Source organism: Triturus cristatus, chromosome 12, assembly GCF_964204655.1.
Source record: "Triturus cristatus chromosome 12, aTriCri1.1, whole genome shotgun sequence".
In the NCBI taxonomy this organism is placed as follows: domain Eukaryota; kingdom Metazoa; phylum Chordata; class Amphibia; order Caudata; family Salamandridae; genus Triturus; species Triturus cristatus.
In genome coordinates this window covers 753,053,549-753,341,906 of record NC_140595.1, presented here as the reverse complement: position 1 = coordinate 753,341,906, position 288,358 = coordinate 753,053,549, and the positions used below count along the sequence as shown (strand labels likewise).

The 288,358-nt window shown below is 43.5% G+C and overlaps 1 protein-coding gene across 1 annotated transcript; it reads right to left on the bottom strand.

Moving 5' to 3' along the window:
- Positions 1-85,201: 85,201 nt before the first annotated feature.
- Positions 85,202-264,223, bottom strand: LOC146782703 (uncharacterized). Its single transcript, XM_085637716.1, has 9 exons — positions 264,147-264,223; positions 197,341-197,736; positions 180,134-180,505; positions 169,499-169,882; positions 155,816-155,905; positions 134,113-134,140; positions 111,061-111,122; positions 110,925-110,977; positions 85,202-86,863 (listed from the first exon to the last, which is right to left on the bottom strand). Exons 1-9 carry the CDS (start codon positions 264,205-264,207, stop codon positions 86,747-86,749), a joined length of 1,563 nt encoding a protein of 520 aa, XP_085493842.1. The 5' UTR covers positions 264,208-264,223; the 3' UTR covers positions 85,202-86,746.
- Positions 264,224-288,358: the final 24,135 nt, after the last annotated feature.

The following is a 288,358-nucleotide window of genomic DNA, read 5'->3' as shown; positions in this document are numbered from 1 at the left end:
ACTGATACTCAAAAAAACAACTAATAACCTATATAGACACCCATGTAGCTACTCACCAACCCATGCAGCCACTTATACACAAAGTGAGAGATACACTTAATCAGTCAGTTACACAATCAATTTTTCAAAAACAAATCATCCATTTAGACACTTATATACCCATTTATTCTTCCATCGACCTTGAGATATACATATATAAAACATATTTAATTTTCAGAAAAACACACATTCACTGGATGATGTCATCAGTGATGTCATCAGTGATGTCATTTGAGATGTCATCAGTGATGTCATGAGTGATGTCACTGACCATGTCATGAGTGATGTAATATGTGACGTCATCAGCAGTGCATTGCGGGCGCGCGAGTTATAGTTAGCTGAACTAACTATAACGGGGCAATTTCATTGGTTTTTTACGAGTAAAATGTCCAGCTAACTATAACATGTGTGAAACCTATGGTTTTTTCACTGAATTTCTAAGGTTTTTTAAATGCTAATTCCTAACTATAACGTGTGTGAAACCTATGGTTTTTTCAGTGAATATATATATATATATATATATATATATATATTAGGGGTGGGCGGAATTTGCAAAATTCACTTTCGCAATCTATAACGCAGAAGTTTTTTTCCCGCCCGTTTGCGATATTTTCTGCGTGATCGCGGCTCGCCAACTCACCCATGCGGTTGCTCACGGGCGCAAGATCTCAATTATCTCATACTTTCGCGGTGCAGGATCGCGAGAAGAAAGACGTGATCGCGCGATGAATGACGTGATCGCGTGACAAATGATGTTAATGCGGGCGTGAACTGGCGTGAGACAGCGCAAATGGCTACCAACAATCCAACATCTCGTGGAGAACGCGACTGGATCGGGAAAACTTGTCAGCGAACGCGGGGATTCAGGTAAGGCGATCGCGCGCACGCGATCATGTATTTTTTTACAGCGCGAGCAAGAAAAAAAATTCCGGTAAGATGCGGATTGCGGAAATTTTGACATTTTCGTGCTCTCCGCGGAACGCGAAAAGGTCAAATTATTGCAATTTCCGCGAGCGGAACAGAATTTTAGCCCAGGCCTAATATATATATATATATATATATATATATATTCACTTAAAAAACCATAGGTTTCACACAGGTTATAGTTAGGTGGACATTTCACTCGTAAAAAACCAATGAAATTCCCCCGTTATAGTTAGTTCAGATAACTATAACTCGCGCGCCCGCAATCCACTGCTCATGACGTCACATATTACATCAGTCATGACATGGTCAGTGGCATTACTCATGACATCACTGATGACATCATCCTTGTGATAGAGTGGCGGTCGCGCGAGTTATAGTTATCTGAACTAACTATAACGGGGGAATTTCATTGTTTTTTTACGAGTGAAATGTCCACCTAACTATAACCTGTGTGAAACCTATGGTTTTTTAAGTGAATATATATATATATATATACATATATATATATATATATATATATATCTCTATAGATATTCACTGAAAAAACCATAGGTTTCAGGGGCGTTATAGTTAGCTGGACATTTCCCTCATACAAAACCCTTGAAATTCCCCCGTTATAGTTAGTTCAGCTAACTATAACTCGCGCCCCCGCAATACACTGCTGATGACCTCATCAGTGATGTCATGAGTGATGTCATTTCAGATGTCATCAGTGATGTCATCAGTGATGTCACTGACCATGTCATGAGTGATCAAGGCTGTGTGTTCACAGCCGAAACGCGTCATGCTGACAAATGGAAGAATAAATTAAGCACGTTTAAACTCTATACGGCGCACTTTTGTGGTCTGTACCTGTGTGACTTGTGGAGTATGCTGCAAGGGATCCAGGATCATTGAATTGATATATATATATATATATATATCTCTATAGATATTCACTGAAAAAAACATAGGTTTCAGGGGCGTTATAGTTAGCTGGACATTTCCCTCATACAAAACCCTTGAAATTCCCCCGTTATAGTTAGTTCAGCTAACTATAACTCGCGCCCCCGCAATACACTGCTGATGACCTCATCAGTGATGTCATGAGTGATGTCATTTCAGATGTCATCAGTGATATCATCAGTGATGTCACTGACCATGTCATGAGTGATGTAGTATGTGACGTCATCAGCAGTGCATTGCGGGGGCGCGAGTTATAGTTAGCTGAACTAACTATAACAGGGGGATTTCAAGGGTTTTGTATGAGGGAAATGTCCAGCTAACTATAACGCCCCTGAAACATTTGGTTTTTTTCAGTGAATTTCACAGGTTTTTTAAATGCCAATTCCTAACTATAACGCCCCTGAAACCTATGGTTTTTTCAGTGAATATATATATATATATATATATATATTTATTTATTTATGTATTTATTTATGTATTTATTTACATAATTTTCTTTTGGATGCTCTGTCAATTTATCTTTGTCCTGATGATGACCGCATACTGACAAAACAGTTGAAACGCCATCGAAGTACTTGTAACCTGTGAATTGGCTGAGGACACATTATCTGTTTTTATGTTGTTCCTTGTTATTGTGATGTATTTTTGTCTGCCACTGCTTTTGGTCTGTAAACATTTATTAATTCTACCAACGCATTGTATAGAGCTTCACTGTCTTTTCTCTTTTTGCTTTCTTTTTAAAAAATATTTTATTGTAATAAATTTGTATTGTTGATAATTATATATATAAGGGTCATGTTTGCTTCTGTTTCCTTTCTCTTACTTTAATTTTTGTGATGATTATTAATATGTTATTTGTTTATAAAGTGTAATTTGTTGTATGAGTTCTTGAACTATTGTTTGGATTAAATAGTGATTGCCCCTGGTTCAGGAGCTTTTGGGCCGCCCATGTGGTTGGTAATATAAATGTTTATTGTGCAAGGTCAGATTGGCAGTTGAAAACTACACACATGCTGCAATGGCTGGCTTGTGACATGTTTTAAAGGGCTATGTAAGTGGATAGCACAATAAGAGCTGCAAGCTCAATCATAGCATTTAATTTACAGACCCTGGGTACATGTAGTATCACTTTACTATGGATGTATGAGTAAATTAAGGTGTACCAATTGGGTGTAGGACAATTTTACCATATTTTAGTTATAGAGCACAAGCACTTTAGCACTGATTAGCATCAGTCCTAATGCCAACAAAAATTAAAATCTGAAAACAAGAGTGGTGAAGTCAAAAAGTTTGGGATTGACCCCGCAGAAAGGGACAAGTCCAAGAGGACTCTGAATATCCAAATTCCCATCTACAAAATCCGAATCTATATATACTGGAAGAATGTGCAGCACACTCTGCAACTTCTTAAGGAATGTTAGGAATTTTAGGGAAATAGAATAGGAACCATCCCAACATAATGAAAAGTAGACTACTAGATGCTTTAAAGAATCGATGCAGAATACAATAAACATATTTACATCAAAAACAGAAAACAACATATATTTGCCAGAGACAGACCAAAATAGCTGACTGGGAAGACACTTACTTTTGCAAAATGCTTTGAAGGGCTGAAGAAAAAAGCACAGAAGCAAAAACATGTTTAAACAAGAAAATCTCATCATTAATTGTAGCACAGAAATGAATTCTGTCACAGGCATGACGCAGTGTACCAACGACAAAACCACACTCAAATTCAAGGGGCAGTTTTTAGATAAATTCTAGTTTCTAAGACAGACCCAAAGGCTGCAAACTAAAAGGTAAAGTACAAACCAAAATGTTTAAACAAAAAGAACACAGATGAAAGACTAGGAGGAGCCTTAGAAGAGCAGGCTTGGCTGTCCTATAAGAAAGCATTGAGGTGACATATTAGAAATAATAATGTTAACTCTGGCTAGAAAGAGCTACAAGTTTCATGCTTGGACATTTTGAAGTATATATCATTAAACCATTTCACTGGTGAAGTCAGATTTGTAATTAATAATTTGTAAAAGGTACTAATGCTAAGTTACCTTTTCCTACCTAAAGCTTTTGGAGGCCCATTTGCATCAGCTCTAACTGGCACCTGGCATCAGAACAGCCCTTTTTGATGAGGTGTGAAAACTGCTCCCAGAGCAGGAAAAAGCCCTAAGGTTTGGGCGAGGTGTTCTGTTCCTCTAGGTTGCGCCATGTTCTTTATTAACCTCAAAGAGGCCTACCATTTCACAGGCAAATGTTAGCTGACACATTGGAAGTGTCCTTCTCTGTTCCCTAAGTCAGACAGGCATCAATCCTAGAGATAGAAGAGCTCCCCCTTGAACTGGTTTAGAGTGACCATAGACAAGGGGCTGTTCTTGTCCCTGGCCACATCTCTAGGGTGCGCACAGAAGCTCTGGGAATAAAGCTTGCAGTTGATTCTATGGTTGCACTGTGTCCTGAAAAGTGATAAATATCTCAAAAACATGTTTATGTTTTTTTAAAAGAAAGCTTTATTGAACATATTTTGTTGCAATCACTATTAATAAACATTGCAATGTGTGTATTTGTAAAATATGTATTTGATTATAGTTATTGTTGACATTTTTGGGAAAAGTCCATAGGTCTGCTTTATTGTGCTCACCTCCTGATAAATGTTTAGGTTCCACCACCACTTCAGTACACTTCTGAACCTGTGGACACTTTACCAGGAAGAAATATGCTGTGCTGCTGACGGACTGTCACTCTGCTGGACTGCTGCTCTGAAGCAACTGCTGCTTGCTATGCTGATCAGCTGCCTACTTCGCTCTTGCCTTTGTGAGAATGACTGGACTATTATCTCTTGAAACCAGAAACCAGAGAGAGTCAAAGGGCTAGTTGGTTGACCTCCTTATCTGTAGCCTCAGGGACATTACAGGCTTTCTACAACTTTGTACCCACACCAGGACTCTCCCTCCTGTGAGCCTACCCTACCCTGCCAAGTAGTGCCACCCCAGTCCTGGACCCTCTTAAGTGGACTTAAGGTGCTTGCCAGGAGTACTGATGCCTCTTCCCTGATAAGCAATGTATCCCGAACAGAATCAATGCATCTCATCTGCTGAGCGGTGCATCACCCCTGCTGTGTGAAATGGACCTGTTGCAACGACTTGCATCACCTCCACACCCTTCAGAACCAATGCATCACCCCGACAGCATGGCACATCCACAACCCAGGCAACTTTCCTTGACATCAACTCCAGACTTCGCATCACAGACTCACAGATCCTTCGGAACCAATGCATCCCCCAGACTGCATGAGGCATCCCCGCCACCTGCCTTCGCATTGCAAACCCCATCACAGGGATCCTTCACGCTGTGCGGTGCATATTTAACTTGGATCCATGCAAGCTCCGCAACCAGAATTTAAGGTGCTCTTTTCTCTGTAGTTGGATCATGCTCCATCGTAGTTGGCCTGAACTTGTGACTTTGTCTCGGTCCGGTGTGACTAGATATCCCCATTTGCTGCATATGGTTTTGGTGGTATTTTACCTAAATGTTTTTAATGTAATATCTCCGGTTCTACTATTTGGATTTTTGCTGTTTTGGTCTTGTTTTATTTGTTAAACCTTACACTATTTTATAACACTGTTGTGGCTTCCCTTTGTTGTGTGTTGTCACTTTTCTACTGTTTAAAGTGTTGTACAAATGCTTTACAAATTTCCTCTAAGTTAAGCCTGACTGCCAAGCTACCAAGGGGTTGAGCACAGGTTACTTTGGGGGTTGCTTGTGCCTTACACTGATAAAGATTGTGGTTACTGCTTGACCAGGGCTCACAACCCTGCCAACCCACTTTTTTACATACAGTTTTAGTTAGGTATTCATAATAACATTAGAATTGTACTGCAAAAACAAATATTACACTGAGCTTATATAGTTAGTTGAATTGTAATGTTTTAAACTACTAAAATTCACCATTTATAGTTAACTGACGTAACTAGAACACACACCCTTGCCATGCACTGCTTATGACCGCACGTATTACATCACTCATGACATGTTCTATGACATCATTGATGAAATCACTATTACATGTGAAAATATATAATTGATGAAAACACTGTATGTGGCAGGGGTGTGAGTTATAGTTACTTGTGTTAACTATAACTGGTGAATTTCAGCAGTTTTCAGAGTTTAAAACATTTACATTTCACCTAACTATAATGTCACTTTAAACTTACTTTTTCCAGTGAATATATAAATATATATTCACTGAAATACCATAGGTGAAAGTGACCCTATAGTTTAGTGAAAATGTCAGTTTAAACATGACATAAGATTAAAAAACACTGAAATGCACTGGTCACAGTAAACTGAGGGGCCCTAGCAATGCACATTTTACATATCATCAATGAATTTATTATAGATCTCATAGAACATTTCATGAGTGGTGTGATACGCGAGTTCATAAGCAGTGCATGGCAAGAGCCCAAGTACACACTTATATAAACTCAATATATAGTACAAATACATTACACACTGGCATTGCCACTGTGTAGTTAGTTTCCAAAGGAAAATTGTTTTTAGTTTTGCTAACAACTTTGGCACCAATTGACAATTCTTCATGAAACTTTAAAAAAAATGGCATCCACTTCAGCTCCATCTTGGAATGGTTTGTGGTGATCCGCCAAGCGGACACTGAGAATGAAGGGGCCTCAAAACCCATATTAACCTTACAACTTCCCATAGGAATTTTGGGAAAAGAAGAAGAAAAAATGGCCAGCATTACCTAGGAAGCAAGCTTTTTGTGATTTGGCACTTCTGTTCAGTTGTTTTAATGGTTGGTACCGCAGGAGTACCAAAGTACTATTGCATTACCGCAAATTAAAAGAGATAGTAAAATCTGATTAGTCAAGAGAGCTTTTTTTGTGTCAGCCCATTGGTACTGTGGGACAGTAACAGTCTTGCAGCAACAAGCAGTCTGAGATGCTGGCTGCAACATCAACAGTAATGTTGCAGCCACCATTTTAGGACTGAGGAGCTCACTGCGGCTCCCACTGACGTTTCCACTTGAGCATCGTATATAGTATATAACAATGTCTTAATTATACCTTTACACCTGTGATAACATAAAAACTATCATTTAAAAAAAAAAACACTAGATTTCACCAGCAACGGTTTCCTGAACTAACTATAACTTGTTTTTTATATATATGTGTGTGTATCAGTTGTGACAATGCTTAATGAGTTGTGAAACAATATGTTGCAAACAAACACTGTTAGAAATGGGGTCTCTCGTTGGCAATTGCTGGCCACTGTCCAAGTAGGGACCCTTCTTCCTAAGTCAGAGTAAGCAGACTACACCCTTTGATAACCCCTGCTCAACCCTGTGGTAACGTAGCACGAGCAGTTAGGCTTATCTCAGACGCAGTGTGTGAAGCATTTATGACCATACACAGTAACACAGTGAAGAACACTACAAAGGGACACCACTCAAGTAGTTATAAAAATAAGTATCTTTATATATAGACTTAACACAAGACCAAAAACAGTAAAAATCCACAATGCTAGAAAAATAGGGTTACTCTTAAAATGCTGCAAAAATAGTTCAGGGTTTGCAAAGAGGAGTTCAGTTCAAGGCAGTGGTCTCTGCGACCCTTTTACTCACAAGATACCTGGATTCTGTAGCAAAGCAACCAAAATGTCGCGAAGGAGTTGTAGCGATGATTTTCCTCACGCTAACCAGCGATGCATTGAATCCTTGTCGCAAGGAAGGATGATGCGCTGATTTGTGTTCAGGACAAAGCGACAAACAACTGCACACTAAGCCGGCGATGCGATAAAATCCTTGCCGTGAAGGGAGGATAATGTGCCGAGCCTGTTGCGTGTGCGATCTTGTTGCGATGAAAGAAAATGGCGCTCCGCGAGGGAGCGACGATCCTGATGCGATGCAATGAAAATGGCAAACGCTCGGCATCCGCGCTGCGATGTCGTGAAGCGATGAACTCGATGTGATGATCTTTGGTTAGCAAGTGCTTTGAGGCCCGCAAACATGCAATGCGATAATCTTCGTGTTAGCGAGCATTTGGCAGCCCACAGATGGGTGATGCGATGATCTCCGGTAGCGAGCACTCAGGCGTTAGCGGCGATTTTCAGCACTCTCTTCTCCACAGTAGAACTAGAGGCCCTGGAACTCACAGGAGCCTCACCTGTAGATAGAAATCCTCGCTGGGAGGAAACAGGAGGCTGGTGGTGGAGTCTGGTGTGCCTGAGACTCCTGCAGGAGGCTAGCTCTCTTCTAGCCCTTGGGTGATTGCTGTAGCAAAAATAAAAGTTCCTTCAAAGTCCTTTTCCTCTTCTTCCAAGTCCTCTAGTAACCACTGCAGGCCAGTCCAAGAAACAGCACACAAGCACAAGGACAGTCCTTCTCCTGCAGATTCCTTCAGTTACACTGACAGAGGTTCTTCTTGTTATCCAGGAGCAATACAAATTGTAGGGGTTTGGGCACAGATATTTATACCCCAACAATCTTTGTTCTAAAGAGTCACAAGTCACTGAACCCAGCCAGAACCAGTTCTGCCCAGCCCTGGAGCACTTTGTTTACCAGGCTGCATCCTTCCTTTCAGAAAGAGGGGGTCTGTCATCAGACGCACAGTGGGAGGTCGAGCCAGCATTAACCTTGCCAGGCACAGCCCTATTCAGGTCCAGGAGCTACCCCTCCCCATACTCCAATGCAGATCTCTCTATTCAACCCAGGTCTGACTCATCCTGCCCTGTCCCTCCAAAACCAGACAGCCAATACACATAACAGCAGAGCACACTGGAAGCAGCCGCGGCCCGTGGAGGGAGTTCCGTGGGGCGGTAAGGCAGGGCGGGGGAGGGGCAGGGTGGGGGGTTCTAAAAACCGTAATATAGATAATTGCAGGTAAGTAAGCAATTAAATAAATAAAACGAATTTCGTAGCGCGCGCTAAGGAACTCGTTTTATTTATTTAATTGCTTACTTACCTGCAATTATCCATATTCCGGTTTTTAGAACCCCCACCCTGCCCCTCCGCCGCCCCGCCTTACCGCCGCACGGAACTCCCTCCACGGGCCGCGGCTGACTGGAAGGCTTAGGCAAGAAAATAACTATTTTCTAAAAGTTGTATTTTCAAACACAGAAGATACAAATAAACTTCACTAAAAGATGTATTTTAATATTCTGAGCTCCGGCATACTAAATTCGTTTTCCTACCATGTTCTGTGGGTCAGTTAGGACTATAGAATGTAATAGCCAAACCTCCCATTCTGGCCTATGGAGAACAGGTAGCCTTACAGTAGTGAAAAATGAAATTGGGTGTAATTCACTACCAGGGCATGCTACATACATCAGAGCATGTCCTACCTTACACATACAATGCACCCTGCCATAGGGGTGGCTTACATGATACCAAGGGAAGGTTCAGGGGCTGGGAAGCGGGTGTACTTCACAGCCAAGATGGCAGTTCTAGACTGCACACAGACACTGCAGTGGCAGGTCTGAGACACAATTTACAAGCTGCTTCTGTGGGTGGCGCAAACCAGCGCTGCAGGCCCACCAGCTGCATTTGGTTTACCAGCCATGGGCACACACCGGCCATGCTACTAGGGACTAAGAGGTAAACCAAATAAGCCAATCATGGATATACCAATTTACATGTCATCTTTACACAGGGAGCATTCGCGCTCTGGCACTGAATGGCAGTGGCATAGCGCCCAGAGCATCTATTACCAGCAAAAACAGAGGAGACAACAGCGAAAAATGGAAGGGAGACCCACGCCAATGGTGTCAGGTCTAACACGTGTCCCCTCCATCTGAAATTTGGGGAAAACTACCCATCCCCTTGGAAGTTCTCATTACTAAGGCGGAAAAATCTGGACAGACCATCAGCATTGGCGTGTCCTGTACCACGGTGATGTTCCACCGTGAAGTCCATACCCTGTAGGGAAATGGACCACCTCAACATCTTGGGATTCTCATCCCTCATGTGCATCAACCATCTGATGGGCCTGTGGTCTGTCTGAACCCGGAAGTGAATCCCAAACAGGTATGGTCTCAGCTTCTTCAGTGCCCAGACCACAGCAAATGCCTCACGCTCAATTGCACTCCACCTCTGTTCCTGTGGAAGTAACCTCCTACTGATGAAGGCTACAGGTTGGTCTAGTCCCTCCTCATTTATCTGCGACAGAACAGCCCCCACCCCATGCTCTGAAGCGTCTGTTTGGACAATAAATCCCTTAGCAAAATTGGGCGCCTGGAGTATGGTTGCTGTAGACATGTCAGTCTTGAGGGCATCAAAAGCTTTCTGACATATGTCAGTCCAGTTCACAATCTTTAGCCGCTTCTTGGAAGTCAGCTAAGTCAAGGGTGCAACAATTTTGCCATACCCCTTGACAAACCTCCTGTAGTATCCCGTGAGTCCTACGAAGGCCCTCACCTGGGTCTGGGTCCTTGGGGGCTCCCAAGCCAGGATGGTTTCAATCTTGGGCTGCAGGGGTGCCGCCTGGCCACTCCCCACCTGGTGTCCCAAGTACACCACAGAACCCTGCCCAATCTGGTACTTACTGGCCTTGATTGCGAGGCCTGCTCTGCGCTGCGCCATCAACACTTCCCAGAGGTGGTGCAAGTGGTCCTCACAGGAGGAACTAAACACTGCAATGTCATCCAGGTAGGCGGCACTGAAATCCTCCAGCCTGGTTGACCAACCATCACCTGGTTGACCAACCTCTGAAAGGTGGCAGGAGCATTCTTCATCCCAAAGGGCATCACACAGAACTGGTAGTGCCCATCTGGTGTGGAGAATGCAGACCTCTCCTTTGCCCCATCAGTCAAGGTGATCTGCCAGTACTCAGATGTTAGATCAAATGTGCTGAGGTACCGGGAAGCCCCTAACCGATCTATGAGCTCATCAGCTCTGGGGATGGGGTGCGCGTCGGTCCTCGTGACCGAATTGAAACCTCGGTAGTACACACAGAACTTAAGTTCTGGAGTGTCACCAGGCACTGCAGCTTTTGGTACCAAGACCACTGGGCTGGACCAAGAGCTGCTAGAGGACTCAATCACCCCTAGGGCAAACATTTTGGAGACCTCCTCCTTAATGTAGACCCTGACCCTGTCAGTCACTCTGTAAGCCTTGTGCTTGACAGGAGGACTGTCCCCGGTGTCTACCTCTTGGACGCACCAATCAGTGGCACCAGGGAAAACAAATCAGAAAATTGCCCCAACAGCTGGTGACAATCTCTCTGCTGCTCAGGGGTCAGTGTGGTGGTGAGGACCACACCCTCCACTGACCCATGCTTCTCTCCTGCACACAGGAGGTCAGGAAGAGGTTCACTCTCCTCCTCCATCCCTGCATTTGTGGCAAGAAGCATGCCCACTTCAGACCTCTCAAAGTGGGGCTTTAGGCGGTTCCCATGCAGGGCCCGCAGGGGGTTCCTGGGAGATTTAAAGTCCACCAAGTAGGTAACTGGACTTTTGCACTCCACCACCTCAAATGGACTGGTCTACTTATCTTGGAGCTCACAAGGCTCCACTGGGGCCAGTACCCAAACCTTCTGACCAGGTTGAAATTCGACCAGAGTGGCATTCTGGTTGTGCCAGTGTTTCATCTCCTCCTGGCTGGCTTCCACATTTGCCTCAGCAATCTTTCTGAAATGCCAAGTCTGGTTCCTGAAGGCCAATATGTAGCTAAATACATCTTGGGGAGGTTTCCTGGGAGATTGCTCCCAACCTTCCTTGACCAGACTCAGAGGCCCTCTTGCCGGATGGCCATAGAGCAGTTCAAAGGGACTGAACCCTAAGGACTTCTGTGGCACCTCACGGTATACAAACAACAGGCATGGCAAGAGGACGTCCCACTTATGCCTCAGGGGCTCTTCTAGGCCCATGATCATGCCCTTCAAGGTCCGGTTGAACCTTTCAACCAGACCGTTACCTTGGAGGTGGTAAGGAGTGGTGAACTTGTAAATTACCCCACACTCCTTCTACAGCGACTTCCTATACTGGGAGATTAAGTTGGTCCCCCTGTCACTCACCACCCCTCTGGGGAACCCCACACGGGAGAAGATCCCCATCAGTGCACGTCCCACCACGGGGCCATCACTGTCCTGAGTGGGATGACTTCAGGGTACCAGGTGGCATGGTCCACTAAGACCAGGATGTACCAGTTGCCCATGGCTGTCTTGGGGTCCAGAGGCCCCACAATGTCTATGCCCACTCGCTCGAATGGGGTACTCACAACTGGAAAGGGCTGGAGTGGGGCTTTGATCTTCCCCCCAGTTTTCCTACTTGCCTGGAAAGTCTCACAGGTTCTGCAATACGTATCTTGCGCATCTGGGGCCAATAAAAGTGGGTGACCAGCCTCTCAAAGGTCTTGGTCTGCCCCAGATGTCCTGCCAATGGAATGTCATGAGCCAACCCCAGTAGGAAGGCTCTGAAGCACTAGGGTACCACCAGCACACGGGCTGACCCCTGCTCAGCAGTCTTAGGCTCGCTATGCAGGAGACTGTTCTCCCAATCAATCAGATGTGAACCAGACATGTCACCTGCTGCCTGGGCTGCAGCCTGTCGCCGCATACGCTCAAGAGAAGGGCAAACTCTTTTCTGCTCACAAAACTCCTCCCTGGTGGGCCTTCCTTCCTGCTGCCAATGGGTCAGCTCAGGCAGGTCCCCCAGGTTGGCACTCTGCTCCCCGGTAGGCTCCAGGGCATCCCCCTCAGGGTCTGCTCCCTCCTGGGCCATGGGAACCAAGGGGGCCGGCTTCCCGCACCCCCTGCCCCTTCTCTCTAAGGCAAGGACCTGGGCCATACTCTCAGGCTCCAGGTCTTTCTCAACACCCTCCTTGGCTGCCATGGACCGGGTGGTAGCACACGCCCACTCAGGCAGACCCAACATCTCCAAGTGAGATCTCCTCTCCACCGTAGCCCATGGGGAGTTCTCTAAACCATTGCCCAACAGACAGTCTACAGGCATGGCGGGCCTCACAGCCACCCGAAAAGTTCCTGAGACCCCCCCACTCAAAGGGAACATGAGCCACCTCACATTGGCTCTCTGAGTTGTCTGCGGACACTACTGGGTAGAATGCATGGGGAACAACCTGCTCCTTGAACACCAACCGGGAGCTGACAGCAGTTACACTGGCTCCTGTGTCCCTTAGAGCCTCCACTCTATGGCCATTGATGGTCACCCACTGCCTGTACTTTTTAGTGTTATCAGGCAGTGCAGGCTTAGGGACCATCTCAAAGTCTCCTAATGAGACAAGGGTCAATTCTACGGGATCCCACCCACCTTGGGCATCCATCTCCTCCCCTCCCAGGGCTACACTAGCAAGCTGGTGGGGTGGTGCGCAGGGTGGTGCAGGAGCATCCCTTTGGGGACACTGTGGATCAAAGTACCTGTGGCCCACCTGGCCACACTTTAAAACAAGTAAGGGGCCCCCTCTGAACAGGCCTACCTGTTGGGGCACTGGCTTCTTATCTTGGGGAGGCTGGGACACCACTACTTGGTTCCCTTGGGAATTACTTTGGGGCCCTCTGTGGAACTCCCTTGGTTTACCCCTGTCCCCCCACCTCTCTGCTGGGGACCATGTCCACCTTTGGCGAAGTGTTCCACTGGTTCCTTGCAAACCCGGGTGCTCACCCAGCGGTCCGCCTCCTCAGCAAGCTTCCTAGGGTTAGTTAGCTTGCAATCAATCAGGTGCTGGCGTAGCTCAGGAAAACAATTACTAGATAAATGCTCCCATGCAATCAAACAATAAAGTTGCTCAAAAGTTTCTACTTTGCTACCTTTTACCCAGCGCTCCATTGCTCCTCAAAAAAAAGACATATGTCCAACCCACGTGATACCCTCTAGCTTCTTGCAGGTCCTAAATCTCTGCCGGTACATCTCAGGGGTCAAACTATAGCAGGTAATCAAACTTCTTTCATGTGGGCATAAACCATCCTGCTTTCTGGGGGCAGGTCCAACAAGGTATCCCTCCCCTCACTCACAAAGCGTCCCCACAACCCCGCTCCCCAATCCTTCTCAGGGACCCGGTGGAACACCATAGTTAATTCATAGGCGGCAAACCATTGCCCAATATCTTCACTTTTATGGACATCCTTAATAACCTCTTTGGGTATATACACTCTACTCTCAGTATGCACTACTGGTATGCTGCCACCACAGGGGGAGATCACTATACTCTTTGCTTTAATCTCCAACTCCCTCAAAATTCTCTCATGTTCAAGTTTCACTTTCATCATTTCAAATTCTAGCTTCTTATTCTCTAGGTCCCTCTGACCATCCATTTTAAGCTTAGCCATCTCCATACTATGCTGCCTATCTCTCTCCCTGTCCTCCATCTCTTCTGGAGTCAGACCCCTTGAGGACCCACTAGTGCCCGGGCTGGAAACTGCTTTATCCCCTACCAAATGTTCAACTTCATCCTGCTGCTCTCCTGCATTCTCTCCCCCCCTCCACAGGCTCTTCCATATTCCTAGGCGCATCCCTGGCTTCTAACCAGACCTCCAGCGCCTTGTAATACTCTTCCGTTCTATTGAGACCTGTGATAGGGGCTGTGAAGCGTTTGCAAAAATATTTGAGCTGCTTGGCATTGTAGGTTTCTAATTTCTTTTCTTCCCAGGAGAGATCCTCAGAGGCATTGGATATGGGCTTGCCCATTGTGGCAATAACTGGCAATAACAATCAAAAATAGAATCAAAAACCTCAAAAACGTACGTGGTTATGTTATGGTCTGCACTCACTAGTAGTGTACACTATAATTACTGTATGCAATCATAAATGGAAGTCCAGATCTTCACCGCTGACCACCAATGTTAGAAATGGGGGTCTCTGGTTGGCAATGACTGGCCACTGTCCAAGAAGGGACCCTTCTTCCTAAGTCAGAGTAAGCAGACTACACCCTTTGATAACCCCTGCTCAAACCTGTGGTAACGTAGCACGAGCAGTTAGGCTTATCTCGGAGGCAGTGTGTGAAGCATTTATGACCATACACAGTAACAGAGTGAAGAACACTACAAAGGGACACTACTCAAGTAGTTATAAAAATAAGTATCTTTATATAACTTTATGACTTAAAACAAGACCGATAACAGTAAAAATCCACAATGCTAAAAAAAATAGGGTTTCTCTTAAAATGTTGCAAAAATAGTTCAAGGTGTGCAAAGAGGAGTTCAGTTCAAGGCAGTGGTCTCTGCGATCCTTTTACTGACAAGATACCTGGATTCTGAAGCAAAGCAACCAAAATGTCGCTAAGGAGTTGTAGCGATGATTTTCCTCATGCTAACCAGCGATGCGTTAAATCCTTGCCGCAAGGGAGGATGATGCGCTGATTTGTGTGCAGGACAAAGCGACAAACTTCTGCACACTAAGCCGGCGATGCAATAAAATCCTTGCCGCAAAGGGAGGATGATGCGCCGAGCCTGTTGCATGTGCGATCTTGTTGCGATGAAAGAAAATGGCGCTCCGCGAGGGAGCGACAATCCTGATGCGATGCGATGAAGATGGTGAATGCTCGGCGTCCGCGCTGCGATGTCGTAAAGCGATGAACTCGATGCGATGATCTTTGGTTAGCGAGCGCTTTGAGGCCCGCAAACATGCAATGCAATAATCTTGGGGTTAGCGAGCATTTGGCAGCCCGCAGATGGGTGATGCGATGATCTCCGGTAGCGAGCACTCAGCGGCAGCAGCGAGGTGATTTTCCTAATGCTCTTCAGCTGCGGCGGCTCGCTAATGGGCGTTAGCGACGATTTTCAGCACTCTCTTCTTCACAGTAGAACTAGAGGCCCTGGAACTCACAGAAGCCTCACCTGTAGATAGAAATCCTCGCTGGGAGGAACCAGGAGGCTGGTGGTGGAGTCTGGTGTGCCTGAGACTCCTGCAGGAGGCTAGCTCTCTTCTAGCCCTTGGGTGATTGCTGTAGCAAAAATAAAAGTTCCTTCAAAGTCCTTTTCCTCTTCTTCCAAGTCCAGTAGTAACCACTGCAGGCCAGTCTAAGAAACAGCACACAAGCACAAAGACAGTCCTTCTCCTGCAGAATCCTTCAGTCACACAGACAGAGGTTCTTCTTGTTGTCCAGGAGCAATACAAATTGTAGGGGTTTGGGCACAGATATTTATACCCCAAAAGTCTTTGTTCTAAAGAGTCACAAGTCACTGAACCCAGCCAGAACCAGTTCTGCCCAGCCCTGGAGCAGTTTGTTTACCAGGCTGCATCCGTCTTTTCAGAAAGAGGGGATCTGCCATCAGACGCACAGTGGGAGGTGGAGCCAGCATTCACCTTGCCAGGCACAGCCCTATTCAGGTCCAGGAGCTAACCCTCCCCATACTCCAATGCAGATCTCTCTATTTAACCCAGGTCTGACTCAGCCTGCCCCGTCCCTCAAAAACCAGACAGCCAATACACCTAACAGCAGAGCGCACTGGAAGGCTTAGGCAAGAAAATACCTACTTTCTAAAAGTGGTATTTTCAAACACAGAATATAACAATAAACTTCACTAAAAGATGTATTTTAATATTCTGAGCTCAGGCATACTAAATTCGTTTTTATACCATGTTCTGTGGGTCAGTTAGGACTATAGAATGTAATAGCCAAACCTCCCATTCTGGCCTATGAAGAACAGGTAGCCTTATTGTAGTGAAAAACGAAATTGGGTGTAATTTACTACCAGGGCATGCTACATACATCAGATCATGTCCTACCTTACAGATACAATGCACCCTGCCATAGGGGTGGCTTACATGATGCCAAGGGAAGGCACAGGGGCTGGGTGCCTTTCACAGCCAAGATGGCAGTTCTAGACTGCACACAGACACTGCAGTGGCAGGTCTGAGACACACTTTACAAGCTGCTTCTGTGGGTGGTGCAAACCAGCGCTGCAGGCCCACCAGCAGCATTTGGTTTACCAGCCCTGGGCACACACTGGCCACGCTACTAGGGACTAACAGGTTAACCAAATAAGCCAATCATGGATATACCAATTCATATGTCATATTTACACAGGGAGCATTCGCGCTGTGGCACTGAATGGCAGTGGCACAGCACCCAGAGCATCTATTACCAGCAAAAACAGAGGGGACAACAGCGAAAAATGGAAGGGAGACCCACGCCAATGGTGCCAGGTCTAACAAACACATATAATGCAAACCATGTAAAAGGCATATCCCTTTATTACGTATGGATAGAGTTAGGACTCCATGCTTCTACCCTCCAAATGATGTCTCTGAAGCTGAATTCCTACTCAATTGTTTGTATATATACTCTAACACTAGCCCTTAAGTCACTGTAGTCTCTTTTTTTTGACTCCTTTAATTATTTGTAAAGCACTTTGACACCTCTGCATCTACTATGTGCTAAATATAACTGTAATAAATCAATATAAGTACTTTTACAATCATTACCTGTTTGTTTATTCCATCTTTTCAGATAAGGTTGGTGACTACCTATAATAGACCTTATCACATGTCACATTGATGGTCAAGTTCTATTGCAGGGGTTCCCAACCTTTTCTATGCCCCTCACATATATATTTTAAATATATATATATTTTTTTAAAAGTGCATTCCTCATTTGTTTTTGACTTTTTCAAATTAAAGTAAAGTAATGTTTCTCCGCATTTACCTTTTTTTATTCAAAGTATATAGATAATGACAATTACATTTCCACATGTGAAAAGTACATACTATTTTTATGCCCACTGCAAATATAGTGTTATACAAAAAAAGAGTGTACCCATTGGTTTCACTGCGGAACGAGGGGCAATTATAGTATCAAAACAACAGTTGCTGACAGATACATAGTTTGACAAGTTACATATGTATATATGAACAAATAGAGGAAAATACCTAATGCCAAAATGCAGGATTTTATTGCGAAATGTTTTAAAGAGAAAAATAGAAGCACGGCAGAAAACACTTACAAAGGAATGGACCCATGATTCCAAATCTTAATTATAGGAGAGAAAAATATGTACAAATGAGGAGAAAGAATGGGTTCTGTCGCAGGAGTGAAATGCACAGTAGTGAAATACTAACAATAAGAGGACTGCCTGAATGTAATTGGATCCCAAAAGCAATAAGTAGAAGGCTGCATGTACTATGGAAACCACAAGTTTCTCACTAAAAAACCTTAGAGATAGGACCCATGGAGACAAATTCTGAAGTAGAGGGAGTCCAATCAGGAGTGATGCATGCCAGCTAGAAAAATTCCTCAAGAGAGTCACTGGCATCTAAGTAAGCCTGGAAGGTGATGGTCAAATTAAAATGGAACCGCACATTTCAATAACCTTTATGTTGTAACACAAGCATCTGTCAGTGTCTGGATGCATGTTTCCATAGGGTAAATCAGACTGTGTGCACTCAGACCACAATTGTTGCCATCTGTGCATGTGTAGAGAAAACACTTGAATATTGTAATCATGTAATGAACGAGGCAAGTCAATGGATCTGGAGGTTGAAGTGTGTGTGGGACTATGGGTGTGAGAATGGCAGATGGAGGGTCTCTCTCCAAGTGAGGAACATAGTAGTGAGTCTCATATTGAGGACACTTACCTATTTGGATAATCAGAACGAATACAGTCTCATGCATATGCATGTATCAGAGACATTCAAAAATAAGAAAGGTCATAGGGTAGAGTGAGAAGGACATAGGAAGAGAAAACGGTCAGAGCAATATGAAATATCAGCGGTAGAAAGAGTACTATGGGAGTAATTCAAAAACAAGCGACATGCCAATCGGACTTGATATAATAAATTTAAAATATACTCTAACTACTGTATGGTATAAGTCATGTTTATTGATGCGGCAAAAAATAATTCAAAGTTACAGCACCAAGGGGGGCGTGGATGCAAGCCATCATGGCGGACGTGTGCTAAGTGAGCTCTGTCCAGCCTCAATTAACATCCTGCATTATCCTGCTTCTCCGGTCTATCTTTACATCTGAACGATACCCCGGGAGTGGCATGAACCGGAGCTGTGCCTTTCTGTCGAGTCCCGACTCGCAATGTGGACCTGAGCGGCAGAGCGGCTTCGGCCTGAGGCAGGGCCTGTGGTCTGTGGGGCCTCGGGCCTGGTGCTGAGGCCGGGACATCAATTTGGGTGGCGCCTGGGGTCCCCGGCGGGAGGCGGCGCTGCAGCTACAGAGCCTACACGCAGCACAGGTGGCGCAGAGGTTTCACTCGAATGGTGCTGCCGGAGCTGATCATCTGCTGCCGGGGTCGGCTGCCTCCCTAATTCTCCTGCTTCCACGAGGTGAGCTCCATCGGTCAGCGGCCACATCGGCCCCGAGGGGGAGACATCGGATGTACACATAGCCAGACTGGAGGGTCGATAGCCACTACTTGGGTCCTGGGCCGTGGCGGTGCCAGCGACCTCCCTGGACTTCAGCATGTGCTTCCTCCTCCCCCCCAGCCGCACAGAATGTTCGCACCAGCGGCTTATCGAGCCGCGCGAGCGACCTCGGGGGTTCTCGGGGTTGGGGCCTTTCAGCTGCAGATATCCCCCTGATATCCGGATGGCTCCTCCTCCCCCCCCTACACGAGGCCCCCCCCTACACGAGGCATACACGGGCAGTCGGCGCTATATCGGTCCACGGGGGGGTGCTGCCTGAGGGCGCTGCCGGGCTGCAGGGCTGGCGAACATGATCCGGATTCTGGGTGGGGCGTTGGAGGTGGTCGCCTCAGCCTGGAACTTCCAGAAGGAGGACTACAGGGAGCATATAGAAGGTGGTATTGATCAATACTTAACACTTAACGTAGGCTCGGTGGAGGGGGCTGAATCTATAGGGAGGCAATGAAGCCCACAATCTGTGGGGTGGACATTTCTTCTGTGCGGCGGCCCGCAGAACTCACAGCGAGTCCCTCATACAAGCGGAGGCTGAAATTCTTGGGCTGGAGACACGCAGTAGGGATGGCGGGAGTAAGCAGGTCTGTCGCCAAATACTGCTTGCACAACAGGGTTATTTGGATCTCCTGTTAAATGAGGCCCTCCAGGCGTGGCTGGTGACCCGTAGTAGAATTCACCAGTGGGGAGATAAATCTAGCAAGCTACTACATAGACTATGCCAGGGGACACTTTACCCCCAGGCCCTCCCTGGCATTGTGGGCCCGGATGGGACACCCATCCCAGACTCCTCTGCTAGCGCCAAAAGCTTTGCTACATATTATGCAGAACTCTATGCCCCCATAGAATGTATAACAGCGGAAGTGATAGGCCGCTTCTTAGATGACCTCCCACTTAAAGGCTCTCTTGGACGAAGTGAGTGCGGAGCTAGATCTCCCACTCAGAGGACGAATTGGGTGCCGCACTTGGGGACATGCACCCGGTAAGGCCCCGGGACCGAATGGCTTTCCATCCAAATTCTTTGAACAATATTTCTTGCAGCTAGGACCCGACTATCATACGGTGGTAGAGGAGGCTAGAGAGCGGAATTGTCTGCCTAGAGATTGGAGACATGCGGAAGTGGTGGTGTTCCACAAGCCTGGTAGACCTCCCGATCAACACGCGTCGTACCGCCCTATCTCTCTCCTGAACGTAGAGGCCAAGATTCTGGCTAAGGCGTTGGCCAACCGCCTTCGGCCGCATATTACCTCTTTGGTCCATCCCGATCAGGTCGGGTTTATCCCCCAACATGTGACCTGTCATAATATTCGTCGGGCACATGTTGCCGTTGCGACCGTCCAGGTGTTAGGGGGTACGAGCAGCACTCTTGCTGGCATATATGGAAAGGGCATTTGATTCTCTTAGCTGGGTGTGCTTATTCGCGCTCCTCCGCAGGTTGAACATTGGGCCTTGCTTCCTGTCCTACCTGACCTTGCTATATACAGACCTCACAGCATCTGTGCGCGTGGCAGGCTCTGTCTCCTCCACGTTTTCTATTGGATGAGGCACCAGACAGGGTTGTCCACTGTCTCCCTACCTATTCGCTTTAGTGATGGAGCCCCTTGCTGCCTGGGTGCGGATTGACGCTCAAGTGACAGGTCTTGAATGGGCACATGGACTGTCGGATCGGATTACTCTCTACGCCGATGATGTGCTGTTTTTTCTTACGGATTTAGATAGGACGGGACTGAGGCTCCTTCGCATCATGCAGATTTTTTAGGAGACATCCGGTCTGTACATGAACCCTCGAAAGTCTACCCTCTGGGTTCTTGGCAGTGAGGGGGGCCTCAGTTCTTGGGCATCTTCTGATCAGGTAGTATTTGGGGGGATGAAATATTTGGGAGTGTTTTTATCGGACTCATCCACCACATCCTAGGATAGAAATTTGGCTCTCGTTAGTGATCGCGTGCTGGAGGATATTAAAACCTGGTCTCCTATGCCCCTGTCTATATATGGCTGGTCGGCCATCTTTAAGATGGTCTCGCTCCCGCGCTTGCTTTAGCAATTGCAAAATCATCAATATCCGATCCCTCCCAGATGGTTCCGTCAGGTTAATGCGGCCCCCCGACAGTTTCTATGGGGTGGTGGAGTAGCAAGGGCGGCCCTATGGACCTGTTTTCAGTCCACATATTGTGGGGGGCTGGCGACCTCTGATATTCTATCGTATTACATGGCCTTACATCTGCTAGTCCTCAACGAATGGTGGTATGGGCATAGGGCCGACCCGCCGTACGCTGTTGAATGGAGGTGTATGGGGGACCATACCGTACACACAATTTTCTATTCTGCACAGTTGCGCAGCTCCCTGCCATCTGCCACGAGGATTATCTTTCAAATCTGGTGGCAGGCGCTACAGAGGATGAGTTGGTGGAATAGGTTGACCCGGATGACCCCTCTTTGGTGCAATGGGCGCCTGCCACAGCTGGCTGCTCTGTCTGGATTTCGTGATTGGGACAGTATAGTCATCTCTACCCTGTGTGATGTCATGCGGGGGCCGGTCCTGAAATCCTTTCAAGAGCTACAAAAAGACTTCCATATGCCAAAAAACCAATTTTTCAAATACCTGCAGTTTCGACACACAATTTTCCCTAGCTTAGAGGGCTTAGAGACACTGGCTGAGTTCAGCCCGGTGGAGGCAAAGGGGTTCATGGGAGATCTCCACGATCACAAGATTTCCAAAATCTACCAGTCCCTAGTTACCCATAGCTCCTCCATGCTGCAGCATCTTAGGGAGACCTGGGTGGGTGATGTGGGTCCGATGGAGGAGGAGGACTGGACGGAGGCTCTGGCCTCCCCACGGGGGCAGCCATTGCCATGAGCCTACGCCTTATCCAGTTCAACTACCTTCATCTGGTATACTTTACTAGGGTTAGGCGGTGGAGGGCAGGTCTGGTGGCTTTCCCTGTGTGTCTCAGATGTGAGCATAAGGAGGGTACTCTGTTACATACAGTTTGGCATTGCTCTGCTTTAGCGCGATTCTGGAGGGGTGTTATGGCCTGCCTTTCTAAAGTGTTGGGTTGGGACCTTCCCTGCTCGCCGAAACTGGTACTCCTGCATGTTACTGGGATTTAGCTTAGCTAAAATAGATATTGCCAGGGCCTGGAAAGCATCGGTAGCGCTCTCAGTATCTACATGGAAGAACTGCCTGGACTTCTGTATGGGGTTGGAGACTCCCATCTTTGTGGCCAGGGGGTGTCCACACAAACACTTTAAAATTTGGAAGCGCTGGGCAGACTATCGTGGCTTGGAGTTAGAGCCCGTTCCGATAGCCAGACACCATGACCCGGCTTAACTTTTTCTTTGATTGACGCAGAACGTTGCTTCTTGGGTGATGATAGATCATGTCTGGATAGACGATGGTTTTGCTTTTGCTATGCTGCTCTGGAGTTGACGTTCGTGCGATAGGGGGGTGGGTTAGTGGGGTTATAGCTATCTTGTCATTATTTCATTTGTATTGCTCTTTATTTTTCACGTTTTGCTCATGAAAATAGTCAAAGTCAGAATGATGTATGTTTCTACTGCAGAAGTTTCTGGGGCACAGAGCTCTGCTTTATATGTGTTATTTGACAAACGAAATTTGTTTTAAAAAAAAAAAAAAAATACAGCACCAAGACGATTTTTATTCTTCCTTGTATCTTATTATTCCAGACAAAAGACACAGCTATATATTCAGCAAGCACAGGAAACAAGAGCATAGGCCAATCAAACTTGGAGATGGAATTTTAAAGTAGAGAATTCTATGGATAGCGATCTGAGAAAAGCAGGCCATTATTCACATATGGAAAAGATGTGACAGCAGTGGCACATAATAGAATTTTTCCACAATCATAGTGGGAAGCAGAATCAAAATGTCACCACAAGTCTAAAAATGTACAAGAACAATATCCAGCTATCATTATAAATGATCCTGTGAGTAGCAGTAGCGCTAAAGGATAGAGTGTCACAAAGACATGCATGAATTGATGTCAATAGGCTTCTGAAATACAATTTATAGCAGGGAAACATACCAGTCTGTTAGTGTAGTGTGTGCCAGTCCACAGCTGCATTAACACCTACATTGATAGTGTTGCGTCACAAAATACATCATAGTTATAACTTGTATAGCAGTTTGTACTCAAAGGTGTCTATAAAACCGCAACCACTTGCCATAACAGATTGTATTGTAGAAAGTGGGATATGAGAGGGCATTCAGGTTTTGCACCTAATCCTGCTCCTATTCTCCTTTTAACTCTCTGGCGGGTTTGTCCAAAGCAAAGTAGGCACAAGGACACCATGTGCCAAAAATGTCATTTGTGAGTTACAGCTAGAGAATTTAGAGAGGTAAATGCATACTTTCACAAAGACAAACACATTTGTTTCCACTATTAAATTAAAAGTATTTCAATTCCTACATTTGAAATGAAAAACAACAGGTGGCACATTATGTGTGGTTAGGAGTGAGCCTTAGATTAGAATACATTTCAAATTCTGCCATTCTGAAGGGAGAGCTAAGGCAAGTTTCCCTGTGAACAATTATAATGTTTCTTGATACAGTCTGTGACATAGTTCAAGAAATGGGAAAAAGTAGATAAACACTCTAGTTTATAAACATGGTTTTTGGGTACGGGCATCAACAGACATTCTCCGGGGCAAAACTACATACAACACCTTGATTGACCAGTAAATTAATCAATCAGTATGACCTTGCTCCAACAACTTAGTGCAAAGATGTTGTACCTGATGAAAATGGCCCTTTTTTAGGTCTTGCATAGGCAGCGCATACGCTGCCTTTACGAGGCATCAAGTAATCAGTATTACTACTGAAACTCCACCCATTGCATTTGTCATTGTTTTGTCGCTTGCCATTGGTGGAATGTGGCATTGCTGTTTTTTATCTTGCTCATTGTTGGCTTGTGGTCCGATACATCACTTCCTTTTAATTCCATTTCTGGAGGAAGCAGCATCAACCAACTACAGTTAACTTACTCTGCTGGCTGTTATCTTATTATTTAGAGACTCCTTTTTTTCTTTGCTGCTCACATTTCCACATCTGGCAGCTTCCTGCACTTACCTGACCCTGTTTACTTATTTACATTTAATTTATTCACAATTACGCTTAAATGATGCAGCCCACACTGAGGCTCGAACCCTGTTTTCTTTCTCCAAAGTCAGCAGCAATATTTGTTGAGCCACCTCCTCGCACCGTTTGTTGCACTTGGTTTCAGATGCTACATTTGTCCATCTTAACTGTGTTTTTTTTTTAATTGTATCTGTCTCCCCCTCCATGTGTATTATTTTTTTAATTTGTCTCTCCCCAGCCCCACTCCGAGATCGCTGTTTATTTTTTAATAATTAAATAATGCAGCCTACTCGAGGCTCGGACCCTGTTCTCCAGCTCCAAAGTCAGCAGCTTCAGCAACGCTCGCAGCCTGCCATCTGTTTTGGGTCAGGTTACAAATGCGTATGCACTAATCTGCAGCACTGCCCTGACCACCAAGACTGCTGTTCCCGATCTTCGCAAATATTGCTCTGTGATCTTGCCAAAAAGCACAGCTCCCAGATCCTTCCAAGAAACACGGAGAAAGGGCAAGCAAATTTTCCTCATTCACAACTTTTCGCTAAATTAGTGTCAGGTGTCTTCAATAGATAAAAATCTTTCCACAGATGATCCCAGCAACATATTGGCTTTCGCCACCCCTATACTTATACTTTATTAAAGCAGGCTGAGGTGGTATTGCACTGATGCGCACGCCTTCTGTTCCCGCACCTGAGGTTTTGCCTGCATTCCTTCCATGTGCTCTGCACTGCATACCGTCCCTTCCCACTCTTTTTCGTCCTTTTATTTCTTTCACTCATCCCCCTCCCCTTTGCTCTCAGTTTTACTCCTGCCCCACTCTTGTTTTTCACCTCCTTATTCCCGCCTCCCTCAAGCCTGTCACACTTCCGTTGAAACAGTTTTCTCTACTTCTTCCTAACTCCAGGTTTGACCTCCTTACAAGGAAAATTGCGACAGAACCAGAGTTTTAGTCCTGAAGGAATTGCAGCCCAGATGCAAAGTTGTTTGGAACCTCGGGCAAAATGACATTGTGTTATCTTCGCACTTGTCCACTAGCAACGACAACAGTTTAAGGCCATCTTCTCCAACATGGCGCCCTTCCGTGACATTCAGTGGTGATGGAGGCAACCGCCTCCTTCACTTGCTGTAATGAATGAAGCCCAGCCTGCCGAATTGAGCGAACCTGTGCCCATCATTAAGCCATCCCTCCACATGCCTCTGCTTCAGTTTCTTCCAAATTTGCAGGCCCTTAAAAATAGGCTAAACCACCTGCATTCAGCAGTTAATTAAAAAATAACATTTACAAACTTTCAAAGAATGCAGCTTTTGTGGTAGATTTTGAGCAGAATGAATTAGTGATGCTTGGGGTGCATTGATATATTCGTTCAGAGATAGTACCATAGTCACCAATTATTACGGAAGTCTTTTTTAGACACTGTTATGGAAGACACTGATTTCACAGCAACTGCATACTTTCTCTTTAACTAACTTAACGTCTTAGCAAATAATTAGCGATTTGTTTGGTAGGGTTTCTACGCTGGCTTGGATGGAATTCAAACGTCCAGTCGATTAATTTCATTTAACTTAGAAGAACCAGTCAATATATCTAAATTTTAATTTAGTGCGTGCGAAACTGGGGCAGTTACTTTTACTTGTTAACTGTGTGAAGTGTAAATGAACTTGTTCACAGCACCAAATTCACATAAAACAAAAGCTGATCAGCATACAGATTGCACGGGTATCAGTGCAATTTTGCACCCACATTTCCAGATTATATAGGGGCATATTAACAAGCCAGGCGATAAAATTATCGGCGCTTTAGCGGCAGAAAACTGCCACTAAAGCGGCGATAATGGGCTTGATAATATGCTCTATGGAATTCCAATTGAAGCTCAGGTTAGATGTCCTTCACATCTAACATGGGTTTCAATTGGTTTACACTCTGGAGAAGCATTTTTTTGGTGAATATTTGCACCAACTGCTAAATGAAAGCACACTATTAACATCATCTGCCATGTCTAAAATCAAAGGGCCAGATTTACAAGCCCCTTGCACCTCCTTGCACTGCCATTGCATCACTTTTTTTGCCACAATGGCGGTGCAAACACTGCGGCCAATATACAAAGTGATGCATCTTGGGAGATGCATCATGTTGTAAAGCCCTGCGTCACATTATACCTGTGTCAGGTATAATGTATGCAAGGTGGGAGTTTCCACACAGAAAGCCATGTAGAACTGAAGCAGAGAAATGTACATCCTTCCACTGCATCACTTGATGCCTTCTCTGCATCAAAATCCCAAGGCCTGCTCAGACAAGACGTAAGGAATGAAGCAGGGCTTTTGAAATGGGACTCACCTATCTGTTGTGGCACATTGCTGGAGTTGCGTCACTTTCATGAGCAACTCCAGCAATGCGTCACTTTTGGGACAACAGATGCATCAGAATTTCTGATGCATCTGTTAATCCTTGCACCATGGAGCACTGTATTGTAAATACAGTGCATCCATGGAGGCGCAAGGAAACTGACGCATCTATGCAGATGCGTCAGTTCCTTGTAAATTTGCCTCTCAATTTATACAGATCGACCAGTCCAAATGTAATGCAAATGTCTGCACCATTTTTGTGATACTGTGCAATCTATGAAATCGGGCTTCAAAATTTCAAATAGGATTTATGGAAACCATAATTGCTGAAAAGTCAAAACAGTGGGGCAGATTTACAAGGTCTGGCGCATCTCTGCAAATCAGCAGGGATGCGCCAGAACACTTGTGACCCGCAAAACCACCCGTGCGCCACCACTGATGCGCCGCATTTACAATGCGGCGCACCGTGGCGCATGGATGGGCAGATGCGTTTCGCATCCCCCAGCGGAAATGCGGCGCATTGCTGGAGTCCCGTCGCAAGCGCGACGCGGCTCCAGCAAGGCTCGGGGGTGCTAACATGGCTAACATGCTGCGTCAATCCTTACGCCTGCTTCAAGCAGGCGCAGGGTTTTGACGCAGCATGGCCGTAAAAGTGACTCCGTGAAATCTTGTAGATTTCACTGTGTCACTTTTACGAGGCATACCTACGAGGGAACGCCCACCCTGCGTTGGAACGCCCACATTAAACCTGAAGCAGATTTCATGTGGCGCAGGGTTTTACAACATGACGCATCTCCCTAGATGCGTCACGTTGTAAATACGGCGCAAAAGGGCGCATGATTTACGCTGCCGCTGCGTCACAGAAGTGACGCAACGGCGGTGTAAATGTGTCGCAAGGGGCTTGTAAATCTGCCCCAGTGTTTTCACTTTTGCAGCTTCGCTGCCGCGCTTGTTTTTCCCAGCGAGCGCACACACACGTTCACTTTCTTGTTTCGTATTTGTCACCGTTCTTGTATTTTTTTCAGCTTACGCCAGGAGCATTCACTGTTTTTTGTCTATAGATTGTATCTGATGATATTCACATTCACGATTAAAGAACACGACCGAGGACGCTCTTCTTTGAGACACTCCGGTAAATTAGAGGGATTAGGCTTTTCACTGAATACATCGCGTGCAGCTTTGTAAGTAAATGGCGTATACCTATCGACTCACAGCACGTTCCCTGCATGAATGTGAGTGCACGTGTGGAGACAAAAGAGAAGTAGACTCTCCGTCAGTGGGTAAGCTATATGTGAATATCGTGGATTCACTTGTTGTTTCACTTCGTCACGAGTATATTTTCAAAGTACTACTATTTGTTTAGATTCCAACGACAGATTGTGTCCCAGGCGCGCAACACCCATTGGACTCACAGGGCTTCACCCCCCCCCCCCCCGTCGCGTGTGGCAGCCCGGGATGAGACAGCTTCCCGGCGCACACACAGCCGCACCCGAGCACTTCACAGGTCTTTTAAAGACCATTTGCATGTGAATGAGGCCTCGCTGTTGTTTCACTCCTTCTAAGAGCCCCTGCAGCTCCACTCTGCCTATGGCTTAAAAGATTCAGCCCCCCCCCCCCCCCCCGAAATTTTTTCTTAGCCCCCCCCCGAAATTTGGCTCTAGTTGCGCCTCTTTTGTGTCCTATTACCCTAATTTGAGTACACAAGAGTCAGGGTCATGTAATCATTATGTTTACCGTTTCTTCACTTTTTCTCCGGTTATTTGATGCTAGGTACACCTTACTGTTTTTGAAATTTTCAGCCCTAGTATGACGCCTAAGGCACTGAAGCTTTTCTACTGGATTAGTCACATCTAAATTTTCATGTAAGCATCGCTCACTATTTTTGCATGGGTATTTTTAACCGCTTGGTTGTTATATCCTGCTAATGTTAATACAATGCCATTCTACCACAAGTGGAATGTTAAGGTGATGATGCTGTCAGAATGTTGGGGATCTGTCAGAGAAGTCACAGTTGACTGGGCTGAGCTGCCGGCTGGCTGCTCCTGGTGGGGTCTTGTACTGGTCTCCCTCTGGACCTGAATTGATCCTCATCTGGTCCTGTTCTTAACTACCTGTGATCTTGTACCATCTTCTAATAAACCTACTTAAATCATCACAACAGAGTGGACCTGATTACTACATATTTTTGGCGACGATCTTTAAAGAACCTACTACTGTCACCTCTTCAAGGATTTCAAGCAACTTCTGTCACCTCAAGCAACTTCAAAAATACAACAGTATCCAGCAACTCAACTCAAGTTATCAACTGGCATCCTGACCCCACCAGTGACCTCCCATCGGTCGCCCACTACCAGTCTGCCAGTTGTTCCTGTGAGGAAAAGCGTCTGGGGAGTTCTACTTCTGCAGCTGCCCACTCAGTCTTGGGCGTCTACTCTCCAGAGCTACTGCTACATGTCTTGTGCTGTGCCTTCATGTGAGGGTAAGCCTACTTCAAGCCTGCTTTATTGACTTTAGCTGCCACACATCCCCGTCTCACTGGTAAAGACATGTGTCTCGTTCATGTGTGCTCCTATCAAGGTACTGCATATTGTTGCTACAGCGTTTTGAGAACTCAGAGTTTACTCGTGTAGTGCCTGAAGAATGACTTTCATCATACAATCAGCTCTGTATAGAGTGCACATTATGAGGTATATGGCCTTTTGCCCTGTGCAAGGTATTTATTTCCTGATGTGAACAACGTGGAAAGTGCCTGCATATCGTTTTTTTTTGCTTCTTCTCATCTACAAGGTGTTACTTCAGGTGCAGAGATTTCAACACTCGACACTGCACGACTGGTGAAGCAAGTCTGGTTGTGACCGTTTGGTGTTTTGTTGTCTTACAACTATTCTTGCTACGGTTGTAATTGTGGACTTCTGGGGTAAGTTTTATTTTATTCATATTTGGGCCCCCAGCTACCCTCACGACGTTTGGCAGTTCAACCGCCTCTTTCAAATGTATTCACAAGCCTGGAATTTCGCGCTCACCATGCGCGTGCAGCTTTTAAAAGGTGCGCATGCAGTCTTACCTTCCTCACACGATCCAGCAAAGCCGTCACTCATCCCTTGTGACGTCTTCTTCTAACCACAGCTTGCTGCTGTTCCACGTTTGGAAGCACGTCTTTGCCTCAAGCCACCCGGTGAGGTCGTCCTTGCGTCACTCCATTTTTTTTTTTACTTTATTGCGAGTGGTGTTTCGCATCGGAAGCTTTCCTGGAAACTTGGCTCCTGCCACAGAACACGTTTCACTAAGGATTCTTGCCGTAGCATTCATCTGTTCCATATGTTATCTGGTACGTTTCTGTTACGATGTCTGAGTCACTCACTCTGTTTTCGCTTGTCACTTTATCATCCAGTGAAGTTCATACTGCTCATCAAGTTTCTTTCAGAGGCCATGATGTTGGTTCGGGACACTGGTGGTGAGTGGCATTCTTTACACTTGCGGATATAAACAATACTTAACATGAAGATATTTAACTATTGGAGGAAGGCAGAACAAGTTTGAAAGGATTATCGGAGCTCCGTTGTTTTTAAAGAGAACAGTTTCATGTTTCAACCCAGGGTTTTGCTGCCACCTAGTGTCAGGTTGAAATGACATTTTCAAATTGTAAAAATGAATTTCCAGTACTTTCTTTTAACTTAGATCCAGCATCTCGGGTGAGTAATCGCTCACCGGCGTGGGTCGCATGTCATGGTCATTACGCATTAACCTCTTATACAAATGGTTTTGCCAGCTTGTTTTCCTCTTCACAATATGCTGTTGTTCTCATGTTTATTTCTTCACAGGTTTGCATGTTCATGGACCCTAGGCATACACCATGTATATACATGATATCATGGTACACGTAGTCAAGAGTCCATTGTTTCTTTTATGTCTCTTGCATGCTTTCAGTTTCCCTACACGGGTTTTAGTCCCATCTGTTTGTTTTTTTGTTCACTGTTTGCATGCCATTTGTCTCCCAACATTGGGATCGCAATGGGATTTAGTCCCATTTGCTAGCAATGGGTTTAAGTCCCATTTGCTCACTGTACGCATAATTCTCATGTGTTTAGTTCGCTTGTCTTTTTACTCTACGTAGGGTGAATTTTTTTTGCACAACTCGATTCTCCCTCCTGGGAGCCATGCAAGGGTGTATCCCGTTTGCATTAAGTATATGGGTTCCTACCCATGCACTGTCTATTTTCATGCATAGGTTTCAGTCCTATTGCATAAGTGTGGGTTCTGACCCAAACACTGTCAATTCTTCCTTTTTACAGGGAGAATATGCATAGGTTTCAGTCCTTTTGCAATACCAGGGGTTCTTACCCAAATATTCCTTTCATTGGTTGGAATATGTCATGAGTACCTACTCATATATGCTACATTACTTCAGTGCACGGTGTGGCTTTTCCACACAAGGTTTGTTTTTACACTTATATGTGTATGGGGAGCATTCCCAGTTTGGTGCACAAGTCATCTCTTTCCCAAGAGATCAGTCGTGGGTTCTCACCCATGCAGTTTAGTTCACATACTTAGCTTAGGTTTATACCTTATTTCAATGCTTTTCATATTTTCATTGCTAAGTATGTTCTGTTGACATTATATTTTATTGCTGTTTTTGCACTGTTATCTTTGCATTACAATTTTGTCATTGCTTTAAGATAGTGGTGTTTAGTTGGGGAATTACCCTTATTTTTTTTTCCTCATTTTTCTTGTTTCTTTCTTCTTTACTGTTTCCTTCTGAGTTCTTCTTCTCGTGTCTCTTGTGGATTCTGGACTTTCTTTTGTTTTTCTGTCGTGTTATCTTCCTCTGCGTTTGTTGTTATCTGTTGCCCTGTGTTCTTTTCGTTTTCCTTTTTCAGCCTCCATTTCATTCCTGTTCTGGCCAGTGGGTATGTTTTGGGGCAGTCTGTTGCGTTTTCTTTTATCCTTTTCTCTTACGTTGTTGTTTTTTTTTTCTTCTTCGCTGTTGTGTGAGAAGGGAGGATGGTTTCTATGTTTGATTCTTCTGTTTGATTTTTCTCTGTTTCTTAATTTCTCTCTGTTTGCTTTTCTCTATGGTTGTTCTCACACTGCTTTTCTCATGATCGTTGTTCTCCTTGTTTTTGTATTATCACTTTGCTTTCACTTTCTCAGGTTTTTCTTTTCAGTTTCTAGTTTTTTGTTTTCCGTAGGAGAAAGGGGGATATGTTATATCCTGCTAATGTTAATACAATGCCATTCTACCACAAGTGGAATGTTAAGGTGATGATGCTGTCAGAATGTTGGGGATCTGTCAGAGAAGTCACAGTTGACTGGGCTGAGCTGCCGGCTGGCTGCTCCTGGTGGGGTCTTGTACTGGTCTTGTACTGGTCTCCCTCTGGACCTGAATTGATCCTCATCTGGTCCTGTTCTTAACTACCTGTGATCTTGTACCATCTTCTAATAAACCTACTTAAATCATCACAACAGAGTGCACCTGATTACTACATTGGTTTGATCTTATTTTCACAACCCACGTCCTGGCACTTCTTTCACGTTTTTTTAACCTGCCGTATTTGATTGACAACATCGAAATGCGTTTCATAAGGATTGTCACATGATTTTCAAACTATGGCATGTTGCTTGTCACTGATACTAGATTTTCACTGTTCACTTTAGTACTCACCTTCCACACACCAGAAATTTAAGAATGTCACTGTTGGAAACGTGTGCGGATCATGCACGTTATTTTACTTTGCACTCGTTTGTGTGCATTTCCAAAATTGACAATAGAAATGTATGAATAGAAATTGTGCTGTTTCTGACCTTATGTTTTCCTCTGAATTGTAGACATTATTCCACTGATGAAGGGCTGATGCGTCACTGTTGCAGGCGCTCCACATTCAACGGGAATTATGCGAGCTGCTCTGATTTGCGCCTCTCTGTGCGCCCGAGATGGTGTTTACAAATGAGCCTCGAGCAGTGACAGCTGCCCCATGTCAGAGATGCATAGCTTGCCCACGTCTGTATTTCTCAATGCATCATTAGTTTTATATATCCTGCATCTTAAATTCCCCAATTGTTATTATAAATTCATAGTCTATAACTGAATTCTTGAACAGAGATTTCATTTACAGAAAGTCCGACTTGTATTAATTAGCTTGTTTATCAAGGGTATGCCTTTTACCACAGTGTCGTTTGCTTTGCTGGGGCACACAACGTCTTTCATGCAGAAGGATGACTTTAATGTTTGCAACCGCTTTTATGGGAATTGCCACTTTCCAGGTTTACAACGCGAGCCCTGCACGTTACCTTTTTTGTTTGTCATGGCTTGACGCAAAGCATACTATCACAAATATAGGTCCCTGTCAGTTTCAGAAAATTTCTAATGAATTTGTCTAAGCATCTACCTAGGGGCTCCAGTTCCAATCCACAACCAGAGGCCAGTGGTCTTCGTGGAGGGTTACAAAAATGCTTATCCATTTTTATTTTCAAAGTATTATATAGAACAAACTTGACCCGAAGCATATCAGAGCGCTGTACATGAGCACCAGTTGCATTACGCAAGGCCACATTCATTGTTTTTGTGAGGCACAGGGAGATTAAGTGATTTGCCCAGAATCACAAGATGCTGAGCATTATTGCCGAGACTCAAACTTGGGTCCCCAGATTTGCAATCGAGGCTACAGACAGGATGTAAAGTACAGGTGTCACAAGAATTTTCTTGTTTCCGAAGTTAAGTTCATTAGTTAATCAAAACATCTTAGGTTACTGCAGTAAATTGGAAAATTGCATCCAGTAATTCCTTTAAAGAGTACCCCCTAACTTGGTATAATGCTGTGTGTTATTCAATTGTCTGTTGATTTTGTGTTTGTATTTGTTGATCCTCGTAGCTAAGTATTTGTTCTGTGCCACTTAGTGTATTACTGTTTGTTCTGTGCCACTCGTTTTGTGCCACTTAGTTTGTTCTGTGCCACTTAGCTCTTGCCAGTATTGTACCCCTGTGCGTTTAACTGTTATTGCCACTTGTACGTTTTTATTTCCACTGCTGGGCCCTGTGCGTGTCCTGAGCTTCGTTTTCTGCCCTACTGCCCTTGTGCTCTGCTCGTCCCCCCACCCCACCCCCCTCTTCTCTTCTGTATCCTCTGCCCGTTTCCCGCCACTGCTCCCCTGTGGCCCGCCCCCTCGACATCCATTCGCCGCCCCGCTCCGTCCTCCCAGCTGCTCCTCCCTCCCTCCCCGCCTTAAATGGCGGCCACTGCGCGGCAGTGAAAGCGACCCCTGACCCTGCTTGCAGGCCTGGTCACTCCCCTCCTGCCGCACAGCTCCACATGTGAGACTCCACCTCCACCCCCTCACTGCCGCTCTGAGCAGGAGTTCGAGCCTGCTGTGCCCCCTGTGAGTTGCCGTTGTCAGCTGTGCCCCGTAGCTAAATATTTGTTCTGTGCCACTTAGTGTATTACAGTTTGTTCTGTGCCACTCGTTTTGTGCCACTTAGTTTGTTCTGTGCCACTTAGTTCTTGCCAGTATTGTACTCCTGTGCGTTTAACTGTTATTGCCACTTGTACGTTTTTATTTCCACTGCTGTGCTCTGTGCGTGTTCTGAGCTTTGTTTTCTGCCCTATTGCCCTTGTGCTCTGCTTGTCCCCCCCACCCCCACCCCCTCTTCTCTGCTGTATCCTCTGCCCGTTTCCCGCCGCTGCTCCCCTGCGGCCCGCCCCCTCGCCGTCCATTCACCGCCCGCCTCCCAGCTGCTCCTCCCTCCCTCCCTGCCTTAAATGGCGGCCGCTGCATGGCCACGCTGCTGGCGCTCCAGAGGCAAGCCCGTCTGCACCTGTCCGCGCCTGGAACGCGCGCAGCGCCAGAACCCCTGGCCCCCGCAATCGCCACGACACCAGACTCCAATATGATGCCAGCACCCTCCACGCACTCAACACCGGCCGAGACCACAGCTGTTTCCAGGCCGCCCTGAAACGCACCCACGGACCTTTCTCCTGCCGCACCTGCAGCTTCACCTGCGGCTGAGCCACCAAACCACCAAGGACCAGACCCAACAACCTCACCTGCATACTCCTCAACACACGCTCCACACGCAAACACGCCATCGAGCTATGGGACCTACTCGACACCTCCACCCCAGATGTCGCCTTACTGACCGAGACCTGGTGGAACGACACCTCAGCCCCTGACATCGCCATTGCCATCCCGGACAGCTACAAGATCGCCCACAGAGACCGCACCAACAGAACTGGAGGAGGAATAGCCATCGTCCACAAGTCCACCATCAAGGTCTCCACCCACACAGACAACACCCTCAGCACCACCGAACACCTACACTTACGGATCCACACCGACCCCAACACCACCCTCAGAGGAACAGTCGTCTACAGGCCCCCCGGACCCCGGACTCAGTTCAGCAAAGCCATCGTCGACCTCGTCAGCACCCACGCACTCGCCTCCACAGACTACATCCTCCTAGGGGACCTAAACTTCCACCTCGAGAACAACAACGATGCCAACTCCACCACCCTGATCGCCATCCTCACCAACCACTGCTTCAGACAGCTCGTCACCGATCCCACCCACGCCGTTGGCCACACGCTTGACCCCATCTTCTCCACGAGCACCCACGTCTCCTACGACCTCACCACCGAACCCCACTGGACTGATCACCGTTGCGTCCACTTCACCTACAAGAAGCCCACCACGCACCACCACGCCCAACGGCCGCCCGACGCTGCTGGAGCAAAGTCACTGAGGACCAGCTGACCGCCACCCTTGCCCTGAACCCACCCATCGACCCCACCGATCCAGACGCTGCCGCCCGCAACCTCAAACAGGTTATCGCCGACTGCGCCAACACCCTCGCCCCGCTCAAGAAACCTTCCAACAACCACACCAGCAAGAAAGCCGCCTGGTTCACCGAAGAACTCCAGATCGCCAAACATACTTGCGGGAAACTGGAGAAGAAATGGCTCCACGAACAAACACCAGACAACCACGCAGCCCACAAGGACGCCACCCGCAGACACCAGCACCTCATCAGACTTGCCAAGAGATCTTCCGTCAAAACCCGCTTGGACAACAACGCACACGACAGCAAAGAGCTCTTCCGCATCGTGAAAAAACTCGCCAACCCCAGCGCCAATGCTAACGACATCCCGCCCTCACAAGAACTCTGCGACTGGCTCCCCGTCGACAAGAGGATCACCTTCAAGCTACTCACCCATGCACACAAAGCACTCCACAACACCGGACCGGCCTACCTCAACAGCAGACTCAGCTTCTACACCCCCACCCCACAGCTCCGCTCCGCCAGCCTCGACCGCACCGCTGTCCCCCGTGTCCAACGAAAGACCACCTTCCTCGCCACCAAGACCTGGAACACCCTCCCTACCCACCTACGGCAGACCCAAGACCTGCTCACCTTCAGAAGACTCCTCAAGACCTGGCTCTTCGATCAGTAGTGGCACCCCCCTCCCCTCCAGCGCCTTGAGACCCTAACGGGTAAGAAGTGCGCTCTATAAGTACTATGATTGATTGATTGATTGACTGAAATGCAATCCGGCCTCCCATATCAACTGGCTTAATTACTATATAATTTCTATCCTTGAACTCTGTAGCACCAAGTGTTGATGATGAATAAATTTATAGACTGAATACTATGAATGATGTCTCTAAAAAGAAATACGTTTTAAGAGTATTTCACAATGTTAACTTTTGTTTATGATTTGTACTTTGAACAGATTCAAGCCAGCAGAGAACAACTGACTTATAGGGGTAATGTTTACATTTGTTGAGCAAGAAGATTGGAGCCTGGATATGGGCGGCCCATAGGACAATACATATTGATTTAGACATAATGTGTGATGGTACAGGAAGCCAGTGTAGTGTTTTTATATGTTGATAAATGCAGGATTGTTAAGGTAAGCTGAGAATCAAGCGAACTGCAGCAAGTTGAATGCAAACAAGTCTGTGGAGTAGGGTTTGGAAAGATCAGGCTAAAGGGAGTTACAGTAATTCAGTTCAGCCAAGATCCCTGTTTGTACCAATAGAGTTCACCTACACATATATTTAAAGAGATTACATGTATTTTTGTTTTTCTGCTTTAATATGCTTCAGAGACAAGTTTTTGGAGGTATGTACTGCCACAAAGATTTTTGAAAAGGGAGAGTTGAAAGTAGAGGGAAACAAGAGGCCTGTTGTGTCATCAGAGGGGTGGATGGAATTATAATTGAGAAAAGCGGTTCGACTGATTTTTTTGAGTAAATTTCAAAAGTTCAATCTGGGGTCCAAAAATTGTTTTTTCAGTGGGAACAAAAGACAAAGAGAATAGATATTTCTGTGGGTAACAGAATGTGGGAAGAAAGGTTACGAATGGGAATTGTTTCAGAGTTCATCTTCATCATTCTGGGGAACCCTGCCTGGTCTGGCGGTCCACTGTAGGAAATGATGCCACCCTTTTTGCCTGTCCCTGAACATGTTGGGGAGAAGCTCCTTGGGGGACCAGAAATTGGACTGTCGAATACAATAGTTGTCAGTGGTTCTGCTTATGATTCAGAAAACGTACATCATCAAAAGTACCCTACCGCCCCTTCTTCTTTGTCTTAGTGGTGCGTCTGCCTTTTCTCAAGAAAAGCACTTGTGCTCATTTTTTATGGAACCTCACCCACCTTATTGGGAATATGCTTCTTCATCGGGTCACACCTTGGCCCCTAAAAACTAGGATGGACTCAACCATATTGAAGAGAGCACTTTGGACATTGTTCCTAATGTAAAGGGCCTATAAAAATACATTACAATACGGGGACTATAAAAATATATTAAATATAGAAAAATAACCTATTTTGCACGCTGGTTCCACTTTATTGTTGGATGCCACAGGTGTGATCAAAAAGCTGTTGGTATTATCTAGGGGAACGTTACTACCCTTGTACCCTATTACATGTTGACATGTTTCAGCCCTTCTAAACAGCCTTGGGCTTTTATCCGGGCAACTTTTGATGCCTATATTCTTCTGCAGTATTTCTGGTTTGCTATCTATTTTTTCAGTCAGTCAACTGTCCTTTGTGATCACATAGACAAACATTCATTCATATAAACATGCATTAGTGCATAGGGGTGCCGTTTAAACTGGACTCTTCTTCTTACCTGTCTCCTGGTTTTTGGCTCCAGTGCCTGTATTGGGAAATCTTTCACGACCCCCGCTTCGCGGGTGCCGTTCACCGGACTCTGGGATTGCTGCAAGGTTATACTGCGTGACTGCGAGGCCCAGCAGGCTCTGCTATCCACACCTGTTGCCTCTTCCACAGCGGACACGCCCCCTCCTGGCTTAAAAGCTCAAGAAACCACTCGCTCCACGGGTGCCGTTTAAACTGGACTCTTCTTCTGACCTGTCTCCTGGTTTTTGGCTCCAGTGCCTGTATTGGGGAAACTTTCACGACCCCCGCTTCGCGGGTGCCGTTCACCGGACTCTGGGATTGCTGCAAGGTTACACTGCGGGACTGCGAGGCCCAGCAGGCTCTGCTGTCCACACCTGTTGCCTCTTCCCCAGAGGACACGCCCCCTCCTGGGAGGTCCACTTAACGCAAATATTTTACCGCAACGCGGTACGCGCGCGGGCGGTCGCCGGGCTAAGCCCGGGCAAAGGGCGGGCCGTCTGAGGCCGTCTGAGGGCTGCCGAGGCTGGGCTGGGCCTACCCTCTTGGTTTTGTAAATCTAGGTATTGTAATTTGTTATTTATACTTAGACTGATATCTCTTATTGTGTACTTGCCATTATGTCCTTACGCTCAGGAAAAGAGAGACTGGTACAAGTCCAGACTTCGTCAGGGGTGGTAACAGGCCCCCTTGATGCTTTTTTAATTAAAGCGATGGGTATCTTAGAAAAAGAAATAGCCTTTGTAGAGAAACGTCTATCTTTAGATCTTATAACAGGCAAGCGCTCTTCTTTAGGTCAAATTGCTACTGCGATCTCCCCTAACAAAGTGAGCGCTTTAGTCCTAAATACAAGCCTACATCAAGATCCTGCCTCAGTGCCGGTAGGCTTATGTCATAACAAGGATGAATCCATTGCAATTTTAACAGGTGATGGCTTGTCCTCGAGTGATACTAATGTTAGTGGGGAGGATGTTGCCTTACATACTGGTTGTCCTGCTCAACCCCAAATATTTAAGGGGGTTTCCCAAACTAATAAACGTCGCAAAAGGAAAAGAGTGAATAGAGTACAAAAGGGAGGTATATCTAAGATTCCTAAATCTAATACTACAGTGTTGAATCCATCGGCTGATTCCAACCCTCACTCTCCCATACCTGTATTAACTGATACTAGCCCACATTGCCTGTCGGCCACAGGTAATGGGAAAGATTTATTAAATAAAATAGAAGTATTAGTTAAATCACTTATGATACCCTTACTTGAACGTACTAGATTGATGAATACTAAAATGGAAGCTTTGGAGGAAATAGTTATCGCTAATAATGAGATGTTAAAAGAATTGTCGAATAAGCAAAATATGTCTCAAACGATAACTACAACCCCCAAAGATTCTGGGACGGGCGTATGTACCATACCTGAAACCCAAGCCCCTGCTGAACATTCTAGTATCCAACCATTGATAAGCATAAATACCAAGGATGTTAATATTGATAAGGAATTCAACGGAAGTGCAAAGGAAAAATTAAAGTCTAATCAAAGCGCCCCAACGTTGAGGAGCCAAGAGAATCCTCCTGCAGAGCCCGTTAAGAGGGATTCAAAACAGAATGTTCATAGTATCAACCTTCCTCCCGAGGCCACCCCATATACAATAATTCTGACGGGAGTATCGGTTGTTAAAGGTGAACATTCTGAAACATTTAGGGAGCTCAAAAATAAAGTAGTCTTTTGGTTGAATAAAAATAGACCTCTCCCACCGACCTCTGTTACGGAAATTCTTAATGTCAGAAGAGTAAAATGGGTGGGGCATTGCCCTAAGGACCTAGAGGGGGATTGTATTCTTGTCAATTTCAGGGACTAGTGGGTGGTGGATTTTATACGTAGGGAACCTAGATTTGGTAGGATGGGTGATGTGCCATCTTTGGACCTTAATTACTTCTATCCAAAAAGAAATAGGGGTCCTCCTACTATACCTATGTTTAATAATCATGGTAAATCCAAGGGTGGGTTCCTAAATGGATTGGCACCTTACACCCCTTATTCCATCCCCCATCTGTATAATCGCTTTGAACCACTCTCTGACCTAGAGTGTATTGATTGACTTCCTCCTAACAACGGTGGGGTCAGTCTACCAGATATTAATGTTAGAGTTGGTGAGGGTTATAATAATAATATTGACCCAGCAGCAGATGGTGCCGCCAGCTGTAGCTTATGTGACTCGGTTTCAGTAGATCGTGGTAGGAATAAAGAGAAATATGACAAGATTTGTGGGATTGTTACAGTTAGATATCCCCCTGTCAGTTGTCTGCAACCAGAGGGGGGTGAGCAGGGCCCAGTAATGGGGGGAACGAATCAAGCAAACTTAATATTTCAGGACACTGGGCTGAAAATTGTTTCATGGAATATTGCTGGACTAAAGGGAAATTTAGGATCGGAGGATTGGACAGTTTTCATTGACAGGTTTGGTATTATAATTTTTCAAGAAAGTTGGGCACCTGATCCGTTATTTCGGACAGGGTACCTAAACTTTTTTAAACCGGCAATACAGGGGAAAAAAGGAAGACCCTCTGGGGGCCTAGTTATATGGGTCAGGCAAACTAATAATTATAGGATAGTGGAAGTTCCAGTTCTGAACCCGGATATCCTGGGAATAAAATTAAGCAGGGCGGACAACAAGAGCTTGTTTATTATAAACATCTATGCTCGTGGCCTACCTGGGGGGAGGTGTCCTGCAATTATTGATGAGTTGGACTCATATCTAGAAGTAATTGGGAGGGACAACCCCATTATACTAGCAGGGGATCTGAATTGTAATTTTGAACCCTTGACGTGCGAAAGTCAGGACATACGGGAGGAGGAAGATGCAGTCTGGAATGTTCCAGTCCTGGCCCTAAATCCCATCAAAAAGGCAACTGAGGCGGCTCTACACTGGCTTGGTCTGTGTCTGGAATGGGAGCTAAGAGCGGTTAATGGTCGCTCCCTTTCCGATAAAAACGGACATCCTACTTATGATAATGGGGCCAGTACTAGCAGAATTGACTATATCTTGTTAAAAATGGAGTATTGGTCTCTGCTGGATGATATGGAAGTTGTTGCTCACCCAGAGAGCGACCACAATCCTTTAGTCTTAAGTTTAAAATACTTAGTTGGCCAAGGTGGAACAGATCCAGTGAGATGTTACACTGCAGAGACACTTCTAACTAATGATAGACGTAGGGTCCGTTGGCCTAGGGCCTTGGAGGACCCGGAGTTGTTGCATGAGTTATCCCTAGAAGTATCCTCTTCCTGGGATGCACTTCAGGATTTGCCCATCACTATAGATACACTACATCTGATCAGCAACACACATGACCAGCTATTTAAAAAATTAAAAGCTCTACTCTCTAAACCTGCAAACTCTGGGAAAAGTGCTGCTATGCGATCCCGTCAGAAATGGTATAATAAATCATGTAGGGAGGCGCATAGTGATTTGATCAAAGTTATTAAATCTAGAGTTAGCCTTGACATTAAAAAGGCTCGTGTGAGGTACAAAAAGGTTCTGTGGGAGGCGAAGCGAGAGTGGGATGAGTCCCACTGGCAGAACCTCTACGAGGCCTGTTTATCTTCCAATCAGATTAAATTCTGGGAGGTGGTGAATTGGGGCAGAAACCCAGACTCGCAAATTCCAGAAAATCATGTCCCCATTGATGCCTGGGTGGATTTTTATTCTTCCCAGTTCAAGGGAGTAGCGAACGTACCTGATTATGTGATGGAAAATTCGGTACAATTGCGTGCCCCATCATCCCAATCCTTAATGTTTCTGAATGAGGACACAGAATTGGCATTGGATTTGATACATTCGGGGAAAGCACCCGGAATGGATCTGGGTCCCTTATATTACGAAGATTGCCAATGCCATTGCTAGTAGGGCCAGGATTCCTGATTCATGGAAAGGGGCGGAAATACTCCCAATTTTTAAAAAAGGAGATCGTTCTGTCCCGGAGAACTACTGCCCTATTAGCCTCATAGATGCCCTACAGAAAGTTGTAGCAAGGATGATCCTTGCAAAAATCCAGACTTGGATGGAGAATGAGAGTATTCTCTCACCAATGCAAGCGGGTTTTAGGTCTAGTATTAGCACTATTGACCAGGTATTCAGATTTATCCAGATATACTGGAAAGTAGTGCTACTGGGTGGAGGAACTATATACGCTGCTTTTGTGGACCTTAAGTCCGCTTTTGACCTTGTGCCCAGGGCAAAGTTATGGGCCGTGCTAGGGGATATAGGGATGCCGCAGGACATTCTTGAACTAGTGATAAGACTACACATGGGCAATTTTGCTAGGGTTAGGTGGGGGAGACCGGGCCAGGTGACGGATAGTTTTCCTGTAACCCGTGGAGTTCGCCAGGGGTGTGTTCTGGCTCCCACTTTATTTTTGTTATTTATTAATCAAGTGGTCCGTTTTTTTTTCTGAAACCCCCACTGACGCCCCAACTTTGGGAGGTACTAAGTTCCCCCTGCTCATTCTTGCAGACGATACGTTAATCCTCTCTAAGAGTCATAAGGGTCTACAGACAGCGATCAATAGATTTGAGGATTTCTGTAAACTAAATGATCTGCAGGTTAACGTGAGCAAAACTAAATTTATGGTACTAACTAAAACTCGATCTTTAAAAAGCTATGTTAGTATGAACGGGGTTGAGCTTGAACAGGTGGATGTCATGACCTATCTTGGGGTGACTTTAGATTCTCATCTGCGTTGGCAGCCACAGGTGGATGCTCTTTGCTTAAAATTTGCGCGACTTACGGGTACCCTAATCCAGGAGCAGGGCAAATCTTTGACTAAAAGGGTAAAGCCAGCCCTAAAAATATATAATGCAAGGATTAGTTCTGCCATATTGTATGGTGCTGATCTTTGGGGATATAAGGATTTAACTCCCTTGGATAGGATAGAAAATAAATTCCTACGCAATTTGGTTAGTTTACCCCAATCTACACCAATTAAACCCTTATTGTTGGATATGGGTTGTAAAACAGTTAAGGAACAAGCACGGTACCGGTTGGTAGCATTATGGAGACGTATTTGGACTACTCCAGAACTGGCTCTATTTGCTAAAGAAATTGAAGATGTAAGATCTATTCCGGGTTATGCAAAAATTCCCTGGTTTAGAGAAGTAAGGAAAATTTTGGATAACATGGGACTTAGTTTACTGTGGTCTGACCCGGGTACAAATGCCTTTCCCTCCACCAAAGATTTTAAAATGCAATATTGGGCTACTGTTAAACAGCAATTAGTCTTGCAATCGGATTTGCTTACACTAACGGGTCAGTTCCTAGTATATAAATTGGATCCCCATCTGGAGGACTACTGGGATGTAATTACGAGGAGCCTAGATAGAAAATTATACCATCAGTTTAGAGTGGGGTCCTTACCCCTGAGATCCTTTACTAAAAAATGGCAAGGCCAGCTAAATGAATACTGTCCATGGTGCAAGGAATACAGGGAAAGTGTTGGTCATTTCTTCTTTGCCTGTCCTGCCTACTCGGTGCCAAGGTGTAAATGGTTAACGCCTATCTGCAAACGGTTGAACTCCAGGAGGTGTGCAGATGCATTGTGCGAATTAAGATTTAATACCTCGGAGTTTATTGTTATTGGTGTGGCGAAATTCTTAGGGTGGGCATGGATCATTAGAGCCAGATAGGTCCAATGTACCATGATATATCTTAAATTATATGACTACAAATTTAAATCTGAAATTACGTCTTGATCTGAGGTTTAATAATCTTTTATGAAATGTTTTAAAGATTACATATTGCTGTTTTTAACTGTTTAAACAGTCTCTTATGAATTATGGTGTATGTATTTCCTTTTTATATGACTGTCTTTTATGATGAAACTATCGAAATAAAGACGTATGAACTGAACTGCATAGGACAGGCCCACTTGTCTGTACTTTGGCTGGAGAGGTCCCTATTGGTGCTTTTTTGATTCATGTTCTTAATGTGCATAACAGAGATAAGGAAGAATTAATTAATGCAGGCTCATCTGTATTTTAGAACCCAGAGATAGATAACATATAGAAGCAAAGAAGAAGGGATGGTAGGATTCTTTTGGTGATGTGATTGTAGCTAGGGAGACTGTATCCTTTGGTTCTCATGGGAAATTGTCTCATTCTCCTCATCTACACATACAAGTGTAGGTTAGAATAATAGATTCAGAAAAAGTACCCATTTGTATTGTTTATTAAAACAATCCCCGGGACAGCTATATCCCTGATTAGTAATGAATTTGGTTGCTGAAGAACAGAGTGTCAGATGCGTAGGAATAGATCTTCTCAATGTTATAGTTTTGTGTATCATTGGTCACCGTATATGCTTTCTTCTGTTTTTAGACATGAATAAATTCAAAGATTGTCTTTTTTGCTTTCTCTTGAGTGTCTGACTCATTAATTTGTTTTTCCCATGTATGCTATGTCTTGCTATTGTTTTTACACTGCCCAGGTGTTGTATCTATGGCCAGCACAATCCACTGATGTGAACTAGTAGTGGCTATGCGGCTAAACGCTAGGCTTCTTACTGCCAGTGTAGCATAAGGCTTGTCATTCACAAAAAGCGCGGGATGTTATGCACATCTAGGCCCAAATGGATGGTAATGCTCTTCTGGAACCCATTCATCATTTTTGCATTAAGCTAGGTCCAAATAAATTACCTCCTACAGGTTTCTAATTTATCAATTAGAGTTGGTGATGGGTTAGTGTGTGTTTTAGGTGCACCCTCAAACAGCAAATGTCTACTAAGGATCTTATTAATGTATTCCTCTTCTCGAGGAGGTATGTTGGGTTGTAGGTGTCTTAGCACCTACAATTCATTTGTTACAGAACGTTACAAATCTTTTTGCAATAAAATCCTGCTGTGCATATTAGTTCGAGGCATTTTTCCATATCTGTTCTTGTGTGCCTTCTCATTATAGGTGTTTGCGTTTACTGCCTCATTGACTTTTATTGTCTATACAAAAGAATGTTTTTTAAGCAGAAAAAGCATTGTTATTTTTAAACACTGTGAAAATTGGACATTTAGTTTGCTGTAATTGACTCCGCATACAAATGCTGCAGTCAACCATCAGATATCTGCATCATTCAGCCAAAGACAGACTATAACAGGTGAGGTATTTTTAATTAAAATAAATATGGACAGTTCAAAAACATTTCCTGTCCGTGTTTTAATATATCCAAATTAACTCCTTCCCATTCCGCCAGTCTTCCTAGGTCCTGTTTTGTTTCCGGACCCACGAGGGTTTAATATGGACTCCAACTCCCAAGATTCTTAGCAGGGATTTCTACTCCCATGATGCTTATCAAGACCCACCTGGGCAGGTTTTCAAATTGAAGGGGTTATTTCAGTTGGAGTGACCGTGAAATGAACATGGCTTGGCATGCTGCCTCTGAGGAAGGAGGTTTACTCTGAAACGCGTCAGGCAAGGCATGCAATGATTATTTCATCTGTCTTTCTCTGAAGTTGTTCCTGCGCTTTTGAAAGACTTGTTGGGAGTGCATTCTGCTAAAGGCAACTTGTGAAACTTTATTATATATATATATATATATATATATATATATATATATATATATATATATATATATATATATATATATATATATATATATTCAATGAAAAAACCAAAAGTTTCACACATGTTATAGTTAGCTGGACATTTCACTCGTAAAAAACCAATGAAATTCCCCCGTTATAGTTAGTTCAGCTAACTATAACTCGCGCGCCCGCAATGCACTGCTGATGACGTCACATATTACATCACTCATGACATGGTCAGTGACATCACTCATGACATCACTGATGACATCTCAAATGACATCACTGATGACATCACTGATGACATCATCCAGAGAATGTGTGTTTTTCTGAAAATTACATATGTTTTATATATGTATATCTCAAGGTCGATGGAAGAATAAATGGGTATATAAGTGTCTAAATGGATGAATTGTTTTTGAAAAATTGATTGTATAACTGACTGATTAAGTGTATCTTAGTGAATACATGGCTTAGTGAGTAATGTTTAAATATGTAAATATCTGTATCAGTCTCTCACTTTGTGTATAAGTGGCTGCATGGGTTGGTGAGTAGCTACATGAGTGTCTATATAGGTTATTAGTTGGTTTTTTGAGTATCAGTGTCTGATGTCTGTATGGTTCGGTGGGGGTATTACGTAGTGCATAGGTGCATGAATGAATGACTCACTCTTTGTATGTGTTGAAGACAGCATGTGTGCAGGACTCTATGGGTGGATGAGTGTGTGCATGGGTGTGTTAGTGAGTGAATGACTGTCTCAATAGTGTCTCTATGAGTAACTACATATGTTTTAAACTAGTATATGTCACTATTGGTGTATATAAGCGAGTATATGTGAGAGTGAGAGATTGGAAGAGTTCCTGTATGAATAAGTATGTGTTTCTATAAGTGATTGTTTAAAAGACTAAGTATGTGTAAGTTTCTGTAGAAGTAAGTGTGGCGGTGTGTGTATAACTGTATATGCAAGTAAATGTATGTTTGATTCTTTATTAGCATGAGTGACTATGTGTGTGAGTACCTCTATGGATGAGTGGCATTGTGTAACAGGATGTATACGTGTATGAGTACATATGATGAGTGAGTACATGTATGAGTGACTGTATAGGACTGTTGGTGAATGAGTGGATGTGTATTTGGATCTTAGAATTACTGTATAGGTTGTTGTAACTGGTATTGGTATGTCCATTGTTTTTAAAATTTTAATTTCTATTTTTGAATGTGTGTATCAAAGGTTATATTAGGGGAAGAGGAGGTCTGCCACTCTATCACAAGGATGATGTCATAAGTGATGTCATCAGTGATGTCATTTGAGATGTCATCAGTGATGTCATGAGTGATGTCACTGACCATGTCATGAGTGATGTAATATGTGACGTCATCAGCAGTGCATTGCGGGCGCGCGAGTTATAGTTAGCTGAACTAACTATAACGTGGGAATTTCATTGGTTTTTTACGAGTGAAATGTCCAGCTAACTATAACATGTGTGAAACCTTTGGTTTTTTCATTGAATTTCTAAGGTTTTTTAAATGCTAATTCCTAACTATAACGTGTGTGAAACCCATGGTTTTTTCAGTGAATTTGCAAGGTTTTTTAAATGCTAATTCCTAACTATAACGTGTGTGAAACCCATGGTTTTTTCAGTGAATTTGCAAGGTTTTTTAAATGCTAATTTTTTTTTTTCTTCTATTTTTTTAAACATATTTTTATTTTAATTTTCTATCCTTTTATAAAGACTATGGTTAAATTTTTAAAATTCTTTAATATGTTTTTTTAATATATTTTATAAAATAAACATGTAAAATTTATTTGCAGTACATTTTTTCCTTTTTTTTATTTTTTTTTTTAGTACGCGTACCGTAAGCTTACGGTAAGCGTACGGTTTACGCAACGTCCGTAATTTATCTACGCTGAGTAGCCGCGCGTACTCTGCGTGGGACGTGTACGCGTGTACGCTACACGCGCACGTTACGCGGAAGTGTCGGGAAGTGACTGTTAAGCGCATGCGCGCAAGCGCGTGTCTTTTTTACGCGCATGCGTACTTTTGCCGTAAGCGCACCGTAAGCGTACCGTAAGCGTACGGTAGGTCATGTGATCATGAAACACAACTTTTGATTGGTTGAAACTACTTTCAGTTCTAGAACTCTCCTACACCACACCCATTCCCCTCATTTCTGCTTGTGATCCCTTAGGAGAAGGAGCTGGGTTGTCTTTGTGATACGATTGCAGAACAGCAGAGCCCTTCTGAGAGTGAGGCTAGCACTAGCAGCACTACCTTGAGGCAGAGAGCGAGGAAACAAAAGACCTCTTATGTATGGGATTATTTTACTTTTCCTGAAGGCCAGCAAAAGGTAAATGCACCCTTAGTAACTTGTAAGCTGTGTAAGCGTGTGCTTTCAAGAGGTAATCCTGACAGGAAGTATTCCTTTGGGAATCATACCATGATGAGACACCTCAAGGATGTACACAGAAGGACACATGCTCGACTTACTGGAGGTAACCCTTCAGTAAGTCAACCAAGCACATCCACAGCAGCTCAGCCTGGACCATCATCTGCAGAGCCGAGTCCTTCTTCTGCAGGTCAGGTGAGCCCTTCATCTGTGGGGGGAGCATCTCCTTTTTCTGGCCCTCTGGAAATTAACCCTCGGTTTGCGAGGGTTGAAGTACGGTGCGCCACTTGTCATGATCTAATTACTTATAGGGAGACCAGTGTTTCCCTGGTGAACAGTAAAATAGATCAGCACACTTGTCGTACCGTCTAATATTCCCAATCTTTTTTTCCTCTGTCCCTGCATGAACACAACGGCTCTTTTAAGAGCCAACCTTATCTTTCATCTTTTTTTTATATATGTTTTTAAAAACTTTTTTTATTTTTTTTTTTTACCGTACGCGTACGGTGCACGTATTTTTTTTTTTTTTTTTTAAAAACACTAAAAATCAATTATCACATTACAAGGTCCTTGAGAGACTACAATTATTATTATTGACTTACCATACCCACTCAAAAATATATTTATTCATTTGTTTTTTTAAAAAATTGCTTTAAAAATGGTTCTAGTTTTCGAAAATTTTCTATATCAATCTGAAAAAAAAGAAAAAAGTATTAATATTTTTAAAACAATTTATAATACAGTACACATATTTACATATTTATCAAAAAATATTTTTGCCTTATTTTTGCTGTTTTCAGAATATATTGCATTTCACTATAAATTGTGAAAGCAATTGCATTCATCATTTAACAGCGGGCAAAAAAAAAATAACAATCTCAAAGATTGTATTAAAAAAGCCCAGAATCTCTTTTTACTTAAACTTAACATTATAGAAATGCATAATATTCTAAAAAAATATCATCTAATATCAATACTTATTTCTTTAAAATACCGTCTGATATTTTTGTTTCAGAAGTATAATCACAATATTATATCTCAAATAACTCCACAATACATCTGGTTCCATTTTCTTTAGGCCAAATAGTAATTTTAAAATTCTTTTTTGATTAAATTTCCAATGGTAATCCAATAAAATTCTAAAGTTTTATTTGTACAGATCTCACCGATTCTCTGTAACATATTGGTTCCCGAAAGATTTATTAATAATTTATTAAGTCCACAATAGAATTGGTTACCTTTCCACATGGCCAAATAGTAATTTAAAAAATCTTTTTTGAAAAAATTTCCAATGGCACTCCAATAACATTCCAAAATTTAAATTGTGCAGATGTTACCGATTTTCTCTAAATTTTTGGTTTTCGAAAGTTTCATTAAAAATTAAAAAAGTCCACATTACAATTGGTTATCTTTCCATTAGGCCAAATGATAATTTAAAAAATCTTTATTTTTGAAAATTCCAATGGTAATCCAATAAAATGGTAAAATTGTTTTGTCCAGATCTTGCCAAGTCTCTCTAAAATTTAGGTTTCAGGAAGATTAGATAGGAATTTGCTAAATCAAAAGGCAAACGTTGCTTAAAAACCAATTGGGAATCATTACACAGTGTCCAGCCTTTTTCACATTTAAGATAAACTGTGTAATGTCCAGAAGTAACAGTAGGTCCTTCATGGAAAATTATTGCAACAGTTACAAAAGTTTTTCCTGAAATTGATAATTGCTGTCCTGTAAACTTCTTTATTAAAGTATCCAATTTTGAACCATCAGCTCTACATCGTTGCATCATTAAAATTACATACTGTCCGTATTCCTTTAAAATTAATGTTGAAAACATGTCAGATTGACACTCACCGCATTGTATGCTATGATTAGCATCTTTAACTAATTTAGCAAAAGTGACTGTTTTACTCTCTGGCAATGTCAAAAAAATAAACCTTTCATTATCAACATTAGAGCCACATATATTATAACAGTTTTCACAACTATGTTCCCATTTATAAGAGAGACCAACTAAATTATCAATTGCAACTTCTTCTTCTTCCAGTACCTGAAGAAAAAACATCAAAAATTTGTGTGCATCTTGCTGTTCATTTTGAGAAAACTGTGTTCGTCCTGAACATACATCTAAAAGTTTTCTAATTTCAGTAGCACTTTCTATTTGAGTTTTATCATTACTCAGCTTTTGAAAAAGGAGACTCAGCTCAGAACAGAATCTTTTTCCCTGATTTACTATTATCTGCTCTTGCAAACTATCCAGATAAAATGCAACATTCAGCACTACATTAGCGTAGCAGTTGACACCAGAGCTATTTTCAATATGACATCCTACAACCTGTTCTTCTTTTTCCTTACTCTTTTTGCTTGCAATTACATCACTCCTCTTTTTTTTCCTCCTCTCTACATCTTCATTACAGATATTCTCATTTCTCCTTTTACGAGAAACTACACGTTTCTCCAACACAGCATACTGACCTAAATGAGGAGCATAGCTTCTTCTTAATCTATTATACTCCTTTACACAATTTGTATCAGCACTAACTTTTGAGTCATCAAAGTCTATCATGAATAAACCTGATAATGTTTTCACTCGTGACAAAGCAACATATGCCATACCTTCTTTGAACACAGTTGAACCAATGTTCACAAATGCACAATCTACAGTCAATCCTTGAGACTTGTGAATAGTTACAGCATATGCTAGCGAAAACGGAAACTGCTTCCTACGTACATATAAGTCTTTCACAAGCATGAAACGAACTGTACAACGACAAATGTCTTTAACTTCTTCTATCTGATCAAATTTTATTTTTAAACATTCAATTCCATCTTTTTTCTGATAATTAATAAAACCCACAACTCTTCCCATAGCTCCATTAACTAAACCTTTTTCAACATCCAAATTTCTCCTTAAAAATACTCTACAGTTCATGCAAACATATAGATTTTTTTCTAATCCAGCTGTTTTGGAAATGTTCTTCTCTAGTGAATCCACTGTATTTTTCAGTGTGCCTGTTACTGTGACAGTAATTCTTCCATCCTCAATTTTGTCCACTGCTTCCAATTTCCTGATCTCTTCCTTTTCCAATTTCAAAAGCTCCTCATTGAATATTGAGCATTCACGTAGAGTTGGCATTAAGCAGATGACACTTTTGTTTTCTGCAATGTTCTTGCATATCTTCTCTGCAACTATTTCTTCCTTTGGAAATAAATTATGTAGCAGCCGACTCTGTAATGCTTTTTTGCCAACTTCTGTGAGTAGTCCAATTCTGATATCTTTCAGAATACTTCCATATTCTTCATCGCTTGCTTGCCTCATATTAGTAGTAAGTTCCTTGTACTCAAAGAAGGACCAAATATTTGTATTTCCGATGCTTCCCAATGACTTCTTCGTGTCTTCATGTGTGACAGTATTAAACACTGGTTGTCCTTTAACTGGAGTAAGTTGCAAAAGATCTCCAAAAACTATGGCGTGTTTTCCACCAAATAACATGTCATAGTCTGTCTTCAAAATTTGCTGCATTCTTAAATGCACAAAGGCAAGCATTAAGTTTGAAACCATGCTCACCTCATCAATAATGAGAACTTGCATCTTCTTCAATACTCTTGAAACTTCCAAGGATGCTTCTCCAGTTAGCTTGTTGTATTGTATTTTGTTCTCATGCTCCACTGGTAACATTAGCAAACGATGTAAAGTGATTCCTTTTATGTTATATGCTGCTAACCCAGTTGGAGCAGTAACCACACAAGACAAAGTAGAATCCGTTTTTTGCTGTAGGTAGCTTCTGATGACTTTAATTAGGAAACTTTTTCCAGTTCCAGCTTGTCCGCTTACATACATCCTGATTGGATAAAATGATGTGCATGAGCACTCTTTTTTTTCATGTAGAAATCCGTGATCAATTTTTTTTCTGATCTCTTCATAAATTTGTTGCTGCTCTTCATTCAGTTGTCTTTCCAAATTTTGTAAGTCTATAAATTCTTCTTGAGCTTGATTCATAGCCGTTTCCACTTCATTCATGGCTATTGATGCTTCATTTTCAACAATTGGTTGTCCTAGGGGATCTTGACTGAGTGTTTCTGAACTTTGGCTGTCCTGAGAACTGTCTCTAGCTATTTCTGCTGCAATTGTAGTTTCCTGTTCAATTTCTTCATTTAACATTTGCAGATAACTTGAGAATGTACTGCATTGTATGCTGTCTTTGCAAGCATTAAAAGAATCTTCATAGCTTTGAAATTCTCCCAGTAGTTCATCCTCTGTACGCCATGGTTTAAACAACTGTAAAAGAGCCAAGTAGTAAAATTCCTTCTTGTCAGTAGTGTCGCAACTCAGCTTCCTGTGATTTATCAAACTTCCTTTTGTTTGCTTTACCAAACATCCTTCCTCACCAATGACTTTATATTTTCCATTGTTGATGTCTTCTGCGGCTTTCCGTGAATAAATGTAGTTCTGCAGCACTTCATAGAGACACATGTTCTCCAGATGTTGACTTCTCTTGGGATAATATGTGTCCAACATGTTTGATTTCAAAATATCTGTACTTTCTGGGTCATTCTCGGCCAAATATTCAATTTCTCCAACAGATTTTAGTACCCGATTTCGCATTGCTGCAAGGCCTAAACTTGCCCAAATTATTCTTCTTGATTTCGAGTAGAGACTTGCAGAAGATAACCTATCTGAACATTCGTAGGATCCAATTTCTCGATGCGATAACATCTTCAAACTGAAACTGTACAGCTTCTTACTGACAGTCTTCTCGTGAGAAATCTCTTCCCACATTTCCTTGAATTCTGTTTTTTCTGATTTCGTAATGTAAGACGTTACATATCGAGCAACAGCAATGGAATTGTCAGCTACATACTGTATATCCATGTTAGCGTTCCACATGGATAAAATGACTGGGTTGTAGTCATTTATATTTTTTGATTCTTCTTTTCTTTTTAGGTTGTAGGTATTCTTAGGTGATTTTCTTGTGATAGTATGTCTCACAGCTGACATAAAACTGTTTACTCTTCCATTTGAAAGAACAGGTCTAGGAAATCCAAATCGACATTTAGTGTAGTATTTATCTTTGCTCTTGTATTTCCGTCGACAGTATTTTCCACAACGATGACTTTGGAAACGTAAAACTTGCTCCTTTAACTTTTTCTCTTCTGTGCTTTTTGGTATAGCACATGTTGCATATTCTTCAATGTAAGATAACACTGCTTCATCAGTATCTGTTCCAAACTTTGGGGCATCCTTGATCCACAACAGCATATGAATATGAGGAGCACCTCTTGCCTGGTACTCTTTTCTCCAAAAGAAATCTACTACTTCTCCAAGAGGTGGATTTTTTTTATTGCAGATGGACATCATAGCCTCAAATCTATGATTGAAATATCTGCAAATATTAACCGGATCCAATGAGCACAGTTCTCCTGCTGTCTTGTATTCGATGTTTTTAATGTTTGAATTTGCCTCTCGTAGAAAATCCAGTAAATCATCCCAAGCGTACTCAGCACAGCTTAGGGTAACGAACCATGTTGGTGTTCCTAAATTCCGTAACATGCATTTTAATTCACCATGGCGTCGGTACCAATATTCATTTGTCCCACGCTGACAAGCCATCAGATTGATCAGTTGTGTTTCCAAATGATCATCTCGGTGATGCACTTTCTCCATAAAATCCTTAGCAGATACATTTTGTAAATGTACTCCACTTTTTAAAATGTGATTTACTGCATAAGACAGTGCAGACAAATCACTTTCAAATAAAAGATGGAACAAATAAGGAATACTTTGTCGAAATCTGGGATCTTCAGCATATAGTCTTGTAGTCCGATACTCAGAAGCTGGAATCTGTTCCGGACGTTCATCGTATCGTCCTCCTTTTCCTTTAGGAAACAGCTGGGGAAAACATCGAGCTTCCAAGCTCTCCTCCCATACACTCACGGGAGTTCCTTTTGCTTTCTTCATCTGAAAGAGATCAATATTGTCTCCCATAACTTCTTTTGAATGAAGAGGATGTATGCTAAAATGTTCATAAATTTCTTCTTCCTTTGACTTGTCCACTTTTTCAATTTGTCCAGTTGGTGTTTCTGTGTCTTCTTGTAAATCTTCTTCTTCTTCTTCTTCTATATAAATTGATTCAAACCATTTGTTATTCCTTTTCAAATACAAATTTGCTCTTTGTACTTTCCGTACATCTACCAGCTCCTGCCAAATCTTCTTATTCTTTGTAGGTACACCATTAACCAGAATAATTAATGGTTCAGTTTCCAAAGTATCCGCATCAATAGTTTCCATATTTTTTTTCAAATCCAAGGGCAAATACACCACTCTACCTTTTAAACCTCTCAGTAAATCTGAAGGAGGTAATTTACCAGTTTTGGGCTCCATACGTACTATGGTCTGGAACGGATGAACACATTGAATGAGTATAGACTCATATGTATTTAATTCAGAAAGTTCAGCAGGAATAGCATCCAATTCTAAATTATTATGTACAGCTCTGGTCGGCATTCTATTTTCCTCTAACTTGTTGTAACAGTATTTACAAATACGCTGATCTTCACCCAAATCAAAACAATTTTCAAGAAATATATAGGTGGCAAAATCCTTCCACTTATAATTATCTTCATTTTCACTCTTTCTGTAGAGATCAACATTCCTGGTTTGTTTTCTATAATGAGTTCTGCGGCAACAAATACAAGTAAAATTTGGTCTTTCATTAGAGATTATTGCAAATTTTGTTATGTGATCATTAAATGTGTTACTTACAGAGGGTTCTACATTCTCTTCCACTTCTTCCTCATTTACTGTGTCCTTCTCTGTACTGTTTTGTTCAGGACCAAAGTAACAAAACTGAATTTCATCAACAACCTTCTCTACATCTGATACCGTTCCTCGGAACAGAGCCCTATTCAATTCATTTAACTTTATTGCTGGACTTTTGGCAAAATACATCCGTCTCACAAACTTTCTCATTTCAGTATGATGAACAGCCAGCATCCTAAAATGATGGAAAACACTATTACACACTTTTCTAGATAGACAAGCCAGAGAATGACCCTGCAAACCAGTATTCTCTCTCACTCTGCATGGATCCAGACTTTGAAGCACCTTAATCTTCTGTTTTATACTTTTTTTACTATATTCTCTTAGAAACTCACGAAATTTGTCAATAGATTCCTGACGCACAGTGCAAATACTACTACAATTCCAAGTGTACACTGGGGCTTTAGGACGTCTCCCCATAGCCTCATCCGCCATCACTTGTACCTCATCTCTTGGAACCATTATCTCCTTCTCCATTATGCAACCATTTTTCACTTCGTAAGCACGACCTCTGGTGTCAACTGCATGCAGCAAACTATTACTTTGAAAATAGCTCTCTTCATTAAAAAAAGGTTCACTACTTGAACTATGCATCCACTTTCCTAAAAACAGTTTACAAAAGTTTGTTCTGTTCACTACTCTTTTCCTTTTGCTATGTGATTTCAGTACATTAACCATTTTGTCTAATGTACGCATCCTATTCAAAATTAAAATGAATAGTTTCCTTTTTAATTCTAATGCCTTTGCTGCAATGGCTTCAATTTCTTTTTTTCTTTTATAAAACTTAGTCTTTTGCTTATATTTCTTCACATCCTTTATCAAATTGGACATAACTCTTCTCTGAAACATTTTTCTACGTATCTCTTTAAACGCTGTTTTTCTATTTATGTAAATGTTATGTTATGTTATGTTAAAATAAACTTATATAGCGCACAGCTACTCTAAAAGAGTGTCCCGGCGCTTTCCACAGGCGGCTCCGTGTGTAATAACATAACAAGAAAAAACTAATACAGAAAAGAAAAAAAGAACCCCGCAAAGAAAACAGTTAAACATTAAAAAGCCAAGTCTTCAGGCTCTTCCTGAATTGAAGCAGATTAGAGGTACTGCGTAGCGCCAATGGCAGAGAGTTCCACAACTGGGGTGCCTTAAAGCTGAAGGAACGGCCCCCAGTCCGCGCCTTCCGCACACGTGGCACCACGGCAGTAAAAAGAGATTCGGACCACAGTGAGCGGGCAGGACGATAGAAGGCCAATCTACGCCATAGATACCCAGCCCCTGAGCCAAACAAGGCTTTATGCATCAATGTAAATCTTTTCAGTTGCAGAAGGTATATTTGCATTAACTAAATTCTCAATTTTTTCCTGTCCTTTTCTTTTCAAAACATTCTTTCCAGTACAGACATTTTGTACATTTTTCCTTCTTTTGAATATATTTTCTAGAAATTGTTTTGTCTGCTTACCAGAAGATTTTTTCTTTTTCCCAACATGAGCATCTTCCACTAACTTTGGTCCTCCAGTTGTCTTCAAATATAGGTTTTTTTTGTGGGTTTTTTTAACTCTGGATTTTGTAGGCATCTTAAATTTTGTTCACTGCTCTTCAGCAATACCTGAAAAAAACTAAAAAAAAAATCCTTTATTTTATTTAAATATATTACTACATTTCTTTTCACAATAGTCACAAAACGTAATTTCTTTGCCAATTTGAAAACACACTTATTACTCTTTTTTTTGGCAAGTGATAATCACTTTTACAGACTGACACATTATAAATCCACTTTTCAGATTTTTTTAAAAGCACATGTCCAAACTGCTTTTTCAGACCACCACCATGTGTATCCTGGGTGACTGCCTACACTCCAGCAAGGGCAATCAGCCTTAGTGATGCTGAATGTATTTACATTACTGACTGAAACCTCAAACCCCACTCGCTTGTAAATACTGTGCATGATTCTACATGGAAAGCAGCTGGGTGTGTGCTAAGAGTCTGCTTCTGCACCAAAAAATCGCTCCCCCTTTTTCCTACTAATGCAACTGTGAAATCACCAGAGCAAAACGCAATAAATCTCTGCCTGTAATTCCTATTGGCACACAGAGTCCTGTTTTCACATTAGTCACAAAACGAAATTTCTTTGCCAATTTGAAAGCACACTTACTGCTCTTTTTTTTTGGCAAGTGATAATCACTTTTACAGACTGACACATTATGAATCCACTTTTCAGATTTTTGAAAAAGCCCATGTCCAGACTGCTTTTTCAGACCACCACCATGTGTATCCTGGGTGACTGCCTACACTCCAGCAAGGGCAACCAGCCTTAGTGATGCTGAATGTATTTGCATTACAGACTGAAACCTCAAACCCCACTCGCTTGTAAATACTGTGCATGATTATACATGGAAAGCAGCTGGGTGTGTGCTAAGAGTCTGCTTCTGCACCAAAAAATCGCTCCCCCTTTTTCCTACTAATGCAACTGTGAAATCACCAGAGCAAAACGCAATAAATCTCTGCCTGTAATTCCTATTTGCACACAGAGTCATGTTTTCACATTAGTCACAAAACGAAATTTCTTTGCCAATTTGAAAGCACACTTACTGCTCTTTTTTTTGGCAAGTGATAATCACTTTTACAGACTGACACATTATGAATCCACTTTTCAGATTTTTTAAAAAGCCCATGTCCAGACTGCTTTTTCAGACCACCACCATGTGTATCCTGGGTGACTGCCTACACTCCAGCAAGGGCAACCAGCCTTAGTGATGCTGAATGTATTTGCATTACAGACTGAAACCTCAAACCCCACTCGCTTGTAAATACTGTGCATGATTATACATGGAAAGGAGCTGGGTGTGTGCTAAGAGTCTGCTTCTGCACAAAAAATAGCTCCCCCTTTTTCCTACTAATGCTACTGTGAAATCACCAGAGCAAAACGCAATACATCTCTGCCTGTAATTCCTATTTGCACACAGAGTCATGTTTTCACATTAGTCACAAAACGAAATTTCTTTGCCAATTTGAAAGCACACTTACTGCTCTTTTTTTTGGCAAGTGATAATCACTTTTACAGACTGACACATTATGAATCCACTTTTCAGATTTTTTAAAAAGCCCATGACCAGACTGCTTTTTCAGACCACCACCATGTGTATCCTGGGTGACTGCCTACACTCCAGCAAGGGCAACCAGCCTTAGTGATGCTGAATGTATTTGCATTACAGACTGAAACCTCAAACCCCACTCGCTTGTAAATACTGTGCATGATTATACATGGAAAGGAGCTGGGTGTGTGCTAAGAGTCTGCTTCTGCACCAAAAAATCGCTCCCCCTTTTTCCTACTAATGCAACTGTGAAATCACCAGAGCAAAACGCAATAAATCTCTGCCTGTAATTCCTATTTGCACACAGAGTCATGTTTTCACATTAGTCACAAAACGAAATTTCTTTGCCAATTTGAAAGCACACTTACTGCTCTTTTTTTTTGGCAAGTGATAATCACTTTTACAGACTGACACATTATGAATCCACTTTTCAGATTTTTTAAAAAGCCCATGACCAGACTGCTTTTTCAGACCACCACCATGTGTATCCTGGGTGACTGCCTACACTCCAGCAAGGGCAACCAGCCTTAGTGATGCTGAATGTATTTGCATTACAGACTGAAACCTCAAACCCCACTCGCTTGTAAATACTGTGCATGATTATACATGGAAAGGAGCTGGGTGTGTGCTAAGAGTCTGCTTCTGCACCAAAAAATCGCTCCCCCTTTTTCCTACTAATGCAACTGTGAAATCACCAGAGCAAAACGCAATAAATCTCTGCCTGTAATTCCTATTTGCACACAGAGTCATGTTTTCACATTAGTCACAAAACGAAATTTCTTTGCCAATTTGAAAGCACACTTACTGCTCTTTTTTTTTGGCAAGTGATAATCACTTTTACAGACTGACACATTATGAATCCACTTTTCAGATTTTTTAAAAAGCCCATGTCCAGACTGCTTTTTCAGACCCCCACCATGTGTATCCTGGGTGACTGCCTACACTCCAGCAAGGGCAACCAGCCTTAGTGATGCTGAATGTATTTGCATTACAGACTGAAACCTCAAACCCCACTCGCTTGTAAATACTGTGCATGATTATACATGGAAAGGAGCTGGGTGTGTGCTAAGAGTCTGCTTCTGCACCAAAAAATCGCTCCCCCTTTTTCCTACTAATGCAACTGTGAAATCACCAGAGCAAAACGCAATAAATCTCTGACTGTAATTCCTATTTGCACACAGAGTCATGTTTTCACATTAGTCACAAAACGAAATTTCTTTGCCAATTTGAAAGCACACTTACTGCTCTTTTTTTTTGGCAAGTGATAATCACTTTTACAGACTGACACATTATGAATCCTCTTTTCAGATTTTTTAAAAAGCCCATGTCCAGACTGCTTTTTCAGACCACCACCATGTGTATCCTGGGTGACTGCCTACACTCCAGCAAGGGCAACCAGCCTTAGTGATGCTGAATGTATTTGCATTACAGACTGAAACCTCAAACCCCACTCGCTTGTAAATACTGTGCATGATTATACATGGAAAGCAGCTGGGTGTGTGCTAAGAGTCTGCTTCTGCACCAAAAAATCGCTCCCCCTTTTTCCTACTAATGCAAATATAAAATTACCAGAGTTGTACACAATAAATCTCTGCCTATATTTCCCAACATGTGTAACCTGGGTGACTGCCTACATTCCACCAAGGGCAACCAGCCTTAGTGATGCTGAATGTATTTGCATTACTGAGTCCAACCTCAAACCCTTAAACTATTCTTTTTTTATACCAATACACCTTAATTTATCGTGAAAACATAGTCCATATTATTTTACATGTTCCTCACATTTAAATTTCCCCCAAAACAGAAAATAATAAACACAACTTCAACAAAAAGAATTACATTTCTATTATTCATTTCTTAATTTACCATATACATCTCCTCTCAAACTCTAAACTCACCTTTAAAATTAGTTAGTTGTGAAAGAAATGTGGCACTCAAACAACAGATTATCAGAGCCAGGATCTCTGTTCTCTACACCTCTCTCCTCTCAGCAGAACCAGATAATGGCAAAGTTTCCCTCTATTTTTCCACACATATACATGTAAGTTTCAAATCTCAGTGCTTCCCCCTTTTTTTCAAATGTAATCACACATTTCTATTGGTTGAAAACCAACCCTTTTCCAAAAGTACCCTTCCCCCAACTTGACTTCTGCCTAGTACCCTTCCCCCAACTTGACTTCTGCCTGCTACCATAGCAACAGCTCATGGAACACTGCTGTGTGGAGTCAGGTCAGAAGTTCGCCAAACAATGTTTCAATTCCACAGAGCAAGAGTGCTTGACTTTTCAAACCTAACAGCAAATCCATAGTACTGTTCTTTGGTAACACATTTTTCTGTACCAATACAAAACATGCTTCTATTAATTTACACATACAGCCTAGTTTTTATTCTAGAATGGTATGAAACAGCCAATCAGTTCTTTTTTTTTTGAAAAAAATATGTATGCCTCCATTTCCAAACTGTCTTTCTTTTCATATTGCCATTCTACTGAAAGACACCTCCTGAGTGCATCCAGTTCTCCTTTGAAGATGTTCACAGTGTGGATTGTAGGGCACAGCTATGTCTTCTGGAGTGAAAAGTTTGCAGAGAAAACAGGTATGGTGAGAGACCTTGCTTTGCCAAATGTAGACATTAAATGGATTGGTCAGAGAGGGTTAAAGTGGCACCAATTGATGCCATTGGTGAAATCCTTCATGCAAATCCAACACCCTGACCTCATAATAGTGCACTGTGGTGGCAATGACCTAGGCACTTTGACTGGGGTAGGTCTGGAAATGCTTATGAAGGACACCTTTGCACAACTGTTTTCACTTTTCCCTAAAACTGCCTTTGTGTTTTCTAACATATGCCAAAGGCAAAAATGGAACTGGTCCAATCATTTCTGTCCGCAGATTGACAAAGCAAGAAAGCACGTCAACAAATCTGTTTCTGCTTTCCTCCGTGACTATGGTATGGGTTCCATTTACCACAACAACTTGCGTTACGACATGCAAGACATTTATAGAGGAGATGGTGTGCACTTCAATGATGAAGGGAACAGAGTCTTCCTCTTGAACCTTAGACTCTGCATCGGTACTTACTTGTAGGTACCAATAAAAAATCACTTCATAAACACAACGGCTCTTTTTAGAGCCCCCTAATATCTAAACACTTAAATCTGCATTTCATTTCTTTTTTTTTCTTTTTTTTACCGTACGCGTACGGTGAGCTTACCGTACGCGTACCCCGCGATTTTTTTTTAAAATCAATAAATGTTTTCTTTGTACTTTTCTGTCCTTCTTTGACCCCCTTACAAATGTTAGGGGGTCTGTAACTCTCTCCCTTGCCCCCTTTTCAAGATATCACTCTTTTTTACCGGAGTGAAATACACAAAATGGCGGCCGCCGCTTCCTGGTTTCGGCCGATTCGAATGTTTACTAAGATCTAACAGCCAATCAGAATCGCGCTCGCGCACGCCACCGTACGCGTACGGTAAGCTTACGGTAAGCGTACCGTAAGCTGGCTCAGATATATATATTGATTTAAAGGCTATTTTCTCAGAATCTACTGAACAGATTTACACCAAACCTATAAAAGGCACTTCCTTGACCTGAGGACTACCTCTCTGCCAAATTTCTAGTAATTCTGTTCAGCCGTTCGGGCTGTAGCCCTGTCTAAAGGTCCTATGGAAAAATGCATGGGAAAAACACGTTTTGGGACCCCCCTTTTATCTCAGCCCCCGCTTGACGAATCCCCGCGAGACTTTCAGGGTAGGAGCGTAGCGTAGCGCCCCACCTATTTTGAGAAATTCGCGAGGATTCGTCGACCGGCGCCAAAGTTATTCAAAATAGAATGTTGCGGATTTCCTATGGAAACAGGGTCCTAACTATAACTACCTACTGGCGACCGCCAGTAGGTAATATATATATATATATATTACTGGCGGTCGCCAGTAGGTAGTTATAGTTAGGATCTATTTTCCATAGGAAATCCGCAACATTCTATTCCCAATAAGTCTGGCGCCGTTTGACGAATCCTTGCGAAATTTTCCAAACTTTTGGCCAGCTCCGGTCCGCTCCTATCCTGAAAGCTTTGTGGTGATTTGTCAAGCGGGGGCCGAGAAAAAAGGGGGGTCCCAAAACACGTTTTCCCCATGCAATTTCCCATAGGACCTGTTGACGCAGCTACAGCCAGAACTGCTGAACGGAATTACACCAAATTTGGCAAAGAGGTAGTCCTCAGTTCAGACTCGTGCCTTTTGCATAAATGGTGTAAATCTGTTCAGTAGTTCCTGAGAAAATGAGACTAAAAAAGATAGATATATCTATGGCCTTGGAGGATCCGCGCACCCTAAGCGCACCTTTCCCCGAACCGAGCGCGCAACCTCCCGATCATGCTCTGAAGGCTAATTGGCTGTGAAGTGTCTGTCTACATTCGAAACCAGGAACTGTTGGCAGCCATTTTGTGCCTCGGTAGAAGCGAGGCTAAAGAAGTAAGAGGAATAAGTGTTTAAAACATATAAAGGGGGCAGGGTAGAAATACTCTGACCCTCTAGTGTTGCTTAGGGGGTCCCAGAAGAACCCCCTGGGGCCCCTTTTTTTAAAAAAAAAAAATCGGTGAAATGCGCTCAGGGTGCGCTTATCCGGATGAAAAAAAAACCCCGCAGCGCGGGCTTCCGCGCTTTGTTAATAATTAGCCCCCGGGTGGGCCAAATCCTGGGGGCAAAAGGTTGGTAAATTAATAGGGGGAGGTATATCCTGGAGCCCTCAAGGGCCCTGGGGACCGCCCCCCCAGGGCCAGCCCCTACAGTGTCCTGTGGTGCCCACCCCCAGGACACTGTTGTTTGCTATGAGAGGGCGGTAGTCTCCCGCCCTCCCATAGCAAACTTCATTAGGATTTTGAAAGAGAGAGCAGGGAAACGTGCTCTCTCTTTCAAAATGCAAACGATATTGCTTTTCCACACGGGGAGCTGCATGTCAGCAGCTCCCCATGTGGAAAAGCAATGCCGGCTCCCGAAGGACGTGGGGAGCTGGTTGGGACCGTGGGGGCGTTGGGGATCCCCCCACGGTCTCCAACGTTTTTTTATAAGCCCAGGGGACGGGGTCCCCGGGGATAAAAAAACTTTGTGATAGGGTATATTTTTGTTTTTTACGGTAAAATTAGGAGTCGCGCATCCTAACGCGTTGGGTGCACGGTTTCGTTCGTGTTGGGTGCGCGGTTCCTAACGCGTTGGGTGCGCGGATCCAAGGAAAAACAACTGAAATTTTGGGAGATAAATATCAAGCTTAAGTGTTTTGTTCTTTAGTGGCTCTAAAAAGAGCCATTGTGTTCATTGAGAGTTTTTGGCACTAATAAGTAAGTACTTATACAGAGTCTAAAGTTGTTTAGGAAGACTCTGTTTCATTCATCAGTAAAGTGTACTCCATCTCTCCTATACATCTCCTATACATCTCTTGCATATGAAAGCGGAGATTGTTATTGTAAATTGACCCATTCTATAGTCTCGGAGAAAAGCAGAAACAGATTTATTCACATGTTTCCTAGCTTTCTCAATTTGTGGACAAAAATGATTGGGCCAGTTCCATTTCTGCCTTTGGCATATGTTAGAATACAAGGCAGTTTTGGAAAAAAGTGAAATCAGTTCTGCAAAGGTGTCCTTCATAAGCATTTCCAGACCTACCCCAGTCAAAGTGCCTAGGTCATTGCTACCACAGTGGACTATTATGAGGTCAGGGTGTTGAATATGCATAAAGGATTTTACCAATGGCATCTATTGGTGCCACTTTAACCCTCTTTGTCCAATCCATTTAATGTCTACTAAAGTTACTAAAGACACTAAAGTTAAGTACTTAAATATGCAGATTGTAAGCAGACCCCTTACCCCTTCCACAGTAGAGAATGAGTTTTGGTAAACTCCTAGGGATAGTGTTGCTCGTCTAGAATCACACTGTGACTCTGTGTGCATTTGGGAACCACTGTGAGAGAAGCATTTGGGTACTTCATATCTTTGAATACGCATAACTGCTTTAAAACTTTCCTGTTCTCAAGTTTTGGTAGAATTAGAAGGCAGTCATTGCTTATGTATTTACCCAGGAACTGTCCTTGCAATACTCTAAACATTCAGTTAATATTCAAGTAGTAACGGAGTGAGGCAGGCCTTAGCACATGCATTGATTCAAATACTTATCCACTATGCATGCAGTTCTCTAACCATCTACACAGTTCTCTTTCACACCTTTAATTCCACAGTCAGTATCCATACACTTCAAGCAAACACCCTGTCACTCCCCATGTACTCCAGTAGTGACCCATTCAGCAGCATATACTAGTCCATTCACTTCGCCAAAACCCAAACAATTATAAATTCACTCAGGCACTCTCTTTGCAGTACTCTAATCATTCAGTCAGTATCCAAGTACTCATGCAGCGAGCCAGGCCTTACAACATGGACTGCTTCAAACCCCTATCCAGTATGCATACAGGCCTCTAGTCACCTACACACTTGTCTTTCACTTCTTTAATTAACTAGTGAGTATCTATATACTTCAATAAACATCCTGTCACTCATCTTGCACTCATCCAGTGACTGATCCAGTACCATGTACTAATCTTTTTACTGCGCCAAAACTGAAAAACTTAAAAGTTTTACCCAGGCACTCTCCTAGCAGTAGTCTAAGGATTCAGTCAGTTTCCAGGTACTCATGTAGTGAACCATGCATTACAACATAGAAGGCTTCAAATGTCTATGCAGTATGCATGCAGTCTTCTAACATACTATACACTTGTCTTTAACAGCTTCAATCCCCCAGTCAGTATCCATGTACTTTCAGCAAACATCCTGTCACTCCCCTTGCAGTGTTCCAGTGACTTATTCAGCACCATGTAGTAAGGCATTCACTGCGCCAAAACTGAAAAACTTGTAAATTTACCCAGGTACGCTTCTTGCAATAGTCTAATCATTCAGTCAGTACCTAAGTACTAATGGAGTGAGGCAGGCCTTAGCACATGGATTGATTCAAATGTGTTTCCAGTATGCATGGAGGCCTCTAACTACCAACACGATTGCCTTTCAGACCTTCAATTTCTCTGTCAGTATCTATAAACTCCAATAAACACTCTGTCACTTTAATTGCACACCTCCACTGACTCATTTGGCAGTAAGTACTAATCTATTCACTGCACTAGAATCCAAAATCTTAAAATGATTCACGAGTCACTCTTTTTGTAGTACTCTAATGAATCAGTCAGTACTCAGGTAGTTTTGCAGTGATTTAAGTGTTACTCTATGGACTGTTTCAAACGTCTATCCACTATGGATGTAGGTCTCTAGCCACCTCCATACTTGTCTTTCACACCTTCAATTCCCCAGTCAGTATACATACACTGCAGCAAACACCCTATCACTCCCCTTGCACTCCTCCTGTGACCCATTCAGCACCATGTATTAATCCATTCACTGCGCCGAAAGCCAACCATTTATAAATTCACCCAGGCTCTCTCCTTGCAGTACTCTAATCATTCAGTCAGTACCCAAGTACTCATGCAGTGAGCCAGGCCTTAGCACATGAATTGCTTCAAATGCCTATACACTATGCATGCAGTCCTCTAACCACCTACACACTTGTCTTTGACACCTTCAATTCCCTAGTCAGTATTCATACACTTCTAGCAAACACCCTGTCACTCCCCTTGCAGTCCTCTAGTGACCCATTCAGCACGATGGACTAATCCATTCACTGTGCCAAAACCCGAACACTTATAAATTCACACAGGCACTCTCCTTGCAGTACTCTAATCATTCAGTCAGTATCCAAGTACTATTGGACTGAGACAGGCCTTAACATATGGATGGATTCAAACATGTGTCCACTATGCATGTAGGTCTCTAATCACCAACACACTTGTCTTTCACACCATCAATATCCATGTCAGTATTCATACACTTCTCGGAAACGCCCTGTCACTCACACAGTGTGTCTCCTTATAGTATTGTAATCATTCAGTCAGTTAGCATGTAGTCTTTTAGTGAGGTAGGCTTTAGGGCATGAACTGCTTCAAAGTAGCATGAACTATGCATGTAGTGTTTTAACCATCATCACACTTGTGCTTCAGGGCTATAGTTTCTTAGTCAGTTTTAAATAAAATGTGTTTCTACAGTAATAGAATAGTATAAATTTGAAAGTTATTAATATACTTTTATTTGTGATTCTTTTTTACAGATACTGTTTTTCAATGTTAAAATAGAGAAATCATGCCCGAAAAAAAAGAAAAGAACAGAGACAGGAGAATTACTTGAAGAAACATCAACCACAAGTATTGAATGTGCAAGATAATGTGGCCAAAAAGAAAAAATCTTCTGGTAAGATCACAAAGCAATTTATTAAAAATGTTTGTAGGAGCAAACAGAATGTACAGAATGCTGAAACCACTGAGAATGTTTCAACTAGAAAAAAAAATTCAAAATAAGAGGAAAAGCAAATGTTCAGTCAAAGGAGACAAAGTATGCTAAAAGAAGGCAAAATCAGTATCAGGAATTATGCAAAAAAATATTTTACAAGAGAGTAGTACATAATTTGCTGAAAGATCTGAAGAAATATAAAAAGAGAGCTCTATTTTATAAAAAGAAGAAGCATATTGAAAACATTGTTGAAAAGGCTTTTGAAGTAAAAAGGAAACTATTCATTGTAGTATTAAACAGAATTCGATCACTAGATAAACCAATCCATTTAATGAAGGCCAAAAGTAGGAGGAAAAGAGTAATTAATAGAAAAAAATATTGTGATGTTTTTTTGGGAGAATGGAAACACAGTTCCAGTTCAGAGCCTTTCTTTAATGAAGAGTGTTATTTACAGAGCAAAAAATTACTGTATGCAGTTGACACCAGTGGTAGAGGTTATGAAGTTAGAGATGGTTGTCCAATTGAGAAAGAGAAAATGGTTGAAAGAAATGCAGAAGAAGTGATAGCTGATGAAGTTCTAGGGAGACGTCCTAAACACCCTGTGCACACTTGGGATTGCAGTAGTATTTGTAGTGTACGACAGGAATCTATTGATAAATTATGTAGTTTTTTACGAGCATATAGTAAAAAAAGTATTAAACCAAAGATTAAGGTGTTGCAAGGACTAGACCCTTGCAGAGTGAGAAAAAATACTGGTTTGCAAGGTCATTCTCTGGCTTGTCTTTCTAGGAAAGTTTGTCAAAGTGTTTTTCACCATTTCAGGATGCTGGCAGTACATCATACTCAAATGCGGAAGTTAGTGAGAAGATTGTATTATGCGAAAAGTCCAGCACTAAAGTTAAATGAGTTGAACAGTGCTCTTTTGCGTGGCTCAGTATCAGATGTGAAGAAGGTTTGTGATGATATTGAGTTTTGTTACTTTGGTCCTCAGCAAGAGAGTGCAGAAACTGACACATTAGTAGAACAAAATGTTGAAGACAATGTAGAACCCGTAATTACAAAAAAATTTGAGGATGAAATCACAAAGTTTAAGGTAATTTCAGGTGAAAGACCAAATGTTTCTTATATTTGTTGTCGGCGAACTCACTATAAAAATCAGACTAGGGGTGTCAATCTGTATTTAAAAAGTGAAATAGAAGATAATGATAAGTGGATGGAATTTGCAACTTATTTGTTGGTAGAGGATTGTTTTGATTTGGGATCTGAGCAGCGTATTTGCATATATTGTTATGACAAATTAGATGAGAATAAAATACCTGCTAGAGCTGTTCATAATAATCTAGAGTTGGTTGCTATTCCTCCAGAGCTGATAGATATAAATATGTATGAGTCTATTCTCATTCAATGTGTTCACCCGTTTCAGGCTATTGTTCGTATGCAGCCTAAAACAGGTAAATTACCTCCATCAGAGTTGCAAAGAGGATTGAAAGTAAGAGATGTGTATTTACCGTTAGATTTAAGGGAAAATATTGAAACTATTGGTGTAGACCATGCAGAAAATGAACCACTAGTCATTCTAGTTAATGGTGTTCCTACTAAGAATAAGAAAATCTGGCAAGAGTTAGTGGATGTTAGAAAAGTGCAAAAGTCATCATTGTATCTGTTAAAAAATAATGAGTACTATAGAAATGTGTTTGTAGGAGAAAAAGAAATAGATTTAGCAGAAGATACTGAAACATTAAGTGGACAAATAGAAAAAGTGGACATGTTCAGATGTGAAGAAATCTATGAACATTACAGTGAACAGTAAAGTAACAACAAAAGAGGAAGGGTAATAACACGACTGGTCCCCTCAAGGGAAAGTATATAAACCAACGAAGTCAGTGTAGTCTCAAGAATGCACTAACCATCCAAGAAAGCACAGGTCTCCAGAGTCAGAACCTACCCAATATATTACAGGGAGGGAAACAGACCTAAGGAGGTAATACAAGTTATGTATGAAAAGCCCTCACTCACCAACCTGGTTGGTGACATGCTTCATCATCGGGCTCCACCGGGTATGGCCGAATGCCATCCCAGTGTGCTGCAACGCCAGGTTACTGCGGAGCGGGGTTATGTGTGGTGACAGTGAATTTAAAATTCCCAATTGAGTCAAAAAAATAGTTTATTAGTTTTGCTAATTGGAAAATTAAAAAATAAAAAAAGGAGTGAGGGTCAAAAAATAACAGACCGGGTTCACTCCATGGCGGTCAACATGTTTCTGCCTTTATGTGTGATCTACAGGCTTTCATCAGGACCAGAGTGGGGGTGTGGGGGCCCCGGTGGTATGAACGCGCTAAGGTTCACCCTACCGTGGGCTGCTGTGTGAAAAATTATATATAAACACAGGTTAAAATCCGCCAAGAGATATGATGGTGGAGAGAAAAGAGTTTACTCTATAATGAAAAAAGAGACGTACATACACAAGACAAAACATAAAAGAATCGTAAATGTGCGTGGTCATAACATTATAAAGCGCCACAGTTACAGGCTCAAACATAGTGCATGGATGGGGACTGTGCCAATAATCAGTACCTCAGGTGCATAAAAGACGTGCTGTCCGTGCACCTAGAATTAGCCAGATACTGGTGTCAGGGAAGTAAAACAAGACTTCGCCTGAATAGCGTGACTAAAACTGTATAACGAAATGAACGTGGAGTCTCGATGCTACGTGAGAGACTAAAACTAACGAGGGCCAGGAAACAAATGAACGCGGCCCGTGTAGCATTCCTGGGAGGGAGAAATGCCAAGGGGAGTAGAAAGGTTCTTACTGTGAGGCAAGACCGTTCGTCGCCTCAAGTATCCCGGGGTGGAGGTGCGAGCAAATATGGCACACCCTGGAAGGGAAAAGAAAGAAAGAACGGCCACGGGCGGCTAGGTAACAAAAACACAAGCCGAAAAGCACTGCAAACCTTACCATAAGGATACAGGAGCCCAAAGGTACACTTACGCCCTCGCTGCTCGGCACCCGTTCGGAACCTACAATGCCTCGAGCCACCGGGTCCAGGGAAAATAGAGACCTGAAGCGAGGTACCTATAAGCAAAGAGAGGAGGGCCTCGACGGGTCAGAGAGGGAAAGGAAGCCCGTCAGTGATAGGGCAACACATCACATGCTGTGCGGTGATTGGTTGAGCCACAGCCAATAGGACGCGTGGAAGAAAAGAGGCTCGTCCGCTGTTTTCCATTGACAGCTCGTCAGTGATGGGTCAAGACATCACATGCTGTGCGGTGATTGGTTGAGCCACAGCCAATAGGACGCGTGGAAGAAAAGAGGCTCGTCCGCTGTTTTCCATTGACAGCTCGTCAATGGAAACTTTATGCGGTACCTAGCGAGTGAACATTTACACGCTGGGCACATCAGGAACGTGTGCCTGGGTGGAAGAGCACTAGATGCAGAATAAGTGGACGGTTTGCTGTGAAACAAAAGTTCACAGGCTCACTCAGAGGAAAGTGCCAATGTCAATGCGGGAGACGAAGTGTGCAGGGGACGCTGCATGTCATGAACCCCCGATTGTCGGTCTTTGCTGATCGGGTAATGGGGTACAGCACAAGGGGGTCCAGACAAGGACTATGTACTGGGTGAAAAAGTGATAAAACCACACAAAGTGACCCAGCCAAGTAGGTGTAAAGGTCTCAGTTGGCTAGCGGTACCATATAAGTAAATGCAAACGTAAGAGCGTACTTAGAGTATTTTGACCCAGGGTATATTATCGTTAAGACCCACGAGGTTGGTACCCAGACGGTACACCCATCTTTGTTCCTTCTCGAAAAGGATTTTTTGAGTGTTTCTGCATGTTGTGATTTCTTCAATTACCGTCCAGTGCAGGTCATTGGTGGTATGATTAGCAGACAGGAAATGTTCACTAAGTTTAGTAGTGATTCTTTTGCACCTAATGTTGCTCCGATGTTCGCAAATACGGAGTTTCACTTTCCTAGTGGTCATCCCTACATAGCGTAGACCACAAGGACAAGTGATGAGGTAGATGACATTAGCCGTGTTGCAGTTGGTGTGGCCATTTTGGGTCCAAACCTTGCCTGGTTCCAGATTAAGACTGGTAGTGTGAGAAGTCAGATGGCATATACTGCAATCTGAGCAAGGAAAATGACCCATAATCTTGGGAAGACCCCATGCTTCTGTGATGGATCTTTGAGCAGTGTTAGGTTTGGTAATGGGGCGTGTCTGTACTAGGCTGTTGCGCAGGCTCTGAGCTCGTTTGAAGGAGAACAAAGGTTTTTCCCATCTCCGGTTATTGCTGTTGATGATACGCCAATGTTTCATGACAACTTTCTTCATGGCATTGGACAGGGTGCTGTAAGTAGTGACGCATGTGAGTGGTATAGACATGACGTCTTTAACAGAGTCCTCCAGAAGGGCTTCTCTGGGTTGGTTTCTGGCCCGTTTATAACTCCTTGAAAGGAGGGGGAGAGGATACCCTCTAGCTGTCATTTTAGAAGTAAGGTCACTAGACTGGGCCTTGAAATCTACCAGAGCGGTGCAATTCCGTCGAAGACGGAGGAATTGCCCGTAAGGCAGATTCTCTCTCAGTGCACGGGGGTGGAAGCTTGTAAACTCAAGAAGGTTATTTCTGGAGGTAGGCTTGTAATGTGTCCTGGTGTGCAGAGATCCATGTTTTTTAGTGATCAAGACATCAAGGAATACGACTTCATGAAAGTCATAAGTATACGTGAATCTCAAATTTGGATCTAAGGTGTTGACCCACTGGAAGAAAGTTTCAAGGGCGTTGGTATCACCGTGCCAAATGAGGAGCACGTCATCTATATAGCGTCTCCATAGGCCTATGGAGGGTAGGTAAGGATTGGTATCAGGGAGAATGAACTTCTGTTCGAAATCGTACACATATAATCCTGCTACACTCGGAGCAAAGGTACTCCCCATGGAAGTACCCGTGGATTGCAGATATAGGTGTCCCTGATACTCGAAAAAGTTCCTTTTCAGTGCCAGAGTGGCACATTGGATAATAAAGTTCTTAGAAGTCCTATACTCCCAAGGATGGGAATTGAGAGATTCCCCCAGGACCCGGATGGTCTCGTCCTGGGGGATGCTGGTGTATAAGCTCTCAATATCCAATGTGACCAGGATTGTATTCTCTGAACATTGAATACCGTTCAGTAGTTTGAGCAGGTCCTTGGTATCTTTAAGATACGTCGATGATTGTTGGACCAGAGGCTTAAGGAAATGGTCGCAGAACCGTGATAATGGTTCCAGGAGGGAGCCAATCCCCGATACAATAGGGCGCCCAGGGGGAGGGAGACTCCCCTTGTGAATTTTGGGGAGTGTACAGAAATATGGAATAGTACCTTGGCTCTCGGTAAGGAATCGTGCTTCTGGTCTGGTATTGGTGCCTTCAGTGAGTGCTTCTTCGACTATCCTCTCGATCTGGATTTTAAGATCGTTAGAGGGGTCATTGGGAAGTGGTGTATAGTTCTTGCGGTCACTGAGGAGTCTACGGCACTCATGATCGTAATCAGCAGTATTCATTAGGACCACTGCTCCGCCCTTGTCTGCCGGTTTGATGGTGAGATTCGGGTCCTGTCGTAAAGAGTTGATGGCTCTGAATTCATCGGCTTTGAGATTTTTGAAAGTGGAGGGAAGGTCCATATTCTCAATCTCAGTAAATACAGCCCGTTCAAAAGTAACAATCTCCACTGGTATAGTGTGTGGGGGGGTGTGAACGTTGACTTGGGTCGTAGAGGTGTGTCACCTACATCAGAGTCTGCTACCTCTGAAGAATGTTCCTCAAAAAAGGCTTTCAATTTCAATTTTCTAAAGAAAGCCGAGAGTTCACAATGGAGGCGGAATTTGTCGGGACGGGCTGACGGAACAAAACCCAATCCTTTTTCCAGTATTGTCGTCTCCTGGGTAGTTAGAATCTTGTCAGATAAGTTGACAATTAGGCTGTCGAGGTGCTCGGGCCTGCGATCACTTGATCCTGTAGTTGTTTGCTCCGGGTATGGTTGCCCACCGGGTCGTCTTGTATCCAATGGACCCTTTGATTGGGCCCTCTCCGCCGACCTTTGCCCCTTTGGCCTCTCTCTAAAAAAGGAGGCTGTGTAAAGTGGTTTTGTGGATACATGGGGGCCGTGTACGCAGGATTCCAACCCATTTGTGGATTGAATGGGTAATGGAACTGCATCGGATGTGACCCCATGAAACCTTGTTGGGGAGGGAAGTTCAGCCAAGGGGATTGATTGAAAGGGGGGCGTGTTCTACCCCTTTGTTTACCTCTTCTTGCCTGCCTGAAGCTGTTATTGCTCGAGCCGCTACTATTTAATGACTCATCCTCAGAGCCATAAGTGTAGGTCTCGGTTTTACGCAATGCCACGAAAGAGGGGTCAGCGTAAGGGTAGATCTTGTTGAATTCAAACTTTTTGAGATCTTTTTGAAATTGGTTCACCTTACTTTGGGTTAGATTTTCCTTATATTCATTGATGTCTTTGTTAAGTTCATCTAACCGTTTTTTGAACCCTGTTAGGGTGGCCTTGAATTGTGTCTCTGTTTGAGTGATCTCAATCATGATTGCCTCGGATAATCGTACTGCTGTTTTTATGATCAAGACGAGCCAGTCTCGAGTGGAGTGCCATGCAATCATGGCCCATTCTTTTTTAAAGGTGGCATCCTCGAGGAAGATGCGGGGCGCATTGGTAACTAGTAGGCCCCTAGGGGCTGTATTAGTCCTCAAGTATTCCGTTAGGATTGTGCCGTGTAGTATCGTGCGTATACGGTTTTTCTTTAGTTCTGAGAATTGTTCCCATTCACTGGCATATGTAACCGTCTGTGAGATAGTGAGATCTGCAAATAGGGAGGGACGTGCTAAGATGGCATCGACCTCAGAGTCAGAGAAAGTGAGACCGAGAGTGGCCATATTGTCAGTATCCGGCAAACGATAAAGTCAAGATCAAAAAGAGCCCCCTTTGTATAAGGGAGAACAAATGAGCTCTCACAGCTGTTTGGACATGTGCTTTTTTAAGAATCTAAAAAGTGGATTCAAAATGTGTCAGTCTGTAAAAGTGTTTATCACTTGCCAAAAAAAAAAAGAAGGAAGTGTGCTTTCCAATTGGCAAAGAAATTTCGTTTTCTGACTAATATCAAACCATGACTCTGTGTGCAAAGAGGAATTATAGACAGAGATTTATTGCGTATTACTCTGGTAATTTTACAGTTGCATTAGTAGGAAAGGCGGAGCTATTTTTTCTGCAGAAGCAGACTCTTAGCACACACCCAGCTGCTTATCCTGTGGAATCATGCATAGTATTCACAACCGAGTGGGGTTTGAGGTTGCAGTCAGTAATGCAAATACATTCAGCATCACTAAGGCTGGTTGCCCTTGCTGGAGTGTAGTCAGTCACCCAGGTTACACAGGTTGCTGGTCTCAAAAAGGTGTTTGGACATGTGCTTTTTTCAGAATATGAAAAGTGGATTCAAAATGTGTCAGACTGTAAAAGTACTTATCACTTGCCAAAAAAACAGTAGGGAGTGTGCTTTCCAATTGGCAAAGAAATTTCGTTTTCTGACTAATATCAAACCATGACTCTGTGTGCAAAGAGGAATTATAGACAGAGATTTATTGCGTATTACTCTGGTAATTTTACAGTTGCATTAGTAGGAAAGGGGGAGCTATTTTTTCTGCAGAAGCAGACTCTTAGCACACAGCCAGCTGCTTATCCTGTGGAATCATGCATAGTATTCACAACCGAGTGGGGTTTGAGGTTGCAGTCAGTAATGCAAATACATTCAGCATCACTAAGGCTGGTTGCCCTTGCTGGAGTGTAGTCAGTCACCCAGGTTACAGATGTTGCTGGTCTCAAAAAGCTGTTTGGACATGTGCTTTTTTCAGAATCTGAAAAGTGGATTCAAAATGTGTCAGACTGTAAAAGTACTTATCACTTGCCAAAAAAAGAGTAGTAAGTGTGCTTTCAAATTGGCAAAGAAATTTCGTTTTCTGACTAATATCAAACCATGACTCTGTGTGCAAAGAGGAATTATAGACAGAGATTTATTGCGTATTACTCTGGTAATTTTACAGTTGCATTAGTAGGAAAGGGGGAGCTATTTTTTCTGCAGAAGCAGACTCTTAGCACACACCCAGCTGCTTATCCTGTGGAATCATGCATAGTATTCACAACCGAGTGGGGTTTGAGGTTGCAGTCAGTAATGCAAATACATTCAGCATCACTAAGGCTGGTTGCCCTTGCTGGAGTGTAGTCAGTCACCCAGGTTACAGATGTTGCTGGTCTCAAAACGCTGTTTGGACATGTGCTTTTTTCAGAATCTGAAAAGTGGATTCAAAATGTGTCAGACTGTAAAAGTACTTATCACTTGCCAAAAAAATCGTACGAAGTGTGCTTTCAAATTGGCACAGAAATTTCGTTTTCTGACTAATTTCAAACCATGACTCTGTGTGCACACAGGAATTGTTTTTAGATATTTAATTTGTGATGGTGTTGTTGTGATTTTCACTTGTAGGAAAGGGGTACATAGTATTTTAAGATTTGAAAAGATCATAAAAAATGTAGTAATATATTTAAATAAAATAAAGGAATTTTTTTTTAGTTTTTTTCAGGTATTGCTGAAGAGCAGTGAACACAATTTAAGATGCCTACAAAATCCAGACTAAGGAAAAACCACAAAAACAACTATATTTGAAGACAACTGGAGGACCTAAGTTAGTTGGAGATGCTCATGTTGGGAAAAAGAGAAAGTCTTCTGGTAAGCAGACAAAAGATTTTTTAAACAATCTCTTCAAAAAAAGGAAAAATGTACAAAATGTCTGTACTGGAAAGAATGTTTTAAATAGAAAACAACAGGAAAAAATTGAGCATTTAGTTAATGCAAATATACCTTCAGAAACAATAAAGATTAACTTAAAAAGAAAAACAGCGTTTAAAGAGATTCGTAGAAAAATGTTTCAGAGAAGAGTTATGTCCAATTTGATAAAGGATGTGAAGAAATATAAGAAAAAAGCTAAATTTTATAAGAGAAAAAAAGAAATTGAAGCCATTGCAGCAAAGGCATTAGAATTAAAAAGGAAACTATTCATTTTAATTTTGAATAGGATGCGTACATTAGATAAAATGGTCAATGTACTGAAATCACAAAGCAAAAGGAAAAGACTAGTGAAAAGAACAAACTTTTGTAAAGTGTTTTTAGGAGAATGGATGCATAGTTCAAGTAGTGAACCTTTTTTTAATGAAGAGAGTTATTTTCAAAGTAATAGTTTGCTGCATGCAGTTGACACCAGAGGTCGTGCTTATGAAGTGAAAAATGGTTGTATAATGGAGAAGGAGAAAATGGTTCCAAGAGATGAGGTACAAGTGATGGCGGATGAGGCTATGGGGAGACGTCCTAAAGCCCCAGTGTACACTTGGAAATGTAGTAGTATTTGCACTGTGCGTCAGGAAGCTATTGATAAATTTTGTGAGTTTCTAAGAGAATATAGTAAAAAAAGTGTTAAACAGAAGATTAAGGTGCTTCAAAGTCTAGATCCATGCAGAGTGAGAGAGAATACTGGTTTGCAGGGACATTCTCTGGCTTGTCTATCTAGAAAAGTGTGTAAAAGTGTTTTTCATCATTTTAGGATGCTGGCTGTTCATCATACTGAAATGAGAAAGTTTGTGAGACGGTTGTATTTTGCTAAAAGTCCAGCAATAAAGTTAGATGAATTGAATAGGGCTCTGTTCCGTGGATCGGTATCAGATGTAGAGAAGGTTGTTGATGAAATTCAGTTTTGTTACTTTGGTCCTGAACAACACAGTGCAGAAAAGGACACAGTAAATGAGGAAGAAGTGGAAGAGAATGTAGAACCCTCTGTAAGTAAGACATTTAATGATCACATAACAAAATTTGCAATAATCTCTAATGAAAGACCAAATATTACTTGTATTTGTTGCCGCAGAACTCATTATAGAAAACAAACCAGGAATGTTGATCTCTACAGAAAAAGTGAAAATGAAGATAATTATAAGTGGAAGGATTTTGCCACATATATATTTCTTGAAAATTGTTTTGAATTGGGTGAAGATCAGCGTATTTGTAAATACTGTTACAACAAGTTAGAGGAAAATAGAATCCCGACCAGAGCTGTACATAATAATTTAGAATTGGATGCTATTCCTGCCGAACTTTCTGAATTAAATACATATGAGTCTATACTTATTCAATGTGTTCATCCGTTCCAGACCATAGTACGTATGGAGACCAAAACTGGTAAATTACCTCCTTCAGATTTACTGAGAGGTTTAAAAGGTATTTGCCCTTGGATTTGAAAAAAAATATGGAAACTATTGATGCAGATACTTTGGAAACTGAACCATTAGTTATTCTGGTTAATGGTGTACCTACAAAGAATAAGAAGATTTGGCAGGAGCTGGTAGATGTACGGAAAGTACAAAGAGCAAATTTGTATTTGAAAAGGAATAACAAATGGTAGGAATCAATTTATATAGAAGAAGAAGAAGATTTACAAGAAGACACAGAAACACCAACTGGACAAATTGAAAAAGTGGACAAGTCAAAGGAAGAAGAAATTTATGAACATTTTAGCATATATCCTCTTCATTCAAAAGAAGTTATGGGAGACAATATTGATCTGTTTCAGATGAAGAAAGCAAAAGGAACTCCCGTGAGTGTATGGGAGGAGAGCTTGGAAGCTCGATGTTTTCCCCAGCTGTTTCCTACAGGAAAAGGAGGACGATACGATGAACGTCCAGAACAGATTCCAGCTTCTGAGTATCGAACTACAAGACTATATGCAGAAGATCCCAGATTTCGACAAAGTATTCCTTATTTGTTCCATCTTTTATTTGAAAGCGACTTGTCTGCATTATCATATGCAGTAAATCACATTTTAAAAAGTGGAGTACATTTACAAAATGTGTCTGCTAAGGATTTTATGGAGAAAGTGCAGCACCGAGATGATCATTTGGAAACACAACTGATCAATCTGATGGCTTGTCAGCGTGGGACAAATGAATATTGGTACCGACGCCATGGTGAATTAAAATGCATGTTACGGAATTTAGGAACACCAACATGGTTCCTTACCCTAAGCTGTGCTGAGTACGCTTGGGATGATTTACTGGATTTTCTACGAGAGGCAAATTCAAACATTAAAAACATCGAATACAAGACAGCAGGAGAACTGTGCTCATTGGATCCGGTTAATGTTTGCAGATATTTCAATCATAGATTTGAGGCTATGATGTCCTTCATCTGCAATAAAAAAAATCCACCTCTTGGAGAAGTAGTGGATTTCTTTTGGAGAAAAGAGTACCAGGCAAGAGGTGCTCCTCATATTCATATGCTGTTGTGGATAAAGGATGCCCCAAAGTTTGGAACAGATACTGATGAAGCAGTGTTATCTTTCATTGAAGAATATGCAACATGTGCTATACCAAAAAGCACAGAAGAGAAAAAGTTAAAGGAGCAAGTTTTACGTTTCCAAAGTCATCGGTGTGGAAAATACTGTCGACGGAAATACAAGAGCAAAGATAAATACTACACTAAATGTCGATTTGGATTTCCTAGACCTGTTCTTTCAAATGGAAGAGTAAACAGTTTTATGTCATTTGTGAGACATACTATTACAAGAAAATCACCTAAGAATACCTACAACCTTAAAAGAAAAGAAGAATCAAAAAATATAAATGACTACAACCCAGTCATTTTATCCATGTGGAATGCTAACATGGATATACAGTATGTAGCTGACAATTCCATTGCTGTTGCTCGATATGTAACGTCTTACATTACTAAATCAGAAAACACTGAATTGAAAGAAATGTGGGAAGAGATTTCTCACGAGAAGACTGTCAGTAAGAAGCTGTACAGTTTCAGTTTAAAGATGTTATCGCATCGAGAAATTGGATCCTACGAATGTTCAGATAGGTTATCTTCTGCAAGTCTCTACTCGAAATCAAGAAGAATAATTTGGGCAAGTTTAGGCCTTGCAGCAATGAGAAATCGGGTACTGAAATCTGTTTGAGAAATTGAATATTTGGCCGAGAATGACCCAGAAAGTACAGATATTTTGAAATCAAACATGTTGGACACATATTATCCCAAGAGAAGTCTTCATCTAGAGAACATGTGTCTCTATGAAGTGCTGCAGAACTACATTTATTCACGGAAAGCCACAGAAGACATCAACAATGGAAAATATAAAGTCATTGGTGAGGAAGGATGTTTGGTGAAGCAAACAAAAGGAAGTTTGATAAATCACAGAAAGCTGAGTTGCGACACTACTGACAAAAATGAATTTTACTACTTGGCTCTTTTACAGCTGTTTAAACCATGGCGTACAGAGGATGAACTACTGGGAGAATTTCAAAGCTATGAAGATTCATTTAATGCTTGCAAAGACAGCATAGAATGCAGTACTTTCACAAATTATGTGCAAATGTTAAATGAAGAAATTGAACAGGAAACTACAATTGCAGCTGAAGTAGCTAGAGACAGTTCTCAAGACAGCCAAAGTTCAGGAACACTCAGTCAAGATCCCCTAGGACAACCAATCGTTGAAAATGAAGCTGCAATAGCCATGAATGAAGTGGAAACGGCTATGAATCAAGCTCAAGAAGAATTTATAGACTTACCAAATTTGGAAAGACAACTGAATGAAGAGCAGCAACAAATTTATGAAGAGATCAGAAACAAAATTGATCACGGATTACTACATGAAAAAAAGAGTGCTCATGCACATCATTTTATCCAATCAGGATGTATGTAAGCGGACAAGCTGGAACTGGAAAAAGTTTCTTAATAAAAGTCATCAGAAGCTACCTACAGCAAAAAACGGATTCAACTTTGTCTTGTGTGGTTACTGCTCCAACTGGGTTAGCAGCATATAACATAAAAGGAATCACCTTCCATCATTTGCTAATGTTACCAGTGGAGCATGAGAACAAAATACAATACCACAAGCTAACTGGAGAAGCATGCTTGGAAGTTTCAAGAGTATTGAAGAAGATGCAAGTTCTCATTATTGATGAGGTGAGCATGGTATCAAACTTAATGCTTGCCTTTGTGCATTTAAGAATGCAGCAAATTCTAAGGACAGACTATGACGTGTTATTTGGTGGAAAACATGTCATAGTTTTTGGGGATCTTCTACAGCTTACTCCAGTTAAAGGACAACCAGTGTTTAATACTGTGACACATGAAGACACAAAGAAGTCATTGGGAAGCATTGGTAATGCAAATATTTGGTCCTTCTTTGAGTACAAGGAACTTACTACTAATATGAGGCAAGCAAACGATGAAGAATATGGAAGTATTCTGAAAGATATCAGAATTGGACTACTCACTGAAGCTGGCACAGAAGCATTACAGAGTCGGTTGCTACATAATTTATTTCCAAAGGAAGAAATAGTTGCAGAGAAGATATACAAGAACTTTGCAGAAAAGAAAAGTGTCATCTGCTTAATGCCAACTCTACGTGAATGCTCAATATTCAATGAGGAGCTTTTGAAATTGGAAAAGGAAGATATCAGGAAATTGGAAGCAGTGGACAAAATTCAGGATGGAAGAATTACTATCACATTAACAGGCAAACTGAAAAATAAATTGGATTCACTAGAGAAGAACATTTCCAAAACTGCTGGATTAGAAAAAAATCTATATGTTTGCATGAACTGTAGAGTATTTTTAAGGAGAAATTTGGATGTTGAAAAAGGTTTAGTTAATGGAGCTATGGGAAGAGTTGTGGGTTTTATTAATTATCAGAAAAAAGATGGAATTGAATGTTTAAAAATAAAATTTGATCAGATAGAAGAAGTTATAGACATTTGTCGTTGTACAGTTCGTTTCATGCTTGTGAAAGACTTATATGTACAAAGGAAACAGTTTCCGTTTTCTCTAGCATATGCTGTAACTATTCACAAGTCTCAAGGATTGACTGTAGATTGTGCATTTGTAAACATTAGTTCAACTGTGTTCAAAGAAGGTATGGCTTATGTAGCTTTGTCACGAGTGAAAACATTATCTGGTTTATTCATGATAGACTTTGATGATTCAAAAGTTAGTGCTGATACAAACTGTGTAAAGGAGTATAATAGATTAAGAAGAACCTATGCTCCTCATTTAGGTCAGTATCCTGTGTTAGAGAAACGTGTAGTTTCTCGAAAAAGGAGAATTGAGAATATCTGTATTGAGGATGTAGAGAGGAGGAAAAAAAAGAGGAGTGATGTAATTGCAAGCAAAAAGAAAAAGGAAAATGTTGAAGAGGTTGTAGGATGTCATTTTGAAAATAGCTCTGGTGTCAACTGCTACGCTAATGTAGTGCTGAATGTTGCATTTTATCTGGAAAGTTTGCAAGAGCAGATAATAGTAAATCAGAGAAAAAGATTCTGTTCTGAGTTGAGTCTCCTTTTTCAAAAGCTGAGTAATGATAAAACTCAAATAGAAAGTGCTACTGAAATTAGAAAACTTTTAGATGTATGTTCAGGACGAACACAGTTTTCTCAAAATGTGCAGCAATACGCACAGGAATTCTTGATGTATTTTCTTCAGGTACTGGAAGAAGAAGGGGTGCCAATTGAAAATATGTTTGGTGTCTCTTATAAATGGGAACATAGTTGTGAAAACTGTTTCAATACATGTGGCTCTAATGTTGATTCTGAAAGGTTTATTTATTTAACATTACCAGACAGTAAAACAGTCACTTTTGCTAAATTAGTTAAAGATGCTAATCATAGCATGGAATGCGGTGAGTGTAAATCTGACATGTTTTCAACGTTAATTTTAAAGGAATACGGACAGTATGTAATTTTATTGATGCAACGCTGTAAAGCTGATGGTTCAAAATTGGATACTTTAATAAAGAAGTTTATAGGACAGCAATTATCAATTTCAGGAAAAACTTTTGTAACAGTTGCAATAATTTTCCATGAAGGACCTACTGTAACTTCTGGACATTACACAGTTTATCTTAAATGTGAAAAAGGCTGGACACTGTGTAATGATTCCCAATTGATTTTCAAGCAACGTTTGCCTTTTGATTTAGCAAATTCCTATCTAATCTTCCTGAAACCTAAATTTTAGAGGGACTTGGCAAGATCTGTACAAAACAATTTTACCATTTTGTTGGATTAGCATTGGAATTTTCAAAAAAAAAGATTTTTCAAATTACCATTTGGCCTAAAGGAAAGGTAACCAATTGTAATGTGGACTTATTTAATTCCTAATGAATCTTTCGGAAACCAAAAATTTAGAGAGAATCGGTAACATCTGTACAATTTAAATTTTGGAATTTTATTGGATTACCATTGGAAATTTATTCAAAAAAGATTTTTAAAATGAGTATTTGGCCATAAGGAAAGGTGACCAACTGTATTGTGGACTTATTTAATTATCAATTAATCTTTCGGAAACCAAAATGTTAGAGAGAATCGGTAACATCTGTACATTTTAAGTTTTGGAATTTTATTAGATTACCATTGGAAATTTAATCAAAAAAGAATTTTAAAATTACCATTTGGCCTAAAGGAAATGTAACCAGATGTATTGTGGAGTTATTTGAGATATATTATTTTTGAGATTATGCTTCTGTTACAAAATTGTCAGACGGTATTTTAAAGAAATAGTTTTTGTTATTAGATGATATTTTTTTAGAATATTATGCATTTCTATAATGTTATGTTTAAGTAAAAAGAGATTCTGGGCTTTTTTAAAACAATCTTTGAGATTGTTATATTTTTTTTGCCCGCTGTTAAGTGATGAATGCAATTGCTTTCACGATTTATAGTGAAATGCAATATATTCTGAAAACAGCAAAAAAAAGGCAAAAAATTGTTTTTGGAAAATATGTAAATACGTGTACTGTGTTATATAATGATTTATTAAATATTAATATAAATAATTTTTGAAAAAAACCAACCATTTTTACAAGTAATTTCAATTAAATTTTAATTAAAAATTAAATTGTTGGGTGGGTCAGGTAAGTCAGAAATTAGATGGTCCCTTTCTTCCACTTCTCCTCAAACAGATTTTCAGTATTTAGTTATTAATCCCTCAAGGATCTTGAAATGTGGTAATTGATTTTTAGTGTTTTTAAAAAAAAAACGAAAAAAAATTACGCTTACGGTAAAAAAAAAAAGTTTTAAAGAAAAAATAAAAAAAAGTTGAGAGGTAAGGTTGGCTCTTAAAAGAGCCGTTGTGTTCATGCAGGGACAGAGGAAAGGAAGAATGGGAACATTAGCTGGTAGGACAAATGTGCTGGTCTATTTTGTTGTTAATGAGGGGAAGACTGGTCTCCCTATGAACAATTAGACCATGGCAAAATGAACACCGCATTGTAACCCTCGCAAACCGATGGTTCGTTTCCACAGGATCAGAAAAAGGTGAATCTGCCCCCACAGATGAAGGGCTCAGCTGAGCTTCCGAAGAAGGACTCGGCTGAGCTGCTGTGGATGTGCTTGCTCGACTTACTGAAGGGTTGCCTCTAGTATGTCGTGCATGTGTCCTAGGATGTACATCCTCAAGGTGTCTCAACATAGTGTGATTCCCGAAGGAATACTTCTTGTTGGGATTACCTCTCGAAAGTACACGCTGGCACAGCTTGCAAGTCACCAAAGCAGCATTGACTTTTTTCTCGTCCTCAGGAAAACTAAAATGCTCCCATATAAAAGAGCTCTTCTGTTTCCTCTTTCTCTGCCTGATGGTGGTGCTGCTAGCCTCACTCTCAGCAGAAGAGTGCTGGTCTGCCATCGTGTCACAAAGACAAGTCAGCTCCTTCTCCTAAGGGATCACAAGCAGAAATTAGGGGAATGGGTGTGGTGTAGGAGAGTTCTAGAACTGAAACTACTTTGAACCAATGATCACATGACCCACCGTGCGCGTACGTTACGCTTACGTTACGCTTACGTTACGCTTACGGAGCGCTTACGGTAAAAGTACGCATGCGCGTAAAAAAGACACGCGCTCGCGCGCATGCGCATAACAGGCACTCCCCAACACTTCCGCGTAACGTACGCGTGTAGCGTACACGCTTACACGCCCCATATGCAGTACGCACGGCTACGTAAATTGCGTAACCATACGCAAAAAGTGTAGAAATATTACGAACATTACGCAAACCGTACGCTTACCGTAAGCTTACCGTACGCGCACTTAAAAAAAAAAAAGGAAAAAAAGAATTTCTATGTTATACTAATATGTCTTACCTGTTTGGTCAAAAAAAAAATGAGAAAAATTAAAATATTGCAGAATAATAAAAAATTAAGCATTGTGTTTTAAGAGAATATAAAGTAAAAAAAAAAAAAAAATGCTTTTTTTAAAAAAAAACACGTTTAATATAAGAATTTATAAAAAAAAAATCAAACAAAATCAATGAAAAAACCATGGGAATCACACATGTTATAGGTAAGAATTAGCATTTAAAAAACCATACAAATTCACTGAAAAAGCCATGGGTTTCACACACGTTATAGTTAGGAATTAGCATTTAAAAAACCTTGCAAATTCACTGAAAAAACCATAGGTTTCACACACGTTATAGTTAGGATTTAGCATTTAAAAAACCTTGCAAATTCAGTGAAAAAACCATAGGTTTCACACACGTTATAGTTAGCGGACATTTCACTCATAAAAAACCATTGAAATTCCCCCGTTATAGTTAGTTAAGCTAACTATAACTCGCGCACCCGCAATCCACTGCTGATGACGTAACATATTACATCACTCATGACATGGTCAGTGACATCACTCATGACATCACTGATGACATCTCAAATGACATCACTGATGACATCATCCTTGTGACAGAGTGGTAGACCTCCTCTCACCCTAATATAACCTTTGATACACACATTCAAAAATAGAGACTACAATTTTCAAAACAATGGACATACCAATACCAGTTACAATAACCTATTCAGTAATTCTTAGATCCACATACACATCCACTCATTCACCAACAGTCCTGTACAGTCACTCATACATGTACTCACTCATCCTATGTACTCATACACCTATACATCCTGTTACACATTGCCACTCATCCATAGAGTTACTCACACACATAGTCACTCATGCTAATAAAGAGTCAAACATCCATTTACTTGCATATTCAGTTATACACACACCTCAACACGTACTTCTACAGAAACTTACACATACTTACTCTTTTAAATAATCACTAATAAAAACACATACTTATTCATACAGGAACTATTTCAATCTCTCACTCTCACACATACTCACTTATATACACCAATAGTCAAATATACTTCTTTAAAACATATTTAGTAACTCATAAAGACACTATTGAGACAGTCATTCACTCACTAACACACCCATACACACACTCATCCAACCATACAGTCATGCACACATGCTGTCTTCAAAACATACAACCAGAGAGACAATCATTCATGCACCTATGCACTACGTAAAACCCCCCACCGAAACATGCAGACACTCAGACTGATACTCAAAAAACAACCTAAAATCCAATATAAACACCCATGTAGCTACTCACCAACCCATGCAGACACTTATACACAAAGTGAGAGACTGATACAGATAATTACATATTTAAACATTACTCATTAAGCCATGTATTCACTAAGATACACTTAATCAGTCAGTTACACAATCAATTTTTCAAAAACAAATCATCCTTTTAGACACTTATATACCCATTTATTCTTCCATCGACCTTGAGATATACATATATAAAACATATTTAATTTTCAGAAAAACACACATTCACTGGATGATGTCATCAGTGATGTCATTTGAGATGTCATCAGTGATGTCATGAGTGATGTCACTGACCATGTCATGAGTGATGTAATATGTTACGTCATCAGCAGTGGATTGCGGGTGCGCGAGTTATAGTTAGCTTAACTAACTATAACGGGGGAATTTCAATGGTTTTTTATGAGTGAAATGTCCGCTAACTATAACGTGTGTGAAACCTATGGTTTTTTCACTGAATTTGCAAGGTTTTTTAAATGCTAAATCCTAACTATAACGTGTGTGAAACCTATGGTTTTTTCAGTGAATATATATATATATATATATATTCCAAATGAACTGCTCGAAAAAGCGAAGGAGCCACACACGTCGTGTATTCTTATCATTTTATTGGGCAGGCAGCAGATTCCAACAAAATCCTCTCAGCATTGCATATTTAGCCATACGCGTTTTGGGTGACACCCTTGATCACTTGCTCTGCGTGAAAAGAAACAACGGGTCAGCTGTCATCATTTAAGCTTTTAAAGTTCCGCCTGAGTAGGCATATGCAGGCTAAGCATTGTGGTCATTATAGTTTTTGCCATTTATCACACTCCTAAATAGGTGCCGTAATTTGCAAAAAAACATTGCAAAGTTCTTAAAGCAGCTATTTACATGTAATGTTGGGACACTGCTCACTTTCACCATGTCCAAACGACCACGTTGTTCCAACTGTGCCAAAGGAAAATCAAAGGCACGGACCTGCTTCGTATGCAGTATTTATATCTTCAAGGTACATTGATGTGGAGTTAGGAGTAGTAAATCTATACTTACCTATTTGTAGTTAGCTTTTTTCTGAGTTTGTGCCACAATCTATATTTACCACTATTTTTGAAGACTCCTGATTAATTATAATTCAATTAATAATGTTATTTTAGTCTGTGTGAACAATTATTATCATCCGTTTTCAGATTATCTTTTCTGATGGTTTTATAAACTTGCCCGCTCACATTTAGCGGTTGCCCTACATTTTAAAAAAATGAATTGTTATATGTAGTCTTTGACAGTTGGCTTTATGGTCTTTGAAACATATGTGCATAGTATAACTTAACTAAAATGCATAAAACTAAAACAGGAAACAAGGTGAATGATTTTCAATCAAAAAACGTTTCCGATGTTCAGTCTTCATTCAGGGATTCCATCCTTCTACTGAAGCAAAATGGTATTTACCCCTGAACAGAAACACCATTTTACTACCTCTTAAAGTCTGACTTTACAGAGTAGCATATTGTTACCAACTCTTTAAAATATACATAGAGTTGGGTTTGGGTGTATCCAGAGTGTTCCTCTCTCACCTCAAGCTACTGGTCATTCGGTTCATTCATCCACCTTTCATGATGCACGTCCTCTGGAATGCATGGGAGACTGTTTTACTTATGAAGAGTGGGTTCAATTATTTTTCTGTATGTCGCTTTCAACTCTTTATCTCCTGTATCTATTTTAAACAGAAATTGATAATTTGTTGCTACTTTTTCCCCCACAGTGGAAAAGGCAACAGGAATCGTTTCAGGATACTAAGCAACGTGTGCATGTAAACAGCATTTTTGAATGTTTGTTTTTCCCTGCTTTGCCATATTAGAGCCAGACCTATTGGCTTTGCAAATGCTTGATAGTCAGAATGCGGCCACTATGTAACTTAAAAAAGGACAAACATCATCGTAAAAACAAGGAATATATTGAAAAGTTTCACCAAAGGTATCAACAAGGTTAGTGGTATTCAGTGAATATCAGCTATGAAAACTGCTCTCAGTCAAATTCAGCTGTAAACAATCACCTGAATACCGAGTATGGGATCTGCCTTCTTGCCCATAAGGCTACTGAGCCCCCTGAGCTCACCTTACTGCATGTTTACAATACACAGCATAGAGTCCAACAAGAACAGAAATCTTCAGCTTGTGGTCATTCTATTTGAACTTCACTGCTGAATACACAATGTCATTGTTCGGGCCCAATTTGGGGCCGGGCTCCACTTCTGTCCTGGTTTCCAGCTCCAAAGAAGCATAAACAATTGACTCCTCCCCCTATGAGAAAAGAAGCAGGTGTATAAGTGAATATTTATGAGATCAGAATATAATCAGACACCATGTATTAGTTTTCTTCAAACAATCCATGTTTTAACATTGCTTAGTATATGTATCTTCAGGATCACCTTACCCTACCGATATACTGATTTGCTTGTTCCTGCATCCTTTCTCTGTAGAAAACCTAGGTTTTGGAGCCAGGCTGATATACATGTTCAACATGCTTTCCAGTTAGTTCAGGATCAAAATATTTACCCGTGGACAGAGGGCAGAACACCTTTTGCTCATCTGGATGCAAATGTGAAAGGATTAGGGACAAAATGCACAAAGATCTGGTCGCAAGAATTCGGCCCCAAATTGCGACAAACATTTATTTGACCCTTCAAGAATTTACCAAAGTAACATATTGCCTAATAGTTCAGTTTGCTATTTTTTCATTCAGAGTTGATTCCAATTTGACCTATCTCATGAATATTAATGAAGTAGGTCACAAATTGCCACTCATTCCAATTGGTGGGCATCACCGGGATATTGGCCTGATACAGTCAGCAGCCCACCATGTTTATTATCACCTTTCAACAAAGAAAACTTTTTTTTAATTAAAAAGTAACCTGTTATCCTTAAAGGAAATGGGCTTTTTTTTAAAAAAAAGAAATGGCTCCTTTTTTTGAAAAGTTAATTGAGAGTTGCTAGTGGTGATCTTGACTACTGTCCACTCCTCAATTTATTATTTACATACACAAAAGAAAAGAGGTACAAGGGGACCCATTCTTTTTTGCAAAAGTATTGCCATTCCAACTCGGAAATCAGCAATTTTTCAATGTTTTGCAACTTTATGTTGGTTACAAATTATTGATAAATTGCATACTGATTCGGTACTTAAAAGGAAGGCCTACAACAAGTGCCTTGCAAATACCGAATCGATATAGGGTCACATTCATTGAATGTTTGAATCAGGTTGTTTGCAACCTTAAATATATGTTATGCACAAGGACAGTGAGGGCAGAGAGCATGGATTAAATGCACCGAAGAGTAGCAAAATGTTTCACTACTGTAAATCCGGCTCAGGGCAGAGATGAACTATATGAAATTGAGCTCCTTAAATATAATTATGATTGTAAATGAGGAAACAGGAATACAAATTTATAAATTCTGAAATGCAACAGAATTAAATTGACAAAAATACTGAATCTGAGAAAATAATAGTCTAATGAAATTTTTAAATGTGCCATATTAAGACCTCTGTTACTTTGGGTTCGGCTGTGGACCGTACAAGAGCTCAAACATTACAAAGCTGGGCTAATTGAGATAATGTTTCTTGATCATAATGGAACACTCCCAAGGTTTCGACACGTGCGTAGTTGGTTTTATAAGTTACGTTTAAATAGTCACTGGGATCACCCCAATCACTGACATTTCATTCAAAAAGAATTGTGAAAAATTCATATTGGGAGTACATTCAGGACAGTATACATCATAACTCAAATGTGGGAAGGCTAACCACCCAGTTCCTAACTACAAAACCGGTTCCTTTGTTTGAGGGTTTTATGGACAAAATACAACCCCAATTAGCAGAGTCTTTATATATGAAGTTTTGTTTTGCTGTATTACAGACCAGTTTCAACACATCTAAGTGGACGTTCAACAATTCTAATAACACAGAGGCCATTTGTACCTTATGCATATTAAATGCCATAGAAAATGATCCGCATATATTATTCTTTTGCCCAGCAAATACAATTCCTTGGAAAAAATAGATCAAGCCTATCTGCATTAACATGGGACTTGGACTACGCTTAGGAGCATTACCAATCTTAAAAACAGACACATCGCAGAAAATCATTTTTAGCCTTAGCAGAGGTACTTTGACCTGTGAAGACTTGGGCACCATTTCAGCAACCCCTGATGACTTTTCTCTGCTTCTTATCAACTTTTACTCTCTACTGGCTAAACCCAGAAACACGTGTCTAGAGATAACAGCACTCCCTGCACAAACTTTGGTGAAAGACTACCGCAACTTTGAAAGTAAGCATACTGAATTTACCAGGATGCAATGGGGTGAACTGTGCTGGGATGAGAGGCAGTGTGCTCCCTCCCCCTCTGTGTTTAAAAGGTTCCCTTGAGCAAACGAGCTGACAAGCTCTCCTGGGATGCACCTGTGTACATATGGAGAGGTAAAGTGACCTGTGAAGACTTGGGCACCATTTCAGCAACCCCTGATTAATTTTCTCTGCTTCTTATCAACTTTTGCTCTCTACTGATGATGGGCTAAACCCAGAAACACGTGTCTAGAGATAACAGCACTACCTGCACCAACTTTGGTGAAAGACTACAGCAACTTTGAAAATAAGCGTACTGCATTTACCAGGATTCAATGGGGTGAACTGTGCTGGGATGAGAGGCAGTGTGCCCCCGCCCCCCCCCCTGTGTTTAAAAGGCTACCTTGAGCCAACGAGCTGACGAGCTCTCCTGGGATGCACCTGTGTGCCTGTGGAGAGGTACTGTGACCTGTGAAGACTTGGGCACCATTTCAGCAACCCCTGATGACTTTTCTCTGCTTCTTATTAACGTTTTCTCTCTACTGATGATGGGCTAATTCCAGAAACACGTGTCTAGAGATAACAGCACTAAGTGCACCAACTTTGGTGAAAGACTACAACAACTTTGAAAGTAAGCGTACTGCATTTACCAGGATGCAATGGGGTGAACTGTGCTGGGATAAGAGGCAGTGTGCTCCCTCCCCCCTGTGCTTAGCAGATATTTATTTGCCATAAATTTTATACGTGAGAGAAATGGACTGAAATTTCAAATCACTAATGACCATTCTAATAATTGATTCTAGTACTGTACATTTGTTATAAAATCCATTGTTTACGTTAAAGTGCATTTTGTGTTTGATATTGACAGTGTGGCAGATGCATTAGCACTTTATCAACCATATGATTGATCATGCACCTTACTGCCTTTAAATAGACTAGGTACATGGCTGACGCATTAGCACTGTATCACTTATATTATCTATATGACTGATCTTGCACTTTATCATCCCAAATAGAACAGGTGCATGGCCATTTGTGCTGAGAAGAAATGACTAATAGAAAGAGGAGGAAATGATCAAAGCATTTGCACTTTATACATTTTAAACTGTTGTTTTATTCTAATCTAATTTGCACTGTCTTATACACTGATTGTACTTCACAGCTAATGTTGATACTTTTATTTTTAGACAGATCTTAACAAAACCTAAAACTGATGCTAGATAATAACCTTGTTACACCATGTGCGGGCCTTGGCCATTTTTACTGTACTACACACTTGTCGTTCCTGTGCCTGACATGTGCGAAATATTGGAATTTGTATCTTTTATGATTTTTTTTAAATCAAATAAAGAAATTTGATGAAATGTGCCAATTATTATTTTTTGACAAAGAACACTATCCTGCATCATTTTCATGTCCTTTCGTCTTCTGCAGCATTGCTATGCCCTTTTTCCATTCCTATATACCTATGCATCATATACAGATGTTTGATATAATAGTAGGGGCCGAAATGTCTGCTACCTAATCCTACTTCCCTTATCCATTTTCAGTTTGAACTGCTTCAAACAGCCAGTATAGTCTATTTTCATCTGGTAATTTACCTTCTGTTTTTCACTGTAGATATGTTATATTAATTTATAAAGCGCCAGTTTACTCAAAAGAGTGTCCCGGCGCTGGCAAAGGGGCGAAATGGGAAAACAGAGGGTTTTGCTGTTCAAAGGGTAGGTTTTGAGCTTGTTCTTAAACAAATTAAGGCTGTCTATCAGCCGAATATATTGTGGGAGTCTGTTCCAAGAGAGAGGACCCAGATAGGAAAATGACCCCCCGCCCATTCTGAGGCGTTCAATACAGGGCACCTTAGCCAGGTGCGCCGAAGAAGAGTGAAGGGTGCCGGTGGGGGTGTAGGTAAAGACTGTTTCATTGAGATATGATGCCCATGCAAGGCCTTGTACATACGGACCATGGCTTTAAACACTACCCTCTGTTTCACCGGGAGCCAGTGCAGGGCCCTCAGATGAGGGGTCATGTGGGACCTGGAAGGAAGTCTGAGCAGCAGTCTTGTTGTGGAATTCTCTACCACTTGTAGTGTGGTGAGGAGATAGGTAGGGAGGCCTAAGTACAGTGCAGTCTTGCAGATGATAACATTGTCAGTGGATGTGCTTGATTTTGACTTTCTGCTGCTTATAGGCTCAACTGATTTTGGTAAGCTGGCTGTTGTTTTTTGTTACTTTACATAATATAGTGATTCTGTATGTTTTGGTTATGTATTATGTTATTTCAAGAGTTGATTCTTTTTGCAAACAAGTGAGAGTGAACTGAGTGAAAACGCACCACATGTTCCCACCCACTGTAACCAGTTCCTTCATCAGAAAGTCCAATGATCGAACCACCAAATGACAAGGGCTTCTGATCCCTACATCTGTGGGTCATGATCAATCTCAATGTCAAGTGACTCTATACCTGCAGACCTGGACTGGTGCCCATGGAAAGGGTAAGATCAGTCTTGATAGTGCAACTTTCTGAGCCTGTACTTATGCATTTTCTTTCAAGCCCAGACACCTTCACATTCTGGTTGAGCTAGTGACATGTTACAGGACGTGGAATGGAATGGAATTTAAAAGTTCTTATCCAGCAACCCGTTTTTCTTTCCCTAATATTATTGTCCTAGTCCAGCATGTTTGTCAAGGTGATCATCAATTGTTAAAACCTATTTCTATAAAAATTGATAATTTACCAAATAATTTGTTCATGAAATAATTGGTTCAGGATATTGAGAAGATCCATCATCATTAGCAGCACAGTGAACATACGCTACAGGCTTATATTTATCTTAATGTCGTTCTTCAATGTGAACTGTTTAATGTGGATTGCAAATTCTTGCCTGGCATTCCTGCTTGCTGTTTAGAGTCCTAAGCACCAACGTGCAATGCTGCTAACTGTGGAGTCCAGGATGAAATAAGCATGAAAGAGGACAACAAATGTTGCTCCACAAAACTGAGTGCTCAAACCTTTGTTTTTTGACTGACACAGGAGATTTGAGACATTGACAGAACATTGTGGCTGGTCAAGTGATGGGCTATTGACTTGGCAATGAGGAAGTCAGGCAGAAAATTGATGCTGTGGCCTCTCCTACTCTCTAAACCCAGGGATGCTGCCTCCACCAGGGTTCCGGGACTGCACCCCTCTGAAATTCCCATGTTTACCTAAAAAAGTGTTAAATAGATTGATTTATTTAGAGATACAATCATATCTCTGAACAAATTGGTGTATTTAAGTCTGGGCTGTCTGTTCCAGGCCAGCTGCCTCTCCTTGCTATGAAGCAGGAGCCAGAAGCCAGATTGTATTTGAACTTTCTGCAATGTGACACACAACACACGTCTTGACTTCCTAAAGCCCTTCACTTCCATTGTAGTCTATGTTGGCATCCGCTGTAGGCCAGTGATGCTGTCAGTGTGACGCTTTCGGGTCTGTATCCCTGCGTGAGACCAAATGTCTGTCATTCACAGGCATAGATCCCACATCTTCCCATTTGTCACACAGTAGGACTGGATGCAAGCACATATGATTTGGCTCCTTGTCCTCAATAATGGTAAGTGTTATAATTCTATTTCTATGTTATGTATACTGTGCTGAGACCCCTGGTCATGCTCACCTCCCCCACCTTGACAACCCAGGCACTAGATGCAGGTCACTGGCCCCTTTAGAAGTGGCTCTGCTGTATTTGTTCACCTGTGAAGTTGATCCAAAAGATGAGCAGGTGTTTTGTTCCTTTGTGAAGTTGATACAAATATCCAAGCTAAGCACAAAGGGATGAATATGTGCTAATACTAAAGACAGTTCCTTGCTACATGGTGGTAAAACGTCCCCTATCTCCATGCCCTTAACATTGCCAAAAACATGGATTGATTTATGAACAAAGTATGTTAAAACTGTTAAGGCAATGCATGTCAGGAATTTAGTAGCTCTTTTAGTGCACATTTCACCTAATCTTGCATTGCTCCAGATCAGGGTATACAAATTCTCCCTACTCCCACGGATAGAGTAAATTCTCAGTTACACGCACATACACTCACCATACACTTGGGCCCATTTTACTAACATACATTCAATTACTCTATTGTCACTGAACCTGTGGAAAGAAAACCTTCTAAACACCCTGCATCTGCACTAAGGTCGATAAGACCAAATTGACACTGTCTTGAGTCATGATTTAAACAACAATCTAAACAACAATAATCAAAATAGAGTACTCAATAACTGACAAGAAATAACCACCAACACTGTATTTAAATTAATGGTAATTTATCTAAAAATTAGTTCAAATGGAAAATCAATTCAAAAGCAAAATCATTATTATCATAATTACCTATTCTAGCTAAATGTCATAAATGGGTCAGGACAGGTCTCTCGATAGAAGTCTCTCAAGTCGCCGTCCTCACAGCATCGATCCTCACCAACGCAAGTTTGGGAAGAAGTGGCCTCAAAATTCAAAACGCAAAGACACAGACCCTCTCTAGTCTAGTATATTTATAATAAATTTAACAAAAGAAAGCAACATAAAATGTTTTAGATATCCGCTGAACCGCTGAGCAGAGCGAGCAGGAAATGATGTGGCATCGCTACATTTGGAAAAATCTCCGCTCAGAAAAATCACAAAAATAAAAAGACGGAAGAAGGAAACTCTAGGTTTACAAATGTTTCTTTTACATCCACATTTCCTCGGAACCAGCATTGTGATCACAAAGTTCATTGTGGCTCCCTTGTCCTCCAAGGACACTTGGATATTCGCCCAGAGCTGCTGTCCTCACGGAAAATATTAAACCAGGCGAAGACTGTGGTCAGATGACTCTCGACCAGGTTCAGCAAGGCCTTCTCATCAAAGCTCAACTACTCGAATGCAGGCTTTAAACGGCAGCCATTTTCTACTAGGCCAAAACATACCATCTTAACTAAAAGAGACAAAAACAATGTTACCACAGTATAGTGATTAAACAGTGTTAACCCCACTAATACCCTTATGTGTATGTAATTATCTAGCCTTTGCAACACAAGAAAAACATTAGTACACAACATTTAAAAGCGTTTTGTGCTTTAAAACAAACAGCACTCAGCAACATTTATTTAATAAACATGCACATTATTAGTAAGCAACATGAACGCATCCCCACATGTAGTTTTCTCTTGTTAGTTCGTATTGATTAATCAGAACATTTACACAAGACAAATAATTAGTAGTTACAAATTAATATTTTTAATTTTCTCGACAATAGACAAACCAGAGCTTTAAAACCCAATAGATTTTCAACAGAAAACTCTGCTCCAGCAATCCCCCCTTTGGTGATATTATCACCAAATAAACAACCCAAAAAAAAATTTAGTAAAATTTAGTCCCACTTTAGGAGAAACTGGAAATGTCTTTTTCTCCTTACACAACACTACACACCAGACTCCCTTTCATCATCCCTCTTTGTTTCCAAATAAACACTCTCCCTCAATTCTTCTAATTCTATTTCTTGTGGTTCTCTTTTCAACCTTTTATTTCTCTTTTCATTATTTCTTTTAATTAATTTCTTTTTCCCTCCCCTGTTTTTACAACACAAACACACAATCTTAGTATCAATAAAGCAACAATTATACAAGTCAAAGGAAACAATATCTTACCTATAATAGTACTACCTATTTTTGCAATAAAATTCTTAACAGCAACTATTTTATTAGCTATTTTAGTCCAGATACTCTCAGCTTCCAGTGGTACTAATTCTTCATGCAAATCAGTAATATTTTTGATATAGACCTTCAGGTCTTTGCTTTCATCAGGAATGTAAGTGCAACAATGTTGAACTTTCAGCATTCTACAGACCCCACCCTCCTTGGCTAATAGAATATCAAGGGCAAGTCGATTTTGCATAGACATGGCACGTTCGGCAATTAACTCCGTATTCACCAAAAGAAACCCTCCAGCGGTATTTGTCGATAAACGATCAACCACTGTTGACAGTTTCCCAATTCCATAAGCATTCAAAGAAATTCCCACTGCTGGAATTAAAGCTCCAAAAATATCACCAACTATTTCAGACCAAGATTCTCTCTTAAAACATGTTAGTAAATTAATATGTTCTACATCTTCTATTCTATCTATATGAAAGATATTTGGAAAAACCAGGCCCACATAACACGTGCCATACCAATGGTCAGGCAACCTGTAATAAGCCTTGTTCCCACAAACATAATACACTCCTGCGAAAATTGGATCTTCTCCTCCCTTAAAACCCCATCCTGTTGCAATGAAGTATGTATCATGACACTCACTAGTCTCAACAAAATATGTATCATATTGGGATTTCCTTCTTGTAATGCACAGCTTACCCTTCTGTGGTGCATCTAGAGCTAAAGTTGGACTAGCCCCATTTCTCAATTCTTTTCCCATCTCAATGTCCCAAATTGTCTCACTCACTTTGTATTTCCCTGCCTTTTCATGCATGCTCATTCTCCTTTCCTCTACCATGTTTAGGAAAGCCTTCTCCTCTTCTTTCAGACTGCAAGTTAAATTATTCTTAAAACTGTAATCTAATGTTAATTCTTCTTTTTCAATAAAAATCTCACCAAAAATGTTAGCTTCTTTAGCTGGATTCAGCTTTTTGTTCATAAGCAATTGCCCAAAAATACTATCTTTTTTAGACATCACATAATCTATTTTCCCTAACAAATAAAAAACACTACTCAATACACTACATGAAATTCCATACGTAGCTGGTAAATGGTGATAAGTCACACCCTCTGAAACGGATGCAGGTAACTGCATACATACGTAGCAATCCCTAACTTCCATTGTCTTCACATATTCATATAACAATTTTGAAAAAACATTACAAGAAAAATCATTAATTGACCTATCTTTATGTATGTAAGTATTACTAATTCTAGTTGGAACTACTTTTTGCGAATTTTTCCCTACATTAGTCTCATTCTCAGTATGTATCTCAAATGTACCTATCGTCACTCTAAAAGTAACTAATAAAGCTAAAACACCCCATAGTAGCATAAATAATCCAGTACAGCAACAGCACATTCTACACCATCTTTTCAAAAAGGCACATCTACTTTTATTATTCTCTATGTTAGCCATTTTACTACTTTGACCTTGTCTTTTGACTTAGCCTCTACTACTCCACTACTAAAATTTCTTGAACTCTGGATTTTTCAACAATTAATTTTCAGACTTTCTTCTTTTCACTTTCTCCCAAGTAATTTCTTCTATTCACTCAATTTGGATACTCATCACTCTTCACTTCATGTTCTTCAACATCAAATTGTATTAGATCTCCAACAATATCCTCAGTATCCGACTTTTCTCCAATGTCAGTCAAGATTACTTTCAGGATTTCACCTGTATCTTCCTCAACCACTTCACGTATGGTCTCCTCTGGATTTCCCTGACTTTCTGCCTCTTCACCTTCAGACAGTGCCACGTACGTCCATTCCGGCGACCTATACTTCTGGTTAGGTTTTCTTATTCTCTTGATCTCCTCTGGTTCTTTTGATTCTTTTCGCTCTTCACCTTTTGCTGGATTCTGACTCGATACCTCGTTCACTTGTTCAGCTTTCGAGGTATTTGCTCTTATCAGTCTGTATCTCAGCTTCTTTATTCTGTTGTTAGGCCAAAGATCTCCTCTTATAACCCTTTTCGGCCTTATTTCTTTATTATTTCTTTCTCCAATCCAAGTTCTCTTTCTCAGAACTCGACCCTCTGATTTCTCATTCTCACTTTCATCCGATTCTGTTTCAAATGCCTCTTGCTCTTCAGCAGTTTTCTTTCGCTCCACAGTCTTTTTCACCACTATTTGAAACTTCCCTATTTCTGTCCCTCCTCGGGTCTCCAACACGCAATCTTCTTGCTGTCTACTTGTCCCTTCACCTAACTTATCAGGAAAGTTCCCTACACCTCCTCGGGGGTCTTCCGCAATCTGTCCCTCTCTATCTTCTTCTAACCCTACTTCTTCAGGTATAATCTCAAGTGGTTCTTCAATCTCAATCTCCTCTTCTGATTCAGGAGTAGTCTCTGTGGAATTGCTCTTTTCTCTTCTTTTTCCTTCACTGCTTTTTGGAACTTCAGGCTCTCTTACAGAATCTGATCTCCCTTCTGAGACTCTCAATTGTTCTCTTGAAGCCTTTTCTGCTTCTTTTTCTGAACTCTGATTTTTTCTCACTGGTTCTGTGTCTTCATCATCACTAGAATCTGACTCTTCAAAATACTCCTTGCCAGTCCCATCCTTTGGGTTTGGAACTCTCAGAGTATGACTCGCATGTACCCAGTTTTTCACACCAGCACACTTCACTGCAGTTGTCGTAGTCAGAATGACTTGTCTTGGCCTTCCCCACCTTGGAACCAAGCAATTTCTTCTTCTGTGCACTTTAATCCTCACCCAGTCCCCTGGACTCAGATCATGAGCTTGCTTCTTCTCAAGTGTGGTAGCTTCTTCTCCAACCTGGTGAAACACAGAATGAACTGCGTCAGCCAGGCCTTTACAGTAATCCAAAATCATATCATCAGTTATTGTCATCAACTTATTGACAGGTACAAATGCATGACGCATTGCACGTCCCATCAAAATCTCGTGTGGAGTTAAACCAGTAGTTCTATCTGGAGTAGATCTAATAGTCATTAGCACTAGAGGCAAGACATCAGGCCATTTCATTCCAGTGGCTAAACACATCTTACCAATTCTGTTCTTGATTGTGCCGTTCATCTGCTCAACCACACCAGAAGCCTCTGGCCTGTATGCACAATGTAGCTTCTGCTGTATGCCCAATGCTTCACAAATCAAACTCATGAGCTCATTATAGAAGTGTCCACCTCTATCAGACTCAATCGTTACTGGAAACCCGTACCTAGGAATCAGCTCTCTTAACAGTAACTTTGCCACTGTTATTCCATCATTTCTCCTAGTCGGATAGGCCTCCACCCATCTTGAAAACAAGCAGACTACCACTAGAACATACCTCAATCTGTTCACTTGGGGCATTTCAATGAAATCAATCTGCATTCTCGTGAAAGGACCACCTTCTCTGCCTATCGTTCCCAGCCTCACCACTGTCTTTTTCCCAGTGTTAAATTGCTGGCAAATCAAACATCTTTGACAGATGCTCTCTGCAATTGTCCTGAACTTTGCATTGTACCAAGTCTGCTTAAAAGACCTGATCATCGCATCCCTTCCCAAATGTCCCTGGCCATGATGCATCCTTGCCATTGTCGACAGCATAAAGTTAGGCATGACTGTTCTGCCATCTCTATAGACCCAAACATGGTCTGTTTCTCTTGGGGCACAACCTGCCTTGATCCAGTCTTTCTTTTCTTCTTTTCCTGCCTCATCCTGCAACTGTTTCTAGGACATTAGTAAACATCACAGAACAAAAAGACATTTCTCCTTCTCGTTCCCTATTAATCGAGTGATTATTTTTAGCACAATACTGTGCAATGTCATTAGCAAATCTGTTGCCAACAGTTACAAAATCATCTCCTTGTCCATGAGCAGCACATTTCACAACTGCTAACTCTTTAGGCAGCTGTATCGCCTCAAGTAATTTTCCAATCACTTCTGCATTCTTTATTGGAGTCCCACTCGACGTCAAGAAACCTCTCTGTAGCCAAAGCTGGCCAAAATCATGCACAACTCCAAATCCATACTGACTATCAGTCATCACAGTCACTCTCAGATCTTTCCCAATTTCACAAGCTTTTGTCAACGCCACCAATTCAGCAACTTGTGCAGATTTCACTCCTTTCAATGGTGATGCTTCCATAACTTCTGAAACCTTGCACACTGCATATGCTGCACTCAGCACACCCTCATCATTCCTCAGACATGATCCATCCACAAACAGCACATGATCACTCTCAAGCAAGGGAAGATCCCTTATGTCTGGTCTCAGTTTTGTACAGTAATCCAGCACATCCAAACAATTGTGATCATCTTCTGTCTTCACACCCATATTTTCAATATCCGGCAACAATGTCGCTGGATTCACATTCACACATCTCTCAAGAGTCACATTTGATGCTCCTAGAATCACTTTCTCATATTTAGTCAGCCGACTATGTGACATGTACTGAGTTCTGCTTCTTGTCAAAAGAATTGCCACATTATGAGGTACGAATACCCTTACAGGATATCCCATTATTATTCCCTCACTCTGTTCCAGACTTCTGCATGTCGCAGCTACAGATTTCAGACAACCTGGTAAACCCACAGCTACAGGGTCAAGTGTTGATGAGAAGTACGCAATAGGCCTTCTCAGTAGTCCATGCTTCTGAATTAACACTGAAAGTGCACAACCATTTCTCTCACTGCAGTACAACTCAAATTCTTTTTCATAGTCTGGCATACCCAAAGCAGGGGCTTCACACATTCTGCTCTTCAGCTCTTCAAATGCTGCCATTTGTTCTCCATCTAGTTCCAATGGGTCTGTCATCTCACTTTTTGTCAGCTTAATCAGTGGCTTTGCTATCAGGGAGAAATTAATTATCCACTGACGACAATAACCCACCATCCCCAGAAACATCCTCACTTCTCTCTGGGTCCTTGGGGCTTTCATTTCCCTAATGATTTTGATCCTGTCATCAGTCACCTTTCTCAGACCTTTTTCAATATTGTGTCCAAGATAATGCACCTCTTTCTTGCAAAATTGCAATTTGGCTGGAGATACCTTTAACCCTCCATCTGCCAGATGATTCAGTAAAGCTATGGTATCTACTTCACAAGCTTCACGTGTCTTTGATACCACCAGTAGGTCATCAATATACTGCACTAATACTGAGTTTTCAGGCATAATCAAACTCTCCAATGATTTTTTCAATAACTGATTGAATATCGAAGGACTCTGTATACCCCTGTGGGATACGACACCATGCTAAAATACGCTGGCCAAACCTAAATGCAAAAATCGGTTGGCTGTCATGATGCAATGGAATTGAAAAGATAGCATGACACAAATCAATCACTGTGTACCACTCAGCATCATGTAGAATCTGATACAAAATCACTGACGGATTTGGCACAATGGGACAACATGCCACCACAATTTTGTTAACTTTTCTCAAATCTTGTACGATCCTGAACTTCCCATTAGGCTTCTTTAGCCCCATTATCGGTGAGTTACACGGACTACTCAGTAGTTCTCTCAAAACTCCTTGCTGAATCATTTTCTCAATAATAGGAGTTATTCCTTCAATTATTTCTGGTGTCATTTTGTACTGAGGAATGTTAGGATAAGTAATTCCCTCTTTCACTGAAATTTTCACAGGATCTACATTATTCATCAATCCCACATCCTCTCCAGTAAAATCCCAAACTGTTCTCTTCACTGTGTCTCTCAGCTCTTGAGGCAAATCCTCCGGATCAAACACAGCATATGCACCAACCATTTCACTCACTCTATTTCCTAGAGTCATTCGGTACAAAACATCCTCATCTGGTGTTTCAAAAGCTATTCCATCCGGTGTACAAAAAATTGTACAGTTCATTTTACAAAGCAGATCCCTGCCTAACAAGTTCACTGGACTAGTGTCGCAGACAATAAATCTGTGCATGTCTGAAAATTTCCCTATTTGTACTCTTACTGGTTCAGTAAGACGTGTCTTGATTTGTGTATTGGCTACACCAACTACTTGGATTGCTTCATCCGAGAGAGGAAGATTTCTAATATCTGCTGACCTGACAGTTGATCTTGTCGCACCTGTGTCTACTAAAAAAGTAACACTTTCTTCATTTATTTTCCCATCTACAAATGGTCCTGCCTGGTCTATTTCTAGAGTTGCACCAAGTATGCACTCTTCCTCCTCTCTTCGGCACCATCAATAATCACCTTCAGACTCACTCCCTTCATTCTTTAACAATTACTGCTGTACCTGGTTAGAACGCCTTTGTTTGTTTACCTGCTCATCATTGTAGAATCCTGAATCCTGATTGTACTTTTGTGACCCTCTATTCTGCGGCAAGGGCACGTTCTGCACCTGTTGATTTAATGTTTTACCCTCATTATTCGCTAATGGTGGATTGGTACATTCAGATCTCCAATGTCCCAGTTGGCCACAGTTGTGACAAGGGAATTTCTTTTTGGCTTCCTCTAGATTCCCCTTTCCTTTCCCTGCATACCTAGGCCTATTCCCTGCATTATTTACTGCATTATTCGCCTGTTCCACCAACTGTGCTTCCTGTCTTTCCGCAACTTTCACTTGTGCCCACATTGCTTTTTCTTTCAGCTTTCTCTGTTTTGCTTCAATTTCATCACTGAAGTATTTTGCATGTCTCAGAATCTCATCTATTTTCTTACTCTGCCAGTCCACTGTATGCTCACGAATTCTTTCACTAATCTCAGGTCTCAGGCCATATACAAATCTGTATACAAAATGACTCAAATCCTTGTCACCGAGGTGCTCATCTCCGCTGAATTGTTTAAAAGCCAGTATCAGCCTCTCATAAAAAGCATGAACTGATTCTTTTGCTTCCTGATGTGTTCGATCTATTTTAACCCAGTCTGTTTCTTTGGGAGGAACTTTACTTTTCAGGTATACCATCACCTGATCATACTTTCTCATTACCTCTGGATCTGGTGCTCCTGTTCTCTGGTCTCTTGGATATTCCTCAGTAGGCCAACTTACAACTATTTTACACTCAGCCCACAAATCTGCTGGAACAATTATATCAAACAGACTATTCAGGTCAATCCACAGCACTTTTGACAATTTCACAAACCTATCTACCTGCCTATACCACTCGACGGGCTTTTCTCTCAGTCGAGGGAAATCATTCGTAAATGATAAAATATCCTGTCTGGTCCATGGAACATGTACATATCCTCCTCCAGGTATTTCTCTCATAGGATAAGCATCCACTGTTTTCTCTTTTTCTCTCACAGGAAATGCTGAATAAGTCCTGTCCCCTGATTCTTCCCTTTTCTTGTACCACCTATCCTTCCACTTTTCTACATCACCCCATCTTCGCAACAATGCGACCATTTCCTTAATCTGTCCCGTTCTACCAGCACCATTCAGATTTTCAATGTCTTTATCCGTAAAATCCATCCTGTAAGACTTCTACAGAGCTTTCACCTTATCAATGTCAACTCCTTGTTCATTCGCTACTGCTCTTAACCTGTCATGTGCATTTCTTGCTCTCCAGGTGATGTTTTTGCACATAAACAACAACTCACCATCATGATGATTTTTTAGTATTTCTGTAGGAACTGTCCCTGCAACAAGCTCCTCTAATTCTACACGTAACCTAGCCACATCAATTGCCTGTGAATCTTTATCCCTCTTTTGAAGGACTTTCATCCAATCATTCAAGTCTTCAGCTGTTATTTCAGTAGTTTTTCTCACTGGAACCACTTTCTTCTGCGGTTCTAAAATCGGCATCCCTGAACAACTAGCATCACTAGCATCCAATCTCGAATTAGACTGTACCTCTAATCCTTCACTACATGTGTCATGTCTGGATTGTCTCAGATCACCACTTTCTGTCCTTCTTCCTGAGTCTCCTGAGGGACCAGCCAAACTTGTTATTTTATTCCCAACATATGGAATCACCAAACCATTTTCACCTATCCTCTGCTTATCAAAAACAGGCATAACTGGACCTATTGTTACAGGCACCGTAACAGCTTCCAGATTCTTTGTCAGCTCTCTAATCTTTTCAGTCAGCTCTGATGTAGTTCTGGCTAATTCTCTCGTATTCTCGTCACCACATCGATTCTCTCTTTCCCTGAAAGGATTACCACTTCTTAACTCAGGTGTCACATTTTCTGTCTCAATGATACGCAATGTATCTCTTATCGGAGAAACAACTGGTGTGCTCTCTTCTGGTTCTGGTCTATATGGAGGTGGTCTCTTGTAAATCATGTCATTCAAGACCTCATCCTCATACTCATTAACTCCATATCTTTTCACTTCTGCCCCAGGAACCCTTTCCGCACCCTTCCTTTCTTCTCTCTCGTCAACTGTTCTCATAGGATATAATCCCTCTGACATGCTAGCATCCCGCCATCTCCTCATTCGATCATGATGAGTTTCACGATCATGCCTCCTTCCAAACATGTATCTATAATTGCCTCCAGACCTCTGCTTTTCTCGCTCATGTACTTCCTCTTCCCATTCCACTAAAGCCTCAAACTGTGTCGGCCTTGGTCTTGGGTCAAGACACAACATCTTTTCCCGTAAATTTTTCAACACGGCCAGATTAAATGAACCATATTCTGGGAATGCTAGGACACCATCTTCTTTAGTATACCTAACCCAATTCTCCAACCATATACAGGTATGATACCCATATCTCGCAGCCATAAAGGATGCAGGCATTTTCGTTGGAGGTAGCAATTCACCTTCTCTTGTTTTAACATCTTTATCCTTGTCAAACCATTTTTTAATCTTTCCGAACAAAGATTTTTTCTTTTTCTCTTCTTGGTAATACATTTTAACGTTTACCAAACCCTTCTAATCCCTTCTGTATTACAACTATACAATACGATATTTTATCCAATAACAGCGTGACTCACACCAACGCACCAATCCTGGAGCGTCTACGTCACAAGAGTATAGGGTGACTCCTTCCAATCCTTGCGCGGCTCACACCAACACACCAATCCTAGCGCGAGCACTGTTCTGATCCAATAACCAATCAGAGCGCGGTCTGTATGACGTCAACAGTCACTGCAGTCTCTCCTGCTCCTGTCTCCTGTCACTCGTCTACCCCTCCTTTACAAAACTTCTCAGTAGACTTCGTGTCAAATTCTACAAAATCTATTAGTTACAACATATAAACATCTCCATTGTCTGTTTCGCTAACCATAGAATAGTAAAGAAAATCTATTTCACAAGAATCCCGTCTTCCACTCACTTCTGTTTCAGTACGGAATTAATACTCTCGTTGACACAGTAGCACATCCCTCTACTCTGCCCTTCTATCATGCATTCATTAACTGTTTCCTCTAGGACTGCTCCAAAGAGTTTTACAATCAACTAAATGCTCATACATTCACGCACAATCATACAAGAAAATGTAGTACATACACACAGAATCCTGCTTTCCCGAGAACAGCGAACAATCTGCCCTACTACAGAATTATAACACACGTTAACCAAGCAGTGTCTACCTCCGCCCAGTCCTTCAGACAAGCTCAGAGAATACCTATTACTTCTCCCGCGATAAGCTTTAACGGCGAACCTTACGGATCCCTGGGACTTAAGACCAGAGTTTCACAGATAACCTTCGCTACCATACACACTCCTTTTATACCAGAAATATATCCCTAATAGTAACACACGACGATGTCACTGATTCTGAACCCAGACAATGTGACACGCAACTTCAATTGTCACACGTTTCTCCTGCATACATACAGGACCAACAATCCCGTCTTTCCCGAGAGCAGTATATACTTCCCTCTGCCCTACTACGGAACTGCTACTAGCTCCCAAATTCCAGAAGCACTACATAAAACTCAACACGACGACTCCAACATATAGTATTAGTACATATACCAACATCAATCAATAATCAATAATCAAAAGCCAATGTACAAGCAATCTAATCAGATCAAGACAATCATCAAAACCATCAAATTCTGCTACCAGGAAATTGCTCCAGATCAGGGTATACAAATTCTCCCTACTTCCACGGATAGAGTAAATTCACAGTTACACGCACATACACTCACCATACACTTGGGCCCATTTTACTAACATACATTTAATTACTCTATTGTCACTGAACCTGTGGAAAGAAAACCTTCTAAACACCCTGCATCTGCACTAAGGTCGATAAGACCAAATTGACACTGTCTTGAGTCATGATTTAAACAATAATCTAAACAACAATAATCAAAATAGAGTACTCAATAACTGACAAGAAATAACCACCAACACTGTATTTAAATTAATGGTAATTTATCTAAAAATTAGTTCAAATGGAAAATCAATTCAAAAGCAAAATCATTATTATCATAATTACCTATTCTAGCGAAATGTCATAAATGGGTCAGGACAGGTCTCTCGATAGAAGTCTCTCAAGTTGCCGTCCTCACAGCATCGATCCTCACCAACGCAAGTTTGGGAAGAAGTGGCCTCAAAATTCAAAACGCAAAGACACAGACCCTCTCTAGTCTAGTATATTTATAATAAATTTAACAAAAGAAAGCAACATAAAATGTTTTAGATATCCGCTGAACCGCTGAGCAGAGCGAGCAGGAAAGGATGTAGCATCGCTACATTTGGAAAAATCTCCGCTCAGAAAAATCACAAAAATAAAAAGACGGAAGAAGGAAACTCTAGGTTTGCAAATGTTTCTTTTACATCCACATTTCCTCGGAACCAGCATTGTGATCACAAAGTTCATTGTGGCTCCCTTGTCCTCCAAGGACACTTGGATATTCGCCCAGAGCTGCTGTCCTCACGGAAAATTTTAAACCAGGCGAAGACTGTGGTCAGATGACTCTCGACCAGGGTCAGCAAGGCCTTCTCATCAAAGCTCGACTACTCGAATGCAGGCTTTAAACGGCAGCCATTTTCTACTAGGCCAAAACATACCATCTTAATTAAAAGAGACAAAAACAATGTTACCACAGCATAGGGGCACATGCATCAACAATGCCATTTGCGATTCCTTATTAGCGAAAAATAAGGAATCGCTAATAAGGAATAGCAAAAGGCTATGCATGTAGGAATCGCTATTCAAATAGCGATTCCTTAACTTTCCTTAATTGCTAATAGCAAATTGCGAGTAGCAATTAAGTAATGCCATCCCAATCATTCCTATGGGCCACCAGGCCCATAGGAATGAATTGGAGATTGCATGAGCAAATAGCGAGTACCAGTAGGTTCTCGCAAATTGCTCATGCAATTTCAAGGGTGCAAGGGTGTCAAAATGACACCCTATTGCAGCCCTGAAATTGATATGTGCACATATGTTGCACACACACATGCTCTAAGGGCATGTGTGTGCGCAACATGAAACTTTGAAAAATGCACAAAAGTGCATTTTTCAAACTTTTAGCAAATTACCATGCAGTTCATCTTCATGGTAATTTGCTCCCCTTATTAGCGAATTCACTAATTTTTTAACTTTCATGCATTGCATTTAAGGAATCCCAAATTGAGATTCCTTAAATTAAGGAATCTCAATTTGGGATTCCTTAAATGCTATCGCTATTTAAGGAATCGCTATTTAAGGATTCCTTAAATAGCGATTTTTGCTTTTGGGTTGATGCATTGGGATTGGGTATTTTTAACTCAATACCGGGAGCTATTAGCGAATCGGTATTTTACCGACTGGATTTTGGCTTGATGCATGAGGCTGATAGTGATTAAACAGTGTTAACCCCACTAATACCCTTATGTGTATGTAATTATCTAGCCTTTGCAACACAAGAAAAACATTAGTACACGACATTTAAAAGCGTTTTGTGCTTTAAAACAAACAGCACTCAGCAACATTTATTTAATAAACATGCACATTATTAGTAAGCAACATGAACGCATCCCCACATGTAGTTTTCTCTTGTTAGTTCGTATTGATTAATCAGAACATTTACACAAGACAAATAATTAGTAGTTACAAATTAATATTTTTAATTTTCTTGACAATAGACAAACCAGAGCTTTAAAACCCAATAGATTTTCAACAGAAAACTCTGCTCCAGCAGCATTCCCCAAGTCTGTTAGCTATTTCATCATGTTATGGTTCTGTGTTTTTTCCATGAATCTTATTACTCTTGTATAGTGCATACTATGAGTCACGCCAGGTGTTTATGAGGTATTTTAATTGAGCGCTTTTTCTGAGTCTGAAGACGAAGCAAAGTGCCTGCCATTGGGTTGGCCTCAATGCAGACCACTAGTAATCTATTCCAGTTGCAAATGAAATTCGGTGTAAATCTGTGTGTGAAGGGGAAGACAGATGTCAACATATTTACAAGCCTAAAGTAAAACAAAATAAAGCACTTAAATGTTAGTGAGTACAGTATATGTTTGGGGTGGTGAAGTGTGGGAGATGCGAGAAAGTGCATTTGGGTAACAGTGAAAAGAGGGTGCTGAAAAGGAAAGAGATGAAGTTGAGGAAGCGCATGTGGGCGAGGTGTGCAGAGAAAAAGGGCATACATGCTAACAGAAAACCACATAACTGAAGGCCAATGCTCCTTCCACAGCTCTCAATAATGTTTAATTCACAGTCTCACAATCTCAGAATAGAAACATTTCCAATGTTAAATATTTAAAAAAAATTATTGTTGCTGCTCATTTATCATGAACAGCCAACCACTGACAAAGCCAATAGTACTGGCAGGTTTACGGTGTATGTCAGTTGTGTTATATGTCTGGATGCAATAATATCTCAGAGAGAAACCAAAATATTGGTTGGGTGGCATACTATGTGAATCGCAGAGGTTTAATGTACATCTTCTCTTTTAGCCCCCACTTTTTTCATCCCACTTAGAGACTAGTCTGCACATATCTTTATATGACTGACTTCAGCCAGCAGTTATGGGTGTTTTCCAAAGCTTGGTTAGAAAATTTTCATCCAAAGTCAATTCTGCATGCAGTGCAAGACACTGGGCAAGCACACACTTTAAAGGGCCTGAAGTTGTTGGGCTGTACAATTTGCCCATTACGGTAACTGGTGAACATAATTATGCAGAAAGATATAACACACTTTTTAATGTGCTCAATATTTCAAGACTTTATTTTCCCACTGCTTTATAAACCTTGCTTTAAAATGCACTATTTACCATTTTTAAAAATATTTTCTCAGGCAGAGGACCCCGCAGACCCCACATTTACCCATTAAGTTTGCTTGCTTCGCTCGCTACATAAAAGTCATAACCAACATGCTTCACCACTTTCCAATGTCACTAGCAGCCACTACATAAACCTTATTTGTATGAATAAATTCAGCACAACCTGAGCATGCAGACAGCTTCCCAGGAGATTAAGAAAGAACTTTGGGCCTGATTTAGAGGTTTGTCTTGTCAACCATTTTACAAGTGTCTCAGAGCCTATGGCACTTGTACTACAGCAGGTAGGAGAGCTGCCTGCTTTTGATGGAGTATCTCATCTGGCAGAATTCAGACAATACTCTTTGCCCTAAATACCACTGATAAATAAGCCTTATGAAGCCCTCACTCAATATTGCCGTCAATGAGCAAGAGTGGATTTCATCCATACTACAGTGAACCACTGTCAACAGAAAGATTCTCCTTTTAATGGTAACATAATTGAAAACAACAACCTGCACAGAAAAAAACACCAATAGCATGAAAAAATAGTAAAATCCACTTTAATGCAATGGCCAAAGCATTCTGTGCCCAGAAGCTCCCTATGACTAAGATGTCCTCTGGGCATGTAACACCCATCTGACAAAAAAAATACAAATAGAACACTGTGTCTAGCATACAGCCCTAGACAGTGCAGATATGGAATGGCAGATTCTGTTAAACTTCAAAATAGTACTCACTAGTAATCAGTGTTCTGTAAAATAATTGATTCCCAGTACTTCTTCAAACTCTACCTCATTAACCTTGTAGACATGATAGAGACATAGTTCATCAGTAGCTACACTGCAACTTTAGGTGTCCTGCTTTCAAGAGTTTTCAATATCCTCTGCAAGTATGGAGACTTAGAATTTGGGACAGAAGTATCAATAGTGAATGCAGAGAAGCAATAAAATTCGGAGACACCATAATTAACCATGACAACATACAAGCACCATATAATCAAATGCAAAGAGGATGGCATTTTTACCCTGGGAGTCATATAGGTAGTCCTATGCTATCATTCAGATTTCTGGGAACACTTATTAAGTATAGATTTTGATCTCCTGCCATTGTCAGAGAATAACCTGACCTAAAAGTCCTGATGGTTGAACCATTGAACAAAGTCTCAGAATCTTGTCACAAACATGCCTAATTTGGGATTCACCCTGCTCTGTTATCCAGTGCTAAGGTGCCTGCGTTCGCTCCCTTAAATATGGTAAAAGTGTCTTACACCCAATTGGCACATTTAATTTAATTATAACTCCCTAGGGAATTAGTACTATGTGCACCTAAGGCCTGTAAATGAAATGCTACCAGTGGGCCTGCAGCACTGATTGTGTTACACATTTAAGTAACCTTACAAAACATATGATATGCTTGCCATTGCAGCCTGTGTGCAGTTTTAAACTGCCAATTTGACTTGACAAAATAACCCCTTTACCAGACCTAACCCTACCTTTATTACATTTGACTCACCCATAAAGTAGGGTGAACAGGCCTTAAAGCAGGATGCCGTGTTTTCAAATAGTTGGACATGTACATTTAAGGCTTGCATGTACAGGTAGTGAAAAACAACTTCTTCTATAGGATACCACTGTATACCCTATTAAATTTATTAAGTGAAAACTTTTGTTTAGGAATAGGAAGAAATGTCATGTTTGGTCTCTAAAGAATTGTAATTTAAAATCTTCTTTAATGGGAAAGTTGGATTTTAAGCCACTGTTTTGAAAATGCCGCTTTTAGTAATTGGCATTTTCCTGTCCTAACTATTTTGGTGACGGCAGCCTGTATCCTGGGTCACATAGCTAGATGTAGTTGGCAGGCGGTCCTTGTGTATTCGTCCCAGAAAATATTGCAATGGGGTACTTGGTGTTGGCAGGATGGGCAATCGTGACAGGATCGGAGGGGCAGATCTGTGCATAGCCCCACTTATAGCTCAAAGAGGCTACCTGAACTTACACACAAAGTCGTTCACACAAGCCTTTTGCTACTCCAGACATCCTGGGACCAGGGCAGGGAGGCAGGAAATTCCAGATCCATCTGTGGAAGGAAAACTGCAAATGTTTTTTCCCCTTCAAAACTGTCACTGGGTATAATAATAGAACCCTCAGATGCCCTCTTTAGTTCACTTCTGGAAGTGCAGAGATCTTTCAAGGACTCTCCTGCTGCCTGAGGCCTGCTGTGTACTTCAGAGGACTGCCCTTCAGCTCCTAGAGGGCTGTCCTGCGTGCCTGCAACTGCCCTGTGACCTCAGAGGACTGTCATTCTGCCTGAGACCTGTGTCTTTTTTGCTTGAACCTAAGACTACTAGAGTGACTTCAAGGGCTAGTTGTCTGGCCTCCTGTTCAGAGCTTTTTCACACACAGAGAATTGGGGCAAAAAAATGTATGTCGCTAGTCAGAAAAGTTGAGTGGACAAGACACATATGTTATTAAAACTGCCCTCACCCACAAAGATTTGTGGCATGCTTCATCATAGGGCTGCTACAACACCTCTGCGCAAGCCAACGACAGAGGTGGAGCAATAGGGTGGGGGAGCCAAGACAAACAAAGAAAAAATGCGGGATCAGAGAAAAGGTGCAGAAATAACAATGTTGAAACTTACACAGGGATATCATATCTTCCTTTTATTAGTGGACTCCCTGGTTAGGTTAAGAGGGTGCTAATCACCCCGTGAATGGTGGTATGCTGCTCTATGTTGAGCCAACTATCCTCCACTCAGCTAAATGTTGACATGTTTCTGCCGGCTACTGCTTCTTCCCCGGCTTTAATCAGGACGAAAAAACAGGATCCCTTGGACACTCTCTCTATCTCCTACCTTGAGGAGTAGAACGTTGTTACAGCCTGTATAAATGCTCAGGTCGTGAAGGTATTGTAACTCATTCAGTGTAAAATATCCGAATTTACTTTGTACATGTTTTCGACCAGGCGGGGGAGCAAGGACGGCTCCCTGTAGTCACACATTCGTCAAGGTGAGCTCGTCTGGGACCTGGCATCCCTTCCTGCGCCGCATGTGACGAAGTAGCGAGGTCGCAACAAGACCGCTTTAAGTACACTACTTTGACCTAAACTTATTGATGACTTCCATTTACAATAATTCCTTTCAGGATGTACAATATTGCTCTTATGTGAGACACACAAGCTAGGTTTGCCCTAAAAAACAATATGCTAGTTTAATATCTGGGTAAAGTTGTAGCTATTTTCAGAGGAGGACAATGTATAACTTACCTTGTTTCTCTTATTTGATTTTGACACAACTGCAAAGGCTGCATTCTGAGAATCTGTACATTAAATAAAAAGATATAAGTATTGAGTGTGTGGAATGAACATAAATATTATCTTTGTGTAAAGATGAAATACCGACCGGCCTGATGGGCAGCTGGTGCATCAAGTGAGGTTCTATTCCCAGATGGAGGCGGGCTCTCTCTGTGAAAGTAGCACACATTACTTTAAATAATTTCATATGCCAAACAAAAGCCAGTGTTTAATTTCTTCAGAAGGCCTATTTACAAAGCTTAGTAGAGCTGTAATAGACTTGGGTGAATCACGCTGAGATATAGATGAATTTTTCACTTACAGCGCATTTGTTGCCCAAGCAAAACCTTTGTAAAATTCAGATTTAAATGGTTCGTAATGTCTAGGGTACGTTTGATAGAATATAGAAAGTTCAGGGATGAACTGGATCAATGATACACAGGTTACATTAGACTATAGAGCATTCATCTCAAAAGAGGACTTGTGTTAACTGGAGACAGCAAATTACACAATCTTAATCTTTCCTGCCACTTTGTGGTCCTTTTTCTACTTGGTGTCCTTGAAGGTGTTCCCTATTAATTGAGTCAAGAGTCGAGGATAATTAGTGGACTGCAGGAGAGGCATTTCTCCTGCAGTCCACGAATTATCTCATTAGGGTGCTGATATTGAAGTGTGTTTGTTAATGTGGAGTAAAATAAATTTTTCGAGGCTGAAGTATTTCCTCCAGAATCGGTATTTGCATGCTATTTAGGGGCATATTTACATGCAGGCGATAAAAAATTATCGCCGCTTTTGCGGCCATTTTCGGACGAAGAGCGGCGATAATTTTTTCGCCTAATTAGCAAGGCCACGCTAACGCGTGAAACCTTGCTTTAGCGTGGGGATTCTTTACGCCCAGCTTTGCATCTCTAATGAGATGCAAAGTGGGCGTTCCTGACCTAACATGACAGGAGAAATGTCGCTAAGCGACATTTCTCCTATCATCAAGCCCCACGCTATGAAGTATAGCGTCAGGAAAAGTAGCGATAACCCCTGCTATCGCTACTTTTCTTACGTCTGCTTCAGGACTGACTTAGCCATGATATCCTATGGAGGGTGGATATCATGGCTAAGTTTGTGAGTCCCTATCAGCAAGCTAACGCCACATTGCGTGAGATTATCGCTGGGTTTCCAGAGATAATCTCACGTTAGGCAGTTAGCGTGAGGATTTTTATCGCTGAGGAGATAAGCGTTGCTAATAGCACGGTATCTCAGCGATAAAAATCCACGTTACCCGCCGATAATTATCCTCACGCTAAGAGCACTGAGTGATAATTATCGCCGGGTGTTGCTGATATGCCCCTATGTTCCTTAAAAAAGTGTCTTCAACCTGCTCATCACTCCAAAAATATATAGTGGAGGTGACAGTTTATCTCCAAAAATCTGGAGATCCTTCCATGTTTCTTTTTTTATGGAGTTTTATATAGCGCAAACTTGACCCGAAGGTATTGAGTATCAGAGCGCTTTACATGAGCACCAGTTTCATTACAGATGTGCACATTCATTTTTATTATGTATTTATTATTGATCCCACTTACCTACAGTTTTCTAGCGCTATTTTTGGAGATATTTTGCGCCAGGGAGAAGCTAGAGTTAGCAACTTCATTTTACTTCACTGACAAGGATTGCGGTGATTTCATCTTGGGTAACTAGTAGTATCTTTGTCATTTGTTTATTTTATCATAGAATACATGTTTATCAAAACGGCAGCAATAGAAGCAGCTTTGTGGAGAGAAGTGACTCTTCAGTCTGCTGTTGGCCCTCAGCAGCATGTGGCATACCATGATACAGGTACAAGCAGCGCAACTACAGATGCAGAGATGATCTTTTTGCAATGTTAGTTGAAGAAATTTCGGACGTGATTCTCATGCAATATTATTGGCCTAAAACTATTTATATTTTTGATAGAGTTTTATATAGTACGAACTTGACTCGGTATCTGGTATCAGAGCGCCTTACATAGCACCAGTTGCATTACATGAGGACACATTCATTTTTGTTAAGCACGGGGAGATTAAGTGATTTGCCCAGAATCACAGGATGTTCAGCGTCATTGACAAGACTCGAACCCAGTTCCCCAGATTCGAGGTCGACCTTCCTAGCCATTAGGCCAACTCCTCTCCCACTAGTTTGATTAATTGGGTCTGTTTGAGAGAATGGGCGAAGAATGTGTGGAGAACACATTCTGGCAGAAAAGGCAGATTTTTGCAATGGAAAAAAGAGTGCATAACACCAGATGTTTACCTTAATAGAAAAGTAAGAGCTAGTAACAAAAAAAATAATGTTTTGAAAACCTCTGACTGAACCCTGCATCATCAGGAGTCCTATAATTAATTTCATTTACATACTGTGTGGTATTTAGCCCCAGGCTTCTTGGACTCAACGACACATGCCATAAAGTAACATAGCCAAACATATGCACAATATATACATTAATGCGAACCAGAGCTCCAGGTTCCATCTAACCATATCCACTCAAACTGCAGACCAGAAAGGAGTGCAATATTTCTAAAGGCTCTAACATGGCCTTTGTCGTTTGACAACACAGAAATTACTAGATAAGAGGTTTTCTTCAGACCTTAGGCAGTATTTACAATATTGAAATGCATAACAAGAAAAAGGCAATTCGAAAGTTGTATTATTTGACAATTAGATTTTCTAATACATGTGCATCAGGTACTTTCGTATGTGAAACAACAGAAGTCTGATGTCTCTGAACCTGCTTCCAGCCCTCATGCACTACTGTTAACATTGACATCATTCTGTCAGAATACAAAAATGTATACACCCTGAGAAGCTTTGCTTTTAACTCCACAAATCTGACATTTTTTGTGAAATTCTTTAACCCCTTCGCCGCTGCGCAAATTCCGCCACGGCGCTGGGGGGGTGCGGGGTGAGCCTGGCGCCGCCATGCTCGTGACGGAACCACGCCGTCATGTGTCACGAGCGAGCTGTGCTCATGACGGCATGGTTCCGTCACGACTCCGCCCACTCGTTATTTCGCCCGCACAGGCGGGGAATCAGTGACGCGTGGGCGGAGCGGCCACAGCATGACGGAACCACGCCGTCATGAGCACACGCCGCCCGTGGCTCATGACGGCATGGTTCCGTCATGCGCATGCAAGGGGTTAATGGTTTCTAGGCAATCCCTTCTAAATTATTGACAGAACACCAACTCCCTATGGAGGACTTAATTAGAACTTTTAAAATAGGTTCATAAATACCAAAACACTTTGGATGCTAAACTGTCAAAAGATACACAGAGATAATTAATTGCACTTCTCTTTGAACAAAATCAGCACCTAGGTGTACTTACACCAGGAAAGTTTGCCATAGTATGAAGGAGCTGGCTAGGTCACACATGCTCTTTTGATAGGTCTATTGTTGTTCCCATGGTTTGCAGACAGTGGTTGGTGCTTTTTCTCATTATACATCTGTAGTCTCCTCCCACCCTAGTACCATTAATAACTTTATCTGAGGTACTTGCTGTTACCAAACTCTTCCCAAAGACTATTTCCACATATTTTACTGAGCGAGTCTACACCTACACTTAATACTTGTTAGAAGACCTGTGCTTGGTTTTGACAGGGGTCCATCCCAGAGCCTGTTTCTGGAAACCAGGACCTTACCGCACCGGTTACTTTCACGTTGCTTGCTGTTTTCAACTGAGCTGTTTTCTTGGAGCATTGTTTCCAAAATATTGTGGAGCAATAATGTTGCATCAAAAATATTTAAGATCAAAAATATGGAGGAGCAGAATATTGAAGGTGAGAATATTGTTTTATGTATAAAATCCAATTTTTATGTATATGTATACATTTATTGTTTGATTAATTAAAATCCTTACAATCAGGTAGAACATTATAATATAAAAAATAGTGACAGCATATAAAATGTCACAGACTAAAATACAGTTAATTGCTGATATGAACATACATCAAACATTACTAAAGAGAGGCAGTAAATATATAAAGGATAAACCAAAGCAGATGTTACTATTTTTTTAGCAAATTGCAGTATCTCTTCCTGTATATTAGACCTCCAAACCAAACGTTTTAATTTATGTGAAGAAGCTACTTCAAGGAATAAATTGGATTTTAGAATGAGACAGATGGATAAATCCCAAAATAGTTCTTGTGGATTGTGGTCACTTTCCATTCTTGTCGTTTTCACATACCTAATGACCTGTGGAAGCAATCCCTTTGAAAAAATGGTTTAATCAATTATAGAGCTGTGAAGAGAGGACCTGAATGTCAGATTATGGACAGATCCGTGCTGTCCATAAAAACAATAAAAAGATCAAAAAGGCACTGGAGGCTTCTCGCTGTACGAGTGATCAGAACAGCGCCATCAGCATATTAGAGGGCCAGGATCACTCTTCCACTCACTCTTCCACCCACTTTTCCACCCACTCTTCCACCCACTCTTGGGACGTCAAGACCATTTTCAGATAAAACCCCCTCCACCCGGTTAATATACATAATAAAAAGAAAAGGATATAGCGATGTTGAGCTCCTCCTTTTAAATTAAAGTGCCGAGTGCATGCCCCATAGATCTCGAATCTTACTGATCCTGTGAGACCATTATGAGCTTATCTCTATTGACTTGATCACAGGATCAGATGAGGTTCATTAAGGTGAAATGTACTGAGTCCCTACGCGCCTTTGTATATTTAGTCATCAATAAGTATAGATTTAGATTCTGCATCAGCTCAGAGGGTCAATCTCTCCAATATGACCTTTCCTATCATTTTAACCTCAACATCAACTAATGAGATTCATCTGTAACAAGCCTGGTCAGCTTTATCCCACTTTTTAAACACTGGCATATTACAAAATGGTGACAGGACTCTGGTAAGGGGCCACGAATGGCTGCATTCACAGGGAGATTAATAACAGGTGCACACAGATCCACTGGGAACTTCATCAAGTCCCCAGGTATCCAGTTGGCTCCCAGAGCCTTGCCCGAGGGTAAGGATAAAATTGCATTTCTCAATTCATCCCAGTGTGTTATCAGCCTGTCACCCTCTTGAATAGTCAACGTAAGGGGCTTAAGGCACCCACAATCATATAGGGCTGATAAATGATTCACCTTGACCTGGGCGAGCACTTTAGTGACCTGATCTACTAGCTGTTCCACATTAAAAAAAGGGTGGTATTCCAACCTCCAGAACATAGTGCTATCCCTCGAGCTATTAACAGGTTCTCCCACAGTTTGTTCTTTAACTGACACTTCCTGTCCCTAAGTCCCACTTAATACCTGAACCTTTTGACCCCTGTTCTATTGCTTGAGGTGTTTTTTAAGTAATAATCAAGGAATCAACAGGATCCCTTTCTCTAGCCCTCAAGAGCTGACTGGACTACAGCAATGCGCTCCATACAGGCACCACCACCAAACTCATGCAAAGACTCCAGACGATCCAGAATGCAGCTGCCAGGCTGATTCTCAACCTAACAAACCACAAAGTTCAAGGAGGGAGTCCAAGGGAATTTAGAGACCACTAAGGATTGTATCCCCAAACAATTGTATTAACAAACAGCAAAAATCCTAGGGTCTGTAGAACTACCGGAAGTGCCAGTAACCAAGAGAGCATAAGAGCAAAAAGATACAGCAAGACCACCTCCAAGTAATAAACTGGACTTGTGCGATGGTGATCAACCTATTTGGTAAAAGTTGGCAAACAAGATATGTCTAAAGGCAAATCCCTTTTAGGACGTAATCCCTCACTCACCAATGGTGACATGCTTCATCATAGGGACTCTCCTCCCAAGGGAAATCCTAGTTCCCTTGAGGGCTACAACCCCCTCACTGAGAGGGAGGAGCTCAGGGATGTTTTAATTGAGGGATCAACTAAATCCACATATGAAGAGCTAAATTGTATGAGTGAGGATGCAGCGCAAACAAACAAGAAAAAAAATGTATGTGTAAGATCAAGTGAGAATTAAAACTGGCTAGGAGGCATCATAACTATGCTTTAATCGGGAAATGCCCACTGTCAGGATTAAAAAAGCAGTGAGTGCACCTGCGGTATGGATTTAAACCGCTGCGGTGTGAGTATGGATGGTCAACATGTTTCAGCCCAACAAGACCCAAACTGAATCAGGCTTTCGTCAGGACCTTATAAACAAGCTACTGCCAAAATGAAGTGAAAAAACTGAAAAGGATATGGGACCAAAACAATGTCAATGGCCTCTCATAGCAACTGCTGATACCCGCCAATGCTGGGTACAGGACCTCACCTCTACCTGGCAACCGCTCAGGAAGGCAGCACCGCTCTATCCGTCGGTACCACTGGCCTCAGAGAGCCTGCTGCCGGAGCAGGACTGATATTCTTGAATACACATTGAAGCTCCTACTAATCTAATGATGCAGGAAGTGTAATAAGACTTTTGACCATCATATTTTCACAATGAGGATGGTGAATTGGTATTTGTGTCCATTCACAGGTACGCTGTTGTTAGCTGCATGATACCTTGCATCGGAGGCCACATTTTAGCCTCCTTGGGGAGCTGCTTGTAGGAGTCCACCTGGCAACCAATGGGTAACTATGTTATTTAGTCAAGACATACAATGTGAGATGTGTTGTAATTTGAAAATGTCATTACATGATAACTATCTGCAACTTTATCAACCACCACAGATTTAAAGCATCAGTGAGGTGGGGATGCGTCCCCATGCCCTGATGAAATTGCCATAAATTTCGCAGGCAATAAAACATGTCGGACGTTCAAGTCAAAATAGTCTAAACATGCTGTTTCTTTTGACCAAGTGTGGACACTATTAAAATAAAGAATGTGTGGAATAGTTGTTCACAACTGATTTTTGACTAGGAGATTTATTCACCTTTCTTCACATTACGAGTTGTAGATGGTTGATATATAAAACTATTATCTACACGTTATAATTTTTTCACCACCTCACATGAGCCTGAGAGTTAGGCAACACTTCTTTTTCTTTGTGTCAAGAAAGTTGCCAATGATGACAGAACAAGCAAACTGGTGAGTACCAAACAGTAGCTCCATGGATGGTGTTTACCTGAGTCACTTTCTGACTTCGCTCACATTTCTTCTTTGGTGGGTGTGAGATCAGTGGTGGATGGTTAATATATAATTTTTAATGAGAACACTTAGAGGTAGACATGACTAGATCAGTTAGCATAGCCTTACCCAGGAGTATACAATGCCCGCTTAATTTAAGCTACACAGATCATAAGTGTTCTGCCTAACCAGGTTATTTTTGTGTGATTCTCAACCTACCCAAGAGAACCCATGTCACCCAGCACCTGAAGGGCTTCCGCTGGCTGCTGGTCCAGAAGAGATGCCAATTCAAGCTACTGACTCACTCCTACAAAGCCCTCCACAACCAAGGACCGGCCTATTTGAACCACTGCTTGCATTTTCCCTGACTTCCAAGAAATCTCCAGTCCACACACCTCGCTCTTGCACAAACACCTCACATATGCCACTACGACTCCGCATGACGCTCCTTCTCCCATATCGGCGACAAAGCATGGAACACCCTTCCCAACCACCTCATCACCGTAACCCTCACTGACCCACTTCAGGAAACGGCTCAAGACCTGAATCTTTGACTGATACTTGCTGCAAGCTCCTGGATACCCTCTCAGGTGACAAGCTGTGCTTTATAAGTACAACTTAATTGATTGATATATTAAGCATTTGTTGGTTTTAACTTTACAAGGTTCAGATGTAATGGTGTTTCCTTTCTGTGTCCACTGGTTTTGCTTAGGTTTGTGACTATAGGTGTTTATACTCAACCTTCCTCACATTTTGCAGGGGGATACATCTTTTTTTGTCCTTGCTTAATTTAACCACCCTACTGTTTGTGGCTTAAGATGAGGTTTAAAGCCACTTGCCAAATTCATATCAGACACCAAGTGCCGTTCAGAAGAATCTTCCTCCATTGCTACCAATTTTACCTTACGTTGACAGTTGTTATTAGGTATAGGCTTGAATGTAGGATAGCAGTCATTTGACTTCTCATCATCGATTGTGGTTATCATTAATTTCTTTGAATGATTTTGAGCCTTTCTAAAACTTTATCTAGAACTTTTTGCAGATTGGCACAATTAAGTGTATTTTGCTCCTGTGTTACCTCGCATGACACCGACTGCCCTGAGGATATATTATGAATCTGACCTGTAAGTACTGGTAGCAAACCTGGAGTTTGGGTCTCTCTATGTTCTTGTAGTTCAATATGGATATCAGAGAGTACATTTTCATTAGCATTCAAATGTTGTACATTAGTCATGGTTTTATTATCATCCACAGAAATTCTGGCAATCATCAGAGGTTGGTCTACTAGTTTAGTGGACAAATCATGAGTTTGACAGTCACTTTGACCAAATGGGAACCACTAGTTAGACTTTCTGTGGGTTTTGCTAGTTGCACGGTGGCTATGTTTTTAACATCATCTACAAGATAGAAGATTTGAGACATTATCCAATATAGGATTATAAGTGCATGTAACTAGATGGCTAATGGTGTCAGATTGCAATTTTACTATTACATTTCTCAGCTTTTGTAATTTGGAATCCATCCCTGCAACAAAGAGAGCAAGGATATTCAGCAACTCCACGTGAATATTCATTTTGTCTGAGGGGAAGTGTAAGGCAGCTGTTAATGCAACCATAATGTTGAGCGATTTCCTCCATGGGCCCATAGGGTCATGACAAGGATCATTGTAGACTTTGTGGAATCAGAAATAATTGTGTCATATTTTGCCATAAAGGAGAGATCTGCAGATTTGTTTGAACTGTTCATGAATTCCATATACTCAACCATTATCAAACTTGTTGCTAGCGAGGGATGGTCATTGGCATTTCTAGTATCTTTGGTTGTCATGTTTTCAAAATTAATTTTCAATAAAGTTAGGGTCGGTTATGGATCTGTAGTTCTAGGTCCTATGGATGAAACTGGGCTAAAGGGTCTATGTCTGCCTTTTCACTACTTGTATCAAGACTCGATCAGTTCTGTTTTGAAATAAATGTTAGGTGTAATCCTATCTTTTGTCAGTGGATAAGAAAGGCTCAGAGCTATAAAGGGTTGTGCCGACCGCACCTGGGCCTAGCCAGGCTGTTGCCACTTCCCCTCGGCTCAACTCTCTGGAAGCAGTCCCTAAAAACTGCTGCAATGCCACTTGAAGCTGTTGTGCGTACGCCCAGATTCTTTTCTCCACTACTGATTTTTGTCCAAGCATGTTGGAGCACACAAGGGGCTTGCAGACTACACCTGTACCTGGCCAGACCGTCTCCACATCCGCCGGCTCCACCCTCCGGCAGCAGGGCCTGAAAACTGCTGCCACCCTGCTTGTGCCTCACACACTCTTCTCTTCACAGTTCTCCTCATGGTTGGCAGTTGGTGGTTGATGATAAGGCAAGCAGCTCAAGACAAGGCTCAGGTGGTTAACAGTGAGCAGATTTTTTTAAATTGTGAAGTAAACTCCTCTTATACCTCTTACACCTCTACTCCTGACTAAAGCCACTTATGCTTCATGAGCCTCTAGTGAAGTTTACTAAATGCAAATTGCCCTCAAACGATTCAAGTCTGTGTTTTAAATTCAGTCTAGTATCAAGGGCCTTGGTCACAGCCATAATCATAAATCCACCCTGTTTGCAATCCTCTCAGTCCTTTACAATTTATTTTTAAACAAGGCACACACCGACTGTAGTTCGTCCTGGGTTGACCTAAGGGGCAGAGTCCAATGAGAGTGCTCAGGTCAATGGGTAAAAAGCATCATTCTCTCATCTCACCTCACCACCCCACTCACCACGATCCCCCACAGATCTCCAATATGGGGGGGGGGGGTAGGGATAAGGAGATGAAGATGTAGATGGGGCAAGAGGTCCGGATTATCCGGCCACTTGGTCAGAGTCGCGGTCAGAGTCTCGGGCCACAGGTATCATGGAAAAATGGCCATGATCAACGTGGCATGATGCCGCAAAGAGGTTCCTCTTCTTCTGCCACCACACTTCACATGGCTCCGCTCTACACTCTTCAAGCTCCAAGTTCAGGGTCCCAACCTCCACAACATACCATAGCGTTGTGTATGTGTCTTTCAATATCTTTTGAAAAATATTGCTTCATGTTATATAGTCTACCTTATTAGAGTTTAAATAGATTCCTTTTTGGTTAATTTCATAAATATATTAATCATTATATTAATTTTAGGGATTACTATTATAACACTTGTGTTTTTTTAGTGTAATTTGTAAGTTTAATACGTAATTAAAAGTATTTTTACTTTGAATTAGTCATTTAAAATGTAGAGGCAGCTTGTTGAGTTTGTTGTTGGAAGTTATATAAATTATAATTGTTTATGTTTATTTTTTATGGTAATAAGAGATTTTGTGGTAATATATTCTCCTAATTATTTATAATGGTTCTTTGGTATTTTGACCAACCAAGATGAGTGAGATTTTCACTCCTTCAGTGGATATTTTATGGATGAGGGATTTCAGTTCTTCCTTGATGCGGTATTTCTACCTTATCAATTCACTTTAACTCACTAGCATGGGATGAAATGATGCCCCCTTACCTTTCTACATGGGGCTAACATAAGTAGGCTAACTGGGGTTGTCTTCTTTCTTATCTTTTAACTGTAGACACCAATGACTTAATATTCCAAACTTGCTGGTAGGATTACACAAAATTATTTTTACATTTATTGAGGCCTGAACAAAACAAAAAACGTGTCAGGGAGTTTTATGAATTTACCAAACTTTGTATTACATACAACTCAAAAAATGTATCAACATATTGCATTAATAGATTTTTTTTAATTTGTGCCATTGGAGATATTTTGCATTGGATGCGTCAGAAAACTAAGCAGTAATGAGATGGAAATTCTATTTTATTTTTTTCTAATGAGCAGTTAGGGGCCCATTGTCCTTACTACAATAAGGTCCCTCACTGGCACCACTGGTATTACAACAGCCCCAAAGCAAAACAGGAGAAAACACAGAATAATCTCAGACACCATACTGGTGACCAGGAAATTCAGCAACATGGGAAGAGCAGAATCTCCTCACTTCTGACAGTCTGCTCAGGTCTGCCACTGGTGATCGGCCATTGAGGGGACACCTTGGAATGCTCTCTGCTGACATGATGATGGCTGCCCAGTGGATGAATATACTGCTGCCCTGATCGGCAGATGGAAGCAGGGCGGCGGGTTCTCCATGCTGCTGCAGGTGACAGTGAGTTTTAAAGGACTTTCTGCCTCAAGGTGTGGACTACACCACTGTCCTGACCATTCAGGTCAGGGTGGGTCCGCTCTGCCACTGCTTTCTGCCTTGTGGTCGCCAACGGATGCAGGATGTGAGCATTCTGACCTGGCTGAGCCAAATCAGGGTTGCGGACCCCCACGATCCCGCCTCTACATGGCTAGTCCCATCATCACATTGGGGGTATCACAAAAGGGCTGATCAGGGGTTTGGATGAGCAAGCCAGATGCCCTTGAAGAGGGGATATGGGTGTCTGACTAGGCTCCTGTGGCTGACAACTAGAGAGCTGGGGGAGCACCATGGCCCCATAGCGAAGCTGCAGGGATTCAGACACTGAGAAGAGTGAATCAGCTGAACTGTGTCCTTTGCGACATCCACCTGGGGCATCGATTCCCTCCCAATCTACTGCCTCATTTTTGTCCCCATGACCTGACTGCAGAGATAGCTATGTGAGGTGGGTGCAGACTTGCCCATTGGGAATCTCATTGCCAATTCTCTGTTGTGAGGAACCCAGGTTTTCATCTTGGATGTTCTTCCTGGTAGAGTTTCCATCTTGGTGATATATTTTATCTCCAGTGGTGGTGGGAATAACAAGAGGACCACCTAAGCCACTCTGGATACAGGCCCTTTTCCTTCATGACAAAAGTAATAGAAACAAATAGGAGGTCTTTCTAAGCCCTCAGAGTAGTAACCATTTTGGATTGGGTGATTGCTTCTAACACCAACTGCTCAAATGACACCTACCACAGGACTTACTACTGCAACTATGTACTCCACCATTTCTGACCCCTCTCATAATAACTGCCTACACACAGATGAGTCATAATAACATGATTACATTGGTTAACTGAATTACTTTCACTGCTGCTCTATATTCACTGTCTGCCACCAGTCATTGCACCTCATAAATGCACTGGCATGATACCCCAGTCCATCCTGGATGGGTTATTTCAATAGAGGCTTTCAAGGCTCATACAACAGAAGGCCTGATTATGAAAAAATCCTCTCTTGTCAACAAGACCTTAGTATCCTGACTCAGAATTTCCCAACTGCCTGCTCATGGCAACATATCTCAGAAGACATGGAAAGCACCATTGCATAGATCCACGCCTCGAGATATTGAGTGCCCTAGGGTGACCTCTTTATTTCTGTGATCTCAAGTAGCTAGCACCCTGGACTGCTGGGCTCTCTGCTAGGGGTTAGAAAAAGTATATCTCATTCAACGTGAACCTATCCCACATGCCCAAGTAAGTATGCCTGTCTCCACGCCAGTAACCCTCACCCCCTGCATCACCCAACATCATGAAATCTCACAGACCAAATGCTTTCTTCATCACTTACCCCCCCACGAACCTCTCAGCTCCTGCACCAAACAATTCAAACTTAGACTGATCAAACAACACCTTGAAACACTCATAGCGGATCTGTTAGACCTGGCTCTTTTGACAAGTTTACCCCCAAACTTTTTGCCTTTTTCCTCCTATTTGTCTGACCCTGTTTTCATTGGCTATAGGATTGCAGCACTTTACCACTGCTGATCAATGCTAAAGTGCACATGCTGTCTGTATAAGTTGTGACAATTATTGGTTATCCATGATTGGCATATTTGATTTACTGGTAAGTCCCTAGTAAAGTGCACATTGTGTGCCAGGGCCTGTAAATCAAATGCTACTAGCGGGCCTGCAGCACTGGTTGTACAACCCACATGAGAAGCCCTGCACATGTGTCTCAGACCCACCATTATAGTGTCTGTGTGCGCAGTTGTAAACTGGCATGTTGTCCTGGCAGGTGCACCCACTTGCCAGCCTCAACATTCCCATCCCCTACATGTAATGCAACACTAAAGGAGGCCCAAGGTACCCCCATGGGCAGGGTGCAGTGTATGTCAAATGTAGCACATGAACTGGTGTATGTAACATGTCCTGATAGTGAAATACTGGGTATTTTGTTTATCACTGTTGAAAGGCTATCTGTCTCATAGGCTTATCATTGGATTTGAACTGTAACACGTGTAACGTGCAATAGGGACAAGATAGGAAAATAGAGTGTAGGCTCTCTAAACTTAGAATTTATTAAAGCACCTTTTTGTGAAGGGGGTTTTAAAATTTTGTTTTTGGAAATGCCACTTTTAGAAAGTTGGCATTTTCTTGCTTTACCTCTCTGTGTGCCTCTGGTTGTTTGTGAATTCAGCATCTGGTGTTTGAGTGACAGGAGCAAAGATGTGCATTCACTCTAGACAGTCACGACAGAGGTTGAGGTGTTCCCTGCCTTGCCTGGGTGACTAATTGCAGGGCTGGTCTGCATTTAGAGTGGTGGGATGAGTTTTGCTTGCACCTGAATAGGCTGTGTCTCATTTTTCACAATACTGTCTCAGCCCCCTGGGGTCATGCTGCACCAGGGAGGACAGGACTGGTTTGGACTGGGTTCAGAGACACTTACAGTAAAGAGAACAATGACAATTTGGGGTATAAGTATTACACCTAAAACTGCAGGACATTTGATTACATCAAGGAACAAGAGGACGCTGCCAAGAAGAAGAGCAGGAGGACTGTGTGAGAAGTGCTGCCTGTTCTGAGTGAGGGGGGGTTGGCCAGCAGTTGCTGCTTATGTGGTGGAGGAAAAAGACTGACTCTTTTCACCCTGCTGTCGTATCCTGCTTGTGAAGAATCTCCAAGGGCTTGTGTGTGCTTTCCTCCTCTTGGAATTTTCAGGAAAATAAAAGACTTCATTCTGAGAAGAATACATCTGCCTGGAAGGAGAGCAGGAGAAGTTGTGTGTGGAGTGCTGCCCCTAACTTGTGTGGGGTTGGACTGCCTGAAATGTTTGCGCCTGCCTGGAGCAGGAAGATGACTGGACTGTCTTGGTACCTTTCTGGTGGTGAGGAAACAGGGAAAGCGCATGAAGAGCGCTGTATTCCCTCAAATGGTGGAGAGGAAAGCTGCCCAGTGTACCAGGAAGCATGTGGTGAGCGCTTTAGTGGGGTAACCTTCTTCCACTACTCCTAATTGAGCCAGGTGGCAGCCCGAGAGGCCTGGTGTGTGCCGCAAGGGGAGAACTCGAGTGTGAAGGTGCTGTCTCCCCTTCTCCACATCCAGCACATGTGCCCACCCGGGCCGATAAGCCATGGAAAGAAGGAGTTGCCCCTGGCTGGAAGAGGTTGCTGGGCAACCTGCTGAGGCGGAGTGGGGGCCCTGCAGCAGCTTTGACAACAGGAGAAGCAACGGCTCAAGCCAACGAGGGCTAACGCTCCCTCATCAGTCCTGGCAAGAGTGTGGGTGATCCCAATGAGCAAGGGGAGAGAAGTTGGCCGAAGACACATTGCCAGGCAACCACAGTCACCTGGAGTCTCTGATATCACCCCCTGGAAGCAGGTGGGGATGCAGCATCATCTGTGGCCACCCAGCCAGGCTCACCAGCATCACAAGAGAAACATCCCAGTGTGGGACCTCGACAGGTGCTTCCTGGGCAAACTGAAGTCTCACCGGCACTGCCAACAGACCAGGTGAAGAGCTCCCCGTGTGGCAGCTGTAAGTCCGCTGGGGGCCTTGTTCCTGCTTATTCAAGATCGTAGGCTGCTGTGTCACTGGTAGAAAGCCATTGTTGTAGTTGGTATAACCAGAGGTGTCCCCCAAGGCTCAGTCCTCTCATTTACACTGTTCAGTATCAGCATGGAGCACCTGACCGTCATACTCAAACATGCAAACATTGCTCTACCCACTCTATGTGGACATCATCCAGCTGCAGCTATACCTGGATATATCCTCACTAGATGACATACAACGGCTAAATAAAACAATCATAAAAATCCAAAACTGGCTGCTACAAAATCATCTAAAACTCAACCAAGAAAATAAGAAAATTCTTCTCCTGTGCAAAAACGGACAGACCTCCCCTCCCCCCCCCACCCCGGCAAAGACTGCCTTCTACAATATAAAACTCCTAAATAAAATCAAGCCCTTCCTCCATCCCAATGATCTCAAAACTGTAATTCAAACTCTGGTTCAGTCCATAGTAGACTACGGGAATGCTACCCTCACAGGCACTATGAATTCCCATGTAGCCCCCACTTGGAACAACTCTAAATTTTTTATTTGATTTTGATCACTTATATCGCGCACGAATCATCCCCAAGGGGATCTCTCGGCTCTCGCAACAAAACAAGATCTGCGGTCAGAGAGAAGGAAAGAACAGTTAGAAGAGCCAAGTTTTAAGCAACTTTTTGAATGGGGTCAACTTTGAACATTGGCGAATGTGTTCAGGGAGGCTATTCCATAACTTAGGGGCTAGATGGGAAAAAGCACGACCCCCTATCCTTACTTTCCTGATTTTATTTTCGCACAGGGTTTTGCGATTGCAGGATCTGAGCTGTCTTGAGGGCTGATACCATTTAAGTTTGTCCCTGAGGTAAACCGGTCCCAGACCATGTAAGAATCTGAAAACCAGGCACAACATTTTAAAGGTTGCCCTTTTTCTAACTGGCAACCAGTGAAGTTGGCGCAAAAGCGGCAGAGAGGGAGTTCTCGCAGGCTTATCAAGGGAACGTCGGGCTGCTGTATTTTGTACCACCTGTAATCGAGAAAAGAGATCTTCCCGGATACCAACCAGTAAGGAATTTCCATAGTCCAGGCGACTCATTAACAGGGCCTGGATAAGCGTTTTTCTGGCACTCAGCGGGATCCAAGGGAAAATCTTCCTTAGCATCCGCATAGTACCAAAACATGAGGAAGCCAAGGTTTTGACCTGGGTCTCCATTGAGAGCTGGTTGTCTAGAAATATTCCCAGGTTTCTAGCGCAACTTCTAGGAATGGGAGCTGGGCCCAGTTTTGATGGCCACCAGTCAGGGGCCCAGAAATCCGCAGCTTTGCCGAACAGAAGAATCTCCGTCTTGGATGAGTTAAGTTGTAAAAAATGACTTCTCATCCATTCAGCAATATCAATCATGCAGGCTGCAAACTTAACTTTCGTGGCTGCGGGATACTTTCCGAAGTTGATAATCAGCTGCGTGTCATCAGCGTAGGAGATGGCCTCAAAGCCACAGTTTCTAATGATAGACGCTAGGGGGGCCACATACAGATTGAATAATGTGGGGCTCAAAATAGAGCCCTGTGGAACCCCCTTATCTACCCCTACTGAAGATGACATGTAGGACCCCAGTTGGATGGATTGAGATCTATCGGATAAGTAGCTCTGAAACCACCTAAGAGCTAGGCCGCCGACCCCCACCTCCCGCAATCTACTTAACAGTATAGAGTGGGAGATGGTGTTGAAAGCTGCCGACAGATCTAATAACACCAGCATAACCGGAGAATCCTGATCGAGCAACAGCCGGATGGAGTCAATGACTTCAAGTAGAGCAGCCTCTGTGCTATGCGATGTTCGGAACCCTGACTGTGTAGAATCCAAAAACTTATTTTCTTCTAGATAATTGGACAAGTGACCATTTATGATGGATTCCATAACTTTAGACCAACCAGGAAGAAGAGAGATGGGTCTGTAGTTAAGAACTTCCATAGGGTCCGCTGATACCTTCTTAAGTAGTGGCTTAACACGAGATACCTTCCATTTTTTCGGGAAGGTGGCTGTCGCTATCGACAGATTACAGATGGTAGCCAAGGAATCTGCAAGGATAGAAGACAACTCCTTCATAGTCCTAGGTGGCATCGGATCCAGAGGGGATCCAGACTTGATTTTAGCCAACAGAACCTCAACCTGGGCAGCTGTAATGATAGGAAAAACATCTAAACCAGGTGAGCATGGTACTGATCTAGGGACCATGCTGTTATTTAATTTGTCATTCTCCTCAAAGGTACGATAAATCATGGAGATTTTGTCGGTGAAATGTGTCGCTAGTGCATTGCAGAAATCCTGAGTGGCTGGAGGGAGCACCTCATTATTCCGAGGGCATGTGAATTCTCTCAGAATCTTGAAGAGCTCCTGCGAGGAGTCCTTAGCCTCCAATATCCGCGTACTCAGATGGGTTCTCCTAGCCATTTTACAGTTGTTTAGATAGATTCTATGAGCTGCCCGATACCTATCTCTATCTGCCACTGCTTTAGTTTTCCTCCATCTTCTTTCCAAAACTCTAATGCCGGATTTCTCCTTTTTTAAGGCTTCAGTGAACCAAAGTGCCGGAGCTATTCTTGGCGCTATTTGCCTTGACCTTAATGGAGCAATCACATCGAGTGCCTCTATAATGGCGGCCTCGACTCTCTCTAAAGTTGCATCGTAGTCAGTCTCCCCAGAGAAAGGAGGAGAGTAATTACGGCTGAAAGAGGCGGCCGTCACTCTTTTCCATGCTCTACGGGGTTCACTGCGATGCTTAGGTCGTTTGGGGCGCCCCAATGTATTCCAAGAAAAACAAAGTGCCAAATGGTCTGTCCAGTCCACCTCCATCGGAGTCTCTACTTTCAAATCCAACATATTAGAAAAAATGGTATCCAAAGTATGGCCGGCACGATGAGTCGAGACGGTCACTCTAGAGGTAAGCTCTAAAGATTCCATACTTGCGTGCAAGCTTGCTGAATCCCTATTTGAGAGGACCTCCAAATGATAATTAAAGTCCCCCACCAATAGGAATCTAGTTGACCGCAGTATGAAAGGGGCCAATCTTTCAGAGAGATCAGTACAGAAGCTGTTATTTTCGCTATTTGGAGGATGGTATACTAAGGCTCCTGCCAGCTCAATAGTGTGAGCTTGTTGTATTCGAAAGATCAGTAACTCAAGGGAAGGTGAGGAAACCCTATCCAAAATGGTTATATGATAAGGACAGCGAATTGCAATAGCCATACCTCCACCCCTTTTTCCAACTCTGTCCAGACGTGTGACAGAGTATTCATCTGGGAAAGCCGTTTTTAAAGTGGAAGTATTTTCGTCATTGAGCCTGGTCTCTGTGAATAAACACAAATCCGGCTTGACGCTATCTAACAGGTCCCATATTTCCATAGCATGTTTTGATAATGAACGTACATTTAGGTAGAGGGCTTGAAAGGCAGAGAATTCCCCCACAGGCTGCTTCTCCTCCGCCTCCCCCACAGAGGGTGTCACCCACAGATCTGGCCGATCTATTTGAGGCGTACTGACATCTGGGGAACAACAGTTAGGAGCCGGCTATAGCTCATTTGGTCATTCTTCTGAGTGAGCATGGCTGTACCATTTATAGGTTTATCCCCCTGCCAATTTGGAGCACTGTTAGCCAGACGCAGCAGTTTCTCTCGCGAATAGACTAACCTCTGGACGGAGAATCCCTGAGCATCAGTAACCTCCATACTTTCGGCAGCCGGCAGCATACGAGGCGCGGACGAGCGCAGACGAGCTTGCCTTGGGCGCGCCTTCAGCGCGCCCGCGGCACACCCGCTGCGCGCGTCCGCTGCGCGGCTTCTTCCGCTCTCAGCTTTAAAGCCCCGGGAAGCTGCACCGCTAACCGCAATGATGGCGGTCTATCCTTTGCCTAAACGGCGGAAGAGGGTTCCCCGTAAATACAACAATGCGGCCAAAAGGAATGACCCAAAGTAAGCGCCGGAATGATTATTGTATTATTACAGACGTTATAAAGAAATAAAGCGCCGGTTTTTGCAATTTACCCCTTCCCTCAAATTCCCACAGTCAATTATGCTTTCAATTTATTTGCGTCATGTAAAATAAACACATCGAACAAAGGAGGGCAAAGTAGAAGAAATAAGCAATTTTAAAAAACAAGGTTCGGCATAAAACAGTGACAGAGTGCCTTTCTCTGACACACTGATCGGAGTGTTAGCGCTGGGCGGCCGCTTCCACTCTCAGCTTTAAAGCCCCGGGAAGCTGCACCGCTAACCGCAATGATGGCGGTCTATCCTTTGCCTAAACGGCGGAAGAGGGTTCCCCATAAATACAACAATGCGGCCAAAAGGAATGACCCAAAGTAAGCGCCGGATTGATTGTTGTATTATTACAGACGTTATAAAGAAATAAAGCGCCGTTTTTTGCAATTTACCCCTTCCCTCAAATTCCCACAGTCAATTATGCTTTCAATTTATTTGCGTCATGTAAAATAAACACATCGAACAAAGGAGGGCAAAGTAGAAGAAATAAGCAATTTTAAAAAACAAGGTTCGGCATAAAACAGTGGCAGAGTGCCTTTCTCTGACACACTGATCGGAGTGTTAGCGCATCAGCAAGGATGGTCATAGGAGTCAAAAGACACCATGACATCTCCTCCTCCCTGAAAGACTTAAAGTGGCTCCCAATTGAAGCTCCCTGCTACTTAAAAACTGCTTGTCTCACTCACAAAGTTCTTCACACTGTTTACCCAGCCTACCTGACAGCCAAACTCACAAAGGCAGGCCAGACGAGATACCTAAGAAGCACCAACACCCTGCTTCTCACCCCCCCCCCCCCCCCAAAAAAAAAACATAAACAAAAAGACCTAGATCCATCCATTTCAGGCAATGCCCCCAATATCTGGAACTTCTTACCAGTAGAACTCAGGACTGACCTCTCCTTCACAAACGTTAAAAGACAATTGAAGGATCTCCTCCTCAACCAGCTTCAATCATGGATGCAACTCTCGACACAGTTATTTACTCTAACCAATTGTTGGCTGTAACTGCCTTTGACAATGTTGTAAACTGCTCTGATACCCTCGGCTCTTGACAGCGCTATATAAAACTTTTTAAATAAATAATAAAAATAAATAATATTACCATTGCTGGTGAAATCCTTCAATCATCTGAAAATCAAATACCCTTTTATAGGAAGCTGTCATCTGGCTCAAGTCCCTATCAATTTTGTGTTCTTATACCTCAGTTGTGGAAACAGACACACCCTTATTTCCTCACTGCACCTGTTGTAAATATTGCAAATTACATACATCAGCTGCAGATTTCCTGCTGTGTCTGTGCTTCATGACATTCCACTGGAATCCGTAGCACTTGAATGGCTACCAATAGCCCACTGATTCTCCTTCAGGACGCTGAGTATTTCATGTTCATGCATTCCAGGAAACATGTATGTTTGAGGTATTTGTATGGTTCCAACCTAGCCAAAACAATGGAGTGATTTACAGACGCAAGGGCTGGAATACAGTCAGAAAGAGATTGGAGAAGGAGATGGATTCTGGGAGAATAAGTGTACTGTTATTGCATTGTAATGTAGTATACTTTAAAAATGTGCATCTTTAACTTTTTCCTAAATTGAATCAGGGCTGAAACAGTCCTGATAGATATGCAGAAACAGCTCCTGATCCAGGGTGCGTAAATGTAAATAGCCGATACTTTGCGTTTTCTTTTGTACACTTCTTTGTCTCCTTTCAGAGGGTGTACATATAGCCACCACAGATGTGGAGCTTGCAAGCCAGATGGCTTGTAAAAGATACAGTTGATTTTGAGGGACAACAAGAGGAGAAAGTGGAGTACAGTAAGAATAGGTATGATGTGATCATATTTCTTCAGGCCCTAAATGAGAGGTGCTGGGGTGTGTTGGATGCCCTTAAAGTGGGCCAGTGTAGACTCCGGGAAGCCATAGTGCAGATCTTGACCACCATAAAGATGCAATTGTGAAGTTGCTTTCTGTGAGAAACTGTTTCACTTAATTTAGAAGAGACAGCTGGTACCTTTATCTTTATGTTTTTGGTAATGTGTTCCTTAAGAGTGAGTTTCATGCCTTTGGTAAATCCAGGTAAATCCAGGTGACTTGGCATTTGATGGAATTGGGGTTCAGTGTCATCAAAGTTCATGTCATTGAGTCAGGTTGGCAGAGTTTCTTACTTTCTATTCTTGTCAAATAATAGGAATTCTGTCTTGTTGGTGTTACGGTAAGTTTCAGGTAGGTGCTAGACGCTCAAGTTTTGACACTTGACGGGTTGGATATCTGAAGTGAGAGATACTTCCAAGTAGAGCTGTTATCATCCATGACATATTTGTACAATGAAGGGGCTGTGACCAAAGTGAAAAGAGCCACCTTTCATAAGCCATCTGAGGATTTAAGTTCCCAGTTTTACCAAGACTAACTTGCAAGGACCATCTTTTCTTAGGGACTCACTACCACCATGCATTTGTAAAATTGAAGACCTTCGTTTAATTTGATGGGGTATTAAAATGTAAGTATTGTTTCCTATTCTTGAAGTAGGATTCCACCTTTTTTCCCCCTATTGCATGTTTTTCAGTCTACTGTCGAAAGTGCATCAATCTTGAGTCAATGGTTCAGAGCCCAGACCCAGCTTTCCCCATGCTGCTGCATCGCTCTTGCTCCCATCTTCTCCTTGCTTATTCTAGTTTTTTGAGGTACTTCTCCTCGCATTTCCCTCATTTTCACTGATTTCTCCTTGCTTTTCCCCCTTGTTTTTATAGTGCCTTCTTGCTTTTCCCTCATTTTCACTGCTTTCTCCTACTCTTTTCCTATTTTTTAGAGCCTTCTCTTTGATTTTCCCTCATATTGACTGCCTTGATTTTTCAACCTTTTTTGAGTGCCTTCTCCTTGATTAATTTTTTACTGCTTTCTCCTTGTCTTTTCCACCTTTTTTCACGTGCCTTCTCCATGCGTTTCCCTTTTTTTCACTGCTTTCTCCTTGCTTTCCCCCTGTGTTTATGGGTGTGTTTTCCCTGCTTTTCCCTTGTTTCATTGGTTTCTCTTTCTTTTTCCCTCATTGTCCTTCCTGCCCGTTTTTTCCTGTGTAGCCCCACCTACCGCCTCCCAGTGCCCCTCCTACTCCCAGGACCTACTTAATAGAGGCGGGAGTGTGACCCAATTGAGCAGGGCCCAGGCCCTGCTCTCCAACTGTTGGTGCATCATTCTTGGTCCTGTCTTCTTGCTTTTTCCCCTCTTTGTTTTTCCCTCATTGCAAATGAATGAACAGATCACCATGAAATAGTTAGCAGCTCCAGCGCCTTGAGACCCTCACAGGTGATTTGCCGTGCTCACTCCATAAATCCTGATTGATTGATTGAAACCCACTTTTCTGAGACTTTATCTGAAGGAACATGTCTGTGTGACATGGTCAGAACATGTCTCTGACCTCAGACACAGCATTCAACTCTTCGCGCATGGAAAATGTATACCATTCTATTCACAGAACAACTCACAACCTCTACTCTATCACCTTGCATGTTTGGACAACTTCAAGCTTAAGTTCTAGTGCCAAACTCACTATGGTATGATTTGAGCATACATGTGGACCTGCAGACACAACAAAACATCCTTTCCATATAGCACACACTCAGCAAGTGCTGTCCTCCTGCTCATGTGATCTATGACTTTCAAATTCCTCAGACAGGGTTACAGGGATACAAAGCCAGACAAGTGATAGCTGTACACTTTTCAATTGCCAATGACATTGGGACTTTTTTCTACATGGTATCAGGAAATCAATGCTTTTTAAGGGATATATAGATGAATTGTACTTTTAACTGGTCCTGGGAATACAGTGTTCTCAGTGTCAAAAGTAAATTGCAGACCCATTTCCTACTTGACCGACTGTGTAGGCAGTATCAGCTGTCAGAAGAACCTTGCACCTCAATAGTTAGGTCATCAAGATACCCCTACATAAGTCTCCTTATTTCGTCAGCTAGCCTTTATTTTTAGGAATACAACTGAACACATTTCATGGTCCCTGTAAGGTGCACACTCTATATTTCTGGCAAGGGGGATACTGTCCAATATTTTTCCAATCAAATACAGAGACGTTCCTAAGATTAAAAGACATCCGCTCTCTTGCAGCTAATCACTTGAAGGCTGGTTATGTGAAGAGATTGCCTTAAGTGAGTCTCTGTGTAAGAATCACTATATGGGAAAGTATAATTTGATGTTCTACTCCCTTACCAGGCCCATTGTTCAGTGAGCATCACTTTCACCTGGTGTCTCAAAAACAGAATTCTTTGAAAAGAAAGTTAGATTTTCAAGACAACTTACCTTGCTTTGGAACATTTTAGAATCAGACCTGCAGATTACAAACAGAAAACATAAGTTCATATTAATCACCTTGGCAAGTACTTGCAATCAAAAACAATCAGGGTGGATTGAAAGGTCTGGAAGTATGTTTTCAGCTGAGCTATAAAGGTTGAGGTTCATTTTTTGGAAAGGTCAGATTGGTCACATTAAAGTAATTGATATATGTTACCATATACGTAATCACAGTTCTTTTCCTGTACCCATGAGTCTGGCTAGCTTACCCCTCTATTTAAAAAGAAAGACAATTAGAGACTACTTGAGAAAACCACTAGGAATGCTGAGAGTAAGACTGTCTGAAGGCCTAATTGCTAAACATTGTTCAATTCTCAGCAGCAGTGTTAAGACACTGTATGATGTACTGCATACAATATTAAAAGAAACATAAATGTAGCAAGAGTTCATGGACATCTCAAGAGCAGAGCTATCCTGTGTGGAGTGAGTAGAATACCTAGCAAGGAACATATATCATCACGCCTGCTGCAAATGAGAATAGCTGCTGAGAGGAGAAACACTAGAGATATCTGACAGCTAAAAGCTTGGGAGCTTACAAAGAGACAGTAGAGAATCTAACAAAGGTAGAAAGCTGTACTTTGAAGAACATGTGGGGAAAGAGCAGTCAGTGAGGACCATCTAAGAGACTAATAAGGTGGGATTCAGGGGGCAAGCAGAAGATTCATCATAAGTGAATGAAGGTTGCCCAAACAATTGCAAGGAGTTACCAATACATTTATATGTCAAAAGAGGAGGATTGTGAGGGAGGCATTCCTCTAGGGCCAAGAAATGTCAAGGTTGTTGGAGGAAGAGAGAGGTAAACAGGAACCAGAGTTAATTGTTGACGCTAGCTGCACACGGATTAGGATTTGATACACATCGATCGAATCAAGTAAGATAGTCCTCTGAAGGATATTGGAGGCTTATTTTGGCCTTTGGCCTTTTACTTCAGTCTGGTATTGCTCAAATAAGGATACTCAGGCATGTCCACAAGTTGGATGCTTCATACCGATTACGCATTACCGGATTGAATCCTTTTGACACACGTACTCCACCACTATTTCTCTGCCCTGAAGAAGCCCTTGCTAGGGCGAAACGCGTTGGCTGTCTCTAAAGATGTACACCAAGCGTGTGTGAAATAAAGACATACAACGACATCGACAAATGACTATTGATTGATTATCACCTTGTGCACCTTGTAGCTTTCGGGTGTATTGCCTCTCATCTATCCTCTTGTATGTTTCTATTTGTGGTCATGTGGCAGATGACCATTTGAGGTGGGCAATACAGATACCAAATATACTATGTGACTGGCCTAGGTAGTGCAGTTGCCAATAACCCGGCTGCCTCTCTGTATGCTGATCTGAATTGTTGAGGAGATAATCAATCAGGGAATTGTGAAGCGTGCTACTCACCCTGAGGGTCTCAAGGCTCTGGGGGCGGCAGGGGTGCAGCTCCGGTCAGTTGTAGAGCCAGTTCTTGAGGGTCTTCCTGAAAATGTGCCAGTGGGGGCACGTCTGATGCCAATCAGGAGCTCGTTCTAGGTTTTAGCTGTGATGTAGGAGAAGGTTCTTGCTCTGCGGATGCACAGGGCCTCAGCGAGGTCAGCTGATCAGAGGTTTTTCTTGGGTACGTGGTAGGAGATTCTATCATTGAGATATTGGGGTTCTGTGTTGTGGAGGCATTTGTAGGTGTGGGTGAGTATCTTGAAAGTCACTCTCTTCTCATCGGGGAGCCAGTGGAGGTCTCGCAGCTGTTGGTTGATATATTTGTGTAGAGGGATGCCAAGGATGAGTCTGGCTGTGGTGTTCTGTATGGTCTGGAGTTTGTGTAGCAGAGATTTGTTGATCCCGGTGTAGAGGGCGTTTCTGTAGTCCAGTCTGCTGCTCATGGACAAGGAGGAGTTGAGTATGATGCCGAGGTTCTGGGCGTGGCCCGTGGGGGTGGGGGGCTGCTGAGTGCGGTAGGCCACCAGGTGCTCTCCCATGCAGATGGGGAGGGTCCGAGGACTTCTGTCTTCTCCGAGTTGAGATTTAGGCAGATGTTACTCATCCAGGATCAACGTCTTTCATTCCTTCCTGGAAGCTGAGTCTGGTGGAGATGGGGAACTTGATGAGGGAGAGGATGAGCTGGGTGTCATCAGCATTGGATACTATGCTGAGTCCATGCTGTCTGACGATGCTAGCGAGGGGGGGCATGTAGATGTTGAAGAGCAAAGGGCTGAGCGATGATCCTTGGGGTACTCTGCAGTTGATCTCTGTGGGTTCGGAGAGGAAGGGTGGAAGTCTGATTCTGTGAGTTCTGCCGGTGAGGAAGGACCGGAGCTAGTCCAGGGCGGTTCCCTGTATGCCAGCGTCATGGAGTCTGGTGGTGAGTGTGCGGTGGGAGATGGTGTTGAAGGCTGCAGAGAGGTCAAGTAGGATCAGGGCCACTGTGTGGCCTTGGTCGAGGAGAGTGCGGATGTCATCTGTAGTGGCAAGTAGAGCGGTCTTGGTACTGTGGTTGCTGCGGAATCCGGATTGGGATGGGTCGAGGGTGGAGTTCTCTTCGATTAATTCGGTTAGTTGGACGTTGGCGGTCTATTCTGTGACTTTGGCCACGAAAGGAATGAGAGAGATGGGTCGGTACTTTTTGAGGTCTGTTGGATCAGCTGAGGGCTTCTTGAGTAGGGGCTTGATTTCTGCTCGTTTCCAGTCATTGGAGAAAGTGCTGGTTTTGAAGGTGGCGGTGATGATGCATCCTAGCTCTGGTGCCACAGTGGCAGCGGCTCTGTGGAAGATGTGCAGATGGCAGGGGTCCGTGGGGGCTCCTTAGTGAATGCCTTTCATGGTCGATGGAGTATCTTCGGTGGTGACCGGGGTCCAGGAGGAGATAGTGGGCTGGCGTTGCTAGAGGAGGGAGTGGTTTTAGAGTCAGGTGTCTGTTCGTTGAAGTTGTCGTAGAGGGACTTGATTTTCAGATGGAGGTAGGAGCCGAGTTTGTTGCAGAGGACCTGGGAGGGAGTGACGTCTGAGGTTTTGCTGGGGGGTTTGGTGAATTCCTGAATGATGCTGAAGAGTTCCTTCGAGTTGCTGGAGTTGGCGAGGATCTTGTTCTGGATAAAGGTCCTTTTGGTGGATCTGATATGATGGTGGTATTCTGTCATGTTATCCTTGTATGTGGTGAGGTCTTCCAAAGTTTTGATGTTTCTTCGATTTTTCTCGAGACTTCTGCAGGTGCGTCTGGATTGTTGGAGGTTGGCGGTGAACCAGGTGGCCTTCCTGGGGTGCTGTCTGCTGGAGTTGCAGAGGAAGGTGCGCTCGTCTGCGCAGTTGGTGACACATCTGTGAAGATCTTTAGCTGCGAGGTTGGCGTTTGTCGAGGTGGGGGGCATCGCGTTTGAGGATAGATGAGTGGTGCTCCTCGCTGACCTTGCTCCAGTTTCTTCACGGCGGTAATGTCAATCATACAGATACAGACTTTCAAGATAATGGGGCCCACTGAATTCCCAGCAGAAGTTTTTAACAGGCTAACATCACAAAGGAGGGAGCATACATTGCGCATGTATCAATAGTTTAGGGACATTGGGATGATCACTGGAGGACTTAAGACATGCTATAATAACATCTATTGTCTTAATAAATGTAGAGACAAAAGTCCATGCCGAGGTACTGGTAAGCAGGCACTTTACAACAATATTGTCCCATAATGACCCTGATCAGTTGTGTTTCCCATCACAGTGATCAACCTTACTGAGTCTCTGTAGGCTCTAGAACTCAATAAGCTTGAGAACATGGAACAGCTCCTGATGGTTCTTTTATGTTATGCTGACAAAGTTGACTCCAATTGGTGTGATTAGCTATGGTCTGTAATCAAGTGATTCACCCAAAATTCAGAAATAGAGACAGCGTCTAACTGATGATTCCAAGGTGGAGTGTAGGGTGAATGGGGTCACAGAAATCAAACAATGTTCAACTGGGTAAGGGAACAATAAAGGGATGATCCCTCTCTCCACTGGAGTAAAGCACCTATGCTGCTGGTTTAGTACTTACTGAGGGATTGATGGATTTTATGGGGAGGCAGAGGTATATGACAGAATATCGCTGTAATCAGAGACATCCTCCTGTATTTAGGAAACCCCTTCAAGTCTACACCCTACCTACTGAGCATGCTCCAGGGGTGTGGAGTATTCTCAGACACAAAATAAAGAGGTAAATCTATACTTCTTCAAATACACTTTTGCTGGATAGATACAGCCACTCCATCAAAGAGATTTGCCTCCAGTACTTGAAAATACTGGTCAATTGGAGCAAAACAGTGATTATCAATTGTAAGCTGAGTCCAGTACAGGTTTACTGACAAAATAACGCCTGTGGAAATATCGCTATTAAAAATTTCAAAAATATTTTCATGCCTTCTTTATAATGTAAATGACAACAATATTTAATTAAAAATATACATCCCAATTCATTTATAATTAAAAAAGTTAACATCATAATAAATTATCACTTTACTAAAAATATATTAACTTTTTAAAATATTAATAATTATAAACATCAGATTATTCCATACACAAAAACATGATAATTTAATTTGAAATACAGTATAGTAAACTGTAAATTAGATAAATAATACATATACTATTCCCTCTCAAATTTATAGAACAGTAGGAAAAATGTTGGACTCAGGAGGAGTACATTTTGCTACTTCCACTCCACACAGGGCAACAGTATGGAAAATGTTGAATTACGTAGGGGTAACATTTTCTATTCCCAATTCCAGTCAGTGCAAGAGTAGGGAAATTGTTGGACTCATGAGAGGTAAATGTAACTATTTACACTGCATACAGTGCAACAGTAGGAAAAGTGCTGGATTGCGAAGTGGTAAAATGTAGTACTCACCACTCCAGTGTATGTAACAGTAGGGAAAGTGTTGGATTGCGGAGGGGTAAAATGTACTATTCCCCCTGAAGGCAGTGCAACAGTAGTGAAAGGGTTGGATTGCGGAGTGGTAACATTTATTATTCCTACTCCAGTGTATGCAACAGTGAGGAAAGTGTTGGATTGTAGAGGGGTAAAATGTACTTGTCCCACTCGTCAGTGGAATAGTAGGGAAAGTGTTGGATTGCAGAGCAGTAAAATGTGCTATTCCCACTCCAGTCACTGAAACAGTAGGGAAAGTGTAGGATTGTGAAGGGGTAAAATGAATTATTCCCACTCCAGGCTGTGCAACAATAGGGACAGTGTTGGATTGTGGAGGTGTAAAATTAACCATTCCCACTCCAGTCAGTACAACAGAAGGGAAAGTGTTGAACTGTGGAGGGGTAAAATCTAGTATTTCTGCTCCAGTCAGTGAAGCAGTAGAGAAAGTGTTGGATTGTGAAGGGGTAAACATTATTATTCCCACTCCAGTCTTTACAACAGTAGTGAAAGTGTTGGATCGCAAAGTGGTAAACTGTATTATTCCCACTTCAGTGTATGCAACAGTAGTGGAAGTGTTAGATTACGGAGGGGTAAAATTTACTATTCCCACTCCGGTCCTATACCCCTACAAAACCTACAACCGGTACCAAAAACTTAGCATTTAAAACAATTAATTACACAGTTAGCATAATGAATTATCAATTACATAATTAACATTAATTTAAAAATAAATATTAAATAATTAAACTTCATTTACTTCTCACCAAATATCCCTACAAAACCTGCAACCCGAATCTGAAATTGTATTCAAACAAATGATAATTACACAATTAAGTAATTAATACTAATTTAAAATTAATTAATAATTAATTATAATTAATTTGCTTCACTTCCTATACCGCTACAAATTCCACAATCCGTACCTAAAATTTAACATGAAAGAAAATTAACTAAACAATTAATATAATTAATTATCAATTGTATAATTTATATTAATAAAAATTGATTAGTAATTTGTTATAGTTAAGTTACTTCCCATCCTGTACCCCTATAAACTCCACAAACCGCTATGGTCCTAAAAATTACAAAACTTTATTAAACTAAACTGTAGTGAGCTGGCCCAACATGTTCAGGTGATGAAGTAGACATAGCCGAGATGATTTTATGTAATTTATTAAGTCCATAAGTAGAAGTTACAGCAAGCTAGAAGAAGCCCCACCAGGAGTAGCACTGTAGTGGAGATGTACACTTTTGTTGTGGCGCTGTAGCCATTTGTAGAAGTGTAGGATCTTTACCAAGATGTTGTAGACGTATAGAAAAAGATACGGCAAGCCTCGCCTGGCCTGTCCGGTGTAGTGGACATTGGTGGGGCTACGAGACGTTCTTAACTGTTTTCTTGCTTGACTGGTTTCTTTTCTTTTTCTTGAGTTTCTTGATACTTGTTTCTTTTCTTTTTAGTAGATGTAGTAGGTTCTTTCCTATATGTAGTCTTTCTGTACTCCACACCCTTATTTCACATCCAACTACCTTTAGCGTGAGATACGCTCCAAATCGTCGCCAAAAATGTAGTGGGCTGGCCCCACATGTTCAGGTGATGAAGTAGACGTAGCCGAGATGATTTTATGTAATTTATTAAGTACATAAGTAGAAGTTACAGCAAGCTAGAACAAGCCCCACCAGGAGCAGCCTCCTAGCTGCTCAGCCCATCTTCCAACTGACACAGTCACACACCAGGCACCCAAGCATTCCACTCATGTCACTCACACCAACATATTACATGGATCACTCACACTGGTTGAGCAGCTAGGTACAGAATGAAAGGGAACATCCTAACATGACCTGAGTATACTACATAAACTTAATAATTTAAAAAAATAACAACTATATTAAAACATAAATAATAATTATACGATCATTTATAACTTATACATTTAAAATATATACTAAAATACATAACAATAATTAAAACCAATATTATAAACAACTATAAATTTGTAAACGATATTACTGATTTCAATATTTGCGGAGTCAATATTACTTACCTTAAAATCTATGTTTTTGACAAAGATATTCTCACAGACGATATTTCTATGTCACAATATTTTAGACATAATATTTTGGTATGACAAAACTTTAGTTTCAATATTTTGTCTCAATACCCCCTTTCCTAATAAAAAAAAAAACAGGGATGGTGTCAAACACTGGATTAAATTGTTACTACTCTGAAATCTCTACATATTGCAAAAATGGCCTGTTTTACACACTAACTGCTTTCTCCTGGGACAAAAAGGTTGAAATTCAGAAACTATTGTACGATATTGGACACCACAAAAAGCACTTAAGATGCTACATGGCCCAGTATATAAGAGAGTTATTGTCTTTCCCAGTGTATGCTACTAACACTGAGCCACACAACGGGAAGAGATCAATGATTAGGGCTGAGCTGCAGGAAGGAGACTACAATAATCTAGACTGACTGACTTCGGTATTCAAAAAGCAAAAAGAATTATGGGTAGAATGCTTGAATTAATCTCAAATACATGTAATTAGTTGGGGCGGGATTCCAGTTCAACGTTTTTTTGCCCACCATGCCAACTAGGGCAGGACTAACCCACATGCAAATGTGCTTTAATCCAGTTCCAATAGGAATAGTGCAGCCCATACTACCAGGTCAGAACCCCTCTGAACAGTAACAATCAACCATAGATCACGTTTGACCTACTTAGGCCAGGTACTTGATACATAACTGGCCTCTTGTAGCTCAGCAAGAATGGAACACATGTCTGGGGAAACCCCTCACACTTAGAAAATGACTATAAAGAAAGCGAGAAAGTGATGGGGGGGTCCTTGAATCTATCTATGCCGCTAGTAACTGCTTGGCTGCATTCCAGCCCATCATGTTTTTGCCCCCCACTCCCTCTCAAATCCGGCCATATGCAAATAAGCCTTGAACCTGCTCAAGTAGCAACAGTCTAACATGAACTGCCAAGTCAGGTTCTCTCTGAACCGGAACCCAAGCAATCTCAGACCATTTTCTGCTTCATCAGTAATGTATAGATTGGTTGCTGCAAGACATTTGTATTGGCAATGCAGCACCCAGTCTGGGCATGCACAATGCACACTGTGGCATCATACTGAGAAAAACAAGTGATGGGTGAAGGATGCTTGAATTAATCACAACCACAGGGAACTATTGGGGCTGCATTTCAGTCCATTTTTCTGTGCTCACCATGAAACCTCAGACCAGGAGCCAGTCGTATGCAAATCAGCTTTGGTCCAGCTCTATTAGAAACAGGTATTATGTTTTCGGTAAAATCAAATGATTTATGTAGAGGTAAGGCCTCGAGAAATAATAATAAGATGTGGAGGTTGCAGAAAATCTGATTTCTGCTTTGAAGCAGGAATTAACACCCTTTGAAAGAAGTGATAAATCTGAAGCATATACCAGATATGGCATGAAAACTTGGAGCATGTCTTCACATGAAATGTGAAATGGAGTGCACACCTTCAGTAACAAGTAGCAAGATTCTTGAAAAGGTGAGAATAAGCAATAGAAGCCAAATCTAAATGCCTAGGTATTTGCACTTCATTGGCTCTTATCAATGTGGTTGTGACTATTCTATTCGCTCCTGATGAGACCAACACAGTATGGTTAGTCCTTTTGGGTCATTTAACAACCTTCAATATGGTTGACCATCAAGTCCTTATGAGCCTCTTTCAACAGTGGATGGGTAAAAGAGCCATTCTGACACCTATTATACATGTACTCGGTGGGGTTCACCCAGGGCCTCCTTTTCCCCAGGTGTCTGTTTCACCTGAAGTGTAATTCATGTGCAGATGATACACAACTTCCAACTAAGATCTCTAACACCCAGCTCAAATATGGTAAATTGTTGAGTTGTTTCTTGGAAATAGGGACCAGACCGACAGGAAGCTACTTACAGCTACATGAGGATCAAATAGATTGTGTTTCACATTGGCAGGGGTTACCTCAGTTTACACTCCTATAATTGGCTCCTGCTAGATATTTCTAAGTAAAGCTTGGCACACCTTCAGAGAGTTCAGAATAGGGTCTGTCTGACTTTGCAGCACAGCAATAGAGTTCATGTCTCTGCTGCCCGAAGATCCATCCATCGGGTCCTAATGAAGGCCAAAGTCCTATTCATGTGTCTTACCATCCTTCACAAATATCAAGATCTTAGCCTAGATATCTAGGGAACTGGATCCTCCCTTATTACTCCATGAGTACCTTTTGGTTGGCTAATCAAAATCCTTCTTCCGTGCACCTTTGAAGAGAGTGGGGACTTGTCTTGTGGCTTGCCTTTCGAATGCAAGTCCTCTAAATATCCAAGAAAATACTGATTTCTCTTTTTTCTGGGACTGCTTTCTGATGTCGGATCTTCCTGTTCCAGTTGGGGGCCCTGACTTCAATGAGGCAGCAAGGCAAATGTCCACAGAGTGGTGAGGAGATTCCTGATCGCAGCTGAGCCTGCAGCTCCTGTGGAGCTTGCTTTGGTCGCTCTGTTCCTGTGCACGCTTTCAGCCCTCCAGTCAGGGGGGAAGCAGGCACAGGCTGACACGGGCTGAGCTGGCTATTTTCTTGGCAGCCAATGCTCACGGTGGAGAAGTGTGGCTCAATGGCTAGAGCGGCAGACCTTGATGCAGAGCTCTGGTCCGGGACCAGTGTTCGATTCCCGCCTCGGCGGGTTCTCGGGCTAAATAATTCCTCTGACCTGATATTCTCGCCTCAGTGTCTATTCTAAGCATGGGTCCACTCTGCAACTCTGGGCAATAGCTTGCTTAATCTCCACAACGGCCCCAACAGCGCTGGGATGCCTGGCTTCACCATGGGGGTGCCCAGGAGTGGACACTTCACAGGGAAAGCCAGGAAGGGTTCCTACAGCAGTATGAGTACAGCGCCGAGATGCCTCAGTGGTGAGTCGTGCGCTGTACCAAGTTTGCAAGTTTACGATGCCACGGCCAACACCACCGCTGTCACTATCACTACAGCTGTTGACCGCCTGCCAGCTCTGTTCCACAGCAGGTGGATTGCAGCAGGTCCACCCTCCGCCTGTTAGCCCTGTTAGCCATCTGTCTCCCTCAGTACAGACTGACTGCCGCCTGCCCTACTAGGCCTAAAAGCCCCATGGCTCGGTGATCCATCTTGCCTAGACTTGCCTGGACTGGCCCATCTCACCCACCCTGTGCTTCGTTCCCCTGCTCCACATAACCCAACATTTCTATTGTGGCAGGCAACTCAGTGCTGGGCGGAAGGTGGACGCAAGTATGGACTGCAGGGGCGCTGAATGACTGAGTAGGCAGGAGTGCAACGGAAGAGTGGTGTGGCAGCAGCGCTAACACTGCGGCCGGTAGGTTAAGCCAGAGGGGTGCGGAAATGGCCGGACTATGCTCCGGTGCAGATTCCCCCCACAGTGAGCTCCCCACCTCCACCATCTCTCATATCCCTCCCCTTGGCATAACCCACCCCCAGTGACTATTTGGCCATCCGTAAACCCTCCTGACACTTGGTGCCTGCTAGGTAACCAACAACTCGGAGTGCTCCTTTGCAGTGGCTCGCTTTTTCCCCAACAGATGCTTACCTGCTAACCAACAGCAGTACAAAAGTGCATCCCCTTTCCGGCCCTTGCAACATTAGAATGCCCGGAAGAAAGCTACCAAATTGCTGCAAGGCCTCAGCAAACGGGTCAGCAGAGGGGAAAGCTTCATCTACACCTGCAACCAATTCTAATGTTGAGGAGCCCCAGGAAGCAATAGAGGGTGATTCAAAACTATTCGCGCTTCTGCATGCATTGCTGGTGATCCCAATGCCAACCCTAATGGGACTCATTACCCACTACTTTCAAGCCTCACAGGAGCCAATCACAGTATGTGATAAAAGTGCAGAATCACTAAATAACAGCCTGAACAACCCACCAGCATCAGGCACCTATGCAACCAAGAGGTTCAGGACTTGTTCCTACACAAGGCTAAGTGGGGGCCTGGCATGCTCCGACTGGTCAGCCCAGCTCTTACCCCAAAACCGTGTCAGAACCGAAAGCTTAGAAGGGCCAGGAATCACATTACTGATGTTACAGTTAAGAATGAAAGGGTAACTGTTGCCCAAATCCGCACCCATCATCTTGCTTCCACTCTGAATGCTCAACCCGAATCAGCAAATCTAAAGGTAGACGGCACAACAGATTCTAACCACAACCTGGGCTGTCTTTCAGCAACCCCTTTCCACAACATTTAATCACAAATCAAAAAAACACTGGCGTTTACTCCAAAGTGTGTTAGAGCACCCAACACTGCAAAGCACAAACCCCCTGAGCCTTCCCAACCTGCTGATCTGCTTAGGCAGGAGTGCGTTGGAAGAGTGATGTGGCAGCAGTGCTAATACTGCGGCCAGTAGGTTGAGCCTGAGTGGTGCGGAAATGGCCAGACTAGGCTCGGGTGCAGTATTTCAGAGTACCCAACACTGCAAAGGACAATCCCCCTGAACCTTCCCAACCTGCTGATCTGCTTGTGACTTCCATCAGTGCCTCCTAATATGCAATGGCTAGAGCATTGCTATGGCAGTCATCATAAATGGAGGTTAAAATTGACTTATTACAATCATGTGCCTTCTGCCTAGCAGATCTGAGCACCAAGCTGGATTCCATAGAAGCCAAAATCCAGGGAGAGGTGAAAGGAGGGCAGTGCCCATGTGCCTTCATCACTGATACACTGTGTTCAATACCAGAAATCCTATAAGACCTGACCACCATAGTCAGATGCACCACAGTAACATCTATAAGCAATAAGAACCCAGCAGCACACACCAAATATATGGAAGAGAAAGAAAACTCTGGGGGAAAGCAATATTACATCAATGGAGGCAGGGAAAGCCTTCCAAGAGGAATGGAGGAAATACAGTCAGACGTCGCTACTAAACCAACAATCCTCGAATTCCACTGCAGCAAGCACAACATTGCTCCTCCAGCTGAAGGCGATGTGAAAAAATCCCCTCCAAACCAGAACACTCAGCCACTTTCTCTGAGAACGGAGAAAAAATTAGGGAAACAGATTAAGAAAAGCTCAACTGCCAAGAAGTAGCTCTAGCATTAAATGATCCCAAACCCTTCAAACCCTCAGCAAAGTGTGAAGCCGTCATTCTGTACCCAGTATTCAGCACTAAGGAGGGCCCATTGAACACTCCAGGAGCCGCTCTACCAAGGATAAACAATGAGACAGATAATTCTACCCTCTTCATCAAGGGAAGAGTGAATTCAAGCACCTACGATGAAGTCAACAAAATGCCATGCATAGAAACCCCCAGATCGTGAAGGACTGGGCCTAGTAACATGTCTCCTCCCTTAAACGGACAGCTATCAAACCCTATTATTGCCTCAGCAAGCCCCGCTGCACCATCAGTCCAGGAACCCACATCATCAAATGGCCCACCGGACCATGTATAAAACCACTGAAAACCAGCAACATAGACCCTCCTGTTATGTTATGTTATGTTATGCTATAGAAATTTGTTAAATACACGCATACCCAATGGTTTCTTGATGCTGACTTCCCCTTAACAATATTGGAAACCCTGGTTGTCAAAGAGCCCTAATTATTGAAAAGCCAAGTTTTGAGCTCTTTCCTGAAAGAGATCAGAATGGGCAGGGCTCTGATATAAGAGGGAAGGTTCTTCCAGAGCTTAGTAGTTACTGTTATGAAACTTCTGCCCCCTCCAGTTTGTCTTTCGGAATCTGGGAACCACCATTTTTTTGGCCCTTTCAGAATGGAGAAATCTGCTGGGGGTGTACCACTCAAAGAGTGCCTCAGGAACTCCGGGCCAGTATTATGTAGAGCCTTATTAGTGATGCAGAGGGCTTTGAATTTAATACAGCTTCTCACTGGGAGCCAATGAAGTTTCCAAATTTCCTTAGAAATGGATATGAATTTGGGAATCCCTAAGAGGACCCTAGCGGCTGCATTCTGCACTGTCTGCAGTCTATTGAGATATTTTTCCTGCATTTTCACATATAGGCCATTGCAGTAGTCTATTTTTGATAAAACTAAGGTGGTAATCACTGTCTTTTTGTTATGAACTGGGATAAAGGGAAGAATTGTTTTGATCTTTCTGAGTAAGAAGAAGCAAGAGGAAACGGTGTTTACGTGGTTTCCTAAGTTTAGCTTTCTGTTCAATGAATGCCTAGGTTTTCGGCCTTGGTCACTGGGATGGGGAAGGCCCAATTCTTCCAGCCACCAGGGTGGGGACCAGACTGGGGAGAAGTTACTGAACAGCACTACCTCTGTTTTACTTGAAATGAGTTTTAGGCAGTGTCTGCTCATCCATAAACTGATATCCTGCATACAGTCATATAGTTGGGTGGAGACTTTTTCACCGTTTTTGAAAGTTGACTAAATAATCTGAGTGTCATCAGCACAGGAGGTCGAGGAGAGGTCAAAGGATTTAACCAAGGTGGCCAGCTCCCTAACATAAATATTGAACAATGTAGGCTTGATCGAAGATCCCTCAGGAAGGGAAAAAGGGAAAGATTCATAATGACCCAGAGCTACAGATTGTATCTTCCTGTGAAAAAGGAGGTAAGTAAGGTCAGGGTGTTATCCTTGATTCCTAGTACACAGAGGCAGTTGATCAGCAGCTTATGATCGACCGTGTCGGAGGCTGCCAACAAGTCACGGAGAATAAGTGCTGCGGCTCCTCCTCGGTCGAGCGCAACCCTCATCTTTTTTGTAGCTTTGATCGAAGCTGTGTCTGTGCTGTGCCCAGACCTGAAAGAAAATTGTGTCCCATCCAGCAATTGACTGTCTCGTAAGTACAGGTTGAGCTGCATGTTAATTGCCTGTTTCACTATTTCAGCAGGAAGATCAAGGTGTGAAATGGGACGATAATTGTTGGGGTCAGCTGGGTCCAGGCTAGGTTTCTATGTGTTGGTGTTAACCCCTCGCTGTGACATAAGTGGTCACCAATGTTCCCTCTAATTGTTTTCTTCTGTGTGTGGCAGTGTAAGGTCTCTGTGCACTGCAGCCAAGGCTATGTGCGCTGAGAAACCGACTATGCGAGCGCAGAGACATATAGTGGTTTTTGGTGGCAAATACCACTTCAAAGTTTGGTTTAAAAAGTGAACAGAAGGTGTTTTTGCACATATACAGCATCCCAGAGACATGCTTCATTGTAGTGTCCACCTCTAACAGCATCTTCATCATCTTCTTTAGTTTAAGATTCATCATCCTCATGCTCGTCTCTAATCAACATTTATTTCTTCTCTTGCCTACTACTCACTCTGTTGCTCTTACTTCATCCACACTTTTTACCACTTTTTTGTCTTATCCTTCTTGGTCCTTACATTCATCTTTTCTATACTCACACAATCCTCTAATCACCTCCATTTCCCATCTCAGCACCTCCTCAACACTTCCTCATCAGGATTCCACCATTATTGACCATGTTTGCTGACCAATAGAGCCACAGGTATGAAAAGTTGTTCACATGGGCTTTTCTGTACTACTTATGAAAGGACACCACACCAGTTACTAGTTAATCAATAGCTAATAACATCAGTGAGATATGTGTTCTTCCTTTAGAAATGACCCAAAAGGCCACATTTATTTCAAGCTCAAAACACTGTGTTGTTAATCCAGATATGAGACTTCGAGCAGCTCAGATCATTTATATTGATGACATAACATACAAGTTACCCCAGTCTTATGTCAGAAATAAAAGGCTGAGTAGATTTGAACTTACCGAGTCACAGGTTATAGGAACACCGTGGCAGCAAGTGCATTAGCCCATTTGATTATATTATCTGTTTCGGATCTGAGGTGTTACAACAACACTATAGTCCATTTTTATATACTTTTATGACAAAGAGAATTTGTTGGGACAAAATTAATGCACAGTCACCGTCCCCCACAAAGTGTGTGTTTGTGCCTTATTTTCCTTCTAATTATGGTTGACTCATTTGTATTTGTATATGCATTTGTATTTGTAGAGCGCAACATTCATCCTGACGGATATCACGGCGCTGTCTAGCGGAACATGTAGTAGGTTGTGTTGGGGGTCTTCGACTGCTCATGCTTATGCCATCGGAAAAAGGTGAGTTTTTAGCTGTTTCCTGAATGTTGCATAGTTCTCAGAAAGGCGCAGGTACAGAGGTAGTTCATTCCAGTGTTTAGCCGCCAGGTATGAGAATGATCGTCCGCCTGTTCTAACTTTCTTTATGTCCTGAGGCCTAGCTAATGCTTGGTGTCGTGATCTCAAGCACCTTGTAGGGATATAGAATTCGATTTTATTCTGGAGAATTTTAGGTCCCACGTTGTGCAGTGCTTTGTGCGCATGACTCAATAATTTGAACCTTGCTCTTTGGCGCATGGGTAGCCAATGGAGCTGTTTCATGCATGCGGACGCAGAGAAAAATCTACCTTTATTGCCTGCAAGTTTAGCGGCTGCATTTTGCAGCACTTGTAAGCGTGAGAAAAGATAGTCTGTCATGTCTACGTACAGGACGTTGCCGTAGTCTAATCTGCTAGTGAGTAATGCCTGTGTAACCTTCCTTCAACGGGATCCATGGAAAAAGCCTTCTTAGGAGTTAGAATAGCAAAACCTCTTCCACACAGAACCCGCACATGATCCTGCATGGACAGGGTGTTGTCGATGGTTATACCAAGGTTTTTTGCGCATTGTTTGGGCGCTGGGGCATTTCCCAAGGATTGTAGCCACCATGTGGTGTCCCAACTTCATCGTGTAACTCAACTTTAGTCCACTTGTGCATCGAAGATCTTGCCTAGGTTTTGGTTCCAATGACTCACTGAAGACACCACGGCGAGTCAACCATTATAGAAATACGTCAACAATCCCAGAGGAACTTAATGTTAGAGGAAACAACCCTCTTTGCCGAATGAGGGATAGAAGGCAAGGAAAATCAACCTGTGAAATATCCTCATGTGCTTTTGACTCAGCCCTAAAAAAGTAAGGGGCTAACACCATAGTAAGAGGCAGAGACAGGGTTCAACCTGTCCATGAACACCAACTAGGACATGGCAAAGAAAAATCTTTTACTCTATAATGTGTTAACGAGCAAAGGGTGGTGCACTCCCAGGTGGCAACACATGACTGGGGATGGTTGGCTCAGTCTTTAACAAATCAAACACATCGATATTCCAAATACACAAAATGAGAACAAGTCAGATGCATTCAGTCCCAGCCCTCATGTAACAGTAATCTCATGGAACGTGGTTAGCATATAAAAAAAAACAAAGGGCTTATTTACAAGCCCTTTGCGCCACCGGTACGTGCCTTTTTCCCATTTTCAAAGTGACGCACCGGCGGCGCAAGGGGCGTGTAAATAATCCCCTAAGGAGGGAGAATCTGTAACAGACTGGACGCAGGGGACAGTCTTTGCTTCCAGGAGACTTGTGGGACAGGCATGACGTAATTGTCAGAATTCTATGAATTTCTGTGAGCCATCAAATGCAACATCTTCGATCGCCCATCAGGCACTCTGCTAATTTATGTGACGCATGGTCACAATCTATAAGTAACAGCAATCAGCTTCAACCTGCCTTCATTGCAAGCCTTCCTCATTAGGGCGTAAACGCAGGCACAAACTGCTGTCACTGCTGCTTCTAAAGTGTTACCACAACGCGGCACAGAAACATAAAAGGCAGACTCTGGAAGAACTGTTGGTGGCAACTGAAAACGTGTTAGATCACTACTCAACTCATGGAACTATCTTACTGGGAGACTTTAAAACCCGGGAACTAGGCCATCTGACCCCATCCAGGTGCAACATGGGAGATGGAACCGTACTCTAGAGCCTCATCTGCACCCATAAATCTGTCTCCGCGCAAAACTTCAAGGGAGCGATTGAGCCACTCCACACCTCTCTTCCAACATTTAGGGATGGATCGACCATCAACTATATTTTCATCAGCGACACATTGATCCTGAGACTAAGCACCTTTGAAGTTAACGATTGGACCATAAGCAACCACAGATCACTGCAACTGTCTCTGGAGCTAGCATCCAATTAATCTGCCTAGTGACTCCCTCTGGGTGAGCCAACTGACAAACAACTCCATTAAGTCCTGCCTAGAATCAAGTGGAAAGGCATCTCTGGTAAAAGGCTGGATGACTGGATTGTGATAAAACAAGCAGATGTTGCTGCACATAAAAGTCAATCCTTCTTACAAAACTGGGACGAGATCATAGAAGATCTTCGCAATACCCTCAGGGAAGGATCTGGGGCAGCCTAGCGAACAAGGCAAATCTACTGCCCTACTGCTTACCAAACAAACTCCAAGGAACTATCTGTTAGCAAGTGTAACGTGCAAAGAGCCCTGGTGGGCCAAAAACAAGCAAACACACAAAGTTCATCACATGCAGTCAGGACATATTGAGTACTCCATAGACAGAAAGATAGCAACCAAAACGAAAGAAAACTGAGGAAGAATGACTTAAGATCTTTGCACTGCTTTGAGAGAAAAATCAATCCCACTTCTATGAGCACTTAAATAAGCAAAAACAAATTCTTAGACAAAGGAAAAAGGAGTGGCTGAAAGGGACTGGTTAACTTATGTAAAAAAAACTATACATCGACAAACGAGTAAGCGATCAAAACTTCAACTTGGCTGAAATTGACCCTTATCCAACTGACCAGCCAACTGACTACATTACAGAAGCTGTCTCTTTAACAGTAATAGTGAAAATTTGGAACAGGGGTGCACCCAGCCTCAACGGCCTACCCCGCAGAAATATTTGAGACAGAGTGAGATTTTTGGGCAAGGGTACTGGTTCTGCTCTTCGATCTTACATTTTCCACTACCACAAACCCTGAATCCTGGAGGGGCTCTATATTCATTCCAATACGCAAAATAGGAGACCAGATCAAACCCTGCCAAATATCGGCTCATTGCACTACTAGAACTGGAGGTGAAGGCTGGGCAAAAGACAACATTCTCCCTTCCACCAGTCAGGGTTCAAGACTGCTGCTCCCACTGCTGACAACACTACAGCTCTTGCCTACCTCACACATCATGCGACCTGGAGATAACAGCAGCCACAGTTCTGCTGTTTCATCGATTATAATATCTCTTTCGACAGGGTGGACCGAGGGATGCTGTGGTAGAACCTGTTGGTAGTTGGGGCCCCACCCCTACTTTTAAAGGCAATAATATCTCAATACCAGTGGTCTTGGGTTTGTCTAAAAACTGACCCCTCTACAGCAACTGCCAAAGTTCCAACTAACAGCATCCTCAAACAGTAGGGAGTGCTGCCCCCCTGCTCTTCAACCTTTCAATAGCAAACCTGGGAAAAGCTCTATAAGGGGCAAACCAAATTACACATAGGTCGGGAACATCAAGACTCCCCATCCTGCAGTACAGAGATGACATTGGGATCATGGACCACACAAAGCCAGCCCTACAGAGAGCACTCAGTGTACTCCACAGGTATAATAGGAACAACAATCTTCTAGTGAATTTAGCTAAAATAAAATTCATCATCATTGGCAAATGTCTGCATAAAAAACATGCACACTTGCTGTTAGAAATGGGGTTTCTGGTTGTCAGAGTACGCACCCTGTACAAGCAGGAACAACCACTCTAGACAGGGGAAGCTAGATACACACTAAACGATAACCTGCACTCACCCTCTGATAGCTTGGCACAGAGCAGTCAAGCATATCTAAAGAGGCAATTTGTAAAGTATTAGTGCAACATACACACACAGTAACACAATGAAAACACTACAAAAATACTCCACACAGGGTAGGAAAATAAATTATATTTTTAAGAGCAAAACAAGATCAAAATGACAAAATTCCAATAAGTAGAACAGGAGTTATGGAATTTTAAATATTACATCAAATTATAGTGCTTAGAATAATAAAGTGCCAACGGGGGACAGCTGGTCCCCAAGACCTGGGTGAATGAAAAGTTCAGGCCGACTGTGATTGAGCGCGGGTCAGATACACAGACAAGCCTTGGCTAACTAAGAAAGTACCTTGGATGGAGGACGCATCGACATCGAAGAACCGCTGCTAGGAGCGGAGGAGGTGAGGTGTTGACGTTAATACCTTGGATGTTAGAGATGTGCCAGCTCCAATCACGCAGTCGGCAAAACTTTGTCGACAAGCTCCTTTTCGATGCTGGTGATGCGTTGTCTTTGAGCCGAGCAGTATGTTGTCTTCAAGCCAAGATGTCCATTGAAGCGATGTCGTCGAGCGGCAGCTCACGGCGTCAAAGTGTGATACGTTGGTTCCAATCAAGGCATAGTTGTGGATGCATCGGTTTTGATGGATCAGCTCAGCAGAAATTAACTTTCAAGGGCCCAGGACTGGTTTGGTACCACTTGGCAGGGCAGGACTCTCAGATAGCAAAGTCCAGGGGTCGTATTATACAGAGTGCTCTGGGGGTGCAACACGCATGAGCATCCGCTTTGCGCGCCTCGGGCACTTTGGTATACAAGAAAGAGCTGCAGATGCTTGTGCAGTCCTTTCTGTAAAACAGATAGCTCTGGCACACATACAGCACCATCGCTGTCATTAGAGGGTGTTCCCTCATTTACATGGGGGCATGGCCCAATGCAAATGAGGGAATTCCTTTGCCTCTGCGCCTGCACCGTATTATAGATGAAGACCCAGAGGCAAAAAAGCTGTCAGGAGGTGCACTGATGGTAGCCCTCTAGAGGGAGCAAAGAAGTTTCTATGGAACCCCCAGACATCCACTGGCAGACAGGTGCAGTTATGGCATAATAAGCTGCAGCAACAAATGATGGACGGTATGCTGAATAAACCAAACACACACCCGTAGTTAAGATGTATGGTATACCACTTTACAAGGGACATACAATTAAATTGAATATGCCAAGAAGGTGCAAACCATTTATACTATGTTTAGAGGAGAGAGCATATGCATGTTAGCACTGGTCAGCAGAGGTAAAGTGCTCTGAGTCCTAAAGACAAGAAAATGAATTCATCAAAAAGAGGAGGCCGGCAAAGAGTTGGGGGGGGGGCAAATTGATTACCTCTTCGAACCACAGCCACCAAGCCTTCCCTGGTGAGCTATCACCACTACAGGACTCCATCCTAAGCACGGCATATAAGAAAATGCTGCATATACCGCGGCACATATGAAGGACGAGGCTCAGACTAGAGTTAGGTCTTGTGAGCCAAGATTTGAAACGAAGGTGCACTTTTAAAATATTACACCAGGATTTTGCAGGCACCTGAGTATTCCCTCAAGGCTCGACTCAAAGCAGTATTTGAAACAGCAAGCAACCTTTGACATGACCACCTTGCACAAGCAATTAAACACCTGAAAAACGAAGCCTGCAACCTCCAGCGCATTGATATTCCATTCTCAACCTGGAAAAAGATAATGAATGCCTAGGTAAAAAACACCTCGCAAGAGCAGGACTGGAGCAGCCAGCATAGCTCCACGGGCACAGAGGCCCTCGACCACTCGTATTTCGTTTGGAAAATGCATCCCTATTCACACCAAGCAATAGGTGCCCATGCCCGCAGTAACATTTTATACAGTCGCCTCCTTGCCCTACCAATTATGGATTGAGGACCCTCTTGGGCAAGGGAAGGCAAGGGAAGACCATGCAACTATCGCAGTGAATCCTGGCTCCATCTGCTGTGCTGCTGTCCCAAACCATGCTGTGATCGCCGACGTCTGTGAGTGCCAGTGGCAGGCACTTCAGCGTGTCCGTACAGTTGTCTCTTTGTTGTACCTTCTCCTGGTGGATCACCGAATATGAGCACTTCTTTCCCGGGCCACTTGAAAAGGGATCTTAAAACAAGCAGCCCGTTAAGGCGTTCTGACGTTATATTTGCTCTCAAAGATTCATCATTTAAATCAGTCTAACTGTATTGTCCAGTACTAGCACTTTCCATAAACAGGACTATTTAGGAGACACAAGCTGTTATAATACACATAACACACACTTGACACAACGTTGTCTCCCTCAGCTATGCAGTCTTGCACGAACTGATGCTGAGACATCATGAACTGCTCATTTTCTTTTCTTTTTTCTTATTTTAGCAACATTTTTGCTTAGTAAATATGTCAGTGCACTTTTGCTTGCATACTAAGGCTCTTTCTAGTATGCAATGGTGTTAAGTAATTGAACACGAATAAACCATTTCAATTGTTACTGATTTCTCCTCTTGTTAGCACAATCAAAACCGTTTGCTTTCCGAACCCCTTCCTCTCACCGAGCCAATCCTCATTTGCAGACCAGCGTGCACGACCATTTACTTTACCTTTGGTCTGCACAGCACATGCACACACGTTGTGTGCTGTTTCTACTCGATGTGTCCGTACTTGTACTTCTAATAATGCTTAGTCGGCATTCCATTGGCCAATGCTACCAAATTCAAAAGATGTATTATATATCACTGATGGGCTGTGATGTAAAAAGCTGGACATGTTTCTTGTGCATTCCACCTACGTTTTCCAATATCCGGTACATGGATTTGTAGTTTGCACAGTCTCTGCCTCAGACATTATTACAGAACAAAAAACAAAAAACTATACCCAAATATGACAGAAAGACAGTAAAAAGATTATAAACAGGATGGCAAACTTTATACTAAAACATTTAAAGACATGATAATGGAAACTGCCCCCTTCACGCACATCTAGAGAGCTTCAGGGAAACACTTTCCTTTTGGAGAAATACGTCACAGGGCATCAGTTCTGTTCCTCTCTCGACCTGTGATGTTGTTTGTGTTTTGTGTGGTGCACAGGAAACAAACCTTTACCTTTTTTCTGCAGAACAACAAGGAGGATTGAAATTGTAAGCAGGAAAATGCCGGCCACAATCCATATAATTGTAAACAGTGGCCCGGTATCTGTAACATAAAAGAATATTATGAATTAATAAAGGCATGAATAGTCCCAAGTAGGGTTCAAACTGCAGGGATTGCAGGTGGTCTCACAGTCTAAAGCCCCGCGTGACCCGCCAATATACTTACCATACATGGGGTCATAGAGATGAAGTTCTCATTAACTTGTGATCAACTGAGCTTACATTGATTTGGATTTAAAAGTGCTAATACCTCACTGCAGTTCAGCTTTTTTGGGTTATTGGGTTACGTGTTTTTTATGAAGTTGAGAGTTAAAGAGACCTTGGGCCGTTTTATATAAACTGCCCTGGGGGCGTAGCAGGAGTTTACGTCTGCTTTGCGTGCTCTGGGGCCCTTTGGTATTACAGAATTGTCCGCAGATGCTTGTGCGGCACTTTCTGTAATACCAATAGCGCTGGCACACATAAAGCACCAGTGATATCTTCAAGGGGGCATTTCCGCATTTGCATGGGGTCATGCCCCATCCAAATGAGGGAATCCCTTTGCCTCTGCGCCCGTGCCGAACTACCGACGCAAAGTTCGTATCATAGCAATACAGCTTACTACTAATTGGTTGACCTGAGCTTCCAGCGTTAACTTGTTATTAAACATAACGCCCAGGTTCCGAACCTTCTCCACTAGGCGTAGGGCCTTAGGGAGATCCAAGGGCCAAAAATTCTCCAGAAACATCGGAGAGGCCTTCCCTGCAGAAAAATAAAGAACCTCTGTTTTTCCGGCATTAAATTGTAGGGAGTTTCCTTTCAACCAATGAGACATCGCCCTCAGACAACCAATAAACGCCTCCAAGGAGGTCGACTCATCTCCCTCCATGGAGAAGATTAATTGCGTGTCATCAGCATAATTTACAATCTTAATATTATATGCCCTAATGACGGCCATCAGAGGGAGCATATAAATATTAAAAAGGATCGGGCTAATTGCAGAGCCCTGGGGGACACCATGCATGATCTTGAAGAAGGAAGATTGTTATGGAGGCAAGGCCACAGCTTGACTCCTCCCTGAAAGAAAAGATTGGAACCAACAGAGCGCACAACCAGTCACCCCAACCTCTTCCAGCCTCCTCAACAAAATCGCATGGTTGACCCTATCGAATGCGGCAGACAGGTCAAGCAGAACAAGAGCTACTGTCCGACCCCTGTCTGCCTGCATTCGAAGCTCGTCCAGTACGGTCACCAATGCCGTCTCCGTGCCATGCGCTGGCCAAAAACCAAATTGTACCTCCTCCAAGATATTATTGTTCTGAAGATGTTTTGAAAGGTGATTTCCCACCACTCTTTCTACAATTTTAGCCGGGAACGGCAAAAGAGAGATAGGTCTATAGTTACTAGGGCTCGCAGGGTCCAATGTAGACTTCTTCAACAGAGGCGTCACAAGTGCCTGCTTCCACTACGATGGGACCACACCACTGGAGAGAGACTGGTTACAAATCAGCCGAAGTATGTTAAAAAGCTCCACTTCAAATTCCTTCCAGACTCTCGGCGGCAGAGGGTCCAGAGGTGAACCTGACATAACCCCTAACTTCACCTTGCCAAAGTCTTCTACTGAGAGGGTCAGAAATTCGGTTAATAACTTCCCACAAGGCAGGCTCTCGGGGAGGGTAGGTGTAATTACACCCCCCCCCCCCCCAGGGACCACAGCCAGCACTAGTGTGTTCTGGACTCACTACCTCCTGACAGCGAGGGATCTTCCCCAGATCCGCAATAATCGTATTAATTTTGTCATAAAAAAAGCTTGCCAGGCTATCGCATAGCTCTTGCGAGGGGGGAATCTGATTCTTGCCGCACTCGGGGCTGGTCAAGGTGTTTAAGAGTTTAAAAATGCACCTCGGTCTATTCTGAGCCTTTAGTATAGTGCTAGAGTGGTAATTAGCTTTAGTTAAATTTATTTCTGCCTTATAGCACCCAATCAAACGTTTCCAACTAATTTTTTCCTTATCGTTATAGCTCCTCCTCCACTTACACTCAAGTTTCAGTTTTTTTAATTTGTCATTGAACCAAGGTGCTGAAGCTCTTCCTACCTTCTTATGCACTTTAAAAATGGCAGTTGAGTCTAGGACGGAGGAAATCTGTCCACAAAAGGAGGCGTAATTCTCCTCCACTTGCCTACCTAGTGAAAAACAGTCTTTCAAATCAAACACCGGGGCATGTCCTCTATTTCTTAGAAGGGTCTTCCAATCCCTACTAACATAACAGAGCTCCCTGCTCTTCACAGTCAACTAGCACAAATACACGTCAGGCCCTAGGGGTGAGCCACACCATATACTAAAATAGTGGTATAAGAACCACGACTTAACTTGACACAAGGCCTAGAGCCTGTAGAATCGCTGGGACCCCAAGGAACCACCCAAGGTAGTGACACAGGGGACCCACGGGGGCCGTGTGCAGTGTGTGAACACAGCCGCAAGCTCCTGTTAGCTTATATGGGGAAAGTCAGGGTTAGATTTATAAAGGTTAGGGACACTTAGAAATGAGTCAGGACCAAACCCTTTTGGACTTAGGAAGTTCTAGGGTTATCACCCACAGGAGCACCAGAGTACTTGTGTTACCTCACCCAGGGAAGCCGGGTGCATAGGTGTCTTTTGGTGTCGGGTCGCATCGTCGATTTCAATTGGAGCTGGCGAAGAAGTGCTGCTGCTGTGAAGATGCGAAGTGTCTGAAGAGATCCAAGCCTGGATCGAAGATGAGAAGAACCTGAAAGCAGAGGGGACAGAGTCTGGGCCACTAGCCTGTGACCAGGAAGGCGAGGGACAGATGCCAGCCGATGTCGGGTGATTTCAGGTGAAAGAGGTGAAGCTTGACTCTTCAGCCACGAGGACTAGGAGGCGTCAAGGACAACCAGGAGCTGGATTCAAGCTGTCCCCCAAAGAATGTCGAGTGCTGCAGCATTGGTGCCTGGATTGGAAACAACAAGCCTTGGCAATAGCAGCCCACGGGGAAACAAGAAAGATGCTTCGGTGCAGACCAGCAAGGTCTTTGGGACTCACCACTTGGTTGGGAGTCAGATCACATCTGGAGCAACCAAGAAAGCCCAAGGAAATGCAAAGTTGCCCCCTCAGGGACCCACCAGTCAACGGACCAGGGATCGCGAAGAAACCTCAAGATGAAACACAAAATGACGGCCCACGGGTCACTCGGAATGAACAGGCTGACAATCTTCGGTGGATTCAGTGCACGAGGTGGGGGTTACAAGTCACCCCAAGCATGACTTCAAGAGACGTTGAGAAGTCAATGCACTTGCAGAAATGCACGGTGACCAGGAGTTCCGTTTCCACACTCCTCACGAGAACTGCAGGTCTCAGCTTTGCTGGGGACTTGGGTCGGCCTCTGAGATGTCTGGAAATCCTCTTGCTGGGCTGCAAATACTTTGGAGTCCAGCGGGAGCTTCGGAAATGCAGACAGGCAAATTGTTTCGTTGGTGCCTGCCAAGCAGGGGAGTCACTCCTTGACCCCAAGGGAGATTTCTTCAGTCCTCTGGTCTTGTGCAAAGCATCGAAGGTCCAGGATTCAGCTTCAGAGTTTCGTCCAGGGTAATCTAAAATCCTAAGGACTGGGGTTCCATACTTATACTAAGGTAGGGGGTTGGACAGACTCTGGGGACCCACCTATGGGAGTGTTCTGAAAGAGGGGTGACTACACCCATTTCCTTTGTCCAGTTTCACGCTAGAGCAGGGACTGGAAGCCCCTGAACCAGTTTGAACTGGACTATGCACAGGGACACCAAACGTACCACCAGTGCAGGACTTCAAAGAACTCAGAGAGTGCTCCCACCCAGCCCCAATATACATAAGCCTGTCTGGGAGGTGGTTACACATCTCTGTGACAGGAAACCTACTGTCCAGGCCTCCCCTGCCGGAGTTTTGGACAGCAGCAGGAGGCCAGACCCGTGTCTGTGGCTGCAGCATCCATTTTGCGATGCCAGGGCTCTATTAAGTTTCTACCGGGTATACCAGTGCTGTCACGTCTCTCCCTCTAGAAGTGTGGGATCATACTCCCACACCAGTTACTGGTGTCGGGGTATGATTCCAAGTTGTTTGACACCAAACACGACATGTTTCCGTGCAGCCAGTCCAGCGTTAGCATTTACCGTTTGGTTATAATGCACTTAAGAGTATATGGTCAGGCTGCACTACTGACAACCCCGGAGAAGAGATTCCGAAGGCGGCAGAGGGGCTCAGTTCATGCCTGGGCACCCCCCTCACATATAGCCAAACACCCTGCCTTCAGGATTGATAAGGCCTGCCATAGGGGTGACTGATAGGTTTGTATGTGCAGTATATGGTGAGATATAGTGAACCTATATCTCAGTAAGTGGTGCATGCACCACCTTACCCAGGCTGCAGTAGCAGACCTGTGGTGTCATTTTGGGTGGCTTTCCAGGGGTGGCATAATACATTCTTCAGCCCCTGGTAGGCCTCTGGGGTACCTATGCCCTGGGTACATAGTATACCATATACTAGGGACTTATAAGGGCACTTCAGATCCAATCTGAACTGTACCTAAAGTACAGGGAATCATTTCAGAGAAGAAGCATCTAGGCTGGGGCCTTGAATAGCATGGTCCCAGCCAGACTAAAGTCGATAAACAGTGAAACACCAGCAAAACGTGGGGGTAAACATGTGAAGCAGATCCTACTCTCCTACACAACTCCCCCCAAACGCAGGGACATTAAACTAACCTTGACCTGTTGAGTCTCCATGTTCTAAGTGGAAATATCTGGAGAGTCCATCTGCATTGGCATGGTTACTCCCAGGTCTATGTTCCACTGTATAGTCCATCCCCTGTAGGGAAATGGACCACCTGAGCAATTTGGGATTTTCACCCTTCATCTGTTTTAGCCATAAGAGGGACTTATGGTCTGTCTGAACAATGAAGTGAGTACCAAATAAGTATGGCCTCAACTTCTTCAGATCCCAAACCACAGCAAAGGCCTCCCTCTCAATGGCTGACCAACGTTTCTCTCTGGGGGTCAACCTTCTGCTTATGAAAGCTACTGGTTGATCCTGACCTTTATCATTCAACTGTGACAGTGCAACCCTTACCCCCAACTCAGATGCATCTGTTTGGACAATGAACTTTTTGGAGTAGTCAGGACTTTGAAGAATAGGAGCAGTGCACATGGCCTGCTTCAGGTCATCAAATGCCTTTTGAAAGCTAGCTGTCCACTGAACCTTGTTGGGAATTTTCTTAGAGGTTAAATCATTCAGGGGTGTCACTATTGATCCATAACCCTTGACAAATCTTCTATAGTACCCAGTCAGGCATAAGAAGGTTCTTACCTGAGTCTGGGTAGTTGGAGCAATCCAGTCCATTTTGGTCTGGATTTTGCTCTGCAATGGTTGAACCTGGCCTCCACCTACAAGGTGGCCCAGGTACACAACCTGACTCTGCCCTATCTGGCACTTAGTAGCCTTGATAGTTAGGCCTGCTTTTTGCAGGGCCTCCAAAACATTCCTCAGGTGGACTAGGTGATCCTTCCAGGTGGAGCTAAAGTCAGCAATATCATCTAGATATGCTACACTATAGTCTTCCAGGCCTGTAAGGACTTGATTTGCCAACCTTTGGAAAGTGGCAGGTGCATTCTTCAAACCAAAGGGCATTACCACAAATTGATAGTGCCCACTAGGGATAGAAAATGCTGTCTTTGGCTTTCCATCATCACCTAGTCTGATCTGCCAGTAGCCAGCTGTCAGGTCAAATGTGCTTAGAAGCTTGGCTGACGCCAAAGTATGTATTACCTCATCTGCCCTGGGGATGGGATGGGCATCAGTCCTAGTGACTGCATTGAGACCCTGTAGTCTACACAAAACCTCATCTCTCTCTTGCCATCTGTGGTGTGAGGTTTAGGTACCAGGCCTACAGGACTAGCCCAAGGGCTAACTGAGGGTTCAATAACTCCCAAATCCAACATCTTTTGGAATTCTGTCCTTATACAGTCCCTGACGTGGTCAGGTTGCCTGTAGACCGTATTCTTCACAGGCAGACTGTCCCCAGTGTCCACTTCATAAGTGCACCAGGTGGTCTGACTTGGAGTCAGAGAAAAAATATGTCTGAACTGGCTGAGAAGTTTTCTGCAGTTAGTTTGCTGCTGGGCAGTGAGGCTGCCTGCCAAGGCTACACCATCAACTGACCCATCATCAGGGTTCTGAGAAAGCAGGTCCGGGAGTGGGTCGCTCTCTTCCTCCTGTCCTTCATCAGTAGCCATGAGCAAGCCCATGTCTGCCCTGCCAACATAGGGTTTTAGTCTGTTGACATGAAGTACCCTGTGGGGACTCCTAGGGGTTCCAAGGTCTACCAAGTAGGTGACCTCCCCTTTCTGTTCAACAATTGTATGTGGGCCACTCCATTTGTCCTGGAGGGCTGCTGGGGCCACAGGCTCCAACACCCACACTTTCTGTCCTGGCTGGCAGACAGTCAGTACAGCCTTTTGGTCATGCCAGGTTTTTGGTTGCCTTTTTCATATACTCAGCCTTCCTGGAGCGGAGACCACGTACATAGTTCACTACATCCTGTTTGGGGGGCTTGAGAGGTAACTCCCATCCTTCCTTAACCAGACACAATGGACCCCTGACAGGGTGGCCAAACACAACTTCAAAAGGGCTGTAACCAACCCCCTTTTGAGGCACCTCCCTGTATGCAAATAAAAGGCAGGGCAAGAGTATTTCCCATCTTCGCCTAAGCTTTTCTGGGAGTCCTTTAATCATGCCCTTTAAGGTTTTGTTAAACCTTTCAACTAAACCATTGCATTGTGGGTGATAGGGTGTGGTGAACTTGTAGTTCGCACCAAACTCCTTCCACATAGCAGTCAAGTAACTAGACATGAAGTTTGCACCACTGTCGAATACTACCTCCTTAGGAAAGCCTACTCTTGAGAATACACCCAAGAGAGCTCTTGCCACCACAGGTGCTGTAGTGGTCCTTAGGGGAATTGCGTCTGGGTACCTGGTGGCATGGTTCACCACCACCAGTATAAACCTGTGCCCAGATGCTGTCTGAGGATCCATGGGACCAACAATGTCAATCCCAACCCTCTCAAAGGAAACCCCTACCACAGGTAGTGGTATCAGGGGGGTCTTTGTGGTTCCACCTGCCTTGCCACTGGCTTGGCAGGTCACACAGGAGCGACAAAACTCCTTAGTGTCTTCAGACATGTGGGGCCAGTGAAAGTGATGGACAATTATGTCCCAAGTCTTGTTCTGGCCCAGGTGTCCTGCTAGGGGAATATCATGGGCTAGTGTCAATAAGAAGCCCCTAAACTTCAGAGGTATACCCAGCCTCCTGGATGCACCAGGCTTGGGGTCTCTACACTAGGCCTGGGCGAAAATGTAGTTCCGTTCCCGGAAATTGCGATAATTTGACATTTTCGCGTTCCGCGGAGAGCGCGAAAATGTCACAATTTCCGGTTTCCGCAGCTTGGCGATAATTTGTTTCTTGCTCGCGCTGTAAAATAATACATTCTTGCGCGCGCGCGATCGCCTTACCTGAATCCCTGCGTTCGCCGGCAAGTTTTCTTGATCCGGTCGCGTTCTCCATGAGATGTTGTATTGTTTTTAGCCATTTGCGCCGTCTCGCGACAGTTCGCGCCCGCAGTGACATCATGCGTCGCGCGATCACGTCTTTCTTCTCGCGATCATGCACCGCGAGACAACTCAAAACAAGATGGCCGCGCCCGCAAGCAACCACATGGGTAAGTTGGCGACCCGCAACTATGCAGAAAATCTTGCGAACATGCGGGAAAAAAACTTCCGCATCTTTGCGATATTTCCGCTTGTTTGCGATAATTTTAAACATTTTCGCGATCATTTGCGAAAGTTAATTTCGCAAATTCCACCCACCCCTACTCTACACTCTCAATAAAGGAGTCCATCATCCCAATAAACCTTATGGGTGCCACTAGCATTCCCAGCAGTCTCATCATCAGCTTGCTTTATCAGGGGTTCAAGAGAGGGGCAGGTTTTCTGCTCCTGGCTCAGATCAGACCTGGAAGGGCCCCCTGTCCCCAAGAACTCAACCTGGTCAGGTTCAAGCTCCTCTGTTACAGTTCCTTCTTCAGGCTCAAGATCATCTCCCTGAGGAGACTGATCAGCATTCTGAGTAAGGTGGGAAGGCACTGCCTTAACCCTACTGCTCCTCCTCTTGGGAGGCAGCTGGTCCATTTTCCAGATTCCAGGGCCTGTCCAGTTTTAGACATTTTGGCCTGTGACCTAGTCACAGCAAAGACATGAGCAGGGATCCCTAACATTTCTGCATGTATCCTGAGCTCCACCTCTGCCCATGCTGAAGTTTCTAGATCATTGCCAAGCAAGCACTGTACTGGTAGGTCTGCACTTACCACAACCTTCCTAAGGCCAGTTACCCCTCCCCAGGAGAAGCTAACAACTGCCAGAGAATGGTCTGTTCTGACATTGCTAGCATTGTTCACTTGGTACATTTCACCAAGTATAATCTGCCCAGGATCCACGAGATCTTTTGTCACCATTGTGACACTTGCTCCTGTGTCCCTGAATGCCAAAGCCTTTATTCCATTTATTAAAGGCTGTTGCCTGATGACCTATCCTTGCCCCCATCACAGACTAACACAGCCTGAGTTGGAACTCTGACTTGGCCAGAGTTCATCTCAGAACCCAGGGTCAACCCTACTACACCCTTATTCTGAGCATTACCACCACCAATTGTAGCTGTACTAGGGGGAACAGTTGCCTTAGGGGCAATGGTGGCTGGAGTAGATTCTTTGAACTTGGTGCAATCACTGGTCCAGTGAGTTTTCTGTTTACAACTTTTGGACCATGGTTTCTTTTGGCCTTTTCCCTTGTTAGACTGTGAATCCCCACCTGAAGAAGATTTTTGGGGGCCTTGTGAAGACTTCTGGTCTTTACCCTTCTCCCCACCCTTATCAAAGTTTTTAGGATCTTGCTTCTTGGGTTCACCCCCTTGGTTCTGTACCTTCTGCCTCACCCTGGTTCTGAACCATTTGTCTGCCTTATTTCCCAATTCTTGAGGAGAGGTCAGATCTGAGTCTACCAGGTACTGGTGCAACAGCTGATTCTGGCAATTATTAAGGATTTGCTCCTTCATAATCACATTGTACAATCCTTGATAGTCATGCACTTTACTGACAAGTGACCAAACTTCCAGAGCCTTGGTAGCACAATCTGCAAAGTCTACCCAGTCCTGAGTCTGTGCCTTTTGGGTATCCCTGAACATTAACCTGTATTGCTCAGTGGTTAGGCCAAACCCATCAATTAAGGCACTCTTCAGACTGTTGTAATCATCTGACTCCTCCTCTCTAACAGTGAGGAGTTTATATCTACCTTTGTCTGCAAAGGAGAGCCATAAGATTGCTGCCCACTGCTCCTGAGGGACCCTTTGTACTTTACAGGCCCTTTCCAGTGCAGTTTATCCATTTGTAGATGTCATCCCCACTCTGGTAGGGAGGGACAATCCTACTCAGGTTTCTTTGGTCATAAGACCTTTCCCTATCTCTAGGGATGTTGCTGCCACCATGGGACTCTAGTTCCACCTTTTTTCTAACTCTGCAGAGCTCTAGGCCCTCCCTATCTAGGGCTACCTGCTTTCTTCTGATTTCAAGCTGAGCTTCCTCATACTTAAGCAGTCTCTCCCTTCTTTCCTGAGAGGTTCCCTCCTATGAGAGGAGATTGAGGTCTCTATAGATGAACCAGAATGGTTAGACTCCACAGGGGGAGATCTTGACCTTCTAAGCCGACCACCAACTCTCCCAGGAGGGACAAAGAGGGGTCCAAGGTGGTCCTCTCCATCACTGTCTAGGGGAATTGGATTTTCCAGGCCCAGATCATTGTTATCTGCCTGGCCAGCCTCAGAGGTCAGGTCATGGGGAGTTACATCCTTAGGCCTTTCCTCAGGTGCTGTCCCACCCACTCTGCCTAGCCCTTCAGATCCTAAAGATCTGCCAAGGTCATCCAACCTGAGTACCTCTATGAGATGCTGGGTGGTTGGACTTTTGCCTGTCTTCAGTTTCCTAGTTGTACATAATGCTCTCAGTTCCATGAATGGGAGTCTATCATACTGGGAATCTTGAAGCCCATTGGCTTCTGGCAAGGACCTACTTGTTCCTGGCCGTGAAGGCATTACTAGTGTGGTGTGGTGTATTGCACTACCTACTCTAGTGTGGCCTACTAAACTCTCTTGAGTTGTAGAAAGGGTGTGCTATCCCCTAACACACAACTCTAAGTTCAGTAGAACTTACTGTATTTCTAAAGCTTGTATTACATGTACCTTGGGTACCTTTAGTGGTTTTCAGTTAGTTGCTCAATTGAGATTATCTGGTTAAACAAGAGCAAGCTGGAATCCCACATGCTGCACACCAATGTGAGAAGTTGGCCTGATATGTGCTATCCACTAGTTATAGTGGGCACCCTGTATCAGTCCAAGCAACCCCTTATTGGTTATAGGTTAAATACAACGTTTATTGAAAGCTATCCTTGTGGTAGCTATGGAGAGCAGCCTTCAGGCTAAGTCTTGAAGGAATGTAAAGCAGCTTGTTTTACCAGTCTATAATCTCTTGAGTCACTAAATGAAAGATATCCACACCAGGTATATATATATAAAATATATGTATTTATTACTAAACACACCCTCCTAGTCTCTTTATGAGACTAGAGGTCAAAACACATAAATTACACTTCAATAATCACAGTAAAATAGCAGAAATACACGTCAGGCCCTAGGGTCGAGTCAAACCATATACTAAAATAGTGGTATAAGAACCACGACTTAACTAGACACAAGGCCTAGAGCCTGTAAAACCGCTGGGACCCCAAGGAACCACCCAAGGTAGTGGCACAGGGGACCCACGGGGGCCGTGTGCAGTGTGTGAACACAGCCGCGAGCTCCCGTTAGCTTCTATGGGGAAAGTCGCGGTTAGCTTTTTAGAGATTAGGGACACTTAAAAATGAGTCAGGACAAAACCCTTTTGGACTTAGGAAGTTCTAGGGCTAGCACCCACGGAAGCACCGAAGTACTCGTGTTACCTCACCCAGGGAAGCCGGGTGCATAGGTGTCTTTTGGTGTCGGTTCGCATCGTCGATTTCAATGGGAGCTGGTGAAGAAGTGCTGCTGCCGTAAAGATGCGAAGTGCCCTAAGAGATCCAAGCCTGGATCGAAGATGAGAAGAAACTGAAAGCAGAGGGGACAGCATCTGGGTCACTAGCCAATGACTAGGAAGGCGAGGGACAGATGCCCACCGATGTCGGGTGATTTCAGATAAAAGAGGTGAAGCTGGACTCTCCAGCCATGAGAACCAGGATGTGTTGAGGATGACCAGGAGCTGGATTCGAGCTATACCACAAAGGATGTCAAGTGCAGCAGTGTCGGTGTCCAGATTGGATACATCAAGCCTTGGCAATAGCAACCCACACAGAAATGAGAAAGATGCTTCGGTGCAGACCAGCAAGGTCTGTGGGACTCACCACTTGGTTGGGAGTCAGGGCACATCTGGAGCAACCAGGAAAGCCCAAGGAAATGCAAAGTTACCCCCTCAGGGACCCACCAGTCAACGGACCAGGGATCGCGAGGGGACCTCAAGACGAAACACAAAATGGCGGTCCATGGGTCACTCGGAATGACCAGGCCAACAATCTTCAGTGCATTCAGTGCTTGATGTGGGGGCTACAAGTCAGCCCTAGCACAACTTCAAGAGACGTCGAGAAGTCAGTGCACTTGCAGAAATGCATGGTGACCAGGAGTTCTGGTTCCACGCTACTCACGAGGGCTGCAGGCCTCAGCTTTGCTGGGGACTTGGGTCATCCTCTGAGATGTCTGGAAATTCTCTTCCTGGGCTGCAAATACTTTGGAGTCTGGTGGGAGCTTCAGAAATGCAGACCGGCAAATTGCTTCGTTGGTACCTGCCAAGCAGGGGAGTCAACTCCTTGACCCCAAGGGAGATTTCTTCAGTCCTCTGGTCTTGAGCAGAGCATCGAAGGTCCAGGATTCAGCTTCAGAGTTTCGTCCAGGGTAATCTAAAATCCTAAGAACTGGGGTCCCATACTTTTACTAAGGTAGGGGGTTGGACATACTCTGACGACCCACCTATGGGAGGGTTTGGAAAGAGGGGTGGCTACAGCCATTTCCTTTGTCCAGTTTCACGCCAGAACAGGGGCTGGAAGACCCTGAACCAGTCTGAGCTGGACTATGCACAGGGACACCAAACGTGCCCCCAGTGCAGGACTTCAAAGCAATCAGAGAATGCTTCCACCCAGCCTCAATACACATAAGCCTGTCTGGGAGGTGGAAAACTCACAGTCATGCTGCGCAAGGAAGGAAAATGCACTGCATTTATATTGTCGTCCTGGAGATTGGTTCCCCTCTAAAGGAGAATTGTACAGAGAAAAGTTAGGGAATGTCTGGTAGGTAAGGTACTGTCCTTGTTGCATGCATGAGTGTCTGTGTGTGTGTATGCCCGTGTTCCAATTCTGTTATAGTGTGCCATATTGATGCATCTGTAACAATTCATGAAGGAGATTTGGCCTAGTGGCTTGAGCTACTGACTCAGATTAAAATTCCTGACTCGACGTTTGACGTAACATGGTGTGATTCCGGGCAGATCACTTAAGCTCCATGTGCCTAAAAAATAAATAAATATATGCAATGTGTAAAATGTATTTCTGCAATCCACACTTAAAGTAAACAATCTTGTATCATCTCACAACACCCTTTATAATGTGCAGCGCTCCATTACCTCCTAGCTAGGTTTGCACTATATAAATAAAAATGCAGACATACATATGTAGAAATAGCAGTGTCACCTACAGGTCAGATTTTCCAAAGTCAGAAAGGTGAAAGGGTTAAGTGAACTCTGCAGAGATTTCTGTCTAAACTGCTCACAAAGGTCCCAGTGCCAAAAAGATAGATCAAGCAGTTAACTTGCACCTGCAGGGATGCAGATATAACATGCAGTTTACATGCTTGCATGAATAACAAGGTCAAATTGTGCCCACTGCAAGATTGCATTCAGTCTATAGGTAATTGCTTTCAAACAGCAGGTCATAGTTTGCAATTTCTTTAAGAAAGTGTCTCTACTTGCAGATATATATGTCTTGAACCTGTGCATTGCATGTTTGAATTATAGCAGCCTTTCTCCTTTGCCAAAAATAACTATGTTCGGAGGCAGAAATAATAACACTGGTTTCTGGAGTTAGGACACAGTACTTTGAGGGCATTTCCTTATTGAAACATCTGCACTAAACATGCATAGGAAACTAAGCTATACATACTCAGTTTCACTCTGCATAATACCATGAAGTTTCAAGATATGTCACAATGTACTATTTCTGAGTTTTCAGATTCTCCTGGTGTGGGTAATCCCTGAATTTGTTTTACAAGCGAGGCTGAAAACAAGGAGTCTCACAGAACTGTCTCTAGGACCCGAAAGCCGACTCTTAAACTCCAAACCCAATTAACTGACCCGTTGACCCCTATTTTAGGCATTGTTCCACTCCAAACAGTCTTTGTAAAGATTTAGCGACCCAGGAATCTTTATTTTGGGGATTGTTTCACTCTAAACAGTACCTCAATTGATGTAATCCATAACATATCGTACCCTTACCTTTCACTAGGAGCACGGTGCCTTCTCCCTGATGGAGCACAGATTTGAAGGTGTTTTTGCCATTGCAGAATCTGAAGACCACCAGACAGTAATAGGTCTCACTGTCCACCTCAGTCACATGAGTGATCTCTAGGGAAGCAGGACTTCTCTGTCGCGGGTCACCAGTCAGTCGAGTCCTTCCTCGGTAATCAGGGTGAATTGATTCCTCATTGGGGTGGTAGGCAAACTTCCCCCACTCTCCCCCAACCCTCCAGTAAATCCCGATCCCTAGAAGATGCCAGTCATCAGGGTGAGTGATAGTGCAGCTCATGGTGATGTTCTCCTCCACCTGGGCTTCAGTCCTCTTCACCTGCACCACACTGTACCCCGCGATTGGCTTAAGATCTGGAAGAGATCAAGAACATGAAAATGCTGGATGAGATGTACAAACCTTCCAGTGCTAAGCCCAGTCTGAATGGAGTGCACTGGTAACATTTTATAATGTTTGTTCAGTTGTTTCCTAACCATAAACTGTACATTGCATTATAAGTAGGTGTGCGAGGGTGCTGGGGCACCCCTGAAATAAACATGCCGGGGTTCAGAAGGTAATTGAGCAATAACATTTTGTTTTTTGGCTCATTTGCTTTGTGTTCATGGACAGAGGCCTCTTTGTATGCCTGCAAAGTTTAAGAATGTTGTGAAGTGAGCTATCAGAAAATCTTGCTGGGTGTGAGAAAGCAGTGTGTAAGGAAAGGCTGTAGGATATCACATTTGTTTAACACACCACAACATTTAAATACCTGTAAATGAACTGTACAAAAAATTTCAAAACATATCAGCACTTAGGAAAGCACACATGAAGCAAATTGTTTTTTAATTCTGAAGTGTGGTGGTAGCAATGATTTGAATAGGATAAGAACAAAGGCAGACACTTTATTTGGTGATGTGTAAATGATTCATATTTGCTGAAACCTGATTTCCAAATATTATTTGTAGGATAATATATTGATTTTTTACTATAAACTTCATGGAAGCGAGAGGCAGAAACCTGCTCTCGCTTCCATGAAGCAATGCAAATTGCTTTTGGGCAAAGGGAGCTGCATGTTTGCAGCTCCCTTTTTCCAAAAGCAATGCCAGCTCCCGCAGGAGGCGGAGAGCCGGCAGGGACCGCTGGGGCATTGGGGCTCCCCCGCGGTCCTCAACATTAGGTAAGGCTCCAGGAAATGGGGTCCCCAGGGCCAAAAGTGGCCCAGAGAAAGGGTGCCACGGGGCCCCCCTCCCATGAAAAAATATTTACAAAAAAAAATTAAAAAGAGGCAAAGCCCCAGGGATGGGCTCCTGGGGCCATAATTGGCCTCAGGAGGGGGCACCTTACCCCCCTCCAAATTAAAAAAATGAAAAGAAAGGCTGGCATGGCCCCAGGGGATGGGGTCCTCATGGCCAAAAACAGCCCGGGAGGGGAGCCACTCAGCTCCCTCGCTTTTTAATTTATTTCTGGTTTTTTTAAACGTGAGTCCGGCCCAAGGGGATGGGTTCCCTGTGGCCAAAAATGGCCTCAGGAGGGGGGCCGCGCAGTCCCCCTCCTATAAATGGATTTTTTTTTCAAATAAGTGTCAATGCCCGGGGGGATGGGGTCCCCAGGGCCCAAATAATATTAAGAGAAGGATGACACACAGCTCCCCTTCTAAAAAAAAAAGAAAAGAGAAGCCGTCATCTCGCTGAAGGCCCCGCCCCTTCCCTTCACCACTCTACAAATACGCCTCCTGATTGATGCTTTCTGGGTTGGGTGGATTAAGTCTCCTTGAATCCTAAGGCTCCTTAGGGGCCAACTAGCCCACCAGGTACCTGCAGTAAGCCCCTGTAACAAGTTGGCCTGATATATGCTGTCCACTAGTTATAGTGGGCACCCTGTATCAGTCCAAACAACCCCTTATGGTGATAGGTTAAAGACAACCTTTATTGAAAGCTATACTAGTGGTAGCTATGGAGAGCAGCCTTCAGGCTAAGTCTTGAAGGAATGTAAAGCAGCTTCTTTTACCAGTCTATAATCACTTGAATGACCAAATGAAAGGACAACCACACCAGGTATATATTTAAAATATATGTATTTAAGATAAAACACACCCCTCTAGTCTCTTTACGAGGCTAGAGTTCGAAGTACTTTAGTTACAAGCACAAATACACGTTTGGGCCCTAGGGGCGTACCAAACCATATACCAACAAAGTGGTATAAGAACCACGACTAAACTAGACACAAGGCCTAGAGCCTGTAGAAGTGCTTGGACCACAAGGAACCACCCAAGGCAGTGACACAGGAGACCCACAGGGGACGCATGCAGTGTGAGAACACAGCCGTAAATTGCCGTTAACTTCTATAGGGAAAGTCGCGGTTGGAAATTGAGGGTTTAAGGACACTTAGAGGACGACTACAAGCAAACCCTTTTGGACTTAGGGGTGTCTAGGGCCAACACCCACGGGAGCACCAAGGTACTCGAGTTACCTCACCCAGGGAAGCCGGGTGCATAGGTGTCAAATGGTGTAGGGTCGCGGCGTCGTTTTTAATGGAAGCTGGCAAAGAAGTGCTGCTGCCGTGGAGAGGAGAAGTGTCCGAAGCGATCCAAGCCCGGATCGAGGATGGAAGGAACCTGATAGCAGAGGGGACAGAGTCTGGGTCACTTAACAGTAACCAGGGGCACGATAGTCCAATGCCCACAGATGTCGGGTGCTTCAGGTGAGTTGATGTGTGTCTTGACTCTACAGCCACACAGTCCAGGAGGTGTCCATGACAACCAGGAGCTGGATTCGAGCTGTCCCACAAAGTCTGGTGAGTGTTGCAGTGTCGGTGACCAGAATGGACCCAACAAGCCTTGGCAATGGCAAGTCAAGGGGAAATAGAAGAAAGACGTCGGTGCAGACCAGCAAGGACTGGGGGACTCACCCAGCAAGGGTAAGACAGGGCACATATGGAGCAACCAGGAAAGCCGAAGCAGAAGAGGAGTCACCTTCGTGGGGATCCACTAGCCAACTGGCTAGTGATCGAGAATGAGACTTGAGCGGTTGCACTGGAAACTGGCCCACGGGTCACTCGTGGAGTGGAGGCCAGAGATCTTTGGTGCAGTAGATGCCCAAGGCTTGGGCTACTAAAAGCCCAAAGCACAACTTTGAGGAAGACCAGGAAGATGATGGACTGGCAAAAGATCACTGTGTCCAGGGGTCACAGTACCACGTCACCCACAATAGCCATGGCCTCAGCTTTGCTGTGAACTCAGGGTAGTCTTGGGGAAGTCTGGAAATTCACCTCTGGTGATGCAGAGACTTCGGCATCCGGCGGGAGCTTCAGAATTACAGACAGGACAGTTGCTTCTTTGGTGCCTGCCAAGCAGGGGAGTCACTCCTTGACCCCAAGGGAGATTTCTTCAGTCTTCTAGTTGAAATTGAAAGTCGAAGGTCCAGGATATATGTTGCAGAGTTTCGTCCTGGGTAATCCAAAGTCTCAAGGACTGAGTTCCTATACTTATACTAAGATAGGGGGTTGGACATACTCTGGGGACCCACCTATGGGAGGGTTTGGAAAGAGGGGTGGTTACACCCATTTCCTTTGTCCAGTTTCACGCCAGAGCAGGGGCAGGTAGCCCCTGCAACCGGTTTGAACTGGACTATGCACAGGGACACCAAGTGTGCCCCCAGTGCAGGACTTCAAAGCACCAGAGAGTGCTCTCGCCCAGCCCCAATACACATCTGCCTGTATGGGGAGGTGGTTACACCTCCCTGGGACAGGAAATCTATTGTCCAGGCCTCCCCTGCTGGAGTTTCGGTCAGCAGCAGGAGGCCAGACCCGTGTCTGTGGCAGTGGCATCCATTTTGTGATGCTATGGCTTTAGAAAGTCTTTACTGAGTAGACCAGTGTGAACATGTCTCTCCCTCTAGAAGGGTGGAATGCTACCCCCACCGCCAGATCTGGTGGGGGGTAGTATTCCAAAGTGTTTGACACCAAACATGAGATGTTTCCGTGCAGCCAGTCCAAAGTTAGCATTTACCGCAAGGTTATAATGCACTTAAGAGTATATGATCTGGCTGCACCACAAACAGCATCAGAGAAGGTGCTCCAAATGCTGCAGAGGGGCTCTGCTCATGCAGGGGCACCCTCTCAAATAAAAACAAAGCACTCTGCCTTCAGGATTGTTAAGGCCTGCCATTGGAGTGACTTATAGGTTTTATATGTGTGTGTAATGGCAGGGATATAGGTAGCCTATACCACAGTAAGGGGTGCATGCACCACTTTACCCAGGCTGCAGTAGCAGACCTGTGGTGACATTTTGGAGTGCTTCCCAGGGGTGGCATAATACATGCTTCAGCCCCTGGTAGGCCTCTGAGGTACCTATGCCCTAGGTACATAGTATACCATATTCTAGGGGCTTACAAGGCACTCCAGAATCCAATTAGAGATGTACCGAATGTACATGGAAACCATTTTAGAGAGGAAGCAGTTAGGCTGGGGTCCTGATTAGCAGGGCCACAGCCAGACTAAGGTCGAAAAACAGTGAAACACCAGCAAAAAGTGGGGGTACCCATGTGAAGCAGATCCTACTCTCCTACATACAGAAAGAAGCAATAGAGGTGCAGAAAGAGGCAAGAGGTTTGCAAAAAGAGGGAAGAGGGGTATAGAAAGAGGCACAAGGGGAGCAGAAAGAAACAAGAGATGTGCAGCAAGAAACAAATGAAGTACAGAAACAAGGAACAGAGGTGCAGAAAGAGGCAAAAGGGGTGAAGAAAGAAGTAAGAGAGGTGCAGAAAGAAGCAAGAGTAGTGCATAGAGAGGCAACGGAGGTGCAGAAAGAGGCAAGAGGGGTGGAAAAGGAGGGAAGAGGGGTGAAAAAAGAGTCTCAAGGGGTGCAGAAATAAGCAAGAGCTGTGCAGCAAGAAACAAGAGAAGCACAGAAACAAGGAACGGAGGTACAGAAAGAATCAACAGGGGTGAAGAGAGAGGGAAGAGGGGTGCAGAAAGAAGCACAAGTGGTGCAGAAAGAAGCACATGGGGTGCAGAAAGAAGCAAGAGATGTGCAGCCAGAAACAAAAGAAGTGCAGAAAGAAGGAACACACCTACAGAAAGAGGCAAGAGAGAGGTGAAGAAGGGTGCAGAAAGAAGGAAAAGGGGTTCAGAAAGAAGCTAGAGGGGTGCAGAAAGAGGGAAGAGGGGTGCAGAAAGAGGGAAAAGGGGTGCAGACAGAAGCATGTGTGGTGCAGAAAGAAGAAAGAGAGGTGCAGAATGAAGCAAGAGTAGTACAGAAAGAAGCAACAGAGATACAGAAAGAGGCAAGAGGTTTGCAAAAAGAGGCACAAGGGGTGCAGAAAGAAGCAAGAGATGTGCAGCAAGAAACAAAAGAAGTGCAGAAACAAGGAACAGCGGTGCAGAAAGAGGCAAGACTGGTGCAAAAAGAGGGAAGAGGGGTGCAGAAAGAGGGAAGAGAGGTACAGAAAGAAGCACAAGTAGTGCAGAAAGAAGCAAGAGAGGTGCAGAAAGAAGCAAGAGTAGTGCAGAAAGTAGCAACAGAGGTGCATAAAGAGGCTAGATGGGTACAAAAAAGAGGTTAGAGGGGTGCAGAAAGAGGGAAGAGGAGTGCAGAAAGAAGCACATGTGATGCAGAAAGAAGCAAGAGAGGTAATGAAAGAAGCAAGAGTAGTGCAGAAAGAAGCGACAGATGTGAAGAAAGGGGCTAAAGGGCTGCAATCAGAGTGAAGAGGGGTGCAGAAAGAGGCACAAGGGGTGCAGAAAGAAGCAGGAGTTGTGCAGCAAGAAACAAAAGAAGTGCAGAAAGAGGGAACAGGGGTGCAGAAATAAGCAATAGGGGTACAGGAAGAGGGATGATGGGTGCAGAAAGAAGGAACAGGGGTGCAGAAAGAAGCAAGAGGGGTGCAGAAAGAACCACGAGGGGTGCAGAACGAAGCAACACATGTGCAGAAAGAAGCAAGAGTATTACAGAAAGAAGCAACAGAGGTGCAGAAAGAGGCAAGAGGGGTGCAAAAAGAGGGAAGAGTGATGCAGAAAGTGGCACGAGGGGTGCTTAAAGAAGCAAGAGATGTGCAGCAAGAAACAAAAGAAGTGCAGAAACAAGGAACAGAGGTGCAGAAAGAATCAACAGGGGTGAGGAAAGAGGGAAGAGGGGCGCAGAAAGAAACACAAGTGGTGCAGAAAGAAGCATGTGGGGTGCAGAAAGAAGCAAGAGATGTGCAGCCAGAAACAAAAGAAGTGCAGAAAGAAGGAACACAGGTGCAGAAAGAGCCAAGAGAGGTGCCAAAAGAAGGAAGAAGTGTGCAGCAAGAAACAAAAGAAGTGCAGAAACAAGGAACAGTGATACAGAAAGAGGCAAAAGGGGTGAAGAAAGAGGGAAAACGGGTGCAGAAAGAAGCACGAGTAGTGCACAAAGAAGCAAGAGAGGTGCAGGAAGAAGCAGGAGTAGTGCATAAAGAAGCAACAGAGGTGCAGAAAGAGGCAAGAGGGGTGAAAAAGGAGGGAAGAGGGGTGCAGATTGAGGCACAAAGGGTGCAGGAATAAGCAAGAGCTGTGCAGCAAGAAACAAAAGAAGTGCAGACCAAGGAAAAGAGGTGCAGAAAGAATCAACAGGGGTGAAGAAAGAGGGATGAGAGGTGCAGAAAGAAGCACAAGTTGTGCAGAATTTAGCACGCAGGGTACAGAAAGAAGCTAGAGATGTGCAGACAGAAACAAAAGAAGTGCAGAAAGAAGGAACACATATGCAGAAAGAGGCAAGAGAGGTGCAGAAAGAGGGAGAAAGGGTGCAGAAAGAAGGAAAAGGGATGCAGAAAGAAGCTAGAGGGGTGCAGAAAGAGGGAAGACGGGTGCAAAAAGAAGCATGAGTGGTGCAGAAAGAACAAAGAGAGGGGTAGAAAGAAGCAAGAGTAGTACAGAAAGAAGCAACAGAGATGCAGAAAGAGGCAAGAGGTTTGCAAAAAGAGGGACGAGGGGTACAGAAAGAGGCACAAGAGGTGCAGAAAGAAGCAAGAGAAAACCAGCAAGAAACAGAAGAAGTACAGAAACAAGAAACAGAGGTACAGAAAGAGGCAACAGGGGCGAAGAAAGATGGAAGAATGGTGCAGAAAGAAGCATGAGTAGTGCAGATAGAAGCAACAGATGTGCAGAAAGAGGCAAGAGTGGTGCAAAAAGAGGGAAGAGGGGTGCAGGAAGAGGTGTGCAGAAAGAAGCACAAGTGGTGCAGAAAGAAGCAAGAGAGGTGCATAAAGAGGCAACCGGGGTACACAAATAGAGAAGAGGGGTACAGAAAGAGGCACAAAGGGTGCAGAAAGAAGCAGGAGATGTGCAGCAAGAAACAAAAGAAGTGCAGCAAGAGGGAACAGGGCTACAGAAAGAGGCAAGAGAGGTGCAGAAAGAGGGAAGAAGAGTGAAGAAAGAAGGAACAGGGGTGCAGAAATAGGCCATAGGGGTACAGGAAGAGGGAAGAAGGGTGAAGAAAGAAGGAACAGAGGTACAGAAAGAAGCAAGAGGGGTACAGAAAGAAGCACAAGTGGTGCACAATGAAGCAAGACAGGTGCAGAAAGAAACAAGAGTATTGCAGAAAGAAGCAACAGAAGTAAGAAAGAGGCAAGAGGGGTGCAAAAAGAGAGAGGGAAGAGGGGTGCAGAAAGAGGCATGAGGGGTGCAGAAATAAGCAAGAGATCTGCAGCAAGAAACAATAGAAGTACAGAAAGAGGGAACAGTTGTGCAGAAAGAGGCAAGAAAGTTGCAGAAAGAGGGAAGAAGGGTGCAGAAAGAAGGAAAAGGGGTGCAGAAATAGGCAATAGAGATACAGGAAGAGGGAAGAAAGGTGCCAAAAGAAGGAGCAGGGGAGCAGAAAGAAGCAAGAGGGGTGCAGAAAGAAGGAAGTAGTTGTTTTTCAATACTGTATGGCCTACCTTCCCAATTGCTTAACATTGGGATACCTTATTACATTTAATAAATGATATCTTTCAATGGGGGACAGGTTGAGTTTGTTGACTAAAGAATTTTAATAATTAAAAGCCCTCTTTAATGATAAAAACTTATTTTTTAGTCACAATTCTGAAAATGCAATTTTTCTTGTCCTATCCATTTGGTGCCTGCAGCCTGTCCCTGGGATACATTTGTAGGTGTAGTTGAGAGTTGATCTTTGCATATTGCTCCCAGACAAGGAGACAAAGGGAATCTAGGTGTTGGCGGGATGAGCCAGTCTGAGTTAACAAGGGGGAGGAGCTGTGACCTACCACAATTGCACATCACACAGTCTCTGCCTGGGCAGCCTCCCAAACCTGACACTGGTCTTTTGTGACTCCAGACAGTCCAGGACCAGGGCAGAGAGGCAGGAATTCCAAGCATCTCTAGGGGCTGAATCCTGTAGAAGCTTCTCCTACATCAAAATGGCCAAAAGGTATACATATTGGCCCTCAGATCACATCTCTTCAGTACACATCTGCGAAAGATTGCTGTGCTGCTCTGCTGCAAGAAGAAAAACCACTCTGCTGCTCTGCTGTACTTCCCTGCTGCCCACCTGCCTTAATGAAGGACTGGACTTGCGTCTTGAACCCAGGATAACCAGAGTGACTCCAAGGGCATATTTGCTGGCTTTCTGATGAGAAGCCTTAGGGACAGAAAAGGCTTCCTCCATCTCCATCCCAGCACCTGGACTCTGGCAACTGTCAGTCCTACCCTCCCAAGCGGTGCTACCCCAGTCATAGGTTCTTGGAAGAGGGCCTGAAGGTGCTCCCCATGCCCCAACTCTTGTCTCAGCAGAACCAGTGCATTGGAGCCACTGCACTGTGCAACACATTGCCCAACCAAACTTGCATCAGGACTGCTGTGTTACTCATCGGAAGTGCAGGAATTTGCATTGCATGCACCTCATCAATGGGATACTCAACAATGATATAGGACTCCACATTGCAAGGCCCCCAGTTGCTTTGGAACCAGCCTGTGTGCAATTCATCTTGACGCAGAACTTCACATCATTGACGACACAAAACCTCGAATCGCAGCTTTGCAGCTCCTAGGAATCACAGCTGAGTGATATATCCCTGATACAGGACTCCATGTAACTCTGCAACCAGGATTTAATGTAATCTTGTTCAGTGGGCCAAACTAGTTGCCTGTAGCTGGCTGGTGCTCCATATCTGTCTGCCTGAGCTTGTGGCTTTGTCCTGATCCTGCACCACCGGATATACCCAGTTGCCACTTTGTGCTTTTTTGGTGCTATTTTCACTTAAATCTTTAAAACTGTTTACCTCCGGTTCTACTGATTGGAATTTTGTCATTTTGATCTTAAGTTGTTTATTACATTTTACTTTATTTATCTAAATTGGTTTGAATTTTTTATTCAGTCATTTTTCATATGATTACTATTTGAAGTGCTGCATAAATAGTTTGCACATTGCCTCTAACTTAATACTGACTGCTTTTGTGCCAAGCTACCAGAGGGTTGAGGACAGGTTAATTTGGGATTTGCTTGTGTTTCACCCTGACAGAGATTGAGGTTGCTGCCTGAGTAGGGTTTCACCTCTCTCAACCAGTAACGCAATTTTCTACAATCCTCTTACCCCATGATATTTTAAGAATGGAGATACAATAGCCTCCTCAATGATATGAACAATTGTTTGTTGAACTGGGGTTAGAAGCATAAATGAGTAAATTAACCTTATTTACCACTCATAAATCAAAGGACATTTTTGTGTTGAGTGAATTTAGAAGTGTATATGAAGCCCCAAGCTGCAAGACACACACCTAACTGTTATATTTTGTTTCAATTGTGTCTAGTTAGAAGCTGCAATTTATTTAAATTATCTGAATTTGATTCTAAACATGCCACCTTTTTATTCACCATACAACTGTTTGAGTTGTTATATTCCTGCGCCCTTTGTCCGTAACTTGCAAAGGTTAAAATCTGAACTTTTATCATTCTGATAAAGAGTAAGATGATGTTACCTGAAGAGATTTTTCATCTGTTTATTGTGCTAGTAAGCTTGGTGTGAAGGGAGTTTGTAATACAGAAAAATGTTATGTACTCTGCTCTAATGCTGCTGGCTTCGATTGCCCATGAACAGTTTTGCATCAGTGCCTAGACTTAATGTCCAGTGCAAAACTAATATACTTTTCATTGTAAGTTAGCCCATATAATACCATGTAAAAAAATATCTGAGATCACCCATTATCTTATTATATCTAGCATGTTGTATGACGGTTTATCAATCTGTTTTAATTAGGTGTTGGAGCTGCAGGCAAATCTAAGGGAGCAGGTGAAGACAAGAATTTTTTGGGCAACAGCTCAGGCCAGTAAGTCATCTTTCCAATCATGCAGCCACATATTCCACCTAACGTTCTACAGGTGGCTGTGCAGAATGATTAAAAACCTTGAAACTAACTACTCCAACTAGAGTGAGCGATCAAGATGCAGAGATGGTTATTTGGGGGAGGTTGGAGGGGCAGGGCATGGGAAGAGAAGCAAAGCAGGCCGTGCTTAGATGCAGTGAAGAAATAGAAAGCTTTGCGCTTATCGTAGTTATCTGCAAATCATACCTTCTGAATGCAAAGACACATTGGACATTACCAACAGATCAAAAGTGTATTTTGTAATAGTTCAAACTATGAGCAACATTAGAAATAAGTTATTTCTTTACCTCCAACAATGAGATCAGTGTGAGCTCTCAGAGATAACTTGAGATCCTTAGTAGAGTTCAAAATGCAGCAGTATCTCTTACTGTCCAACACTTCCAACATTTCTATATGAAGGGAGCTGGCTTTATTTCCTGTTGCATCTCCAACCAACTTTACACGCTCCCTGTAATTCTTGTGTATTGTAGTTCCATTGTCGATTACCTTGTCCTTAATTTCTGTGCAGAGATCCTTAAGGCCAGCCTTCCAGGTAACACTGAATTCCATGACAGGATCGAACCCATTAGGATAGCTGGATATACAGGGGATGGTGACACTGGTTCCCACCAAGGCAAGGAAGACATTGGGCTGATGCACATAATACAGGTTAGGAGTATCTAGGTAAAAACAAAAGCAAATCCTCAAAGTTAATTGAAGGCCACAATTAAAATAGCTACACATGAAGCGAAAACAGCTAAGACTGATTTCAATATCAAAATAACGTTAATAGTTGTGAAAGGGAAGCATACCTGTCTCAGTAGCCGTAGCATCAACTCACTCAGGTGTTTTCATGACATGGCTTAACTGTGGCTTAACTTGAGGTGACAATGACATCTTCTAAAAGGATGTTTTCTTCCTATCTATCATTCCATAGGGATAGGCTATACTGGGATTATGTACCAACTCCTCTTGCCAGCTGGAACCCTTCTATCAATGAGGATAAAATGATGATCACCAGCCCCATTCTTCTCACTATTAAGCCAACACTTATTTTAAGATAACTTTGCCTTGTTCATTATAGGCAGTGATATCTTTAAGAAATGTCCACAGATAAACATTGGTGTACACTTCACTTTATTTCACTCACAGCAAACCCTACTGTGTACACCTCATAAATGTGTATACACAGTTTCACAGTTGGGTACCCCACAAAGTGCTAATATACATGAGTTATAATGCCTAGAAAACACAGTAAGTGCAACATACACTTACTCAAGGAAAAAAAACACTCACTCTAAAATAATTTAGTGATTTTATAAGCAAAAGTTACCACTCATCTATCTTCAAAGTGATGACCACTTTTTCCAATGTCAGGTTTCACAGGGCAAGAGTCTTTCCTTCTAAATACGAACAGAGGATTTGGTCATATGCAGACCAGATTTTTAAAAATTGGGGAACCTATATTGTGAGGGTCCCATAGGAGGGTCAGCTGTGTAGGATAAAAAGGAAAGTTATATTTTGGATCCTTTATGCCAGTCAGAAGGGTAGCTCTCTGTTAGGCATGTTGTCAGATAAACAAAAGAGGTTAAAGAGATACAACTCCTCAAACTCTGTTTGATGTGCCCATCATGACCAATAAAAATAGTTTCTGCCCATTACCTCTGTTCTCTACTGTCTACCCTTGATCAAATGACCCTCTAAGAAGATAGATAATCACTAACACCAGTATCTCACTTAGAGCTAACTTCTAAACTTTTGGGAATACCATCTTTATGTACAGACACACCATTGAGCTGTCCCCCTCTAGGGACTATTCTGAAAGGCTTATTGCGGCACACTCAGCAGTGAATCAACACTCTCCCTGCTTAGAAATTCAATCTCTGTATAAATGGAACCTTGTATTTCTAGCTTTCTAGCAGCACTTTCAATATTCTGTTGAATTACTTAGTCATGTCCACTGAAACTCAACTTAAATCAGAAGTATACAATTTTCCCTTTGTTTATACACTACAATCATCCTTAGCAAATTTATTTCACATGCCATATCAGGATTAACATCCCATTACAATATAAATGCAAATATGATTAACTTTATTTTAGTAGCTACGACTGAGGGTAGGTCAAGGGTCAACTAATGAAGGGTAAAACATCTAACTTTACATTATGACGTTTTTGGTATGATTTCCATCATTAAGATAACAAATATCCTTGAATGTATACAGTTCTGATGTAGCATGGAGATATGAAAATATAGAATGGGGAAAAGGGTGGCATAGTGGTCTTTCCAACCCATGAGTGTTTTGGCCTTTCAGTGATTTAAGGATGAGGCAACTTGATGAAGATGCACATGTTAACTTCACAGTGTGTACATCTGGTGATGACAAAGGTATAGATGTGTGTGTTGATGGATTCTTTAATTATCTCTGTGCTTGATTTACCTGGGAAGTGAAGGTTCCTTAGTAAAGTTGAAAAAGTGTACTGAATGAAAGAAGGTATAAGTCTGAGTTTAATTCAGTGAAGTTCCTCTTTGAATTGAGGGATTCTGTAAATAAGATTGAAGAATGCTGTCTGGGATGCTTCGAGGGCAGTATGAATGACATGAGTGCTTCATTCCCCTAATGAGCAGGGTCTCATAGACCTTTCGATGATGCTAAGGCTTGGTCTGGTTTTGTGGGTGAAGTTTGTGAACTGTTGAAGATATAAATGTTCAGGATATGTGTAAACATGGTTGTCATGCATATCTTTGTGATGCAAAGTGCATCTTGAAGATCTTGTTAGTTAATCCATAAACTGATACGTTCTTTACTTGTTTTTTTTTTATACTAGCACCATGAAGCTTTGATGTGTGTGCACTTCAAAAAGAAATGTATAGTGTGGCATCTAAATTGATCTGTGTGATAATGTCTGCTATGTCCGGTACATGACAAATTCCAGAGTGGACACTAATGAGTATAAACTGGTGGTTTTATGCTATTGGTGGCACATATTAGTTAGTTAATGGGGTGAATGGGATGTGGGTGAGGTTTTTAATGTTGTATTTTCATAGATACTTCTTCCTACATAGTGTTCATCATATTCATATCCTACGAGCACCGGGGTGGATCTGGAAAAATGTTCTCAGTAATAGCTCTCCTTTGCTGTGAATTGGTGCCTCACAACTTTAGCTGTTGCTTTGTCCATTCAGGATGTGATGATATGTCCAATAGTGTGAGAAGCTGGCCTAATATACGCTGTCCACTAGTTATAGTGGGCACCTGGTATCAGTCCAAACAACCCCTTATTGGTTATAGGTTAAAGACAACCTTTATTAAAAGCTATCCTAGTGGTAGCTATGGAGAGCAGCCTTCAGGCTAAGTCTTGAAAGAATGTAAAGCAGCTTGTTTTACCAGTCTATAATCTCTTGAGTCACTAAACTAAAGATATCCACACCAGGTATATATATAAAATGTATGAATTGATTACTAAACACACCCTCCTAGTCTCTTTATGAGACTAGAGGTCAAAACACATACGTTACACTTCAATATTCACAGTAAAATAGCACAAATATATGCCAGGCCCTAGGGGCGAGCCAAACCATATACTAAAATAGTGGTATGAGAACCACGACTTAACTAGACACAAGGCCTAGAGCCTGTAGAATTGCTGGGACCCCAAGGAACCACCCAGGGGACCCACAGGGGCCGTGTGCTGTGTGTGAACACAGCCGCGAGCTCCTGTTACCTTCTACGGGGAAAGTCGCGGTTAGATTTTTAAAGATTAGGGACACTTGGAAATGAGTCAGGACCAAACCCTTTTGGACTTAGGAAGTTCTAGGGCTAGCACCAACGGGGGCACCGGAGCACTCGTGTTACCTCACCCAGGGAAGCCAAGTGAATAGGTGTCTTTTGGTGTCGGGTCACGTCGTCGATTTCAATGGGAGCTGGCAAAGAAGTGCTGCTGCCATGAAGATGCGAAGAGTCTGAACAGATCCAAGCCTGGATCGAAGATGAGAAGAACCTGAAAGCAGAGGGGACAGAGTCTGGGTCACTTGCCAGTGACCAGGAAGGCAATGAGCAGATGCCCACCGATGTTGGGTGATTTCAGGTGAAAGAAGTGAAGCTTGACTCTTCAGCCACGAGGTCCAGGAGGAGTAGAGGATGACCAGGACCTGGATTCGAGCTGTCGCACAAAGGATGTCGAGTGCTGCAGCATTGGTGCCCAGATTGGACACAACAAGCCTTAGCAACAGCAACCCACACAGAAACAAGTAAGATGCTTCGGTGCAGACCAGCAAGGTCTGTGGGACTCACCACTTGGTTGGGAGTCAGGGCATATCTGGAGCAACCAGGCAAGCCCAAGTAAATGCAAAATTACCCCCTCAGGGACCCACCAGTCAATGGACCAGGGATCGCGAAGGAACCTCAAGATGAAACACAAAACGGCGGCCCACGGGTCACTCGGAATGACCAGGCCAACTATCTTCAGTGGATTCAGTGCTCGAGGTGGGGGCTACAAGACAGCCTAAACACGACTTCAAGAGACGTCGAGAAGTCAATGCACTTGCATAAATGCACCGTCACCAGGAGTTCCGGTTCCGCGCTACTCACGAGGGCTGCGGGTCTTAGCTTTGCTGGGGACTTGGTTCGGCCTCTGAGATGTCTGGAAATCCTCTTCCTGGGCTGCAAATACTTCGGAGTCCAGCGGGAGCTTCGATGATGCAGACCAACAAATTGTTTTGTTGGTGCCTGCCAAGCAGGGGAGTCACTCCATGACCCCAAGGGAGATTTCTTCAGTCCTCTGGTCTTGAGCAGAGCGTCGAAGGTCCAGGATTCAGCTTCAGAGTTTCGTCCAGGGTAATCTAAAGTCCTAAGGACTTGGGTCCCATACTTATACTAAGGTAGGAGGTTGGACATACTCTGGGGACCCACCTATGGGTGGGTTTGGAAAAAGGGGTGGCTACACCCATTTCCTTTGTCCAGTTTCGCACCAGAGCAGGGGCTGGAAGACCCTGAACCGGTTTGAGCAGGACTATGCACAGGGACACCACATGTGCCCCCAGTGCAGGACTTCAAAGCACTCAGAGAGTGCTCACACCCAGCCCCAATACACATAAGCCTGTCTGGGAGGTGGTTACACCTTCCTGTGACAGGAAACCTATTGTCCAGGCCTCCCCTGCCGGAGGTTTGGTCAGCAGCAGGAGGCCAGACCCGTGTCTGTGGCTGCAGCATCCATTTTGTGATGCCAGGGCTCTATTAAGTTTCTACCGGGTATACCAGTGCAGTCATGTCTCACCCTCTAGAATGGTGGGATCATACTCCCACACCAGTTACTGGTGTGGGGGTATGATTCCAAGGTGTTTGACACTAAACACAACATGTTTCCGTGCAGCCAGTCCAAAGTTAGCATTTACCTTTTGGTTATAATGCACTTAAGAGTATATGGTCAGGCTGCACTACAAACAGCATCAGAGAAGGGTCTACGAATGCTGCAGAGGGGCTCTGCTCATGCAGGGGCTCCCTCTCACATAAGAACCAAGCACTCTGCCTTCAGGATTGATAAGGCCTGCCATAGGAGTGACTTATAGGTTTATTTGTGTGTATATGGTGAGATATAGTGAACGTATATCTCTGAAAGGGGTGCATGCACCACCCTACCCAGGCTGCAGTAGCAGACCTGTTGTGTCATTTTGGGTGGCTTTCCAGGGGTGGCATAATACATGCTTTAGCCCGTGGTAGGCCTCTGGGGTACCTATGCCCTGAGTACATAGTATACCATATACTAGGGGCTTACAAGGGCACCTCAGATCCAATCTGTAATGTACCTAAAGTACATGGAATCATTTTAGAGAGGAAGCAGCTAGGCTGGGGCCCTGAATAGCAGGGTCCCAGCCAGACTAAAGTCGAAAAACAGTGAAACACCAGCAAAAAGTGGGGGTAAACATGTGAAGCAGATCCTACTCTCCTACAAATAGTTGCCTTAATATTTTTCTTGGCTTCGGTGGCCAGTATTTTCTCACTGGAACCCAATATCAGAAATTAAGGCCCTTTTCTTCTAGTGGGGCAGGGCAGCAAGTTGTATCTGAATTCGACCAAGATGCATGAGGTTTGATACCTTCTTGCCGAAAGTCAACTGAAACTAATTTACTGTTGCCCAGAAGCTCGAATCATGTCTAACCTAGTTCTTCTGCTGTAAAAAGTGACACTTTCACCAAATCACAGATGATTGTCAGAGAGGCACATGCCATCCTGCTGCCTAGACTAATGCTAATTAGACAGACTGGGGCTCTGGCAGGAATTGTGTACCATTAAAAAAGTTACTTTTCCAATATATTTAAAACAAATGCAACTTTAACAATGGATTGGATGTTTTATAGATACAAATAATAGATTTGGAATGACCCTTCTAGCTGTTTCCTGTAAAAAATGATAGCTTTTGGTTTATAGTCTGTATTTTGACATTTTCCAGGATCATGCTTAAGTCCTGCAAGTGAAAATAGCTTTTGGGGCTAGTCACAGCAAGAGCACACCAAATTTAATTTCACATAGTTTCCTCTTTTGCATTAGGTCTGGGCAAAATTAAAACTTTACCAGCATTATTTGTGGATTTTGAGTTACACTTGTTATGCAAAATGTCAGAAATGATGCCATTACACCACTTTGCTTAATTGCACACCATTCTCAGCTGAAATATCTATTGCAAATGTGCCATTCATTGTAAAACTTCACAGCAAATATAAGGGTACAACAGAGCACAAATGGCAGTTTATTTATTTGTTTGCACTATGTTTAGCGTTTCATGCATTCTTGCATCAAAAATTGATGCAAACACACATTCACCCTTAAATATAGCACTAAGTGACAAATTAGCATTTTGTGTAATTTAGCTGAACTTTTACATAATTAATGCAAACCAAAATTATTCAAATTTCACACACCCTAGTTTTACATATCAGGCATCCTATCTTGTGGTCATCAAGGTGTACTTAGGGGTGACTTTTGAGTACTTAAAGCAAGTTTTCCCACTTGCCTGAAAGGATTGTTTTAACTGTTCTGATAGCAGGTTTTTAGCCTGACATGGTCAGACTACCATGGTAAGCCTGAAGCCACAATAGGTGCTGCAGTCTACCGGCAGCATTTTACCTCCAGTCCCTGGGTGCCTTTTCTTCACCAAATGCTAGAGACTTGTAGGCATGTTAAATATATCATTCAGTGGTAAGGTAACTGAATCATGTTTTTTAAAGGGAACCACATGTACTTTACTCTTGTTATCAGGGGTAAAGTGCACAGAGTCAGAAAATCGTGCCAACGATGGTCATTTTGCTCAGCCCTCCAATCTTGTACGAGTGCTAATGAAATTAAATGAATGTCAACAAAACGGAAATTTAGATCTGTGGCCCGTGCTTGCCTTAAACAGCAAGTCTATTGTCACCATTTATAGTCTCCCTCATGTCAGCAGACATAGTTAGGAATCTAGGTTTTAAACTTGATAAGACTGTATCCCTGTAAACTGAAATTAATGGCACCATTTCCTTGTAGTACTTTCTGCTTAAGCTATTAGGGGAACGTTTAAAAAGTATTTCTCCTCAGCTCAGGCCCATTGTGGTAGCTGAGTCAATTCTATCCAGAATTGACTACACCAAGGCCTGCTATCTAGGCCTACCAGATAAACTCCTCCAGTGCCTGCAGATAATTCATAACACTCACATTGGGTTAGCCTGAGGAAATACAACCACATTACTGAATCTAAACACAGAAACATTGGCTTCCTGCCACCTCATGTGCTCATTTGAAAGCACTCTACCAAGTCCAAAATCACATTTTGGATAAGGGACTCCATCTATAAGAGTGTGCATTAGAAGGTATGAACTTTTAAGCGCAATGTGAACATCCTCCAATTATCCTTGCAGAAGTTGTGCATTACAGACTGAAGCATATAGAAGGAAGATTCTTTTTTTTCTACCAACCAAGGCTTGGAACCGGTCACTTCATTATTTACAGACTATTGAGAACCACAGATCATTTAAAAAAAAAAAAAAGCTCATAATGTATCTGTTTACTTAGTGTCTTTTTATCTCCATTCCAAAGAACATTGTTACTTGATATTACTCATTTTGATGTACCCTTCTTTCTTTCTGAACTTTAGTCCCTAATCTCTTAGCACCATGGTGCCTATTGGTGAACATTGCACTTTATATAAAAAAACATAGAAAGAAAGAAAAAAATGGTCCTCCTGGCCCTAAATGTGCAGGGTTGGATATTTTTTCTCAATTTCCAGAATGCCTATTTGATCTTCCAATACTTGCTGCTCACATGTATTTCTTCAGAGTGGTGTCCCAGTACTGCCAATGTGTTGGACTACATTTAGTCTATTTGACCCCTTGCCTAGATGACTGGCTGGTGATTGCAGGGTTTCAGGCACTGGTCATGGATCATCTACAGCATGCCATGACCCCACTTCACAATCTGGGTTTCTCTATCGGTCTTAAGAAGTCCATCTAAATTGGGATGGAAATGTTCCTCTGCATGGTACTGTCCTTTATTGACCTATCAAGTTTCTGATCTTTTTATTTTTAGCATCAGTGCACACAATTGTGTATGTGATCTAAAGGTGCTGTGTGACATACAACCGAGAGCATTCCTTTATGGCCTGGAGTGGTACACCAGGTGCTCTTTAGGACATAGCTAATCTCAGCTCCTTACGATTTGGAGGACTGACGGTAGTTTCAGTAATGGATTATACTGACAGGACAGGCATATGGGGGCATATTATCAAGCACCGCGTTAAACTTATCGCCGCTTTAGCGGCAGAAAACTGCAGCTAAAGCGGCGATATTGGGCTTGATAATATGCCGCATAGAATTCCAATAGAAGCCCATGCTGACACCAGAACATGGGCTTCTATGAGAATTCTCAAGGGCATATTATCAAGCCCATTATCGCTGCTTTAGCGGTAGTTCGGCGATAATTTTAACACCGTTTCTTGATAATATGCCCCTTAGTTCGTGCTGCTGGTCAAGAAGATTTGCCTTCTGGACTCTCTTGTTTTACATTGGTCTCTCAGTGCAATGCAGCTGGGTTCTTCACTCCATCCATGTGGGACATGTGTGAAAGAGATCTGATTACCATGTATATATGCAGTAGGATTTGCATGGAGCATGTGCTCTGGCCATGTCAGTGGCTGCCCTGGAATCCATTTTCATTTCCTGCACGAGAGGTACCTAAGATGGAGGTTAAAAGAAACCTGCCAGGCAGCAATCCGAGCTACAGCGCTCCTCCGAAGAATTTCTCAGGTCCTTTGTAGTAGGATAAGAGACAGGGGATCTTTTGAACTTTAAAAATAGTTACTGCCAATTCCTTGAGCCACTCTTTTGCAGGGGCTTTATCTCTATTAGAATGAGTGTTAGTTAAGTGAGGAATCCTTTCCCGGTTTATGAGTTTCTTTGCCCCTTCTCTGACAACCAGCTTCTTGATGACACTAAAGCACAAATACTGTGGTTTGCCCATTTGGAGGAATACTAAAAAGTCAGAAATTGCTTGAAAATGATTCCAGGATGAGGAAAAGGTAAAAAGCTTACTTGTTTCTCTGGAGGATGGTGTGATGTCTAGCTTTGGACAAACCAGGAAACAAGCAAAGACCCCGAGAATGCCATCAAAATGAACTTTGGAGAAGGAAGCACAGCTAGGAGCACTACAAAGGATAGGAAATATAAGAACCAAAGGCAGGAAGGACTAAATGCCTAATTAATTTAAGGGTAACTGATAATGACGATAAGCAACAAATATGAATAGAGGTGCAAAATAATGCAAAAGTGTGAGAACTTCAGTTATAGTGCAACAGATTGTCGAGCACCTGCTCTCTGTCACAAGCATTTGCAATGCAATAGGTCTCGCCTTTGGTACCTTATACAATTTTCCCTATGCAGACAAAGAAAACAATGAGTATAAATTCTATATTTTAGAATGCCAATGGGTGCCATAACTAGTTTAGTGTGATTAAGAAAATCTAGTCTTAGATATCACGCAGCCTCAAACACCGTGATGCTATTAAAACAAACACAGAGAAGCAGTACATCTTTCAAATTTGACCTTAGTCATGAGGCCGATATTTAGTTGTCCCAAATTAGTTTTTTGACCATTCTGAGACCTGTAGTTTCACACATTTCCTATTGCAAGCATGGGCCTACAAGTCCCAGCTTGCTATGTATTCTTAAATAACAACAGGAGAGATTGGGAGTTACTATTATGATATTTTGGCACTTGTCTGCAAAGTGCTTTCCAAAAATGCAGGCCACATGACACCATTAACAAATAGAGGGCCAATGTGACTGTTTTAGGGGCATGGGCACTATTATAGCATTTATATCAGGGTCATTTGAATTATGTGGCAGGGGAGCATCAATATATGCAGCTGGGTTGACTACATTTTACAGTAAGAAAGGCCAAATTATGCGACATAATACAATACTTTGTTTTTATAGTATTACTTAATTATTTTGTCATTTTTACACATAGTAATACTGTCTAGGCAAAGATTTCACCCCATTAGTGGCAGTTTTACAACCAAATACAGAAATAAATAGATGAAGGATGACCAGTTAACCTTTGGGAATGGCCTTCCAGTGTACGTGAGCAAGTTACCACAGTTTTAGGAACTTTTCATCCGTTTGAACTAGAATCCAATTTTTTTTGTTAAAATCTTTAGATTATGCAGCAGATGATGGATTATGTGGTAAATGCAGCAGATCCATAGTTATGTGAACACAGCCCTGGCAGAAGAATGTCGTACTTTCAGTGGACCTGTTTATGTTCCGGCTCCTGTCATGTTGTAATACAACGTCGTGAGACATATATGGTGGTCCAAGAAACAGTCAAGAGGTACCAAAAGCACTCTTACCGAAGGTCCTTAACCTTCTTCTTCCAGGTACTAACTACACTACACACGGCCCCTCTTATGTCAACTATCTAGTGATTTCACTCATGAATCAGGTTTCAGGGATAAGCAGTGGGAGAGCTTATTTGTAAAGGCAAATAAAGAAATAACCACTGAAACTTATTGCAGAAAAAGGCCCTGTCTGTATTCGTCCATGAACCACATAGATCTCATGCATGCCTTCGTCAAGGGAATTCGGCCTAGAACCAAGACTTGGGCACAGGCACTCTTGTGCGACTTAACTGTGGAGACACTTTTAAGTAAGAACATGTCGGAAACATTCTTCTGACTGGCAAACATGTGCGCACGCTTCCTTCTCAGCTCGTCGATATCATCTGAGGGCTCCGACGACAAACATACTAAAACACATTCCACAGCACAACAGCTGTGCCTAAAAAAACTCGAGGTCAATGAATGATTAGGCCCAGCAAAATGCACGAGAAAACCTCTCAGATGCGCCCTGGCTGTCTACAAATATTTCAAATGTGGGTGCTGGTTCTGGGACCCCCCCCCCACTTTTGATATTTGTGTTTAGATGCCAGTTTCGAACACCAAACTGCCATTTTCCCAGTTTCTGTGTTGCAAAAAAACACAGCTCCAGATGAGTCATAACGCGTACAGATGTTACTCTGCTCTTTGTGTCCGAAGTGGCCAGATAGCACAACGGACTAATGCAACACTGCACCAGAGGTACTAAGCGCTATATAAACGTGCCCTCCTGCATGTATGACACATTTGTGCTAGCAGCGCACGTATGACTGTGCCTATTTGGCTTACACACAGGAAACTTGGATTAGAAGTTCCGGCAAATGTAGCCAACCGACCCAACAGATCCAGAGACTTCGTGCTGCCACTGCTGCTTTTTCCACCTCCTGCTTGGGAGTCTCGCTGCGACCTGCTGGTCCACTCGGCACCAAAAATGCACCCGACAGGTCCTACTCACCAGGCTGTGTTGTGCAGGGAACTGGGGGCAGGCAGCAATCAGCAGCATGGAGCTCGCGAGGCTCTGGTCCTTCTTCTGGAAGCCTGTGAGGCTCCGATCTCCCTCTCTGGCATCAGAGCAATCGGGAAAGCTCTGTCTTTCTCTGGCCGCTGGGCGGGGCTCTCCTCGGTGCACGGGAGCCCTGCACACACTCAGGCGCGAGACACCTGACTTCCGGTCTTCGCGTTTCCTTTTCGGGCCCTGCCTACAAGCAGGCATGGGTACCTGACTTCCGGGTCATGCTGTTTTCTCTGGCTCCAAAGTGCAGGGTAGGCTCCCCCCTTTAACTGAACACAACTGCGGGGTGGGCTCCCATCTCAAGGAACACAATATGTGGGGTGGGCTCCCGCTCAACCACAATGCGGGGTGGGCTCTTGCTCAGAGTGGCACAAACTGCGAGGTGGGCGTGCTTATAAATGACTGCTCACTAGTTTAAAACAAGCATTTGCAATGCAATACGACTCGCATATAGGCGAGACGTGCTGCATTACAAATGGGAGTGTGGGCGTTTAAGAAGGCACGAACGGGAGTGGAGGGGTGATGGGGTGAGAAGTGACGAACTGCGGGAGGGGGCGGGGGGCACAGGGCAGTAAATAGTGTTGGAGTAAAGGGGCCAATAGCTAGGGAATTATACAGATGACAACATGGCCATCAGGAGGAGGGACTAACAAGCCTAAAACCAATCAGAAGGCATCATTTAGGATGTAAGCCAATTAAAAAAATGGGCGGAGAGTGGGTGAGCTTCTAGAAAGCTTCCACGCTATAGTATATACTGCATGTCTCAATGAGACAGTGCAATCGCCGCCTAGGCAAGACCTAAAAAGGGGTTCCAAAAGGTCTGGGCAGAATTTCAATTACAATTATACAAAAAGAGAGGGCTGTTCCAAAAAAGATAAAGAAAATGGAGGTTGGAAGCTTATATCTGGGGAGGGGAGGATCCTAATGATCAGACGATAGAGAACTCACACAACTGAATGGGTGACATAGTTCATCATTAGGCTTTGCTCTTCGTGGGTTTGGGGCTGCAATACTCACGGGCCACACCAGAGAGCTCTTTGTCGGAGGTCTTCTGTTTTTGCTGTAATGATGAATGAGGGAATGTTGAGAGAGGGTGGTGGTCTGTGAATAAAAACTGTCTAAGGGGAACCTATACCCTGCTTGCATAATTAAGAATAATTCGGGGAAAACATCTTGACAAGAGAACACATTTAGCAAGCTAGAACTGCTGCTCACGCTCACTGTTTGTGTTCAATTGCATTTACCATTATTTCTCATTACAAAATGCATCCTTATCCCCATTTTGAACTCAAGGGTGAATTTTTGCGCTAAGAATGTAGTTGTAAATACAGAATTACTCTTGAGTAATTGCGTATAATTTCTTGGGATTTTTGGTTAACTCGGGATAATTGTGTTACACGGAATAACATGACTTACGCCTAGTCTCCTATACTGTATCTATCCCCATACCACATAATTTTTAGTTGTAACCAGAAGGTGGGGAGTTAACCTGAACTTTTTTTTGACCGGCATGCAGTTTCCAACTCCCCATCCTTCAACTTTCCACCATCTTTCCAACCTACAGTGCACATGTTTCTGCGATTGCTCGTAGTCCTGACAACAGGTCTACCTGGACCTAGCCCACCTGCTCTTACTTGTATTGGACCCCCTGATCCTGCTGGTGCCCCTTTTCAAGTGGCCCTTTTCTTCTCCTTTTGTTGATTCTCCTGGTCCTTCTGCCTTTTATTCTCTTAGTCTTAGTCTCTGCCCTTTCAGGTGGGCTAGAGCCTTCAGCCAATATGTGTTCCATTTCTCGTCATAGGTTTGAAGCATCAAACATAGCACAGACGGTTAGTGTTGCAGTTTCTGATCAAATATGGGTTTTATGGAAGCTAACACAGTGGGTTAATGAGCTTGTTGCAAAGGTCCTTATATTAACAAGAGTCACAAGGTACAGTTGCAACATAGTTGAGTGAATATGGCAGCCCCCTTCAAATATCTACATGCAATCTGCAAAGCATGAAATCCAAACCTTGTCATTTTTTAATCAAGCTTTTGTTATTCAAAGACAGATAAATTGGGTTCTGGTGAGCAATACAAAATATTATTTGGTGAAAAAAATCTGTTTGCATAGTGTGTACATGCATATACAATATGTTACATGGACAAATATACTTGACATTGTCACAGAGCATGCTTCGACCCACAGAAATACTAAGAATATAAAAATGTAAAAACAAAAATCAGTTCAGGTCTCCACCTCCAGGCAACACAGTGAAACATGCTGTGGGCTGGTGCAGCAGCTCTCCTGTGTTCAGGTGTCAGAGCACTTCACCAGTACACTGTCAGGAAGAGTCACTGTCACTGGCTGGGATACAGCTCAAGAATAACTTCCGGATAAGAGATCTGGCTGGATCACACTGATTTCTAGCCAAGTATCTACTTTATGTTACTTTATTTTGAACATCCACCCTCCACTCCAGCACCTATAAATATAACAAATTAGGCATTATGACACTTCCTTGCTCTTTTGAAATAGAGACAGGCGTCCTGTGAGAGTGGGAGTTTTCCCAACCTCCATTTTGGGTGTCGTTCTAGTCTTTTTGGGAGACTACATAAGGCAGATGCAGGAATGACCGTGCAGCGATTACAGGCACTTTTGCAGCACGCTACCCTCGCGCACTGCCCGCATGCCAAATTCAAGCCTGTCTATGCATGCCCCTGCACCATCCATGCATAGCGCCAGCCATGCTGCCAGTGGCACCTCAGAGGCCTGAGGGACCACTTTGGCTAGTGCAGGACCCGGGACCTGTCACACAAGGGATCAACTGTTGCAAATTGGTAAGCAGATTGTTAAGCAGTATGATACCCCCTCATTTGACCACCACTACAAATAACTTCAAGGGCCTCTTTCATATATTAGCAGTAAAGACCCTGCTTTTCTGAAATGTGGATTATCTATTGCAAGATCATTAGTAAAGCATTCTACAGAAATACATTTACTGCTAGAATCTGGCATTTGGGTTGCACTGTTTATAACTGAGACCTGGCCCATCCTTCGACTCAGCAGCAGACAACAGTATGACCTGTTTGTTGCGTTTTTAAGCTTTTCACAAACCACGTAGTAATTAGAAAGGAGGAGGAATAGGTGTTCTTTACAATGATCACACACTTGTATTCAAACCCAGAATGGCTCTACAGGCCTCTAACTCTCCTATTAGTTGGTACACACCGCTGTCGCGGGAAGGAAAAAGTTCCTTTTGTTAATTAACCCTCACACACCCTATTGGTGTCATGTTTCATCATTGGGTTCACCCAGACTCCTAAAGGTCTGGGTGGGCTCAACCATCTTTCAGGGAGCTCTTAGAAGATAAAGGCCAGGGGGGTTTTAAAGATTAAAAATCCTATTGCTTCCCCAGGTATCCCTTTATTCGCGGGGATGCAATGGATATTAAAAAAAATTGAAAAAACGGGTCTCTTGGAGTTGATGGTCCTAAGCCCCTAAAGGTTAGCCAACATGTTTCAGCCCACTTAAACTTGCCAAAAATGGTCAGGGGCTTTTGTCAGGGCTCAAAAAGAATGTTCCCTCCCTGGTTTTTTAGAATTAGGACGTTTACCTATAATTAAGATATTTGAAGGTACAGATAGCTGTTCCCTTCCCAAACTCCAAAAATATCGATGTTAATCACAGGAATCTTTCTTTTAAAAGACATGCATCCCAGTGAGGAGAATACTTATCCTCCTTCCTTCTGTATCATAAAAAATTCGACCCAACTTGGGGGAACCCGCGTGTCTCAAGGTTAGAGATTGTGGGCATATGGTCACACGTAATTTACATGTCCAGCCCAGCGGTACACCTAAGTACAATCTCTGCTCCCCGGCTCTCATTTACTTAGGTGTACCGCTGGGCTGCACATGTAAATTCAAGAGTCTAGTTAGTAGGTTTGATACTTGCCAGCCTATTTATGAGGCTCTCATCCCCCCACATTGCTACTATGTTACCAGTCTTTGGAGATGGATGATGTACCATGACTGCAGGAGAAGGCCAAAGTTACATCCCTCTTAAAATATCTATAGCGGACCCTTCGTTTTTGAATAACTACAGGCCCATATCGCTCCTTCCATTTACAGTGAAAATATTGGAGCAATATTTGAGCAGGAGGCTGTCCCAATATTTGGAAAATCACTCTCTCTTAGAGGATGAACAATTTGGTTTTAGACCTGAGTATGGCACTGACTTACCCCTATTCATTGCTATGGTTGAGTTAAGGATGAGGGTGGATAGTGGTTAGTTGACAGTCTTGGTCCTGCCTTAGACACAGTCAATCCTTCTGGCCGATTAGCCTCAATTGGAGTGGGGGGTACTGTGCTGAAGTGGAAGGAATCCTACCTGTCGGACTGATGTCAGGCTGTTGCCTTGCCCCCCATCGCTCTGAATTTAAAAGCCTGTTTAGGAAGTCCCAAAGAGCTCAGCACTTAGCCTAGTACTGTTTAACATTTATGTGAGGCCACTTGTTACTCTCATACAGGTACATAACATAAGGCTGGTCAACTATGCGAATAATACACAACTGATTGTGTCCCTCAAGAGTGGGCAGCAGAATGTACTGGTGGCCTTTCACAACTACTCATTGGACATTTTTAATTAGAAGAACTTAAATTCCCTCTAGCTAAATGTGGGATAGAACCAGAATCGTGTGCTGTTCAGGAAGCAGAATCCCCATGGAACTTCCCCCCAACGTCTGGCCCTTTCCAACAGGAGAGAAGCTGCGGCCGCCAGGTGCAGCGCACAATCATGGGATCTTATTAGATAACAAGCTATCTTTGGAGATTCATGTCACAAAAGTTGCAGGCACCGGTTCTGCACTGTCGCATTGTGCGCAGTGTGATACTCAGTAGGTTGGACTATAGCAATGTCCTGATATTTAAAGCTCCTAACTACTTGATCAATAAGTTGCATAGAGTGGTAGCAGCTAAACTTGCTTTGAACAGACCCCGGAGATCTTTGGCATCCAATGCACTGAGGGATTTGCATTGGCTTCCACTGAGTCAGAGGATCATCTTTAAAGCCATGGGCATTGTGTCTAAGGCTCTACATTGGCAGAGCTCCTGTGCTTGTACAACATAGACTGAAAGCATATACCTTTGGGAGATATATCTACTCAAGTTCTGCAAATCCTGTTTGCATAAATACATTTCAGAAGATAAGAGCAAGTGGTCGGCCTTTCACAGTTAATGTGGATCAGCTGTGGAACAAACTGCCACCCACTCTTCTTCAACTGAATTGTTGCAATTAAATAAAGCTTTAAAGACCTGTCTTTTCCTTAAGCAATAATACTCCTCATTCATGTGCATTCTTTCTTTCTTGTCAGCAGTGTTAGGCCTATCTTTAATCTTACAGCGCCAGGATACCAGTTTGGTACCAATCTGTGCTTTATAAATGTAATAAATAAATTAATAGATTTTGAGTTTTTCTTGTTTGTGGTTAGTGGGGGCAATTCTCTGATGACACAACACCTCAAATGTGTGTATCCCAACAAAAACAAATTAACAAAACAATGTATTATTACTATGTCTCTGTCTAATGCAGCATCACACTGAACATACGTAAGGGTACATTACCTATAAACTCCAGGTTTGTCATATGTCTGTTTTGCCAGGTGTTATTTGTGTTGTTTTGTAGTGTGATGTTGACTCTGCAGCAGTATTTCTGGTCTCCGTCACTTTCTCTAAGGTTGTCTATTCTGATGGTGGCGCTTCTGGCCTCAGGATCTCCCACTAATTTAATGCGGTTGGTGTAGTTTGTATGGGTGTACTTCTCAGTGTGACTGTAGATGTTGGATGTACTCCCACAGCGTTCTCCAGAGCCAGCTCTCCAGTACACACTCACTTTAACGGGATCCAGTGTCCTGGGGTAGGAGAATATGCAGGGGATGGTGACGGACCCACCAATCCGCGCTCGCAGGGATTCGGGCTGGTCTGCACAGAATCCATATTCTGCAGTTGCAGACTCATATCCTGAAAAAGAGGAAAGAGAAAGTCAGGCTATCAGTCCTACAGGGACCAACATGCATGCCTAACATATGCAGTTTTGCAAAAAGATGGAGCAAATTCATTACATGTTAATGCTCTGTATGCACAATAGGAAATGTACCAAAACGTGTTTGCACCAATCTTTTTTTTCGTACAAGGACAACAATTGGGACAGAGAAATATGGCTGACTCATTTGTTGTTACATAAACAATGGTTCAAACTCAGTATTTTTAAACAGATGTTATTGGTGAACAACATTCACTTAAAAAATGTAAAACACGTGAAATTATTTATGACCTAATGATACTTCATATAGTCTTTGCAATGTTTTTTCTCCACCTGCTTCCTTTATTTGTATACTAATATAAGGTTTTTTTCAATATCAACTGCATTCATATCTTTTCCTTTTATCTGTCTTACAAGCATAGCACATTCATTAAACATATTTAATGTATGCAGCAGTACAGGGTTTCCATAACCAGGCCCCTGGAATGAGACTACATAGCTTCTTCTAGTGTAAGGCACTGATACATTATGCACTCTCTTTCACAAATCAACTGCTTCAAAATTACAGTTGGGCAGATTGATGCAAAATAGAATTTTGCACAGAATACTTAGGGCCTGGCCTAGATGTAAGTAGTACTGATAACCCTCAGATTACTGGATGATATGCTAAAGGTAGAGCACAATCCTTAAGCTGTATTTCATCCATTTCATTAGAGACAAATCAGCTTTTGGATCATTTTCTTTTTTCCAAGTTGAAGAAGTAGTACACCAGTAACATTACTTAAAGCACTGACAAATACTATTCAGGGTTGAGGGCCTGTTAGACCTGTCACCCGTAGGGTGGTCTTCCTCCAAACATTTTGCCTGCTTCCTCTGCTTTTTGCTGATTGTTTTTGTTTGCCTTCGGACTCTGAGCCTTTTACCACTGCTGACCAGTCCTAAAGTGAATGTGCTTCTCCCCTAAACATGGTATAATTGGTTTACACCTGTTTGGCATATTTAATTTACTTGTAAGTCCCTTGTAAAATGGCATACCATATACTCAAGGCCTGATAAATGTAATGCTACTGGTGGGCCTGCAGCACTCATTGTGCCACCCACATAAAACAGCCCTTTAAATCTGTCCCAACCCTGCCACTGCAAAGCCTGTGTGTGCAGTTTTACTGGTATTTAAACTTAGCATTTAAAATCCTTTGCCAAGTCTTAAACTCCCCGTGTATTACACATAAGTCACCCATAAGGTAGGCCCTAGGTATCCCGTAGATCAGGGAGATGTATAAGTAAGAGGTAGGATATGCAATTTTAAGTTTTGCATGTCCTGGCAGTAAACAACTCCTACATTTGCTTTTCACTACTGTGAGACCCACTCCTTATATAGGTTAACATTGAAAATTCCTTAATACACTTTTAGGCTATAATTCCTGATTAGAAATTAGTAGCTGAGTCATGTATTATATCTTTTAATGGTAATGAGAAACCCTTTTTACTGATAAAGTTTGATTTTACATTACTGCTTTTGAAATGCCACTTTTATAAAGTGTACATTCCTCTGCTGTTATAGGTCTCTGTACCTTCAGTCTGTCTCCAGTACACGTCTTGGGTGGATGACAGTTACACTGTGTGCTTTCCCTCTAGAGAGTCACAAACACAGGAAGGTTAGGTGAGTCTGAGTACTCATCTACATTTTGATTGCCCTTCCTGGGCAGGAAGTGAGGGAGGAGCTGACACTTGCATCCGAATAGGTAGCGTCCTGTCCTCATAGAAAGGGCTGATTACCCCGTACTGATAGTCTGTAGCGAGGGCTTGGAAGAAGAGGCTTCTAGCACTTGAAAGACCATTCTCTGAAGTCAACCCCACATCAATGGCACAACTGGGTAAAAGTACTGGGGCTCTGACCCCACCAAATCAGACACTCTGTCGAAAGTACTGCTGTGCTGCATCAAGAACTGACACTCTGCTGGTCTTCTGACCTGGAAGGACTACTTTTGTCTTGTGCTGTTCAACTGCCTGCTGTTCTCTGACCCTGCTGAGGAGAGCTGGACTCTGCTTTGCACCAAAGTAATCTCCAAGGGCTTGTTGACTTGCCTCCTGTTATTTGAGACTCAGGGCTATCAAAGTCTTTACCCTTAATCCTGTATCTGCCTCATTGGAAGTAGACCCATATACTTGCACCATAGAAATCAATGCATGTTGTGTCTGCATGTAGCAAAACTGGTGCATCAACTCCTGTTGTGGGAGTAGAATTGGCGCATTGCGCATGGAACCACCATATCTCATCCAGAACCGTCACTACGGAACCAGTGGATTACCGTCACTACGTGGAAAAGATCAATAAATCACCCCTCTAGCTTGGATTGTACTGGTACATCGCCTTCCAAACCACCACACTCAGGTCAGGCACTTGCCTCAACAAACCTGACGCATCACCACTACTTCAGGAACATGCAGGCTCGACATCGATGTATTTTTCGTCTGCACCCCGCATGTCGCTGTTGCGACCAGGATCAAGATGCTCTGTTCACCAGGTCTGTGTTGTTCCTGTCCCTGGCCTTTGCTCCATCGTGGTCGGCTTCAACTGTTGACTTTATCCCAGTCCAGTGTGACCAGAAAACCCCCATTGTCACTTATTGCTTCTAAGCTCTGAAACACTGTTTATTCTTTAAAAATGTATGACTTAACTTCTACTCATTGGATTTTTGTCGTTTTGATCTTGATTTATTCATAAAATTATTGTCTATGTGCAGACTTTTTGTGGTGTTTTCATTGTGTTACTCTGTGTGTGTGTGTGTGTGTGTGTGTGTGTTGCACAAATAATTTACATATAGCCTCTTTAGATAAGCCTGACTGATCTGTGCCAAGTTACCAGAGGGTGAGCAAAGGTTAGGTTTCAGTGTGTATCTAGCTTACCCTAACTAGAGTGGTGGTTCCTAGTTGGACAGGGTGCATACCTCTGCCAATTAGAGCCTGAGTGCTGGTTCTTCAAGTGTTAAGCTGGAGCCATCTGTATACTTTTCTGAGGAGTTTCAATGTGTGAAACTAGTACGAGGCAACCTTTTTCCTGGTTGGAATTCAAAATATGTTTGTTGATCATGGTTCCTAGGTTCCTGTCTGAATTTGGTGGGCTGGGTGTCTGTCCAATTTCTGAGGACCACCAGACTGAAGACAAATAAGAGGTGGCTTTTCCTAAGACTACGACTACTGTTTTTCTCAGCTTCAAGCAGTTGGTCTGCATCCATTTGGCATGTTGGGAATGCAGGTATTGACTTTTTTATGGGTTTTAGAGGTGTCCTCAGAGAGGGAAAGGATGAGCTTGGAGTTATCAGTATAAGTGATGAAGATGAGTCTGTTGACGTGGACGATTTTAGTGACTCGGGCCATGTAGACCCTGAAGAGCAAGAGGCCAAGCGATAAATCGTGAGGCATAGTTACACTCCTGGGCAAGTCTGACTGACTCGATGACTCCTGTGAAATAGGAGCTATTCCAACAGACTGCAGGTTCATAAATTCAGTTTCATGGAGGTGTTGGATGAGTATGGAGTGGGAGACAGTGTCAAAGGTAACATAGAGGTTGAATAGGATGAGTGCTGCTGTGTCCTCCATGTTACTGATTAGATGGATGTTGTAGGTTGTGGCTTTAAGTGTTTTTTGTGCTAATAAAGTCGTACATCAGACTAGGAGTGGTCCAGGAGGTGGTTTGTGTTTAGCTGGTCAGCCAGTCACTTGTTGATGAGTTTTTCTAGTACTGTTGTCAGGTATGGAAGGAGAGAGCTGGCTTTGTAGCTCGCCATTGTCTTTGGGTTCGCTGAAAGTTTATAAAGGAGTAGTAAGATGGTGGTGTGTTTCCTGTCACTGAAGATTGGAGTGAGGACCTTGTAGATGGGGTTGAGTCCTTTGATGTAGATGAAGTGGGACCAGTGGTCCAAAGGGGCATCTGAGTAGAAGGAGTCCGTGGTGGTTGCAGTTTTCCAGAAGGATGAAGATGGGCAAGCAGGTCAGGGTGGTATTCAGTGTGTTCTTCTTGTCGTAATGGAGGATCGCAAGGGTGGAAAGGTCTTATCACGTTGCAAGATTGTTGTGGATGGTGCTGATTTTTTTGCTGAAGTAGTGGGAGAGCTTGGTGCAGAGTTCCCGTGAGGGGGTAAAAATCTTGTAGGTGGCCGTGTGAAATGTGAATTCCTTCACAATGGCAAAGATTTCTTTGCAGTTGGAGGGCTGATATGTTGGGGGTGTCACTGGAGTATCACAAATCAGCATTCTAGCTGTTTGCCGTGGTGTTTGGAGAGTCAAAGGTCATCCTTGTACCAGCTTGCTTGTAGCTTAGTCTGGGTTGTATAGCTGGTTTTAGACAGGACTAGGGTCTCAGACCAGTAAGTGACCCAAGTGTTGGAATTTGTGATGAAGCAACTGAGGCTGTCTTGGTGTGGCTAGTAGTGAGTTTGGAGCTCAGTCATCCATGTTTCCATGGGGATCTTGTTTCAGTTGCATTAAGTATCCTTGGTGTGGTTCAGTGTTGGTTGGGGAGGTGCATGCTGAATCGGACAATGGAGTGGTCAGTCCCAGAACATATATCATGTTAAGCCAGGTGTGTAGATCCAGGGAGGTCCCAAACTCCAATGCTGTATTTCAGGAGAGAGCAAGTGTTGAGGAGAAGTCAAGTAAGGTTGGAGTTCATGCTATGTGCAGGCGGTGATATGCGGGTGACATGTGGGCTACCGTTGTGTGTGTGGAGTAGGAGATACCAGGGTTGCAGGGAGAAAAACAGAAGAATGCATCTTCAGCAGACGCAGCCCATGCAGGTGTCCTTCTCCCAGACAGTGAGACAAAGGGGGACTGTTAATAGGATTTGCCATCCTGCTAGGATGGGAGGAGTGGAGCTGTTCCCGTCCCCACATCCATTTCAAATGGCTACCTCTAGTACACTCACTATGGTACTTGAGCCTGGCCTATTAAAACCTTAGACCTCTTAGAACCTGAGAAGGGGAAGAAAGGAAATTTCCAGCACCAGTTGTGGGAGTAGTTTAGAAGTTCCCCCCACTTCAAAGACTTGCACCACGGATAAATATTGGACTCTCAGACCAACTGCCCCAATGCTTGAAGCTGGCCTTCTATCCTCAGAGGACAGCCTTGCTGCTTGAGGCCTGCCTTGCTTCTAAACTCCAGAGTGACTCCAAGGCCTAGTTGGCTGGACTGCTGTATGAAGTACTGGGATATAACAAACTCCAGAGACCTTGAAACCCACATGTGACACTTTGTAAGGAATAATCAAAGATGATACGCCATTATAGAGCCTTTATAATCTTTATTGTGTTTGTTTTAGCTATTTTCTTTTCAGGAAAGGGGAATCACTGTTCAACAGTCTACTTTTCTCTTCTTGTCTCCAAGGGTCTTCTGGGTAGCTTCCTGGTTTGCTGGTCCCAGCCATACTCGTCCCACGGAGAGAAGGCAATATTGAGATAAGTAATGTTGTATTTCCTTTCCACTATTATTGCTTTTTATGAGGGGATGGGACTGGGAAAAAAACACATCACCCAGAGTAATCCATCACCAGTGTCACGGCGTGATACAAGCACACAAAAGGGAGAGAAAAAAAGAAACTGTGAGCAAGCCTTCCCAACCCCGTATCAGAGTTCTTTACTACTTAAACCTTTCCTTCCCTGGAAACCCTTAAAGCAGCCACGTACCTAGGAGAGCCACCCTCCTCTGGGGGCATGGCAGGTCAGCTCGGGTTTTAGTCCACTCTCCGGCTCCTTCTTCCTCTCTGGGAGTTCAGTCTCTGGCTCCTTCCATCTCTCGGGTACCCGCTTTGTCGTGTGGACCTCCGATTTTGAAGGCAAGGTATCTTCAGTCCTGGATTCCTGTTTGAAACAAACGCCTTTCTCTGTCCGGTTTCCTTCGTATGTCTTCCTGTCTCAAGAGTTTCTCGCTACTCGGGCTGCCGCAATTCTCTTCCGGAAGTCCCTTTTTCTAAGCCTCGGTGCTCAGAGTGCCGCTGTCATTGGCTCTCGTGGCTCTATGACAGGAGTATGCTTGGTTTCCAGGAAGTCATTTTTCTTAAAGGAGGCATCCTCCTCAAAATGCCCGTCTTTGCCGAGGTAAGCAGTGTGTTTGGTGGTCTGTGAATAGAGAAGAGGAGAAATATGAGGGGGAAGTACGTTATCGTCTCCTTCCCTCTCTTCCCTTTTCCCTCTGAGTCTTGTAACTTCGTGACAACACACATGGCCCCAGCCTGGAGTGACACCCCAAGTGATGCCCAATCAGTCCTGGTCCCTTCTTAGTGGTGCTAAAGCCAAAACCTGGAACTTGGGACTTAAAAAAATTCTGACCACAACATCAAATCCTGTTCAGAGGGTCCTTTTGGAAGGGGTATCCAAACTCATGGAACCCTCATCGGCCGTAGACTGTAGCTTTATCCCGCTGGAGATTTTTTACTTTAAAAAAATTATAAAGTCCAAACATAGAAATCTTCACTGTACATTTTTTTAGTGGTTCCTTGACAATGATGACTCTTCCACAGACACCATCAGCCGCCTTGCCCTGCTGAAACTTTCTTTCTCAGGAAATTTTCTTTTAAATTTCTTCTAATTCCAATGTTAGGCTGGGACCGGGCCCAATCCACCTTGCATATCTGAACGTTCTCCATCTCAGTCGGCCTCAACTTTCGTCTTCGCACTGATCTTGTGCAACCAGATAATCGAAGTTGACATTTTGTTATTTATGGTGCTATTTTTTGCTTCAAACATTTCTACAAATCCAGTTCAAATGATTGGATTCAATTTATTTGGTGTCATTTTTTTTTTCTAAATTGGTGTGGGACTTTTCTTGACTTGAGATTTCACCTTGTTACTCTTTGTGTGCTGCATAAATATTTAAACAATGCCTATAAGTTAAGCCCGCATTCTTGTGTTCCAAGTTACAAGATGATGAAACACATTAATTTAGTAACTTTTGTGACAAGGACTGTGGTTGTTGCTTGAGAAGGGTTTTCCCCCCTCAACTAATAACCCAATTTTCATAGACCTAGCATTGAGGTTCTCAGCTAAGTAGTGTCTTGGGCTGTGGTGACAGGGTGGTGGAGGAGGAGTTCTGAGGTTGGGCACATGAGCAGACACTTTGCCTTTGGAGCATCTTTAGTGCGCAAGTGCCACAATCCACTATGTAGCTATGCTGCGACTGCCATTAAGTAAGTCCGGGAAGGGGATGGAGATCCAGGGTCAGTGGAGGAGGCTGGTCAGGGCTGGAGTGAGTGATTTGAAACATTAGAGCAGTAGGTAAGCGTGTGGTAATAAGTGTGAAAGGAAGCAAAAAGAGGAAGCTACAGAGCAGAGGTGGCTCCTCCTTAATGACAGAGGAGCATCGGCCCACTGCCTGACTCGGAGCCAGAAAATGTAAAATAAAACAATGTTCTTGCGTCAGTTTAATTTGCATTTGCTGGTTCTTAGCCAGCGCTGTTGGGAGGGGCGGGTTGAGGCATGGGAGCAGGAAGGAGGAGTGCTATATGCACTCCACTCCCTAAGTGCTCATGTGTGCTTGGCCAGTCGTCTCAGGCCGACCAAAACACACATGCGCACTTAGGTTTTCTCCAGCCCAGCTGCATTGAGCAGCTGGGCCTTGACAAGCCCCACAGACTCCCGTGTCTGAGCAGGACATCTTTCATACCTGCTAAGACCAATCCCCACGCTGCTCTGCAGCACAGGGATTTGACAGGGAGTCTTTCCTAGTGGCTGCTGGGACTAGGCAGGAAGAGGATAGGCGACACAACAAGACCCGACGCTGGAGTCCGCTGGCAGCAAAAGGTATGTTTTAAAAATATATTGTATTTCTAAACCTCACCCCGGTGATGCTCCTGCGCGAGTCACACGCTATGTTCATGGTGGACACCGTTGTTACATAGAATGGTGAAAAGTAGGTGAAATGAGGAAAAAAGTGATGGAATTAAGATGGGCATAGAGCAAAAAGTCACATAAATGAAAGTGTTGGCAAAACAGAGCCAAAAGGCATAAAGAGGCAAAAGGTATAAATCAGGGGTCTCCAACCTTTTCACTAATGAGGGCTACTTTTGTTCAACAAAAATCATCCTGAAATACCAAACTTATCAGTGCTGTATGCTGCATACAAGAGAACATTAGTTGCCACCCTATGCAAGATTGCAATCTGTGATCACGTCAGTGCAGGGATGCTAGCAATATTGTTTGGAATATCTCTACAAGTGTAATACACAACAGCAACAGCTGCAACGTCCATTAACACCAAGGGAAGCATGTTAGTAATAAGTACGCCTGAGCTACATGATTTATCATTCAAATATCAGCTTTAAATAAATATTTTTGAAATTGTAGGTTTTGAAAATGAACCCATTTTCGCCTCAAATACACACTTTTCAATGTTGGTATACACATAGTAATTCCAGCAAGTAAAACTGTCTAATTTAGTATGCTGGGCTGCACACAAGAGAGCTACTCACAGATAGCTGGAGAGCTAATAGTAGCTCACAAGCTACTCATTGGAGAAGCCTGGTATAAATAAAGCAATGGGGTTAAAGGAAGAGCAAAAGAGGCAAAATATGAGAAAGAGTTCTGGAGATTCCAAGCAAGAGCGCCAGCAGAAAAAGAGTGTCAAAGCAATAGAGCAAAAAAGGCAGAAGGGGCATGAGATTGAAAGAGTGCCAAAGCAAGAGCGATAAAGTAAAAAGAGGCAAAAGATTAAAACGCAAAAAGAGCAAGATAAAAAATAAAGGAATGAAAGCAGCAAAGAGACAAAAGCAGAAGTTAAAAGCTATAGTACGAGGAGGGAGGGAGGTTGAGTTCCTCAGTCTTGTCCAATGGTGTAGGGTATATTAAAAGTAGAGGTAAAGCAGTCATTTAAGCACAGGCAGCACCTTTTTAAAGGCTGGCCCATGCTGCAGCTTTCATTAAGTCGGTCTAGGAAGGGGGGAACCGGGGGTGGTAGGCGAGGCTTGGTGCGGTGGGAGTGAGAGAGCAACACGAGTTCAGCAGATAAGCATGCTGCATAAGAAGAGGTGGCAAAGCCAAAGAGGGGGATGAAAGAGGAGTATAAGTATCAAATATAGGAAAGAGAAGGCTGCAGAAAAGAGTGAAAAGCAGGAGAAATTAGTAAAGAGTCATGGTGGCCTAAGAGCAAAAAGGTGAGAAGAATGCATGATTTGACAAAGTTGGGTCTAAAGAGCAAAAAAAAGGAAAAGGTGAAAAAATATGAAGATGTTAAAGAAAGCGCAAGAAAAAAAGAGCGACAAGACTGGACAGATTGCAAGAAAGTCAAAGCCAGAGTAATAGAAGAAACAGAGGTAAGACGTACAAAAGGGCAACAGAACATATGATTAGGAGTGAAAATGGTAAAGAGGCAAAAGGCAGAGGTAAGAGGTGAGAGTGTGAGGTGTAGGGCATCAGTCAGGTGAAGGGAGGGAAGTTGAGGGCTTCATTCCTGAGCAACGGTGGAGGGGGGCACATCCTTCTCAGAGGACCGGGCAAGGTAGGGCATGGAGGCGTGTTGGATAGTGCCTTTTTAATCTACCAAAGCCTATCTTATCTCATATCTGTGGATAACTCCACAGGTAGAACTAATAATTTTTATAGGAAATAAGGGATGGACAAGGACCAGTGGTTGGAAATGGGAAATATATACTATTAAATGAGTGGAGCAAAACAAAATGTAATGAGGGTTTAGGGGAGGGATTCACAAATATTGAAAGAGGCCTACAAAACAGTAAGATAATTGTTATGTATCAAAGCTACACTGAAATCTACTGTAGGACTTGTCTTCGAGGTAGCCATGCAGCACACATCAAAAACATACCAAATGATGGAAAGAATGGTTGCAAATTGTCTAAACTAATGGAAATTACTCTAGGTCCTATTCGGGCAGTATCAGCAACCCACTTTGATGCTCTAGACGGAAACCACCCTTATGGAAATGTGTACTGGCTCAGCTCCTTAAATGACCAGTCCATCCAGAACGTCCAGATGAGGACCCTCCAGAAGGAAACACAAGCAACCCCATACTGACTGTGGCATTGTTGGTCTTGTCAGTGAGTTATAGCTGGGATTCTGTGGCACAGCGAGCAAGAGGTCTACATCTCGGCATACCCATGGCCACTTTGGGTGTCATCAGACACAGAAAAGGATCTTGGAGGAATGCTTACAAATAATCTAAACCACTGAAAATGGCTCTGGGCAGCATTCACTGTCATGGTTGCAGACTGTGAACAGGAGCTCGTTTTATCTACAGCCCACTTCCTGGTCATTCTTGCATATATTAAAATAATGACTGCACTCAATTTTCCAGTCATAGTATCTCTCCATAGAATCAGTGGAGGCACCATGGGCATCTCACTAATGAGCTAATCACATTGCATGTGCTAGGTACTGAGACGCATCACCAGTTGAGTGCACCAGTTTATGCGCAGTCACTGGCAGAGAGGCAACAGGTGGCAAGATAATTCTTTTTCATTTCCCACTCCATGTGCCATTAAGTGAGCAAGATCACTGACTCATTGTCAGTGAAATTGCTCTCCCACCCTCGCAGCTCCTCCATTAAGTGAGGCCTCCCCAAGCTCCTGCACTCTCGAGTGTTGGTGTGCGAGGCCTCCCTCCACCCGCAGGTTTACCTGCGCCTCATCCCTTCTGGTCCAGTGGACCTCTGTCTTCTTTCTCTTGCTCTGCTCCGTTTCCACTCATTTTTACCCTCTTTTTAATGTCTTTTCTGCACTCTTCTGCTTTGCTGTACTTTTCTGCTTTTGTGCTTTTTTCCACTTTTATTTCCTTTTATTTCCTTTTATTCCTTTATTCCTCCTTATTCTCCTTATTCCTTCTTTCCCATTCCCACCCATTTTCCCCGCCACTGCTGCCCTCATGGCCCCTCCCCCCCAGCACGACCAGCGCGACCGGCCCAATCCAGCTCCCCTCCCCGCTCCCAGTTGTTCAGCCCTCCCCGACCCCTACTTAATGGGGGTTGCTGCGGGACAGGCGAGCAAGACCACTAACTCATTGTCAGTGAAATTGCTCTCCCTCCCTCGCAGCTCCACCATTAAGTGAGGCCTCACCCGAGCACCTGCACTCTCGAGTGTTGGTGTTCGAGGCCCTCCTCCACCCATAGGTTTACCTGCGCCTCATCCCTGGTGGTCCAGTGGACCTCTGTCTCCTTTCTCTCGCACCGCTTTCTGCTCCATTTCCACTTGTTTTTTACCCTCTTTTTAATCTGTTTTCTGCACTTTTCTGCTTTGCTGCACATTTCAGCTTTTTTGCTTTTTTCCACTTTTATTTACTTTTATTTACTTTTATTCCTTTAATCCTCCTTATTCTCCTTCTTTCCCGTTCCTGCCAGTTTTCCCCGCCGCTGCTGCCCCCGCGGCCCCTCCCACCAGCACGACCAGCGCGACCAGCCCAAGCCAGCTCCCCTCTCCGCCTCCCAGCTGTCCAGCCCACTCCGACCCCTACTTAATGGCGGCCACTGCACGGCCGTGCCACTGGAGCGCTGAAGGCGCACCAAAGGCAAGCCCGTCTACGCCTGCCTGCGACACGACCTCGACCAGCGCCAGGAACCTTGGACCTCTGCACTGCCAATGCTACAACCCAGCGGCACTCCACGCACTCAACCCAGGCCGCAACAACAACTGCAAGCTAGCATCACCAGCCGACACCCACGGACCCTTCAGCTGTCACTGCTGCCATCACACCTACAGCACCACCAGGAACACGGACTCAGCACAGCCCGACCGCAAGAACACTTTAGAGCCAAAGACCCTGCAATGCATCCTCCTCAACGTCAGATCACTCCACAAACACGCCACCAAAATCTGGGACCTCCTTGATAGCACCCCCACGGACGTAGCATTCCTCACCGAATCCTGTACCAACACCACCTCTGGAATGGACATCGACATAGCCATTCCCAAGGATACAAGATCTCCAGGAAAGACCGCTCTACCCGCCCGGGAGGAGGAATCGCCATCGTCCGCAAATCCACCCTCCACCTGAGCACACTCCCTGACAAGCCCACAGACCTGATGGAACATCTTCACTTCTAGATAATGTCCTGCCAAACCACCACCCTCCCAGGAACCCTCATCTACCGACCCCCTGGACCCAACGGACCATTCGCCATCTCCATCATGGACATCATCTCCCCGCATGCCATCACATCCACCAACTACACCTTGCTGGGAGACCTCAACTTCCACCTCGACAACCAACTGGACCCCAACACCACATCCCTCCTGGACAACCTCCACAACATTGGACTCCGCCAGATCATGACCGAGCCCATGCATTCAGCAGGCAACACCCTCGACCCCCTCTTCACAACAGGAAACTCCATCACTTTCAGCCACACCACTAAACTCCCGTGGACAGACCATTGATGCGTCCATTTCACTTGCAGAACACCCACCCTCCACAGACATCAGCACCTGTTCCCACGAAGAAACTGGACCAAAATCACTGACAACCAGCTCACCTCCTCATTCAGCAACTCCACCCCAACCATTGCGGAAGACGACGACCCCAACACCGCAGCCCGAACTCTGCACAGATGGATTTCCGACAGAGCCAACAGCATAGCCTCCCTCAAGAAAAACAACACTCACGCCAAGAAAGCCCTACGGTTTACCACAGAACTTCGAGAGTCCAGACGCATGTGCCGCTGCCTCGAAAAGACCTGGAGGAACTCCAAATCCACAGAGGCTCACAACGACTTCAGAGCCGCCACCAACGCCCACCACCAACTCATCAGAAAAATAAAGAATAAGCAATTGAAGACAGAATCTCCACACACGCGCACAACAGCAAATAACTCTTCAGCATCATCAAGTAGATTGCCCAACCCACCTGCGAGTCTACTGACATCACAAGACCTCTGGGACAAACTCAGCACCTTCTTCCACCTAAAAATCAAGATCATTTACGACAACTTCGACAATGACAACCAACAAACTGAACCCTCACCAGCCACCCCGACACCCAGAAGCCAACGATTGACAACTGGACAGCCCTCACCACCAAAGACACACTGAAGACAATGAAGTCAATTCACTCCGGGGCCCCCACAGACCCCTGGCCCCACCACATGTTCAACAGAGCCGCCTACACCATCGCACCCATGCTCCGCCACACCATCAACCGCTCCCTGATGAACGCCTCGCTCCCGACGACTGGAAGCACACCGAGATCAACCCCCTCCTGAAGAAGCCTGTGGCGGACCCCACCGACCTCAAGAACTACAGACCCATCTCCCTGCTCCTGTTCCCAGTGAAAGTCATTGAGAAAGCCATCAACAGCCATCTCGCCACCTTCATCGAAGAACACAACATTCTCGACTCCTCCCAATCCGGCTTCAGAAAAAACCACAGCACAGAAACCACCCTCCTCGCCACAATAGATGGCATACGCTCCCTACTGGACAAAGGAGAAACAGTAGCCCTCATCATCCTCGACCTCTCAGCAGTGTTTGACACAGTCTCTCACCGCACCCTAATACGCAGACTCCACGACACAGGGACCTGGGACAAGACCCTCGACTGGATCCACTCCTTCCTCTCCGGCAGAACGCAGCAGGTCAGACTTCCCCCTTTCCTCTCGGACCCTACACCTAGAGAGTCCCCCAGGGGTCCTCCCTCAGCCCCACGCTCTTCAACGTCTACATGGCTCCGCTCTCCCCATCATCAGAACCTATGGACTCAACATTGCGTCGTAGCCAGACAACACCCAACTCACCCTCTCCTTATCCAACACACCCAACACCACCAGACACAGCTTTCAAGAAAGCATGAAAGCCATTGCCATAAGGATGAAAAGCAGCTGCCTACAACTCATCAGCGACAAAACATATGTACTCATCTTGGCCCTAAATCTCGATTCCTGGAACACCTGGTGGCCCCCCACCCACGGAAGCCCACCCATCCCGACGGATAACGCATGCAACCTTGGAATCATCCTGGACTCCGAGCTCAAAATGGACCCCCGGGTCAACTTTCTCCTGCTTCCACACCCTCCTGCCTCCTACCTATGACCTTCAAATGGATCTCCCTCGAACACAGAAAGACCATCACTCACGCCCTCGTCACCAGCAGACTCGACTACTGCAACACACTCTACGTCGGAATAAACAAAAACCTCACCCGCAAGCTACAAAACATCCAGAACACCGCCACAAGACTGGTCCTCAACTTGCCATTTTTTATACTGAACTGGAAGCATACTCTCCGTGTGAAGCAAAAAAACTTTATCTGTCATTGGCCACTTGTTATGTGGAATGAAACCGGAGTAAGGGTGCATTGTTTCCCAGAGGCATCTATATACCAGGAGAACTAGTTTCCCTGTAACTAAAAAGGAAATACGAAGAGGTCACCGTGAAATTAAACAATTACTTTTGAGAGTAACAATATAACAGGGATTCGAACTAAGATGACAAGCGATAGCAGTTAATAAGCCACAAGCATGACTATTGTCTAAATAAGCTACAGTACACCAGGAGTGATTACTGTTTTAAATATTTGAAGGAGAAACAGTCCCCCTATATTTGAGTCCTGATGAAGGCGGCTTTAAAATAAAGTGATGTACCACGGAAACACGTTGATGCCAAATAGATTTTGAATCCAACCAGAAGAACTTCTGGAAAGGAATACATTGAAATACCTACCTGAATACGAACTTGATGCTTGGTATTGGATAAATACACACAACAGTCAACCTGTAACTGCGTAGATAGGGTCTCCAATTTTTATTGTATTACTGTTTTTTATGATTATGTTTATGATTGTGACAATTTTTTCGCCGGATTGTAATATGACTGTAGATTGTATTTGATTAAATACTGCATGCTACGTATGAATTTTACATTGTGTTTACACAAACAATTTTTTTGCTCTCTAGAAAGAAGATACGTGGTTTGAGGGAATTTGGTTTTTAATGAAATGTAATAAATAATCCTTGAGTGCTATATCTCTGGTTTGGTGGCATATTATTCAGTGGAATCATCGGTAGTGGTTTGATCTTTTGGATTATATAACTTGTGTGAATGGTAGGCGAGAGTGGTGAATATTCTATTCTAACATTAGTACCAAGGGGAAATTTCATTTTCTCTACCTCAACCTGCCAAGACAGTGCCACATCTCTCAGCACCTTCACACACTCCACTGGCTCCCCATCAAGGCTAGAATCACCTTCAGGATTCTCGCCCACGCACACAAGGCACTCCACGACACCGGACCAGCATACCTGAACAGGCAACTCAAATTCCACGCACCCCAAAGGATCCTACGATCAGCCCAGCTCTCCTACGCCGTGCTCCCCTGCATCAGAAAGACCAGATCGGGAGGCCGCTCCTTTTCCTTCCTCGCGGCCAAAGCCTGGAACGCCCTTCCGCTCCACCTCAGACAACATCGCTCCCCATCTTTGTAAGAAACCTCAAAACCTGGCTCTTCAACAGACCCCCTCCTTGATGGACTGGAACTTGCACCCCCAGCGCCTTAAGACCCTCACGGGTGAGTTGTCACGCTTTAATAAACACCTGATTGAATGATTGATTGTTATCGGTTGAGCACACAGGGCACTTCAGCCACTTTGAAACAGGGGGTGATATTTTTGCAACCGGCACCACTGATACTCTATCAATATGAAATGTGCAAGCCATCTCTGATGCAAGGGCCCTTCACTGTTGTGTACAGTGCGGGGGATTTTCTCAAGAACTTGTGATAACCATCGCAAAAGTAACTTAACGCAACCTTCAACATCGCAGTCCATCGCGGGAAATTTACGCCGTGTTAACCAAGTATTCACAACACGGCGGTACCATGCAATAGTCTCCAGACGTTAAAATCAACGCCAAGCCGCCAAAATGCGAAACACGAACGCAAAAAAAGCTGCGCTGAGGCCAATCGCGATACAAAAATCAGTGAAAACCAGCTACAGACCTGCAATACACACACGTCAGGTGGGAACAATCACCATAAAAGTAGAAAAAAAATAGCCAAACAAATGCCAAACAACAGTGAAGCACAATGGATGTTGCCGGAGCAAGTACGGAGGAGAACCAGAACCCCACAATCCCCCGGAGGACCACCCAGGGTCCTCGGGGTCAGGGAAGGGCGAAGAGAAGAGTAGGAAGAAAAGGTTCAGTCCGCAGGAAGACAAGATCCTGATAACGGAGGTGATAGAACACCATCAACCACTGTTTGTCACCTCCACTGTGTCATTGGCAACAAAAAATAGACTATGGCAGTCCATCGTGGACAAGATGAATGCAGCCGGAGTGCTGAAGAGGACAATGGAAGAGGTTAAGAGGCGCTGGAATTATGTCAAGCGAAAAGCCAAGCTGAAACTCGCCAACAACCGGAAGGCAGCAATGCAGACTGGAAGTGGGAGTCCAGCGCCACAAGAGGAGCTGGACGAGATGGAGGAAATGGTGGCCACAGTCATCAGTGGGGAGACTGTGGCAGGAGTTGGGGGCCCGGACACTGCATAACAGGACCGGACACAACAGCAACAGGGTGAGTAAGGACCAGGGACTGGGGGGACAGGGGGAGATGGGCACAATGGCACACATGCACAATTAAAAGGAGCACATCTGTGGACAAACTATGCCCCAGACCACCAACTCCCACCAAGAGATCAATGTTCCCAAGTATGCAACATGTCAGCACTGTACAAGCACAGACGTCAAAGGCACACCACATGAAAGTGATAAGGGCCAGCAAAATCATAGCTGCAGGGGCGACTACCCCATAATGCAGCACACACACATCACATGAAGAGCACATCAACATTGACAACGATGTGGCTCAATCCGCAAAACACCTACAACAGAACACAGGACACAACTGGTGCCGCTTGGGTGCAGACACTGGCCAATCACATTTGGCATTGCAAGGAAATTTGAGTTGATAATGCACAAATACAAACACAAACACGTCTGTTGTCGAAATGTCCACTGTCCCCCATCAAATTGGCAGCTCCTCCCAAACAGCCACATGTACCCAGTCATGCTGTCTGTATTAAAACATGTACATTGCGACAACACACATGTGGAGACATTGTTAAACTGCATCTCCCCTTCACATTGCAGAGGGAGAATCAACACCTCCTTCAGAGCCAACCCTCTTTTCTCTGATGACGAAGAGAACCACCACAGCTTCGACTCTGACGCCCTCCAACTGCTCGTGGAGAGCCTACGCAGCCCACTTCCAGGAGCTGGGCAGCGGAACGAGCAGCTGCCATGGCTGCACACCGGCGAGAGGTAGTTGGGTTCCTCAATGACCTCAGGACTATCCTCATGGCATTGCTGCCACAAGGTCTGGTGCTGATGCATGCTGCTTCTACCACTCCATCGACATCTCTGCCCCCTGAAGTGTCAGTGCCACTCAGTGCGGCAGATCTTCCACCTCCGGGCACTGATGTGTCACTACCGCACAGCGCTGGAGACAGAATAGCACCACCCACACATGAGGCACATGAAACAACAGAGGACGAAGATGCGGATGATTCTGCCCTCGTGGCAAGAAGGACAAAGTATCCATAGGGCCGGCTTCAGCTTGGTTCTGTCCTCTGCATCATCACCTTCCACTGTCCCCAATGCACTCTGCGACACTCACCTTGGACCTTGACATGAACTGACATATGCTGTTTGATCGCCAATGACACAGCAATCAGACTGCAGACTGAACTCTTCCTCTTCCTTTGGACTTGTCATTCCCTGAAGGACTCTGGCTGGCCCTCCACGGGCCAACATCGTCATGTGGGGTTTGCATGACCCTGTACTGCTCCAGATGCAACACTCCACTGAATGTGCATTAAACATTCATATTCACACAGATGTGTCAAGTCCATGGTCTGTCAAGTTTGGCAGTATGGATGAATGTAGGCTCACTGGACTCCTCTTACGTTCATGTAGCTCATGTCGTAGAACAGGGGTCACAGGGTGACACATTGCCGAATGCGGTCCAGGTGGCGCTGGCACAACAACAGAGACACATGCATGAGCTACTCCAGCCCAGCCCAGTACAGAACCATGCCCAGGGCCCCGGGGTCATTTACAAACCCTTTACGCTGGACTGGCAGACACCAGGCCAGCTCACTCCGCTTACGCTCACATGGGGGGACGGCAACGCTACATGTCCCAGGTCTTCCCTGTTGTGATCTGCTGCTCACAGGTCTAGTTGTCAGCATGCCACAGCCACTCCCTCATGGCTGGTTTATACCCACACCACTCCATGCGTCACAGGATATGTGACCCTGGCAATAAAAAGAGCTGTGAGCACGTGCTCGACGCCATTTCCACTCTCTATCTGGATGCATCCATGTGGTGTTAATATAGGCATGAGGGCCTCGGGCCCTGAAACATCACATGCCCCAGGACCGGAGGTGACATGAATGCGCCCGCAACACGATGCCCAATCATACAGGGTCCATGACTTTGGGGCACAGACTTGGTGCCACCGGATACACTGTGGCTGGCAGAGGCACACCGCCACGGGACGGTGAATTTGGGTGCACTGAGGTAGGGGCATCTTAAGTGCAGAGCGGGTGTGCAGCCTGCGATGATGCCCCATCCCGGCGGTCCGGACTGCTCAGGATTTGTGTGCCCTGCTGGACTGCAGTGTAGGCCAGAGCTAGCGGGCAGAGCAGGCCTACCGCCACATGACATTGCATCCCGGATCACAGAGTCAGTGGCACCTCAAGGCTGATCGGGTGTGAAGCCTGTGATGATGCCGGGTGCACTGGTATGCCCTCTGCCATGGTGAACTCAAGACCCAGAATCAAATTTGAGACCTGTTGGCCTGCGGAGAGGGGCTGCATGATATGGAAGGTGCCATGTCTGTGGGCCCAAGGCATGTGGCTTGTAGCGGCACGTGGTGGGCCCTCATTGCTACACGCCAAGGGCGGAAGTTGAGCAGTGAGGCCTGGGTGCGCAGGGGGGCATGCACCGCTGTGCGGCGGGAGGGGCTGGGGTGCATCTGCGAGGGTGCGCAGGGGCAGTCAGGTGATGATGTCTTGTGCAATTGTATATGCTTTGCCATTCATGTATCTGGACTCTGTTTCAGATGACGGAACTGTTTCAGATGACGGATCTGTTTCAGATGTGTGACCTGGTGAACTGCACTACATACCAGCACGTGGTTGAAGACACACCGGTGGCAGCAGGTGAGAAGTGTGGCCTGGGTGCGCATTGTCGGCACTCTCTCTCACTGTCCATCTCTTCTGTTATCTGTGTCTCTCTGCCCCTCTCTGTCTGTATTTCGCTCGCTCCCCCTCTTTGTCTGTCTTTCTCTCGCTCCTCCTCTTTGTCCGACTTTCTCTCGCTACCCCTCTCTGTCCATCTTTCTCTCGCTCCCCCTCTCTGTCCGTCTTTCTATCGTTCCCCTCTCTGTCCGTCTTTCTCTCGCTCCTCCTCTCTGTCCGTCTTTCTCTCACTCCCCTCTCTGTCCATCTTTCTCTCGCTCCCTCTCCTTCGCTCTCTCTGTCCTTTGCTCTCTCTGTTCTTTGATGTGCGCAAGACACACTTTCTCATCATGATTTCTGTCTTGCAGGCTGTGACCTACGGATTGTCCCGAGGAGAGCCGCCATGTGTCTTCCTTTCTGTTCTGTGTTTCTTTGAATATATTTAAATTTTTTACATTGTAGGTGAATGTGTGCTGCTCATTTTTGTCACGACACATGCATGTCACCAAATGTGATTGTGCGACATCAGGCGGATTATTTGGTACATGATTCTGTGTAGATGATGTGGCACGCCTTTGGCCGGGGGGGGGGGTGCCCGAGGAGGGGGACTCCTGGGGGGGATTGGCGGTGGGTGTTGTGGCCCTGTTGGGGCTCCTAGCTGCATGATCAGTGGCTCCATGGCATCCTTTGCCCTTCAGGTGTGGCTCTGGGCTGAGCTCCATTTTGTGGTGCAGGCTGTGGTGCAACTTTACTCCAGGTCAGAGCAGGTGTTAATTTCCTGCAGCTAAAGCTCCTTATCTCCTGTTTTGTGATCTTATCGCTGATCTGGCTGGTCGTTGAGAATGTTGCGTAGTGGTGTTTACGCTGCTTTTTGCACGGGAACGCCTACTCTGCATCTCATTAGCGATAGTTGCGGGGGTCATCCGTGGCAATGTTTTTTGCGGCTGCTATCGCAGGTAAACTGGTGCTATGGGCTGTTAGCACCAGCTTGTGAATGGGGCGATAAATTGAACGCAACCTTGGCTGCGATAGAGTGCCGTTAACTCGGCTTTAGCTCCTTGAGAATATGCTCCCGAGTTTCCTAGGTTCACATGCTATAACTACATTTTCCAAAAGTTACCTCTTTATTGTTAGTTGGTTACTGCAGATTTTGATGATATGTAGCTACTAAGGGGCATATCTACAAGGCCAGGCGATAATTATCGCTCAGTGATCTTAGCGCGAGGATAATTATCGCCAGCCAATGCTGAATTTTATCGCGGAGATAGCGTGCTATAAGCAACGCTTATCACCAAAGCGATAAAATTCAACGCGCAAGCTGCCAACTGTGCGATTATAGCTGGAAATCCAGCGATAATCGCACAGCGTTTGGCAAAAGCTTGCTGATAGGGCAAGGCACACTTAGCCATGATATCCACTTTCCATAGGATATCATGGCTAAGTCAGTTGAAAAGCAGGCGTAAGGAAAGTAGCGATAACCATGGTTAGCGATACTTTTCTTATCGCTATGCTTATTAGCGATTCCCTTGATAATTGGAGAAATGTCGGTTCGCGACATTTCTCCAGTTATTTCAGGAAGGAATGCCCACTTTGCATCTCATTAGAGATGCAAAGCTGGGCGTTCAGGCGCTAAGGCAAAGATTCACGCCATAGCGTGACCTTGCAGAACACGGCCGCAAAAGCGGCGATAATTTTCGCTGCCTTGCAGATATGCCCCTAGGTAAGTTAAAGCAAATCTCACTTGCACTGCATGGGTAACTGAAAAATGGCATCACAAACACTTTCATTGATAACTTCACCCCATGAACGAAATCACTCTGAACTTAACATCTTCTGTATACATCTATAGAATGTCTGCATGTTGTGCTATATACCTGCTTTCATAAAAAAGTGCCATCCGTCCATGTTGCAGATGATGCTAATTATGCCCTCGATCTCACTCTCCTCACACCCTTCCTACATCCAACAGCATACCCTCAACAACGGTAAGACCCTTCACACACACATACTAGCACACGTGGCACCTTCAAGTCCTTTTTCAGATGACATGATCATCCTGGGGGCCAGGGAAGGGGTGCAGCTATACTTCCCTGACGTCATATGTAGGAGGGATAGAAGATATCGCCTAGGAGAAGGGATAGGGGGGCGAGACGTTAGGTGGCTTCATTAGTGTGATAACACTAAGGTAGAGGCTTTGAATCACTGTAAGGGCCAGACTTCAAAAACGGATTTTAATTTTATATTTTTGGAGAGACAGATAATGATAGCTGAATATTTTTTATATACTTCCTTATCTATAACTGAAATAATTAATTGAACACGAGATAGAAAATTAGCATATTTAGCGAACACACTACAAGAGTTTGCTGAAGTGCAGCTTTGAGATTTAAAAAATGCCATAGAGCATAATAGATGCTCTCATCACAGAGGTGCAGGATGTGTGCACACTGACGCCGATATGAATACGGCAGCCATTTTCATAATCGCTTGACATGTTACACGAAATCACTGTTATATGAGGGAAACTGTAAAAAAACAGAAGGATGTTGGTATTTTGAGACTTTTGTAAAATTGGTCAATTTTAACACTATGTGGTTTTGTATGTGACAATGTAATAGATGAATGAATAAAAAATTTAAAAAATGAAATAAAATGTGAAAAAATAAATATTATCCGTTCTGTGTGTAGAAGAGTGTTCCTTATGCCCCAGTAATGAGCTTGTTAAAGCCTTATTGAAAGAAATTATAGGTCTAGAGGGATTATACTTATTTGACGTTTTGGTTGTGTCTTTCCCCCTTTTTCCTGACCTCTAAGTTATTTTTATTCCAGGGGGTCGCCTTACCTATCCTGGTATTTTGAGAGGTTGCCACCGTCCTTTCGGTACCTATCGAACCCATATCTAAAGAGAAATCTGTTATGATATCATTTCTTATTGATATTTGATATGGTGCAATACAAGGCATTTTAAACCAATGTTTGTAACCATCATGGAATTAAGATTCTAACAGGATAAATCACTCTACATCTTAAACCGTAGAAAAGACCCTGAGTTTGTAAGTAACAAGAAGCGGGTAGATTTTAAACGAACGGGGTTATTTTATCTCTTGAGGCTGAAGCATGACATTTGATTGCCCATGAGAGTTTGGAATTAAAGTTGGCAAGTTCGATACAGATGCGGACTGCTCAGGGGTGGGGGCATGCAAAAGCAGCTTAAAAAGACCTAAAGGTGTAACTGAGGAAGTCTAAATTAAGTTTCTGGTAAATGAAAGAATGATTTATTGATGTGACAATCACAATTGTTAGATGCCATATGTAATGTGGTTTTGCGTGATTGAACCAGTATTTGTATGAAATGTTGTGTTATTGGAAGAAAGCAGTTTATTTTGTGGGTAAATGAAGAGTATATGTGTATATATACTTCACACAGGTTATTGTAGTTTTGAATTTTGTAAGCTGCTTTTTACCAATAAAATGGATAAATGGTATTAATTGAGAGGTAAACTTTTGTATTTTCTTTTAAACTCTGAAGTTAAATACAATTGAAACAAAATTGTTGTTATGTACAAGCAATGGATTGCACCAAAACAAATGTTGCTCAAATATTCTTCAACAAAATCTGCAAAACACAAGGAACTGTTAACTAGTATAACTAGAGGGTGCACTATGCTGTTCTGATATGTGAAGTTTCCCTTTTTTGTTTACCAAGATTATTGTAGCCTATTGTGTGTTGCACAACATTGTCATGTGATGGGGCTTACTTGTACACCTTACACTGAACTAAAGGTCAGAGTCTACAGCAGTGGGGCCTCCTAGTTCACCTGAGCTGCTTATTTGAATTCTGCAGCACAGTGGTTTGAGACTTTCAATTCAATGATGAATTGTGGATTATTAATTAGTCTTGTATACAAAACCCTGAGACAACACAGCTCCAGTGCCATACACTCACAGTGTGCAATATGCACACTGTGCTGCATCATTGATTGATTAATTCATTCATATGAAGACAACTTATGAGTGCAGAATCAGTACATTAACGTTTGCTACATACTTTGTAACTCCCCACGGGTAGAGAATGTATACATTGAATAAAGTGTCATATTTTATATGCATACATGTTCATAATCGCATTCATGTTCTTATAAAAGTTTGTTCTGTTTTTTTCCAACTCTGTACCAGATTTCTATGCTTCTTCATTATGAAAATAGAGAGCTCCCAGTTGCGGCAGGAGTGGACATTTCCGCCTAGCGCAAAAAATAGGAAATGCCTCACAATAACAGGAAGCAGACAAATCCTAGGACATCCACTCACCACAACACACTTCTCTTTCATTTTGCTGCTCCGTTTGCCCTTTAATCCCCCAAATGGCTGGGGAGTCTGAACAGGGGTGTCTGTATTACTGCTGAATAATCCAATCTCTCTGGGGGTCCTCCAAATCCTGTCTCAGCTGCATGGGTGGCTAAACCCCCAGCTGAGCCGTGCAGCACACCATCTGAAAGGAGAATGCCATGCAGTGCAGTGCAGCCAATGTGCAGTGGCGGCTCTTCCGCTATGGTGGAGGAGTGTCGACCCCTTGACATCAGCATAAAAAAATGTATAATAAACTCAGGTTTTTTATTGTTTTATTTTGTTTCCCAACCGGGTTATGGGAGCAGGGCCAGGGGATGACAGGCACCCATGGGGAGTGGTATATACCGCCTTCAGTGTTCATGTGGGTTTGGCCGATCGTCTCAGGCCGACCGAACCCATATGTGCCCTGAAGCTTTCTCCAGCCTGAGCTGTGTTTGCAAGGTAGGAGAGGGCAAGCATTGGCTCCCAGTCTCCCTGTGAGCACAAATCGAGGGTGCTAAGGTCAATCCTGAAGCTACTCTTATGCACGAGATTGGCTGCAGGGGAGTCTAGGAGCCTGTGCCTGCAGTGGAGCCACAAGAGGAACAGAAGAACGGCGATGCGGCGGGCTGCCGGCAGCCGAAAAGTTATTTTTCCCCCCCTTTGCTTTTTTGTTATCGTCGTCATCTCTACCCACCCCCTCCTCTCACCACTCTCCTCTGACACTGGCCACTACTGTTCATGTGCACACCCAGAAAGTCATTGAGTGCTGTGAGCACTTGAAGGATCTCTTGCACTGGGCACAGGGTATACATGGGGTATCATCTCAGCTACATTTGTGGCACACCAGGCTTACACCACTGCACAGGACGGTCCTGATAAGAAGACCCTCCTATGCAAAGCAGAGTCCTGGCTGAACCTCTGTACTCTACCTGGAGTCGCACAAGCAGCAGAATGGTTGTCTTATGTTTGAGACATTTCTAATATGACTGTATTGGCTGAACTATATGTGTGCCTGTACATTTGTTGCTGAGTGAGTGTGTGTTTTTGAATCTTTTTATGCTTCTTTTTAATTTTGAAAATTGTATTCAGAGGAATATGGTGACACAGAAACTTTGTAAAGAAAGTGCATGTCATTTTTAATTAAACATGAACTACGCCATTGTTGAATGCCCTTACTTTAAAAGAAAGTGACTTCGTATTGTGAGTTGTACATATCCATTATGAAGTTGTATGGTTTATATCATGTTGAACACAGATATGAGAACATGTACAACACACACAACACACATCACAGCTATACTGACATTCTTGCATGAACAAAATGTAGTTCTAAAAAGTAATAGCCATACAATGACTACTTATAATTGTTTGCCATTATTTGTCTCGATAGTATACATGAATGTGCCATTTATCAGTCCTCATATTCTGACCTTTGGCTCATAATCAAGTTCCTGCTTGCCATGTGCTAAATTGCTTTCTTTTTCATGTCAAACACAGTGAAAGAATAATGGTTGACGGTGAAGTAACTTGTGCTGCAGGAGCATTTTGCTTCATCAAAGACAACTACTTTTCAAAGTGGAACCTGGAAAGGTCACCCTTTCATCCTATAGGGAAGTGATATGCTTCACAATTCCACTCTTTGTAATTTTTATTGTAGCATAGTTAAAAAGTGTTTAAACACACATAAATTAGTGAATATATTAATTCATCATTTCTTTAGTTTAGAATCATTCCTTTTTAGAGAGCAGTGCAGGAGAGCCAAGGAAACAGCAGGATGAGACACAGAACAACAAGGACTCTACCTCCTAGGTGGGAATGTGAACAATTAAGTACCACCAGTAAAGAGGAGGGACCGACTACCAGCAGGGAAATTGAACCGGCATAGAGTCAGGGAGCCCACCAAGAAGGTAGTGAGATGGATAACACTTGGCAGGAGGAGTTAAAAAATGGGGCTCTTTATGGCCAAAAATAAGAGACATCTGTTGTGTTTCATAATCAGGTCCCATAGTCATCCGGGCCATCAGTTCCACTTCCATTAGTCCAGAAGACACCAAAATGATCCGCTCCCAGCAGCACCTTCTGCATTACCTTCTCCTGAAGACTTTTGAATCTTTGTTGCCCCCCAACAGGCCCAGAGTAAGCAAACATGGCTGTTGTCCAGTAAGTCATTAAACAGATGACTGCTGGTCAGGATAAGATAACTTGGAATGTCAGAGACACGTGTAGAGTTATGGGCAGTCCAAGAGGTGCATTCTAACCCATATATGGAAATATGTAGCCATCTTACTGCCTGGAACATATACAGTTTGACGTCTTCCATCACAGCCCTCCAAACTGCTATAATAATGTTCCCTTTAGGTTGGACCAAGCTGTTTACACACCTACCCCATGTGTACAGCTCATTGACGTTAATTGTTCTACCCTGGAAGACCACTTGTCAGCATCTGAGGAAAAGATTGTGGCATGGCTAAGTCTGAGCCTGACAATGGCCATGAACTAGAGCAGCTTCTCTGACATAGGACTTTTGACTTTTCTTTGCAAAATGTACTTTACATTAAGACTTATTTTGTGAGAAATTAGTTTGTTAGTTGAAGGGGGGGGTTGACCCCTCTTCAAGCAATAACCACTATCCCTCTCAGGGTGAACCACAAAGTTCTTTAAGTAAACCTGAACTTAACCCTCTTGTACCTTTGCATAAAAGCAGTTAACCTTAACTCTTAGAGTTAAAGTGTAAAGTATTATGCTGCATGCAGTAACAAAGTGAAAACACCACACAAGAAAAATCCCACACTAATTTTGAAAAATAGAGCACATTTTAATAAAATATTTAATGCCAAAATGACAAAAATCCAATTAGTAGAACTGGAGAAATTCAATTTTAAAAATGTAAGTGAAAATAGTGCCGAAACACTAGGTAAAAGTCACAAGTTCAGGCCGACCACGAATGAGCGTGAGCTGGATACAAGGACCAGGCTAGTCCCACTGAAAATAATAATAATACTGATATTTGTAGAGCGCGAACAGCTACCTCACAAGGAGGTGTCCCGGCGCTATAGACCGCTGGGGAACCCGTCCTGGCTATCCCTGTGAGATGGTCCCTTTCTGGGTATCTCCAAGGTGAAACCAGGCATCCCCAGCGTCTGTGGGGGGTCGTTGTAGAGATGAGGCAAGCTTAATGCCCAGAGTTGCCGAGTGTGTTCCTGGTTAGAGTAGGTACCGAGGCAAGAATTATCGAGTATGTTTTGACCCTGGTCCACGACCCTGCCGCGTCGGGAATTGAACCCTGGTCTCTGGCCAATTCTCTGCTTACGGGTCTGCCGCCTCTAACCAGTGAGCCACACCTCTCTACCTTTAATGTCACCGTCAGCTGTTGATGCAATAGAGCCAAGTGCAGAAGCTAAGCTGCCGGACATCATTAGTGGTCGCTGTGCAAAGAGTTGGATTAACCGGAACTTCACATTGGCAAGGGGTCAGCAAGGTTTTGGCAAGAACACACCCGTTCTCATTTGCAAAGAGCCTAAAACCCAGGATTTCTCCTTTTCGTGAGCAGAGAGCTCAACTGATGTCACGCCAAGGGTCCAGGACCTGAGGGGCACCTCTTGGGGATCAGGAACTCACTCCAGCAGAGGCCAGAAGGGCTCAGCTTGTCCAGTTGCAGGTCCAGGCAGCAGGTCAGATGGGCAATTGCAGGGATACTCTGGAGCTTGTTGTGTCTCTGTAGCTCTGAACAGGCGGGCAGAGCTTGAAGTTACTTCAGCGTCAATGAAGGGTGCAAGTCCAGTCCTTCTTCTCATGAAGCAGAGCAGCATGTCACAGATCAGGAGAGTAGCAGTGCAGCAGAGTGACAGTTTTTTCTGACAGCAAAGTAGCACAACAGCCCTTCTTCTGTAGAATTCACATGTCCATATGAGTACTAAAGAGTGGGTCTGAGGGTCCCCTTTTTATACACGGTGACTTCTTTGAAGTAGGGGAAATTTCTAGAGAATTCCCTTTGAAGTGCTTGAAGTTTCCTGACTTCTTTGCCCTGGTTCCAAGCTGGCGGTGTGAACAATGCATGGGTGGCAAGTCCTGTGTGTGAATGCAGAGCACAGCCTATGCAGTTGCAGATGGATCTGTGCCCAATTACGTCCTCGTCCTACCAGTAATCCCTCTATTTTGTGGTTGACTGGGAAGAATAAACAAAGAACAACTGCCGACTGGGTCAGGTGACCTGGGATAGGCTACAGGCATGAATCTAAAAGTACAAAGGTATGCTGTTCCTATAGAGGCTGTCAAAGATTGTGGAAAAGTATAAGTCAGGAGGAGGTTCCTCCTTCAGGAAAGAGACCCTCACACATCCGGCAAACTAGCTGTCATATATCGTCAGCAGGTGGCCCAGATGTCAGGTATCATCATCAGGTCTGCTCCGAATCGGGGCGGCGCTGCATTCCCCGATCGGCGACCTTAGAGGCGCCTTTTAGTGGAGATCTTTATTCCATTCATTGCCGGTTGGTGAGTGCAAGTGGGGGCCCTATAGTGATGTGCGTGTGAGACTAAGTGTGTTAAAAATAAGTAGTGGAGATCCTAAATAACAAATTTTAATGAGAGGTCCCACTCTTAATTAAAAACAATAACATGCGTAATCTTCCAGTGAGGGTGTCTGAATTACGCTCTAGTGAATAGTGGTCAACATGTTTCTTGCATCGGTCAAGTTGGCCGCAATTCTTCAGGACCAGAAAGTTCACACACTTATTGGTAGTGGTAGCAACTAATACTTACCACTGATACAGCACCCTAATAAGTGGTTACTTTGAAATATAGAATTGTTACGCCTGTAGAAAAAGAGAATAAGGGGACAAAAGTACAAATCAAACAAGCATATATGCTATAAACAATCTTGGGTTAAAATCCCCTCATGAACTGCACCCACGAGGTGTCATGCAGTATTGGTGATGTGCTGGTACATAACATGCTATATAGTGGCAGCCAAATTTCTCAATGACTTAAGTAATGCAATAGTCATGTGTGATAATTGTTACTGCAGAAATGGTGTGTTGAAGATGTCAATATTAGGACAAACACGGGATGAACCTTAGTCAAAACTAAAAGGTAAATATCACTCACCCTGGTATACCGGGCCTCTGGTGTCAGCGAGAAGGCGCTGAGAAAACACTGAATAGTGCAGTGTTCTGTTGACATAAAACAACCCCCAGGGATAGGAGTGTAAATAATGAAATCAGGTATGTATAACTTTAACTTACTCATTATATATAACAGTGCTCTCAGGTTATTTCAAAATAGCAATGTTATTTAATATCCCCCGCGGGGGACGTGTATCTCAGAACGATATCAACAAGATCATGAGATCACAATAAGGACATAAGTGTTGTCTATCTTGAGATTGTCGTAATGGAAGGGTATTGGTCTTCCCTCTATACTAGTGAGTGAGGAACTCAGCGGAGTCACAAGCTCTCCCCAGGACCGTAGTTGGTACTTACGGCAGTCCGCGATTCCGAATGCCTTGGTTCCTAATCTCCGTCCGCGCCAGCTCGGTGGACAACACTGATCACTGGCGCGGAGCATACATAGGCACTCGGATCCAATCAAAGGTCTGGGCTCATCGGTACACTTCCAGGATGACGCGTATGCAAGATGTAGACCCGTTATGATTGGTTCTCGTGTCCGGTCAGGTGGTTGTCGACAACCAATCGACGCTCGGGGGCACGGTTTTTCAACCAATGGGAGATAAATTACTAGACCTTAACACACAGGCTACAGGCACCAAATAGTTTTAGGGCAGAAAAATGCCAACTTTCTAAAAGTGCCATTTTCAAAATTGTAACTTAAAATCTGACTTTACCATTAAAGAGGATTTTTAATTGCAATTTCTCAGACATCAAACACAGAATACACACCTGTTCGCAATAAAAAATTAGCACTTATTAATTGTTATAAGGCAACAAAATGTTATTTCATGGAAGAGATAGGTCTCACAGTAGTGAACAACACATTTAGGAGATTTTCACTACCAGGACATGTAAAACGTAAGAGGACATGTCCACCCTTTTGGTTGCAATCACCCTGCAGTATGGGCTACCTAGGGCCTACCTAAGGGTCACTTAGATCATTAAAAATGGAGTTTAAGTCTTGGCAAAGGGAGCTTTATTGCCAAGTCAAATTGGTAGTTTAAAATTGCATTCAGGATACAAAGGCAGGCCTAGTACATGTTTTAAGGGGTTACTTAAGTGGTTGGTACAAACAATACTGCAGGACCACAAACAGCATTTAATTTACAACCCTTGGGTATATGATGTACCACCCTGCAAGGGACTCTTAAGTATATTGAATATGCCAATCAGGAGCTCAAGCACTTTAGAACAATAGTTTAATTTGTTTTTTCAATTTTATATAGCCTGGGCATGGACCGTAGGCATCTGAAAACCCTACAGCAGTAGCATGATACAAGGGTACAACAAGTTACAATAATTATGTTCAGACATATTGCAACCGCAGCAGTGACCAGGATAAATGCAGCCATTGGACAAGAGATATACACGGTTCAAGCATTGATTAAGATGGTGGGGGGACACAATTAAGGTAGTTCATCTCATGGATAGAGTACTTAGCTATGGTTGAGGGTGATGAAACCAGGTGTCCATCAAATAGGAGGAGCTTGAGGTCCTTTTTGAAGGTGCTATGCAGGTTGTTAGGCAAAGTTGGAGAGGTAACAAGTTTCAGATTCTTGTGGCACTACCAGAGAATGACTGGCTCATGTACCATTCTAGACTGAAGGTGGGGGCTCCAGGAGCAGAGAATGGGCCTTTCTGGAGCCCCTATTTGCTCCAGAGGTTTTCAGTTTCTCACTTAGAGGGTAAAGAGGAGTGCCACACTCTGTGGGTAATGCAGACAGTTTTGAATTGGGCCTGAGCTTCAATGAGAAGCCATTGGAGGGTTAGCATGACCGGGTAAATGTGGTCACATTTCTTGAGACCTAACACGAAGTGCGCTGCTGCACTTAGAGTTGCTCTCAGTGGGCCCAGATGAACTTTGGGAATGCCTGAGAGAAAGTCAATTCCATAACCTAGTATGGATAAGAGAAGACTGCACCACTATTTTTAGGTCTTGTTCCGGGAGCACTTGTCTGACACCCCACAGCTGCCTGAGTTAGTGTCATGGCTGTGATGATACTGTGGAGTTTTATATGATTGTCAAGGGTGATACTAAGGGATCTGGACAATGGCAAGACAGCCATCCAGGGCAAAAAAGTTGGCCATCCATTCCTGTACTGGGGTTTTTGCATTTGGAAGTGAGATCAAAATTAATTCCTTTTTAGTTGGGTTGAGTTTTAGATGATGGTTTGAAATCTAGTTGTGAATCTTAAGGAGTCCGATTGAAAGGAGGGCAACGTCTTCAGTGGAGGAAATGTTCATGTATATTTGATTGTAGGCAGCGTTGAGGTGGAAGAGAATCCCAGCGTTTCTGAGAATCACATAGAGTGGTTCTAGGCACAGGACCAGGAGGCCGAAGTTCTAAGGGAGTCGTCAACTATTTGTAGGATCGCAGTTTCTGTACGGTGGAGCTGATGGAAACGTGATTGGAGAGAGTCTAGGATGTTGTTTGTTTGAATGTGTGAAGTGAGCTGGGAAGCGAAGCAATTTTCAATGACTTCGCCTAAAAATGAAGGGCCTCATTTATGAGATTTTGCCGTAGGGCAGCGCAGCAGCGCTGCCCAACGTTAAAAGAAAAGGGCAGGAATGAGCCGTATCCATGACATACTGCGCATTCCTGACCTTTTCCCCTGTGTCTGCGCACAATGGGCTGCCATGCAGCAACGCAGGCACCTTTGCGCCATGGTGCAAGTGCAAGGGTGCCTGCATTGCGGGGATGATTATTTTTGTACAGGAAGGGAAACCTTCCTGTACAAAATAATCACAAGAGGCTTTTTCCTCTTTCAATGTGTGCTGCAGAATGTAGCACACATAGAAAAAGGAAAAACGAGGAGAAATAAAGATATTTTTCTTGGTCGTCCCTCCCTTACGCCTCCCCAGGGCAGCTTTTGGCACTGCCTCAGATTTACAATTTCTCATAAATCTCGGACAGTTTCAAAAGGCTATGGATCTTGCAGGGAAAGCCCCCAGCAATACTCATTGCATGCCCCTTTAATGCAGAACACTGCTTTAAAGGGACTGATATTTATCAGGGAGCATTAGGCTAAAAAAAGGGGCTGAGGGCTGCCTGATAAATATCACGCAGGTGACATTCCAGAGGTGCAAGGAGTCTCATAAATGAGGCCCGAGATGTGGAAACCAGGCGGTAGTTGGGTCAAGAGTTTGTTTTTTCGATAGAGGAGAGACGTAACCCACTTTTAGTCTTTCTGGAAAAAGGCCCTGTTGAAGAGGGGAGTTAACCATGTTGGTCAATGAGGGGAGTAGGTCTGTGGCAGGAGATTCGCTGATAGACCCTGGAAGGGTGCCCTGAAGGTGGTTTGAGGGTTTCACTTTGGAGATTGTTCGCCGTAGGTCTTATTCGGAAATGAGGGAGAAACAGTACTATGAAAGAAGTGCCTTGCACAGTAGTATCTCAGTTTTTGGAGGTTCACATTGTATAGCAAGATATGGATGACTTTTCTATCAAGGAAATCTATAAAGTTGCTATAGTGCTCCACTGATGGCTCGAAAGATGAAGTGAAGGAGGGGTGTGTAGTTTGTGCAAGATCCTCACACAGGCACGTTGATCTGTTCTTTGCAGAATTCATGAGTGCTCTGAAGTGTGAGGATTTGGCTCTAAGGATTCAGTCTTTATTCTGTTTTCACGCTATGCAAAGCTTATACAAACTCAGGTGAGCAGGTACTGATCTCCATTCTTTCTCAAACTTCCAGATACGTTTTCTTTCTTTGCAAAGTTAGTTTGAGAACCAAGGACTGGAGGGTTTTGGTCTAGATAATTTGGACTTCATGGGTGCAAATGTGTTGATAAGGGATTCCATGCAGGCGTTGCATTTGCCAGTGGCCTCACTAATATAAAGGTGGGGTATAATCGAGTTTAAGGTAGGAAGGGTCATGATGGCCATGGCTAGTGTGTTGTCAAGATTGGATGTGTTCTTGAACCATATTTTCTCTGTCTTGGGTTGTCCAGACGTTTTGGTATAAGAGACATCGAGGGACAATGGGATCTGCATGTTGTCAGACCAGTCCACTGGAATGGGGTTGTATAACTGTAGAGTAGGGGAATTGGAGATTATCTGGTCAAGAATGGTGCCATTGTAGTGTGTGGGTTTAAGGCAGTGTTGTTGGAGGTCATTGTCTTTGAGAAAGGCTGTAGAGGTGCCCCGCAGGCTGTTACCCTCAATTCCACAGTAAATGTTGAAGTCTCCAAGGAAAATTGTGTTGTCTGAGCTGATCAGTTGAGAGGTAAAGCGATCCATACATTCCTCAATGAAGGAATTCGTATGACCTGGTGGATGGTAGATTACATTCAGACTGATGCTAGAAGTAGCGGATGTGGACATTTCCACTGACATGCATTAGTAAGACTGAAACTGAGTCGTTTTGGGCATCCTGCACCTCAGTGAGTTTCTGTGAATGAGTGCAACACCTCCACCTAGTCTATCTTTCCAGTCTCTATGTAAGATGGAGTAATTGGGAGGAAGTAGAGGGTCTAAAGCATGGTGAGATAAGTCATTGAGCCATGTTTCAGTGAGGATCAGGATATCAAATTTATTGTCCATGATCAAGGCTGATATCTCTAGGCACTGTTTGACCACCAAATGACGGTTGTGCTGCATGCGGTTCAGAGAGAAGCTTTTGACTTTCTGGCTAAGCTGTTCATGAGGGAGGTTGGAATTTGTATCAAGTTAAGAGGGGATGATCGTACACCAGGATGGTCTGACATAATGGTAGTGATCAGGTAGCCCACTGCAGGAATATAGGGTAGGGGGTAGAACCTGAAGCTGCATAACTTTCTAGAAGATAGGCTAGTTTAGAGATGTCTTTGGGAGATTATGTCCATCTGGGTCTGGGTAGACGGTTGTCTCTCGGTATGTAGGCGGGTGTGGGGCAGAGGGTCACAGGTGGTGAAGGAAGGAGCAGCAACAGGAGATTAGAGAGATGCTTGGATGGGGAAGAGCCGATGAGAGAATAATGATTCTTTGAGAGAGATGCAAGAACATGGAAAGGAGCTTGTTGGGCAGAGGACAGTTATGTTCATCAGTTATGATTGGGGGAAATGTGGGTTGTTGGTATGTAGTGTTGGGTAAGTTAGGGCAGTGGACGAGGAAGGAGGGGAGGGATGGGGATGCATATGGGTCAACTGTGGGGTAGAGAAGAGGGTAGGGAGGGCAATGGGAGGGGAGATACTGGTGTGTTGGAGGTTGGAGATGAATGGTACCGAGATGGTCTGTAGAGTTGTGTTTACGGTCTGGTGTTGGCTGTGATCAATGGTCTGAAGGGGGCATATCAGACTGCAGGAGAGTACAAGGAAGAGTACAAGGGATTAGGTTTGGGTGAGGTGTGTTAGGGATGAAAAGAGAGGGGGAGTGTGGAGGATTATCGAAGGGCTTAGGGTGTGTTGAATAAGGGTGACTATGGCCAGGACTGTGTAGTTGGCTTGGAACATGATTTTCCCTTTGATGTAGATGGCGATAGCAAGGTTGCCCGAGAGGTCAAAGAGAGAAAAGCATTTGAGTTTGCGACCAAATGGTATGCTAGAGATAGAGGAGGGTAGGAGGAAATTGCATAGGGACCTGACTAATAAGTCTTAGTTGTGTGTGGAGGTCAGTTTTGAGGGTACCTTTGTGTTTGCAATGGTATTGGTCTGCAAAGAGTTTTTCCGGGTTGTCTCTCAGGATCTTCTGTTCTAGGTTATTCTTTGCGTATTTGGAAAGATTCAGGGGGTATTTTATCTTAAAAACATTGTTGCCGGACATGGACAAGCGCGATGGTGAGGAACTGGGACCAACGGCTGTCTCCGTCATGTTAGAGGGTGGTACGAGATTAAAAGTAGTAGGATTTAGATAACCATTGGTAGGATAAATATCTGTGTTGTTCAATTGCCTGTAGCCTTGTGAGGCTCGCTATGTTCTTGGAGGTAGAGGGACACAATCTTGATGTCAGCTGTATGTTGAACAGATGGGGTTTTACAGATATTTAGAAGTTGGCTGGGCTCTTTGTGTTGGGCCGGAGGGACTGACAAATTAAAGGAGAAACATGTCCTTGTTATTTGTAACTCTCCAGAGGATGAGATCAAATTAAATTCAAGATGGCTGCCGCTTAGTGGCGGAATGAGGTCCTCTTTCTATTGCAGTGAATTTAAGAAAGAGACTTAATTGCAAACTGAAGGATCAGAGGGAAGCCGTCGGACCTCAACATAAACAGGCTAGTCAGAAGACATAATAGAGTAACATTAATTCATTGTGATGCTTATGAAGCTTAAAAGCCCCAGGGTCGGCAGTTATCACAGAAGCGAGCGCAATGTATTTGTGGTTGCCATGTTAGGGTCAGGCAGAGTGGCATCAAAAGAGTAGAAAAATGTTGATTAAAGGAAGTAGGTACCTTTCCCTGGAATTATAGACTGTAGGCAGTGTTAGCAGTAGTAAAGTGCATAGAGTCCTAAGGCCAATAAAAACAAATTTCAGCAAAAAGTGGAGGTAAGCAGGCAAAATGTTTGGGGGAATACCATCCTAAGGCTGACAGGTCTGAAAGTGGAGGAACTACCCAATCTCCTGGGAGTTCTCATCACTAAGGGGGAAGAACCTGGACAGAAATATCAGCATGGAACTGGTCTGACCCAGGATGGTGTTCCAATGTGAATACCACTCTCTCTAGGAAAATTTACCTCCTCAACAGTTTTGAATCTCACCCCTCATCTGCATGAGTCATCTGAGGGACCTGTGGTCTATTGGAACTCGGACGTGAGTCCAAACAGGTATGGTCTAAGCTTCTTCAGTGCCCAGACAACGGCAAATGCTTCCCTTTCAGTTCCACTCCTACTCTGTTCCCAAGGAAGTCACCTCTCAGCGATGAAATCCACAAATTAAACTAGTGCCTCCTCATTTAGCAGTGACAAGACTTCTCCCCAGGTCTTGCTCTGAGGCATCTGTTTGGACAATGAATTCCTGGGAAACGTTAGGGGCCTTGAGTACAGGCGTTGTGCACGTGGCCTGTTTGAGGATGTCAATGGATTACTGACAGACCTTGGTCCAGCTCTCCTTGCATTGCTTCTTGGAAGTCAGCTCACTCAAGGGGGCAACAAAAGTATCATATCCTTTGAATAACCTCCTGTAACAACCAGTGATGCCTAGGAAGGCTGTCACTTCCGTCTGTGTTTTGAGGGGCTCTTAGGACAGGACAATCTCTATTTTGGCCTGTAGGAGCTGCCCCTTGCCCCCCCCCACAAGATGTCCTAAGTACATCACTGAACCCTTCCCTATCTGACACTTGCTGGCCTTGAGAGCCAGGCTTGCATGGTGCAGTGCCTGAAGCACTACCTGCAGGTTTAACAGGTGGTGTAGGCATCCATCCCAGGTAAGACCTGGTTCACTATCCTCTGGAAGGTGGCAGGGGCATGCTTCAATACAAAGGGTAATGCCTTAAATTGAAGTGTCCCTCTGGGGTAGAGAATGCTAACCTCTATTAAGCCCCCACAGTTAGGGAAACAGCCAGGATCCAGAAGTCAAAGGTAATAAAAAAGTTGTCAGTCCCTAATCGATCTATGAGCTCTTCAGCTCTGGAAATGGGGTGAGCATCAGTCTTGGCTAATGAGTTGAGCCTCCTGTAATGCACGCAAATTCTATGTCCTCGGTTGGCGCACAGTTGGGCAGCCGTGGGTACCATCTCCAGTAGGCTGGACCAGAGACTACTAGAGTGCTCAATCATTCCCAACTCCAGCATCTTTAGGACTAGGCTGAAACTGGCCCTCACTTTGTCTAACAGCCTGTATATTTGTTTCATGGCTGGCAGGCTGTCCCTAATGTCGATGTCATTGGTACACAAATGTGTATGCTGAGGAGTCAGGGACAACAGTGAGGCAAACTGTCCCAGCAACTGGTGACAGTCCCTCTGTTGTTCTGGGATCAGAATAGAGGGGAGGTTGTCACCTTTCACTGACCCATCTTTCTCTTTGGATGGCAGGAGATCAGGGAGAGGTTTAATCTCTTCTTCATCTCTATCATCAGTCACCAACAACATGGTGACCTCGGACCTCTCAAAGTGGGTTTTGAGACGATTGAAGTGGAATACCCTTAAAGAGTTTCCGGGGGTCTTAAGGTCCACCAGGTACGTGGCCTCCCCCTTCCTTTCAGTCACCTCATAGTGCCCAGTCCAATGATCCTGGAGGGGTCTGGGCTCCACTGGCTCCATTACCCTTATTTTCTGGCAAGGCTGAAACTTGACCATAGTGGCAATCCGGTCATACCACTGTTTCATCTCCTGGCTTGCCTTCAAATTATCAGACCCGTTTTTCCAGAACTTGGCCATCTAGTACCTGAGGATCACCATGTAGTTAACCAGATCTTGGGGAGCTTTTTGGGAGCCTGCTAACACTCATCATTAACCAGATTAAGAGTGTCTCTAACAGGGTGACCATAGAGAAGTTTAAATGGGCTAAACCCATCTTCGTTTTGTGGCACCTCCCTGTGGACACAAAGGAGACATGTCAAGAGGATGTCCCACTTCTTGGATAGGCCCATAAACATGCCTTTTCGGTCCTGTAATACCTTTCAGCAAGCCCATTGGCTTGTGGATGATAGGGTGTGGGGAACATCTAGGTTATCCCACACTCTTTTATTAGCCAGTCTTAGTAGGAAGGCCCTGTAGCATTGAAGGATCACCGACACACATGGTGCCCCATGCACAGGTGCCTAAGGCTCACTATACAGGAGGTAATTCTCAAAATATATGAGGTGATCTCCAAGGTGTTTCCTGCTCCCTGTGCTTCAGTCTGATGCCTAATGCCCTCAAAGGTTAAGCACTCTCTCTGTACCTTAAAAAACTTCTCCCAAGCCGGCCCACCCTCTGTTTGCAATCCAGAAAACTCAGGCAGGTCATTAGGAAGCCAGTGTCTTCCCTGGTAGGCTCCAGGGTAGCCTTCTCTGGCACCCCATCCACCAGTACTGTGGGGCACTTAGGGGCTGGTTTCCCATGCCCTTGGCCTTTCCTTTCTCTGCAACTGTCTGGGACATTCTTCAAGGAGCCAGACCTGCTTGACTCCCTTCCTGGGCAGCCATTGACCTAATGGTCACACAGACCCACTCAGACAACCTCAACATTTCCAAGTGGAGCATGAGCTCCACATCCTTTCAGGCAGTGTGATCCAGGTCATTCCCTAGCGGCGCTCATAACTACTTAAAGATGACCTGTGACCCACTAATCAAAGGCAATCAGAGCCAAAGGGTAGTGGCTCTCCCAGTTGTCTGCTACCAAAATCTGGTGTAATGTAATGGGTACCATTTGTCCTTATTACACCTGACAGTAGCCATGCTGGCTCCTGTGCCCCTCAGAGCCTCCCTCCATCTGCCCATTGATGATGACCCACTGTCTATACTTAGAAGTATTCAAAGGCTTTGGACACCATCTATCTGTCGCCTAGGGACACTGGGACAGCACCAGCTGTCTCCCCACACTAACTGGGGCCATATCTGCTAACACCCATAAGAGCTGAAAACAAACTTACCAGTGTTATTGTCAACAAAACCTCTCTTCTAGTGGCCAGAATGGGAATGGTAGCCTTTCTCTATGAACTGTTTTGGGGATCTTGAGAGAATTTTTTCTTGATTTTATCTCCCCCTCCTTTTTCTGGTAGGATCCCTGACTATCCTTTTGGGATTCCCCCCAGAGGATTTTTTGTACACTGTGGTGCTGACCCAGAGGTCCGCCTCCTCAGCAAGCTTCTTGTGGTAGTAAGCTGCCAATCCTTTCGGTGCTGATACGGCCCTGTAAAACAGGTATTGATCATGTGCTTCCTTAAAATCAAGTTGTACATCCCACCATAATCACCAGCTTTGCTGCTCTGCACCCATCCATTCAGTGCTGTGCTGGAATAATCAATGAAGTCCACCCAATACTGGTTTGGAATTATATGGCTATCCCTGAACCCCTGACGATACCCCCACAGTACTCATCTGGGAGCTTGTGCACCCTCAGCATCAGCTTTCCTCTCCTCTGCTTTCAGCTTCATCTTAGCCAGGGGCTACTTGAGCTCCCTCTCTGTCTCAATGTCCTCCAGCTCCTCTGGGGAAAGACCCCGGGCAATTGCATTGGTCCATGCCCCGTTCCTGGGCAACCAGGATCAGCTTGCAGCTGATCCTAGATGCCCAGCTCCTTGCATCTCAGAACCCAGGTCTGGGTCTTCCATCTCCAAATCATACCCCAAGTGTGCTCCGCCTCATCATCATCCTCCTCTGGGATGGTCTGCAGTAGGAAATTGGGTTGTTATTTGTGTGGCCTGCACAACAATAGGTCCACAATTTCCCCTTACTGGCAACTATGCACCACATTGTAGTGTTTAATTCTCCCAGGGTAGTGATAAAGAGCAGTCTAAGTCCTACTCAGGGGAGGTGAAGTGGGCTAGTAATAGCCATTCACTGGCACACAATAATAACACTCAAAAGATGATTGTCCAGTCAGTGCTTTTTCTTCAGAAATGGAAAAGTACATATATTCAGTGGCGTAGCTTGGGGGGGGCGGTTCGCCTCTGGCGGCACACGTTTTGGGGGCAAAAGCCTCCCCCGCTATCACCTGCAGTCTCAGAGTGGCCACAGGCCCCCCTCCCTGCTCCTCAGTGCGTTTGCCAGGAGGGGGCAGCAAAGAGAGAAAATACTGGCCAGCAGCCCCCCCCCCCACTCTTTGCTGCGGCCCATAGAGCTAGCTATGCCACTGCATATATTCACACACGCTACTAAATACTACACGTTAATTTCTAAATATGTACATTAGGCAGACTGAAAATACCATAGGTGACATTGTAAAAATCCCCTTTGACCTTTTAAAGGGTCATAAAAAACATATATGGTAAGTCTATTGGCTTGGTCAAAGGTTCAAGATCTACAAACCACATGTTAAAAACACCAACATTTTGTATGTGAATGCAATCATCACTTATAACCATGTGAACATTCACTTATCGTTGTTTACTAAGCACATTCACCTTGATCAGTGATCATTGTCAACATTATGATATCAATAAAGCGGGGGCGTGGTTTCGGCGCCTTAGAAGATGGCCGCCGCTACGATGAGCTCCGCAGCGATGTGAGACGCCGCAGCTGTTCCAGGGCACTTTCTCCTGCCGTCGGAGCACGGAAATTGCTTCCGACTTCATTGGAAGTACTGCTCCAGTCGTTAAGCTCCAATTCCTGGCATATGGTGAGCGAGAAGACACTTTTTCGACTTCATGACGGTTACGATTTACCCGCGGCCGCCATTTTGTTTTTTCATGAAGTAATCTCCTCACATTTGCCGCCCTGTTCCGCAAACAATGCAGACTCCCAATGAAAAATCTCAATAATGACGACTCTGGGACAACTTATTGGAACACTTATGGGAACGCATTTTCTGCCCTTTCACTGTCTTGACTAACTTTTTGTTCTCTCATGCTTGTTGCTGGAGAAGGTCTGAGCTCCTCAGAGGTCAGTCATATGAATCCTCCGCTCTCAGCCTGCTTCTTTTGAATATTACTCCTTTCTGAGCAATAACTTGACGTTACAATTGGCGCTTTTTATACCTAAGACCATATTCGTGTATAGGGTGTTCTGCTTTCAGTGACTTACTACTATTATACCTCTCTCACTAAAATTTTTTGCTGTGGGGTGCTTTTCCTCAACTCAGTCATGGCAACTTCCCGGACTGCCCGTAAGGATACTCTGCAAACCAGTGATACCGCTCTGGAGGACTTTAACCCTTTTAACATCCTGCAAGAGGGAACAGACGATAATTCTGGTGATCCTGTCACTACGAAGGGCTCTTCTTCCTCTATGACTCGGTTAGGTGCCAAACAGGGTTCCAAAATACCATCATCGGCTTCCTCTACGCCTAGGAAGAGAGGAAAAGCGAATCCGCCCTCTCCCACCAATTCTTCTTCACCTCTCTCATTGGAGCTTATTCTTGAGGAGATTCGTGCCCTCAAACCATATATGGAGGAAACTAACACCCGTCTGTTGAGTTTGGAAGATAACTGGTCTCATACTGTGCAAAGGGTCGACGTTCTGGAGAAACGGGTGGATACTGTTCAAGATCTCGCTGCTCAAGTTCCTCATATTCACAAAGAAGTCGATCACCTCAAACAACAGGTCGAGCAGTTAGAAAATCGCAATAGGCGCAACAATTTGCGCATTTATGGCCTGGCTGAGGGTCTTGAAGGTTCTGATCCGTTATCTTATTTTAAATCTTTCCTTCCTACACTTCTTGGTTTTTCAGCATCTCCTCCATTAAATATTCAACGTGCACACCGTTTGGGTCAGAGTTCTCATGCTTCATCTTCCTCAGCAAAGCCTAGAGGAGTCATTCTGTACTTCTTAGAATATACTGATCTTCTTAAGGTTTTGCACGCTGCCAAACAGAAGGGAAAGATCATTTGGAACGGTTCTAACCTCTTTTTTGCCCAAGATTATGCCAAGGTTACGGCTGATCGACGCAAGAAATTTTTGGACATGAGGCCAGTACTTCGCAGCATGAATGCCCGTTATGGCTTGTTCCATCCCTGTCTGTTCAAAGTAACTTACAATAACAAAACAACCAACTATGAGGACCCTGAGGTGCTTCAAAAATTTCTGAACTCATGTAGTGGAGTCTCTATGGACATCTCTAAGCCTTGATCTGAGTTGAATGCCTTAGTTCCAATTGCTCATAGTTTGTTTCTTATTTGCCCTCAATTCTGATTTTTCTTTATGTTTCCCATATGTGTATACGTTGGAGTTATGTTGCTTCCCATGTTAAATATTGTTAATTATTGTGCTTATATTCCCCTTTAACAGGTTGCGGTTTCTGTGTTCCCCTACTTTCTTCGTTTTTTGCGTTCATCCTGGATGATGTCTTGCGTGTGCCCCTCGTCCTGCGATCCCTCATCCAGCGTCTGGCCTCCTTCATGTGGCTCCACCTACCCCACCATGATTGTTCATTTGTGGTATGTTTTTTCTATTTTTTGTATGTCATCTCTATTGTTCTTATTCTTGTTCTGTCTCTTTCCTTCCCACTATTTTCGCTCTCTCCCTCTTTTTCTCTTTTCTCCTCTGCTCCATTTATATTTTCGGCTTATCTTTTATGCTTCTTATGTAATTCATTTCTTTCTTTGCTATCTTATGATCGTCTATATGTCTTATTGCTATCTCACTACAATAATACCTTTTTTCTGTATTTTACTGCATTCTTCACATGTTTTTTGCTTGCATGCATGGCAACTTCTTTAACGAATTGTTTTTGCTAAGTTTATAAAGATTTAAATGTCGTTAAACATTATATCTTGGAATGTTAAAGGTTTGGGTTCTCCTATCAAACGTCAACGAGTTTTGTCACATGTTGCAAATTTAAAAGGAGACATTGTTCTTCTGCAGGAAATCCATATACAGGATACTGAGATAACTAAACTACGGCGAAATTGGGTGGGCCACGTTTTTGCATCTCCGGGCTCGGGAAAACGCAATGGGGTTGCCATTCTTTGCCATAAACGCTTGGATGTTCATCTCATAAAGCAAGACAACGATTCTGATGGTAGATGGGTTATGACCTCTTTGCTGATTAATAAGGTTCCTCTCACTATTTTTAATGTTTATGCTCCTACTACACACGATAAACTGTTCTGGCCCCAAATTCTTTCTCTTTTAATGCAATGCACTGACGAATATTTGGTTTTTGGTGGGGATTGTAATATGGTTGTAGACCCCTTTATTGACAGGCATTCTAAATCCAAATGTGTCCCCTCCGCTGCACATTCCCAATTCACTTCCACTATTTCTCAAAGAGCTCTTGTAGACTCCTGGAGACTCTGCCACCCCACACTTCAAGAATATACTTACTACTCACCTGCCCATTCCTCACAATCCCGAATAGACTACCTCTTTATTTCCAAGGCCCTACTTCAACACACTTCCCGGGCGGACATAGGATCTATATTGATTTCTGATCATGCCCCCGTTTCCTTGAGTTTGGATCTACTCCCTCCCACTAAAGGGTCCAGACGCTGGAGGTTTAATAATTCCCTTTTACTGGATCCTAAATTCACACCAGCCTTTCTCGAGTTTGCCTCCTTATTTTTCGAGGAGAATGAATCTCCTCAACTATCTCCTCAGCTTATATGGGACTCCTTCAAAGCTGCCTCTAGGGACTTCATCATATCCTTTGTTGCACAGAAACGTCGCGCAGCCTTTCTTTCATCTCAATCACTCAACTTACAAATTAAAAAGTTAGAACACCTTTATTACATGTCAAATAGCCAATCTATTCTAAAAGAACTCATTAACGCTAAGCTTTCTTTTAACAAAGTGTCTACTGACTCTGCAAATCTGTACTTGCTTAAATCTAGTGCTAAATATTACACTGCACAAAACAAATCCGGTAATCTCCTGGCTAAGTACCTCAAGGTTAAAAAAGAACGTACCAAAATTGAATCTATCTCATCGTCATCAAATACAGTGCTTCATAGGGACGAGGACATTCTCTTGGAATTTTCCAATTTCTACAAAACATTATACACCCCAGAGTCTCCACCCCTTCTATCTGATATTGATCAATATTTAGCCTCCATTTCTCCTCCTCCTTCTTCTTTGAACGTGGATTTTTCTTCCCTAGAATCTGATATACAAGCTAAAGATATTCTTAAGGCTATTCAGTCGCTCAAAAAGGGGAAAGCTCCGGGTCCGGACGGCTTTACAATAGAATTCTACACACATTTTTCTAATTTACTTATTCCCAAATTACTTAAATTATTCTTATTTTTTATTGCTTCCCGGAGTTCTGACGGTTCTTTTCAAGAGGCTCTAATCTGTCTTCTCCCTAAAGAAGGTAAAGACCATTCCCTATGTAAAAATTATAGACCTATCTCTTTAATTAATTTGGATTATAAAATTTTCGCGAAGATTCTTGCGCTTCGTCTGGATAATATTTTACCCCACTTAATAGGCAAAGAACAATGTGGTTTTATTAAAGGTCGCCACCTCTCGGATAATACTCGTCTCTTTTTCAATGTACTTAGTAAGTCTCATTCCCATCACTCCTCACTAGCAGCCGTGGCTTTGGATGCTGAGAAAGCTTTTGATAGAGTTAACTGGCAGTTTATCTTTTCGACCCTTACTTGGTTTGGTTTCGGCCCTAAATTTCTATCTTATGTTTCATTGCTTTATTCTTTCCCAAAATCATTTATTCTGGCTAATGGATTAGTTTCTTCGTCTTTCCCATTACTCAGAGGAGTCAGACAGGGTTGTCCTCTTTCTCCGCTATTATTTATCCTGACCCTAGAACCCTTCTTATCTAAAATCCGGATGAACAAGAACATCACTGGTTTTCCATATGGTGATCAGCAATTAAAAATCTCAGCTTATGCCGATGATATTCTTTTATTTATTTCTAACCCCCAATCTTCTTTACCGGCCTTCCTCTCAGAAGTCTCTAATTTCTCCTCGGTCTCAGGGTACAAATTGAATGTAGACAAATGCGAAATTCTTCCATTAAATAAGTATTGTTTCCATGCTGACTTTGTATCTTCCTCCTTTCACTGGAGCCCTGCGAAGATTAAATATTTAGGCCTATGGTTCACTCCATCTATTAAAGACACTGTAGCGCTCAATCTTAAAAATCTTCTATCAACTTTATCCGACTCTACAACGCGATGGCACCCCTTGTGTTTATCCTGGTGGGGTAGATTGGACTCTATAAAAATGATGTTGGTTCCTATAATTTTATTTTTATTGTCCAATCTTCCTGTTAACATTCCCAAATCCTGGTACAAAAAAATATATACTATTCTCTCACAATTTCTGTGGCAAAAGAAAAAGTCTAGGATGTCTTTTTCCAAGCTCAAACAACCTAAACACTTGGGTGGTGTTAATTTTCCCGACTTTGCATCTTATCATACCTCCTTCTTCCTGAAGAATTCCTCTGCAGTACTATCACAGAATGCAACAGATTTGCTGTCCCTGCCTTTGTGGGTAGAAATTGAATCTCATTTCATTACCCCTTTCTCATTTGATGAATTTCTGTCTTTATCTAACACTCCCCAAAAATGTTCTCTCCCCATTCTTATGCATACGCGTAAAATATTTCATCCTATTATGTTAGATGGTTTAGATGTCCGAAATAGTTTCTTACGTTCTCCGATTTGGTATAACAATCATATTAAGATTAAAAACCGGACTATTTTCTGGAAGGATTGGTTCAACCTTGGTCTTAAGTGGACTCATCAGCTTTTTCTAGGTGATACCTGTATACCCTTCTCTACATTACAATCGTGTTATTCCCTCCCTTCTTCGTATCACTCTAAATATATATTACTGACCCTAGCTGCTCAAAGTTCTTACGATAAACTTATGACTTCTTCTGTGCAGACCTCCCCCTCTCCAATTCCAATCTCATTCTTAACAGGGAACACTTCAGCTTCTCAAATTTATAACAAATTAAGATCCACTGGTCAGTCCCGTAATACATCGGCAGTTGAGTCTAGTTGGGAGTCTGATTTATCTACTTCCTTTTCCACTTCAACCTGGGATAAAATTTGGATTAAAGTTCGGAAATCTTCTAGGGCAGCAAATACCACACAAACACTGTTCTTTTTATATAACAGACTCTTACTTACTCCTGCTAAACTACATCAAATTAATCATCTATCTCCCTCTACCTGTTGGTCATGCCCGGCCCCGGTTGCAGACCTTATGCACATGCTATTTACTTGCCCAGTTATTCATCAATTTTGGTCTAGGGTTTGGCAACAAATTAATAAAATATTTCATACGCAAATCCCATTTTCTTTTGTCCATATTTTTCTCGGTAGTGTTGCGGAGGTTTGGTCCTCTTCCACTTCCCTTAATATCCTCATTATTGATTTACTTATTGCTGTTGCCTTTCAACAAATTACCAAATCATGGAAAATGCCTCAAATGTTTCTTTTCAGGCCTGGTGGTATGGAGTTTGTTATAACCATCGATTGGATAGAGCCTATGTTCACCCGATTACATTAGCCATTAAACGTGACTTACTGTGGCTGCCTGTGACTAACTTCCTAAATGTGTCTGCTCAATCGTTGCCATCGCATACCCCAGTTATAGAAGAAGTTTCCAAGCCTCCATAGATTATAATCAGTTTAATATATTTGTATTTTGTGCTTTATTCTCAATATATAATTAAGTTTGTAGTAGTGAGACCAACATGATATTGTGTTGTATATTAGACCAATGTTTTCAGTAATATAAGCATATGATATTTCTATCTGTTTACTTTTCCTCCTCTCTCTCTTTCTTTCTCCTTCCTACCTCCTTTTTCTTCTCTCCTTTTCTTACTTTTTCTTTCCTTATTGTACGCAATATTTTTTCTACTTTGTACCATTGATTTATACTGTATTGTATTATTGCTCTATCTTATGTTTATTTCCAATAAACTTTTCTTTAAACTTAAAAAAAAAAAAAATGATATCAATAAAGCATTATAAAATTAACATAACATGAATGTGTGTGCGTTTTATATATTTTCAAATCATGAAAATGCAATAATTAAAACATCCCCTAGAGGACATCACTTTTTGATCACGTAAAATGCAAACATAGATTCAGCTCCTAGAGGGTGCTTCATAACATGTAACTTCCCTATACATCTTAGGCCACATTAGATGTAGCCATTGAACAAGCCTCTAGAAGGCTCTGCACTTAAGAGTGCTTCAAAAATGATCAGAAAAACTCCTAACTCAATCTGATCCGAAAATGTTTGTATACATGCAGTAAACTAAATTGTATCAAGGCAGTGCGTGCCGTTTATCAGAAGTTTTTTTTAAAAACACGAAATACAAAAAAAATCAGTGCCAGCTATCACATGTGCCCTAACATGTGGCCTAAGTTTTAATTATAGATGGAGCAACAGTAAAGTCTATTAGAAGAATGATTGTTGTGGAGTGCACGTTGAACTTTTCTATTTCAATGTTCTCTTAAATGAAATGTAATGATAAAGAAGATGAGGCAGAGTGAAATAGGTTATTTGCTTAGGATCACAAAATTTGGTCAAGAATTGATTCCTGCTTACCTAATATCACGTTGGGCATTTCAGCAACTAGATGAGTATCTCTTTCGCTCTTACATTTTACATCAATGGTTTATAATATTTCTTTAATTGTTTCCCACATTTAAGCGCTGAAGAGACTGTAGTATCCTCAAGTCATGTTATTATGTTCCCTTCATTCTGTACCTAGCTGCTCAGCCAGTGTCAGTGTTCCGCGTAGAATGTTAGTGTGGGTGGAATGCTTAGATACTGTGTGGGACTGAGACAGTTGGGAAGATGGGCTGAGCAGCTAGGAGGCTGCTCCTGGTGGGGTTAATGCTGGGGCCTATGTTGGGGCCTATTGTGGAGCCTGTTCTGGATTTACTACTTCTACACCTATGATCTTAATAAACTACATCTACTCCTACCTGGCCACGTCTACAGTGTCTACTTGTCATCCTGCACACGTGGGCCCAGCCCACTACATTTATGGCGACGATCTGGAGAAAATCTCACGCAAAAAGCAACATGGACTCAACCAAGAAAGAGGAGTGGACAAAGAGAACGTGTAGAAAAGTACCAAGGTCAAGGAAAATAAAAAAAAAAGAAACAAGTGTCAAGCGTCAAGAAACAAGTGTCAAGAAATTTAAAGAAGAGAAAAGAAACATGTTGAAGAAAAAAAAATTTGTCAAGCATGCCTGTCTGCCCCACCAGTGTCCACCACATCGGACAGCCCAGCCCAGGCATGCTGTGTCATCATCACATCATCCACATCAGGAAAAATAGTTACAAGCCAGTCTACTTATGGAGAAGAAAATATGCCACAAGGAAAAAAAAACGTCTATTGTGCTACAACTAAGAATTTTTTTGAGCAACAAGTAACAGGCGTGCTGTGTTGTCATCTTTGGCGTCTGCATTTCTTGGCAATTCATCATCATAGCTGCCTGAGTTAACACGAAGATTTGTCAAACAGTACCATCGAGTCAGTAAAAAAAAAAGCAACAGGTGCAACAAGCGAGACCGTGACTCTGTACCAAGGTAATTGGTGACTGCTTGTGAACAAGTGTGATGTAGACTTTGCTCTACATAGGATGTTGGATTTCTTAATTATTCCCTCGTTATGGCGCTGAACCTGTGTGGGAACCTTGTGCTATTTCCCGTTTAAATTATCGACTGGCGCATTGAAAGCTTAAATTCAGTTCACTGAACTACAATTAGATTAAGTGGTGGTCTTTATTTTGAGAGTAATATATATAAATACTTTGTGGTTGGCTGCGTGGTCTGTTTGCAATGACAGTTGCGTTTCTTTCAAAATTCAAATTTGGCTCGCGCTACTTACTGTGTTCAACGCCGCGCGGAGCCATTCATCAAGCTATCATTACGTCTTCTCGTGTTCGGAGCTTCAAGCTTGCATGGTGTCTTCTGGTGTTTGGAGCTGCGAGCGTGCGTTTGTAGGCGAGAGCGCTCCGTGAGCCACCCGGCATACGTCGTTTGTGCGTGCTACCATCTTGGGGTTCATGGTGTTTTCTGTTCCAGGCAGCGATGTGTTTGCTGTTTCTACCAACCACGATTGTTTAATATTCCAACCACGTTTGTGCGCGATATAAAATAAATTTAAAAAAAAAAGACGGCAACGAGTGGATACAAGTCAAGCGTTTGTTCAGTGAACCTGAGGAGAATTTGCGCATCGGTGCAACCAGCAGCAAAAGGAAAATAAAAAGTAGAAGAACAACGTAATAAGAACAAGCAGAGTAATGTGGTCTTCGTATTTAAAGGAACTGTGTTTTGGTTGTAGCAGCGGTGAAAAAAAAAGGGTCATCAGTAATTGGAAGTTTCAAAACTGCGTTTGTGAATGCATCAATTGTTGTTTTGGAACGCCTGTCGCGGTGACAGGCACACCTTTGTCTTTAGAAATATGAGTTGTAGGGCAAGTTTAAAGAATTAGCACGCAAATGTTTATTTCACAAGTGAATGGATTTAACGCAGGAAAGTTTTAATTCACAAGAAAATTATTTCATCACAAAAACGTTTTATGTTCACAGATTAGTGTGATTTCTTTCTTCAGCGTCTTGTGTTTGCTGTATGCCAACGTTGTTTTATCGCTATGTACAAGTCTTGTTTTGTTGGCATGGGAGTGGATACTAGTCCCATGTCTCTTATTTACTAATTTCTGCTTGAGGAATAGGGGTGGGTTTTTAGTCCCATGACCCTTATTTAAAATGTTTTATCCCTGCCTGCCTAAGGGATAGGAGTGGGTTTAAGTCCCATTTCCTTTTAGATAGTTATCCCTGCCTAGGGATGGGAGTGGGTTTTTAGTCCCATCACCCCACGTTCACAGTAATTTATATGGGAATGGGTTTTAGCCCCAATTTTTAACAGGGGGTTTTAGTCCCACCTTTGTCATTTTGAGTTTGGGTGTCAGTCCCGTTTACTCTGTTATAGGGGGTAAGAGTCCTACCTATTTATAGGGGGTGAGAGTCCCACCTATGTCATTAGTAATGGGTGCCAGTCCTATTTACTAAGTTAAAGGGGGTTTTAGTCTCACCTTTTACGTCTATGTTGAGTATCAGTCCTTTCATTTACGTTTTCACTGTTTTGTGTGTGCGTAACCATCTTTTGATGCCACACTGTGCTGCATGTCGGTTTTTCATGCTGCACAAGTCAGTGGGTTTTAGTCCCATGTGACGTATTATTTACATTTGGGTGTTAGTCCCAAACACGTGGGTTTTAGTCCCATAGTGTCCCTTACATGAGGGGTGGTGTTTTGAGTTTTTCGTCACAGACTTCTCACGTGAGAAGTGCTTCCTTGGGTGTTGTGATACTTTGGGTATCATTTTCATTTGTCGTATGTGAGTTCTTAATTCACTTAGTAATTTTTTTTTTCTTTGTTCAGTATTAAGGGAAGGGGATGGTGCTAGTATGTTGATCTATGCTTGCATCTTGCTCTTCACTTTAGTGTGTCTGTTTCCCCTCTCGTGATGTATGTCTTCATGCATCTTTGGGTTTATTGACTATTCATATCTTGTGTTCATTTCTGTATTTATTTGTTTGCTTATTAGTAGTTTGGGTTTATTTTAGGTTTTATTAATTTTCAGTGTAAAGGAAGAGGATGTGTAGTATCCTCAAGTCATGTTATTATGTTCCCTTCATTCTGTACCTAGCTGCTCAGCCAGTGTCAGTGTTCCGCGTAGAATGTTAGTGTGGGTGGAATGCTTAGATACTGTGTGGGACTGAGACAGTTGGGAAGATGGACTGAGCAGCTAGGAGGCTGCTCCTGGTGGGGTTAATGCTGGGGCCTATGTTGGGGCCTATTGTGGAGCCTGTTCTGGATTTACTACTTCTACACCTATGATCTTAATAAACTACATCTACTCCTACCTGGCCACGTCTACAGTGTCTACTTGTCATCCTGAACACGTGGGCCCAGCCCACTACAGAGACGTTAATGGGGATCCTTGCATTCCACATGCAGGGCCATATTCCAAGTGGAGGTGCACGTGGTGCAAACCATGCCATGAAGATGCTTCTTCGCGTACACTGCCTTTTGTGTTGCGGCTTGTGACCTACAGAAAGTGATCATGTACAGTGGTATAATGTAGGCCACAGTATTCACACAGGTCGTACTCTCTGTCTCCTGATGAAAACTCTTCTCAGGAAGATGAAGCATCACTCCATCTCCTTCAAGGTCTAGCATCTGTGCTCTCCTGCCAATTGCACAGGGGCTAGTACTGTCACTCTAATAATAAATACATTGGTAGTTGTGGGCAAGGAGAGAGGATGAAGTTCCTTGGTGCGAGACTTGGGGGCATATGTATCAAAAACCGTATTTGCGATTCTCAAATAGCGATTTTTTGAGAATCGCTATTTGAGAATTGCAAAACGGAATGTATTTTAAAATTCGCACATATTTTGCGAATTCTTAATATTCCTTAATTGCAATTAGCAAATTGCGAAATCGCAATTAAGGAATACCTTCCCATTCATTCCTATGGGCCAGGAGGCCCATAGGAATGAATGGGAAGTCATTCTCAAATTGCGATTCGCAATTTGCTAATCGCAAATTCAGAATAATTTCAAAGGTGCAAGGGTGTCATGATGACACCCTGATGCACACCTGAAATGATCATGTGTGCGCATATGGCGCACATACATGCCATAAGGGCATGAATGTGCGCCACATGGCACCTAAAAAAATGCCAAAAAGTGCATTTTTGAAAGAGTTCGCAAAATACCACCTACTTGAAGTTGGTGGTAATTTGCGATTTCTTAAGGAGAAATCGCACAACTTGGGTGCTTGTTACATAGCATTTAAGGAATCGCAACTTGCGATCCCTTAAATGCTTACGCAAAATTAAGGAATCGCAAAATTAGCGATTCCTTATTAGTGCGATGCGAAAAAGGCTCATACATCGCGTTTTGCGATTTTGTATTCGCAAACGTTGTTTTCTTGCGAATCACAGCGTTTGCGAATACAAAATCGCTTGATACATATGCCCCTCAGTTCCATGCAAATAAGCTCTCCCAAGTGGAAAGATTTTCAAATGCATAATTCAATTATGTCCACCTGGCATTACAGAAATGCCTGGTAGATCCTCTGATAATCCCCAAAGTATAGATTATACAAAATGGGTAAAAAATTGTTATATACCAAATTTAGGATCATTTAATATAGGTGCAAGACAATGGGCACCAAATAGGTATGTACCCAATTTAAAATCTCTTTGTGGTGGGCCCACTTTGAAGAATATCGGTCAAATTGTTATTTTTACCAGCGATGCAACACATTTCAGCAAAACAAGAACATGGTTGTCTATTGAAGTCGGAGATTTCATGTAGCAGTGCTACTGGAGCAGACATTTTGATTTTGGAGAGTGGTGAATGGATTTGGAAAGTTGCTGAGTTGGGCTGATTGGGCTTTAAAGGGACTGATTAAGGGCTTTCCACGTTTTGTAAATCATATGTTTCAAGTATTTTGGCCTTCATTTGATTTAGCTGTTTTAAAATTGCATTGCACAGGTTTTAGCTTCTCACAACCAATCCTTTACATTTCTTTTATTATTTTGTTTAAGCTGATAACATTGAACTTTGGGTTCATCTACTGCAGAGATTATTACACAAGCTGCAAATTACAAATTTGTATCTCAGATAGGTAAGCTTATGATCAGACTGAAGTTAAGAGAATTCTAACAATGAGTTGTGAGAATAATGCCTAATAAGTACAGTGCTTTGAGCCCACATTCTTGAGGTTGCTCAGCGAGTTAATCCCCTGCTGCAGAGTTCATTGTACATATTGAACATTACAAGTTGACGGCAGTGCTGCAACTACCACTGCCGCCCGATGCGGCTCGACCTGACAATGCACCCATGTTGGCTCCAAAGAGCTGCACTTCTCTCTTCACCATTCAGCATGTTTACTAAATCAAGATTAGATAATGAACCTGTGTCCTGCATGCCCGCACTGGGAGTACGGGTGCACAGTGCAGCTGAGCTGAGCTGACCCTCAGCATGCAAGAGGAAACGGACAGAATGAACCAACAAATGTGATTGGCTACCAGCCAGGGGTCACAAGCAAATTTGGTGCAGCCTATGGCTGAGGGAGCAGTGGTTGTGCTTGATTCATTCAGGTATTCCTTGTCAAGAATCTCATCAAACATGTGCACTGAGAAGACTGATGGACTTTGAATCAGGCTAAGAGGGAATGATGAGTTCCATTTCCCATTATTGTTAAAATATATTTTCACCACAGGGCAGGTTGGAGCCTCTTGGACTGCGGGAAGTGGTGATGACTGCACAGAAAAAGGTACAGGAACCACCATCCTTGTCATGATTACTAAAGCTATGACAACACCCTGTAAGAAATTGGGTTTTGATTGGAGGGGATTGAAACCCTTCTCAAGCAACTGCCACAATCTTTGTCCAGGTGAACCAAAAACTCATTAAATTAACATGTGCTTAATCCTCTGGCAGGTTTTCACAAAGGCACTCAGGTTTAATTGCAACTGGAGGGTGGCAGGGGGATTCTATAACCCAAAAGGCATAACTCTAAGTTGGAAGTGGCCCACCGGGTGGAGACTGCAGACCTATCCTTAACCCTCTGAGTTAGGGCAATCTGCAGCACCCAGAAGTCAAATCCAAAGTACTTAAGAACTTGGCAGCCCCCAACCTATCTATGAGCTTATCAGTTTGGGGGATGGGGTGAGCATCAGTCTTCATGGGTACGCTGAACTCTCTATAGTCCACACAGAATCAGATTTATTTTCTAAGGTGGCACTTGGTGGGGACGCTTTGGGTGCCATCTTCACTGGGTTGGACCAAAGGCTAATGGGGTGCTCAATCACACCTAATTCCAGCATCTTGGGGCATGCCTCCTTGGTACTGGCTCTCACTTTGTCAGGCAGCCTGTAAATGTTATTTTTCACAGGCATGCTGTCCCAAGTGTAAACATCATGTCTACACACACGAGTGAGACCACGATCCGTGGGAATAATGAGGTAGACTGCCCAATCAAATGGTCATAGTCCCTCTGCTGCCCTGGTGTCAGGGTAGGGAATAGGTTGACACCTTCCTCTGACCCATCTGCTCCTTAGAAGATAGGAGGTCAGGGAGAGGTTCATACTCCTCTTCCACCCCATCAGCTGTCACCAGGAGTATGATGGCTTCAAAACTCTCTTTGTGGTGTTTGAACAATTAATATGGAGGCCCAAAATGTATTCCTCAGGTTGCTGAGGTCCACCAGGTAGGGAAGTGCTCCTTTCACTAATTCACCTCATATGGCCCAGACCTTTTTGCTGTTTGTAATTCAGGTGTTGGATGCCTGCCCGGTCTGGGACATGAATTCAGGTGTCCATGATGTGGTTTACCTAATCCTGACTAGGGGGATGCTGGTGGAAGGTACTAATTGTTGAAATCATTATTTTGAAGAGCCACCCTGTAAGGCAGAAAGGAAAGGCTATGAGACATGTGGAACAATACTTTCACCGTTGATTCACTAATGAACTATTGTGGTCCTAGAATTTGAACACCCTGAAGAATTCTCCTTTGTGAATTAAACACATTGGCTGAGGCTGAACCAATTGAAATATGTTTCTGAACATGAAATAAAGAAAGAAGAAACTTCATTTGGACTATTTTAATCATCGGGTGCATAGCTTTATTGTTTAACAGGGCCCAGGCCACCCAGAGCTTAACTGGCTCCATAACTCACACTTTTAGGACAGGCTGAAACTTAACTAGAGTAGCTTTCTGGGCATAACAGAGCTACATTACCTCCAGCTGACTACCTTCTAGGTTCTCAGTAGTCCTCTCCCAGAAGCGCATTGTCTGAGTCCTGAGGGCTAATATACATCTGACTACATCCTTAGAAGATTCTTGGGAGCTTGCACTCGCCCCCTAACTGAGAGGTCCCCTAACAGGGTGGACATAAAGGACATGCAGGTGCAGTCACAGTCCTCAAAGGTTTGACCTCTGGGTACATAGTGACATGGTCCACGAAGACCAGAATGAACCTGCTGCCTAAGTTAGCCTTGCATAAAGGGGTACAATAATATTGATGCCCACTCTTTCAAAGGGGTATCAGCAAGTAAGGGAACAGGGGAGCTTTCAGCTTTCTCCCTGACTTCCCACTGGCCTGGCAGGTAGACTATGGTCTGCAGAATGCATCTGGTGCCACTGTCACCCGGGGCCAATAAAGGTCAAGCCTGACAAATGTAATCTTCTCCCAGATGGCCTGCCAGTAGCAAGGCTCTGTAGTACTAGGGGACCATCCATGGTCAGGAAACTTAGGCTCACTATACAGGAGTCCATTCTCCCAATATATCAGCTGATCCCAGAGGTGTCATCAGCTGCCTGGGCTTCAACATGCCACCTCAGACCCTCAAGAGTAAGGCACTCCTTTTGAGCTCCTCAGAAGCCTGCCCTGGATGGCTCTACCTCAGCTTGCCAATCAGTCAGCTCAGGTGGGTCTCTCAGGGCAGCAGTGTCCTCCTCTGTAGGTTCCAGGGAATTGCACCCAGGCTCTGCCTTCTCCTGGACCATAAGATTTTGCCTTTCTATATCCGGCCGCTACCTGGTCCATTTTCCCAGGCCCCAGGCCTCATTGACTACCCTTTCAGGCTGCCATAGACCTTGTGGTCCCACATCTTCTAAGGCAAACCTAACATCCCCAGGTGGGCCCAGAGCTTCAGCTCTTTCCAGATGGTGTGCTCCAAGTAATTCCCCTGCATATAATCTAGATGCATGGAAGGACTCAAAGCTACCCTCAAGAAACCTGAGACCCTCCCCACTCAAAGCGAACCAGAGCCACAGAGTAGTTACTCTCCCAGATGGCTCCTACCACAACCTGATGGAATGTTCTGGGGATTCCCTGCTCTGAGGTCATCAGAAGACACCTGACTTTAGTCATGCTGGCTCTCATGTCCACAGTAGCCTCTATCTGCTACCCACTGATGGTAACTCTCTACCTATACTTGGAACTATTAAAAGGCATGTAAGCATTTGTTGCCATCTCCTTGTCCCCCTGGACACTAGGATAACCTCTGCACTACTCCTCATGCTAATTGGAATAACCTCCTCCACAAGCACTACATGAGACATCCCCAGTGTATATCCACTAGTCGTAGGCTGTGCCCTCTTGGGGCAACTGGTGTCTCCCTTGATGCACCCATATTTATTGTGTTCATAGCATTTGGGGATGAATTCCCCTGATGGGTTTCCAACAAACTCATTCTTCTTGTAGTCAGGATGGGACTGGCAGCTCGCCACTGAGAACTGTTTTAGGGGCCTTTAGAGAACTTCTTGTTTTTATTTTTGTCTCTCACCTCTTTTTTCTGTTGGGGAACCTGTCCACCCTCTTGGTGACCCCCTGATACCTTCTTATGGACCCTAGTGATGAGCCAGAGGTATTCCTCCTTAGCAAGGTTCCTGGGGTAAATGATATCACTACTCACTAGGCCCTGGTGCAGCTCTGCCAAACAAATATTGAACATGAGCTCTCTGTCAATCAGATTGTGCAGTCCTTTGTACATCAAAGTCTTTCACCCAACGATCCTGTGCCTTTCAAAAGTGATTTACATAACCAACCCAGGACTGATGGGGCAGCTTTTGTCTGTCCAGCAACTTCTGCTTATACTTATCAAGGATTAGGACATAGTTCATGACAAGGACACCCTTCTTTAGGGGATACCTCATCCTGGCCCCCTTGCTTGGCCCAATAATGTACACCTCCCTTCATTTCTTATGTGCCTTCAAACACTGACTCCCCACTCCTCATCAGGGACCTGTGCATCTCCAAGGCATCATCATAAACCTCAAACCTCATGTCAATATCACCCCCCACAACAAAGTAAGGTACCAGGGGCCAGATGTACAATGAGATTTTGCATGTGCAAACGGGTTTACGACCCGTTTGCTCATGTAAACATCCTGTGGGCCATGTACAAACACTATTTTGCGAGTCGCAAATAAATTCCGACTCTCAAAATAGTGTTTAGTGACTCGCTATTAGGAAGGGGCATTCCCTTCCTAATAGCGACCTCACAAGCCATGTATGAATGTTTTGTGACCGCAATTGCGGTCGCAAAACACTCACAAATTACCGCCATCTTCAAGATGGTGGTAATGCAATCGCAAAAGGGAAGGGGTCCCCAACAGACCCCTTCCCCTTTGTAAATGCAGGGAAAAATATTTTTTAGGGGCAGGCAGTGGTCCAAAGGACCACATCGTGCCCTTAAAAAATGAAAGGAAAACGTTTAATTTCTTTTTTTTATAAATGCATCCTGTTTTCCTTTAAGGATTTATTTAAAAGCAGTCCCAGACATGTAGGTCTGCTAAGCCCAGCAGGCCACAATACCTGGGAGGGCCAGCCATTTTCAATGGGGTCGTAAATTGTGAGTGTCTCATGAATATTGATGAGGCATGTAATTTGCGACTCCATTGAGAATCGCAAGTAGTGTCTCTGACACAGTTGTACATGTCATTTTGCGAGTCGCAAATTGCGACTCGCAATTGTGCGCAATTTGTGACTCACAGAATAACATGGTCTTACATCTGGCCCAAAGTCTTTGAGGGCATGGACACTTCTGTCTACACTCAGCACTGGGGTAATACTGCCACCATTACTGCTAGACTCTGAGGCCCTTTCAGCCTTAGCCTTCTCCTGTTCTTTTTGCAATTGTCGCTCTAAGTGGGAAGAGTATGCACAGCCATGGGTCCCTTGCTTGCTACACCACCAGATTCAAGCTAGCCTGCTCCGGTCGAGAAGGCACCCCGCTGCTGAAGTGCGGATCCAGCGCCGGAAACTGAAAGGCGCGACTGGAATAGCGTGTTCAGTTGCAGGGACAAGTAAGAGGCTTGGCACCAACCTGGCATTTCTGCAGCAACCCACTGCGGTGTCGAACATAGGTGAGGGGAACAAGGTTGCGGCACCCACTAGAGGTTTAAGACAATTTTTGAACTACTAAGAACAGCATGCACTTTGCCCAATGGGGCGGGATATATAAACTTAATGAGATGCAAAGTTACCTGTCTGCTGCCTATCCTCCTGAGAAGCCATGCCAGTGATGAAGGGCGAGGCACGCCCGAAACGCGTATGGTGAAAATGGCAAATTTGTGGCTGAAAATGCGAAGTTGTTTGCCCTGTGGTCCTTGCAATAAAAGAAGTTAAGAACGCCATGTGTGGTACCTTCAAGTGTGAGAGCACCTTTCTTTTGGATATATTTCGGCCCGCTCCGGTCGAGAAGGCACCCCGCTGCTGAAGTGCGGATCCAGCGCCGGAAACTGAAAGGTGAGACTGGAATGGCGTGTTCAGTTGCAGGGACAAGTAAGAGGCTTGGCACCAACCTGGCATTTCTGCAGCAACCCACTGCGGTGTCGAACATAGGTGAGGGGAACAAGGTTGCGGCACCCACTAGAGGTTTAAGATAATTTTTGAACTACTAAGACCAGCATGCACTTTGCCCAATGGGGCGGGATATATAAACTTAATGAGATGCAAAGTTACCTGTCTGCTGACTATCCTCCTGAGAAGCCATGCCAGTGATCAAGGGCGAGGCACGCCCGAAACGCATATGGTGAAAATGGCGAATTTGTGGCTGAAAATGGGAAGTTGTTTGCCCTGCGGTCCTTGCAATTAAAGAAGTTAAGAACGCCATGTGTGGTACCTTCAAGTGTGAGAGCACCTTTCTTTTGGATATATATATATATATATATATATAAACCAATCCCACTCCACAGGAACGGGTCCGACACATGCTCGGTGGCCAAAGGTAACTTTATTGCAATGGGGGCTCCCATAATGCTGGAATAGCGAAACGCATGGGCAGATGCGTTTCAGCCTTGCGGCTTTCTTCAGTGCCCGCTTCACTTTACTGATGTTACACCTGGAGGTTCTTTAAATGCGGTCTTATTAGCTCCTCACTGATTGGAGCATTGCACTAGCCCAACCTCCTCGGTTTTGGCCTCACACAATCCTGTGACGGTCCATGTCGGATTTTCCGTGTCCTCAACTGCGAAATGCAGATACAGTGATCGGCGTCTTCAAACACCCAGTGGTGTTCCTAACCATTGTTTGGTTGTGGAAAGCACTTTTGCTCCGGTGGTCCGTTAAGGAGGCAAAGATGTCAGTTTCAACTTTGGCCACTTCCAAGCAGCGGACCACTTCTGTCAGCTGCCTGCTCACTCCCCCAATGGTCACAAGCTCAGGTGATTCCATCAAACCATCAGGGGGGTGATGCGCTGTGTCTTCCAAACAGCACACTTCGCAAATCTTGCGCTTCACTCCAAACCGAAAGGCGTGTCGGAAAAACGGCGTTTGCATACCGTTACATATAAAAACCAATCCCACTCCACAGGAACGGGTCCGACACATGTTCGGTGGCCAAAGGTAACTTTATTGTAATGGGGCTCCCATAATGCTGGAATAGCGAAACGCATGGGCAGACGCGTTTCAGCCTTGCGGCTTTCTTCAGTGCCCGCTTCACTTTACTGATGTTACACCTGGAGGTTCTTTAAATGCGGTCTTATTAGCTCCTCACTGATTGGAGCATTGCACTAGCCCAACCTCCTCGGTTTCGGCCCCACACAATCCTGTGACGGTCCATGTCGGATTTTCCATGTTCTCCACTGCGAAATGCAGATACAGTGATCGGCGTCTTCAAACACCCAGTGGTGTTCCAAACCATTGTTTGGCTGTGGAAAGCACTTTTGCTCCGGTGGTCCGTTAAGGAGGCAAAGATATCAGTTTCAACTTTGGACACTTCCAAGCAGCGGACCACTTCTGTCAGCTGCCTGCTCACTCCCCCAATGGTCACAAGCTCAGGTGAGTCCATCAAACCATCAGGGGGGGTGACGCGCTGTGTCTTCCAAACACCACACTTCGCAAATCTTGCGCGTCACTCCAAACCGAAAGGCGTGTCGGAAAAACGGCGTTTGCATACCGTTACATATAAAAAACAATCCCACTCCACAGGAACGGGTCCGACACATGCTCGGTGGCCAAAGGTAACTTTATTGCAATGGGGGCTCCCATAATGCTGGAATAGCGAAACGCATGGGCAGGCGCGTTTCAGCCTTGCGGCTTTCTTCAGTGCCCGCTTCACTTTACTGATGTTACACCTGGAGGCTCTTTAAATGCGGTCTTATTAGCTCCTCACTGATTAGAGCATTGCACTAGCCCAACCTCCTCGGTTTCGGCCCCACACAATTCCGTGACGGTCCATGTCGGATTTTCGGTGTCCTCCACTGCGAAATGCAGATACAGTGATCAGCGTCTTCAAACACCCAGTGGTGTTCCAAACCATTGTTTGGCTGTGGAAAGCACTTTTGCTCCGGTGGTCCGTTAAGGAGGCAAAGATGTCAGTTTCAACTTTGGCCACTTCCAAGCAGCGGACCACTTCTGTCAGCTGCCTGCTCTCTCCCCCAATGGTCACAAGCTCAGGTGAGTCCATCAAACCATCAGGGGGGATGGCGCCCTGTGTCTTCCAAACACCACACCACACTTCGCAAATCTTGCGCGTCACTCCAAACCGAAAGGCGTGTCGGAAAAACGGCATTTGCATACCGTTACATATAAAAAACAATCCCACTCCACCGGAACGGGTCCGACACATGCTCGGTGGCCAAAGGTAACTTTATTGCAATGGTTGCTCCCATAATGCTATATATATATATATATACATGTGAATAAGGGCTCTTTGAGCCCGAAATGCGTAATTTTGTGAGGAGATGATCGTTAATAAATAACATCTTGCCTGAGATTGCGAGGGTCCGTTTCTCCGTCTGGAGGTTGCGGGAGTGTGCATTTCGTTTATATATATATATATGTATATATATCCTCCAACTGTTTTCATTCCTTGCTTGGAGACGCACTCAATAAACAAGCCGGACCCCATCATTTGTAACAGAGTCCTTTAATTGAGCAAAACCGGCATTCCTTTCCAAACTCCTTTCAAAAAGCCCTACGCGTTTCAGTGCTCCTGCACCTTGTTCACGGGCTGGCACAACAGTTTTTGGCAGATTCACGAGAGCGCCAAGTTACCTCATTTAAGTATCCATTTCCTGCCCCCTAGTGGGCTGGCTTCGGTGCAAACAATAACAAGGCATGCTGGAACTTGGAGTATTCTCTCGTGTGCTCTCGTCCTTCAGTGGACTCTGCCATCAAAAGTTAATTTATGCAATCTTGTCTTACCCTCCAGTGGGTCTTTAGAAAGGAATCCGGTCTGAAATAATGCTGTTACAACTTGTTATTCTGCTAATGCTGAGATTCATATACCCCGTGAATCTGCCAAAAACTGTTGTGCCAGCCTGTGAACAAGGTTCAGGAGCACTGAAACGCTTGGGCTTATTGAAAGGAGTTTGGAAAGGAATGCCGGTTTTGCTCAATTAAAGGACTCTGTTACAAATGATGGGGTCCGGCTTGTTTATTGAGTGCGTCCCCAAGCAAGGGATGAAAACAGTTGGAGGACATTTTTCACGGCCAGTCCTTGGCCGGGGAGATTGCACCGCCATCGAAGATTTATGGGCTGCTGCGAGGTATATGAATCTCAGCATTAGCAGAATGTCAAGTTGTAACAGCATTATTTCAGACCGGATTCCTTTCTAAAGACCCACTGGAGGGTAAGACAAGATTGCATAAATTAGCTTTTGATGGCAGAGTCCACGAAGGACGAGAGCACACAAGAGAATACTCCAAGTTCCAGCATGCCTTGTTATTGTTTGCACCGAAGCCAGCCCACTAGGGGGCAGGCAATGGATATTTAAATGAGGTAACTTGGCGCTCTCGTGAATCTGCCAAAAACTGTTGTTCCAGCCCGTGAACAAGGTGCAGGAGCACTGAAACACGTAGGGCTTTTTGAAAGGAGTTTGGAAAGGAATGCCGGTTTTGCTCAATTAAAGGACTCTGTTACAAATGATGGGGTCCTGCTTGTTTATTGAGTGCGTCTCCAAGCAAGGGATGAAAACAGTTGGAGGACATATTTATATATATATATATCACCTACTGGCGGTCGCCAGTAGGTAGTTATAGTTACGACCTATTATCCATAGGAAATCCACAACATTCTATTTAGAATAACTTTGGTGCCAATTGACGAATCTTCACTAAATTTTCAAGACTCGTGACCCGCTCCGGTCCGCTCCTATCTTGAAAGTCTCTGGGTGATTCGTCAAGCGGGGGCCGAGAAAAAAGGGGGGTCTCAAAACGTATTTTCCCCATGCAATTTTCCATAGGGATCTTTAGTCGCAGCTACAGCCCGAACTGCTGAACGGAATTACACCAAATTTGGCAGAAAGGTAGACCTTGGCTCAGAGTCGTGCCTTTTGCTTATTTGGTGTAAATCGTTCAGTAGTTCCTGAGAAAATCAAAATCAAAATCACATATATATCTGGGCGGAGCTTAAGCACACATCTCATCGTGAGATCTGATTGGCTGTCAGCACTTCATCCAGGAAGTGTTGGAAGCCATCTTGGGACCAATATACATGATAGCACCTCATTAAAAAGCATTGCAGTTAATAGAAGGTTTTAATACTTTAGTTACATTATAAATCATTTGTTGATGGTACCATACTAATTTTAGGAATTGTGGTGTGTTCTAAGGTGATTTTAACCATGTGAAAAAGCCTTCTGCTGGGATATCATGAATCATGTTTGAGAGAAAACTATTTTCTCATGCTTTTCCCACAGAGGTTTGGAAGGTGATCTATAAGCTAAACTGAGAGCATATTTTCTGTAAATTCACATTATCTTTCTCAGTCATGTGAGAATATGTCTGACATTCTCAGTAAAACATGTACATCCAACAAGGGCAGAGACTGTCAGTTGATTCCTTTGTGTTCTACTGCAGCTTCCCAGAGTGTTCTAAAGAACAACTAGAGTGCTAACCGTCCTACTAATGACAAACGTATGGCACACCTGAAGCCATCTTGATTGGAATAAAGTGGTAACTGCACATTTGCACGTGTTTGTTGCGAGATTAGTTATGTGCGAGGAGGGCCCTTTTTAGGCGCATTGGCTACTAAGGCAAGACAAGCTTAAAACAATGAAGCAGCTGAATGACAGCCATTGTGTTTCTTGACAGCCATACCTGTGATAAGGAGGTGATAGAAATCCAACAGTCAGATTTTCCAGTGAGTTGGATAGCCTGCAACAGTGGTATATTCACGTATTTGTTTATTAATTTATTTTCAGGTATTCATGTGGTACGTACAAGGCCTGAGAGCATGAACACTTTACTAGGTACTGTACAAGTAAGCAAATATATGCGGTAACACAAGGATGGAAGGGGCCAAATACACAGAAAACAGTGAACAAACAGCCAAATGAACCATGGTGGGTGGTCAAACAATATAATGATCAGCTAGTGGCAGAACATTAGGGCAGCTGAACACCTCACATAAAACGGCATACAGGTGCATAAACAAAAGCTGTAACTTTGGGAACAACAAATCACAGACATTATACATCTTCAGAGGAAGCAAATAATGGCCAAAAATGATAGTGTCAGTTCAGTCACTAACAGCATCTGCTCATGCATGGGACCTATCCAAATCATTATTCAAACAATAGAGTGGAAGTGGGGAAAAATACAGCAGTTCAAGATATAATTCGTGTAATTTGAGTGAGATAAAAAATGCTGAAGTTCTTTTTGGAAATCAATGAGACAGGTGACAGTTCACGTGGTAGGAGGGATAGAATCCACACTATGAGTACATAGCCAGAGAAGGATTGGACCAATGTATGATTTCCTTGAAACCAGGGTCATTTAGTTATAGTGTGTCACAGCTGTGGAGTTGGTAGAATCATTCTTAGATCAACAAAACCGTCCTGAGATCAACAATGTCTTGGCGAAGTCATGAGAGTGGTCAGGGTGGATGTGTTTATACTGAAGACAGGTGTAGAAGGTCAGATCTACCATAAATCTTTGGTCAACTCAAACAGTGTGCACAGTTGTCATGTGATCATAATAATTAGCCCTTGAAATAAGGAAGGCTGCTGCATGCACGGTGCCTTTGAGCAGGGCACGGCGAATTTTAGAAATGCCATGTAGTAGTGAGAAAAGATTACTTATGTTGTCTTCTGACAAATTCTGAGAAGGTTACACTTCTTTAGGAAGAAGAGAGTTGTAATAAACAATCACATTGCAAGCTTTTGAGTTCTTCAGAAACGTCTGCTCTGCTATGGACAGAGCTTTGTGCATTACAGGCTTGAACTGGGATGTCTCGATCACATCCTCTGCGCAGTGGTCTCTCAAGTGCTGAAGCATTTGTTGGACTGTCAACACATTTTGAACACCAAGGGTTCTATTATAATGGCGGGCGGATCGCCACTGTCCGTATGGCGGTGGCGATCCGCCCGCCATTACTCTCCACCCGCCTCCCATTTCCCCCCGCCATATTAGGATGGCAGGGGGGACCCTAGTGGACGGAAAGACCGTCTGCCGGTTTTCCGCCGGTCTCACAGGAGACCGGGCGAAAAGGCGTCTAACATGGTGGCGGTGTCTGCAAGATCCATATTAGCATGCAGGCGGAGATGTGCCTTTCCATGGCAGGAAAGGCATGCGGTCTTAGCCTATGGGGGCCTGTAGCGGGCCCCCAGGTTGTTGGGGGGTGGGGGGTGCACGTACCCCCCTGCATTGGCATGGACAAAGTGGCAGGCACCGTGCGGTGCCTGTCACCTTGTGCATGCGAATGCACGACGTGAATTCCCAGCATTGTGGAGGGCAGTGCTGTGAGCACCGCCCGGAACTCTGCTGGGAATAGGGGATGCCACTGCCACGGTGGCAGTGGCATCCTAATTGCCAGTGCAGGACCACCGCACCACTGGCGGCCGGTCCCAGCACTGCTAGGGTGGCGGGCGGATGAAAGTCCGCCTGTCATTCTAATAGGCCCCACAAGTTTCTTTTTTAATGTGTGGTAGAAAGCATACTTTCTGATGGTTCCTGGAAACACTACACAATGTGTAGGGGAAACCACTCAAAGAATTTCCTCCAACATTCTATTTCTATGGTGGAGGAAATTGTGCTAGTAGATTCTCATATGAAATCTGCCTTCTTTCCACTATTGTTATAGTATCATGGAGGAAATTCTCCAGGGTATTGTCCACAGGAAAGCAACACTTCTTCCAGACATCTAGGATTTCCAGTTAACTTCCAACACTAAATCAAGCCCAGAGTAACCTTTGATCAGGAACTGACTAAAGAAATCTAACTCTTTACTAAGTCAGTTTCTGATCTTTTGAGTGCACCTGCTTACTGACTCCAACTCTGAGCCCAACACAAGAAACCAAACTTTAATAGAAACAGAAGCCCAGAAGATGAGGCTGAGGAGAGCTTAGACTCGAGCTGCAGCTCACCATTCAGGACTAGAAAGAAGTGAGACACTTCGAAGACTTGCGCCTGAACTGCCAGAGACCCTTATTCCCCGAAAGGGCCAATGGCTCTTTTACCGGCTCTATCAGTAAATGTGAGTTTTGTGGAGTTATTACCTGCCTCTCACGGTTCCCCTGGTCAGTTTGAAATTTCCAGGGAAAACAAGGGGAGAACGATGATTGGCAGTAAAAATCGGGCTGGGGATTGCAGATTTTTCAGGTGATTCATCAGAGAACGCTCAGGGTCCTAGCGAGAATCCCCACAATTCTGCACATCTGGATTTATTGAGGCCTTCAGTATTTTTAACTCCGAGGAAGATGAATAAAAATCCCTTGCACCCGGGGACCTGGCAAGGAGGCCCTTGGACTGCCCTTTACTAGAAAGCGATACACCTTCTCCATATGAAAACCCCAACCGAGGATAGATCCATGCACGCAAATGTTAATCGGTGGCAGTATGAACATAGGGGCATATCAACAAGGGCTTTATCTCTGCTTTTTTGGCTTTAAAAGCCAAAAAAGGAGAGATAAAACTAGTGCCCTATCAACAACAGGGTGCTAACATGCAAATTTGCATGTTAGCACCCTTTTACTCTACGCTTCCCCTTGCATCTCTAATGAGATGCAAAGGGGGCGTTCCAGAGTAAAATAATAGGAGAAAAGTCGCTAAGCAACATTTCTCCTATTATCAAGAATGTCGCTAACCCTGTTAGAGACAAAAAAAGCAGCGCTAACCGCGGTTAACGCTGCTTTTTTACGTCTGGTATTTTTCAGACTTCGCCATGATATCCTATGGAAGGAGGATATCATGGCAAGTTTGCCTGTCCCTATCAACAAGGTAACGTGAGATTATCGCTGGGTTTCCAGCGATAATCTCACGTTAGCCTGTTAGCGTGAGGATTTTTATCGCTATTGAGATAAGCGTTGCTAATAGCACGCTATCTCAGCGATAAAAATTCACGCTAGCCGGCGATAATTATCCGAGCGCTAAGTGCGCTCAGCGATAATTATCGCCGGTTGTTGTTGATATGCCCCAATGTCCCATACATCTATAAAACTAAGGACAGAACAAGTACACATGAGACTATAACAGAAGTCCCTCAATACACAAAACTATCAGCTGCTTAGTAATGATGAGTTAGAGACTTTAGAATCTCAGGTCATAAATCAACATTATGGTATGTATTGCTAAAGCCAGAAAACACGACATAAGATCATGTCAAGCAAGTCCACTAACCTGCAGAATGTAAAGATGCACCCCAGTGCGCTGCCAGTCTCTAAGGCAAGGAAAAACCATGGGCTTATTTACAAGCCCCTTGCGCCGCCGGTGCGTTACTTTTTCCCATATTGAAAGTGACGCACCGGCGGCGCAAGGGGCTTGTAAATAAGCCCCCATGTGTTTAATTTAAATAAACACATCCTATACATTATACGGCGTGAAACATTCCATACCAAAACATACTGCACGCATCCATCGTACATTCAGTATATGACCATCATCAGAAAAAGTGCATGCTTTGGCTTGACATCTTTACACATTGTCCTCTTTCACTGTCAACATCCCCAGTACAAAAGTCAAATCTCTGTACGCCTTCCACACACACACACACACACACACACACACACACACCGTATGTCATGACAAAACATATGTAACACTGAGCACACATGCAACCCAGTGCGTCTAGCATACACTAAAGTCACAGTAGTTTATTTAAAGTGCACAACAATGCATTTGGTAATATCCTATCAACTAAAACCTCATAAATCTGATTAAATAATCTCCGTTTCAAAAAGTCAGCTTCTCACCCCCTCCAGCCCTTCCTCTCTCCACCGACACCAGCCCTGCTAGAAATGTACAATTACCGTCTGATATCCAATTGCGATAAAACTCACCCAAATGTAGCCCCAGGAACAGGACAGTTGCGGCGGCCATGCTGCTCACAGAGTAGGGCATAGGTTGTGCCGGAAGACTGTGCTGAAGGCAAAAAATCATTATGTTCCTTTTCTCTTTTTTTCTTAGACACTTTTTGTGAGTAGAACATGCGATGCGCGCAACTTCCTGTAAAACATGACTGCTCCTCCCTGCGACTTCTTGAGAATCTTGAAGTTCGCACTTTTCTTTATCTTGCAAATCTTGATGAACGAATTTATATATAACATTTAACAAGACCAGCCTTTCATATGGAGTGGGAGCACAGAGCAAGGGTGTTGTACTTCACACTTTCTGCAGAGCCACCCCAAACTTTTCCCCCTTCTCCCCTCCTGTGTACTGAAAGGACTCACATGCACTTTACAGCTGATGACCAGTGTTAAACGTCTTGAGCTCTCTCCTTTCAAATTGGTGAATTACACTTCTATCTGATTGGCACATTTAATTTACTTATAACTGTCTAGTAAAGTGGTACAACTTGTACCCAGGGCATGTAAATAAATGCAACTAATGGGCCTGCAGGACTTACTGTGCCACCCCCTTAAGTAGTCTTTTAAAACATTTTTCAGGACTGGCACTGCAGCCTATGTGCCGTTTTAAGCTGCCAGTTCCACTTGGCAAAACAACCCTTTTGCTGAGCCTAAACCATCCTTTTTACTACATATAAGACAAAATATCGAAACCAAAATATCGTCCTACCAAAATATTGTGTACAAAATATTGTAATATGGAAATATCTTCTGCAAGAATATCAATGTCAAGAATATCGATTTTAAGATAAGTAATATTGATTTTGAAAATATCAGTCATTAATATCGTTAACAAAAATATAGTTGTTTATAATATCGCTTTAAATCATTGTTATGTATTTTTGTATATATTTTAAATGTATATGATGTACATTTTTTGTATAATTATTGTTTATGTTTTTTAATATAGTTGTTACATACTTAGTATAGGGGTACAGGGTGGGAAGTAATTTACTTATAATCAATTCATAATTATTTTTTAATTCATATTAATTATTTAATGTTTAATTAATTATGTACATTGTGCAATTCATTTCTTTTTTATTTACATTTCAGCTACGAGTTGTTGGGTTTATAGGGGCACAGAGTGGGAACTAAATTATTTGTAATGCATTAATAATTTGTTTTTAATTAATATGAATCATTTAATTGAAAATTAATTGTTAATTGTGCAATTATTTTTATTATTTAAAATTTTAGTTGCTGCTTGTTTGGTTTATAGGGCTACAGGGTGAGAAGTAAATTAAATATAATTAATTATTTTTTAGGGCCTCATTCCGATGTCAGTTGCCCCCCCACCAACAGGGCATCTGTGGCGCACCCACCGACATCCATAGAAATGGTCCGACTCCCAGATTATGAGCCTGGTCATCTTGGCCCACCTGATCTCCTCTACCTATCGTCATGGTTTGGGTTGTTCCGGTGCCTCCCAGGTCCGTTCCTTGTTTCCTTGTCCTTTCAGAGCTTACCCTCAGCTTGATCCTGTTTCTCTTTGTTAGGCCTCTGGAGACTAGCTATTTTGGTCCCTGTCCTTCTACGTCCCTTGCTCAATCACCTTGGACTGCCTGGCCATGACTGTCTTGATACATCTGATCCTCCTCATGCTGGTCCTGGTATGCTAGGTTCTGGTTGATCTGCTCCACTCAGTACTCCGGACCATGGTCCCCTACGTCCTCATCTTCATTTCCTTTTAAAACCTGTTGTGAGTCCTCCTAATCTTTTTAGTTTACTCACTCCTTCTTGCTCTGTTCATCCTGGTACCTTTGATCCTGGTCTCCCTGTTTTTCCTAGTCCCTGTCCTGTTATTTATGGTCTTGTAGTTCCACTGGCCAGTGTCCTCCTAGTCTTAACTTAAGAGACATCCTCAATTTGGTCCTGATACATCCAACTCTAGTTCTCCTATCCCTTCTAGTCCCTCTAGTCCTCCTTTCCATCTTCGTCCTAGTAGCTTTGCAGGTACCCTGGTTTGCCTGTTCCACCTTGTGCTTGAACTTCTGACCCTGGTTCCCTCTTTCCTGTTCCTACTTGTAGTGGCCATCATGTGCCTAGTTGTTTTTGTCCTTTTTGCCCTGCCCCTCTTAATTATCATGGTGTGGGTCACCCTGGTCTATGTAGTCCTTGTCATCCTGATTTAGGGTCATCCTGATTCTGACCATAATGGACCTTCCTATAAAGAATCCGCTGGACGTGAACATCCTGATCCTTTTTGGGTCCTGCTAATCTAGGACCCTGGTTAACAGTGTTCATTCCACCAAAGTTATTTCTGTAGTAAGACATTTGTGAGCGGCTCAGGTATGATAACACATACTGTGTTCATTGTTGAATTTCACAAAGGGCTTCTTCTGCATAGCTTTCTAGATAGGGTCATTCAAACATTTTCCACAATGCCACAACAAAGGTGAAATAATTACCCAGTACTGGGTCTGCAGTGTAGTGCCCAAGAAAGGGCTTCTCCAGTAAGGCAGATAATAAGGTAGCCCACCTTAATTTTGTCTTGAACAAATTGAGTGGGTGAAGATGCAAAAGAAACTATAAAGGAGTTCAGTAATTCTTTTGGCTTACCTGGATCTCCATCAAAACGCAGTGCTCCAGCAAGAACAGGCGGTAATTCAAAAGCCACTCTGACTGACAAAGCTTGACGTAATTGAATATTCTCACAATGTAAACAATCCAACTCCACTGATTTTTGCTGAATGGAGTCCTGTAGTACTTGAGTAGGATCCATCCTTCCCTCAAGAAGTTGGTAATGTAATTTCTCAAGAGCTAGATGTAAGGAGGATCATCTGGACTGGATGGTATGAGGTTAGAAGTTAGGACTATTGACTTGGGAAGCCACCTTGCCAGCACATGAAGGGAACACAAAGCTAAAAGTTTCCCTTTAAGGAAACCGCCAGGAGAAAAAAAACAAAAAGACAGAAAATAACAGCTGAATTCACCAGTACAACAACAGCTTGTGAGTGAAGAAGGTAAAAACAAAACCGGACACGAGCAATATGGTAGTGTAGCAACACACCGAATAATCCCTCCAAAGCCTTTTTACACGAAGAAAAGACCTGGAAGAAATCAAGTGTCAAGTGGACGTAAAACCCCTTTGTTTTACATTAGGAAAGTTCCATGGGAAAACATTAACTGGTGACTATGACAGATTGAGAAAAATATAAGGAAGCCCTGCCCCATCATGGAGAAAACAGTGAATGTCTGTCAGGAAGCATCGTAAACTGCCCCCTGGAGTACCGACCCCAGTATCCTTCCCTGACTAGACAGCACCATGGAGGTCTCCCCAGCAGAGCCAACATCCTCAGATAGGTTTGGGTGTGACCACCCAATGCGTCCAAACCCAGCCACGGGAGATGCTTAGCGGGCATGTCCCACTGCAACACAACGGTGTTACCCGCTGAACAGAAGAGTTAGTGGCTGAGGTCCAATATTTATACCTGATGCCAACTTTGAAGAGGAAGAAGCTTCTAGAGCTTTCCACCCCTCTGAGGTGTTATACATCCCCTTCCTACCTTTCTTGACCACATCTTGTCTAGGGTCACAAAAGACCAGTGTCAACACCTTTGTGGGAGAGCTCAGGCAGAGCCGTTGTGATGTGCAAGTGTGGTAGATGAAAGCTCCTCTCCCTCATTACCTCAGAGTGGCCCATCCTGATAACACCTATCTTTACTTTTTCTCACTGTCTGGGAGCAATACACAAACGCCAACAGTGAGCTACACCTAGTCACGTGACTTAGGAAGAGACTGCAGCACAAAATTGTTGGAAACAAGAATATGGTAACTTTATAAAAGTAGCATTTTCAGCATTGTGATTAAAAATCCGATTTAATGTTTAAAGAGGACTTTTAATTCCAATTCTTTAGATACCAACCATGACCTGCCTACCTGCTCCCATTTGTAAAGAACAGCTCAATAAATGTAATGCAGTGACTCCAATGGTATCTTATGTAAGAGTTAAGGCTTGCAGTAGTAAAAAATTAATTTAAGAGTTTTTTACTACAAGGACATGTAAAACTTAAAAAGTACATGTCCAACTTTTTAGATTCAATGCACCCTCCCCTATGGGCTGTTCAGCACCTACCCCAGGGGTTGACCTATGTGTATTAAAAAGGAAGGTTTGGGCCTAGCAAAAGGTTTATTTAGCCATGTCAAAATGGCAGTTTGAAACTGCACCCAAAGCCTTCAATGGCTGTCCTAAGACATGTTGAAAGGACTACTTAAGTGGGTGACACAATCAGTGCTGCAGGCCCACTAGCAGCCCTTAATTTACAGGCCTTGGGCACAAGTAGTACCACTCTACTAGGAGCCCATTACTGAATTAAATATGCCAATTAGGTATGAGCCAATACTATCAAGTTCAGAGGATAGAGCACACGCTCCATAGCAATGGTTAGCAGTGGTAAAGTGCACAGAGTACTAAGAACCAACTAAAACAACTTAAAAAAACAGGAGAGTGAAGGCAAAACGTTTCAGGTTGACCCTGCAGCTAGGTGTCAAGTCCAACATTCTCTTTTTGAATCTCTCCTATTTTGTTGGAGAATAAGAGTGCATTGATGCTGCATAGTTATTAGTATCTCTCGTTCTTTACAGACTGTTCAGGAAATGAGGAACTGCTAAGACAGAATTTAACTTTGTAATTGAGCAATCTGTAGTGGACTTGGTATTAGAAAAGTAAAGAAAGAGGCCCCTGACCAACTTCCTGTTTTCGAATAACAGCTCTAAATTAAGAGGTCTGAAAATCGGCTCTTAGGACCGCGCCAATCACTACAGATGTCATCGCCAGTTGTAAATGCAAAGGAGGATGTGACACCCATTGGTTAAATGGGTTAAAATTAGTGGCATATTCTGTGGGAGGAAGTTCTGCCTTGCACTAACCCTTGCAAGTTCAGATAGAAAGGGATGCAGAAATGTAAGTAACAAAGTATATAAAAGGGCCTGTGCTATGTCCAAAAGGATGTGTGCCTAAATACAAGGTTTTTTTAAATGAGATAACCTGGTGTCTACCAATGGCAGCTATTACAGAATACTCTAGGGCTTAGATCACCAGAACTGAATGTTATTCTTATATCAGATCCGGCATCTGCAACTATATTCCACATCAAGTGTGAAGAGGACATAAATCCCCTTCATTTAATATTGGGAAAGTTCCAAAGGAAAACATTAAATGATGACTATGACAGATTGAGAAAGATATACGGAAGCCCTGACCCATCATGGAGACACCAGTGAATGTCTGTCAGGAAGCATTGTAAACTGTCCCCTGGAGTGCCGACCCTGGTATCCTTCCCTGACTTGACAGCACCATGGAGGACTCTCCAGCAGAGCCAACATCCTCAGATAGGTTTGGGTGTGACCGCCCAATGTCTCCAAACCCAGCCACGGGAGATGCTTAGCAGGCATGTCCCACTGCAACACAACGGTGTGTCCCGTTGAACAGAAGAGTTAGTGGCTGAGGTCCAATATTTTTACCTGATGCCAACTTTGAAGTGGAGGAAGCTTCTAGAGCTTTCCACCCCTCTGAGGTGTTATACATCCCCATCCTCCCTTTCTTGACCACATCTTGTGTAGGGTCACAAAAGCCCAGTGTCAACACCTTTGTGGGAGAGCTCAGGCAGAGCCGTTGTGATGTGCAAGTGTGGTAGATAAAAGCTCCTCTCCCTCATTAACTCAGAGTGGCCCATCCTGATAACACCTATCTTTCCTTTTTCTCACTGTCTGGGAGCAATACACAAATGCCAACAGCCAGCTACACCTAGTCATGTGACTCAGGAAGAGACTGCAGCACCAAATTGTTAGAACAAGAAAAGGGTAACTTTCTAAAAGTTGCATTTTTAGCACTGTGATTTAAAATCCGATTTAATGTTTAAAGAGGACTTTTAATTCCAATTCTTTAGACACCAACGATGACCTGCCTACCTGCTCCCATTTGTAAATTACAGCTCAATAAATGTAATGCAGTGACTCCAATCGTATCTTATGTAAGAGTTAAGGCTTGCAGTAGTAACAAAATATTTTAAGAGTTTTTTACTACAAGGACATGTAAAACTTAAAAAGTACATGTCGAACCTTTTAGATTCAATGCACCCTCCCCTTTGGGCTGTTTAGTACCAACCCCAGGGGTTGACCTATGTGTATTAAAAAGGAAGGTTTGGGCCTGGCAAAAGGTTTATTTAGCCAGGTCAAAATGGCAGTTTGAAACTGCACCCAAAGCCTTCAATGGCTGTCCTGAGACATGTTGAAAGGACTACTTAAGTGGGTGACACAATCAGTGCTGTAGGCCCACTAGCAGCCCTTAGTTTACAGGCCTAGGGCACAAGGAGTACCACTCTACTAGGAGCCCATAACTGAATTAAATATGCCAATAAGGTATGAGCCAATACTATCAAGTTCAGAGGCGAGAGCACACGCACCACAGCAATGGTTAGCAGTGGTAAAGTGCACAGAGTCCTAAGACCCAACAAAAACAACTTTAAAAAACAGGAGAGTGAAGGCAAAACGTTTCAGGTTGACCCTGCAGATAGGGCCAAGTCCAACATTATCTTTCTGAATCTGTCCTATTTTGTTGGTGAATAAGAGTGCATTGACGCTGCATAGTTATTAGTATCTCTGGTTCTTTACAGACTGTTCAGGAAATGAGGAACTGCTAAGACAGAATTTAACTTTGTAATTGAGCAATGTGTAGTGGACTTGGTATTAGAAAAGTAAAGAAAGAGGCCCCTGACCAACTTCCTGTTTTCGACTAACATCTCTAAATTAGGAGTTCTGAAAATCGGCTCCTAGGACAGCTCCAATCACTACAGATGTCATCGTCAGTTGTAAATGCAAAGGAGGATGTGGCACTCATTTGTTAAATGGGTTGAAATTAGTGGCATATTCTGTGGGAGGAAGTTCTGCCTTGCACTAACCCTTGCAAGTTCAGATAGAAAGGGATGCAGAAATGTAAGTAACAAAGTATATAAAAGGGCCTGTGCTATGTCCAAAAGGATGTGTGCCTAAATAGCATTTTTTTTTTATGAGATAACCTGGTGTCTACCAATGGCAGCTATTACAGAATACTGTAGGGCTTAGATCACCAGAACTGAATGTGATTCTTATATCAGATCCTGCATCTGCTGCTATATTCCACATCAAGTGTGAAGAGGACATAAAAACCCCTTCATTTAATATTGGGAAAGTTCCAAAGGAAAACATTAAATGATGACTATGACAGATTGGGAAAGATATACGGAAGCCCTGACCCATCATGGAGACACCAGTGAATGTCTGTCAGGAAGCATTGTAAACTGTCCCCTGGAGTGCCGGTCCCGGTATCCTTCCCTGACTTGACAGCACAATGGAGGACTCCCCAGCAGAGCCAACATCCTCAGATAGGTTTGGGTGTGACCACCCAATGTGTCCAAACCCAGCCACGGGAGATGCTTAGCGGGCATGTCCCACTGCAACACAACGGTGTGTCCCGCTGAACAGAAGAGTTAGTGGCTGAGGTCCAATATTTATACCTGATGCCAACTTTGAAGTGGAGGAAGCTTCTAGAGCTTACCACACCTCTGAGGTGTTATACATCCCCATCCTCCCTTCCTTGACCACATCTTGTCTAGGGTCACAAAAGTCCAGTGTCAACACCTTTGTAGGAGAGCTCAGGCAGAGCCGTTGTGATGTGCAAGTGTGGTAGATGAAAGCTCCTCTCCCTCATTAACTCAGAGTGGCCCATCCTGATAACACCTATCTTTCCTTTTCTCACTGTCTGGGAGCAATACACAAACGCCAACAGCCAGCTACACCTAGTCATGTGACTCAGGAAGAGACTGCAGCACCAAATTGTTAGAACAAGAATATGGTAACTTTCTAAAAGTAGCATTTCAGTATTGTGATTAAAAATCTGATTTAATGTTTAAAGAGGAGTTTTAATTCCAATTCTTTAGACACCAACCATGATCTGCCTACCTGCTCCCATTTGTAAATTACAGCTCAATAAATGTAATGCAGTGAATCCAATGGTATCTTATGTAAGAGTTAAGGCTTGCAGTAGTAAAAAATTAATTTAAGAGTTTTTTACTACAAGGACATGTAAAACTTAAAAAGTACATGTCCAACTTTTTAGATTCAATGCACCCTCCCCTATTGGCTGTTCAGCACCTACCCCAGGGGTTGACCTATGTGTATTAAAAAGGAAGGTTTGGGCCTGGCAAAAGGTTTATTTAGCCAGGTCAAAATGGCAGTTTGAAACTGCACCCAAAGCCTTCAATGGCTGTCCTGAGACATGTTGAAAGGACTACTTAAGTGGGTGACACAATCATTGCTGCAGGCCCACTAGCAGCCCTTAATATACAGGCCTTGGGCACAAGTAGTACCACTCTACTAGGAGCCCATAACTGAATTAAATATGCCAATTAGGTATGAGCCAATACTATCAAGTTCAGAGGAGAGAGCACACGCACCACAGCAATGGTTAGCAGTGGTAAAGTGCACAGAGTCCTAAGAACCAACAAAAACATCTTAAAAAAACAGGAGAGTGAAGGCAAAACGTTTCAGGTTGACCCTGCAGATAGGGCCAAGTCCAACATTATCTTTCTGAATCTGTCCTATTTTGTAATAAGAGTGCATTGATGCTGCATAGTTATTAGTATCTCTGGTTCTTTACAGACTGTTCAGGAAATGAGGAACTGCTAAGACAGAATTTAACTTTGTATTTGAGCAATCTGTAGTGGACTTGGTATTAGAAAAGTAAAGAAAGAGGCCCATGGCCAACTTTCTGTTTTTGAATAACAGCTCTAAATTAAGAGTTCTGAAAATCGGCTCTTAGGACAGCGCCAACCACTACAGATGTCATTGTCAGTTGTAAATGCAAAGGAGGATGTGACACCCATTTGTTAAATGGGTTGAAATTAGTGGCATATTCTGTGGGAGGAAGTTCTGCCTTGCACTAACCCTTGCAAGTTCAGAAAGAAAGGGATGCAGAAATGTAAGTTACAAAGTATGTAAAAGGGCCTGTGCTATGTCCAAAAGGATGTGTGCCTAAATAGCAGTTTTTTTTAAATGAGATAACCTGGTGTCTACCAATGGCAGCTATTACAGAATACTGTAGGGCTTAGATCACCAGAACTGAATGTTATTCTTATATCAGATCCGGCATCTGCTGCTATATTCCACATCAAGTGTGAAGAGGACATAAAACCCCTTCATTTAATATTGGGATAGTTCCAAAGGAAAACATTAAATGATGACTATGACAGATTGAGAAAGATATACGGAAGCCCTGACCCATCATGGAGACACCAGTGAATGTCTGTCAGGAAGCATTGTAAACTGTCCCCTGGAGTGTTAAAAGGTAGCGGCAGTTGCAGTCGATAACCTTTCGAGTATTGCCCGGCGGTAATCGCCTCTTATACCATTCGATAATTAACCAACAAAGAGGCAGGCGCCGGAGACTGGAAGGCAGGAAACCAAGGTTTATTCTCTCCGGAGGATAACACATCAGATCAGACAGCAAGGTATCGTCACGAGGTGCTCTAACCACATCTCTGAGGCCTGGCCTCTTATACACAGGTTTATGACTTTATTGCAGGTTTATCATACATGGCACATTCTTGAGATCGCTTTGATACATGAAAGAACATCCTCAGAATCCCCACTTCAAGCTCGTTCCCACACATATCTACAGTGGAAGTCCCCACCCCACACACAGTAGGAGATGGCTATCACACAGCTGGACATTCCGCCAATTCCCGGGGGTGTGTGTGACTGGTCGGGTCTCAGGGGGTGGGGGGCCTTGATCTACTGTAATCCCTTTGATGTGGGGTGTTTCCCTTACAGTAGGGGCAATAAACTGCATCCGCAGGGCTAGGTGATGGCCTGGGATCGGTTCGGACAATTGGGCGCAGAGGAAGGGGGTTATCAAAGAGATGTATGACCATGTATGGGATGTCGGTCAGGCGTGGGATGTGGTTCCATGGCAGGGTCGCGCAGAAGGAGAGGGTTTATGGCCCATGTATGAGAGAGCGGGGTGTGGCCGGCGCGTGGGGGAATGTTCGCAGCGCCAGGGGGACGCGCTGGCGATCGGCAATGAGCAGGGAGAGAGACCAGGGTGCCTAAAATGGCTGCCGTGCGCTTTCCTGTGTTTCGCGCTGGGGAGAGACAAGATGGCGCAGATAATGTTCAGTTACGAGCTACTTTTCCACATTCCTCCCTTTTAACATATCTCGCCAGCTTGTTTAGTTCGGATCTATCCCCATAATGCCACGAACTTCTACCTCGTATAGAGCTTTCATATATTCTGCTTCAAAGTTCAGAGTTTTAGGGCGGACAGGAATAATCCGACACATTTGTACATAATTACATGTGGTTGATGGGATAGGTGAGGAGGAAGTGCATACAAAATTACGTCAGCTGCGTCACATGTCAGACCCGGAGATAGGAGGAGGGAAGCTCGCTTGAACACAAACATGATACCGTAAAGTAATAAAAAATGTTTCTGGCAAAACAAGGAATATTACGTACATTACTTAAGGCCTAGACTTTGTGTGGATCAAAAATAGACAGTATAGTCATGTGCACGGCTGGTGTTATACAAGTGTCATTATACAAAGTCAGAGTTTCTTAACTATCAGTGTACAGTTGGAAGTGACCGATGCAATATCATGAAAACTCGATTGGAAGATAGTCAATACGAAAGCGGTTGGGAGAGGAATTCAACTTAACAAGGGTTACAGTCAGGGAAGGGAGTTCTTCTTTCCAGTGTCCTATTATAACGAGCCATCACTGGTAAGCTCTCATTGTTCTTCTTCTTTTGTTGGCACTGTTGAGCACCGGTGGTGGAGCTAAGGTCCAGCTCAAATCCAAGTTTTCACGTAGCAGGGTGTGACCATTCATTGTTCTCGGATCACAGTACTGTTCCCTAACTCATCTTATCATAGGTACCTTGAGACGGGGTACCCGCATTTTGTTCTTCTGTTGTCAAGTCAAATTCAAGATCCCATATAAAGAGAGGGGGGGGGATAGGGGCGTGCTTTGGGATGCTGGGGGAAGAGGGGGTGGAGTGGGATCGGATCAAAAAGCGGACCAAGGAGAGCAGAATCTTTCAGCACTGGGCCCATCAATCGGGCCCGACGGGTTGGGACTTCAGGCACGTTGATCAGCGAGCAGGGGGCCTCGGGATAGCCCTTCGTTCTATCGCTTTTCATGCTGATAATGGTGCCTCGTCCCGTGCCCTTTTTGCTTCGTGGCTCCCCCTTGGTCGATGCCATAGGTGTTCCATGATCCGCAGCCAGGCTGTGCGTCACGTCCGACCCCTTCTCTTCCGATGACTGCATGTTATCTTTGAATGAGTACAAAAAAAACAAAATCTTAGAGAGTTGGCAGGGAAGACATTTACGCACTTCATCCTCTCTCCCAACCACCGAGTAGTCGGGGAAATGTTTTGTCGGTCGCTCTATGATGGATGTCTATTAATTCTTATGTCGGTGTATGTTACTAACTTATTAATCATTGCTGTGGTGCATGTTTTGTGGGTGTTCTTGCAAATTTCCATCGTCTGGCCTGCTAGGTGTCCATTCCTGTACCTTATAATCGTTGCGGGAGGCCTGACATCAGTCAACTTTCTGGTCTATCAAAAATTCGAACCGGCTTCTCCGGTAGAGACTCGTTCTTCTAACACAAGCTCTTGTTAATTCACATTTTTCCCCTAGGACTGCTAAGTTTATGAAAAAGTGCGAGATGCTACAGTCATGGGTTCGCAATGTCTATTTTGGGGAGGGACACAAGCTAAAGATAATAGGTAACCCTCATTAGTTTAGACGACGTGTCTTCAGAAAATAAAGTCATCAGCTGTACTGTTCTAAATACCCTGGGATGGCTAGTACCAAACTGGGGCTATTCTGGGAGGACGGGGTGTTTAGACGGTCCAGTTCTGGGCAATTGGGCGGGGCGACTCTGAGCGGTGGAGGTGGTGCCGTTAGAGCTCTAAAACGAAAACCACTGACATATAGTCCCCGTGGTGAGGGCCAGATTGGGAGACATCAGTCGTCTTACCTGTCCTTTCTTTCTCAGCCAGTTGAGGTCAACATTTTACAGAAAGGAGAGGTAGTAATGTGGGAAAATATGGTCGTTTTGCTTCTGTCAATTTGTTCGAACACTGTCGTGTTTGAGGCCAATTATACACATACTGAGGAGGTATAGTGTCGTTAATTTATTCAAAAAGAAAGAGGGCAAGAGAGCCTTCAGCAAGGGAGGGAGAGAGAGAGTGAGAGAGAGAGAGAGAGAGAGAGAGAGAGAGAGAGAGAGAGAGAGAGAGAGAGAGAGAGAGTGAAAGAGAGAGAGAGAGAGAGAGAGAGAGAGACGTGCGCATCAAGTAGGCTATTTGGTATACGTACGACACAAAACGAGAGAGAGAGAGACATGTGTACGATAATAGGCCACTTGGTGCACACACAACATATGGAGTAGCACGGGTCGATTCTATGTAAGAAAACACAAGCGGGGAAAAGACATAAATTCGGCGATCACGTACACATAAATACCGGATAGGGCGTGACAGTACATACATCAAGCGCAGAAACTTAAGACGAAGACACAGAGCTACGTTGAGTATGGGGACCTCTCCTTTCCTGTCCTCTTTAGTATTTTCCGTGATTCATTTTGGGGGGGGGGGGTGTCGGACTTTTTACTCCCCTCCCTTTGATCGATAGACAAGCACTTCAGTCATTCGATGACGTTCTCTTCCAGCGACCCAAGCATACGAAATGCATACACATTCATACCGTATAATCATGGCACGTACGCACAGTCATACCATACAGTTTTTCACGTTCCCAGTGGTGGTCTGCACTTCGCGCACCATCCCACAACGTTTGTCTATGTTTTTCCCTATATTGAGCACGGTGCGGTCCATGTTCACTCCATTCTTCAGTCGGAACTCCGATGTGACCTACAGAGGAGAAAAGAGAGGGGGGGGGGTATGCAGCATTCAAAGTACGTTAGCGCGCGTAGACATGAAAAAGTTCTACTTACCACGTACCAGGCTAGTTGCAGGGGCGGGTAATACCACAGACCTACTATATCCTTCCCTTCGACTATACAAGACGCTCCATTTTATTCGTCTCCTAAATTCGGGTTCCCTTGTCGTGCATTTGTTTCTCAATCGGCCGCATATTATAGGGTAAGGTACCGTACCTTGCATTCGGCAGATACCTTAAGCTATAGTAAACCGTTTTCTAACAATTCTGAAAAAAAAAAAGGCGTGATGGGTACAACTTTCATCGATCCAAAGATTCAGGTAAAAAGAAAAAGGGTCTGCATTATCTGCCTTCTATTGCTTGTGAGTAACAGTCATTAAAAAACCTCCACCAACCTAGATGATTTGTCATGACGCTGATTCCGTAATTCCTTTAAGAAGTCCTTTATTTAAAACAATGTCAGTATAGAAATACAGGCCTACAACCGTTACAGGCCGGCCACGGTGTGAGAGGCGTCGAGTATCACGAGCAACACTACCTTAACACGAAAAAAATAAAAAATGATAATAAAAATGGGGAGGACAGCATCAATAAGGTCGTCCGTATGCCCGATCAGTACCCTCTCCGTCCCTCCGCCCATCATGTGTGAAAACATCGCATTCATATCCTTTTAACATAAATGTCAAATAACTGAAAAGCCATAAGGAGTTGTAGGCCCTTCCTACATCGGCGCCATTTTGGGGCGAGGTCGGGCGGGTCCAGCGTACAGTCTAAGTCCTTCCACTAACTAGCTGCCAGACCAGAATCCCTTTCGGCAGTTCGAGAACTTTCGTTAGAGCCAACGGAAAGAACAGACAGCATGAATCGTGATTCAGGGGTGGGGAAGCACAGTTTTTGTTCCTACCGGGTCATGTTGAGGTTCCACCGGAACTGATCCGAGCGGCTAGGCTACAGTGTCTCCTGATAATTCAAACAGAAGCTTGCGTCAGCATGGTGTCACCACGGTCTCGCAGCAATGCCATGATCCATTCTCAAGGCGGGACAGCAGGCGGGTCTCGCTGCCGACACCTTGAATCAGTCTCTCTCAGGGCACCAAAAGGAGGCAAGATGGCTGCCGCCCGGGGCAAAGACAAGTTAATGTGGAATGATCAAGCAATAGCGGCGGTTGCCCCCACCGGAAGTCCACGGGAGTCGAAGGCCAATGACTCTCGCAGAATCTGCAAAGCTGAGAGGGCGTTTTCAAGAGTGTGGCCCATGCCCGAGCAGGCAAGCTTCCGAGTTCCAAGGTAGCCCAGAGCCATCTTTTAGTGGACCAGGCCTGAATCTGAAGAGCCGACCACCATTTCGAGAGTCCAGTGGCAGCAGCAGCAGCAGCTCTTCATTACAGCCACCGGGGTGGGTCCCTCCGACCACTTGGCTGCGGGGGCCCACTTCTTGCGTCGAACGCTGACGGCAATCTTGGTGCAGAAAGGAACCCGCGCCTGGGTGGTTGTCCGATAGGCGAGACGTAAATGGTTCCCCTGCTGCAGCTGGCTGGTGAGTGCAGGGGCGGCTACTCAGCTGGACGGCGAGTGAAACGACAGGGGTGCCTTCTCAGCTGGTGAGCCTCCACCTGGGGAGGCGGGGGAGGCCCGTTCGCGTCGCTTCCCCCCCGCCAGGGCACCCTTCGTTGTCGATCTGTGCAGCAGAAGAGAATGGCAAGACCAGTACAAAAACCCGCTAGACTCCTCCTCGGCGCCGCCAGGGTCCCAGCGCTGCGTGTAGCCTCCGGCCTATTCGCACAACCATCCGCCACTGATGCCGCCCTACAGGCCGATGGATTTTGCATGTCTTTTATAGCCCAAAGCCGACTAAAAGGACCACCCAAAACAAGCCAATGTTGCTACTTCGAGGAAGGAGGGTGAGGACTGTGTCACGCAGACGTGAATGCTTTGGGATGGAGGTTGCGGCAGGCTGTCATGTAAATAGCTGTTAAAAAACATGTTTTAACGTGTTCACCCTGTCGGAATGTTGTTATACCTATAAGTTATTAAAATGTTTTAATCATACTACTTTGTTGGAGTGTTGTACATATTTGCAATCTGGCAACGAGCACAAGGATGTTACTGCGTAATCGGAAAATGACATAGCCCAATTGTGCGTGATCTAGCCCAGTTCGGTGACGTCGATGGTGGGTATCAGCAGGCTTCCGGTTGTGCAGGATTTTGTCGTGTTTACTGGGCGGGGTGGGTGGTAGGGCAGACATGTTTAGGCAGCGAGAGCGATGGAGCTGAGCTACCTCGTGGCCATCTTGACCGTGAGCTTGGCTCCTTCCCCTAGTTTCATATTTTTCGCAAAGGGCTATTTCCTAGTGTTTCTTAAAAGAAAAAGGATCCCATCAGTGGTCTACTGGTTTTCGGAGTCCTTCTTTGTATATTTATGCCATAGTTTGCTATAAGCTACAGCGACTAGTCCATATATAGTAAACATGTCCTTATTAGGGGTGCCTTCCAGAGGAGCCGGATGGTTCATCTCTAATAAGCGGTCCGGGCAGAACCAACTACCAATCAGTGGGGAGAAGACAGGCATGACGGGTTACAATGGGGACAAAAGTCTGCACTACCTATCTTTTCACTGCTTGCAAAGACTAGACAGAATATCTCTGTTCCACGTTATTTGTAAGCAGAGAATACCTCCAAAGAACCAATATCGAACAACCAGTGTTCAGACAATCAATCAATCAATGGTGAGAAAGAGATAGGCACGACGGGTTACAATGGGGACAAAAGTCTGCGTTACCTACCCTTCACTATTTGCAAAGACTAGACAGAATATTTCTATTCTACGTTATTTGCAAACAGAGAATATCTCAAAGAGCACTATTCTTCAAAACAATCAATATTCGGACAATCAATCAGTGGGGAGATAAAAATAGGCACGACGGGTTACAATGGGGACAAAAGTCTGCGTTACCTACCCTTCACTATCTGCAAAGGAAGAGAGAGTATTTCTACTCCTCCCCGTTTGTAGACAGCGAATATCTCAAAGAGAACAATCAATAAGCAATACTAGTATTTTCAATCAATCAATCAATCGTTTCGCAATTTGTCGTGTTTCACGACCTTACCCGGACCGCATGGACAGTTTCTCGTCTTCTGCCTCCAGCGCCCGATCGTCCTCTACTCTTCGTATTTGCCGCGGCACTCCTGATGGTTCCCAGTCAGGACCGTAGATCACTCGAGAGAGGTCGGTTCGGAACCAGTGAAGTTCGGATGATCGGCTGCCAGACGAGGGTCTATCGGGCAGGAGCTCCTTCCGATCGTTGCAGTCGTTCACTCTGTCGTCAGGACCTCTCCCACTGGATCCACGTGTCGCTGATGGGCCCCACGCTTGGGACGCCAATTGTTAAAAGGTAGCGGCAGTTGCAGTCGATAACTTTTCGAGTATTGCCCGGCGGTAATTGCCTCTTATACCATTCGATAATTAACCAACAAAGAGGCAAGCGCCGGAGACTGGAAGGCAGGAAACCAAGGTTTATTCTCTCCGGAGGAGAACACATCAGATCAGACAGCAAGGTATCGTCACGAGGTGCTCTAACCACATCTCTGAGGCCTGGCCTCTTATACACATATATTGCAGGTTTATCATACATGGCACATTCTTGAGATCGCTTTGATACATGAAAGAACATCCTCAGAATCCCCACTTCAAGCTCGTTCCCACACATATCTACAGTGGAAGCCCCCACCCCACACACAGTAGGACAGTAGGACATTCCGCCAATTCCCGGGGGTGTGTGCGACTGGTCGGGTCTCAGGGGGTGGGGGGCCTTGATCTACTGTAATCCCTTTGATGTGGGGTGTTTCCCTGACAGTAGGGGCAATAAACTGCATCCGCAGGGCTAGGTGATGGCCTGGGATCGGTTCGGACAATTGGGCGCAGAGGAAGGGGGTTATCAAAGAGATGTATGACCATGTATGGGATGTCGGTCAGGCGTGGGATGTGGTTCCATGGCAGGGTCGCGCAGAAGGAGAGGGTTTATGGCCCATGTATGAGAGAGCGGGGGTGGCCGGCGCGAGGGGGAATGTTCGCAGCGCCAGGGGGACGCGCTTGCGATCGGCAATGAGCAGGGAGAGAGACCAGGGTGCCTAAAATGGCTGCCGTGCGCTTTCCTGTGTGTCGCGCTGGGGAGAGACAAGATGGCGCAGATAATGTTCAGTTACGAGCTACTTTTCCACAGGAGTGCCAACCCCGGTATCCTTCCCTGACTAGACAGCGCCATGGAGGATTCCCCAGCAGAGCCAGCATCCTCAGATAAGTTTGGGCCACGGGAGATACTTAGCTTGCATGTCCCACTGCAACACAACGGTGTGTCCGGCTGAACAGAAGAGTTAGTGGCTGAGGTCCAATATTTATACCTGATGCCAACTTTGAAGTGAAGGAAGCTTCTAGAGCTTTCCACCCCTCTGAGGTGTTAAACATCCCCTTCCTCCCTTTCTTGACCACATCTTGTCTATGGTCACAAAAGACCAGTGTCAACACATTTGTGGGAGAGCTCAGGCAGAGCCGTTGTAATGTGCAAGTGTGGTAGATGAAAGCTCCTCTCCCTCATTAACTCAGAGTGGCCCATCCTGACAACACCTATCTTTCCTTTTTCTCACTGTCTTGGAGCAATACACAAACGCCAACAGCCAGCTACACCTAGTCATGTGACTCAGGAAGAGACTGCAGCACAAAATTGTTAGAACAAGAATATGGTAACTTTCTAAAAGTAGCTTTTTCAGTATTGTGATTAAAAATCAGATTTAATGTTTAAAGAGGACTTTTAATTCCAATTCTTTAGACACCAACCATGACCTGCCTACCTGCTCCCATTTGTAAATTACAGCTCAATAAATGTAATGCAGTGACTCCAATGGTATCTTATGTAAGAGTTAAGGCTTGCAGTAGTAAAAAAATAACATAAGTTTTTTACTACAAGGACATGTAAAACTTAAAAAGTACATGTCCAACTTTTTAGATTCAATGCACCCTCCCCTATGGGCTGTTCAGCCCCTACCCCAGGGGTTGACCTATGTGTATTACAAAGGAAGATTTGGGCCTGGCAAAAGGTTTATTTAGCCAGGTCAAAAGGGCAGTTTGAAACTGCACCTAAAGCCTTCAATGGCTGTCCTGAGACATGTTGAAAGGACTACTTAAGTGGGTGAAACAATCAGTGCTGTAGGCCCACTAGCAGCCCTTTATTTACAGGCCTTGGGCACAAGTAGTACCACTCTACTAGGAGCCCAAAACTGAATTAAATATGCCAATTAGGTATGAGCCAATACTATCAAGTTCAGAGGAGAGAGCACACGCACCATAGCAATGGTTAGCAGTGGTAAAGTGCACAGAGTCCTAAGAACCAACAAAAACAACTTAAAAAAACAGGAGAGTGAAGGCAAAACGTTTCAGGTTGACCCTGCAGATAGGGCCAAGTCCAACATTATCTTTCTGAATCTGTCCTATTATGTTGGTGAATAAGAGTGCATTGATGCTGCATAGTTATTAGTTTCTCTGGTTCTTTACAGACTGTTCAGGAAATGAGGAACTGCTAAGACAGAATTTAACTTTGTAATTGAGCAATCTGTATTGGACTTGGTATTAGAAAAGTAAAGAAAGAGGCCCCTGACAAACTTCCTGTTTTTGAATAACAGCTCTAAATTAAGAGTTCTGAAAATCGGCTCTTAGGACAGCGCCAATCACTACAGATGTCATTGCCAGTTGTAAATGCAAAGGAGGATGTGACACCCATTTGTTAAATGGGTTGAAATTAGTGGCTTTTTCTGTTGGAGGAAGTTCTGCCTTGCACTAACGCTTGCAAGTTCAAATAGAAAGGGATGCTGAAATGTAAGTAACAAAGTATGTTAAAGGGCCTGTGCTATGTCCAAAAGGATGTGTGCCTAACTAGCAGTTTTTTTTTAAATGAGATAACCTGGTGTCTACCAATGGCAGCTATTACAGAATACTGTAGGACTTAGATCACCAGAACTGAATGTTATTCTTATATCAGATCCGGCATCTGCTGCTATATTCCACATCAAGTGTGAAGAGGACATAAAACCCCTTCATTTAATATTGGGAAAGTTCCAAAGGAAAACATTAAATGATGACTGTGACAGATTGAGAAAGATATAAGAAAGGCCTGACCCATCATGGAGACACCAGTGAATGTCTGTCAGGAAACATTGTAAACTGTCCCCTGGAGCTGGAGTGCCGACCCCGGTATCCTTCCCTGACTAGACAGCACCATGGAGGACTCCCCAGCAGAGCCAGCATCCTCAGATAAGTTTGGGTGTGACTGATAGAGATCAGGGTGTATATAATATCCCTACTTCCACGGATAGAGTAATCTCACAGTTACACGCACATACATTCTTCATACACTAGGGCCCATTTCACTAACATACGCTCAAATACTCTACCAGCAATAACCTGTGGAAAGAAAAACTCCTAAACACCCTGCATCTATATCGGGTCGATAAGATCTAGTTATTGTGACTGCCCTTAAACATAATCTAAACAATCTATACAATAATAATCAAAATATAATACTCAATAATTAACAAGAAATAATAACCAACACCATATTCAAAATTATATTGCTTTATCTAAAATTAGTCAAAGAAAATCAATCAGAATAAATCATTTTTCTCATAGTTACCTATTCTAGCTAAATGTCAGAACGGGTCAGGACAAGTCTCTCGGTAAAGTCTCTCAAGACGAAGTCCTCTCAGCAACGATCCTCACCAACGCAGATTCGGAACGCGGCAAAAGACAAATGGCAAGTGGCAAAAACCCTCTCTAGACTAACAATTCTTATAGTGAATTAAACAAAGGAAAGACACATTTTGTATTGACTTCTTCCGTCGAACCTCTGAGCAAAGCGAGAAGGAAAGGATGTAGCATCGCTACATTTGAAAATCTCCGCTCAGGAAAAATCACAAAATAAACATAACGGAACAGGAACCAAAGAATACATCTGTATCTTGTAGTTTCCACATCTCCTCGGCAATGAGATCATAGTTCAGAGTCTTTCTTTAAAGCTCCTTTGTTTCCCAAAGCTGCCAAGGACGTTTCATTTCATTTGGAGATCACCCAAAACTGCTGCTGTCCTCACGGAAAGTTTTAACCAGGCAAAGCAAGGACTGTGGTCAGCTGACTTCAGGACCATATTCAGCAAGGCTCTCTCTCGTCACAGTTTTCTACTTGAGGCCAGGCTCTACATGTCGGCCATCTTTACTTAGGCCACAATAGGCCACAATAGACCATCTTAATTAAAAGAGACAAAAACAACGTTACCACAGCATAGTGGTTGAACAGTGTTAACCCCACTAATACCCTTATGTGTATGTAATTATCTAGCTCTTGCAACATAGAAAAGCATTAATTCGAAAAGCATTTTGTGCTTAAAAATAAACAACACACAACAATCTTTAAACATGTAAACACGCATATTATTATTAAACAGCACACTTATGCGTTCCCACGTAATTCTCTTTTGTTAAAACAAACGAGTTGATTAGTATAAACACTTACACAAGACAAATAATTAATAATTAATAATTAATAAATTAATATAACAAATAGACATGCCAGAGCTTCAAAACCCAGTTAATTTTCAAACTGAAAACTCTGCTCTAGCAATCCCCCCTTTGGTGATTTTATCACCAAATAAACCCAAAAAAAAAAAAAAATTAGTGAAAATTTAGTCCCATTTTAGGAGAAATCGGAAATGTCTTTTTCTCCTTACACAACACTACACACCAGTCACTCTTTCATCATCCCTCTTTGTTTCTAAATAAACACTCTCCCTCAATTCTTCTAATTCAATTTCTTGTGGTTCTCTTTTCAACCTTTTGTTTTTCTTCTCTTTATTTAATTTCTTTTTCCCTCTCCTGTTTTTACAACACACACACACTAATCTCAGTATCAATAAAGCAACAATTATACAAGTTAAAGGAAACAATATTCTACCTATAATAGTACTACCTATTTTTGCAATAAAATCTTTAACAGCTATCACCTTATTAGCTATTTTAGTCCATAAACTCTCAGCATCAAGTGGTACTAATTCTTCATGCAAATCAGTAATATTTTTGATATAGACCTTCAGATCTTTGCTTTCATCTGGAATGTAAGTGCAACAATGTTGAACTTTCAGCATTCCACAAACTCCACCCTCCTTGGCTAATAGAATATCAAGGGCAAGTCGATTTTGCATTGACATGGCACGTACGGCACTTAATTCCGTATACACTAAAAGAAACCCTCCAGCGGTATTTGTCGATAAGCGATCCACCACTGTTGACAGTTTCCGAATTCCATAAGCATTTAAAGAAATTCCCACTGCTGGAATTAAAACCCCAAAAATATCACCCACTATTTCAGACCAGATTTCTCTCTTGAAACACATTAGTAAATTAATATGTTCTACATCTCTTATTTTATCTATATGGAAAATCTTTGGAAAGACCAGGCCCACATAACACGTGCCATACCAATGGTCAGGCAACTTGTAATAAGCCTTGTTCCCACAAACATAGTACACTCCTGGGAAAACTGTATCTTCTCCACCTCTGAAACCCCAACCTGTTGCAATGAAGTATGTATCATGGCACTCACTAGTCCCAACAAAATATGTATCATATTGGGATTTCCTCCTTGTAATGCATAGCTTACCCTTCTGTGGTGCATCTAGAGCTAAAGTTGGACTAGCCCCATTTCTCAATTCTTTTCCCATCTCAATGTCCCAAATTGTCTCACTTACTTTATGTTTCCCTGCTTTCTCATGCATGTTCAATCTCCTTTCCTCTACCATATCCAGGAAAGCTTTCTCCTCTTCTTTCAGACTGCAAGTTAAATTATTCTTAAAAATGTAATCTAATGTTAATCCTTTCTCTTCAATAAAAATTTCACCAAAAGTGTTAGCTTCTTTAGCTGGATTCAGCTCTTTGTTCATTGGCAAATGCCCAAAAATACTATCTCTGTTAGACATCTTATAATCTATCTTCCCTAACAAATAGAAAACACTACTTAATATACTATATGAAATACCATGTGTAGCTGGCAAATGATGATAAGTAACACCCTCTGAAACGGATGCAGGTAATTGCATACAAACGTAGCAATCCCTAACTTCCATTGTTTTCACATATTCATATAACAACTTTGAAAAAACATTACTAGAAAAATTATGTATATGTGTATGTAAGTATTACTAATTCTAATCGGAACTACTTTTTGCGAATTCTTCTCTAAATCTGTCATATTTTCTGTATGCATCTCAAATGTAAATTTAAAAGTAACTAATAAAACTAAAACTCCCCATAGTAGCATTAATAATCCAGTACAGCAGCAGCACATTCTACACCATCTTTTAAAGAAGGCACATCTACTTTGATTATCCTCTATGTTAGCCATTTTACTACTTTGACCTTGTCTTTTGACTTAGCCTCTACTACTCCACTACTGTAATTTCCCAACTTTGGATTACTTCAGACAACTGAATTTCAGACTTTCTCCTTTCACTTTTTCTCCAAGTGATTTCTCAGTTCACTCAATTTGGATATTCATCAGTTTTCACTCCTTCTTCTTCAGTAACATCAAATTGTATCAGATCATCAACAACATCCTGTGCATCTGACTCTTCTCCAATGTCAGTCAGGATAACTTTTAAGATTCCTTCTTTTTCCTCAACCACTTTTCTCAAGATCCCCTCCGGATTATCTCGAGTCACGGTTTCTTCTTCTCCTTCTTCAGACAGTGCCACATAAGACCATTCCGGTGATCTGTACTTTTGGTTGGGTCTTCTTATTCTTTTAATTTCCTCAGGTTCTCTTGATTCTTCTTGCTCCTTTCTTTTTACTTCATTTTGACTCGATACTTCATTCACTTGTTCAGCTTTTGATGTATTTGCTCTTATTACTCTGTATCTCAATCTCTTTACTCTGTTGTTAGGCCAATGATCTCCTTTTATCACCTTTTTCGGCCTAATTTCTTTATTATTTCTTTCTCCAATCCAAGTTCTCTTTCTCAGAACTCGACCCTCTGTTTGTTCATTCTCACTCTCATCCAATTCTGTTTCAAGTGCCTTCTTCGTTTTCTAGCAGTTTTCTTTTCCTCCACAGTTTCTTTCACCACTGTTTGAGACTTCCCTACTCCTGTCCCTCCTCGGGTCTCCGACACGCAATCTTCTTGCTGTCTACTTGTCCCTTCACCTAGCTTGTCAAGAATGTTCCCTACACCTCCTCGGGGGTCTTCCGCAATCTGTCCCTCTCTATCTTCTTCTGACCCTACTTCTTCAGGTATAATCTCAAGTGGTTCTTCAATCTCCTCCTCTTCTGATTCAGGAGTAATCTCTGTGGAATTGCTCTTTTCTTTTCTTTTTTCTTCACTGCTTTTTGAAACCTCAGGCTCTCTTACAGAATCTGATCTCCTTTCTGAGACTCCCAATGGTTCTCTTGAAGCTGTAGAAAAGGCTTCTTTTCCTGAACCTTGATTCTTTCTCACTTGTTCTGGGTCTTCATCATCACTGGAATCCGATTCTTCAAAGTACTCTTTACCAGTTCCCTCTTTTGGGTTTGGAACTCTCAGAGTATGACTTGCATGTATCCAGTTTTTCACACCAGCACACTTTACTGCAGTTGTTGTAGTCAAAATGACTTGTCTCGGCCTTCCCCACCTTGGAACCAAGCAATTTCTTCTTCTGTGCACCTTAATCCTCACCCAGTCTCCTGGACTCAGATCATGGGCTTGCTTCTTCTCAAGTGTGGTAGCTTCTTCTCCAACCTGGTGAAACACAGAATGAACTGCGTCAGCCATGCCTTTACAGTAATCCAAAATCATGTCATCAGTTATTGTCATCAACTTATTGACAGGTACAAATGCATGGCGCATTGCACGTCCCATGATTATTTCGTGCGGACTTAAACCAGTAGTTCTATCTGGAGTAGATCTAATAGTCATTAGCACTAGAGGCAAGACGTCTGGCCATTTCATTCCAGTGGCTAAGCACATTTTACCAATCCTGTTCTTGATTGTGCCGTTTATCTGCTCAACAACACCAGAAGCCTCTGGTCTGTATGCACAATGTAGCTTCTGCTGTATGCTTAATGCTTCACAAATCAAACTCATGAGTTCATTATAGAAGTGTCCACCTCTATCAGACTCAATCGTTACTGG

Excerpts from the sequence above, each read along its gene's own strand:
- LOC146782703 (XM_085637716.1), bottom strand. The coding sequence starts at position 264,207 with ATGCCCTACTCTGTGAGCAGCATGGCCGCCGCAACTGTCCTGTTCCTG. Across the intron at positions 169,883-180,133 it reads CACTGATCTCATTGTTGGAG|ATCTTAAGCCAATCGCGGGG; the intron begins GTAAAGAAATAA and ends GATCTCTTCCAG. Across the intron at positions 86,864-110,924 it reads AATCAAATAAGAGAAACAAG|GGGGAGGAGTCAATTGTTTA; the intron begins GTAAGTTATACA and ends CTTTTCTCATAG.